The sequence below is a fragment of the Engystomops pustulosus genome, chromosome 5 (assembly GCF_040894005.1).
Source record: "Engystomops pustulosus chromosome 5, aEngPut4.maternal, whole genome shotgun sequence".
Lineage (NCBI taxonomy): Eukaryota > Metazoa > Chordata > Amphibia > Anura > Leptodactylidae > Engystomops > Engystomops pustulosus.
In genome coordinates, this window is record NC_092415.1 from 142252694 (window position 1) to 142541051 (window position 288358).

Consider the following 288358-nt stretch of genomic DNA (forward strand, 5'->3'; position numbering starts at 1 on the left):
GTGATGTCTAAGTGGTTAAAATCAGAGATTTTCTAATCCTGGGTGTTAGTGCCGGGTGTGAACTGTGATAACACAGCCCAGCATGAGCAGCAACAGGACTTGATGTCCTGAAATTGTCTTTTGACACCACGCTGTGGAAAGGTATAACTTCAGAAGAAGTAAATCTACCATTTGTTTATGCATTATGAACCAAACATACCTTGAGAATGTTGTAGCTACACCAATGCAGAAATATATCTTGTTTGATCCCTGAACTGAGTGGTTTCGCTGAAAAAACAATTATAAAATTATGATAATGAGGCTGTGTAGTTGCTGTGGCTGCCCCAGCGCTCTTCTCACCTTAATTAAGCACTGCTACAGCCTTGTCATCACTATGTTGTCCCTGACAGGTAGATGTAATCAAATGCTGCACTATCCCCCAGCTGCTGTGTATGAGTCATCCATCTCAGGTTGATTAATCCTGTCTGGACAGTTCAGGCAGCTCCTGTGTATGTGGAAGTAATGTGTTTATGTACAACAGCCAGGACTATTCAAGTCTTTTTTTCCAAGTTACATCATATTTCAAGAAATTTTTATTTATATTTACAAATGGTTTTGATTAAGTCTTTCAGGACCAACAAAGATAATTTACATGTACAATGTCAGACATAGGCAAATGTAGGTCAAATTGTACAACCAAAAGTACACAAATTACATGTCAAGGATCGGTGAGAGAACATTACAGTGAACATATGCGATCGCCATATTGATCTACATGACATAAGTGTATTGTAATTACTGGTAGCTAAAAAGTAAATAAAAAGAAGAGAATGCATCCAACTGTAACAAAAGAGTAGAATACAGTACAATAAAGTAGAGAGAGTATAAATAGGTCCAAGGAAGGGAAACAGAAAAAAGTAATCTTTTCAAGTCACATGGGTGATGTGCCCCTGGGTACAGGAGAGGTATAAGGGGATTTATGGTATGCTAAATTAAAACACATGCAACACCTTTGCCAGATATCACTAGTAAAAGCCATGGGGGCCGCAGATTTGAAGAGGGGACATCTGTCATAAGCCCCCAAATTGGAGCACTCAGAGGAATTAGGGCTCTCAATCTCCATCTACTGATTAAATACTGATATGGATGACCAAGAGACTATATGGAAGAGATAGGTTGCATAGTAATAGGTACCATTATCTGGCTTTGAAAGACCTCCCTTTGTTGTACTTGCTATGAGCACTGTTTTAGGAATCCTACATCTCTTAAAGCTCCAAAGGAAGTACAAAAACATAGATTTGATCGTCTGTAGAATTCTTATGGCAGGGTTTTGAAGACATCCAGGAATTTAGGAACGACAGACATCTTCACAGATCCTATCCACCATAGTATGATGTGTTCAGGGTGATGTGCAGTATTGGCTTTTCTCCACACATACATTTGGCAATTTTGATCTCTTATGACAAGAGAACCGTCTTCTATATGCATGCTATGTTTCCTACACAGCAATGAACAAAATGGACTTCTTATGGTGTCTTCTTGCCACTCTTCCATAAAGGTCAGATTTATGGATTTCCTGTAGAAAGATTCTTGTCCTGGTCTGGGATGTCTGTTCACCAATATCTTGGTAGGATATCAGCTACTCCTTCCATCTATAGATGATGGATCAAACAGTATTCTGTGCGATGTTCAGAGATTTGGGTAATTTTAAAGAACCTAACCCAGTAATTCATTTTGCCACAGCTTAAGTTGCCTTGGTTTTGATTACCGTATGTTCTTTAACAAACCTCTGAGGCCTTAACAATTCAGCTGTATTTATACTTAGAATAAATTACATTCAGAAGTTCTCCATTTATTAATTTGGTGACTCCTCAAATTTCTTACAAAATTTTATTAAGGGGTATTTGAGTACAGGAGGCTGAATACATAGGCACACCACACTTTAAATACATTTCAATATGTGGCTGCAAAGTTTAAAAAGAAGGAAAAGTTCAAGGGATATGAGTTCTTTTTGCAACCTACTGTGTGAATATACATACAAAAAATATTTTAAAAACTAGTACTTACCCTCCTTACTTCTCCCGGCTTTCTCCTCGTGGCTTCTTCCGGGCAGTGCGGGCACAGGCATGTTTATACTCTGTCCCCGCACACTTACTATAACGTAGCATCATAGTAAGTATGTGGGCACAGCGCATAGACGTACCTGTGCCCGCACAGCTCGGAAGACATAAATTGTATATGAATAAATTTATTCTAAAGTGTTTAGGAAGATTTGGACAAAGCATCTTAATCCCTGTAGTGACTACTGTTTTTCGAATCTTGCTGCCATCTACTGGATCTATCACTACAATACATCGCTTTGTTCCAGCAGTGAGGTGCACAGGGTCCATTTATTCTGAATGAATTTTCAGCTGTAAGCCGAGAAGCCTAGTGTGGAGAGTGTTTTTTTAGCAAAGTATAGAATAAATAAGTTACAAGGTATAATGCCATATTATCATGATTACTTCATTCTGATTGACAGAATACATGAGTATTCTTCTTCCAATGTCCTGATGTCCCTCAGTTCATTGCATCCCATAGATGCTTGATCCTGACAAGTTTTGAGGGTATGTAAACCTAAAATACTTGTTTTCCATGTTCTTTATACCATTTCTGAACAATTTTTGCAGTGTAGCAGGGGGGGTATAGCTTTTCTGTTGTTGAATAGAAGATTTCAACACTGCCCAAAAGGATAAGAAAAGAATAACGCATATTTGGTGCATTTTTGCAAACATCAAGATATCTTTACCTTATTTACTTCATTTCTGTAACCTTCTAAATTGTCTCTGCTGCTGGTGTCTGATATTATAAACCCAGTCCTAGCACACATACATGGCTCTGCCCATCATCACATCCTATGATGCAGTAAAATACAGGAAGCAATGCTACTAGGTAAATGACTTTCTACTTTTTCTATTTTCTCTTATAAGGGATGTATATTGTTGTAACGACCTATGTCTTCTGTTTACCATCTATTCATTGCCAAGCCAATAAAGCTTCTTACAATTTAGAAAAAGACAACATACTGTTAAATACTTCAGTCCTATTACTGAAGATCAGTGAAGCCTTCATTGTTTGTATTTCACGTTGAACGACTCCTTTTTCTCAGTTCCACTTCAGATTCTATTCATACATTCATCCCGATACCAACAACATCGATTGTGTCAAAACACCTATGGTGAATAGGCCCTACTGAGACAAAAACTAATATAAACCTACTTACACTCACAATAACACCAAACATTTTCTGTGACCCTGGGAGGTCAAATTACTTTGCAGAAGTAGAGAAAAAATTAGGCTTACAAACAGAATCCAGCTGTTGCGTTTGTTTTGTCTGCAATGGCATGTTTACTTTTTGTTTTGTGTCATTTAGGTCCCAATAGACCTATTCAATATGAATTAGAACATAGGGGAAAAGGCAGACAAAAAAAGTTGGACAAAGCAATGAAACAGGAGAAAACCATTCCAAATAAGGCCCTGGGTGCAGATGTTTGAATGCCGGTTACATTTGACACTTAATTATTGAATGTCATGTTTTGCTGAATATAGCTGTTACACTTTCGTGAAATATTGCACCTGGCAGCAATATTATTGGGGGATATAAAAAAACTGTTTTATAAAGAATGATATAAAAAAAAAACTGTTTTATTCCTCAAATCTCTGGTAACAATAACAATAGTGATCTTCAGACTGTACAATTTGCAGATGCTGATACACTACACTCTCAGCATCTCTCCAGCTCTCTGTATCATAGTTGCTGAATGTTGGATTATATAATAGGGTAGGCATTAAGTCAGAAGTTTGGGTTTGGGTTCAATGCTCCTACACAGTGTAACAGCCTGTGAAGCTACAGCATGGAGGGGCTCTGGAAACACCCCCAGAGCCCTTCTGGCTCATTAGCATACTTGAAAAAGTTGCTTTCAGAAGAAAGGAGGCCATGGATAATTTTTTTTATTTTGATTGTAGACATTCTTTAAAAAGGTTTTTAGTACTATTCAATGAAATGTCAAACATGTTATTCAAGTTACAGTTTGAAGCATTACAGAAAGTTTGAGGCTTCTAAAAGGGAACTACCCCTGTAATTATTAACATTTTTTCATTATGTGTTTTAAATTGGCATTTTTTCAGGCCATAGTATTTACAAAATAAGAAACAGACTAATTTTAAAGTAAAATAAACCACTTGTATTTCCAATGTGAATACAGGGGTCTTGTGAGTAGCATCTTTCCATTGCAGTGAAGAGATGGTCATGCATACAAAGCGTATGTTCTTTTCTAGCAGACTTCCAAAAAGAAGTCTTACAAAGTTTCATAGAAATTAATGAATAATGCTCAACATGCATGACAACATTTCTGCTTCATAAATACTCACATGAGTCGAAACGTTGCTGTTTAGGCTGGGTGATTATAATTTTTTATAATTCTTTATTTATATAGTGCCTACAGATTACGCAGTGCTGCACAAATTGGTCCTTGTCCCCATGGGGCTCACATTCTAATCAACCTACCAGTATGTTTGGGAGTGTGGGAGGAAACTGGGGGACCCGGAGGAAACCCACACAAACATGAAGAAAACATACAAACTCTTTGCAGATGTTGACCATGGGAAAGGAATCCAGGATCCCAGCGCTACAAGGCAGAAGTGCTACCCACTCAGCCACCATGCTGCCTTAAAAAACCTCATCTTTTTCACAGGTGATGTCACCTTCTTTCTTGGATTGCTACAATTTGATTGTGTGAACCCGTGGACTTTGAACAGATATGTTGTGCTCTCTTTTCCTTTCTATGACCACATCTCTGCTCACTGCTGATATACCTCTAGTGGGATAGGGGTAGAAAAAACATGTACTTACCATCAGGTACTTCAGGGGACGACACAGTGAATTCCTATAGAAAATGGAAGGAAGGTACATCCCATCTACAAGGAGGTCAGTACCGATGTGAATCAACTTTGCAGATTCGGAGCCCTGGACCTGACTCTGCACTTCATTAGAATTTCGGACCAGGTGCGGCTCAACCTCTTCCACAGCAGTTAATGCAAGCGATCAGCATGGGAACACATCATGGACGTTACCTCTTTAAATGCTGATGGCAAATTCAACGTCATTGTTTAAATTGCTGTGGCCACTGTGCCTGCACCAATCGCAGGTGTTACTGGTTGGGATTTAACAGGTCTGCTCATCACTAACTCATGGATATAGATGGCAAATCTTAAGTGTAATACCCTTTTAATGTGTAACAAACACAGCAACATATAGGAGAGAACTTAATTAGAAAATTATATTACCATATATACTCAAGTATAAGCTGAGACCCCTAATTTTACCACCAAAAACTAGGAAAACCTATTGACTCGAGTATAAGCCGATGGTGTAGTACACAGCCAGCCTGCCCCCACGTAGTATACACCCAGCCCTATGTAGTATAAAGCTAGCCAGCCCCCTGTAGTATACAGCCAGCCCACTGTAGTATACAGTCAGCAAGCCACCTGTAGTATACAGTCAGCCAGCCCCCTGTAGTATACAGCCAGCCCCATGTAGTATACAGCCTGCCCCATTTAGTATGCAGCCAGCCAGCTCCCTGTAGTATACAGCCAGCCCCATGTAGTATACAGCCAGAGAGCCCCCTATATGCCAAGCACATAATAAACTTAATACTCACCCTCCAGCGATATTCACTCACCCCCGATGCTCGGTGTGGCTCCTCTTATTTCTTCTCTTTGCTGTAATAGCCGTCAGAGTCGCGTCCATGCGATCTGCCGTTGGGCGCACACTACATAGTGTGCGCTGCCCGGGAGATCACATAGATGCGACTCTGCTGGCTAGAAAAGAAAGAGAAGAGAGAAGAGGAGCCGCCAAGGGGCCAGACCAAGGTTCGGAAGCCGCGCCAAGAATCTGGGCGCCGGAGGGTGAGTATGTAAGTTTATTTATTTTTTACTGACTCGTGTATAAGACGAGTACATACGGTAATCACTCATGGTAATGTAAATGAAATTAAATTAAAAAAAGTTGGTGTGATGAAGATCAAAAAATAACGAAAATAATGAAAATAACAAATGTATGAAAATATGGCCTAAAAAAAATAGTAGAAAATAGAGAAAACTATAAAAATTCAAATCACACCCTTATTCCCTAGAAACATATTGAAGCATTACAGCCCAATGATCATACTGAGCCAAAGAGTGAAGGAGATGTGTCATCTGGACCACAAAATGAGAGTTGAAAAAATAAAAACTGTAAGAGAGTGGTGCAACTTTGTTTTTCATCTATTCCAACACATATGGTATATTTATTTTTACCTCACAGTTCATTTCTCTCTCCATGTCTTCCACAAAAAACATTCTATCATACTCTGTCAAGTGAAATTTAAAAAAAAAATGCAAAAAAGCAAAAAGGAAGTTGTGCCCAGTTTTCTAATATATAGATTATCTGTACTGTCTTGTTTCTCATTTGATAAAATGTATAAGATAAGTTACTATGTAATATTTACCCATATGATATATCTCATGTCTGATTTTTGAATATCGTCACTGAAGTGTTACTTGACAGCAGTATTATGCCTAAGAAATCCCTAAACAATGACACAGAAGCTGCTCTGTACCCAGTCTTTTTACTGGTAGTGTTTCATTTACCTGCTGCCAATCCAGAACACAAAGAAAGGCAAACAACTGAAGGGATTCTACTGAATGCTACACGTCATGAAGATAAACACAGCTCTGACATTGCCTTTAAATAGCTCCACCAAATAGAGTTCCTCACACACTGTTGGAATGCTAGTTATTGGAGGAGTCTGTGTATAACTGTGTACATATATGTAATGCTATGTACATATATGCATTGGAGTGTCCAACAGGCTTAGCAGATTTCCTGTCTTGTTACATTTAATTGATCAACCCCTGTTAAAAAATAGTCTAAAAATGTGCAATGACCTGTTAAAAATGTAATTCAATTTCTTTTTGTGCATGTATGTCCCAAGTTGTTAACTGTATTCATTTGTACTGAGAATAGTATAAATTTAGGTGGTTTTCTGGGACAATTGTAGGTGATCTATGGAGCTAGCCTGTGGACGGGGGTGTAACTAGTGCCAGGGGGCCCACTGTCTAAGGTGTAGAGAATGATTTGTATGCGTGTAAGACACACACACACATCATCACAAGAGCTCACAGCCTGCCTGCACACACGCTATGATGTCATCACGCACAGACATAGAGTTTGTGTGCGCAAAGCGCATGGACTTGTCTTTGCCTGGCCTGCTGCACTAACGGAGGAGAAGAGAGATCCCACAGGGATCGTAGGAGGATAATTATTTTTTTGACCAGGGGCATTATTGAGGGGAGGCTGCTGCATATTTCATAAATGAGGGGATGCTAACGGACATTACCTTAGTCAAGGGAAGTTGCTGGAAATCTCATGAATGAGGGAAGGTTACTGCTTATTTCATTATTAAGTGGAGGCTACAGCATAAAGGCTGATAGATATTTCCCGCCGAGGCCCTTTTTCATTTTTGCATCTCCATTTTTTACTCCCCACCTTCAAAAATCTGTAACTTTTTTTTATTTTTCCATGTAAACAGCTGTGTGAGGGCTTGTTTTTTGCATAACAAATTGCACTTTACAGTGACAACATTTAAAAATTCCAGTGAAAATTCCAGTGAAAATGGTGAAAAAACGCATTTGCAAATTTATGGCTTTCACCCCAAAAGACAGGTGCACTTCATTCTTTGGGTCAGTACGATCAAGAGCATACCAAATTTGTATAGGTTTTCTAACGTTTTCATACATTTACAAAAATAAAAACCTCCTATACAAAAAAAAAAATCTTAATGACGTTTTTAATGTTACCATTTTTAGCACTGTAAGGCCTTTTGATTGCTTTTTATTGAAATTTTAATATTTTTCTAGATGTGGTATTTTCAACTTTGGGCGCTATTTTCCGTTTAGAAGTTAAACTGCAGGAATAACCGTTATTATAATTTGATAGATCAGACATTTTGGGACGTGCCAATACCTAACATGTTTATGATTTTTACTGTTTATTTATATTTATATCAGTTCTAGGGAAAGGGGGGTGATTAGAATTTTTAGGTTTTTTTTATATAATTTTCTTATTTTTACAATTTTTAAGACACCCTAGGGTACTTTAACCCTAGGTTGTCGGATTGATCCTACCATATACTGCTATACTACATTCATTACAATGTGCAAATCGATGACGTCACAGAGGGCGGCAGCGCTCACATGCCGCCAGGATTTAAAGGTCACCTTCCATTTGATTTGATGCTGTAGCTACACTGATGCAGAATCATATCTTGGTTAATCCCTGTGCTGAGTGGTTTTGCTGATAAAACAGATTCAGCGCTTCTCCTAGCATGTGAGCTATTCACTGCAGGAGAGGATGATGTAATCCCTGGGTTGTGCCTGCAGGCAGAATAATCAATTGCTTCACCATCCTCCAGCTGCCCGAGAGCCCTCTCCATACCTCCGCAGCCTGCATGTGACATAATAGTACGTCATACGTTGGTAAAGGGTTAATAAGGAGAGGCACTGAACATTTCAATTGTGTAGGGAAGCTGCTGCTGGACGTTTTATTAATAAAAGGAGCCTGCTGCTGTACATTTCATGAATGAGGGGAGGTATATATATATGGTGCTTTCTGTATATGTCTGTGTAGCATATTTTATTAAGGGGAGGGTTCTGCATATTTTATTATTCAGAGGAAGCTACTGCATATTTCATTATTAAAGGTAATCTGTCACCACATTTTAACAAATATAGCTACTGACATGTTCACTTGAAGCCATATTAAGTAACTGACATCCTTCTTTTATCCCTTACATCAAACTTTATCTTATATTTCCTGGCATCAGAGGGCGCTTGTCCTGCTCGACAGGTCCCTCCCATCTACATATATTTCATGTAAACAGGGTGATATTTTCCCAGGTCCTTTAGCCTCCTAACATTAGCAAACTGTACACCATGTATATATCTGATCACATGGCAGTATCATGGCATGAGTACAGAATGGCTCTCTGGACTTATACGTCTCCATCCTCCATGGAGGCTGCTTTGATTTCATGTGATCAGATACATATATGGAGTAGACTGTGCAAATGTAACAGTTCATGTCATGTCATGTAACAGAGCTCAAAATGAATGCTCCATGTAGAAGCAGTTCTGTATTACTGAGACTTGTCAATCAGGAACTAGGAGGCAGGGCAAAGCAAGTAACTCATGAATATGCAGAGCTTCATGGGACTCAAGTAGTGACATAGGTGAGCTGCATATAAGCTTACAAACAGATTTTTTAAGATTGCAGCCACTGAAAGAAACCGTTTAGAGATAAGGGCAATGCTTTTTAATCATAGTTTTTAAAGGGGTTGTCCGAGTTCTTGAAAAAAAGCTAAAAGTGGCCGGGACAGGGCTGCTTAAAAAAAATAAAGATGTACTTACCTCCCGGTGCCCTCCCGTATCCAGCGCTGCTGTCACTCCGGTCCGGGCGCCATGTAAACAAACATGGCCACCGGAGCAGCGCTGGACTCAGTTCCGGCCGGACCCGACAACCTTCCGGTCCCCATACACAATGCTGTGTATAGGGACGGATAGGCGTGCCTGGCCACGGCCGGCCGGAAGCTGAATCCGGCGCTGCTCCGGCGGCCATGTTTGTTTACATGGCGCCCGGACCGGAGTGACAGCAGCACTGGATACGGGAGGGCACCGGAAGGTAAGTACATCTTTATTTTTTTTAAGCAGCCCTGTCCCGGCCAATTTTAGCTTTTTTTCAAGAACTCGGACAACCCCTTTAATGACGTATTTATTTGGGTTGGATTAATTTGCATGACAGGTTCTCTTTAAGGTGAGGCTACTGCATACATGAATGACGGAAGGCTGCTGTTCTTTGAACCCTTTCCATTGCACTCACGTGAGAAATGCCCCAAAAAAGTAATTGGAGATGCATCAAACACATTGGGGGACATTTACTTACCTGTTCCTTGGAGTTCACCGAAAGTGCATTGTCCGAAGATCATGCACTCTGCCACGATTCACTAAGATCGTGTGCTTGATGCCCTACATGTGTCATTTCCCCGCTCAGGTCCTCCGGAGTTCACTTTCTTCTTCCTGGTGCATGTAAGTGCATTGTCTTGCGACAGAATTTGAAAGTTAAATCCCACGCTCAGTCCGAATCAGTCGTATCGTCCGATGGTACACCCCATGATTTCTGTCGCATGAAAGCCAGTGCCACAATCCTATCGCGTGCGGCACAATCCCCTGTTAAATACCTGTCACAGCCGTGCAAAATCCCAAAAAACTAACAGTTCGACAAAAGTGCGGCCGTGGACCCTTAGTAAATAAGCCCCATTGCACTTTCAGATAAATGCAAGCGCATTGCATTTTTCACTGATCAATTGCCTTAGAAAAGAACAACCACAGTTATGAGTCTTTTTCACACACACATTGTAGCACAAAAAGAGGGAGTGAAAAAAGCAAAACTGATAAAGATGGAAGGCAAAAAATGGCAGTTTTTCATGTGTTGCCCTCTGATGTGATCTACATTGCAAGTGTGAATGGGGCCTATTAACCCTTTCAGGACCTGGCCCTTTTTTGTTTTTTCATTTTCATTTTTTACTCCCCATGATCAAAAATCCCTAACTTTTTTATTTTTCCATGTACAGAGCTGTGTGACGGCTTATTTTCTGCGTAACAAATTGCACTTCATAGAGATGGTATTGAATATTCCATGCCGTGTACTAGGAAGCGGGAAAAAAATTCCAAATGCAGTGAAATTGGTAAAAAAACGCATTTGTGCCGCCTTCTTGTGGGCTTGGATCTTACGGATTTCACTGTGCGCCCCAAATGACATGTCTACTTTATTCTTTGGGTCGGTACGATTACGGGGATACCAAATTTGTATAGGTTTTATAATGTTTTCATACATTTAAAAAAATTAAAACCTCCTGTACAAAAATTTTTTTGGGGATTTTGCCATCTTCTGGCGCTAATAATTTTTTTATACTTTGGTGTACTGAGCTGTGGGTGGTGTCGTTTTTTGCGGATTTTGATGACGTTTACAATGTTATCAATTTTAGGACTGTACGACCTTGTGATCACTTTTTATAGAATTTTAAAAATTTTTTAAATGACAAAAAAAGTGCCATTTTCGAATTTGGGCGCGATTTTCCGTTACGGGATTAAACACAGTGAAAAACCGTTATCATATTTTGATAGATCGGGCATTTTCGGACGCGGCGATACCTAATGTGTTTATGATTTTTACTGTTTATTTATATTTATATCAGTTCTAGGGAAAGGGGGGTGATTTGAGTTTTTAGGGTTTTTTATTATAATTTTTTTTTTTTTAACTTTTTTTTATTTTTATTTTTAGCACTTTTCAGACTCCCTAGGGTACTTTAACCCTAGGGGGTCTGCACGATCCTATCATATACTGCCATACTACAGTATGGCAGTATATGGGGATTTTACTCCTCATACATTACAATGTGCTGATAGCACATTGTAATGCATGGGTTAACCAGAAGTAGCCTCGGGTCTTCGCGAGACCCGAGGTTACCATGGCGACGGATCGCCGCTCCCCGATGACGTCACGGGGAGCGGCGATCCTCGAAAAGATGGAGGCGCCCACGCGCCGCCATGCCTTTGAAGCCGCCGGCAGCATTGCCGGCGGCGATCGAGGTGAAAACACCCGCGATCGGTGCTAGCACCGATCGCGGGTGTTACCGGTAAGCCTTTGCTGCAATATGCAGCAAAGACTTACCGGCTATGGAGAGGGCTCAGCGCGTGAGCCCTCTCCATGCACCCGCGGCCGACCCGTGACGTGCTATTACGTCACGGGTCGTGAAAGGGTTAACTGCATTTTTCACAAGTAGACAGCGCACATAAACAAGCGTGAAAAAGACTGTGACCTATCTGTTCTAAGTCAAGTGATCAGTGAAAAGTACATTGCACTTTTGCATGTGTCTCAGAGTGCAATGCTTTTTTGATAAGTCTCCATAGACTTGTATGGGAAGTTTTTGGCACATGCATGCGCGTCAAAAAAACCTCCAAAAATTGGAACAAACCCATTGAATACAATGGGACAGAGTGAATGCGAGTATTGCATGTCAAAAACATACACAGATTACTCACGTGAAAAACACTGGTGTGAAAGGGGCCTAACAGCTTGTAAAACTGCAACACAGAGGGGCTCTGGCAACACACTCAGGAGCCCTTCATGCTCAGTAGCTTAGATAACATCGATAAGAAGATGATCACAGTCACAATGCCTGGATCTATGAATAAGTGTCCCCGGTTTATCATGGGTAGATTTCCTCTGAATAGATCTGCAGCAGTGGGCAAAAATGTTCTATAGGAAAAGTTATTGTAGCTGTTTCCAATATTATATATATATATATATATTATATATATATTATCAGCCAGTGTCCTGATACTGAGGAGAGAGTTATTATGGAGATATAGCATATAGGCACATGCATCACATCTATGACAGTGTTCAGACTTTAGGATCTGTCATTGTGGAGAGTTGTATTAGCATGTGCGGGACCCCCTCCCTCCCTCCACCTTGTCTGCAGTGATTTATCTCCCCCTGATCCAGGAGCTGATGAATAGAAGGTGGGCGCTCTCCTCCCCCGTGTCTGCAGACATGGCCTGGGTGGAGGCAGCAGCATGAATGAGTGGGAGGGATGGACTCTGATGCCAGGGGGAGGAGGCGATCGGGCAGCAGACTGTCTCGTGTTATCTGACCCCGATCACTAAGTCGCACATCCCTGTCGCCGTCACACCATCACGTCTGCGATCACGTCCAGGACTCTCCAAGTACAGGGCAGCCAGTCCAGCCTCCACTATACTGTACATGTCCTCATGACACAGTAATCACAGCCACATGTAGCAGAGCTGAGTTTGTCATCTGAGCATTTGGATAAATAACCGAGTGGAAGGGGTTCCCTGCAGCTCTACGAGTTATCAGCACTGATCTAATGCCACATAAACAACATCTCAAGCTATAAAGTTTAACAATCTAACCATCTGTACACTAAAAGTACCAAAAGTATAATGGTATTTACAGTCTAACAATCTATACTGTCTAACAATTCATACAGTTTAACCATTTATACAGTATAACAATGTACAAAGTATAACAATCTATACAGTCCAACCATATGTACACTATACAATCCAAAAGTATAACGGTCTTTACTGTCTAACAATTCATACAGTTTAACCATTCATATAGTATAGCAATGTACAAAGTATAAACAATCTATACATTCTAACCATCTGTACACTATACATTCTATAAGTGTAATGGTCTTTACACTAACAATCTATACTGTAACAATTCATACAGTTTAACCATCTATACAGTGTAACAATGTACAAAGTATAACAATCTATTCAGTCGTGAGATTGATAGAATCTATATCGACTAACATTCCATACAGACTAAGAATCTATAATATCTCTATAACTCAGTATACAATAACGAGTGCTTAACCCCTCCAATGCTGGGCTGCAAAGAACAGAGCGGTGATTCTTTCTCATCCTGAGGAGAATACGCTGGGTATGTAGAAGCCTGCAGCCTGGATTATACAGGAGCAGGCTGTCTTCTATCTGTGTTGAGATCAATGTAAATGGAGGGTAAACAGAGAGCTGCAGATAGAGGTAAGTGGTCGGGGAACAGAGTAGCCTGGAGGGGAATGTAGAGCTAACACCCAGCCTCTACCAGGGGCACAGTGTGGCATTACACCGCATGGATTACAAATGCAGGATGCAGATATAGGGGCTGAGAACCCAGTGTGTGGGAGGAAGCCATCCAGCAGATAACCCTGGGGCAGGTCAGGATACAAGACAGAGAGCAGCACATGGAGGGGAGACATCTGTGGTCCTCTACAAGATGTAACAGTGATGGATTGATCTGCAATCAATGACATTGATCAGCTGAGGATCCAGCTCTTTATCTGCTGCTGATGATAGGATCAGGGATCAGTGCTGGCTGTCTCCACCACACACATATACATGTCCCCAATAGCCAGCAGCTACATCATGTGGATCACACTGCTCCGGAGGATTTAGGCAGCTTGTGTGGTGAAAAAAAAAACAGGAGGAGGGGTGCAGGGGAAGAAAATAAAGGAAACGGAAGCCAAGCAAAAGAGTAATAGTAGCAGCAGCAGCAGCAGTGTATCCAACAACAGCAACTGCAGCAGAGGGACCCTCCTGTGATCATTCCCGTCCTCATCCATCCTGGCAGAGGGACCCTCCTGTGATCAGCCCTGTCCTCATCCATCCTGGCAGAGGGACCCTCCTGTGATCATTCCTGTCCTCATCCATCCTGGCAGAGGGACCCTCCTGTGATCATTCCTGTCCTCATCCATTCTGGCAGAGGGACCCTTCTGTGAACAGCCCTGTCCTCATCCATCCTGGCAGAGGGACCCTCCTGTGATCATTCCTGTCCTCATCCATCCTGGCAGAGGGACCCTCCTGTGATCATTCCTGTCCTCATCCATTCTGGCAGAGGGACCCTTCTGTGAACAGCCCTGTCCTCATCCATCCTGGCAGAGGGACCCTCCTGTGATCATTCCTGTCCTCATCCATTCTGGCAGAGGGACCCTCCTGTGATCAGCCCTGTCCTAATCCACATCGGCAGAGGGACCCTCCTGTGATCATTCCTGTCCTCATCCACCCTGGCAGAGGGACCGTCCTGTGATCATTCCTGTCCTCATCCATCCTGGGAGAGGGACCCTTCTGTGATCATTCCTGCCCTCATCCAACCTGGCAGAGAGACCCTCCTGTGATCATTCTTGTCCTCATCCAACCTGGGAGAGGGACCCTCCTGTGATCATTCCTGTCCTCATCCATCCAGGCAGAGGGACCCTCCTGTGATCATTTCTGTCCTCATCCAACCTGGCAGAGGGACCTTCCTGTGATCACTCTTGTCCTCATCCAACCTGGCAGAAGGACCTCCTGTGATCATTCCCGTCCTCATCCATCCTGGCAGAGGGACCCTACTGTGATCATTCTTGTCCTCATCCAACCTGGCAGAGGGACCCTCCTGTGATCATTTCTGTCCTCATCCATCCAGGCAGAGGGACCCTCCTGTGATCATTCTTGTCCTCATCCATTCTGGCAGAGGGACCCTCCTGTAATCATTCTTGTCCTCATCCAGCCTAGCAGAGGGACCCTCCAGTTATCATTCCTGTCCTTATCCACCCCGGCAGAATAACCCTCCTGTGATCTTTCTTGTCCTCATCCAACCTGGCAGAGTGACCTTCCTGTGATCAGCCCCGTCCTCATCCAACCTGGCAGAGGGACCCTCCTGTGATCATTCCTGTCCTCATCCTCCCGGCAGAGGGACCCTCCTGTGATCAGCCCTGTCCTCATCCTCCTGGCAGAGGGACCCTCCTGTGATCAGCCCTGTCCTCATCCTCCTGGCAGAGGGACCCTCCTGTGATCATTCCTGTCCTCATCCATCCTGGCAGAGGGACCCTCCTGTGATCAGCCCTGTCCTCATCTTCCCCAGCAGAGGGATCCTACTGTGATCAGCCCTGTCCTCATCCTCCCCAGCAGAGGGACCCTCCTGTGATCATTCCTGTCCTCATCCTCCCCAGCAGATGGATTCTCATGATATCATTCTTGTTTTCATTCACACCAGCAGAGGGACCGTCCTGTGATCACCTCTGTCCTCATACTAACAACAGCAGCAGCAAAGGAATCCTTCCGATCAGCCCTGTCTTACTAGACTCCAGAAGAGGGACTCTCCTGTTACCATTCCTGTCCTCATACACTCTAATAGCAGCAGCATCAACCCTGCCTTCCTAGACTCCAGCAGCAGCACCAGCAGAGGGACCCTCCCGAATCAGCCCTGTCTTCCTAGACTCCAGCAAAGGGACGCTCTGTATGTAAAGAGTCCAGCAGAAGGGTCCTCCTAAAATCAGCCCTGACTACATATGCTCCATATCTGCAACAGAGGAACCCTATTCTTATAGAAGCCAGTAGCATCATCATCAGAGGGACTGTGCTGAGGTCAGACTTTATTGACTCCAGCAGTGGGACCTTTCTGAGGTCAGCAGTATCACCAGCGCAATATCCTTTGTACAGTCAGCAGCAGCACGATATTTTTCTTAAAGTAAACACAGTAGCACCAGCAGAGAAATTATCTCACCTATTCTCACAGACACCGGGAGCAGCCCTCGCAAAGGAAGCCTACTAAAATCCAGCCAAGTTCTCATATGTTGAAGAACCTGTCCAAGGAGCCCTCTTCATACTAACCCCGACTTTGTCATACATTGCTCTCCCAGGACGGCAGCAGAGGCACCCAGTTGTGACTATCCCATCACAGCTTTTCTGCAGCATCTCCAGTGGCACACCTTGCGATCAGCCCCTGATCAGTGGCAGTACCAATCCTATGATCATCCCCTGACCTCATACATTCTAGGCACAGCACCCATGCTATGTTCAACCCCTGACCTCATACACTGCAGCCGCAGCACCCATCCTATGATCAGCTCCTGACCTCATACACTCTAGGGGCAGCACCCATCCTATGATCAATCCCTGACCTCATACACTGCAACCTCAGCACCTATCCCATAATTAGCCAGCGATCTCATACACTGCAGCCCCATTACCCATCTTATGATCAGCCTCTGAGCTCATACACTGCAGCCGCATCACCCATCCTATGATCAGCCCCTGACCTCATACACTACAGCCGCAGCACCCATCCTATGATCGCCCCCTGACCTCATACACTACAGCCGCAGCACCCATCCTATGATCGCCCCCTTACCTCGTGTACTGCAGCCGCAGCACCCATCCTATGATCGCCCTCTGACCTCATACACTACAGCTGCAGCACCCATCCTATGATCGCCCCCTGACCTCATAGACTGCAGCCGCAGCACCTACAGGGAAAGCCTCCTGGAAGCACTTTCTGTCATCACACTCTCCGGCACTGACTGTGGGAAGCAGCTGGAAGCCCCTGACTCCTGGTCTTCTGCAGTCTGGCTTCATTGGGACAATGAACTTCTGCTTGGCGATTAGTTTTCCTCTTCCAATGTGTGCCAGCTCCCCAGGGATTACCACACTCACTGGATGGATATTTCTTTTTACAACTTTTTTGCACATGTCAGTGGGATCCTCCTTCTTGACAGGTAAGGCTGCACCTTATACATTGTTATAGCTCCTGGGTTTTAGTTATTTAGTAAATAATCCACATAGTGCTGTCATGATTTGCCCTAGTATGCATTTGGATAGGACAGGTGCCTTCAATGAAGGATAGTAGATCTCCATTCACCTGCCTATCTCTAAGATATTCTATCTAGAGAATGAGTCCAGGATATAATTACATGTGTGCAGGCAGGTGAGGACCCCTGTCCCTGCTGGAAGAACATACTTCACTGACACCTGGTACATACAATAATAAAGCTGATCTCTGCTGCAGTCTGGCAGGGTTGAGTTTCAAAAAAAGGTGATGCCAAAGGTAGATAATGCTGAGCTGATCATAGGACAAGGGAGGAGTAGTCAAGGACTTGTTATGGGGTACATACATCCTTAGAGCTTCTTTTGAAAAATGAGCCTTTTGATAAAGATAGATCAAGATGTCTCATGTCAGTAGATCACCTTTGTCCAGAATCCCCTGTCTTTCAACTACATATTGAGAGATATATGAACAAGGAGCAACATGTAATAACTGGAGACACATTTTTTTCTTTTACAGGATGTGTTTTTTTTCCTCCTGTAATTGAAAGTTACTGCAGATCAGTCATCTTGCCTCAGTTATTACAGTCATGCACATTGTTCTCCTGGAGTAGGCAGCATACCCAGCAGCCGGTGTAGTAATGATAAGTCAATTATTTATTATTATGTGTAAAAATAGTATAATATGTCAGGATATAAATATGGCTTCTGTGAGTGTTCAGAGATAGGAGTAGGGGCTGGCTTGTGGATACAGAACTCAAAAAGGTCTGTGTTTCTTCAGGTTTCTCATAAACTTGTTGTAAAACATGAGCTTTCTACAAATATGTGCTGGACACCTGGTGTCAGATTGTAACTATTTTAGGAGTATTAAAATGCCCTCCATGTAGGAGTATAATCTCTGCTATATGGGGTATACATACAGGATATTATTATAAATTACATTGTCTTGTTCTCCAAGGGTCTGTGGCAAAATGTGAAAATGAAGGAGAGGCCCTACAAATCCCATTCATCACTGACAATCCTTGTATCTCCTGCCTGTGCCTGGTAAGTGGAAGCTTTATTATTTCACTACTGTCCACAATAAGGTAATGCCCCATTTTAGCCCTAACATTTCTGTCTGCACACAATGCTGTATGCATATATAATACCAAAAGTAGGAATGAAATAAAAGAAATGTATTTATAGACATAGATGTTTCCATTGTATTTTATGTTATTTTGCATTTTCTTACTTTTTTTGAAAGTTCATTGGCATGATCCACAATTAAATAATAGGAATGTGCCTTAAAAATATTTGTCTTACAATAAAGTTTGCAAATATTTTATCTTTTTTTTTTAGACTTAATGCAAATGTAGTGTGTGTTAGTATAGTCATGATGGGACTAGTCAAATGTAATCACTGTGATAGGGATTAGAGATTGCTATCTGGATATTGGTGTAAATAAGGTTCTGGTAACACAATATAGCTCTAAGCTGTTTTTTGTGCTTTATCCTTATGTAAGCTGTGGACATGTCTTTCAGACATCATTTAGATAAATTAATCAGTCCCATTGCTAATGATCTGAGGACAAGCCCTATGGGGCCAACAAAGCATTCCAGGATAATAAAATCTTGTATGTGTAAATATAGTTTTCTGTTTTATTGATTGATTGATTTGATTTTTAAAACTTCCATTTGATAATTGATAGAGTTACATTATCCAAAGATATAACCAAAAACCTTGTACAGATAAATTAACGGAGCTTGTGCCCATCATTAAAAAGTGTGAAAAGTCTTTGCAAAGTTTGTTAACAAGATTTCAAATATGACAATAGGGAAAATTTGCAATTGTTGGTCCATATTATACCATTTGATTTTCACTCTATTTTTTTTAATCTTATTGTATCATATTACTCTGGCTAAAGCCTGCAAACTAAAATACTAAGTTACCCTTTGAATAAATAGTTCACATGTATTTTACTTTTCCTTTTTCTTCTGAGCATCTTCATAACATTAAAATGTTAAATAACATTTTAGTTTATTTGTATTCATAGAATAGAGATAATACAGTTAATATTACTACAGCCCAGATTTCATGAAATCTAGAGAAAAAAGCAGAAGCATAGAGTTCATATATATACAGTTCATATATATATATATATATATATATATATATATATATATATATATGTTTTTTTACATTGTTTTGAGAATTTTAAGAAGTCATGTGACATTTACCCATCTCTGTTGTCTCTGCTGAGTACATTGACATGATAGACTAGCAGAAATGACATGCAATAATATAACTTTCTGACATGTCATTGCTGTGGTAATTTAGCTGTGCATAAGTAAGACAAAATCCAAACTATGCATGCGTTAATCAATTTCTTAGCCAAATCCAGAAAGTTTATGAAAAAATGCTGTTAAAAAGCCAATTAAACAATTTGTGGGGATGTGTTTCTACCTGCTCAGGATCTCCTTTCATGATCCTCTTGGCTTTAGCAAAAAAAAATGCATCAATTTGTTGTGCTGCAGAGGTGACAATGTTATTACTGAAACCTCAATTGATGAAAGTCTCCATAGACTTTGAAACTCATGCCACTTTTATCATGTTTTGTTATAATAATTAGGTCAAATGAAGACAACAAAAAAGACAATAGAATTTGTGTAAAAAAAATCACTCAGTTTTTGTTATATGCTGTGTAACAAAAAAATGTCTGATGGACGCATTTCATACCTATGGGATGCAAATTGATGTAATATAGTTGAGTCAGGATTTTTTTGTTAGCATATCATAGTATATAAGGCCAGAAAAAGTCCATCAAGTCCAACCTTTACGAATTAAATAAATGTTTTATCCCCATAACCCGTGATATTTTTTCTATACAGAAAGTCATCCAGACCTCTCTTGAACATGTACATAGAGTCCGCCATAACAACCTCCTGCGGCAGAGAGTTCCATAGTCTCACTGCTCTTACAGTAGAGAACTTCTGGCCTTGAAGTTAGAATCAATGATACCCATCTTAGATTTGTTCTGATCATGTTTGACCCAATTCTTTCCTATTACAATGAATTGATTTGTTAATTTGAAGTTATTAGGAGGCATGCATTATTTTTGGCGTCAGATGTTGTTTTTTGGCGCTTGATTTTAGCAGTGTTTTGCACTGTGTTGTGGCGCATGGCCTTAATGTATTTGGCACACTCAAAAAAGAACAAATAAGCATCATAAATTACAAAGGCGTTTAGTTGTTTTTGGTTTGTCTTATTATGTGCCACACTTTGCACCAAAAAAGGAACTGAAGACACCTCGGATAGTGGAGGAGAAGTGTCAGAGTGATGTAAAATTGAGGTTTGTGTCGTGCCGACACTGTGTAAATATGACGGGCCAAGAGCAAAAGAAAAAACCCTGTGATTACCCAACAAAAAACAGGCGCAGAACCATTAATACATGTGCCATTTTGTTTAAACTTCAGATCATAATGTCTTTCGATTTCTGGGATTTGGAGATTACTGTGTCCAGTCATTGAAGTTAATAGTGAGAAATACAGAAGGAAATGAAGTAAATGTAGTTCGACGAAAAACTGGAGCAGTTCAGATTACAACACTCATTTTTCATGTGATTTGTTGCTAAAGGAAGCTGTTTCCACCTCAACAAACTGGTGTTAGGCCCATTCGGTGAGATTTATGGAACTAGAGGAAAGGTTGAAAGGTTGCCCATTGGAAACAGAAGCATATTCTACCGCTAGTTCTTCAGGAGCCTCTTGAAAAAATGTTACTGGATTGGTTGCTGCATTTGTCCTGTTTTTGTTTTGTACTGGTTTGCATAAATTTAGAAGCTTAGACAAAATCCAGCATCCTGCAGATTACCATATACCATTACGTCCACAATTTGGACACTTTTGAGTTACTAAACTAATCCACATATTCATGTCTAGATATATGTCTGGGTAGTTTTAATTCACAACTCCAAAATGATCTTAATGTAAATATTAGGGTTCAAATAGTATCAGATCACAAATAATATACACATTAGGGTCTAAAAAGCAGTCAGTAACTATAGATATGCATTGTAGGGCATAGAAGTAATAAATATTTAAAGCTACATGTGAGCTTAAAAAGAGGAACTTTAAGGAGTAAGAGGAAGCAGGAGATAGGGAGATCTTCACATGTTATGGCACATGGTATGGTATTATCTATACCTGTGCCGTGGTTATGTTTTTGGAGCAGGTTAAAAGGATTGAGAAAAGTAAATACTTACTAACAAATACATTAAACCTAAGCACCTGTTCTTAACTACAAACAATATTTTAAGAAGTTTTCACCTTGAGTTTGGGCAAAGAAAGAACATTTACTTTATACAGTGCCTATGAATGACACTTATCAGTATTTTAGAATCAAAAAAACACATTTGTTAAAACTTGGCAATAGATGCAATGAATGATATACTTTATAATTTGATAAGAACGGAATTATCTAATCTGACCTTCGTTTTTGTCCTGTTGTATTTGTGTATTACTTGCCAGGGCTTGTATGCTATGATTTTTAGACATATATCCACATTACTATGTTTTATACTATATGCCCAGAACACATGACATGATTTCCTGGACAAATTGCGTATACCCTAAAACACTCCATCTACACTTTCCATAATGTAGATATCCAGCCATGTATATTTTTTATATTTCCATAGTCACAAATATCCCACAACAAATATTAAATTTGTACAAATGGATTTCTGGAATTCAGTTGTATGTTGATTTCTTATATCCAGCCCTAGAAGGGCACTTTTCAATAAGGGCCAGTTCACATCTCAGTTATTTCATCAGGTTTACCTTTACACCTCTCCATGTAGCCCCCATGCCTGGTTTAATGTACTTATACAAAAAAGTATGAAATAACTGAGATGTAAACTTTTGTTTTAATATTTTTTCACCTATAATTAAATATTTTGCTAAAAGGCTTACTTGGGTGAATGGTCAGTATTCATTAGGAAAACTATATAATGAATTGGGGAGTTGTCCTATTTCAGTAAATACCTGCTGAGCTGTAGTAACCCGGCAACTATACAATGTCTGGTTTTGTTTACTATCAGAAGTTGTACACTATCCAATGAATAGGTCATCTATTCTATAATACTGTCTATAATAGGTCTATCTATAATACTGGAAAACCCCTTTTATCTGAAAATTTCAATTTAAATAGAAAATATTTGCTAAAAGGCTTGTGTAGTGAGTATGATTGGCCAGGAAGTAGACACTACAATACTATTTACATGTGACTTTAGCATTCCCGAAAAGGACATAAGAATGTTACAAGACATCTCTTCTTTTACCTCACAAGCGTATTATTAGAGCACACAGTTACTTTCAGATGAAAGCTTGCCCTCCTTTCCCTTAAGGTTGAAACTTGGTGCTTAAGTGAGTACTTTCACTTTATTGCCTTCCAATTATGTCTTCTTACAGCAGGCTCTGAAATAGTACTACTTGTAATATATTTCAGCAGAGATTGGGTTACAAGTGGAAGATGACATAACAATACTTGGCAGGCTGACACTGATTTCTGTGTGCCGGGTGCCTATTGTAAAATAAATGCCTGTGTATACAATCACCTACATTACAGGCAAAAGAAAAACCATACAACCGATTGTATGAAGTGTTACGTGAAGGTATTGAGGTTAGTGTCCATACGTTCCAAAAAGTGCTGTTATTCATTGCCATTGTCTAGTTTTTTCAAGTGTTTCTTATTGAATGTCATGGAAAGCTCATGATCTCCTGTTTTTATTATTCTTAAAGTGATAATAATGATAAAAATGTTATTTGAATAATTAATGAAGTGCCTGCTTAAAGGTTCCTAGCTTGTTTAGTTCTGCCACATATTTGATCCTTGGCTTCTTCTGTGGCTAAGTTCCTGATATGTAATCCAGTGTAATCCACTGCCGCGACCCACTGCCTGTTTCCTTTACTTATACACAACACTATAAACTTAATAGGGTTTTCCAGAATTAGAAACACATAGAGGATTTTCTCACTTGCAAAGTCATATCATTGGCCATCTGAATTATACATGAAAAAGCAGGAACTAGATTTGGCAAACTCACTGCTAGAATTGCATCAAATGCTTCTTTTTGGAGTATAAGCTTTCACCACAGATAGGAATCCATCTTTGGGATAAACATCACTGATGTATAGCATAAAGCAGAATTAGGGATAAACCATTAGGTAAACTCAATTTCAGTGATTTCAATTTTTTATTGAATTGTGATGCTCCAAACCGAATGCATGTAAGTAGTGGACAGGAAGAGATTGATGAGGCAGGGGCCTATTTTATGTCAATTGTATTTGACACCAGAGGTATTTGGAAGTAAATTGTGCTTGTTAATGAATGTATTGTCCTATGGGCTTCAAATCAGTTATAAACCATAAAAAAACAAAGCTCATTTCACCCAGATGATGTTGGGTTTCCTACTGGTATTTTGACATACAGGAAATACCTGCCCAGCTAACCAATTTCTTCTATGGTGACCTCCCTTAGCTTCTGGGGCAAGGAAGTACTGACCAAAAAAGCACTAGTGTTAAAGAGGCGAATGGTACTTTTTTTAACCCATGTCTAAGAAAATATTTAAAAACTGATGTGCAACTGTATTTGTGGTACATTATGTAGGAAAATGAATTGCCAAATTGAATACTTTTCTGTTTCTGTTGAACTAGTAGTTTAAAATATGTCATGATAGAATGTTAGGTCATACAGGATGTTAATAGGAAGTATGCTGATAATCTCATAGAACTGCTGACTGAGAATATTCCTAGAGAGTTCCCATGCACTGTAAACATTACTATACTTTCTCAGAATTCAGCAAGCCTAGTCATTTATCCTAAATTAACAAGATTCAATATTCAAAATAGTGATTCCTTCAAGCAAGTGCCTTATATTTCAGCTGTTGTTGATACTTTCCCATCTGTAGTTACAGTGAAGGCCGTTATTCATCTAAAATATGTAGTGAAAGTGTTCTTGGGCACTTGTATTCACATATGCTCTCCAGTGGCAACAAAAATGAGCAAAGCTGTAAAAAAGGAAAACAAAGTTCCAAAGCCAGTATCCAAGTAAGCCAGGAGGATAAAAACATGTATGGAAATTTATAAAAAGGCCATGTGCAACCTGATGCTTTAGTACAGATTAACATTTGGGTAAGACAATATTATGTAGTCGGTATGAGCCAGAGGATAGTTTCATAATGTAAAAGAGGCATTGTTGTCAACATAATTATTATGTCAATGAGATTATTATCAATCTTTCAAAAGAAGAGACTCTTGTGGTCCCATTTTCTATGTAATCTGCAACTATTGCCATGACAGGGGCTCCCCAACACCCGTCTAGCAAAAACAGTTTTTGATCACACAGTTGGAACCTTCACCTATAGCCAAAACATGGGTCCCCAAAGCCTGTCCTGTCACCTAAGGCATCTACTTGCTTTGGAATCCATGGCGAAAATTCTGCTTAATGTGGGAGCCAGGAGTGGATCAAAAACTTCTGGACCTAAAAAATCATAAACAAAAACCTTGAACACAACATTTTAATTCTGTGTCAGGATTTGCTAAAAAGGATATATTCCTTCACAGATATTCCTTCATTTTGGAATACTTTGAGACTTCATTACTTAGTAACAAGTAAGGATTATTAAGTAGGTCGGAATAATTTCCTATTCCAAGTTTTTTTGGCACCACTAAAATACACTTTTTGTAAACTTCTGATTTATTTCCTGATTTATTTTTGGACTGTTTTACAATCAGGGGGTGATTTAGCATTTCAGGGACCCCATGCACAGATAAGTTTTGGGGCCGCCTAATACATACAGTCAATAATGACAGCATTCTTTACCTGACTTTTATGATATTCTTAGTTTACAAAATGTTAAAAGGTAGACAACAGGCCTTTAACACCCTAAATGCTAGGTTCAGAATTGAATCCTCAATACTCCCTATATTTGCTAACTTAGTTTATTTAACTCTCATTTCGCCCCTCTTCAGTTTCAACCTTAGCATCTAAACAAAATCAGAAAATCAAAGCAAATCTCTCAGTGATGGATCTGTGTGTAAAATGAGTGGAGTGGAGAGCAATGAGTAGCAATGAGTTAAGTTCAAAGCACTAGGCGGGGAGTAAACCTTTTGTCCATAATTACAATGCTGAGTGTAAGCAAACCCTCTGCATATAGACAAGTAATGATAGCTTTGCATAAAAGATCATTTTTCACTTAGCAGACCTGAAGCAAGGAAGGGAATCTATCCTCCTCATGCTTGGATGACTGTTATTTTTAGTTGTTTGTGTTTTTGGACTTGCTGAGTGCTTAACTACTAAACACATGAAAACCACTTATGTGGTTATGTTTCCATTGTATCCTTTGGTTTCAACAACCCTGTGATTTTGAAGAGTAGGTATATTGGTAATACAAGGTGCAAAGAGAGAATATAAACTGTTAGTATTCTATATTTACAAAAAAAGGTGGCCTTAATTGCCAATCTCTCCTTAAGGAGATCACCTACTGTCTGACCATATTTACAAAAAGTACATTTAAAAATACATAGACATGAAAACCCTTGTTTCGCAAACAGAATTCTTGGATAGATGTTACTAGTATATTAGCTGGCAAAATATTGGTTATACCAGATCATATTATCAGATCAAAATATTGATCATACCGGATTGTAAAATATAGTGGTAGTAGTGCTACCTTTTTCAGGGGAGTCTCAAGATTATTAGCATAATTAGCTTTTCAATTGATGTTATTTTGTAATATTGTATCACAACCTTGAATTCTATATGCTGTGTTACACAGTAGTTATGTTTTGATATCTTATTGGAAATTTAGTAAGATTACACATCATCAATAAATTTAAGCAAATTGCTTCATTTCTGTCCCTTTGCAGTTTCTTTGCACTGTGATCAGGTATAGCCATGATTTACGTGTACACAAAAATATTCATAAAGCCTCATTCACACAGCCATGTACAATGCAGCCCATATTGTGGTCCACAAAGCTTAATTGGAGCACTGATCAGGTACTTCAGTGCTTTTAGGGAAATTTACTAGAGCCTAATACAGAGCAAGCAATAACGCATTCTGAAAAATGTTGTTAGTCAATAAAAGTCATTCAGATTGAAATGACTTAGCTAAGTGATATGAATCCCGAATAGAGTAATGTAGACAGAAACAAAACCACAGAAATATATTTTTGTTCATATGTGTCCTTAGAAAGAATTAGGTCAACTATGTTCTACATACATAGGCCAACGCTTGTTTGGTGGCCTATCCATTCTCTTCAGATCATTGACCTGTCCTAAAACAAATTATCTTGTTTGGCTGATTTTCATGAAACTTAGATGACCATCTTAAAGGGGTATTCCCATTTTGGCACATTAATGTTATTGTTTGTACTTTAAAAAGTTATACAATTTTCCAATATACTTTATGCATCAATTCTTCACTGTTCTCTTCATCTCTGCTTGCTGTCATGCTATAGGAATCTTCTATGTTTACTTCTAGCGGACAGAAATCTGACCATAGTCACATGATCATTAGTATTAGGTCATTAGTATCACAGAGCTGTGTGATATCATGAGCCACGAACCTGTGTGTGTGGTCAGATTTCTGTTATTATAAAAGATAAATGATATTCTTTGTATGATAAAAAGTTGTCCAATTTTACAATATACTTTCTGTATCAATTCCTCATTGTTTTTTTAGATCTCTGCTTTCTGTCTTTCTCTATGTTTTATTCCAGTGGATAGTAATCTGTCCATGTTGATAGTAACAGGCCATGCACCTGTGTGACATCATCTGACAATGGACAGATATCTATTCCCTGGAAGAAAACAAAAATAATTGTATAACTTTTCATTCAAATAATATTTATTTCCTGAAATTGGTGCATCCCTTTAATGAGACTCCCAGAATTGCTTGCAGCCACATTTGCATGGGGTACATTGTTGTGTCTTTTTTGTAGATTTTATTCACTTCTATACATCATTAACTTAAGTTAAGGGGGACTTGGTTTAGGATATCCCTTTTCAGGCTTCATGTTTATCACGTCACATTTCACAAAATAAACAGCAATTCACTCTTCACTCGTCAAATATTGACAGATTTTCAGTGGCTTTACATACCAGGGAACAAAAGGCTTCATATATGCGGCTTGCAGTTGACTCTTCTTTGTATTTTTCCTGGGATTGTTGGAATGTGGTCTAGACATTTTTTTACCTTTGCAAGCCACTTTTACTGCTGTCCCCTTCTTCCTGTCTCTTCTTCCCTGTGGTTCATGACCTTTGCCTGCTTTATACTCTTATTTATAAAATATTTAAAAAATGAATGTAGAAAAAAGCATGTATGCAATAAATCTGTAAAGGTTAGACGCTGCTGAGTTATTGTATATGGTATACATTATAATCCAGGCCCGCATTTACATTACTACAAGCTTCAGACAGATCCCAACCAGCATTCCTTGCTAGATCATTGCCTAAATCTTCTCCTTTTAGTTTGCAGCCGTTATAACAGGGAATGTTTAGTAACCTACTAGAAAGTTCTGACTGCTTCTGATAAGGAATATGTTGACATAATGGGGCAGAATTATCAAACTGTCTGAAAGTCAGAATATTATTAGTTGCCCATAGCAACCAAATCACAGTTCCCCTTTAAAATATTCATGAGCACTGGTAAACTGAAAGCTGAGCTGTAATTGGTTGTCATGGGCAACTAAGAATATTCTGACTTTGAAACAGCTTGATAAATCTGCCCCAATATGTTGATATGAAAACCACCAGACCCTATGGTGGGAAAAAGGCCACTTATTGAATTAATTCTGTGATCCTGCGCCCCCCCCCCCTAAATTTAAAGCCCAAAACTAGAAGTACTGAGGTAACATGGGGACTGGGGTGAGTGTCCGGTCTTTTTATCAGCACACCAGCCCCCTGGGTTTTTCATGTTGCTTTTTGGGCAAGTTGTCCACCTAAGGTGGTAAAGGGGCTTTTTACATACTTTGTCTGATGGTAAATTCTCCGCATTAAGATTTTATCTAATACACAATGATTTGTCTGAAAAGAAGTTTTTCCCTTTTACTGAGTGCGCAGGGCAAAGGTAAAAATATGTAATTAAGAAAATTGGGAAAATGTAAAGTTAAAACATCAATCATATAATATACATTAAAGGTCTTTTCCAGCCATGAAATGTTTTCAATTTTGGTATGAAAAGAAAATGTAAATTTTGGTGTGAAAACTAAATTTTTTAAAAATATACAATTTACCCATCCCCCATTGAGCATGTTCTGATGCTTTCCTATCCTCCACCCCTGTACTTTGTGCTGCAGCAATGACTTGTTCTAATAAAGGTTGATTATATCTGCAGCCAGTCTCCAACAGGAAAAGAGACATTTTCTTGGTTGGACAACTGTCCTCTGCATTTGAGACTGACAGACTTTCTCAATGAATTCTAAAACGCTGCCAACTGGTCTTTTGGCATTAGCACAATTCACTTAGTATTTTTTAGCCCAGAAACTTTATCACTGCTTTCATTTGAATTCTCTTAGAGTAAGAAAGGCATTTAAAAGTACATTTTATTTAAATATTAACATGAAATAGATTGAGTGGAGTCTTTCAACCTATCAATTCACAACAATTTTTGAAAAGTTCTATAGGAACTGCTGTAAATTCCAAAATATATGTATTTTGTAACAAAATCTTTCAGGACATTCTTGTATTAAATGATTAATGTAGTCTAATCAGTCATGATGGATGTTGGATCTTGGAACAGTCCTGAGAGCTGTGACCTTTTGTGAAATGAAAGGGGTTTGTCCATGAAAGAAAAATCTCAAATTTTAATCCCAAATGTTTACGCAATAAAGATCATTTTAACGCACATACTTTACAATTTTACTCAGTTTTATTAGCTCCCATAATATGATGGCGAGTGTAAAATTCCAGTGTGGGGGTGGAGGAATCTCTAAGCAGACACTTAATGATTCCTCTGTGCTACGACATTGTGCTTAGATTAGCAGTGTTCAGGGTTTATCTACTCTTTTTATTTAGCTTCTGAACATTCCACTAGTATCTGACACAAAGAAAAAGAGGGATGAGACAGATCAGAGATGAGAGTTGATAAGATCCATGAGATGGATATAAAACACAATGACACTCTCAGCTCTGTTAACTTACCTATAACACACACAGGGGGAGATTTATCATTAGGCAGGATTTTGTGCTAATGTCTACGTGTTAAACTGGCAGGTTTCCAACAGTCGGATTTATAGTCCGGTGTATGTGCAGTGTTAAATGCTCGTGCGCCAGCGTATGATAGGCCGCTGCAAATTCGCAGCTCGATACATCAAGAGACTGCAGCAAGTGCGCGGGCGCAGGGACAGTAACACCCCGTGCCGGCCCACTCCCGTCCGGCCGTGCCCTCAGCTCGGCTGGCCATGCCCCCCCTTCACGCCCCTTCACGCCCCACTAAGCTAGCATTTCCGATTATTTCAGGGTCTCTGCGCCACTGCCGTAGCACACAGGTGCTTATAAATATCCCCCTCTGTGTATAGACTGCACCATGAACACAAATGTGTAACATCTGCTCAATTTTTGCCTTTTTGCAATGTTTTTGCACAGGAAATTCTCAGATACCTCAAACATAATATTGAGCAAAATCTTCAAAATTGAGCAAAAACTTCAAAATTGTGCAAGTTTAAGATAAATCCCCCCACCCCCTATAGTAGCAATGGACCCACATACACTACCTCCTATGTGCTGTAGTTTTGCAATTAAATTTGCGTTCTTTTGAAAATTCGCAGTTGATAAATGTGGTGTTGCACACTCTGTGGTGTATTTTTTCCGCTATGGCGTGACTTTAGAGTTGCATTTTTTTCTCGCAAAAAAAACCCTGCAAAAACGATGTTTGCGCAAAAAATTTGCGAGATTCACACGCCAAGAAGCTACATTGTCCTAATGATAAATCTCCCCCACAGACTTAGCTCTGCTATATGCCTATATGCAGAGAGCGCTGCATCATGCAGACAAGAGAAGCTATTCATGAGAAGAATCTGACCATAGTAAGAAGATTTACGGTCGGATCCCAGGACCAACAAAATTATAAACACCAGGACTGATAGAAACAAGTTGGAATTATAGCCGTGAAATGCTGTATTTATGTTAATAACAGTGAATTAGAGGATGTGTTTTTTGTTATGTTGAGGATATTTAAGAATCGTGTCTTAATGGGAATACCTCTTTAAGAACGACACTTCAAAGGCTGTACCAAGGATCTTTTCTATTTACACTCAAAGGCCCAGATATATGAAAACTGGTGCAATCTACCTTTGTGCCGTTTCCCTCACTAATGTGCAGTTGTACCAGATAATCCAAAAGTGGTACACACACTTCGTAAATCCGGTCTGTTTTCAGAATGTGCACACACTTACACCTTGTTTGAAGCCCTTTGTCTCATGCTTTGTGACAGAATTGTGGCGCAACTCAGTAATAAACGTTGTGCAAACTCCAACTAAGCGCTACCACACCCCTTTAGTTGCACACTTTTTGAAAGTGTGGGACAAAGTTCAAGCGTGAGGCAAAAGTGGTGCAAATAATTCATAATTACATGTGCAAACTCTAAAGGTGCAAACTTAGACAAAAAACTGGCGCAGACACAGTGATATATCTGGGCCATAGACTTTCCAGTGAAACCGTTCCGACGTCCATGAGAGTAAAACATGGAGTTAAACATTTAAATTTTTACAACGTAAACTTTCTTGTGAGATAACTTTCTACATGAGGCCAGAGTCCTTGTTAACCTTAACATCAAATAAGCAGTTTGCCTTAGGTCAACTCGAAGATATTCATTACATAGCACACAGTTAAGATAATATTACACTAAATGTACAAGGTCAAAAGCTAAGACATTGTTCTCTATAATTTCGTCTTTGACAAGCTTTTCAGCACATGATTCCTAATAGGAACATGTAAGATTATACATTTCAGAGAACTCAATACAAGGCTATGAATGTTATTAAGACCTCAGTATTTCTACAATCAGTATTTGATTCACTGCCGTGCAAAATAGAAAAAACTTAATTTTTTGTAAAAAAGATAACATGAATCATATTTATTGTATTTTATGATTATGAAGTAAATGCATCTTCATATGGGTTATCTGATCTTTGAAAATAAAAAAGTAAGCAATGCATGTTAAATAACCAAAGGACAATATTCACTTTTCTAATCCTCCTCCCATCCAACATAGAAACTTTGGCAGTCTTGAAAGAAAAAAGTCTGTTTTACACCAATCCAGCCATTATTGCAGATTGCCTCAGATTACCTTAAAGGAAACCTACCACTTGAAGTGGCAGGTTTCAGATGGAAATACCGGGCACCAGCTCAGGGTGAGCTGGTGCCGGAGCTTATTTTTGTTAGTGTTTTAAACCGCGGTATCGCGGTTTAAAACACTTTTCAAACTTTATAGCCAGCGCAGGGAGGTACGCGCTCGGCGCTTACCATGCGCGCGACGGTGCGCGCGGCTACATAGGAAGTGAAGGAGAGTCACGCGCATGGTAAGCGCTGAGCATTTACCTCCCTGCGCCGGCTATAAAGTTTAAAAAGTGTTTTAAACCGCGATACCGCGGTTTAAAACACTAACAAAAATAAGCTCCGGCACCAGCTCACCCTGAGCTGGTGCCCGGTATTTCCATCAGAAACCTGCCACTTCAAGTGGTAGGTTTCCTTTAAATCCAGGTAATTTTTTGCCTTGTGAGAAGAAGTGATGGTGCATCAATATATTAACCTATTTGAAAGGATCTGTAAAAATGATACCTATTAGGTATTTTGCGGCTTGGTTGGTAGGAACCATCAGTATGTAATTGGTCTGGAATCAGTGAGATAAGTACTGCTTTGTTTATTGTTTTTAACTTGCATATCCTAAAAAGAAATTATGATTTATCTCACAGGACTACCCCATTGAGATACATACACCTATATCTCCTGCAATAGATTCTTTGTAAAACTTGTGCAAGATATAAAGAAAACTTGATTAAAGTACAAAATATTTAGAAACATGTCATATTAAGCAATTTATAATTGATTATCCAAATTATGAATCAACCTTAGGGTGACCACACAGGATGTGGCCACTGTTACATATATTCCATATCCAAATTTCGTCTCACCCACCGTTGTCATTGGCTGCACACTGTTAATTTCAAGCATTCAATAGTCATTATGGGTGGATGGAGCTTTGGACATGATATGTGCAACATCCCCCATCAGGGCCTAGCCTTTTCTTGGGGCCTGGAGGCAGCTGGGGCCCAGAATACCTGAGTGGCTGGCGATTGCGGCCTAGAGCATACTGATGGTATGGGGGCTTGGTATGAAGACCGGAGGGCTGTCCTACAGCCTGGCATGGCTCCAGCAGGTGGTGTGTGCAAGAAATAAGGAGGGAGAGGTGAAGTAAATCAACTCACTGTTTTTTATTGAACCACAGGTAGAAGGCAACGGGCCAGAACTGTCAAACAACAGATTTGGATTCTGGTACTGGAGTGGTCGTGGAGAGTGGTCAGCAGGAATAGTGCACCAGCCGGATAGTATATGGAGGCTGGGATCATGGAGATGGAGCTTTGTTCAAACTGTGGAAGCTTCAGCTCTGGATTAGAGTCTCCTGACTCAGTTCCTGGGATTGGTTTCTATGACAGCACTGAAGGTGTGCTGAACACTGTCTCTCTGTTCACTCTCAGACTCCTGTAGTCTGGACTGGACCATTAAGTAAGACTGCTCACAGGCAAAGACCATGTGCTCCCACTGCACAGGGGTTTTATACTCCCCCTGGTCAGGTGGTAGCACCTCTCCAATCAAACCAGTTTACAATACAGCCACATACTTGGATAACACTTTACACCATTTAACTGCTTCCTTGCCAGGCAGAGTCTACAGCTTCAATTACATGACTCCCTCTGACAGCTCCTAACCTGGAGAGGGCGCTATTCACAACTAGCACCCTGCCTATGTATTGGCAGGGGTGTTGCACATGGTTTAATGGTTGGTCTATTTTGTGTGCTTAATACAACAGATGTCACAAAAAGGAATAAATTTATAGGGGTTATTCAGTATTTTTTAATTTAATTTGGGCTCCAGATGATATCAAAATAATAAACTAGCTATACTCACAACTCTCAAGCACTCTGATGCAGCTTAACTACACCTTTCACCACCTGCCTCTGTTTGTATACAAGGGCTTTGCATTGAGTGTCAATGTGAGCGCCCACTACAGCTGTGGCCTGTTGTATTCTGTTGCGGGTGTGTGGCTGTTCATGTGACATCACTGCTGGGCCTCTGTATATAAATAGGAGCAGTGAAAAGAGGCAAATTTGTTATTTGTATTCTCCCTGGGGCGAATGATAAAAATTTTTGCAGCCAATTCTTTTTTATTGATTTTGATGTTTTTAAGTTTAAGATGGCCTTTCACCACCTTCACCTACTTCAACCCGTAGTATCCTAGCAGCGGGTCTTCTTAATCCTGCACAATTGGAGTTTTCTCTTTATTTTCCCATGCTCTCAAGCTGCGATTACTGTTAGTATTAGTACCCAATATGCTAATTACAATCTCTTCTGACAGGTAGATAGTCCTAGGCTGTGGAAGAAAGCCTGGACCTGCCCTCCAGACATTAAAGATCCTACAGTGCATTGAGGGGCTAGAAGAATTTCCAACTGGAATCAGGGGAGTGTCTTGTATTAGAGTGTACACAGAATTGGAGATTGTAGAGAGGATGAAAGGTCCTCTGTAATGTTCTTGTTTTATCTGATGCTTAACAAAAATGCCTTGTTGCACAATAATCTAGATATAGAAAAATGTTTAGCAAAATTAAAAACTGCAAAATAAATGTTCTAGCCAGCGATATCCAATAAGGGACAGAAATTCAGATCTGAAACTTGTAGTAGCATGATCATTGTGATTTTTGAAAAATTATTCTATAGAAAGTCTACTGGGAACTTTTGTGCTTTAACCTGATGGATAGGGAAGGTTCAGAGCAGTCATGAATCCAGATCAGTAAATAATAAATCTTTATTTCTATAGTGCCATCATATTTCACATTGCTTTACAAATCATAGAAATAACTAGTTTCTTCATGGAAGTAAAATATGTAATTTCAAATTTTAAATGTTTACAAACTGCATGCACTATTACACAAGGACTTGTGGTTCTGATATTTTTTTACCCTTGTTTCTATAGAGATGGAGCAAAATGAATCAGTATGAAGTGAAGTTTAGAAGTGACCATATTTTAGTGAATAGACAAAAGCAAAACGCAATAATTCATAAGATTTATAGATTGGGTGGAGTGAACAACTAAGATAAGCACAAGTTTCCATGGATAGCAGATTTCTCTATAAAATGTTTTAACGTAAACAGCATTGAACAGCTGTGCATTCTGTATATGTATATGTGTTTCTATGGCAGTGACAAGAGGAATATTCTAGAGAGAAAATTAAGACATGGATCAAGTATCATCTTACTTAATATTTTTTTATTTATTGGATTCCAATAAGTTAGATGCTCTGCTCCTGATAGATCAATAAAAAAAATCCAATTAGAAGAAATAAACTTGTAAAAAGCAGCAACAGCTGAGAACTCTTTTCACATGGAATCAACGACAGCAATGTTTCAGCTCCTCATTGGAACAATTTTTAAAGAACTGAAATACTGCTATAGGCAGCAGGTATGCAAAATATAGTATTGTAGTTTAGTGTATAAATTAAGGCTGACATTCTAGGTGAATAGAAAGAAGAACACAGGCGGCACCCCTAGTGCAATACGTTATTTATGGAATTAAGTTGAGATTGTAAAATCTGCTCACCTTATGACACCTTGTGTCTATTGCGTTGGAGCAGATATCAGAGATTCAGTGGAGCGGGTATGCTGTGTCTAACCGGATTCCGGTACTGGGTAGTTCCGGATAGAGTAATTATAGAGGTTTTGTAGTAAAATATCTGGGTTAGTGTGAGACGCGCTTCCCAAAAAAATTAAGGTGATCCAACATATAATACTTTGGTTTAAGAAGGTTTTTATTCGGGTAAAAATGGACTATGCATTTCGGGGGCGGTCCACCCCCTTCATCAGGTCCGTGAAAGTTACTATGCAAAATAATAAAATAGAATATGCATACACTTATGTCCCCGTGATAAAAAAAATTTATGACAATAAGTGAATACATGATTGAGTATATAAAACAGTACAAAGGTAAATTCATTTGAATAAGGAGGTAAAAGGTTAGAGTGTGTAGAAAAGTACATACATACATATATACATATATATATACATATATATACACACACATACATATATTATGTGATAAAAGATGTGAATAGATCAATGAATGTAAATAAATAAATAAATATGCAGAACTGAGTTGGATTTTGTATATAATGTGTATGTCTATGTTTAGGGTGGTGGGGAGGGGGTAGGGCAAATGGGTGATGGAAATGTATTGGGGATGGAGACAGAACGGTTATGGCTGTGATCGGTGGGTGTATTTGGGAATTACCTGTGCAACAGGAATGTCGGGAGTGGCAGAGGAGTTGAGTATGTCCCTGTAACCAACAGGAGTAGCTGATATGGAGAGAGGAAGGGGTTAATATCATCGGGAGGGTAGAGACAGGGTATGTTGCAAGTGGGGATAACTTACTTGGTCCAGAGTATGCTTCTGCTTGGCGTGGTTGCAAGTAATGTGAGTGTCCTGTGTGCTGTTGAGCGCGTCTGTATGAAAGCGAAACCAGGCGCATGCGCAGTAGGAGTGTTGGGAGGATCGTGACTATGCGCATGCGCTATTGGGATTATTGGTCGATCGTGGTTATGAAAGTGCCGGCATAGGCTGAAGCAGTGTAGGGACAGATACAGACGCTCTTAATATGGGTAGCTCGCTGTATATTGAGGGGATGTATGGATATGTTGCTGTGTGTTGAGGGCATGGGGTGGGTATAGGGTCTAGTTATGATCTGAGTATATTGGATGGGAATGGGATGGAAATTTGATTATGATCTGGGGTAAAAAGTTTGATTATGATCTAGGATAGGGGTGTGTGTATGTGGGTTGTTTTTTAGGATAAAAGAGCAATTGGTCGATAAATGTGCATTTTGGTCAATTGGGTCCCCCAGGGGAGGGGGGGGGGAATGTAATATGGTGATTGTAGATTAAGGTAGGCAGAACAATGGTTATGGGGATGAATTTGGTAGGGGTAGCAAAAATGACTATGTTGGTGTACTCACTTGCTCTGAATAATTTTCACACAAATTAAAATTAATAGCTAAAAATTAATAATTAAAAATTAGTAGCTCATTAGTACATATATTGACCCAGAGAATAGGTTCGTGGCACAGTTAATACATTTATACAATACAGTAAAGAATTAAAACCAGTGATTAGATGGGTGATAATATGAAATCACAGAGTTAGTTGTAGATAGAGCATTCGTATAAATTAATAAAGGAACTTTGATATAAAGTCTATTGGTATCTTAAGTCCGGTCTATCAGTTCATTTAGTCCGCTTGGGTGAGGGTATTGAGTTTGAAGATGCAGAAGTTTTCTCTGCGTACCAGTTGAATGAATCTATCTGGATGATAGGAAGGGATTTGTTCTATGGGGATCAACTTGAGTAGGGACCGGTCCTTGTTGCGGTGGGTTGCAAAGTTGCGGGAAACACTATGTAAAAGGAAACCAGAAGGGATCTTACTGAGGTGTGTGTTCATGCGTTCTCTTACACTCTGTATTGTCCTTCCTACATATTGTATGGAACACGGGCATTCAAGAACGTAAATGACATAGTCTGAACTTCAATTAATGAATGGTTGTATTTTGAATGTCTCGCCTGTGGATGTTGCCTTGAACTCTTTTGTTTTGTTATGTATTATGTCTTGCATCTTTCCTTGGAGCATTTGTAGCATCCTTTGAGTTCTGGAAAGAGAGAGGGCTGTGGTTTATTTCTCTCTGTATGTAGTTTTGTGGGAGCTAAAATATTCTTGAGGGTGGGGGCTCCCCCAAAGGTGGGATGTGGTCTAGATGGGAGTGATTTTGAGAGGTATGGATCTCTCTTGAGAATGTCCCAGTGTTTGTTGAGGGTCTGCCTGATGAGATTGTGATCCGTGGTGTAGGTAGTAATGAAATTGTGGGCAAGTGTGTTCTCATTTTTCTGAGGAGGCGCAAGACAGTCTTTTTGTGAGAGTTGGTTGACTTTTTGGTATGCGTCTTTCAATAGTTGTGATGGGTACGCAGATAAAACTTCTGGATCTTCAAACTCAATACCCTCACCCAAGCAGACTAAATGAACTGATAGAACGGACTTAAGATACCAATAGACAAAGTTCCTTTATTAATTTCTACGAATGCTCTATCTACACCTAACTCTGTGATTTCATATTATCACCCATCTAATCACTGGTTTTAATTCTGTACTGTATTGTATAAATGTATTAACTGTGCCACGAACCTATTCTCTGGGTCAATATATGTACTAATGAGCTACTAATTTTTAATTATTAATTTTTAGCTATTAATTTTAATTTGTGTGAAAATTATTCAGAGCAAGTGAATACACCAACATAGTCATTTTTGCTACCCCTACCAAATTCATCCCCATAACCATTGTTCTGCCTACCTTAATCTACAATCACCATATTACATTTCCCTCCCCCCCCCCTCCCCTGGGGGACCCAATTGACCAAAATGCACATTTATCGACCAATTGCTCATTTATCCTAAAAAACAACCCACATACACACACCCCTATCCTAGATCATAATCAAACTTTTTACCCCAGATCATAATCAAATTTCCATCCCATTCCCATCCACTATACTCAGATCATAACTAGACCCTATACCCACCCCATGCCCTCAACACAGAGCAACATATCCATACATCCCCTCAATATACAGTGAGCTACCCATATTAAGAGCGTCTGTATCTGTCCCTACACTGCTTCAGCCTATGCCGGCACTTTCCTAACCACGATCGACCAGTAATCCCCACAGCGCATGCGCATAGTCACGATCCTCCCAACACTCCTACTTTCGCTTTCATCCAGACGCGCTCAACAGCACACAGGACACTCACATTACTTGCAACCACACCAAGCAGAAGCATACTCTGGACCAAGTAAGTTATCCCCACTTGCAACATACCCTGTCTCTACCCTCCCGATGATATTAACCCCTTCCTCTCTCCATATCAGCTACTCCTGTTGGTTACAGGGACATACTCATCTCCTCTGCTTCTCCTGACATTCCTGTTGCACAGGTAATTCCCAAATACACCCACCGATCACAGCCATAACCGTTCTATCTCCATCCCCAATACATTTCCATCACCCATTTGCCCTACCCCCTCCCCACCACCCTAAACATAGACATACACATTATATACAAAATCCAACTTACTCCTGCATATTTATCTATTTATTTAATTACATTCATTGATCTATTCACATCTTTTATCACATAATATATGTATGTGTGTATATATATATGTATATAGATGTATATATGTACGTATGAACGTTTCTACACACTAACCTTTTATCTCCTTATTCAAATGAATTTACCTTTGTACTGTTTTATATACTAAATCATGTATTCACTTATTGTCATCAATTGTACTACTTTTTATCACGGGGACATAAGTGTATGCATATTCTATTTTATTATTTTGCGTAGTAACTTTCACGGACCTGATGAAGGGGGTGGACCGCCCCCGAAACGCGTAGTCCATTTTTACCCAAATAAAAACCTTCTTAAACCAAAGTATTATATGTTGGATCACCTTAATTTTTTTTGGGAAGCGCGTCTCACACTAACCCGGATATTTTACTACGAGAGCTCTACAATGAATACAACAATTAAAATATGTCATTTTGGCTCCCAGATGTCCACAAAGACAACATTTTCATTGTGCATCTCCTCCTTATGCATCAAAGGAAAAGGTCCCTCCCAAAGAGGAATCTGTAGATACTACATGTTAAAGTCTAAGAGAAATTCATGCTATGATTTCACATAACTAAGACATTAATCGATTGTAAACTAGGTGAAATACTCAATTCAGTGCTGTTTAGTTTACCATTTACATTTGAAAGCTTAGAAATTCCACTTTATTAAAAACTGTTAAATGAGACAAAAATAGTTATTCTTTAATTATGAATATACAGGCGGTCCCATACTTAAGAACACTCGACTTACAAACGACCCCTAGTTACAAATGGACCTCTGGATATTGGTAATTTATTGTACTTTAGTCCTAGGCTGTAATGATCAGCTGTAACAGTTATCACAGGTGTCTGTAATGAAGCTTTATTGTTAATCTTTCTTCTTATGACAACCCAACATTTTTAAAATGCAATTGTCACAGAGACCAAACAAATTCTGGCTGGGATTACAATGATAAAATATACAATTCTGATTTACATACAAACTCAACTTAAGAACAAACCTACAGACCGTATCTTGTATGTAACCCGGGGACTGCCTGTATTTCTCTTCTTCAAACAAAGCTGGGACTGATAACATAGTCACATTCCTGCTGTGTGCACTGTGTTATGTTAAGTGACCTAAACACCTGAAGGACTGATCTGCACAGGACCGGATGTAGGCATCCTACCAGTCAAATAATTGACTATTCTGAAAGAGGGCCATCAATAAAAAAATCATGTTTTGAGGTGCTGTACGTATAAAAGCAATGCAGAAATACATGACCGTCTAAGGGCTTGTGTACCCATTTTTTTTCTTTAGTATGATGTTTGATGTGTGACTTCCATTACACTCACCCATACAGTTCTCAAGTTTTGTCCAAGCATGTCCAATTCTGGTAGATTTTTATAAACCAGACAAGGCCATTTAATCTAACCATCCAAAAGAAACATTGCTGAAAAAAACAAACAATGGAATTAAAAAAAATAACACCTTGGTCCATGCAAAAATGGAAATAGTTGATGCATAAGTCCTTCAACAGATGAGTGGGTGGAAAGAAAATTCAGACATATAGCATTTAACACATGTATGTTTAGCTGTACTGAGGATGCTTGTATATGAAGGTGCTGGGAGGAATAGCTTTTGGTAAACTTTTTGTAAGATTATAATAACACCTTTCTTTTAGATGTGAAATTATATATAGTTATCTATGTTGTATGATAAAACCATTTTGATGTTTTTTATTTATTTTCAAAATATTTCTAGCAAACAGGAGCTGATCTAATTACATTAGGAGAGGTCATATAATTTATTCAGAGCAGATATGGTCCGCTAATGTATGCTTTTTAGTTGCAAAGTGTTTCTTTTAGTTGAAGATTCTGGTTCAGTTTTAAACCTCCTTCTCAAACTCCGAAGTTCTGGTTCCTTCCCTCAAACAAATACTTTTTATACCCATGAGAGAAATATGAGCAATGTAAACCATAGTTTGCAAACAAAACCATATTTTCCCTCTTCCTTCCTCAAATCCCTTCCATAAGATTTCTAATTATCCATCCTCTCTAATTGCTATGCCCTCGCACTAGCAAGCTGTTGTTAATGACCGAAGTGGAACCTCCATATGGCCCTACATTAACTCAACAGATTTAACCACTCTAACATTTACAAATTGGAAGGGAAGATTTAAAGGTCTTCAATAGAGCGTGCAACCGTGCTTGCTAATTCTTTGAGATAGACCATCACGGAAACTCCACTGCTTCTGGTTTCTGCCACAATGGAATGTATAATGCAAATGCGAACAATTCAATGAATTCCTCTAAACCTGCATCTAATAAAACTGCCTGTGGTCATGCTGTCCTGCCCAGAATTCTCCTGATGTCTATCAGGTTCTACATTTCCAAATACTCAAAAGAGTGTAAAAGGTAATATCATTTGTCAGTAAGGTCATATACTTATACTTTAGGTGGAAATACAAGCATGGTATAATTTTAGGTGCCATTGAGGGTAAGGATTGGTGGGGAATCATCTAAAGAAGAGAATATATATATTTGTCGGAGGAAAGAATACATATGTATTTTTCATGTCAGTTGTAGATTTGTATATAAAATATTGTAATTTCACTGTTGTGTGTGAATATACACCAAACGAACCTGCTCAAAACTCCAGGTGCACGGTCCTCTGAGAGTACTTCTCTTCTCCCAGGCAAAAATAAACTTCAGAACAGATGAGGTTGTCACTTTTTGTTTCACCGGAAATCTTAAATCCTTTATTCAAACATGGTGACACAGCAAGTTACAGGTATTAACACACAAGTGCAGAAAAAGGCATCTTCTTACGCGTTTCTGACCGATAAGGTCCTTAGTCATAGATCCATGACGTGTAAGAAGATGCTTTTTTCTGCACTTATGTTTGAATAAAGGATTCAAGATTTCCGGTGAAACAAAAAGTGACGACCTCATCTGTTCTGAAGAAAATATTGTAATTGTTCCCTATTTTCAGGTACTCAACCATCTGAATCCTCAATTAATCATCTTTAGTAATATATAAAATAGTAGACAGGAAAGAGTTTTGGCTGCATCTTCTCTCTCTCTTCCCATAGACAAATTGTGAGTGGGAATGAGAGTTGAAAAGAATTTACATTTTTATGCTGATAGAAAATTGTAGCACTCCCTCTGTGATTCACCACTCATTCACATGTCAACCAAGTCATTGAGAAAGCTGTTGGTTGACCAGTAGCTATCTCTATTATGCATAGAAAGCTGTATCCCAGTACATTTATATTGATATCTTTCCACAAAAGTTACCTTAAAGGGGTATTCCTAATTCAGCAAATTCATGTTATTGTTTGTATGATTAGATTATGAAAGATTATGAAATTATGTGTCAATTCCTCATGGTTTTCTTGATCTCTGCTGTCTTTGCTTTCCTTCTATAGAAAAAGTTTCTATGTTTACTTCCAGTGGGCAGAAATCTGACCATGGTCACACAGGTGTACGGCTCATTAGTATCATAGAGAGTAATCAGTAATGGGGCGTTTTTTTTTAATCATAAGCATGATGCAGCAGCGTATATGGTGTTGTGTAGTGATAGCTTAGGGAGGGATGTTGATGCCGTAGTCAGTGCTGGCCTTCATGAATACTTGATATAGTTCTCTCACCAGCTTATTGGTTTCTAGGGTTTCATAACAGTGATTACAGTCATAAGGATACTTTTATTACTGGCAACAAACATATTTTCCTGATTTCTAATAATTCATTCTGCATTAATTTGAAGTAATCCATGCACATTTGGAATTTCCATTATATATTCCACTCCCTGCAAGGTTGCCTTTGTTATATTTATGTTCTAATTATGCTTTCAGACTGTGTTTCTGAATCCTGAGGCTTTCAGAAGTTGCAGTTATTCATACTTGGGATGCCTGCAGTTGCTTAGTGTAATGGGTCTACAATGGTAATCACTACAGATTTGTTCCAGAAGGCATTTTCAATTGTTCCAGGTGCGCAATATGTGTGGTGGATAGCCAAAATTACACATGCTGTCATAACTTATTAATATCTCCTTGCCACAAATTGCAGCTATAAAACAAAGAACTTAAATATTTCAACTTTAGGGGTATCTGATAATAGTGTAGCATGCAGGTACTGTAGTTTATAAAGTCATGTATGTACATTTGAGTGATATGATACTCATATATAATGAAGGATACAATATAAGGATTGGGATATTTGGTCATTGATCCAACAACTGATTCCTAGAAACCACCAAAAAGGAGTATAGTTAGTCACAAACATGGGTCAAAAAATTAAAAGAATTCTCAACTTTGAAATCAATTTTATTATTTTATTGATTTTGGTAAGAATCCAACACTTACAGTTCCAGATATCATGAACTTTGTGGTATCTATTGAGTTTGTATGCTTTCAAGAGTATCTACTTATATGTGCTTGTATCAATCAAAATCTTGAAATAGTTGGAAATCGGAACACAAACTCACCTTCACCAGAAAGCAGGCTGAGGAGTGTGGAGAGAAGAATAGGTCAAGATGGATCATAAAACAGCATAAAATCCTAGTGCAGTCATTTTTGCTTGATTCAAGTCTCCACAGATGCTGCTCTCCAAAGATTAAATGATTTTGAATACTTTTCTTTATTGTTTATGTGTACAACGCATTTTGGTTTGGAACCCAAGTCTTCATCGGGTATCTGGTAGTGCAAACGTGATGAAGGCTTGGGTTCTCAGCCAAAATGTAATATTTATTCGCAATCGTCTCGACTAGTGATCCTTTGAGATCAGCACCTGTGGAGTCTGATCTGAATTCTTGGGTCCATCAGACAATATCTGCAAATATTTTTTTTTATTAATCTTGTCATATATTAAAAGGAATTGTTTTAATGCACTATGCATGTCTACATTGACATTTTGCAGCCTGTATTCAATGGCTTCTTATATTGATGGTTTATTTGAAGGAATAGCCTTTTAAGATGCTTGTTCTAACTACCTCAAGGGGATCACTACTGAGATGTAGGAAGCGTACCTGTAAAATGGTAAGTGCTTGAGCCCACCTTGCAGCTCCAGCGCTGACCTTTAACCCCTTAACGACTTGGTTATTTTGCACCTTCGTAACACGGCCCTTTTTTTAAGATCTGACATGTATCACTACAAGTGATCAAATGCTTTAACATATCCAATAGTGTAGATTTGCACTGTGTTAGCCATGGAGGGCAGAAGAAGAGTGAAGAAACCAGCCTTTTTGATGCTGAGTATATTTGATGGTGCGCTTGCGAGAATACTAGTTCTCTTCGTTAGACATGATGTTATGCATGAAACAGAAAATTCACAGTATTTTATACACACTATAGGCAGTGATCATCAAAGGATATTAAAAAAAAAAACTTTAAAATATATGTTAAAACAAATTAAACATATCCAGGTGATTTTGAGATTGTTTTTTCATGACACATTGCACTTAATGTTAGCAGAGAAATTTAGGCAATATGTTTAGTATTTATTTATGAAAAAAATGGAAATTTGGTGACAATTTTGAAAAAAAATGATGTTTTCAAAATCCAAAATTGTTCACTTTTTGGAAAACTAGTGATATGTAACATTTTCCCTATTTTTGCTTTAACTTGGCATAATTTTTCAAACATCATTTTCTTTTTTTGGATGCTATGAGGGTTATAACTTTATGCAATTTTTCAGATTTTCACGTCAAAACCTATTTTTTGAAGAGACCAAGTTAGTTAGAAGTGACTTTTTTAAGGCCTATATGATAGAACTCCCCCCACAAATGAGACATTTTAGAAACTGCACCCCTCAAAATATTCAAAACAACCTTTGGAAAGTTTGTTGTCCCTTAAAAAGTGGTTAAAAAGGAAAATACATTTTACAATGTTTAGTGCAATTCTCCTGAGTATGCCAATACCCAATTTGACCCTCCACAAAAAGGTGTAATATGTGTATATGCCCCTACAATCCAATTTGGCCCCACAGAGGAAAAAGTGAAAAGTTTTCCAAAAAAGTCACCTTTAGCCCTAATTTTTCCAAGCTGGAAGGGATAAAAGATAAAAGTGGTATTGATGCCCAAGATGGAAATTGCAATTATTTCTGGAAAGTTTGGTGCCCATAACGTGATGTCCAGTTTGTGCCCCTATGAAATGTCAGCTCTCTGATTTGGAAGCCATGTTTCCTGACATAAGAAAACCCAACATGTGATCCTAAACGCTAGCCATAAAATACTACAGGGCTCCGCAGTGATAAAGCCCTATGTGTATTTGAGCAGGACTTACGATGGAGAATTACAAAGGATGCGCTAACAAGAGGCCTGGATCCAGAGGCTTGCATGGGAAATAAAAAACCTAAAAAAAAATAAATAAAATCAAGTGACCCTAGTTTGTAAAATACACCCATCAAGGAGCAATTTGGCCTAACAGTAGTCACAATGATTAATTTTAGGTGGTAGAATATATCAGGGGACCACCTAAAATTTTATTACTCAGGAGTTGTATGGTAAATCCTGAAGTACTCTTTCATGCAGAGGCCAGGTTTGTCCATGAAGCAAGGTGGATGACTGTCAGGGACAGCCACCATCTTGCCCCGATGACCGTATCTGCAGACGGTACTGTACCGGTGCATGTTAGGAAGGGGTTAAAAAGCTATGTCGACTGCTAAAGTGACAGAAATAGGTGCCCTGGTGACAAGTGGTGGCGCTGGGATAATATTTAAGCAACATACACCACCATTCATTTTTTACACCTCAATTTGGGGTTCACTTAGGCCTCCTTGCGCCCTTTGCTAAACCTATCTTGTGCCAATCTATTTATTTATTTTATCTATCCTCTATCTGTCATTCTCCCCTATCCACGGAAAATATATGTGCCAAAATGGAAATTCACACCAGTAGTTCAATCATATGGAGCATTTGGGTTACTTGTATACCCCAACTCTTATGATAGCTCTGGTAGCTTTATAAACTGTATTAAAACATAAAAGGGACTATTTAAGTTTCAATTTTATAAACAAATACATTTAAAATTTGATTAACCAATATTATTTTCCTTTTCCATTGTTTGGATTCTTTTTGGTTTTTATACACCTTTTTGACATTATCAGTTAAGCTATTGTATTTGAAGGCAGTAGTGGATTATAATATAGGCGGTTTGGGAGGTAGCCCGGGGCCCAAGCTTTCTGGGGAGCCCATGGCCACCCAAACCACCCACCAAATTTTATACTGAGAAGAACTCTCATTGATGAAATCCTCATACATCTCTTCCTGCTCTCAATACACAAGTAAAACAATAGCCATTTCAGGACCTTTGAGGTCCTCCAAAGGTCCTGAAACCACAGATTGAAAACAGGCAGAAGGGACACATCCTGCTTGATTCTAGTACCATAGTACCATATGTCGTAAGTGAATCCCAGACAAGTAGACGCTGCAATATTCATACAGCCTAGGGCCCATGATAGTCTTAATCCACTCTGTTTGAAGGTAAATTTTATGTACATATTTTCACTGCGGGAATTGTAGATTACGTACAGGTAAAGCGAATCTGAAGAATTACTAGTAGAATAACTTAGTCCAGCTGCACTGCTGATGTCCCCAACTTCAGACAATCCAATGTTTTGGACTGTATCATTTTTTTACTTCTACACTGCATTGCTTATTTCAAAAGGCAGCAAAATTTGGGATTTTCAGGACACTTTCCCAGGGTAAAAAAACCCTGTCCACCTGGCTACCAATCATAATAATAAAAAAAAACAAAATCCTGTTGTGACACTGGAGGATTCTCTGTGGGTTCTAAGAATATGATATATATTTCATGACATAAAACAATATTTTTACAGTATTTCTCTTCCTCATGAGTCATGTGAATGAGAACCCAAGAACCTCAGAACAATTGCTTTGTTGTAAGACAGTTTATTTAGCAGACTCTGGAGACCTCACACATTATGCCGTGGCCAACAAGGGTGCAATTGTCAATAAACAGGGAATATAATGGGTTTTATTAAAGTGTTATCTAGACTGAATTCTGTTTCAAATAACAAGTCTTATTATTGAATAACAAGGAAATGTGGTAAAAGGGATTGCATTGTTCCTCATTGTTAAGGCTATATAAGGCTAAATAGTATTTATATAAAATATTCATATTATTTGCTGACATTACATTAAATGTCCACTTTTCCAGACCAGATCATTTAAGAATTGATGATATAAAAACATGTTTAAACAAGTAACTTATCAAAAGAAAAGATGTTAAAATATTTTGTCTTTGTGAAGAGAGAAGACGTGTCACCAGACTGAATTGTATGGAGCGTTCAGGCTAAGGGATCAAGTACTCGCTGCTGTTTTGGGTCATGTGCGAGTCCCTTTTTTCACCAGCTAGCACATGTCCCATTTCTTTCTATGGGCTCTGTGCATGGCCTGACTACTCAGACTGCAAAGGACCTATTTCTGCTCCAGCAGACTTTTTACTGTATATTGTCAGAAGTACGGGAGCCGATGAAAGATAAATACAAAAAGAGATCACAGCACATGTGTGCAAGTGGCCTAAATGGTACATGCATTCTCCTTTAATTCTTTTATGGTATGCAGGGTATTTGGAGGGATGTATCAGATTACTAGAAATCCTGCACTATTATTATTATCTCATTCAACACAGATTGTTGGACCTTCTTAGTTAAAAATGGAGGGCACTCCCTTTTAAGATATTAAAACTTTATTGCAACTCATTATCTTAACTCTTTCTATTTTGAGGGTTTTTTCGCACCTAAATAGTCTGTTTTGCACCATATTTATCTAATGTCAAAATTTGATTAGATAGATGTGTTCTACTACTACTACTTCCCTCTCATCCTATTACCGCCCACTAAGCGGATCATCAGCAGCAGGGGCTCCATGTCACACAACTGGTTGCAAAAGAGCGCCAGAAATGGATCCTGGCAGCCAAGAGCACCAGTAGCAGCTTCATCGGGGGACCTGAAATGTAAGTCATCACACCAGAGCCTTACCGCAAGTCAGGAGGACGCTGCACCAAGGCTCCAGTAGCAGCCACAATCAGGCAGTTTAAGAGTCGGTTCTTGGCAAAAGTGGAGCTATGGACAGTGCGTCTTCTGCCAAACCAATACCAGCAGCACCCCACTAGTTCACCACAACACTGTTAGCGCCTCATTGGCACCACTAATGTAACCCCTATACATGTCTGTCTAGTATGTGTCATTGTGACTGGTGTATTTTCATACCGTAATTGCTTCCCCATGTGTAATGTAATGTGTCATGTAACCTGTATTGTGCTGTATCGCAACGTAGTGTAACTATGTTTGTATGCAACCAAGGAACTAGCAACATGTAAGGACGTGCCTCTTGTAGTTTTTTTATGTATTTCTATAGTTGAACTTGTCGCTAACTGTTTAACAATCGCCGGAACACTATCTACAAAATAATTCCCCTCCAGGGGATCAATAAAGTGGTATAGTTTCATTCTCGGCAGCTTGTTTTTGAGACTTTTTCATATTTTTGCGACTTTTTGTAAAAAGCCTCATAGAGAAAAAAATCCCCTAAATAAGCTTAGCTGACAACATTATACTGGCAAAATACAATCATTTACATTTAGGAACATTCTTCAGACTAAAAGCATTTTTTTTTATTTTTTGGGATTTTTTTTTAATATAAAAATCAAAAATGGGATATAATTTTATGTTTATATTGTAATAATACTGTTTCAACTTTGTATATACAAATGTCATATCATTGTATATCATGTACATAGTGCGGCTCCATTCACCTCTCCTTTCTCACATACATTATAAGGAGAACTTGCTCAGCAACGTGTCCTTACAATGTATCACTGGGTGCATATAAAGGACTATACATTGGCTGCTGCCTGATCATCCCCTCTGTATGCAGGGGGAGGAGTCAAACTGCACAGATGATAGTGATTGGCTTGATCAGTGAGGTCAGTGCCCTTATATGGAGACTGAAATCACTGGGGCCTCCCTTCTTGCTGAGTGATGTATGTGTTCAGGCAGGGGTGAGTAGAGGAGTTTAATGTGAGACTATTATCATTTTTTTCTGTTTAAAAAGCATAAATTTTGAAAAAAAAAATATTAAAAAAACATCAAGAACAAGTGTAGTTTGGTGAGTGTCATTTGGAAAATTTCATTTAGAAGATGCGTTTTTTACTTTGGGGAAATCTTTTTTGGTGCAGAAAATAAAATAGTGATCATGTTACTTTTCTTGTCCTTCCTCGCAGATTTATTCATGGATTTTTTTGTACATTGAAGTCTATGGGAGAGTAAAAATTTGCTTCAAAGAGAGGAAAAAGTGGAAAAAAACCCATGTGGAAAATCTGCATGAAAAACATGCATAAAGGGGGCATGTATTAGATGCCGATTGTGCAGAGTTGGACACACAGTTTTTTTTAAACCTATATATGAAAACCCAAAAACAAAGAAAGTTGATTTTTTTGGGTTACCTATGCCTCCTCTGAAAAGTAGTCATTTTGAGACTTTTTTGAGACATTTTAAAAAGGTTGCATATCACAAATTAGTAAAAACATCTGGATTCCTAAATTAAATAAGGCATATGTGGCTAAAATTCAGGCGCCGCTTACATTGGAAAAGTCTCTAAAATGTCTCCAAAAAAGTTGCAAATATGGCACAAACACATATTTAAGACAAAAAGTTGCAAAAACATACCAAAAAATCTTCCCCACAGAGTCACAAAATGTATATTAATTATATATGTATATATTAAATATCAATATATGTAAATGTGGTAATGAATGTTGGATAGAGTAAGCTTAATTTAAACTGTCTGACCCAATGGTGATATTTTTTACAGAACTGTGGCACAATGACATAGGCTTTTAGAAGCCTTCAAAACAAATTTCCCAAGTGACCAATCATGTGTAAGACCAATTTGTGTTATGTTAAATGAGAAAGAAAAGCAAAAAAAAAACACATAAGAGCATGGAACGTGTATATGTAATGAAATTTAAGCCAGTGCAAAATGTACACACTCAGAATGTTTGCATTTGTTGCGTATGTATAGGTGCATTATAAATCTTTAAAGCCCGGCTTTTAACTGACAGCCTTCCTGCTGTGACCACTAAAAGTGAAATAAGTAAGGTGATATGTCTATATGTCAGATGTTATTTCATTGCAGCTATGCGAAAATTGTGTACAGTTTGATAAACTGGATGCCTGTTCAATGACTTGTATTGTTAGGGACCTTACTGGTTATTTATCAAAATCTCCTGCTTTACTTTCAGTGTTTTCATTGGGATTAGTTTGTAAGATAAACCAGGTGTCGTTTTTTTTTCTTCTCTTTTTAAAATGTTGTACTGGATATAGCTTTATTTATCTGGTTAAAATTATGTAGGGTTGGGTATTTACTCTTATAATAAGACATAAAACACTGAGAGGTCACACAGGCATTCAACACTGTAGATGGAAGAAGTAAATGATACAGGAAACAGAGATAGCAAGAAGGTAAAGAAATTCAACGTTTACAGAATATACAATATATTTCTTGTGACTAGAGATGAGCGAGCACTAAAATGCTCGGGTACTCGTTATTCGAGACGAACTTTTCCCGATGCTCGAGTGCTCGTTTCGAGTAACGAGCCCCATTGAAGTCAATGGGAGACTCGAGCATTTTTCAAGGGGACCAAGGCTCTGCACAGGGAAGCTTGGCCAAACACCTGGGAACCTCAGAAAAGGATGGAAACACCACGGAAATGGACAGGAAACAGCAGGGGCAGCATGCATGGATGCCTCTGAGGCTGCTTAATCGCACCATTATGCCAAAAGTATGGGCAACAGCATGACCATGACAGAGTGACAGAATGAGGCTAGATAGCATCTAAAACATCCAATAATTGACCCTGACACTATAGGGGACGGCATGCAGAGGCAGCGGCAGCGGCAGCAGCGGCAGGCTAGAGAGTGTCATGGCAACATACCCTAAATGGACTCAGGCTTCAAACCAATGGGTGGCAGAGAGGAACCAAAGGAGGTGAGCAAGAAGCGCTCAAATAATATCGGTACATGATAAAAGTTTGCCAGTATATTTTGTGGATTACACAGCAGGGTGGCAACAAAGTTAACATGGAAGCCATGAAAACAATCCAAAATTCTGCCTGACACAGCTCGTTTGATAAGGGGACCATGTATGGAGGCAGTGAACTAGTAGTAGATTAAAGGTGCTGCAGTTAAAACTATGTTAGTTGGATCTTGGCATGGAGCTGGCGCTCCGCTGCCAGGCGAGCTTTCGCCAATCCAAGCCCCTGTCTCTAGGCTACTCCCCAAACAGCACTTCTAAGAACCTTTTGTATAAGATCAAGTGTAGTAGCGTTCTTATAAGTTTGGGATATGGCGGGTGAGGGGAATGTAAACATCTGCGCAAGAAGCGCTGAAATAATATCCGTAAATGAAAAAAGTTTTCCAGTATATTTTGTGGCTTACACAGCACGGTGGCGACAAAGTTAACAAGTTTGATGTGGAATGCCCTGTAATAGCTCTTGGGCGGTGTGCCTTTTATCACCTAGGCTCAGCAGTTTGAGCACCGCCTGCTGTCGCTTAGCGACGGCACTGCTGCTGTGCCTAGAGCTACCGACTGATGGCGCCATGCCCACGGATGGTAATTCGGAGGAGGAGGAGGTGGAGGAGGGGTGGGAGGAGGAGGAGGCATAGTAGGCCTGAAACACCTGGACCGAGGTAGGCCCCGCAATCCTCTGCGTCGGCAGTATATGACCAGCCCCAGGGTCAGACTCGGTCCCAGCCTGCACCAAGTTAAGTGTAGTAGTGTTCTTATAAGTTTGGAATATGGCGGGTGAGGGGAATGTAAACAGATGCGCAAGAAGCGCTGAAATAATATCCGTAAATGGTAAAAGTTTGCCAGTATATTTTGAGGATTACACAGCAGGGTGGCGACAAAGTTAACAAGTTTGTTGTGGAAGCCATGAAAACAACCCAAAATTCTGCCTGACACAGCACGTTTGATAAGGCGGCCATGTATGGAGGCAGTGAACTAGTAGTAGATTAAAGGTGCTGCAGTTAAAACTATGTTAGTTGGTTCTTGGCATGGAGCTGGCGCTCCGCTGCCAGGCGAGCTTTCGCCAATCCAAGCCCCTGTCTCTAGGCTACTCCCCAAACAGCACTTCTAAGAACCTTTTGTATAAGATCAAGTGTAGTAGCGTTCTTATAAGTTTAGGATATGGCGGGTGAGGGGAATGTAAACAGATGCGCAAGAAGCGCTGAAATAATATCCGTAAATGGTAAAAGTTTGCCAGTGTATTTTGTGGATAACACAGCAGGGTGGCGACAAAGTTAACAACTTTGATGTGGAATCCATGAAAACAACCCAAATTTCGGCCTGACACACCTCGTTTGATAAAGGGACGATGTATGGAGGCAGCTATATGGACGACTTTTGGAGGTAGCAATGGAGACAACGTGTGGAGGCTGCTATGGAGACAATTCAATTTGGATAGTGCCTGTATGTGGCAGTCCAAAAAAGTTTTCAAACCAGAGGAGCAGGTAGGTGGCCCTCCAGAAAAATGGAATAGATTGAGTGCCTGTATGTGGCAGTCCAAAAAAGTTTTCAAACCAGAGGAGCAGGTAGGTGGCCCTCCAGAAAAATTGAATAGATTGAGTGCCTGTATGTGGCAGTCCAAAAAAGTTTTCAAACCAGAGGAGCAGGTAGGTGGCCCTCCAGAAAAATGGAATAGATTGAGTGCCTGTATGTGGCAGTCCAAAAAATTGTTTAAAACAGAGGACCGGGTCGGTGGCCCTCCATAAAAATTAAATGCATAAAGTACTATAGCTAGAGCCAGTGGGCCCTGTCAAAAAATAGCCAGTTTCCTCTGCTTTACTGTACAAAGAGGAGGAGAAGGAGGAAAATGAGGAGGAGGAGGAGTGGATATATTATTCAGGTTGAGCTTCCTTCACCTGGTGGAGATTGGAAATTAGGAGAAATCCAGGCTTTATTCATCTTGATAAGCGTCAGCCTGTCAGCGCTGTCAGTCGACAGGCGTGTACGCTTATCGGTGATGATGCCACCAGCTGCACTGAAAACCCGCTCGGACAAGACGCTAGCGGCAGGGCAGGCAAGAACCTCCAAGGCGTACAGCGCCAGTTCGTGCCACATGTCCAGCTTGAAACCCAGTAGTTGTAGGGAGCTGTGTGATCATTTAGGACGATGGTATGGTCAGCTACGTACTCCCTCACCATCTTTCTGTAAAGATCAGCCCTACTCTGCCGAGACTGGGGACAGGTGACAGTGTCTTGCTGGGGTGACATAAAGCTGGCAAAAGCCTTGTAAAGCGTACCCTTGCCAGTGCTGGACAAGCTGCCTGCTCGCCTACTCTCCCTCGCTACTTGTCCCGCAGAACTACGCACTCTGCAGCGCTGTCAGAAGGGAAATACTGTTTCAGCTTGTGCACCAGGGCCTGCTGGTATTCATGCATTCTCACACTCCTTTCCTCTCCAGGGATGAGAGTGGAAAGATTTTGCTTGTACCGTGGGTCCAGGAGAGTGAACACCCAGTAATCGGTGCTGGAATAAATTCTTTGAACGCGAGGGTCACGGGATAGGCAGCCTAGCATGAAATCTGCCATATGCGCCAGAGTACCAACGCGTAAGAATTCACTCCCCTCACTGGCCTGACTGTCCATTTCCTCCTCCTCCAACTCCTCCAACTCCTCTTCTTCTGCCCATACACGCTCAACAGTGAAGGACTCAACAATGGTCCCCTCTTGTGTCTCGCCAACATTCTCCTCCTCTTCCTCCTCATCCTCCTCCACCTCCACCTCCTCCGATATGCGCTGAGAAACAGACCTAAGGGTGCTTTGGCTATCAACACGGGAATCTTCTTCCCCCGTCTCTTGTGAGGAGCGCAAAGCTTCCGACTTCATGCTGACCAGAGAGTTTTTCAACAGGCCAAGCAGCGGGATGGTGAGGCTGATGATGGCGGCATCGCCACTGACCATCTGTGTTGACTCCTCAAAGTTACTCAGCACCTGACAGATATCAGACATCCACGTCCACTCCTCATTGTAGACTTGAGGAAGCTGACTGACCTGACTACCAGTTCTGGTGGAAGTTGACATCTGGCAGTCTACAATCGCTCAGCGCTGCTGGTAAACTCTGGATAACATGGTCAGTGTTGAATTCCACCTCGTGGGCACGTCGCACAACAGTCGGTGAGCGGGCAGTTGGAGGCGGCGCTGCGCTGCCCTGAGAGTGGCAGCATCTGTGCTGGACTTCCTGAAATGCGCACAGATGCGGCGCACCTTCGTGAGCAAATCAGACAGATTGGGGTATGTCTTGAGGAAACGCTGAACTATCAGATTTAACACATGGGCCAGGCATGGCACATGTGTCAGTCTGCCGAGTTGCAGAGCCGCCACCAGGTTACGGCCGTTGTCACACACAACCATGCCTGGCTTCAGGTTCAGCGGTGCCAGCCACAGATCAGTCTGCGCCGTGATGCCCTGTAATAGTTCTTGGGCGGTGTGCCTTTTATCGCCTAGGCTCAGCAGTTTGAGCACCGCCTGCTGTCGCTTAGCGACAGCACTGCTGCTGTGCCTAGAGCTACCGACTGATGGCGCCATGCCCACGGATGGTCGTTCGGAGGAGGAGGTGGAGGAGGGGTGGGAGGAGGAGGAGGCATAGTAGGCCTGAAACACCTGGACCGAGGTAGGCCCCGCAATCCTCGGCGTCGGCAGTATATGACCAGCCGCAGGGTCAGACTCGGTCCCAGCCTCCACCAAGTTAACCCAATGTGCCGTCAGCGATATATAGTGGCCCTGCCCGGCAGCACTTGTCCACGTGTCCGTGGTCAGGTGGACCTTGTCAGAAACGGCGTTGGTCAGGGCACGGATTATGTTGTCTGACACGTGCTGGTGCAGGGCTGGGACGGCACATCGGGAAAAGTAGTGGCGGCTGGGGACCGAATACCGAGGGGCGGCCGCCGCCATGAGGCTGCGAAAGGCCTCGGTCTCTACTAGCCTATAGGGCAGCATCTCCAGGCTTAGCAATCTGGAGATGTGCACATTAAGGGTTTGGGCGTGCGGGTGGGTTGCACTATATTTGCGTTTCCGCTCCAGCGTCTGGGGTATGGAGAGCTGAACGCTGGTGGATGCTGTGGAGGATCGTGGAGGCGACGATGGGGTTTTTGTGGCAGGGTCCTGGGCAGGGGGCTGACTATCAGCTGACACAGGGGAAGGAGCAGTGGTGTGCACGGCCGGAGGTGAACGCGCTTGTTGCCACTGAGTGGGGTGTTTAGCATTCATATGCCTGCGCATACTGGTGGTAGTTAAGCTATTAGTGGTGGAACCCCTGCTGATCCTGGTTTGGCAAATGTGGCACACCACAGTCCGTCGGTCATCCGGTGTTTCCTTAAAGAACCTCCAGACTTCTGAAAATCTAGCCCTCGCCACAGGAGCCCTCGCCACGGGAGCTTCACTAGTTGACACATTTGGCGCTGATGCACCAGCTCTGGCCCTGCCTCTCCGTCTGGCCCCACCACTGCCTCTTCCAACCTGTTCTGGTCGAGGACTCTCCTCCGTCTCAGAAGCACTGTGTTCACCCGGCCTCTCAACCCAGCTTGGGTCTGTCACCTCATCATCCTCCGATCCCTCAGTCTGCTCCCCCCTCGGACTTCCTGCCCTGACAACAACTTCCCCACTGTCTGACAACCGTGTCTCCTCATCGTCGGACACCTCTTTACACACTTCTTCCAGTACGTCAACAAGGTCATCATCACCCACAGACTGCGACTGGTGGAAAACCTGGGCATCGGAAAATTGCTCATCAGCAACCGGACAAGTGGTTTGTGACTGTGGGAAGGGTCCAGAAAACAGTTCCTCAGAGTATGCCGGTTCAAATGGCAAATTTTCCTGGGAGGGGGCAGACTGGGGGGGAGGAGGCTGAGGTGCAGGAGCTGGAGGAGTGCCGATTTCGGTGACATGGGTGGACTGCGTGGAAGACTGACTGGTGGACAAATTGCTCGAAGCATTGTCGGCAATCCACGACATCACCTGTTCGCACTGTTCTGGCCTCAACAGTGCTCTACCACGAGTCCCAGTAACTTCAGACATGAACCTAGGGAGTGTAGCTCTGCGGCGTTCCCCTGCTCCCTCATAAGCAGGTGGTGTCTCACCCCGCCCAGGACCACGGCCTCTGACCCCTGCAGTAGTTGGACGCCCACGTCCCCGCCCTCGTCCTCTACCCCTAGCCCTCGGGTTAAACATTTTGAAAATGAGAGTTATAACTTTAATTTTTTTTTTACTTTTTTTGTGTTTTTTTTTTTTGTGTGTTTTTTAGTTTTTAAAACCAAATGATGCTATCCTATTGCTATGGCTATTTTCTAGCCAAGTATGAAAGCACACTGCTATGCCAGATGAGATGACGCTGAGTTATGAAAAAAATAAACGTAAAATAAAAAAGGAAATGGCAGACTGTGCCTAATTGAAATCCAACCCCGGGCCCTAATAAATTTTCCCACTTCGGTCTTTGCGATGGATATGTGCGTCACTAAGCGCAAAACACAGTGGTCGCAAGTCTCACTCCAAATTGCTCACAATTTGCTAGTAGATGCACTGCAGCAACTACAGCCACCAGCAGATCAACCAGAAATCAAATATATATAACGCTACTGTAGGCGTAAGTAAGCCGTTTGGATTCTCCTATGGCTATTTTCTAGCCAAGTATTAAAGCACACTACTATGCCAGATGAGATGACGCTGAGTTATGAAAAACATAAACGTAAAATAAAAAAGGAAATGGCAGACTGTGCCTAATTGAAATCCAACCCCGGGCCCTAATAAATTTTCCCACTTCGGTCTTTGCGATGGATATGTGCGTCACTAAGCGCAAAACACAGTGGTCGCAAGTCTCACTCCAAATTGCTCACAATTTGCTAGTAGATGCACTGCAGCAACTACAGCCACCAGCAGATCAACCAGAAATCAAATATATATAACGCTACTGTAGGCGTAAGTAAGCCGTTTGGATTCTCCTATGGCTATTTTCTAGCCAAGTATTAAAGCACACTACTATGCCAGATGAGATGACGCTGAGTTATGAAAAAAATAAACGTAAAATAAAAAAGGAAATGGCAGACTGTGCCTAATTGAAATACAACCCCGGGCCCTAATAAATTTTCCCACTTTGGTCTTTGCGATGGATATGTGCGTCACTAAGCGCAAAACACAGTGGTCGCAAGTCTCACTCCAAATTGCTCACAATTTGCTAGTAGATGCACTGCAGCAACTACAGCCACCAGCAGATCAACCAGAAATCAAATATATATAACGCTACTGTAGGCGTAAGTAAGCCGTTTGGATTCTCCTATGGCTATTTTCTAGCCAAGTATTAAAGCACACTACTATGCAAGATGAGATGACACTGAGTTATTAAAAAAATAAACGTAAAATAAAAAGAAACTGGCAGACTGTGCCTAATTGAAATCAAACCCCTAATAAATTTTCCCACTTTGGTGTTTGAGGTGGATATGTGTGTCACTAAGAGCTAAACACAACGGTAGCAAGTCCCCCTGCTAATTCCTCACAATATGGTACTAGCTGCACTACAAGTGCCAGCAAGCCCAGCCACAAGCAAATAAAAAAAAAAAGTATAACGTTATTGTAGCCCTAAGAAGGGCTGTTGGGTTGTTGTAGAATCACTCCTGCCTAACAGTAAGCTAATAGAACACCCTAACGCTTTCCCTGACCAGCAGCAGCTCTCTCCCTAGCGGCATCCAGACAGAGAATGATCCGAGCAGCGCGGGCAGCGGCTAGTCTATCCCAGGGTCACCTGATCTGGCCAGCCAACCACTGCTATCTACGTGTAAGGGTACCACGTCATGCTGGGTGGAGTGCAGAGTCTCCTGGCTTGTGATTGGCTCTGTTTCTGGCCGCCAAAAAGCAAAACGGCGGGAGCTGCCATTTTCTCGAGCGGGCGAAATACTCGTCCGAGCAACGAGCAGTTACGAGTACGCTAATGCTCGATCGAGCATCAAGCTCGGACGAGTATGTTCGCTCATCTCTACTTGTGACATGTCTGTGTTATTAATATGAATATCAATAATTGACAAGTGGGTGGCTGGGTGTGTCCCCAGAGTTGCTGGTTGTGTGTCCCAACACACTATCGTATAAGTGCTTATTAGTATCAGACTGTGTTGGGACACAGGTGATTGACAAGGTGAATGGTAGCTAGTAGTGGATTATAATAGAGGTGTTCGGGGCAGTAGCCAGGGGCTCAAGCTTAGTAGGGGACCCATAACCACCCAAACTACCCACCAAATTTTAAATTGAGAAGAACCTTCACCCAAGAAATCCTTGTACATCTGTTCCTGCTCTCAGTACACATGTATACAAGACCCAATTTTAGGACCTCTGAAGGTCCTCCAAAAGTCCAGAAACCACAGATTAAAAGCAGGCAGAAGGGAGCATCTTCTGTTCTCCAAGAAGCTTGATTCTAGTGCCACATGTAGGAAGTGAATTCCAGACTTGTAGGCGCTATAATATTCATAAATATTAATTAACAAGACAAAAAGTTAATCCAGAAATGTTCTATTATGATGAATATTTATAAACAAAAGATGTTTTGAAAGGAGTTCAAAGCTGTACCCACTAAGGGTACATTCAGATGACCGTCTGTGGGGATGTATACGCGGACCGTATGACGGCAATGGTGGTCCGGCAGCGGTATAGTGCCACACATGTGTGGCACTGTTCCACTCCTTACACGGGGAAAAGATAGAGCATGCTCTATCTTTCCCTGTGTGTGCAGCTGTGCACCGCTTTTCTCTATGGAGGGGGAGGGTTCCCCCAGCAGACAGGGGTATGCAGCCGGGCGAGCATACGGCTGTGTAAATGTACCCTAAAGTCTGAATGGTGGAGGGCTGACTGTTGTAAATATATTCATTAGAACAATATGGTACTGGGAACAGGAAAGTGCTCTACTACTTTCCCTTTTGTTTACACTGCTTGTCCTTTACATGGGCAGGTTAATAGGCAGGCAACGCTATCAACACATTTTTCTGGTGTTTTTTGAAGAACTTACAGGTTTCACATTAGTTTTCAATATGCAAATCATACACAAATGACCCAATACTTCAAATGGTGAGTTTGTGAAAATGGGTCTAATGTCCAACTTGTAAAAAAATTGTGCACATACTATTTTCTTTGGATTATAGACTACACAGGGGCAAAATATTATGTCCCTATCCATATGGTCCAAGAATCAGAAATGTTAGGCCAGCTGGAAAATCCACTTTGTAATATAGTACAATGATTGGATTTGAGATTTTCCGAATTTGATTTTCATGCCACAAAATTTTTGTACACGGCACTTGATATGCAAGCTTGATTGGAGGAAGACCAGCAAATACCCATTCTCAAGATAGGTACAGATCCCAAAGTTAGGACCCTCATCTCTCATTTATATATGACATATCAGGATATGTCATAAAAACTCTACATGGGAAAACCCTTCTTTCTGATGTTGACTAACCAGTTCCTGAGGAACCTTTATTCTAACTCTTATTCTTTTATTATTACTCTGTATTGCAAAATTTTGGCAATATAGATATATAATAATCGTGCTTATTAGTTTTGGGCGCTCTGGCTACGTTACCATCATCGTTTAATTTATTAACTCTCCCATTATAATACAAGTCCTGCCTAGTCCCTGAGGTCACCTGCTTCATGCACTGTGAATATCAGCTAAATAAGCTAAAACCACTATTCATAGGATGCCATACACTTGGGCCCCATTCACACTGTCGTTGTGTGGCCATATTTACAGAAAAAGGTGCCATGTGAAGTGCGGTGAGAACAACGAGTGCTCACCCTTCCACGCTGTGGCCGCAAAAAATATAGAGCCTGCTCTATATTTCTCCATAAGAAGCGGCGTGTGGCACTATTTGATATGGAGAGGGAAGGGTGGGCTCCGCGATGCCGTGTGCTCGCCTGCCCGCAGGCTATGTTTGTGTGAATGTAGCATAAAACTTACATTGCATATATAAGAGTGAACAATCCTAGTTTTTGAGCTATAAGTGAAAATATTTTTTCAGTCTGACAGAAGGTACATTACTTGGTCCAAAGACTATTTTGTCCGTGAAAAAATAGACCTTATAGTTATCTACCTATCTCTGTCTATAGTTATATCTTATCCATATCTGCTTACCTAGATCTATATCCAGAGATCTAACTTGAAGATGCTGGACCCAATTTTATACCAGGCCACCTATCTATAATGTATGTCTATAGAACTGGTCTTTTAGTATGGGGAAGAACTAAGTTATGGGCTGCATAAGGCTCCCAGGTCCACTTGCTATTTTAACCTCAAGTCAGTCCCCAGTCTTTGGGGGTCATTTATTTGCGACTTTCATGATTTATTTTTGGCATCTGATTTGACTTTGTCAAATAAAGGTTTTTTGCGTCTTTTTAGGCGCAAATTTTAAAAAAGGTGCAATTTTGCTACGCAAATCATACCATTGCTTTTCCTAAGAATGGTCAGGACTGGTGTGTTATTACACAATTATTTGCGCCCATATAGGTGCAAATCAATGTTAAATAAGGCGCAAACATCTGGAAGCAGGAGAAACTTCGGTGAACTGATGGAAAAAGGTGCAAAACATTGCGCAAATAACCCAATGCCCTAAAAAGTCACTAAAATACAACCAAAAAAGCACAACTGACTAAGATAAATGACCCCCTTTATCTATATATCTTATATCTATCTCTATCTATCTATGTAGAATGTAGCATAGAATACCATATCACTGGATCTGTGTGCTTGCATTACATAAATGTAACAGAGAATGTTTCTAGACATGAATGTCAGAAGTCTGTACATGCAAGTGTCTTCTAGTTGTTAATGAATCGTACATTTCCTTGAAAGTGCGGAACTTCATTTCCCTTTGCAGGGCTAAGGAGGATTGAATTAGACGGCTGAAATAATAAACGTTTGCTGTTCCCATGTGAGATGTCACTCTTTCCACTTCTGTGCTATTCTAATATAATTCCTTATTCTCATCTAGATGTCACTTGTAAAAATGAATTACAGCTCCACGATAACAGAGTAGGGAACAGGATGAACACTTTACTAAAACATGTTGACTTTAAGGTGCATTAGTAAATGATATGCTAGATTTATCGTTCCTGCTTGTGGTTGCAATTTAAAACGTTTATGTACCTCGTTCTTATGGCAAGGAAAATTGTATGGTCGTCACTGACAAAGGGGAACTTGGCTTTACACATTAATTTCTAACACCCCTTTTATTGCTTAGATTCTGATGCACTAGGGACAATGCAGTATATTAAGGTCTTCTTTTTTTTTAATGTAATATGGTTTCGCACCCTCACTATTTTTCAATTTGACCTTACTGTATTACTAAAGCAAGCTTTGATTGGAGGGGCACTTATCTTAAACTAAAGTTAGGCTAATATCACATTTTCTTCATAGAGCGGACCCATGTAAATTCGAGTCTGGCCAAGTTTGGCCTGAACCAAACTCAAAAATCCTATTTTCTTTCTAATTGCAAAATAAGCATTTTACATCCTTTCATACAATTAAAGACATTTCAATAAATATGTTCCATTAGACATGTCCCTGCATGTATTTGCACCTGTAGCTTAGTCTCCTTTGAGAGCTCCAGCGTTTCCCTGTTCTCACCATGCTGCCCTCTGCATATAGTTATTCTATACTCTCGCTCACTGCTCAAGCCCGTCCAGTTGGCATCTCCCAGTGCGTCACTCTTTTCACTGTCCAAAGAGAGGGGGAGAGAGCAGGATGAGTCATTTCTCTCTTGCTGTAGCCCCTCCTATTCAGACAGCACACAAGTAGCAGGAATGCTGAATTATTCGATGAACATTCAGGGATTAAGGCAGTAAAGGCACAACCTATGAAAAAAAGTGGCCAACCCCTTTAAAGAAAATCTACCATTAAAATCAAGCCTGGATAAACCACGTGGAAGTCTTCTTAAATTCGTTATGCTAAAATGTCCTGTGCTGCAAAGGGAAAATGCTGAGCAAAAGCAGAGGGGGAGACAGTTTTACAGTCTGTGAATCTGCAGCCCTGAGGGGCTCTCTTAACTGCCACAAAGTTTATTTTGAAGGAATGAGGCCTTGGATAACAAATATACGAACATTGCCGCACTCACAGCGCCTGCATCTGTGAGTAAGTGCCCCCTGGTTTATCATGCTGGATTTTGCTGATAAATTACCTTTAAAGGGAACCTGTTACCACAACTAGTAGCAGGTTCCCATAGAGCCTTATTAACTTACTGACAACCTTCTTTTAGCTAAAAATTGTATCCCTCAGATCCCCATATAATCAACTTTATAACCTTGCCTTCCATATAGCCCCTTCTGATCATATGAAATCACAGCATGCCCACATGGACTTCCACTCCTCCCCATTTCTCCATGCAGACATGCTGTGATTACAAGTGATCAGATATATGCATGGGGTACAGCTTGCTAATGTTAAGAGGCTAAAGGACCTTAGATAATGTCACCATGGTCACATGACATAACTTGGCCTGATGCTAATAAGTAATGGGGAGGAGCTGTTGGATTCACCCTGAGGAGGTCACACCCAGTTTGACTTAGTATAGATGTGACTATATGCAAGGCAAGGTTATAAAGTTGATTATATCTGAGGGAAACCATTTTTAGGTAAAAGAAAGGTGTCAGTTAGTTACTAGGGCCCTATGGCAACTATCTGTATTTGTGAAAAATGCGGGGTGAGAATTATTCTTAAAGGAATAGTCAACGTTCAAATGTTTTGTCAGTCTGACGGATTGCTGTATTTTGTCAAGCAGCGTTTAGAAACTCTTTGAACATCTGTTACTTAACATGTCTATGGATCACTGAAGGGGATGGTGGGGGGCTGCATCCATTTGCCTTACAGCTAGAAATTTTATATTTTTTCTTTTTATATTTGTTAGTAGCAAGTAGTACATTAGAAAAACATTTATTATATGCTTATATGTCACTGTGTTTATTACAAAATGACAATCAAGAAAAAAAAATTACCTTTCTTTTTTGTAGATTTAGTTTTCCGTCAAGTTAAAATTTCAAGGCCTATCCAGTTTTTGCATAATCTGTGGGTTTGCTCGGTCACATTGACTGCTGTCTCAAAATCATGATCTGTCCCGTCCTATGCATCATAAAGAATAATATTAAAGAAAAGTATGTATTTATTGAAAATAATACCTCTCAAGTGCATTATCAGGAAAGGATTAATTCCATTACAGTATTCCAAATGAAGGGACTTTTAGAGATGTTTGATGAACCCATAACACTTAAATACATAAAAATGTTTTTTATCTTTTCTTGTGTCATTATAGAATCAAGAAGTAACCTGCAAGAGGGAAAAATGCCCAGTGGTTTCGAAGGATTGTGCTCTGGTCATAAAGCAGAGAGGGGCTTGCTGTGAACGTTGTAAAGGTACAGTATATCATTTTAATAGAAATATGAAACAACTCAGTAGGTTCCACCATACAAGCCTTCTTCTCTTTAGTCTATGATCAATGATTTCTCGATATTCCTCCTACTGGTGGTAAAGTAGGTTGCATTCTGCCCTTTCTGTTCTTTTTAAGTGTGACAAATGCTGTGTCCATGCCTGACTTTTTCTCCTGGGTCTATGTAAGTCTTTGGTCTATATCCAGTTTCCAATAGGAGGAGTCTGAGCTGTAGTGAGAAGAAAGAGAACACCAACCTCGACCAATGATACAGGAAGTGTCTCTACTTTAGACTTCCTGTATACAGCTAACTAACGTATATTTATTAGGACCGAACAGTTACTTTATATAATTGTAAAGTTATCTATTGAAATAAAAAATTGTTGTTTCTGTCAACATTATCTAATTATCTAATATTGGTCCTAGAAAGCTCCTAATAGCTCTGCTTGTCTTGGCTCAATGGTTGCATTAGCCTGAAATATTGCATGGTGTGTGGCCATCTGTAAGGTATGTCTGATCTGAGTGACTAGTTGGGTGCTGTCCAAGAGAGGAAACTAAAACAGATAGAGATACGGAAGGTAGAAAAGATCAGCTGTGACTATATATGTCTTGGAAAGTTATGCAGATATTAAACTAGACGCTATGCACACATTAGTATCATATGTGTGATATCACCTTCTATTGTAGATATGCTTTCAGGAAAATCTGAAGACTCCAAGATTTGAAAGTGCTGTAAGCTCACAGAATTTAATGCACTGAAATATTTTTATTGAAATTCATAAAACATTACGCAATTCATATAGCTTGAAATATGTTGGCTTAACACCCGGGGTCTCTGGGAACTGCTAAGGCAGCGTAATGGTGTTAATTAAAGAGCTTACTGCATTTCAACATTTCTCTACCTTTATATAAAGATTAGTAGAATTCACAAGTACCTCAAATCAGCACCAGTCCAAGAGACATAGAAGCGGGATGAAATAATACAAGTCCCTTTGGCTTCATTCAGTGTTTTTTGTGTTGGCCCATTCAGATCTGTCTCTAAGGATGAATTTATCAAATGTTGTATAAACCATTTGTGGCAGATGTTTCTTAACACAGTTTACTTCTCATGTCAAGCATAATTGCTAAATGGCGAAATAAGGAGAAGAAGGGAAGGGTATCCTAGTAGCACATATCTATGGATGTGGCTACAATGCTGTATGCATACCTCTTGTGGTTTAGTCTGCTTTGTGCTTCTAAGATGACTCATCTCTAGTACATCATACAGAATGTGGTTCTATTTTAGTTTATCTTTTCATCTCTAGGTTTTAACCCCCAGGCCTCTCAGTAGTTTCCAATGGGCATAGACCAATAACACCATTTTTACCCTATATTTAGCACATTTACCCCTCTTTACATATAAGTGCAGCGTCAATTTGTGGGATGGCCTAGCAATACCTTTATGGAACATTTTTTTTTACATTCATAAAATTGACTATATGTACATAAATTCAGAGTAGACAACTTGATTTTTTAAATTCTAAAATTGCTAATAAAAGGTTGCCTACTGTAAACTGGTCACACACATGGGATACTGGTTGATCAACAGACCTCAGAATTCCTACTCATGCACAATTCTTTCCACTTACCCAAGTGTGACTTTTGTTATGGAATTTGTTTTAAAAAACAAAACGATCAAGCATGTTAAATACGACCTAACTTGTCTCAGCCTCAGTATTTGCTGTTGAGAAAATTTAAGAGTTCTTCATTAACTATAGATGGTTAGCCGGTCCCTCTGAAATTTATAGGCCTGGTTGCTTTAAAGCATATCTACCATCAAAATCAAGCAATGATAAACCAGGGGCACTTACACTTACATAAATCCAGGAACTGTGACTGTGGTAATATTCTTATATTTGTCAGTTTACATACATCTGCAATGTGTTCTTCACACATATTGTTCTTCACATACTATCGTGAAGAACACCGTCTTCTGATAAGTTAACAGATGTACAGAACATCTTCATTGTATTCTTCACTGTTCTTCACTGTGTTTTCTTAAGTAAATGCTCAATCTTGAGCAGGGGAAATACTCGTCCAAGCAACGAGCCGTTTCGAGTATGCTAATACTCGAACGAGCATCAAGCTCGGACGAGTATACTCGCTCATCTCTAGATGATAACATGAATTATGGACTTGTTTATACCCTGTATAGAGTCAAGTGTCATGAATTGCAGGTCACACTGAATAGTATAATGCAAACAAAAAAAACAAAGTACATGAAGGCTTACACTTTTATTTCTGCTGTGACATAAATTAATAAAATACATAACCACAAACAAATATTTGTTTTGTAGCAAGTTTCTCATATTTAGTGAATTTCGTGGTGAAGTTATGAGGAGTATACATTTTTAGGACTTATGTAAAATTAATGCAATGAACTTGTATTGCCTCTATTTCCATACATGGTTTACATTGCTGAAAAGCTATGTTTGCTATTTGAAAGCATTTTAATTCAAACGTCAATGGCATGACTTATATATAGGCTGTGGTTTGTAAAATAAGGAAAAGAAACATGAAACACAGTGATCTCTACTTAAGTCTGATGTCTCAGATGTTTTACATTGTACTGGTTTAATGGATAATATTTTCCATTAGTTTCCTGTAATGTTCCTGACCTCACGGAGTAGTAAATAATAACTTCATCTGAGGTTGCATTTTCATAAATCTATTTGCAAACCTCTGTCTTTTATCAGACGTCTAAAACACAGATTCAATCCTAGAGATGCCTTTAGATGCCTAAGGTAGATATTGACCATATAAGACATGGTTTACAGCAATTTTACCATATGATGGTGAGTTTTTTTCTATGGCTTTGAATTATTTGTGTCACATTTTCCTACTAAGGGTATATTCACATAGGAAGAATTTGCTTAGATGAGTATTGTCTCTGTGGAACCTGCTAACAGCCATAGGTTTCAGTAGGCCGGCAGGCAGATTGGTCTTGTCTGTAGACACCTCCTGATCCTTGGTGTACAGGGTGTACAAAAGTAATGTCCAATGAAAATTGTGACCTTTTCACATTTTTGTACCACCTGCACCAGTTTTTTTTTAATGAACACAACAAGTCATGGAACAAGACAGGCCAAGGTGGAGAAATCTTGGACAGCCAAATTTACTATAAGCCCAAAACTAGCATAGATTCTATTTCTTACACCTGTATTATAAAGAGGTCAGAACCCCTTAGTAATTCAGGCATATTGTTTGCCAACTGCAATGATTTAAGTCTTGATACAATGGCCACCATATGCATGCGTGACATCAGCATGGGCTTCCATTTAAGTAACTGGATGTGTAATGTCGATCCAGTTGCTGAATGTGTAGCAGTATCTAAATAGAAAGAAGTCAATGTAAATACACACTAAACTTTGAAATGAATGCTGAAAATAAACCATAGAAAAAAGGTGGGTTTTCTGCAATTTCTGAAATAAAACTGCCTGGTTGAAGCTCTGCAGAGAACAATTCTCCCTAATTCCTTAGATTGCTACAGTATGGCTACAGTATGAAATAAAATGATAAGATGCTGGAGTATCTTCTGTAGCTACCTGCCTTGTGGACAAAGTTATGGGAAATAGTTAACCTCTTCGGAAACGCATAGTAGAACTTACATATATGTTTTTATTATTCTATGAAACTGAATAGAAAAACAACAGGGGTTACTAAGCTAGAAAATTGTAGGAATTTTACCTTGTTTTGTCTATTTTCTGCATTAATTGTTGTTTTAATGACTATAAAAAAGGAACAGCTTAAGTTTGTTAAACACAATGGGGGATGTATTAAGATTGGCATTTTGCACTGATGGCCCTGATCTACTAAGAGCATCTGTCCTCTTAGTAGATGCAAAACTCTTTGGAACCCTTTCACTTAAGTTCTACAGACTTTTTTTGTTTGTTTTTCTTTAGATACTCAGATGACATATCAATTATATTTATTTTACTTTTGGAAATTAAATTATTGTGCCATGCTTTCAATGATTTGTATGTTTTTTTTATTTCACACATTTCCACTTTGTTATCCCAAGGTTGTGATCTTCATGGTCACTTATACAACAGCTCCATGAAATGGCAAGACTCTGAACACCATTGTATTACCCGTCAGTGTCAGGTGAGATCTAATTTTCATAGTTTAAAGGACATCTACCACCAGGATGAAGGATTATAAACCAAGCACACTGACATACTGATGTGTTCCCCCTCCGGCAAGATCTGCTCTTCTTTTGCCCTTGAATAAAAGTTTTAAAAATGATGCAAATTAGACTGTGGGGCTCCAGGCTCCATTAAAACCTATGGAGCCAAGAGCCCCTCAGGCTCTTTTGCATAATTTTTAAAACTTCTATTCTTAACAACAAGGGCATAAGAAGCTAAAAGAAGAGCAGAGGGGGCAAACACCATCATGTAAGTGTGCTTGGTTTACAATCCTTCATCCTGGTGGTAAATGTCCTTTAATTCCATGAACAAGATGAATAACGTATGGAAATACAGGGTCATTTTGGAACACATACATTATTAGGTTTAACTAAAAATTATACATCAAACTATACCAAAAATTATTTTATTTCCAAAATGATGCTACATTTTACAGATGACCTTCTGTTGCTTTATTGTTTTTCCTGTTTCTACACCTTTCTGCATCCATTGTAGCCAATGTGTTTGGTCTGAGAATGAGAAGACATTTGTATCCATACTAAAGCTATAGTTACTAGCTAGTAGTCCAGGAAATGATCGTTTCAAGGCACATGAAGATGGTATTGTAGATAAGAGTCTCCACAAAACAGCATCTTACAATGTATTTCTTTTTCAAGTTGTCTGCTGGGGGGCATTCATTATTTAGTATTCTGTATTCAGTGTACTCCAATGACCTTATATAGATGTGCTAATTTTACCTTAGTGTTATTAAATAATGCCCTCTATTTTTCTTGTCAAAGCAGTAACCATAAAACTACAGATAAAAGGGTACATACAAAATCAATTACCCTAAAATTGCCACTTCACTACAAATCCAACCCTGAGGATCTAGTCAAATCAGCAAACTTACTATAAAAGCTTCAAGTTTGTTGCTTAGATTGGCTACTTGACTCGCTTAATTAGAAGAGGGTGGGAGGTATATAGATGGGATACAAGAGATTTTTTTTATCTAATAACAGCAAAAAAAAAAAAATAAAGATTTAGCCAAATTAGCTTATTACAGCAATTCAGCATAATACTATTTTCTGTTTCCAGGAAGGAGTTATCACAGAATCTCAAGTGCAATGTTTAGTTCACTGTAAGAACCCGGTAAAGCTGCCAGGATTATGCTGTCCTACATGTGCAGGTAATTTATGTGTTTCATAATAATGAATGTATGATGAAGATGTAAAAACATAAAACGCCAAAAGAGAACATTAGGTTAAGTAATATTTAGCAGAAATGGGCATTCATTGCAAATAATGACTGCACACACGTGTTTGGCCTGTAATTTCTCCAACCCATCCGCTGACCATATGGAAGTGTGAATAACACAGATCCTAGTCTTTGAAATTATTCCAGTCAGTGCTCTGAAATTAGTTCACATTTTAGACCTGCCCAATGGACCCTTAGTTTCAGTCAGTCACCTATAAATAAAGAAAACTGTGAATAATTTTGGCCAAAATTCACTTTTGCTTTGGCCATACTAAATATGATGAAGTAAAGTTTATGGACAATTTACCAATTCTCAACTGATGACCATAGAGCAATTCTTGTTCCATAGCTTATGCTGACCATGACAACAGTATTGTAGACGCTGATTTGGCCCAGAATGGTCCAGCTAGGGCTTCTACGGAGGCAGCAAGAAGCTTCCAGAACAGCACTGTTCAGTTTAGTTAAACTCTGAGGTCAAATTCAGACACATGACTATAAGATGAATTTTTAGTTAGCTTAGATATTGTTCAATAAAAATGCCAGTATTGTAAATCTTAATAGGAAAAAACTTTGCAAATTGACAATAATGGGGAGCATTTATTATTTTTAGGGCTAGGTGAAGATTTTTGGCACCCAACCTTAACAGTGTTTTGCACTGTGAATTTATATTGTGATACACAGCCTTAATGTATAAATTAATTGCAGCTAAATAACTGGGAAAACTAGAATTTCAGGAGTAGTTTTGGGATACAGAAAGCCACATCCAAATTGAGTGAAAATTCAGATGGTCTCCTGTGTTAGGGTGCTGTCACACTGTCATTTCTAGAAGTGTAGGCAGCTGTGAAACAGATTAAAACCAACCAAACGCATGATAAACACATTCAGTCCGCTTAAAAATGGTCCAAGAACGCACCATGTGATAGCTCCCTTGTAAACTTCCTTTCAGGTGAAGTTGTCCTGTGGTATGCCACTTGAAAAATTCAACACTGCCGCTATTTTTTTTTAGATAACGGCAAACCATGTATTACATACCAGTGGGTTCAGCCAGTATTGGCCACACATACTCTGTGGAAAATTATGCAAATTATACAAAAATTATACAAAATGCAGTTTCAGACTAGAATTATAATGGGAAATCATATTATTATCAATGTATTAACTTTTTATTTAGATGTAGACATTTCATGCAGTCAAAAACAGTATATTAGGCCCCTTTCACACTTGCGTTTTTCACGTGCGTTTTATGCGTGTGCTTTTGATGCGCAGAACTTGCATTGCACTCTGCCCCATTGAAACCAATGGGTCTTTTCAGACTTGCATTTTTTTTCACGCACACACACGCGTTTTTTTCTAATGCAAAATGTGCGTTTTTCACTGACCAAACCTGATCCCACCCTGATCAAACTCTGACGTGATCTGCAACGCAAGTGTGGAAGGGGCCTAAGTGTTGCACTTTCTTAGGCCCCTTTCACACTTGCGTTTTCTGCGCATGCTTTTGACGCGCAGAACTTGCATTGCACTCTGACCCATTGTAACCAATAGGTCTTTTCAGACTTGCATTTTTATTCACACACACACGCGCGTTTAAATCTCAACATGCTCTACTTTTGCAAGTCACGCGCATGAAAACCGCACCATACAAGTCTATGGAGACGCATCAAAAACGCATTGCAATCTGAGACACTTGCAAGTGCAATGCAAGTGCAATGCGTTTTTCACGCATCAATTGCCATAGAAAAGATAGAGCTCAGTCCTGAGTCCATTTCACGTGCATTTTCTGCGCGTGAAAAACGCATTGAAATTGCATTGAAAACGCGCGTGAAAAACTGAGACACTGAACAAACTCTGACTGAAAACTGATTGCACTCTGATGCAAAATGCACGTTTTTCACTGACCAAACACTGATCGCACCCTGATCAAACTCTGACGTGATCTGCAACGCGAGTGTGGAAGGGGCCTTAGTCTATGAGCTCTAGATACGGCCCTGGTTGCGTCCCACAGTCATCCTATATATAGTGTTCATAAATCCAAATCTAATATTACCGGAGTTCACTAATCAAAAATAGAGTTTTCTTCTGAATTCCTGCATCCTTCAGCATGCATATAAAACTTTTCCTTATAGCCAATAAAATGATACAACCAAAAACGAGGACGCCAGTCATTGCCCGACCCAGGGTTTCGCCTCACAGCTTCTTCCGGGGCATGATTATTTGAAAACATCTACGCCATGTCCGTACGTATCTTTTCTACATAGCAAATCGAGCTATGGAGGATATTAGAGGAGAAAGAACTGCAGCGGTTTCGTGTCTGAAAGGCATCTTATTCTCGTTGAAGTTTTTGGTCATATCATTTTATTGGCTACAAGGAAAAGTTTTATATGCATGCTGAAAGATAAAGGAATTCAGAAGAAAACCCTATATTTGTGGGTCATATTACATGTCATTGACTTGTAGCTGAACGTCTGTTACGTAGGTGAAATTTGTGTATAAGACACTGATAGCTTGTAAATTACACTGGGCCATGAGCTCAGTCATTGTAAAAATCCTGTCACTGCATCCTAACAATGACATGAGACCACCCAGACACTTAAGATATACAGAGCCATATCATTTGCATGTACTGATAACAAGCACTTTTGTCCCCAAGATCATTTTAATTGTATGATGTTCCTAAGGAAGTGGAGATAACATGTAACAATGATCAAAAGATGTCTTGTGTACGGTGGAGCCTTTCACTTTCCTAACCACTTCCGCCGTCTGTTTCAGGTTGTGTATATGAAGGCCGACACTATAAAGAAGGAGATGAATTTCAGCCAGAAGGGAACAAATGCCTTAAGTGCTCCTGCATCGTAAGTTGTGGTCATGGAAAAAGATCATATATTTCTAATTTATAGCAGGAGGATTGGTCACTGCTACACAATAACTGAGCAAAAGAAACAGCATGGCAGATAGCCAATAGCATAATATTAAAGCTGCTTTAGAAATAGACCTAAATGATTACTGAGGGTCCATATAAAATAATGGTAAGCACAGAACCGTTCTTTGTATACATGTCTCATAGCTCTTAAGGGCAACAAAGGCAAAAACTATTTTGTATATGCCATGAGACGCAAAGGTACATCACCATTATTACTGCCAGGAGACTAACATAAAAATGTAGAATATTTCTCTTTTCGTGAAATAGAAAGATGTTGTGATAACATCTGTGAGGCATATATTAACTTATTTCATTGGTCGTGACAAGAATGCCTATTTACAATAAACTTGACTTTAGATATGTGAATTTATTCACATTTCATAAGACTTAAAAGTAGCAGCAGAACAGATGAGTATGTTTCTGAGAAAAGCCTCTTATCTCATAAAAGACATACTGGGTAGACATGAAAGGGGAAAAAACTTCTTCTGCATCCCAATAATTTACATGGGCCGCTGACAGGATGTTCATAGGTTTTACTGAAATATACTTCATGCAAATATCTCCTTGTATTATAAACTTTATTTTTTTCATTAAGTATTTTATACTCTATCATGGCCTATATCATTCATACATCTGTTGCTATAACTGCAGCATGTTACCCCCTATCTTCCCGGTATAGCTGTTCACATTTTAAAGGGAACCTGTCACCAGGAACCTCATTTTCACTACATACAGGTTGCAAAAGTCCATTACACCTACAGTGCAAATATGCCTTTCTGCTTTCTCTGAGCATTGACACTCTTCGCTGTGACACTCATATTTATCTCACATGCTGACCATTTCCTTCTGATCCTTCTTGAGAGGGTTCTACTTCATCATTGGAGTCCAGCTGTGTTTAATTAAACTGATAGGGCTTGATTTGAAAATGTACATGCCAGTCTATATATGAGACCTCACAGCTCACAGTGGTTCACCCCTGGTTCTGCTCAGCAACAAAGAAAGATATTAGAATTCTTAAAAAAGATACATGTCCATCAACAGTGGCGTAACTAGAAGCTGATGGGCCCCAATACAAAGTCTGTGCTAGGCCCCCGACTATTTTGAAGGGTTTCTAGTAGGCTATTCCACAGGTTCACAGTTCTTTATGTGAAGAAGCCTTGTCTCCTCTGGCGGCTCCTTTACACCTTCTAAAGGAAAATCCCTTTACTATGCCAATGTATGTGCCAGTTATGAGATTACAATCTTATAATAATAATCTTTATTTACAAAGGGCCATCAAATTCCATAGCACTTTACAAATCATAGGGAACATATACAAATATAATATTACATTACAGAGTACAATCAGTCATATGGAACAATAGGAGTGAGGCCCTGCTCGCAAGAGCTTATATTCTATAAGAAAGAAGGGGAGACACAAGAGGTAAAAGAGCTTGTATAATGGTCCAGCCATTCTTTATGTAGACAGTACAAGGAATTGCAGTATTTTAGGGCCCAGCATCTCAACTCTATTTACCTATAAAGTCCCTGGGGAAGATTTATCATGGCTTGTATGTCTAAAAAATCATATACAAGTCCTGGTGCATGGGCAGGAATTGTGACTATTTCCTCACTTACGCTATTTCCATGCCACGTATAACTGCTACAGTGGACTATTCAACGTATGTGGTAGAATCCACAAACATAACTGAGAGAACGAATTTAGGCCTTCAAACCACAATGGTGACAAGAATATTATGAAGGCATTGACCAGAAACTGTTAGGTGGTACTTGAATGCCATTATATAAAAGTGGTGAGTCAAATATATCATGTCTCTTCCTCAAAAAGTTTAATGCATAAGCCACAATTGAACAGCTTTGCTGACTTTTCTGACACCAGTGGAAAATTGTGGAAGAGGTGAGAGGTCTAAATATAGTGCTAGAGAAAGAAAGAGAAGTTTTGTCCTTAAGCTATAGTATTATGTGCAAAAAATAGATAATTGAATCGATTCATCTTTACCATTAGTTTTCTTAACACTTCTAACCCCCCTCCTTTTAAGCATCTTGTAACTGTAAGAACAAGTTATCTTGTATTGCACAAAAAACTTATATTAACATCCTGAAACATTGTGACCATGCAATCTTTAGTATAATGGACTTTTTGGCATCATGTCAAAGATTTCCAGCAAGCAAAGCCAAAGGATTGTAAAGGTAACTGTAGCCTTTTACACACTGATATGGAGGAATATGGACAAATATTTGTAATGGGAGATCTGCCCAGCACTTGGTTAAAAATTTCACACATCCCCTTGAAGATGTCAAGGATAAAATAGAACATCAGTCGTACCTTTTAACGCATGTTATGCTTTACTTTTTTATATGAGACAAGCAATGCAAATAGTTTGGGTTTAATTTATTACTTAGGTATAGACATGACCATAAAAACAGCAGGAATTAAACATCAGATATTTTTCCAGTCAGTCTGCTTTACGTCAGGGTGTTATCTGTCAGTTGTGGTTGAAAGCTAACTGGGAGCAGTCTTCCACTGGAGCTCCCCATACATGACTTACATGGCCGGGTGCATTTTTTCACAGTCATATTTATCATTAACTGATTATTACCATGATTAAAGGCTAAATATCAAAAGTCAAACTTAGAATGATCATTGCCAGCAGTATTTTTAACTTCCAAGAAAACATCTGCTTCTCTAGTAGAGTATTGGAAGAGATCTCAAATTCATCAGCAAAAAAGAAGAAAAATATAATTGGTCTTCTGGCTGCCCTGCTTAGATAACATTTCTGTGACCAATGATACTTAGATATAGAAGTGACAAATCAGGCAATGTGACCAGGGGACATGGTTTCCATGTTGAGGGGATCACATATTACACTAGTTTTACACTGTAGCCAGGGGTGGATTTCCCACATATGGGTGGAAAGTAAATTCTCCCAAAATAAGAACCATTTTAGGGACCCACAGAGGAGCAGTAAATGAAATCAATGGGTTTTCCATTTGTTATATACTGACACTTAATAGAAAAGCATATCTCCCTGTTTCTACACTCCTCCTCACCTTTAGGCTTCCGCCACTGATGGGAGCGCAGAAATGGGGAAGCAGGATTCAACAGTTAAAATTACCAGCTAAGAGAGATATATTTCTTAAAGGGGTTGTCTCATAAAAACATTTTGTCCCCTCCGCTATGGAGATAACATGGGATTCTGAAAACCCCAATAAATCAGGAGAAAATAAGGGGTCATTTATCTTTATTTTTCTTTATGTTTTTTTCTTTCTTTTTTGAGACATTTTTTGGTGCATTGCAATTTTTGCACCTTTTTGGGGACATTTTGAAATATCCGCTGGACATTTGTCTTTTGTCAGTTGGACACATTTATCTTCTATTCCAAATGTGCTCAATGTAGCAAATGACATTTATCATTTCAAATTGTCTAATATTCACAACATTTATTGGCGCAAAAAACTCCAGACGAAACCATACTTAAGGAAAACTTGGAAAGAAGTAACTTGAGACATTTGTGCAACATTTTTGCTACATTTGTGACAAATGTCTCAAAAAGAGACCTTCTAAAAAAAATCATTTAAAACAAGGAAAAAGTGAGATTGATAAATTACCAAAGAAGCAAAAGGAAAAACAACAGGCAAAAACTAGCCAAAGCAAATGTTACTTGTGCTTTATTCTCTTATTTGGGTGCTAGAGCCCCTAGAAGTGAATGACACATTGGTCATGTATGCAAACTACCATCTCACATTATTAGTCTCTCTTTTACCTGATCAATGGAGGTCCAAACACTCCAATTTGTATGAGGGTCTTCCAACTAGATAGCAAATGTTGGTTAAGATAAGGATGCAGTAGTTGGATTACAGTGCTTTTGCTCTTAGGGAGATAAAACACAGCTAAAAGAATATTCCATTAGCTTTCTCTGATTTTTGCATTCACATGTTCATCTTGGCTAAACCAAAAGAAGACATATATACAGTATATGATAGCCATCAGCTGGAATTAGGATGCCATCTTTTACACAGCGTCTGTCTCATCACCCTGCATGATTTTCCTGGCGTCTCAACTCTTTTATGTTGGAGGTAATGTTGCACAAGCTCTTGTGAATAGATGGTTTGTGATTCTTTTACATCCCCGAGAACAGACTGTGATATCATAAATGACAATCTCAGCTCAGCTACATCTCTCAAACCCTGCTTAATAGGAAATGTATTAATTCTACATACAGAATCTGTTGTGATGTTAAGATGTGTGCACTTTGATCTCTCGGAAGTATCATGAGAAAGAGATTATCAAGACAAACACTTCATAGGCTCCACATGATGGAAAGGGTTTTTTGTTTAGCTGGTTTATCATTGAACAGAAATCATATTATTTTTACCTGCTTTTTCAATTTCTGTTTTTGCAGAGATCGTATTTTCCACTTTCTTTGTTCTTGTGAATTACCTCGATTACATAGTTTGAAGCGTCTGTTTCTTCAGGAATTCCTTGTGCACATGAAACCTTTTTGTTGATACAGTGTCAAAAGGCTGTCAGCAGACCTAGTAATATTTGGTTGTCAAGGACCACACATACATTCTTCTCCTCGAGATCATTGCACATTGCTAGGGTGTTGATTTTAAACTTCAAAGGCCTTGGAATATTCCCATTTTTTACTTTTCTGACAGAGATCATTATGCTTAAAGCAACAATAATTGGCTAAATGCTGGCATAATATACCCAACATCAGTGCTGCCATATATGTACGTGAGAAGAGATTTTTTTTTCACTCTTTTACTTTTTATAAATCTTCTACTTAGTGAAATAGATTTACTATATATAGTTGCACATGTGCCTATGGCTCCATCCTGTGCACATTCATTTACAAGGTGTACTTGGCATTGATGAACATGACAGTGACTAAAACAAAGCCAGAGGGGACATGGTAGATGAGATTAGTAGTAAATACACTATGATACCCTTCCAAATTTTCTGACACAGTCCCATTTGTTAAAAAGTGGTACAGATGCCTTATATACAGGCAGTCCCTTGGTTACGTACAAGGTTCTGTAGGTTTGTTCTTAAGTTGAATTTGTATTTAAGTTGAAACTGTATACTTTACAATTGTAACCCCACGCAAAAATTTTTTTGGTCTCTGTGACAATTGGATTTTAAAATGTTGGGTTGTTTTAAGAACCAGGATTAACAATAAATCTTAATTACAGACACCTTTTATAACGGATATAGCTGTTTACTGTAGCCTGGTACTAAAATTCAGTAAATTACCAAAATCCAGAGGTCCGTTTGTAACTAGGGGTCGTCTGTTAGTCGGGTGTTCTTAAGTAGAGGACTGCCCGCACGTGCTCCATGTAAACACCATACTTTTTAAGAATGTACATTTGCCTTATTAAATAGCACTTATGCAGATAAATGAAAACACATGGAAGCATGTAAAGATACAGTCACTCCTGTGGTGGCTAAGTAAATGAAGATGGTGCTTGCAAGACTAAATATAACAGATTGCAGCCTGATAAATGGAGTGTGTACCTGTGCTTGGCTTGTTAGAATGGCTAACAGCAATAGTTTTGCCTCCAGAAATAGATGTTGTGTACCTTATTGCTTGTAAGTCTGTGTTGCCTCCCAACTTCCTTCGCTCTCACATAAAACTCTGGCTGACGCTGACAATCTTCTGAACCATCTTGTGTGCTACTGGATGTTGAGATCTTAAAAAATATCCACTTTGCTGTAAGTGTAGGTGAGCCTCGACCGGCTCTCGTCCTACTGGAGATATTAAAATCCTGCTGCAGTGCAGGTTCAGAACTTATATAAAGATCTGAGTCTACTCTGAGGGCACAACTATCACTGAGGAAGGAGGCAATGAGCCTTTGAAACTAGTTGGAAATCAGTTGTGTATACCCAGGTGATGTCACCACAGCAGGATTTTTATATCTGCAGTAGAGCCAGAGCCGCCGGGCCGGGGCTCACCTACACTTACAGCAAAGTGGATATCTTTTGAGCACATAAGATGGTAATCCACCACATCCAGAAGACTCTCAGCTTCAGCCAGAGTTCTTTGTGAGCCGTATGGAAACTTACAAGCAATAAGGTACACAACATCTATTTGTGGGGGCAAAACTATTGCTGTTAGCCATTCTAACTAGCAAAGCACAGGTACACACTCTATTTATCAGGCTGTAATCTGTTATATTTAGTCTTGCAAGCACCATCTTCATTTACTTAGCCAGCACAGGAGTAACTGTATTATCTTGCCTCTTTTTCCTGGAAGGAGGGATTTTGAGTGAGGATGCCAAACATACATACAAAACCCTTTCCACTCACAGTACTGCCCCAGTCAGCACCTTGTGCATTGTTTCACATGTAAGCAATTCTATACTCAACCTGACATTGTAGACATTGTAAGGTGTTCTAGCAGATTGGAGTCCATTCCCTGTCACGAGGTGGCAGAGAAGAGCTTATATGTGTTTTGATGTATCTGCATAAGTTTAGATAAAATTTTGAAGAAATTTGTGAAGTATTGTGTTATGCTTATGTGGTGCAGTAATGAGGAGACCATTCAGTCTACACAAATTGGAATAATTATTGAACTTTGAACTTGTCTGTTTCTAAAGATGGGATAGCCCTTTAAGTTAGAATAACAAGAACAAAAGATACTTTTATCTATAATCGTTGTGCTGTGGTGGAGTAGATAACTGCAGTTTTCTCTTACGTAGCAAGATACAGTTATATGTAGCAAGGGATTAAAACATATTGTATTAAGTAGCCTAAGCATACAAATACATACATGTATAAATGTAAAATTTGTACAAATACAGAAACTCAATTAAGTTTGATAGAACCACAAAAACACAATTATACTAGCCAAATAAGTGCCAGGGAATAGAGACAGACTGCTAAGCTTCTCTATATACATGTGTGGTATAGCTCAGAGCATTGAATACAAAGATGAACTAGTCCAGTCTGGTGCCAGTCTAGTCTGGTGCTAGTCTACATGTTAAAGGAAAGACATGAACAAAAAGTCAATCTTTAGCATCCCTTGGGAATAGCATTCATGACATTTGCATTGAACACGCTCGGTCCATTGTTTTTGCTTATGTAACAATCCATTGTATCTTAAACAAATAATGGCAACCTGCAATTAAAAGTTCCCAGACATCAAAATTTGTAACACAAATGTTGGTTTGTCTCCTGTTGTTCTAGTGCCCTCCTTGGGGCCAGATAGTGACAGGCACCCTAGAGAGCAGTCTATAAAAGGTCTTTCTCTCAGACTATGTTATTATAGAAGATTTAGATTCTTATAACCATAAATATTTCCTTTTGAAGTAGCGTGCGCCAAGGAAAGCCATGACGAGAAAATGATGTCTTGACAATAGTAACCATGGAAAAGGACAAGTTAAAAGGCAGCATTTAAACTCATAACTAAGCTCCTTGAATTACAAAAAAAAGATTTTGTACTTCATTGTTTTGTGGACCATAGGCCATGGGAACTTTGGCATGCAAAGCATTCAGGGAGGTGCATGGCATCATGCAGAGAATGAATGGTTCAATCTATTAAAGGTCTGAGTCAGTCTACATGAAGGCACCCAGCCGCTGTTTACTGACCTTTTCTAGTGCAATAAAAAAAGGATGTATGTAGTGGTGAAACGGCTAAAATCTACACTAAATGTCAGTCCTGATATATTTACTAGAAGGGGGGGGGGAAATACTACCTTTAAATATGTTTACATTGGATGATTCTAGTCAAGTCTAGAAATATTTTAGTTTTATTATATAAAATCAGTGGGCAAACAACAAATTGTTTTAAAGTGGTTCTACTTTAACTTTTATTTTATTTTCATGTTTTACATTACCACAGTATTCCAGAACTGTATTTTTGTGGGCTGTCAATCCACCATAAACACAAACAGCAGAATAATCGGTGTTTGGCAGTGGACTGGACCATAGCACTTTTATACTGGACTTTTAGCTGCATACATACAGGTCAGAAATACTAATTACAGCCACATTTACTTTTGTCGCCCCTGATGGTCACAGGGGTCGTAACCCCAATTATAAGCAAACTGCCATTAGTAAAAGACATAATAAACCACTGTTAGATTGTTGTCAGATAGCTTAACACCTTTCATTTTCCTTTTATGACCCAGTATGGCACCGATTGCGGGTGTTACCGGTAAGCCTTTGCTGCAATATGCAGCAAAGACTTCCCGGCTATGGAGACGGCTCAGCCCGTGAGCCCTCTCCATGCACCCACACCCAACATGTGACGTAGTATTACGTCACATGTCGGTAAGGGGTTAATATGGTGCAGTATAAGACTGTTGAGTCGTTCTTTGCACCTCCTTTTAGTTGGTCTAGTTTTCTGCACCAAAATATCAAATCAGATTGAAATTTCTGGACACATACTTTATTCATTAGAAGTCAGAAAACAGCCTGAAATTGGTCTAATATTTTTGGTAAATGTGCCACGCCAAATTTTAGGTGCTGTTTTCTGGCATAGACATATTGGTAAATCTCCCAGAGAGGAGAGGCGGTTAGTGATGGCCCTGGGTGCCAGGCAGTCAGTAACCATGAAGGGGGCGTTCTGAGGAAGTAAGAAGTTGACACTGAGCAGTACTGAGTTCTCTGAATCTGTGACTTTATACAACCAATTTACATTTCACATCAAAGTTAATTTTTTTGTGATGCCACCATGCTGGCCATTAAACAAACATGATATGGAAGCTTCTTGAGAACAAAGAGGATCTCTTTAAATATACATTGCATGACTCTTCTCAAGATGTGGAACATCCTCAGAAAATTAGTAAAGGTTACAGTGGTAATGTCACTTTAACCTTTGATTTTTTATTCTGGCCACTGAACCTAAAATAGGCTGTCACTTGCTAATCCTGATAGGTTTTTTCTACAGCAATCCCCTCATTTACATCACAGACAAAACACACAGGATTACAAAAGAAGATAAAAACCGCCATCTATATCCTCAGTACTGACAATAATTGATGTTAACACCTTTTATCTGTACAGAGCATGCGTAGAAAACTCTCCATAGACCTAAATGGGGAACATGTATCATAGTTTTTTCTTTCTTTGGTGAAATGTTGAGACATTTGGTGGCTCTTTTTTGCGCCTTATGTATGTATGATCCTGTCTTTTTTCTTGTGATACATGTTCACTTTTTCCTATCCTGGCAGGCACAAATTTTGGCTTCTTTTTGAGACTTTTTGTTGCAAATGTCTCAAATCCACATGGACACAAGCCATGTAAGGGGTTATATGCAGGAGTGGACACTACTATAAATTTTGGATTTGAGGCCGTGTCCTGCAGTTGTAAGCACTGTAGTCACACTCTAGGGAGATGACGACTTATGAGGCTGCGGTCACACGTGGTGTTAAAGGGAACCTGTCACCAGGAGACCCATTTTGAGCACTCCCCCAGTCCAGACAGAGCATAGTACATACACTGCCAAAGTGTTTTTGTGTAAAAAATTGGTTTTACAGAAAAAAAGATATGTTATATTGTACCTTTCATTAACATGTGCTGTGTGACTAGGCTTTTGGGAGGAGCTGGAAAGGAGCAGTCCCCCCCACATTTGGGGAACAGCTTCTCCATGTGACCTTTTCAAATATATGAAAACTATGCTAATGAAAGGTACAATATAACATATCTTTTTTTCTGTAAAACCTATTTTTTATACAAAAACACTTTGGCAGTGTATGTACTATGCTCTGTGGGGACTGGGGGATTGCTAAAAATGGGTCTCCTGGTGACAGGTTCCCTTTAAGAGTGCGGTCACATGTTACATTTTGATTGCGTTTTAATTGCATTTTGAACCACATTACAACAGCTGAGGAGAGGTGATTTGCCTAATTACATGTTACTAGATGTTAACGTATGTGATAATGTCACGTTTACACTGCGTTTTGTAATGTAATTATGCAAATCACCTCTTCCAGCTGTTGTAATGTGGTTCAAAATGCCACCAAAACACCACATTTGACCTGACCCTTATAAGTAACCAATTAAAAAAAACCGTAATTGCAAAAATTTATGAATTTCAAAAAACAGGTTACTATGCAAAATTTTAAACATTTAAAGGGGTATTCCGGGAATATGAATGTCTGACACAAAAACCCATGATGATACAAATAAATGAGTACAACAATACTCAATGTCATTCGGCACAAAACTGAGCTTAAATAGTTTGATTTTATGATTTACAAAATTTATAGCCTCTCTAAAGTAGATGGAGTTATCAATAAGATGGCCGCCACTGGAAACTACAAGTTCCATGATCCTTTAGTTATCTGTAACTCCTCCTACCTCTTATGTTCTGCTCCCAGCGATGATGTAACAGACTGTCCAACTCTGTTACCATAGAAATGATGTGTAACTGCCATCGCTGTACATCACCACAACCCTAACCATACTGGATGCACCTCAACCAACCGGCTACAGCCAAACTAAGTGGTGATCACATGACCTGCCCAGGCAGGTGCAGGGCATGTGATGTGGACATGTGACCAGCGGCCATCTTCTGTCCTGTGTATGCTCTGCCACGGACCGCGCGGAGGAAATTAACGGACTGATTAAAGGGCCAGTAGCATTTTAATTCTTCATTACAGTCTAAGTCATCAGCATTTTCTGCTAAGGGGAGCAAATTTTTAAATAACAACTAATTACACATTAGCTTCTATTTTGAGTACCCATTTGCATATGAATTATGCTTATTCCTGGAATACCCCTTTAAAGCATGTGAAATAATTCCAATTTATATGTTAAAACAATGTCCATGAAAAAATCCTTCCTTTCCACCTGCCCTGGATCAGGTGCAGATTTGCACCTAAAAAGGCGCAAAAAAAAGTGATACATAAGTGAAAAGTCGCAAGGAACATTTGGAAAATAAAAGTTACAGTGAAAAGTTGCAAAAATGACAAAAGTCGGAAAAATTAGACAATTTAACTAGCAGAAATAGAAAGATACATGTCAATCCAATGAGTCATCTACAGACTCTTACTGACTATAAACATGGGGTGGCTGTAAAGTATATAACTAAATGCCGTTTACAGAGCAGAGGGAGAATGGCAGCCCCCATAATCATGACAGAATATAGAGGAAATGCAGTTCACAATGAGAAACATGAGAAACAAATGGTGGGATCAATATATCATCCATTGAACAACAGATTTCTGGTGTGTAAGGTATGAAACATTTCAATTTCTGATGCATGTCATAAATATTGCAACTTTTTGGGCTTTTTGCTTCCAGGTGGTTAGGTGTAGTGGTTAAAGCAGTGATCCAAAAAAGTGCTGATCTTATATATAACAGATAGTGAAACACTCTATAAACATTTTACATACAGTCAAGTGGAAGGATATATATACGAGGTATTTGGAAATTAACTTACTGACCTTCTTATTTCCTTCCTTTCCTTTTTTTTCTGTCTGCTTCCTGTCTGCTGCAAACCAAAATGCTTCTTAATGTATTACCAATAGGGAAAGAAAAACATGATAAGTAGGTTGAAGAAAGGCCCTATAGTCTCGTCAGTCTACCACTCACAACAGAACAATTAATAAAGGATCATTCATTACTCGGCATTCACCTAAGGATGTCTTGTGCTCCTAAGATACTTTGAAGAATACTTCCATTTGTACAAGAAGCTGTGCTAAAAAATGCATTAAAGAGTTTTAGATACTATAAGGTGTTTAATTTTTATTTATTGTTTGTTCTTTGTAAACAATTAAGAGGTAATATTTTACAATTCACTGCAACTTACAATTTATAGGTTAAATACAGGATAAATGCAGTCGCTGTAGATATGCTGTGAAAGTTGTATCAGTATGAATTTCCATTCCATAAGAACATGCACATTCATTCATTTAAATGGAAGTCTATAGGGTTGTATTCACATTTGTGTTTCAGCACATTCTGTCAAAAAAGTAGGACAAAAGAGTAAATCATACCATATTCTACTGATAAAAAGACAGATCCTATATCCAGGTGGACTGCACTTATAGGGATCACGACATATTTGGCACTTAAATATTTATTTTTCAGTAATGTAGAAGGATGGAAGTAAGAAACAGAGATGTGAATGTAGATCAACTGTCATGAAGTACATTATATTGTCCCTGTAGCCTTGCAAATTATTATTTTAATTATATTTTCCAGTATTTATCATTTTTATCTGGTACAATGCCTATCAATGATCTATCCTGTCCACCTACCTATCTATCTATCTATCTATCTATCTATCTATCTATCTATCTATCTATCTATCTATCTATCTATCTATCTATCTATCTATCTATCTGTCTAGAAGCAGGAGATCCAAGGCAGCACAACCTATAAAGCCGGGTGCATTATCCGCGCAATCCGTGGCAAAGGATTCTTGATATATTTAAAGAGAAGCAGCAGCACTCCGATAGTGAATCAAAGCAGGGTGATCTTTATTTCAAGACCCTTGAAATAAAGATCACCCTGCTTTGATTCACTATCGGAGTGCTGCTGCTTCTCTTTAAATATATCTATCTATCTATCTATCTATCTATCTATCTATCTAGCTATCTAAGAGAAAGTCCTTGGCAGTAGAATGGAATCCCCTTACAAAGGAGGGTGGAAACCCTGTGTGTCCCATCCCGGGCCTCTTAGTAGGAGTAGTAATAGTTTAGATGTCTGTACACCTTTGTCAAGCAATTGGTAGGTGTACAGACACTGAAATGTTTCCACTCATGAGATAAAATCTAAACTATCTAGGCATCTATCTAGACATGCATCCTTTCTACTACTTATCTATTATGTATGTATTTTATGTATCTTATATACCTAACTATTGTCTGTCTATATCCCTCTCTCTATCAATATACCTAAATATTGTTTATCTATCATTCTATCAAGTATACTATCATCTATCTATTATAATATTATCACATTGCTTTCATTTACTTTCAAACAATATAACTTGAATTTGACTTACACACATTACATGTGCGAATAGGCGATCTACATTATTTTGTGAACGTGTCTCATAGAAATGCTCACATGTGTTGGGATCTGCTGATAGTCCTTAGTAACTAGCTCCATCTAGTGTTTAAATTACATTGCTGCTTATTTCCCCAGAGAAAACCATTGGCTGTGAGCCAAATTCTGCTGGGAGTTAAGTCAATATCTTTGTCAAATAAAATCGAGAGAGCCTTAAGATTTTGTAATATACCATTGGTATTATCCTAAAGATCATAGGAGGAGGGAAGTCAAAGTTTCTACATCACACGTGAAAATGAGAATCAGGATCACCACCAATATTACATTACTTACGCCATACATCAAGAGACTGAAGCCTCCTGATGCATTCAGTGGGTACTTGCGCACGTGTGAAAAGTCGCCAGCCACGAGACATTGGCGTGTAGGAGGCGGATTGGTGAATAATCGCAAGTGCTAGCAATAACCTAGTATTTGCGATTATTTCAGGGGTTCTACACCACTGGCGTGGAGCGGAGGCCCTAAAAAATATGCCCCTGTGTATCTATGCTGTGTTATAGGAGCACATTTACTTACCCAGTCCCTGCGCGATCCCCGAGGTGCGTTGTCTGACGAGGATGAAGTCTGTCGCGATTCACCAAGATTGTGCGCTCGATATCCTGCATGTGTCACTTCCCCACTCAGTCCCGCCGGAGTCCACCTTCTTCTTCCTGGTGTATGTGAGTGCATGTCTTGCGACACAATTAGAATTGTTAAATCCCGCGAGTAGTCCAAATCCGTCGGATCGTCCCCCGATTTGTGTTGTGTGAAAGCCGGCGCGATTGCGACACAATCCAATCATGTGCGATGCAATCCCCGGTGCGATCCCCAAAAATGTCGGAAAACCCGACGGAAATGTGCCCGCAGGACCGCAGTAAATAAGCCCCATAGACTATTATATTTATCTGCATGTGCATGTTGACATTCTCAATACACAACTCAATTTTTTTGTAATGTAAGTCTTTCCTCTCCATCCATAATGTAGTGTAAGATTGTGACATGGTGAAGTATACATGGGATAAGATCACTGACTATTGCTCTGCAAATGCTATACAAGCAATTATCCGGACAAGAAGAGCTTGTTTTATGAAAGTGATATTACTATACATGAGAGTTTGGGGTCAGTGATTCCAATAGAAATGTAGTCATAATAAAAAGTTAGCATGAAAAAGGAGTTTACAGAAGTAGATTTTTGTTCCACAATAAATGTAAAATCTTGTTAATGGAAAAATAAGACATCCCCTGAAAATAAGACCTAGTGCATCTTTAGGTACAAAAATTAATATAAGACACAGGGGCACATGTATCATAGTTTTTCGAGTGCCACTTTTTCAAGTTTCCTGAAGTTGCAATATATCTTAAGTTTTTTCTCTTTGTCATATATGTGATGAGTTTCCTGTTAATATCACTTTTGCTAATTTTTAGTCCCAGATAGTAAGTCTGGATCTAGCATGCTCTGTTTTGGGACTTATTAGCTACAAGAATGGAACAATTTCAGAGCCCAAAAGTTGCACAGGTTGAATAAACATCTGGGATACAGAGATAAATACGGCTACTACATTAGATCCTTAAGGCTGCTAACCGTCTGATTTGCGTCTTCCACCTTACAAGGATATTATTCTATTTTTCCTGCAGATACACATACATAATAAGGGTGATGACCTTTATCCTTTGCCATAAGCCAAGTTATTAATGGGGCCCCCTAATACACGATGAGTCTGCCATAGGGGTAAAGCTTAGCGGGTTGTTATTGACTGCATCTCACCAATTTGTGGTGTCTTAAACTGATGTTTGCTGCTTTATTAGTAAATCCCATCTTGAATAAGAGTCACTACCAGACACTACTTGTGGGATCTTATCTCCCCTGCAAATGAAAGGCCTGTCTTTTGGACACACACACAAAGCATAGAATGTTAGCCAGACCCAATGGAGATATTTGACCAAAAACTAGTATATAGTATATACTCGAGTATAAGCCTACCCAAGTATAAGCCGATGCCCCTAATTTTACCACAAAAACCTTGTAGAACCTATATTTTTTACTCGAGTATAAGCCGAGTTTGGGTTTTCAGCACATTTTTTGTGCTAAAAACCAAGGCTTATACTCGAGTATATATAGTAATATGTACTAATACCATAAAAAACAGAATTCTTTTATAGTGATAAAGATTTTGCATGCTCTTTGTCAAATGCTACAAAACTATAAGGAACCTCCATCTTCCTTTGCTTTTGGTTGTAGTCACTAATCCAAGTTTTACAATGTATACTTTCTATGACCACACAACCATCCTGCCAGTCTACAGTGATTCCATTGTTTAACAAACAAGTCTTATGTTTAATATGGAAGTTTATTTTTTTTTGGATTTTATTCCACTTTCCATTTAGACCACTCCTGGCAAGACACAAGTAGACTATAGAAAGGTGTGATTGGCTTCCAGCTCTGGACTTTAGTTTGATGTCTTTAGCAGCACTTGTTTCCTAGTTAGTTTCCTACTATGCTTCCTTAGACAAAATTGGACTACACAGATTTGGATAGTCTTTACCTCAAAAATTGCAATTGGAAGAGATATTGAAGGATAAAAAATGCATTGTCACCTTTTGATATGCTGACTTCAATTACTGTTAATTCAATTTCAATTATTGTTAAATGAAAAATGATTTAATATTTACTATGGGATTGTACAAAAAGACCACAATACTATTGACAAACTAAGGCAGATGAATAAAAAAAAGACTGTAGATAGGGTTAATTGGGTTAATAGATAGGGGAATTGTATATACCCTATACACTCAAGTATATGCTGACCCGAGTAGTATAAGCCAACGTCCCTAATTTTGCCACAAAAAAATGGGAAAATGTATTGACTTGAGTATAAGCCTAGGGAATTCATTGATCACATTCACCCCCAGTAATGAAATGCCCCATGCAGCCACCCCCCCCTAATGATGAAATACCCCATGCATCCAACCTCTCCTACTGATGAGGAAATGCCGCATGCAGCCAACCATCCCTACTGATGATGAAATGCTGCATGCAGCCAGCCCTCCCCCCTTACTGATCAAAAGCCCCCTGCAGCCCCTCGACATATAAAAAATAAACATTCATACTCACCTTCCCCGTGGCTCCTCTTCTTTCTTCTCTTTGTGTGTAACAGCGCACACTATGACATCATCATCGGCAACACCACCGTATCATATTGTGAGCTGGCAGGCAGAGTGTATGGACGCGCCTCTGCCCACTGTCGCACACAAAGAGAAGAAAGAAGAGGAGCTGCAGGTAGCATCTGGGAGCGCCAGAAGGTGAGTAAGTTTATTATTTTATACACTCATGTATAAGCCGAGTTGGGGGTTTTCAACCAAGAAAAATTTGGCTTATACACAAGTGTATACAGTATTATATCCTGCAATTTTGACCATGACACTCAGAGTGACTCAGAGCATGTCTAGCAGAGTCTAGCATCATAGACCTTTTAGCTGTTTTGAGGCATATAATGAAATGCATTTAGAGAGATTCAGTCAAGAAGGAAGTCTCCACACTCATGTACAGAAATGAGAAAATGAATTATTTTACCACCTGTTTATAATAAGTGGAAAAGAAAACTGGTAATACATTCACTTTAAATGTTAGTATCATGCATCACCCTTTCAGGTGCTTCAGTACAATTAACACATTATGAGTTTTTCAAATTGTGTTTTAAGTCTCCATTACTTTTATAATAAAGTGTATTTTTTTCTATTGTACACTACACTACATTTATTTTCTCTTTGTCACAACACAGATTCTTAACTGCCACCTTATACAACGTAGAAAAAAACAGTCTAATAGTACTTTCATACAAAACAGGTGGAAAACATTATGTCAAACATCAGGACTTTAACTGGTTAACAAAGCAAAGAGCAATTCGCTTAAGTGCCTAAAGGAAAGTGTTGGCAGAGCAGAAAGACTCCATCATAGTCCTCTGCAACAGGGACTTAGTAATTCAAGACCAGCAATAAATCCTTGTTAAAAGGATTTCATATCATTCAGAAAATGTCCAAATCCATAAAATCAAGCAAAAGTTAGTAGAACAGACTCTGAGCATGAGTACCTACATCCTGTTCTTGAAAAGGTAACATTGCCAAGAGCTCAAATACTAGGCTTAAGTCATAGGTCCCTATTCAGTCTACAATCCTAAGATGTTGAGGTCTGTCCAGTTAGATAATTCTAAACTATTTCAGACTCGGGAAGGAGCCTAAACAGGGGCCTGGGTCAGTTCTGTTTGTTTTTTCAGTGTATGTATTACTTTACATGACACCACTTAATATATGGAGTGGCGTATAACTAAAGTATATATATAAAACTATTAGGTCACATTTTACAGAATTCTATTATTTTTCCTTATTTTATGGTCTATTAGTGTAAAATGAGGCCTATAGCATAAATTGCATGCGGGGGAGATCATGTCTGGCTGAGTAAGTGTTTGGTAGAGCTTTACATAGCTCCCTTATCTGGCACCATCCTTACAATGTGAAGGTCCAAGTCCCCTTAAGTGCACATTGACGATGTAAGTTAAGTCCGTATGACATTTAGTGAATTTTGGAGTGACAACTTACACTTAGCACACAGCTAGACTTACTGGGGCCTATTTACTAATACTGTCTAATAGATAGAAAGTTTAAACTTACAGAAGACAGATGTACTGCACCATATTTATCACAGTGGCTTTTGCTAAATGATAAATATAGAATTTTATCATCTTTTGCCTGGCCTTTAGTTCAGTCAATGCTCATATCTCCTTCTGACAGTACTTATGTAAGAAAAAAACTTTGACAGTGAAAACGAACCTGCCAAACACACTGATTCATGCAGTTTGTACAGTCTGATATAGGGTCAGGGAGGAAGACTTCTCTTTACGGAGAGTTTGCCAATTAAGGCCGCTTTGCAAGCGTGTGGAGACTTATAGCAATTGATGCTCCCCTAGGATTCTGGGATTCTACACATGCCTCAAGGTAGCCTTTATCGGCAAATAGAATTGGAATAGATACAGGCATTCCCCGGGTTACCCACAAGATAGGTCCTGTAGGTTTGTTCTTAAGTTGAATTTATATGGAAGTCGTAACTGTATATTTTATAATTGTAACCCCAGCTAAATTTTGTCTCTGTGACAATTGGATTTCAAAAATGTTAGATTGTCAAAAGAACCAGGATTAACAATACAGCTATAACTATTAAAGCTGTTTATTGTAACCTAGGGCCAAAGTACAGGCAGTCCCTGGGTTACATACAAGATAGGGTCTGTAGGTTTGTTCTTAAGTTGAATTTGTATGTAAGTCGGAACTGTATATTTTATCATTGTAATCCCAGCCAGAACTTTTTTTTGGTCTCTGTGACAATTGGATTTTAAAAATGTTGGGTTGTCATAAGAATCAGGATTAACAATAAAGCTTCATTACAGACTCCTTTGATAACTGTTACAGTTGTTTATTGTAGCCTAGGACTAAAGTACAATAAATTACCAATATCCAGTGGTCCGTTTGTAACTAGGGGTCGTATGTAAGTCGAGTGTTCTTAAGTAGGGGACCGCCTGTACAGTAAATTACCAACATCCAGAGATCCGTTTGTAACTAGGGGTTGTCTGTAAGTAGGGGACTCCCTGTATAGTGGTTTGGATTTTATCCCACATCATGTCATAAGGCTTCCTGAAAGTCATGCTTGGTGTTAAGGGCGCTGCCTTACAATGAAGCAAAAGAGACGCCACTTTCCTTGTAACATCCTGGAAAACGTATTTGCATATTTCCCTGCAGTCTGATAAAAACATTTTCAAAATTTTTCTCTTTTACTTGCTACCATCCAACAGCACAACCATAATGAAATTGTAATTGTCAGTAGTATAATGAAGACTACAGGTATTCTGAAACTTTAACACAATCACCCAAATTTTTAATACAATATGATCTTCTGATATGTCTCTAAAGATGGAGGAGGTTAATGAAATTAAACAATAAACAATAATTTTAACCAAACGGTAACACAAGACATTGGGGCACATTTACTAAAAACAGGGCAATCTGCACTATGTAGTAGTGTGCATAGGGCACCAGATTTGTTATTTGCCCCTGCACCAGTTGTTTGTCAAAGTTTGCACTTTCTTTTCAGTGCAAATTGCTTTCACATGTATTTGTAAAGTGTCCACAACATTATGCCCGACGAGGCGTAAATTTATGCACATAAAGGGGCGTTTTGGTGCAAAGTCAGACACATTTATTGCTGCAACTTGTCAGAATTGTGTGGCACCATCTATGTTAAAAGTGCACCAAAAAAATTGATGCATTCTGCAGTGCAAGGAGCGCCAGATTCATGAAGAACATGCAGCACTTTTTTTTCTTGAATGTGCCCCCTGCACACTCCACTGGCAAACTGCTCCTAGTGAAGTTTACATTAGTTTTGATAAATATGTGCCAGTATGTTATTTGCAATCTTCATTTTCTCAACTCTGCAGTGTATATCATAACTTTGCAGTCCACTCTACATTGGTAGGGGGAGATCTAGCTGCTTTGATTTATTCTTCTTTTGCTTTCCTCTGCATCGAACTTCTTTATAATCTGACACCTCAGTCAATTTCTGTCCATCTTACTAGAGATGACATTCAGCATAGATTTTAGTGTGGAAATAATAACATAAGAGAAGGATGAAAATTGAGCCAAATGAAGTTTATTAAAAGGATTTTCCTCTTACAAGACATACTACACTGTTCCCTTGTAGTATTAATTTATAAAAAAAATTGTTGACAAGTTGTGACCTTTTAAGGAAATCTGGTTTAGCTGAATTAATGAGTTGCTTTGTTATAGGAGGTATTTTACAGAGATTTTGACTTTTTTTTCTTAGAAAGGTTAATGTACAGTATACAATATCATATTATTTCATTGTCACTTCCTACTTCAGTTGGACACAGTCCATTTACTCATATTTGTGCGTCTAATACATCCTTTTGTTATGGGAAAAAAACCTGAACTTCGAAGTTGCCAAATTACATATTACTCAACAAACAATGAGAAAGCTCAGTGTGGACTGTTTATATTCTAGGCCCAAATTTAGCACTAAAAAAAGTAAAAAAATGTATGTAGGCACAGCTAATGTAGTATAAACCATAGTCATAGCAGATGGTTTTATTCTACAGAATTAAACAAAGAAATTTTAACAAGCCATTTTCATTTACAATACACAAGTGAGGATTAAAGGAGTTCCGCAAAATGTAGGCTCTGAAGTAAATCATAGGATTAATCTGGAGGACTTGGAGATAAGCAATGGTGCTCATTGGTGTTAGCAATACTGATATCAAAAGCCAAATTTAGATTGAAATTCAACCTAATAAACATTAAAACCTGGAACTTAAATGTAGGGACTTGTTTCTCATTAAATCAGTTATGGGAATCTTAAATTACATGTCACTTGAGGTGAAGTTAGTTTTTTAAGGTCTTTAGGAGCTTGAGTGGTTAAGAGTAAATTACAACAGCTAAAAACAAGTCTATAAGCTCAGTTTATCGAATTGAACTAATATTAAAATTGTATTTGAACAAAAACAGTGATTCATATAAATGTCAGTGTAAGGGTCAACTAAGGAGTTGTTTGATATCAGAGAAGACTTTACTTTTTCCAGCAGGGATGTGCTTACATATTAGACACAGCCCATAAAAAATAAATGAAAAAATTGCAAGTGCAGGCATTAGATTTCTAAATTGTTCCTTCTAGAGTTGGTAGGTTTGTGGTTGTGTTCAGTACTTTCATATGTGCCTTCACTGATTTGCTTTTGTCTGACAAGGGAACTTGTCAGGTTCATTTGGGACACTAAACAAACTATGGCTACTAAATTCAGATCATAACTTAGTTAAAGAAAACCTGTCAGATCGATTTGGCTGAGTGTATCCCAAATCACACTATATGAACTCTGTTTGTGGGCCTAGTAAGCATCCTGCAGGTGCAGAGGGCTTCCAACCAATGTGGGTACAAACGTTCGTTAATTCAGTCACAGAAAGTAATTATATAGGGCAATTTGGGACACTAAACACTGGTTTAGTGTCCCAAATTGATCTGACAGGTTCCCTTTATGTACAGTGGGTACAGAAAGTATTTAGACTCCTTAACATTTTGCACTCTTAGTTTCATTGTAGCCAATTGGTAAGATCATAAATGTACACTTTGGAACCCATCCTGATACAAAAGAATTTACATATTTTTGCTAATTTATAAAACGGGAAAAGCTGAAATATCACATGGTCATAAGTATTCAGCCCTTTGCTTAGTATTGCGTAGAAGCACCTTTTGAGCTAGTAGAGCCTTGAGTCTTGTTGGGAATGATGCAACAAGTTTTTCACACCTGGGGATCCTCTGCCATTGTTCCTTGCAGATCTTCTTCAGTTCCCTCAGGTTGGATGTTGAACATTGGTTGGCAGCCTTTTTCAGGTCACTTTAGAGATGATAAATTGCGTTTAGGGCCAGTCAAGAATGGTCAAAGAGTTGTTCTGAAACAACTGCTTTGTTATTTCAGCTGTGTGCTTAAGGTCATTGTCATTTTGGAAGGTGAACCTTCTGCCCAGTCTGAGGTCCAGAGCATGCTGGAGAGGTTATCCTTCAGGATATCTCTGTACTTGGCTGCATTCATGTTTCCTTCAATTGCAACCAGTTGTCCTGTCCATACAGCTGAAAACACCCCCATAGCATGATGCTGACACCACCATGTTTCACTGTTGTGATTGTATTAAGCAGGTGATGAGCAGTCCCCATTTTTTCCACCAAAAAGCTCAATCTTTGTCTCACCAGACCAGAGAATATTATTTCTCATAGTCTGGGAGTCCTTCATGTGTTTTTTGTAAACTGTATACAGGCTTTCAAATGTATCACACTGAGGAGAGGCTTCCATTGGCATACTTTGCCATAAAGTCCCAACTGGTGGAGGGCTGCAGTGATAGTTGACTATGTGGAACTTTCTCCCATCTCCCTACTGTATCTCTGGAACTCAGCTACAGTGAACTTGGGGTTCTTCTTTAGCTCTCTCACAAAGGCTGTTCTCCCCACAATTGCTTAGTTTGGCTGGAGGCCAGGTTCAGAAAGTTGTGGTTGTCCCAAACTCAATCCAAGTAAGGATTAGGGAGGCTACTGTGCATTAAGGAACTGTGAGTGTTGCAGAAATTCTCTATAGTCTCTGCTGGCTCTTATTTTTCTTTTACCAGTGACATGCTCTGCTGAAATTTGACTGTTGCAAACAAGTACTAGCATTACGGGTGAAGCCAACATGAATGGCAAACAAACCCCAATACCAGTGAACAGCTGCAGTAGTCACATTTTCATATTACATGTCGTTGGTAAAGGATATACTGTACATACTCAAGTATAAGCCGACCCAAGTATAAGCCGAGACCCCTAATTTTACCACCAAAAACTGGGAAAAACTATTGACTCGAGTATAAGCCGAAGGTGGGAAATGCATTGGTCACAGTATATAGCCAACCAGCCCCCTATAGTATACAGCCAGCCCAGCCTGCCCCCAGTAGTATACAGCTTGCCCCCAGTAGTATACAGCCTGCCCTTAGTAGCATACAGCCTGCCCCCAGTTAGTATACAGCCTGCCCCAGTAGTATACAGCTTGTCCCCAGTAGTATACAGCACAGCCCCCAGTAGTATACAGCACAGCCCCAGTAGTATACAGCTTGTCCCCAGTAGCATACAGCCTGCCCCAGTAGTATACAGCTTGCCCCCAGTAGTATACAGCCTGCCCCCAGTAGTATACAGCTTGCCCCCAGTAGTATACAGCCTTCCCACAGTAGAATACAGCCTGCCCCCAGTAGTATACAGCTTGCCCCCAGTAGTATACAGCCTGCCCCCAGTAGTATACAGCCTGCCCCCAGTAGTATACAGTTTGCCCCATTAGTATACAGTTTGCCCTCAGTAGTATACAGTTTGCCCCCAGTAGTATACAGCCTGCCCCAGTAGTATACAGCCTGCCCCCAGTGGTATACAGCTTGCCCCCAGTAGTATACAGCTTGCCCCCAGTAGTACACAGCTTGCCCCCAGCATTAAAAAAAAATAAACTTATATACTCTCCCTCCGGTGCCCCCGATGTGCAGCGCTGCTCCCCCGATGTCCGCGCCGCTTGTCTTCAGGCTTCCGCGCCGCTTGTCTTCAGGCTTCCGTGCCCGTCTTCTTTCTTCTGCTGGGCACCGCCATTGCTCGCTCCTGGCTGGCGCCTAGTATGACGCGCCACTGCTGACGTCCTACTAGGCGCCGCCCTGGGGAAAGACATGGCGGCGCCCAGCAGAAGAAAGAAGACGGGCGCGGAAGCCTGAAGACAAACGGCGCGGACATTGGGGGAGCAGCTCTGCAAATCGGGGCCACCGGAGGGTGAGTATATACATTTATTATTTTTTAAGCATTTTTTGACAATATTGACTCGTGTATAAGCCGAGGGGACATTTTTCAGCACATTTTTTGTGCTGAAAAACTCGGCTTATACACGAGTATATACGGTATTCTGTTATGGCAGATATATATGCAGTAATATGATTAGCAGGGAACAAGCATGGTATTACAAGCTTACTAACAGGGTAAAAAATGAAACAGGTTTGGGGTTCCAGATCAGTTTAGGGTTTAAGTGTTACTGGATCAGGCAGAAAACAGCATTCTGAGTCAGACAGGAGACAAGATTCCAGTTCAGGGCTTCAGATCAGGCTGGGGTTCCAGGGTTCTGGGTCAGGTAGGGATGCAGGGTTCCCAATCATGTCTTGATACAGGGATCCAGAGCTCCTGGCAGCATATAGGGTTCCAGTGCTGCTGGTAGGATACAGAGATCCAGATAAGACTGGATTTTAGTGTATCGGATCAGGATGGGTATTGATTAAGAATACAAGATCCAGTTCAGACTGGCGTTTCTTGTCCAACAAAACAAAAACAGACAGTAGTGATACAGGTCACAATGAGTAAGAACCGTGTTTAGGTTCTCAATGCATCAATCGCTTGTCTGCTATGGTGCCATCTTGATTTTTGTTATATGAATTATTAAAGGAATCGTTTTTAGCACATTTTTTCCATGTTTTTGCCTGGATACTGGATTCCCCTGTTTGTTTTGGATTGTTAATACTAAAAAAAATTTGCTGGTCTTACTTTGCTCATCTCCCATAGATCTCATTGGGGGATTGGGTGCTTTTTTCTACCCACATCTGGGTGTCTCTATTGTGTATGTCTGTTGCAGTTTTCCTAATGTAGTCTTGCAAGACAGATGATTTCTTAACCCATTTTTGAACAAATTCCAACTTTTTAGGTGCAATTGTATACCCCACCAGCATGCTCAGATTGTAGTTCAGCACACAGGTGTAAAGAAAGATACAATATAGCCATGTGTATCACAGGCCACCAGAGCCCCAGATATGTAACGTCCGAAGAAAGAGAAAAAAACAAGCACACAATAAAAGCCATAGACAAAAGAATTAAGATACATGTGCCCCGTTGAGTTGGTTTTTCTCTAACTTCTGTCATGAGACTGCTATTTATTACTCTATGTGAGCAAAGGGGAAGCTTAGCCAATCAAAAAAATCTGTAATCTGAAAATAAAAACAGATTAGAAAATAGTGAAATGTCTTGTTTTTGTGTTTTATTAAGTAAAAAGGAAAATTAGTCATACATTCTGCTCTGCAGTTGTTTAAGGTAACAAAGACAATTGTTTTTGAACATATCCAGTTTCATAGTAAATTAGGGATTATTGAAGAAAATCTTTATAAAATCTCTACCTTTTATACAAGTTCAAAATTGTATTCATTACATTAAGATTGCAATTTTTACATGTCGCATCGCAAATCTTTCTATTTTTGTGCTATCATTCTGGTTCGCCAAAGTTTTAGAAGTCAATGATCATGTTTATTTTTTAAAAACCAGACGAAAAATGTGACACAGGTTCTTTCAACAGGTTTTTTGGCTTAACATGGTCTGGAAAATTTTGTAAATGACTGCTTGTGGAACAGTAATTTTCTGTAATTAATACGTAGTCTGCTGTTAGAAACCACTAATATTATTGTAAGTAAGCAATTAATGTAGAGGACAATGAATATTAATATGGAAACTTAAAGGGAACATTATCTGTAATAAGTCACATAAAATATGTTAATTCTAATAACTACAATTTTGCTTGTAGTGAATTTAATTAATCACATCCTGCTATCTCTGAACAATCTTTATTTCCAACAACTAACAGAAAATATCCTTCTGGTATAAAAACAATCAGATACCAGATCAGTCCTAATTCAGTTCTAAACTTTATAAAATTTGTAGAGAACTTAATAGTAGACCATAAAAACACCAGTCTTGTGCCCCCTTCAGTTACTTTGGTTTATTCATCCCATTTAGTTTAAAAATGAATAACAATTTATGTTCTTTAAACTATTTTGTGTGTATATAATTTGTGGATCTGCACAAAATTCTGCAGGCATGAAAACAGTCTGAGTTTTTAATGTGTGTTCTTTCAATGTACACTAGTTAAAACCAGAATCTGATGCCTGATCTATTTTAGATTTTTTTTATGTATGGTGATAGAAGCCGTTCATCTTGCCTGTATATGCAGAGTTACAATTTATAGCAGCCATATGGACTAAAAAAAGTCTGAAGGTGACTCATTGGGGGACATGTATCATAGTTTTGTCTTTCTGTGGTGAATTTTTGAGACATTTGGAAGATGTTTTTTGCACCTTATGTATGATCATGTCTTTTTACTTATGATACATGTTCAGCATTTCCTATCCTGGGAGGCGCAAATTTTTATTATTATTTTTTTTAGACTTTTTGTTGCAAATGTCCCAAATCCACATGGACACAAGCCATGTGAGGGGGTTATATGCAGGAGAGGACACAAGCAAGGTGAGGGGGTTATATGCAGGAGTGGACACAAGCCATGTGAGGGGGTTATATGCAGGAGTGGACACAAGCAAGGTGAGGGGGTTATATGCAGGAGAGGACACAAGCAAGGTGAGGGGGTTATATGCAGGAGTGGACACAAGCAAGGTGAGGGGGTTATATGCAAGAGTGGACACAAGCCATGTGAGGGGTTATATGCCGGAGTGGACACTACTGTTAATTTTGGATTTGAGGCTGTGTCCTGCATTATTAAGCACTGTAGTCACACCCCAGGGAGATGAAGACATATGAGGCTGCGGTCACACATGGTGTTAAGTGTGCGGTCACACGCTGCATTATGATTGCGTTTTGAACCACATTACAAAAGTTGAGGAGAGGTGATTTGCCTAAATACATTCCTGTTAACATTCGCATTTACAAAACGCACAGTAAACGGGATGTGAACACATGCAGTAACGTCCTGTTTATATAGCGTTTTGTAAACGCAAATGTTAACAGTAATGTAATTAAGCAGCTGTTGCAATAGGTTTCAAAATGCAATTAAAGCACCATTAAAACGCTATGTGTGACCTCACCCTGAGGGTGCAGTCGCACATCGCGTTTAATGGATGCGTTTAAAAACACATTGCAATAGCTGTAGAGAGATTTGCCTAATTAAAAAGCTGTCCACACTTGTGTTTACAAAAAGCAACCGTTAACACATGGTTATCACATGCATTAACATAACATTAATGTATACATTTGTTAACCAAATGTTAGTATGGGTTAGTAGAATCCTTCCTTTGCACCTGCCCTGGAGCAGGTGCAAATTTGTGCCTGAAAAGTCACAAAAATAAGCAAAAAAAGTGATACATAAGCGAAAAGTCGCATGGAACATCTGGAAAACAAAGATACCTAAGGCACACTGCACAAAGTGCAGACAAGGCGTACTTGAAAAACGACAGCGAAAGTCACAAAAAAGTCTCAAAAATGACAAAATTCGCAAAAATGAGACAATTTGACTAGCAGAAATAATGATAATAATGTCCCCTATTAAGTCTCTATACTGTATATACTAGACTCTGTAAGACCGAGTTTCTTTATGCACTAATTGGAAATGTATTTAGTGCATAAAGAAAGGGCAGAAGGTAGGATTACAGCGAGGAGGCGTGCATAAATTAAAACCCAGCGATGCAGAGAGGCGCCCAAGCGATGTCAGCCTGAGCGCCTCAGGCTCTTTATGCACTAAAACAGTTCCAATTAGTGCATGAAGAAAGGAACATGTAATGCTGGACATCTACCGTCAAACTAGTGGTAATGTCCTGTAATATAATGATGTGAAAATAAAATTTCTTAAAAAACACAACCATTGTAGATGGTCAGAGACATTTTAGTCTTCTACCAATCAAAATGCTAAAACCATTCCACACATAGATCTGCATCTTTAAGCTAAATCACATAAGCTGATGTACAGCTGCTCGCTGTCTCCTGTACAAGAGCATGTCTGACCTCTGTCTCACACGTACTACCGGACTATACAGGTCTTTCCCTATAGAGAGTCAAAACAAAGACAGGCTTACATCCAGCCAGAGGACAGAAAAATAAATCTTCCGCTGGAACACTTAATCTCTTCACATTCTCCAATGAAACATTTCCCTTCTTTGAGTTGCAGATGAGAGCTCATTAATCTGGAAGCCCTCATACACTCCAAACCATCGTCCATAGAAATTAAGGGCACATTTTGGAAAAAGATCTCAATGACACAGCTCCAGTTTTCTTTCCCTTGCAATGATAGGTGTGTGTGTATGAGTTTCAAAAGCAGGAATTCCTGTAATAGTTACGGAACACATCAGTAGTCCAATGAACTCGCTCTGCTCCATACTAGTCAGCTGTAACGCTATAAAAAAGGAGCACATTTATCTTTCTTCTGTTAATTTGAAACACATATTGTAAATTCTTTATAATTCTCACCAGATGATGGGGATGTGTGTCTCGCCACTGCTGTGTAAACAGAACACCGAGCCACCTAAAAGCACAGGATCCTAAAATAAATGTGCCTGTGTGTGACTATAACTAATTTAAGGAAAGAAATCGAATACTTGGCTGGAGCCACGAAATCAACATCTTTCTGGGAGTAAGAGGGTGGAAAATGAAAGAAAAAGAAATAAATCAATGAGATTTTACTAACTGAAGCCAAACAAATACAGATTAGTATAGATTGCTATGTAAAATAACACAGGTCATTGTGAAAAATTGGTATTTGTAGGGTGTCACTTCTAATTGGATCAAATTAAAACAGTCTTTGTGTAATTTAGGGTTAAGCTTTTCAGAAGCATGAGGATGAGGCTGAGATATATGATCTGAAAAGAAGAAAGAGGTTTTGGTTAGTTTATAATTTTTATCCTTGAATAATATGGAAACATTTTGTACATACAACCATTTCATTAAAGGATTACAACAATTTGGCTAATTCCTTGTTGTTTGACGGGTCACCTGACAATAACTTGATCACAGAATATACTTCTTCTGGTCTAACCCCATGACCCTACTGTGATGTGAGTGGATTGATTTTCCAAGGCAAACATGGTAACAAGTAATGAATTCCCAGCACCTCTATTACAGAAGAATACATACACTATATTTTTCCATTGAAATTCATTGCTGTCCAAGAACTCTTTGTAATCAATTTGCATTCTAATAGACGAGAGTCCTGATGGGTACCACCAAAAAATATTTTTAATTGATATTTGGAAACTAAATTTAAGTATTCAAAGATAAACAGCTCTGGATGGCTACACATAGAATATTAGAAAACAGCAATATCTTAAGTCACTAATCATTTTGACCCATATAATCACAGGAGTAAATTTATGGAAGGGCGTATGCGTTATCAACTTCAACAGTGTTGCGCCACCCAAGATTAAGATAAAATGGGTGTTCCCATCTGGTGCATTCACACTTAATTTAATTAATCTATCAAATATACATTTCTTCAATAAAAAATGTTCCTGTGTGAAGATACTTTCTCATAAATGTAGCCATGTTGTCCTTTAGAAACCAGACTGTTGCCCTTGGATATGACCAGCAAAAATCAGACATGCATTATTTATATCCACCTGGATTCAGCATCCATTACCACTCTGGGACATGCAGTAAGTTCTCATCATTTCATAAGCAAAAATATTTGTTTCTTTGTGCAATCTCTCCAGCAATGGTGGCCATATCCAATGACAACAACCTAATTTTTAAAGGACAACATGGCTACATTTATGGGAAATTAACTCCATACAGTTACATTTTAAATAACATTCAATTGATGAAATGTATGTATATGGCAGGTGAATTCTTGTAAATGTCAATGCCCAGATAAGAATATTTCTTAGTTCAAATGTAACTTTCATTGCATCTAAATTTATAATTGACTACTTAACAACAAACCTGATTAGCAAATTTACTGTTCTTCAGTCTAAAAAACCTGAATGTCATTCCCTATAGAAGTTGTAATGGTGTATATATTGATGAAATTCTTAAAATTCTTTAAAACAATCCAAATGCAATATAAATCATTTACATATTTCTTAAAATAGATTAATATTATAACTGTCACAATTGTTATGAGTATTCATTTTAACTATAAAACTGAAAACCTTACTCTGAGAGCTCCTGTCCATTAACACCACTATTTCACATGGATAGAATCCAGCACTTCTCATAAAACCAAAGTTATGTCAGTTATGTTCTAAAATACATAAAGCTGTCATAGCGTTTCTTGAAATAGCAGAAATTCGAATTCTCACCGTAGGACTGAACCTGTTTACAGCAAGAATTGGCTAATTTATTGGTTTGTTACCACCTGCTCTTCTACTCAATGGCAACTCAGTAGAACTTGTCTGTTACTGATTGTGAAGCTCAGGAGAGAAGTAAGATTCTTCCTGATTATAATATTGGCTTCTGAAAGTCAGTATCTTGTGATGTATTTGAGGTCAGGATAAAATTTCAGATTGGCTTATTTGGGATTTTTTTAAGTCTTGCATGAAAGATTGGAAGGAAATCTTTGCCAAGTGTTACTCAAGCCAAACAAATTGGTTCTCATATGTTAGAGGATTTATCTGGTGGGCTGTTGTGTTTCCCGCATGTAAGGTTTTGGAACACTTACTAGATAATTGTAGGAAGCAGAACTGTCAATTGACATTAATTGCTTAAATCCTTTAGAGATGTTTCACCTGTTTTGAATATTTTCATTTCAAGTTATATAAAACAACATGGAATGGCTTAATTAAATACAAGGGCCTCCACTTTACCGGTGTTTGTGGCATATTGACAGATGTCCCATGTGAATGAGTTTTCTTGGTTGTATCAGCATCTATAGAGGTTCGGCAGATGTCTAGCAGTCAACCTTTTACAAATAAAAGACATGGAAGTCCTATTTTTAAAAATGTGATGGCCTTCCTCATAAAATATTATTTCTTATCCTACCTTCTGAGTATGCCATACATCTTACAGTTTAAATTTGACTTAGGGTGCATTCACATGTCCCTGGCTTAAGGAACTGTCAATTGATCCCATCATTTTCTAAGGCACCTGTAATATCAAAGGCTAGGTATCGCACGGCAGTTTCACAACTATGAGGGAACTGGATGAATAGGTTAGAAATCATATAAATGAATGAAAAAATAAAATACATTAACTGTCCCACCAATATTGGTTTGCTTTTTGGGTTCCTGCTACTGTTTTTCTGGTCTGTGTTCACAGCAATGAGATAGTTAGTCATTGGCCTCTGTGGTACTGCTGACAAGTAGTGCAAGTGAACACTGAGGTTGTAAATTTCCATGAATGGTGTATCTCCTCACTACAGGACCCATACAAACTGGAGCTAAAGTATTGAAATATTCGGGTAGATTTATCAGGGATTGAAAGGCAGTTGTATGACATATACACCCTGGAGTAATTGCAGTGCCTTGCGAACCGCCAAAAGCACAAATCTACACCAGGTTGGGACCTGGCATAGATTTGTATGCTGTGTAACCTGGATGGCTTATACATCAGGAGCCTTCTGATGTATCTGGTGGCACTGGAGGGTCTTACTACACTGGTGCACAGTCGCTAAAGTATGATAAATACCAGCAATTATTTTTATAGAGGTTGCCCTGAGTCTATTTTGTCAACTATTTAAATTAGTACATGATTAATTTACAGATCAGAAGGAATTATTACAACTCTACAAACCAACCTCCTATGTAACCTCTACTATGTTGAAATCTAGATAATACTGTATAATGGGTATAAGGGAAAATTTGGGGATACTGAAAACATTAAATGTGGTGTCCATTATGTTCTTCTAGTGAGTAAACTCCATGTTGTATTTCTTCACAGATGAGCTACTTGACCTCAAGAGCTCCAAATATCTTTCAGCTCTACATGATAACATCAACGCAGTTTTTTCATGTTTTACAAAGTCTGAAAGAAGCCTTATCTTGTACTAACAAACATTGCAAAAGACTACAATCTACCCAAATGTAAAGCCATTACCTCATAATGGTAATAGAAGGCAGCTAGTCATAATCCATATGGAAACGTGCATGACAAAAGTAGTTTCTCATGGCCTCATCTTAGTTTATTTATTCATAGACTGAATGGAGACTCTGCTTGGCCCTTCAATCTCTTTAAACCCATCGTGTTTATAGAGAACATAACATTCCAAGAGTCATAAACAAGAGTGAGTCTTATTTAGACTATGCTTGTCCCTATAGTGCCAGTGTTTATTGTGATAAAATGTGGAGGTGTCATCTTAATTTGTTTCAGGTCAGCCATGGTCAACCCTCACAGATGTAACCTATCTCCAGAAGATAGTTTTCATAACTCATTACCAGCACTCGCATCTGAAATAAGAAATGCTTTCTGGATTGTAAAGAGCAGACTGTGTGTTAATTTAGATAAGTGCGCTCTCTGCTCTTCTAATGACTGGGGGTTCTGATTATTAACTCTTAGCTCCATCAACATCTGGTCTTTCTCAACTTTGCCTTCAACTTTCGCACCTCATTTTTCACCGTTTCAATGAAAGTTCAATGTTGATTCATGACAGCTTTATGAGGGCTTTTGCCGAGACTTCGTGTATTACATTTAGGTAGTTGTGGAAATACTGCTACCTTTGGTAGAGGTTCAAGCTCTTCTAAATTAGTGACATTAGAAATTTCTCATGTGTTTCTCATTATCCATTCTAGACTGGGTACTTGACTTTTGTTAACATACAAGTCAGTATGGAATACTTTATGATGTCATACCACACACTGCCGTAGTGTAAAATGTGATTAAACTCCAGTCCAACTCTACCTTTTAATGCACAAAGGCCGAGGCTAGTTTCAAGCTAGAAGATCTGGCATCTGTTGTTACAAACATTGACCGAAGCTTATGAAAAATTCGGTTCATTTACTTGTCCAAGCTAATTTAGGGTTGTTAATTATAACAAAATTAAACTTTGGACAGAAGACAGTATATCTTCTTAACTATCAGTTCCATCTAGGTCTAAAGGTAGTGAGCTAAATGTTCCATATTCTTTTTGTCCTTTATCATTGTTTTTGGTACTTTTTTTATTCCAAAACATTTACAGTTAGTTACTATACTAGAAATGTAGAAACCTATATTTTTTCAACAGTACCCTACTAAAGCTTTTCCATCGTGTAGTGAATACTAATGTGCTGAGTTCTGCTCAGTAACTAGAATTGACTTGAGAAGTGCGGAGAGTATGCATAAGAACTCCGGCCCAGTGGTGTGTTAAAACCATGAGGTGTCTCTAAGGCTGCATTCACATGAACATGTGATTTCTCCAGTCCTGTATTTCTGTTCTGTATCAATCCGTATATAAGTGACGATTTTCATCCGTAAATGCACATATGTCACCGTATTGGTATAAAATATGGTGGGCTGGTAAATGATGGATGGCTGACTATTGGCTGGCTGACAGAATGCACCTCCCACTGGTTCTGGAAACTGCACATATATGGCAGCATACAGTGCACAATTGTATGCAGCTCATATTTAGCCCGTATTTTATAACTTCCTATTGACTTCTTGTATGGAACGGAAATACGGTGGATAATAGGACATGCTCTATGTTTTTATTTATCTCGATTACGGTACAGAATGGTGGGCCATACAGCCAATCAAATGGATGGTCGTATTGCCCGTTAAAATAAACGTATATACGGCCGTTTTCATACACTCTTGTGAATGTAGCCTAACAATTATGAAAAGACTAGAGCTATAAATAATTCATTTATAGGCAAAGGTAAGATTTTGCTCAGTAGCTTCAAGTAATGTCTCTACTGAGAGGGCTACATAATATTAATAGGTTGTCAATCTGGGGCTCACATTTATCAACTTCATTACCAAAAAGCTAAATAGAAGAAAAGTAGGGAACAGAGTCCTTCTTAAAGTTCATATTGACATACTTGAAAAACAAATCATTTACATAAAAATGTTGGGGAAAGTTGTGATTTCATGCAGTGTGTTATTAGATTGTGGTGTCTTTGTGGTGGTATCCATTGTTATGTTCTGTGCACTTCTGTAAGTCAATTCTTGATTTGTCATTCTTTGTATGATCAATTACATTTAAGAATATATTTTAAGGTATACAATACAGTTATACAATATAGTTTGCTCAAGCTATTAATGGTGACACGTTCGATGACCAGCAAAGCAACAAACAGATAGTAGTTTTGCATTGACTGTAAAAATGTATTTATTTATAGTACTTACAGGTAAACAGTTTTTTTTATTTAGTTATGTGTAAAGAAATTCAAAAATCCATCATGATAACATATAACAGACACGTATACAAAGATCCAGGAGCTGTGACTGTGGCAATCTTCTTACATTTGTTATACATGGCCTCCTTCCTTCTGAAATTAACTTTAAATATGATGCTTATTAGCCAGAAGGGATTTTTTTGGGGTTGGACAAAACAGAGCTTCAGCTTCAAAAGCTGTTACATTGTACAGGGGGAAGAAGTTCCCCCCTCCCTCTGCCTGCTTTTTTTCTTACATAATGGGAGGGAGGAAATATCTGTATTAACGCCCCCCATTCAGCACTTCTGGCTCATTAGCATAATTGGAAACATTGATTGATAGAAGGAAGGATGGAGGCCATGTATAACAAATATAAGAAGATTACAACACTCACAGTACATTGATATGTGAGTGGGTGTCCCTGGTTTATCATGCTTAATTTTGATGGTAGATTTTCTTTAATATATAGAATGTAAAACTATGTTTGAAGATAGGTGGTCCTTACAATATGAAAGGATTTTTAGAAATTTTACATTGATTCTTATTTGTGAGTGAACAGGGTGGGGTGTCATTATCAAACATTTAATTACATGTATTCCTCCTGCTTAAGTAAAGCAAAGTAAAATTCTGGAAAACCACTTTAAGTTGTAATTTAATTACAAACCCTAGCAAATCAAAACTTATACATTTTAGTGCAACATGTAACATTTTAACTTTTTATTTTTGTCATTGAAGTACATGTATGTACCAAGTATACATATACCTAAATCAATAAAAGCAGGTAGTAATAATTCTTTACTGACTTAGCTATGCTGATTTGTTAACGTTTTTTAACCCAAACCCTAAGAATAATCCTGAAAAATATTGGACCTTTTATTGTATTTTTCTATTTAATTTTTATGTGACTGAGTCGCTAGACTGTAATCCCCCTTAATGGAAAACCCATGGAAATTCCTCAGTAATATTAATGATAACATTAATTAAACTGCAGGTTGCGTTCTATGTCAATCTTATAAGCTTTATATAACTTGAAATTGAAGAAATGCTGTTTTTTATGTATGTTTTTAATATAGAAACCATGTTTGAATTTTTACACAGTGCTTTTGTTCGTAGAACACACTTACAGTCTTTTTTCTAATCTGAACTATTTTCCTTCAGGGAGGCAGGACACAGTGTATTAAAGAAGTCTGCCCAATTCTATCATGCCCCCAGCATCTCAGTCACATTCCTACTGGACAGTGTTGCCCAAAATGTATAGGTGAGTGAACACATTTTAATTTATTTGCATATTCACATGGTGTTAACAACCACACTTAGCCCTTCAAGCACAGCAAGTTTTGTCAATTTTCTTTCTACAAAATATGTCCTTATAGTTGCCACTTCAACTTTGCAGCGAATAAGCAAATTTTTGCCGCCCACTTCACTTTTTCACTCCAGTCAACTTATTCTAGATTTATTATGTCAATCCAGATGTGATAGAGAGATTTATAATGTGCAACTTTCCAAAAATTTGTAAATTTAGGTACAAATCCCGTGTGACGCAGTAAAATTAAGAACTCTTCCAGACATTAACATGTGCCACATACATCAATATGTCTTTTTACTGTGAGACCACTCCTCCCTTTTGAGAGGCCACATACTTTTAGTTGTACTAAAGAAAAATCTGTCAAGAAAAAAAAAGTACTGTCAAGAAAAATCCTTGATAAATGTGGTCCAAGGCATTTCAGAAAGTGGGCGTGGCCTGCCTTTTCCACATTATCAGTTACATTTATGTGTATTTTGTCGGCATTTTAAGGTACAATTTTTGGCGCACGATAGACCAGGAAAAAAATGGTCAGAGAGCAAAATTAAGGCGCAGCCCATGTAAGATTTTGGCACACATCTCATTGATGTCGGCATTTTTATAGCGCACCACTGATTATTAACGTCTACCCATTATTTACTTACAGTCGTGCGCCACTTTAAAACATCAGGCTGTGTTTTCTGGAGACCGATCTCCGATGCCAACAGTTGTGCTTGCGCCTGAATTAGTAAATCCCCTCCCTATGTTAAAGTTGCACCACAAAAAAGTTGGTGAACTCTGACGGGCCAGTGTGGGGAAGCAACAGATTTATGAATTCTGGAGCACGTTCTTTATGAATGTGTCTCACCCAGCATTATACACGGTAAGAGCACTTTTAGTGAAGTTTATGACTTTCTAAGTAAATGTGCCCCATTCAGTTCTTAATCATTGTTTGCTCTGATGTTTTCAGAGACTACAGATACCATTTGTGTCAAGTCAGACCTGGTCTAAACAGGTCCAAAAGATGGAGAAGGGTTCTAGATCATTCCTTTAGTAGCCAGCTTTAATACATTTCCCCCAATACCACTTTAGAAAACACCATCCTTCTCAATCATGAACTGAAAATAGCTGAAATGGATTTCCTGAGTGTAAAATTATAAAGTTTGTTCATAGTTGTTTATAATGGCAATAACTTATTATGAAGCATGGTGGTTGTTAGCTTGAGGACAATGCTATGATCCCAACATACACTTTAATGAGGGGACAGGTCGCCAAACTCTAAGAAAGGAAAATATTAAACACGACTAGCATGGTTGTGCTGTGTCCTTGTGTGAAGTATTACCCTTTTGGTCTGGAAAAGTTGACTATCATGATAAATGAAGCTAGGCAGTTAAAATAACCACTTTCATTTTGCAACACATTCCAAATAGCCTGAATTGTGTTTGCTGCTGAGGTAAACAACAGGGATCCATTACACATTTTGTTTGATGGATTTGTCTCTGGTAACACAGGTCTCTCTGTAGCTCACTTTGAATGGCACTGAATAATAGCCCTCTCTCATGCACATGTATAATAATAATTCATGTGATTTATGATTATGACTTGATTTTCATATGGATTGTTTTAAACGTGGGTGCAAGAATCCAAACAAAGATGTATATTGTAGCCTCTCTGTTGTAAGAGAGTCTATGGCTGGCGCCTGAGTCCCACAAGCTCCAGCTGCTTTTAAAAAAAGGTGTTGGTTGATTTTCTCCGAGCCACTTCTGATACAACACTCCAGGTATATTATGTGATATTCACACAAACAATAATAAAATTGTACATCATTTTTCAAGTTTTCCCTTCTTTCTTTATGCTATTTGCACTAGACATAACTAAAAATAATTGCAGTTAGTAATATTTTTTGGAAGAGGTGGGGGGGGGGATCTTCACAATTACCCTGAGTACCTATTTCTTCTAGGAAAAGATCTGCAGTGTTTTGATGACTTTATCTAAATTTCACAGACTTGAATTCTACTGTATTGCAGCTGAAATCACATCATAAAAGGTTATAAAAAAGAAGTTTTAAGAAAAGCTTCGGCACAAGCTTGTAAATAGGACAAGTCTACCATCAGTAAACCTGATGGTAGATGTCCTTTAAAGGACAACTTCCCACTTGTGTTCTCTCTCTTCTGGTCTGCCTCGCCATCCTCCCTTGTATCTCATTATTTTATAGATGACGGAGGGGATGTTTTATAAGAAAATTATATTATGGATACTATTTTTCCCCTGGGATGGTTTTATGGAGCAACTTCAAAGTATTTTTAGCAGTGAGGACATCTACAATCAGAATCACTGATGGTAGATGATAGTACTCACCTCCCCACCCTGTTGTGCTTGTATATACTTTTAGTATTCACTGGAAGGGGGCATTTTTCAGAACAGCACTTTTATTTGGTATTCCAATTAGTCTACAGCATTTGCAGACAGCTGGTGCTGTCACCGGCTCTCTGTACATATTGCTCTTACTGCTATTCAGGTGACCGAGCCGGCTGTAGAAACACGCATGCACGATATTTGCAGAGAGCCAGTGACGTCTCTGCCAATTCCCCTGGTATCCCTTGAACTGAGCATACAGTACTGAAACCTATGCAGATACATCCATTCAGAAACATCCGTACAGGATATCCAACATCCGTATTCATTTTAAATGTAGATGCTGAGGTATCCTTGCCTGAATGAAACACGGGATAAGCAGTCCATTTATTGGGATCTTATATGCAGCTTATGCAGAAACTGTTTATAGGCAGAAAAACATAGACCCTTTTTTGCTTTTCATAGTTTAGATTTTTTTTTTTAAAATGACACTTATTTACTTTTAGACTTTTGCAACATCTGCCACCGGGGCGTAGCCTTTTCTTGGTGTCCTGGAGGCAGCCAGGGCCCAGAATACTGGAGTGGCTGGCTAGTGCAGCCTTGGGCACACTGTGGGACTGGAGGGCTGACCTACAGCCAGGCCGGTATCCAGCGGGTGGTGTGTGCAAAAAAATAAGGAGGGAGAGGCTGATACAATAGTTTCTCCCTGGGGCAACCCCTAAGGTGTCTATAGGATGAATCCCTGGGTGATGGTTATGGAAGCCTGTACTGGCAAATCAACTTACAGTTCTTTATTGAACAGCAGGCAATAGCCAAACGATTAACAGCAGATTCTCATGCTGGAAGAGTCATGGAGAGTTGGTCCATAGGAAGGTTACATGCAGCCTGGTAGTAGGTTCAGGCTGGGTTGGTGCAGATGGAACTGAGTGCGGGTGGTGGATCTCAGTTCTGGGCTTAAGTCTTCAGACTTGCCCTGGGTGCTAGGCAGGAGGCCTGATACACTTGAAGTACCTGGAGTTAGGACAGTGGCTGTGGAAGACAGACCATGAGGTCTGGTTCTGTCTGCAGACTCTATGCTCTGACCCAAAGACCATGTGCTTCCATCCAGCAGGGGTTTATATACTCCCTGGTCAGGTGGTAGCACCTCTCCAATCAGCTTCCAGCCATATTACAGAAACATAATTGGACAGTCACATATAACAGTGTTAACTGTTGCCTTACCAGGCAGTGGCTACAGCTGCAATAACTAAGTTCTCCTGTACCTAGAGACCTCCTAGAGAGATGACCAGTGACCCTTACAGCTCATGAAATAGAGAGAGCGCTATTTACAACTACCACCTTGCCCATGCATTGGCAGGCGTGTTGCACTATAATTTCCCAAAAATCCCCCTATAATGTGCAGACTTTATAGGGGCATTTACAGTGCTCTTATTCCGAAGTATTGGGACTTTCTGTATGCGGCTTGACAAATGCTGGTCATCGTAGAACACAAAAAAAATGTACATCTGGACAAGAAAATACCAAACTTACCAGGTGCTTCATTTTTTAGCACATCTTTTTCTGTAATGTTTGCTTCATTGAAAAACAACCTCTTCCTCTGTTCTTCCTTTTAAACCATCAGTATGTTATAAATGACAGCTCTAATGTGTGGAAATAAAAAGTTAATGACCCATGATGCCTCAGCAGACTTCAACAGTAGGTTTCTCACCAAGAGTCTTCCCTAACTGTGTTCACTTGCAAGACCGTAATAAGCAGTTACAGTTGTTACTATGGTACATGTGTGGTCTGCAATTTTACTTCAGCAAACCCTTAAAATGAAAGTTGCACTTGGCTGTGAATACTTGGTTTATGAATTACCATTCACACACATGGAACATTTGGCCACTACATGAAGGCTCATGTACTAGCCATTCTCATCCAGCTATGCCAGCTAGGAATTGTGCATATACATATTGTACATATCATGGCACATCTAAAAGTTTATACTGGCCCCTCCATATTTCAGGATGCCTTCGATGTAATGAAGAGGTTTTGTGTATCATAGGGCCATATTGAAGCACAGTATGCTTTAATTTATAGTGGTTCCAAAATACTTCCCTGTATCGATCTCTGGAAACACCTCTGTTCACATGATTATGCCATGCAATGCTATTTCCGTCATACTATCCTTTAAATAAGGCATAGCCAGTACAGACACTGAAATAAATTTTACCTGGAGGACCACACATGGTGGCACTGACGTAGCCACAATTTAAAGTGAGTACATGATTTTTTCGGAAAAACAAGCATTCTATCCACAAACCACATGGCAAATTGTAATGGATGTAATGGATGAGAAAAAGGTTTTTGCAGAAAATGGAAACTATATCAGGTTCCTGCTGTCCCTGTTTTTGGTGCCACCACAGCTCCTCTAAGTGTTGCTAAAAGGAATGTCAACGAAACCAAACTAAAATGCCAGATATAACCCGTAGACGCATATGAGGCTCTTTCTGAAAGAGAGCATCAGGTTTTCTTTTTTTCCTTAACTATTAAGTCCTGGACAGCCCCTTGTTGTTTTTTCCTTTAAAGTTTCACATGGGACATGATTTTATGTTTTTAGAATAGCTTTTTGATATGGTAACGTTTACTTACTTATGTTGTAATTTGTATATTTTATTGCCTTATTTTAGGCCAGAGAAAAGTGTTTGACCTGCCTTCTGGCAGTTGCCTTTTTCGAAGTGATGTCTACGACAATCATTCCAGCTTTATGTATGACAGCTGCACAACATGCACCTGCAGGGTAAGTAGCGCACCTGCGGCCAAAAATGAGCTTTCTCTTTGGATGTGTCACTTGTCCAATACAGCTAATGCCAAAAGGACTAAACTAAGTGGAACTAAAGGATCTGGTGACATATTGTTTTATCATCAATACAAAGAAACAAAGTCTTTTTCAACATAACATATAATTCATATAATTACTCTTTATAGTTAAATTTCTTCTATTCAGTATCTGGAACCTAACCTGGTATCCGGCAGATATCTTTCATATGTGAAACAACATCTGAAACATACAATTATATCTTGAAATCAACTTAAAAGCCATAATTTATACATATGGACATATTATTTTATTAGCATTCAGGTGTATATAGAAGTAATAAAACATCCATAGAAGTCTTTGGTGCACTACTATGCCTCGTTGCCGTTGCCACCCATAAAGAGGTTTTCCAGGTGTATGATACTGATCCAGAAGTATAATAGCCTATCCATTGCCTAATGATATTTACAGACAGTCCCTGGATAATCTATTATTCTTAATAAGCTAAATCATCAAGTAAAATATGAGGTAGGTGTGTAAAGGGTTAATCGTTAGCCTCTGTTTTTTGTCTGAAGTGGATAGAGCTCAGAAGGCTTACAAAAACACTTTTCACTGCAGAAGAAAGAGCAGAAAAAGGCATAGAGAAGCGGTTTTACTTAGTGAAGCCTATTACAAGGTTTACTATCATCCCCTGTACTAATAATTTCTGAAATAAAAAAATGTTATCTTTAACCATCATAACACAAATATCTGTTGCTGCAAGGGAAGATACAGTTGTATGGGAGTGTTCTTCTTTAAACATTCTCTTTAAAGTGTAATTGTCATTCTGAGCCAAAAAAAACTAACAAACATAATTCTGATCAAAGAGTCTCTGGGAATCATTCCTAATAGTATTTTGCCTCTCAGTCATCGTTTAGCACCTTTTTGGCCCATCTATCTATCCTTTCAGCACAGGACATGATGGGACAGCTTGAAGACTTGGAAAGTCTCTCCTGCCATTTCCTGCTGTGGAGTGTGAGGTGAAGGGAAAGGGGGAATGCGATCGATCTGCAGCTTGTGTCTGTGTGGATTATTTGTTTATATACAAGTGTAGGGAAAGTTGAGGGAGAGATAAGTGTAGTTGTTTGGTTACTACATTAGTTAGGGCTCCCAGCAGCACATGCCTGAGTGCTGGAGCACTGAGCTATGAGGTAAACAGCTGAGAGCAGGGAGAGAGGGGGTGTGTCTCATTCTCCCTCCATAGTCAGCAGCTCAGTAAATAATGTGCCCAGCAACAGCTATCTGAGGAGTCACTGACAACAGGGGGAAGTCCGCAGAATACAAGAGAAAGGAGCAGGATTCGGGTAACTAATCCAATTGCAAAAGGGCTTAATATTTCCTGCCCTACAACATATCAAATGTTTTTTGAATTGACGGTTACTCTTTAAGGTGCATGGAGCTGTAAAAATTGGCAGATAACCTCACCACCGTGCTGAGCCTGGATAATCATTTTCTGCATTTTTGATGGTGTGACTAAAGATAGACTGAAGTTAATATGCTAGTCTCTCCCAATATCCTCCTCATCAAGGGATATTACTGAAGAGTACAGGGAAATATCTTGGGTTGAAAGAGTATTCAGATGGGAATTTCAACAGCATGAGCTCCCAGTCAAGCATCAAACTACAGGAATAAAATAATTCCATCCCCGTCGGGCTTTTGTCATTGTTTAACCAAAATTATAATTTATGAATAAGGGCCTTTTTCCTTACTAACGCAGAAGTAACAGATTATCCTATTAAAGTATGTGGTTGCTCATTGCTAATTAGCTGCCATAATTTATACAGGATATGAGTAAGAGAAGTTACTCTTGTGAAGAAAAGAACTGGGCTGCCTTTGACAAAGACAGTGTCACATTTTGGCTGGTAAAATCAAGGCTAAAATACCACTGAAGAAGGGAAAATGTATAAAACTTTTTTAAAATAAAACTGTATCTGTTGCATACACCAACCAATTACATTACAGCTTTCATTAAAAAATCATTGAGAAATTGGATTTTATTGACAAAGTGAGTCAGGGACAGTATGAAAAGAAGACAATGAAAAGGAATGCTGTGTATGGCCAGTGCTTTGTATAGTATCCCATTCTCATTTATTTGACAACACCTGACATAGTCAACCCGACATTACATTCACCGCAGCCCATAAACAACAGGTGCTGAAGGTCCTGAGGAGAAAAACCTGGTCCCGTTTCACATACTCATAAAGTAAATCACAAATTTGTTTATAACATATCTATCCTATTTGGATGACTTTTCATGGTAAAGCCAGGTGTGAAAACATGGAGCAACATTATGACAGACATTTTATGCCTTGATAAACTTGTAATTGATGACTATTTATTGGTTTGAATGCCCAGTCTTGCAGTATTTGCTATAGTCTCCACCAGACAACCAGCTGAAATCTATACTAGGTCTAACCTGGCGGAGAGTGTTTCCAGTAGCTGACTGCACCTAGTGAACTGAGCTGGTGGGAAAAAAAGTAAGGCTCCATGCATATGGACATATGTGGGACATATGTCCCCCGTAGATGGCAATGGTTGCACGGAGCGATACGTGCAAATGTGTGGCACCTTACCACTCCATACACAGGAAAAAGATAGGACATGTCCCGTAAACTGTGAATTTCTATGGAGAGGGGAGGGGTGACCCCCTCCTCCTCTCCATGGCACAGCACATATGCCCACCCAGCTACGGCCTTGCGGCATACGTTTGTGTGCATGCAGCCTATGACTGGCACTCAATACACCATTCTTAATAAATTCCACTCTTGTCTGGCCAGCATGTGATGTATATTTTATATTAGTAATTTTTCCTAAGAAGATTATATCTCTAATTATCTACTAGCAGACTAGCTTCTATTACTGCAGACTAGCTTCTATTACTCTGTTACTCTCACTTAGAAGCAGCAGCCTGATATGGAACATAATAGAGAACAAATGACAATTACCTGCACTATTTTTCTCAGATGGGTCCTTCTCATTCCTCCCCCTTTTCCTCTCCATAGACTTCTATGAGCAAATATAATTTGATACGACTGTGAAACGGCAGGTCTCCCAAGACCAATGCAGCATATATTGCCATTTTCTACATTGTTTCTCAAGGGTGTAACATTAGGGAATTCCCTGCTTGCACCTGATATCCCTCCCACAATTCTTCATAAATGAATGGCAGAGTGGATTGTAAAGAGTTTTCTTTGGTTCAGGCACGCAATAGAATATCTGTAAAGGTGTTTACTTTATGCTTTATTCTCTTTGCTCATTTCTTTTTTTCTCTGTTTAGGATTCCACTGTAGTCTGTAAAAAGAAGTGTTCTCCTGCAGGAACATGTACCAATGGACAGGAAAATTGCTGTGAAGAGTGTGTCTCCTACGTGCCAGCTGAAGAAATCAAAGTCTGCAAGTCTGGAAACAAGATATTCAGGGTAAAGGTTTCATATTGTACAAGGTTTATAAACATTACAAATATTACAATAACACCATACTTACATGTCTAACCACTATAGAGATTAGTGAAAATTAAAAAATCCTTGCAAATAAGCCCCAAAAGACTCAACTACGCAGAACAGGGATTGAAAATCTTCAATTATTGAAAAGAGAATTCAATAGAAATGGATTGACTGCGCATTCACCCATTTGTGAAAGATGTCTTTAAATTTGTAATATATAGGAGTTAATATAATTATGAATGAAAACTCATAGTACATAAGAAAAACAGTATAAATCTGAAAAAATGAATATCCCTGGGCATGTCAGACAATAAGTAGAATGTAATTGTTCTTTCATGACCAAAGGCCATGCTTTCTATAATATACAAAGGGGGGAGAGAAAACCTACTCATATCCTGTGTAAATTACACTAGATAATTGGCAATGAGAATACACCACATACTCTAATAGAATAATCTGTTTCTTCTGCTTTAAGGAAACCTGCAAAACAGCCTTATTCATAAGTCATAATTCGGCTTATACAATAATATAAGCCCTTCGGGGATAAAAAGATTTTTTTGCCTGTAGTTTGATACATGACTGGGATCATATACTGTTGAAAGCCCCAGCTGATGGCTACACTTTTTGGCTTTTTATGCAGGATGGAGAGATGTGGTCCTCTGTCAACTGCACCATCTGTTCTTGTGTGAAAGGCAAGACAGAGTGTCGCAAGAAGCAATGCATTCCAGTCAACAGCTGCCCTCAAGTAAGTGTAATTTTATTAGAACATGCTGTTAAATCTTTCATTTGGTTCAGTACTTTTGATTCTATAAGGTAATGTTTTTTTTGGCCCTTGAAGGTCTATTATGACTTGTTGGCCTGGCTGGACAGAGTACCAGTAGTTCCTCCACTGAGCTCAGGTTCTGACAATGTAATAAGATCCACAAGTTTAGCAAAAGAAAACCCAATTTTCTAACTTTTGTATCCTAAGCTTTTTACTCCACTTACATCACCACTCACCTAATGTAGAAAGATTGTATTCATTTTTGTGACTTTTAAAAGAGCTGGCCATGATAAATCTTGACTGTTATGCCTACTTTCTCGACAGTCTTCCAGTAGTGAAGTCAGCGATCTAAAAATGAAAAATGTCATATTTTGGGAAATAAGCCTTTATGATGCTGAAGCCTTTTTGTAAATTGTTAAGGCCATAATTCTGGAACATTGGACTAAACTGCCTGTTTGTGTTTTGGAATTGTCTGATGCTAGATTTTAGTGTGATATCCATGGGAAGGAATCAGCAGATATTTTGTTACATAGTTCAAGTATTAAGTGAATAATTTTGTGTTTTTTAAAGGTTCCATATGCAGGTCCGCACAATTAAATATAATAGAAGGAGAAGGTAACCCATTTAATTAGATTCCATTGAACTCAACAGAGTCATGCAAGGAATTTTTTGAGATCCATTAATAGCAGATTTCCATTCTTTCTATTGCTCGCAACCTCTTCAGACTTACACTGGAAACCTCGTAAAAAAACCCAGGCTGATTGGAAACATTCACATAAAAGATGGAAATCACTTATTAGTCATTTAATAAACTTTTGAGAAAAATGTGGGTGGGGGCTCTTCTATAGTCATTTATGAGTGACTGGCAGATTTCATCCTAGAGATTTGGAAAGGAAAAAACCTCAGGTTGTGTATAACTATAGCCAAGGTTGGTTGAATGTGTGGTGTACAAAGCTTTTCCGTACACATCTGTACTTTATTACAATTCAAAAGTTGCCTTCTTAACATTGGTGCCAAATGAGGCACAAAAAAAACAACAGCTGTTTCTGTTGCACAACCAAACAAAAGCCTAATTAGTGTTGCCTGAAATAATTTCAGACATAAAACCAAAAGGGTCATAAAACCTAGAAGAATAAAATACGGTCTGATTAGAAAGAGACTTAAGGAAAAAATTGGATTATGTCACTTATCATGTTCCTAGGGGATTCCTGCGAGTGACTATTCGTAACACATGTAAAATATAATAAGCTACCTTATTCTTGATATAAACACTAGAGTCCTTGCCAATGTACACAGTGTTCAATGAACCGGCGGTGTTGGTCATAGATTCCATCCTCATTTGTTCTCAAGGCATGGGTGCTGTCAGCAATTACTGCGTTTATTGCTATACAAATCTAATCTTCAAAGGCAATGTGACATATTAAACATTTAGGGTGTTATTGTCAAATATTAACTTGGAAAATGATGTATTATTTGTGTATTTTTTACTGTTGAAATGTGAAGACTCAATAATGACAGCTTGTAAAACATTTTTCACAATTATTTAAGCAGCGAATGCCAATAATTTCAGAAACCATTACCAGCAAACTTGTAAAGACCATTTAGGTTTCTGTTCTCTATTCTATTATCATTCTAAGACAAGATAGCAATATCTGGCTCCTCCTCTGGAATCTGCATAAATTATTTCTAAAACAAGGAAAATAGTATTTTCCCGGTTTCAATCACAAGTTACTGTTTCACTTTCCATAAAGACTTTCTTATGTCTCTTGCTAGCAGTGCTGGGACGAGGGCTGGTAAGGGTTTAGATTCTGTGTGCTGATGCACACCTACCTCTCAGTAAAGCTTTTGTATACTTCCCACAGAGTTTCACAATCTGAGATCACTCCCCATGCAGAGTCCTCTGTCGGAGGCTGACCACACTTGAGGAGTCCCTGCTTCCCTTTTAAACAGCATTGACAGTACTGTAATGTCAGGGCTGCTATTTAGTGGAGAAGGTGAAATCCTTGCATCATGTATCGATATCATGCAAGGAATCTCGGTATTGCGGTCAGCCCATGACACATGACTCTGCATGATCACAGGTTGATACGGACTATGTGAAGCAGCCCTTAATTTGGTTGTGATTTGAGTTGTGAGAATATTAAATGACCTGACTACTGTTCTCTAGGTTTGTTTCTTTACTAGTATTGGTATTTCTGATTGTGGCATATATATATATACTCAAGTTGTGACTATTTGTACTTGAGTATTCTTTGGTTTGTGATTTTGTCTGAACTTCTGGTACCAAATTGGCTTGTAGACACTTGTTCTTCCCCCTTCATCTTCCCATTTCTCAGTGTAAGGTCAGTTTAGGGGATTAGCGTTAGGGCTCACTATCCCTTTCCCCTCCTGTCTTGACAGGCTTGCCTTGCCTTCCTGATCTTTTTCTTACAGGGTTTTCACACCCACCTCCTGTCCAATGTATCATCTTTGCCTGATGATGACCAACAGTGGCGTAACTAGAGTCCTGGGGGACCTGGGGCAATATTTATGACAGCCCCTCCCCCCTCCTATTTACAATACACTTGAAAGCATGAAAAGTTACCTTTGGTCATGTTTCGGCCATAGTACAAGCATAACGCCGCAGTCTGTTATTTCTTTACATTATAATAATAAAAGAATGACAAAAAGGAACCTTCAATGCATGCACATCTATTGTAAATGATGGAGAAGTATTTGATTTCCGTTATTCTTCTCCATTGTCGAAAAGAATAACCAAAACCAAAAGAGTTGATTCAGCATATGACATATCAATGCTCCGCACATTAGGAGGTTCGTCAGTGACAGCACAAATCAGACACAAGTAGCATCACACAAGTGGCATCTAGTAACTTACAGGTGATAATCTGCTCCTCTGCATGCAAAACATAGTGGCTCTTCTTGATTGTAAGTTATAGCTGATGTATTCACCCACAACCTCTGCGTCTTCAGCTCCGCGCAGCACATCCTTCACACTGTACAGCTATAAACATCACAGTCCCTTACAGGATAGTGTCACCTGTATAATTATACTGTGCTCCTAAATAATGCTTCCCCCTCACACCACAACTGACCACACTGTGCTCCTAAATAATGCTTCCCCCTTACAACATATCTGACCACAATGTGCTCCTAAATAATGCTTCACCCTCACACCACAACTAACCACACTGTGCCCCTAAATAATGCTTCCCCCTCACACCACAACTGACCACACTGTGCTCCCCACAAATACACCTACACAGCTGCATACACCAAAGTATGAAAAAGTTATTAGTGTCAGTATATGTATATGTGTATATAATTTTGTTTATGATGGTGGTGAAGGGGTTATTTATTATATATATATATATATATATATATATATATATATATATATATATATATATATATATATACATGTGCTGCCCCCCATTCATATTGCAGGCAGTCCCCTACTTAAGAACACCCGACTTACAGACAACCCCTAGTTACAATTGGACCTCTGGATGTTGGTAATTTACTGTACTTTAGCCTTAGGCTACAATAAACAGCTATAACAGTTGTCAAAGGTGTCTGCAGTTAAGCTTTATTGTTAATCCTGGTTCTTATGACAAGCCGACATTTTTAAAATCCATTTGTCACAAACACCAAAGAAATTTTGTTTAGGGTTACAATTATAACATATACAGTTTTGACTTACATACAAATTCAACTTAAGAACAAACCTACAGAATGTATGTAACCCTGGGACTGCCTGTACAAGCACCGGTACACAATCGTTTACCAGTGACAGGTTGCAGTGCTAAGGAGAGGGGGCCAGAGATCGGGCCTAAATTCCTTATTGCTGTGCCTGGTGTCTGCACGACAGTGAGCCGTGCGGGCCCCTGCTCCTTAGGGCCCGGTCAAGGTCACACTCCCTAATGATCAACTGTTAAGAGTTTGTTATCAGCCTGTGATCACCATGATTAACTCTCTTCAGTACCAAACATGCTGTTGACATAGTAGGGCTTGAGAAGGCTTGAGAAATCACGCTCTCACGAGCAAAACCTCCCCCGCCTTGGCGAGGCAGCGCCTCACTCTGTCCTGATGCTTATTGTTTAAGTGAGTGCAATTCTTTATTTCCTCTACCTTGCATACTATTGACTATGGACTTTTCTTGCTTCCGGACGCCTGTCTCCTCTCGTGTGCTTGTTGAGTGGGAACTCGTGCTGCAGCGTGAGCAGTGCTGACTATTGAATTCTTCTTTCTACTGATTCTGCTGACATATTACTTATTACTTGTCTGACAATCCTAGCATTGCGGTTGTTGCATCTGATGTCTTCAAATGGAAAGTATGTTTTAGGACAACACTGGAAACCAAACTGTTATACTGTCATGTGCACGTTGTGGACATTTGTCCACATTTATTAAAGCCCCTGCATCAGTTTTTTGTCTGTCTTTGCATCTTCTTTTCAGTGCAAATTGTTATCACATGAAATTATAAAGTGTCCTGCACTATACCTGGCATAACACAAAATTCAGCACATAAAGGGGCGCTTCGGTTCACAGTCGGAGTTTGCAACACATTTATCATGTAGTGTCCAACAGAATTGTGTTGCACGCTCTATGTTAAAGGATCACCAAAAAGAGTTGGTGCATTTTGCTGGAGCAGTGCAGACTGTGCGACACATGTCATTAATCTGTCACACACTGCACCCTCTACAGGCAAACTGCACATAGAGCAGCTTGCACTATTTTTCATAAATGTGGGCCATCATGTCTATTCACATTTACACTCACAATCAGATATCTAATGAACTGTATTGCCTGGAGAAACATCAGTTTTAAATTATTTCTAAAAAGTTCCTGAGGAACTATGTTTCTCAGGACTTCTTTTAGTATAACTCTATACGCTGCGATTGCAGCAATGTAGAGGTATAAAAATTATGCAGAGCACCTTGGGTTATAATTTATTCACTCCCCCGTACAATTATCCCACCTGGTCCAAGGAACTTCTTAATAGGACACATCTACCATCAGTAAACTGGTGGATGTCCTTTAAAGTTGTTTCTAGACCCTACTGCCTGTAATAGGGCCCTTAAAGGAAAAAAAAAATCTTTGTTTAACAAAAAAAAACTAAAGTACTCACCTGCGCTCCTCTTCATTTTGATCCTGGCGGTGTTCTTCAATCTTGACATGCTGGGATCACCTTGAAAAGAGAGATATAAATAGCAACCACGAGCGAGAGGACAAGATGTCTGGAACTCTGGGCTGCTAACTCAGCATGCACCTGTACCTCCCTCTCCCATGCTAGGAACATGAGAAAGGGAGGTGACATCACCCCTGGGAGAGGGGTGCAAGAGGAGTACATAATTAGCAGCCCGGAGTGCCAGACATCTTGTCCCCGCGCTCCGTGCTGCTAATTATCAGTCTCTTTTCTAGGTGATCCCAGCAGTCAAGACTAAAGAAGACCACCAGGAACGGAATGAAGAGGAGCATGGGTATTTTTAGCTTGTTTATTTTTAAACTAAATGGATGTTTTCCCTTAACTTTATGTACAATTTGTATTTCTTTTTTGATGTAGCTAGATGCACCTAAAACCTCTACCAAATGCTTCCAAAACAGTTCAGACAGTTTCCCACATGCCAAACCTTCATAATCTTCTCTCTAAATAATATTAATAATATATTTATTCTAATCAGACAATATTGTGGCTTAAGGGGAGTATTATTTAAGGCTCTTATATGGACCTACTTAGCTGCATTGATCAGAAGTGAACGATTCTAGTAACTTTGTATCTAATTATTGGCTTTATAGTTACTGTACATTTAAGTCTAAATAACACGCAAAATTAAATCATATCATAGGGATAATTAGCACATCTCACGTCTCTCTATTATTGAATAAAGGGACCAAATTGTTCAGTTAGAATGTTTATTGTACTATTTATTATTACCATATTATTAGTTATTAACAATAATGATAAAAGAAGATGAAATCATAATACACTGCAGATTAAAATACTACTGTGAAATAATTTGCACCAGCAAAATGGAGGACATGAGTGGATGCAGATGCTAACATATTTAAAGATTTGTTTTGGAAATTTCAAGCCTTTCCAACTATGATGAAAATGTGCTTTATAAATGCTGCAAGGCCTGTGTTAGTGGCATTTTTACTATGCACCATATGTGTTTTACATTGCATAGTATCATAGTGATAGATTTAAAGTCTGTATGGTAAAATGTCTGTATCTTATTTAATTTGTACTAATTTGTTCTGTATATGAAGAGAAAGCACAATCAGCAGACACTGCATTCATGTATAAATACTCTGTGGGTAGATTTTTATGATTTATATTTTTTTTTCTCCATCTTTTTGTTTACAGGGGAAAATACTAAATAGAAAGGGATGTTGCCCAATTTGCACTGAAAGTGAGTAAGTTCAATTTCACTTCTTCATTTATTAGTAAATATGCCAAAAGTTTTAAGCATATGAGTCTCAGTTAAGCAGCACTTGTACTAGTATTAAAGGGAACCTGTCATCAGGAGATCTTTTTCTGGCTCCTAATGTCTCCATAGAGAATAGTGTACACATTGCCAAAAAGTTCTTATAGTTAAAGTGGCTTTTTCCTGAAAAAAAAGTTAAGTTAGATCAAAGTTTACCATTCTGTATGCAGAGCTGTTTCCCTAGTCCCATGGGAGTGGCCAGTGAGGAGTGGGGCAGATATGTATGATGTCCTGAGTGGGGAAGATATGGATGGATGAGATATGGGGGACATAGGAGGTTTTTTTATTTGAAATTGATACATAACAGAGTCATTTCCAGAGGATTGGGGGAACCACTCCTCACTGGCCACTCCCATAGGACTAGGGATTCTCTGCATACAGAAAGGTAAACTTTGATCTAATTTATCCTTTATTCAGAAAAAGCCATTTTTACTATAAAAACTCTTTGACAGTGTGTATACTATTCTATATGGGGAAATGGGGGAGCCAAAAAAGGGCTCCTGATGACCAGTTCCCTTTAAATCCAACCCTAACTGTAACCACTGACTTTCTAAGCTGTGCACTAGGTGATATGGCCACAGGTATCCTAGTCCTGGAAAAACAGCACAGTAGTGGCAAAAAATGTCAGAGGAATAGTTATATGTACATTAAACAGCTAGTTTGGGGTTAGTTTGGCAGCATGTATGACTGTAGTACTATCATTGGGTATGTGAAGCTCCATTGATTTTAAAATAACATAAAGTAATATTAATTCAGTGGACAAAGACATACAAGGCATACAAGCTATCTGTCTATGAGTGGTGGTGCCATTCATCAAATCTAAATGGCATTCTCTGTTATGTTATTACCGGTCATGATCAGCTGCTGTTAAATTATTAGGTTTTTCCAGATTGTTGTAACTGCAAAATTTGCTATGTGCTTTTACCTGGCGGAGCAGCTGTTCGGCACAGATAGTCCATCAATTTTTGATTTCTGAAACAGCTTTTTAAACGTGGAACATTACAGTGAATTGAGTGACACAATGGCTAAAAACAATTTTTTTTGCTGCTGTGAGCTCATCTAATCAGACACTATGGAGCAGATTTATCAAGTGTCTGAAAGTCAGAATATTTCCAGTTGCCCATGGCAACCAATCACAGCTCAGCTTTCATTTTACCAGTGCTCATGAATATTTTAAAGGGAAGCTGTGATTGGTTGCCATGGGCAACTGGAAATATTCTAACTTTCAGACAGCTTGATAAATCTGCCCCTATGTATCCCTCGGAAAAGGACATGTGACTCAGACTAACCTATCACAGGTCAACATGTCTGGCCTGCGAGAAATTTAAGAACTTAGAAAAGCATAGTACATTTATGCTACAAACGGACCAATATTATTGAATCAATATGAGAAGGATTGTTTGCACAGCGTAAACACATCAATATATGCAAAACACATTACGAACATTGGCTGATTACATCTAGCCACCCTTTTTTTCAAATGTGGCCACAATAAATGTATTAGCTGTGAACTTTATGTCCAAAATTACTGAGCAGACATGTAAGGTTGGTCATATATCAATTGTATCTAATCACTTGCAAAACATAACATACAGTATGCTGGCTGTACTGGCGGTCTGTTGGAAGCATTAGATGCCATTTATCTGATACAAGAAACCATGACACTGGCTTCTAGACATTTTCAGTCATTTCACAAAGGGGACTGTAGCTTTCATTTATGGGACTTTATTAAACCTGTACCAGATGAAGGCGATAAGAGAAAAATATTAAATCATGAGACATAGTGGATCTTCTATATTAATATGATAAAGAATTATTATTATTATTATTATTATTATTATTGTGGAGGACTGTGTTTGAAGTTTATTCCATAATGTTGTATATCCACAAAAAATTCAAGATTTTATTGAGGAAGTGAAAAATCATAGTTGTCAGTGGATCTATGTGACTAGAGAGCCCATCATCCGACACTACTGAAGGAAGCACCATGACAGTGGCATAACTAGGAGATGCAGGGCCCCATAGTAGGCTTGTGCATGGGGCCCCTATTCCCACTTAAAAATTATACATATTTGTATACCCACACATGCAAGTTACAATCACATGTTTATACACTCATGCACACACATATAAAGCATATACAAACAAACATACACTCCCATATACAAATGTACAGCATATATAAGCACAAACAGTATATACACACACCATACACCGTATACACATATATCATATACACCTCACAGATGGTGCACATCCTCCACTCTTTAGCATGTCAGGTTGGGTGAAGGGGCCCACTGACACTGCGGACCCCATAGTATTTACACTCCTGCTCCACGGAACTTACAGGCTAAGGAATCCTGAGCTTATAAACCAAATTCCTGTAAAATAAGCTGCATAAGGGACTGCTACAATTTATAAAGATTCTACAATCTTGAGAAGGATTATACAGCATCACACTACATCACTGTATTGCCAGCAATTGTTAAAATCATTTCTATCACTGGAAATATTGTGCAGCTTCTTTGAAGGGGTTTTCTTACCAATGGCATATCCCAACCAGCTGAAGAAAGCATAAAGCAGAATGCTTCATAAACTGGATAGGGCAGCAGGGGGTAACTGCAGAGAAGCCTGAATGAGAGCCGAGCTGCAGCACCACAGTGCTGCCACTTTATTCTGAATAACTAATCAATGTCTAGTCTTGGTGCCCAACACTCTTTGCGCATAGGGTATCAGCAGCAAAAATTAAGGGACCAGAAAACAACTTTAATACTTTTATAGTTACACATAAAATGTGTGATCTAATCACCGTTTACTTGTAATGCAGAACCGGGAGTATGTACTGTATTTGGGGATCCCCACTACAATACCTTCGATGGACGAACATTCAACTTTCAAGGAACTTGCCAGTATGTCTTGACCAGAGACTGTTCATCTTCTACCTCAGCATTTGAAGTTTTAGTAAAAAATGATGCTCGGCGGACGCATTCTTTCTCATGGACGAAGACAGTAGATCTAGTACTGGGAGGCAGCACCATAAGCCTTCATCAGCATCTCGCAGTTAAGTGGAATGGCACCCGGATTTCGCTTCCATATGAAACACCTCAGTTTCATATTGATCTTGATGGCTACCTTTTAAAAGTGACTACCAAAGCAGGTATGTTAATTGTTTTATGTAAATATTTGTTACCGCTTATATTATAACATTTCCATGGAATATAAACTCAGGGGGTGGACCAATATCAATATGACATCGAGTATACATTTTTAGTACACCATGCTGGAAAGCAAAGTAATAATCCATAAACTGTATATTTAAGCAAAAAAGAAACATTTTGACATACCATTTTGTTTAGCTTCAATTAAATTTATACCACTTTTCATTGCTTTAGCATACTTAAAGTATTATTAAGAAATAATAACTTACTTCTGGTGCTTACTGGTGGCAGCATTTGTGAGGTGTCTGCTCACTTCTGGTCCTTTTTGGTGGAATAATTTCCTATATATCTGCTTACTTGTCATCATCACTGGTACCAGTATTTGTGAGATATCTGCTTACTTGTGGTCATCACTGGTACCAGTATTTTTGAGATATCTGCTTACTTGTGGTCCTTACTGGTGGCAGCATTTGTGAGATATCTGCTCACTTCTGTCCTTACCGTTGCCACTATTTGTGAGTTATCAGCTCACTTCAGGCCATCACTGCTACCAGTATTTGGGAAATATCTGCGTTCTTCTGGTCCTTACCGATATGGTACATATCTGGTGGCTACTGGTCCTTAGTTGTACTTTGAGCCTTATATCAATATAAAAAAATAAGTAAGTAACAAATCATCGAGTAAGTAAATTCAATCACACAGAATGGCATTTTATTCGTATTTTTTATTTAAAAGTGTCAGGGACCATGCTAATCTCTGTATTGTTCCGATTTTTTTTAGATATGTGCATTGTCAAAGCAAGCACAGCACCGCCCCCCCCACCCCATATTTTGCCCTCCCCAGCAGCACCCTGTCCTATTTTGCCACCAAAAAGCTCTCCATTATATTGTGCTCCCAGCAAACTGACCTCCCCAGCTGACCTTATCATATTTGAATAGGGACCCCTAGACACTAAGTCTATGAATATACGCTGTGGATTACATGCAGATTTTATGCAGAGATTTAGTTTTTAGAGATTTCCAGTGTAATACAGTAGCATTAAAGTGTATGGGATTTAGAATAAGTAATGCAATGCATTTTTTATTCCAATCAAATTGTTCTTTAATGAGAAAAGAAACTTAAATAATGATCATGTCACTTTTCTTATGGTCCTTGCAGAATTTTGCATGTGTCTTTTTTACATTGTAGTCTATGAACATGTGAAAATGCATGAAATACTAGTGCCGCAGATTTTATCAGGTGAAAAAAAGATTTTAAAAAAAGCACGCGGAAATAATGAATGTAAATGCACTACAGATAACACACATTTGCATGAAATGGATTTAATGCGGATTTACATGTGTATTTTCAGGATGACAATCCGCAATGTGTGCAAATAGCCTAAAGAAAAAATTGTTCGAGATCGATCTTATTATATTCAATCCATTAACCCCTGCAGGTATACAGGTGTGACTAGGAGTCAGGAGAATTAGTGGTCAGCCAAGTGACAGCTATTTGAAGTGCATAGGCAATAAGCTACAACCAACATATCAGCTACTTACTCCATATACTGAGGCACTCTTAGTCTCTCTCATTGGGGATATGGTGTTCTACTCTTTCACCACATTTTGATGCATTACTGAGAAACTGGCAGTTCTAAGAAGCTAATGGGGCAGCTACTATGAATATTTGGAGTGCAATCATTTTTGTTGGATAGTGTTTTGGACACAGGAGGAAATAACGTTTAGAACATCTGGTATATTTCCTGGATCAGTTCACCAGTGAACAGACAAGCAGGTCCACAGAATCCTAGAAGATGTGTAAAGGGCTTAAATTTATTTTGACAAAACTGATTTGGGACTGTTATATCCTGGTTGTAGATAAACAACGGGTCAATGCTGCGAAATTTCTTATTAACATGTGTCAAATACATAGTGAGGGTTTCTGAGGGAATTGGTCTGCATAGTGAATTACTCTGCTAGACAAACATTATTTACTGGTAGATGAATTAGACAGCATGTTAAGTTAATAAGGCTTTTTTTTCTTGTAACTTGATCATTTCAGAGTCACATGGACCAATTATATAGAATTATGGTAGCATAGAAAATATAGGATTACAAAGTGGTTACAGTTTCTCTTGGACTCTAGTGAAGTCATGTACTTGTACCCTATGACCTATGTTTAATATGTATTTGTGTAAAGGCAAAAATGTCTTTACTCCTTCTTAGTAAATAAAGAACCATTGCCATTATAGCTGATAGCCTTACAAGTGAACACTTTTGTTACAACACCTGTTGTTACATTCCTTTGTATATTTGCTCCCTTAAATATACCTTCTTTTCCCCCTGATGCTCTACATGAAATGCATCAAGGTGGTTCTGGGTTGTTAGGGACACTGGAGGACATTTATTATTGAATTTTGGGCAGTGTTTTGTATTTTATTCCCCTTGAGCCTGTTGTGCCTGATTTATGAAATGTCAGCGCTAAAATATTGTTCCATTTCCGACATTTATGCCTTTGAAATCCCATAATTTTTCCTGCACTTCTAGTTTATCAACATAGGCGCTAAGCTCTTTCAATCTAGCAATTTGTGCAATTTTGTTGATCCAGGATAAGCAGGATAAGGGATTTGGCCATTAGTAGGAGGAGGTAGAAAAGCTTGCCGAGTTCATTTTTGGTGTGTGAGTTCAGGTTGACATTCAGGAGGAGGAGTTTAGGAGTGATGTGTGGAGACTTCGGGCAGATTTTACGGATTATGGAGTCCACTTTGGACCAGAAAGGTTTTATTTTTTCACATTCCCACCATATCTGAGAGAGTCAATGTCTGAGTCGCGTCTCCAGCAAGTGTCTGGACTATTGAACTTGTGTAGGGTACAAGGTGTTTGAGTTTCAAGTTTGTTTCCTGCATGGTGATGCACTTTGAGGGGCCACAGCTGGTTTTAAGAATGTGTTTGATTTCCTCGGGTTCAAGTTGTATCTGTAGTTCTTTTTCCTTTGCCACAATGTATTGTGGATTGGAAGTGCTGTTCAGGTCTATTAATTTTTTGTAGACAGTGGATGTGAGTTTGGGAAGTGGTGAGATTGTGGTCAGAAGTTCTTCGAACCATGTTAATTTTCTGTCAAAGGGGCCTATTTTTAATAATTTTTTAAAATTGTCTTTGATCTTTGAGCTTTATCGCCCATTAATGCCTGGGGTAGAGGCCACTGTGTGAAAATTGCATCCTCCAAGCCTAAAAGACCTCAGATTTTTTTAATGGGGAGGGTATTTCCACTATTCCAGGAGTTTTTGAGGATGTCGACCAGGTGTTAATCACCGCCTGTATAAGGGGGGTTTCGTATTTCTAGGTGATCTAGAAATAGAGTTTGGGTTAGAGGTCTGCCTAGGATTTCCTCTTCAATGTGGATGTAAGTTTTGGAGTTGTAATTTTTATGCCAGTCCCTAATCCTTGTTATCAACACTCTTTTTTGGCGTACACTTAGAGCTGCAAAAAGGTGGTCTATGGAGTACTATTATACCTTCATGAATGTGGAGTTGGTTTAATTCATTAACCTCCTGCCCCAAAATCTAACATCCCAGTCTAATTTACTGCATGATTTTTGTGCCAAAAACACGGACCCTGTGCCAAAATTGATGAAAGGCCCCACGTTTTGTGGGACTTCCCTTGTTAGTATGGCAGTTAACACAATGGGATTGCAGAGGATAAGTATTCACTAAGGAATTCACTCTTTGTTTCATAGTAGCCAATTGGTAAGAACAAAAAAGTTCTTTTTTTTGCTCATTAAAGTGCACTCTATACCCCATCTTGACAGAAAAAATGTAGATATTTTTGCTTCTGGTAATTTATTAAAGAAGAAAAACATTTTCTTCACATCAGTGATTTTCTACTGAATCCATTTTGACTTATGGGCACATACAGATTGGTCTTTGATTCCTGGCTTCAGTGATTTTTCACTGATTCCTTACTGAACCATTCTTTTTAGTGGGCTTTTTTAAACTTTTTTTCACTGATCTGTGGTCAGTTTAGAACCTGTTCTCTTTGTATTCACCAATAATATTGGGTAAGCGGAAACAAACTGAAGTTTAAAAAAACCCTTTGAAAAGAATGGTTCAGTAAGGTAAAAAAATCACTGAATCTAGGAAGTTAAAATAGATTCAGTGATAAATCATTTATGTGAAAAAAAGAAACGCCAATGTGAAACCACCCTTGCCCGCATGCCATTTCCTTCTGATTCTCCATGAGATTGTTCTACTCCTTCAGAGGAGTCCAGCTGTGTTTAATTAAACTAACTGGACTTAATAAGAAAAGTCACACACCTGTCTATATAAGACCTCACAGCTCACATTGAATGTCAGAGCGGATGAGAATCATGAGGTCTAAGGAACTGCCCAAAGAGCTCATTCTCTCCTCAGTGCAAGACATATGAAAGTTGCATACAGTTTGCAAAAAAAACCCATGAAGGACTCCCAGACTATGAAAAATAAGATTCTCTGGTCTGATGAGACAAAGATCAAACTTTTTGGTGTGAATTCTAAGTGGTATGTGTGGAGAAAACCGGGTACTGCTCATCACTGCTGAATACAATCCCAACAGTGACACATGGTGGTGGCAGCATTATGCTATGGGGGTGTTTTTTCAGCTGCAGGGAGAGGACAACTGGTTGAAATTGAAGAAAAGATAAATGTGGCCAAATACAGAGATATTCTGGATGGAAAGCTCTTCCAGAGTGCTCTGGACCACGCACTGGGCCAAAGTTCTCTGTAGAGACTTGAAAATAGCTATCCAACGTTCACCATCCAACCTGAGGGAAATGGAGAGGATCTGCAAGGAAGAATGGCAGAGGATTCCCAAAATCAGGTGTGAAATACTAGAATGGCATCATTCCCAAGAAGACTTGTGGCTTTACTAGCTCAACAGCTCATTCTCCTCACTACTGAGCAATGAGTCTGAATACTTATGACCATGCGATATTTACATTTTTCTTGTTTAATAAATTAGCAAAAATATCTACATTTCTGTTTTTTTGTTCTGTCAAGATGGGGTGCAGCGTTAATGAGCAAAAAAAAAGGACTTTGTCCTTACCAATTGGCTGCAATGAAACAGAATGAAAAATTTAAAGGGGTCTGAATACATTCAATACCCACTGTATGTATGGTAATACTAGTTTTTATGGTACTTAATTCTCTTTTTGTTTTCCATACTGTCAATGATGATCTGTTGCTTTTTTTAGGAACTTTTGCTCAGCACTTTCTCACTTTGTGTGTATTGTTTTTGGTGATTTTTAACTATACAACTAATAAATGTATATGTTTTAAACTGTACTTTGCTTTGCTGGACCTGTCAAACATTTGTTCACAATGGCCCAGATTTATCAAAAGTGAGATTAACTACACTAAGTGCATTTTGCCTCACGATTATGCCGGGTGCGCCACCGTCTTCTACGTATTATCTGGTGCACCCTGCACTGCTTGAGAAGTGTTCACCATCTTTTTTTAGGTCTGTATGCACAATGTATAATACTAATATGATAAAAGTATACCACCTACTTTTACTTTAAGCTGTAATAAGTTCCTGATTACAATAATTTAAGCAAGATTCAGCATTTGTTGTTTTTCTACACATTAGTAAAATATTCCCTATTTTAAAGATAAGAGATTTGACATTTATAAACCTGGGATATTTCAGTGACAACAGCTGTTGTCGCCCTCATTTTCCATTTCTTAATATTTTAGCTCTAAAAATGTTTAAGTTTTAAACTTACATGTTCAGAATGTGGATATGCTGAAATGTGAAGTCGCCAGAGGTGGATTCATTTTAATGTCTTCAATTAGCGTAAATGTCAGGAAGGAAGTGAACATTTGATTTTGATATTTGCAATGTGAATAATAGAACCGGTAATTACAGTGTCACATAATTGTTTTACATTTTGTGCGAGTCTTAAGCGCTTATGCAGAAATGTGTGATAATTCCTCAAAGCATTGAAATAATTTGTAACTGATATTCCTTATAAAAACAGCAGGAATTATCTGTCAAAAGTATAATATATATTATTAAGTCTTAGTTAGGGAAAATATAGAATTCGAGCCTTACATATTGTAATTGCAAATTATAAGAATGATGATTATAGCATTTCAATATAAAAGTCAGACAGTATTTACATGTTATAGATGCAAATACACTAAATGTGTCCATAGACTTGTACTAGTAGATGGAGAAATCCTTTTGGCCTCTTTCTTATCCACTAGGAAACATTGGATTGAAAGCTAAGCATGCTGCACTTTTTCATTTTGCTTCCTCCTTTAAACGGGTATTCCCATGAAGACAGGATTATTAAATACTCAAGATAATAAAATAACACATTCTCTAATTCACTAATATTTGCAAAAAATACAGCATTTCACAGATATAATTTCACCATCTCTATCAGTCTTGGTGTTTACAGTTTCGGTTGCCCCTGGATCCAACCATAAATAAGCTTCTCCTGTCTGCAGGATTCAGTGTACTGTCTGCTCTTCCCCCCTCCATTACAAGATGAGCTCACACACAGACACTTCCTGCTGGCCAGCAGCAACATGCACTGACTTACTCTACAAGCTTCAGATAAGATAAAATCTTTATAGCAGGGGAAGGAGTTAAAGAAGAGCTAACAGTGTGTTTACACCTGAGATATAGTATAGCTAATAGTGTGTGTAATAGGTTAGTTAGCAGAGTGTCAGTGTGTGGTATATCTTCTCATGGATCTCATCATCTCTCATCTCTCTTTTTCTATGTGGCAGATACTAGTAAATGTTCAGAAGCTAAATAATAGTGTAGATAAACCCTGGACCCTGATAATGTAAGCACATTGTAAGCAAACAGAATCTTATAGCACAGAGGAATCATGAGGTGTCTGCTTAGAGAGTCCCTGACCCCACTGATGTAAATTTTTGGCAAGTTTTTTTTTCTTTAACAGCGTCCACCTTACCTGTACAATTATGATAATGATTTATTGTTTAGATTGTAATGGACGTGGCAATACCAAATATGTGGGTTTCTTTGTGATATAGTGTTTTGTTTGTACTTTATCAGATGTCGATAGGGAATGGTGGTGTTTGGGGGACTTTCCCTTTATTTCATCAGTTAATGTATTAAAAAAATGTTATTCATTGTTTTAAAAATATGTGGCAAGGTTTTTTAGGATTTTTGTTTTTATGGATATGGTAATAGTCCTTAAAAGATTAAACAATAAAGTTAAGTTCTATGTAAGGAGAAAAAACAACACATTTGGTTTCAGCATTTATTCGCATTTATTGTCCAAAAATTACATCTCATTAGCTTAGGTGGACATTTGTCCTACTTTTTTCTTACAGTTGTTTTGATAAATCTCCCTGTCTTTATTTTTGTGTATTCTCCACTGAAATAGATTGGAATAAAATTTCCTGTAATGAATTTGAAGCATTTCCTCTACTCATATTCTCGTAATCAGAGTCACATTATCTGTACTAAGGAGTTAAGGGTCTGCTCACATATTTTTATGACTTGACCTGCAGTGTGGATACAAACTGTTTAACTCACCGTTAAAATGGTATAACAGATGTCAGTGAAAATGGGGTCTGTTATGAACACAAAAGAAGCTTTTGAGCTTTTCCAATAAAATATGTGGATCCCCCTGAACTTTCTACTAGATATTCTGTCCATGTCTGGGTCAAAGCATTTAAACATTGGCAAGCTTGTTACTTTGTAGCAGCCTCCTGTGCGTTATATTAAAAATATAATTGTAAAAAAAAAGCTAAGGAGGTGTCATATTCATTTATTAGAATTTTTCCATATTAAATGCAGAACAGAGCAAAACAACAATGACATTATTTTTAGATATAGGAAAATTATTTAATATTTTTGGCATATAATTTTAGGGTACACTGCTGTTATAGCCCTTAATAATAAATTACTGCCGTGTTATCAGGTGTGTCCCTTTTTATAGTGAAAATACTAAGTATTTAGATGAAAACTTCTACTAATAAAATAATGCATATAATTTATTATTTCTAGAAGTTAACCTAATATTATACCAATGATCCTTCCAGCATGATCCACAAATCTTAAATATATTACTAGTATTATAATAGCTGACCCCTTATGGAAAAGTAATTTGGAAACACTTAGGGGTTCAGGGGATCATTTGAGAAGTTTAAGGTGAATATCATGAGGATGCAGCAATTTAATATTGTACCATATAAATGGATACATGCATTAGGCTATGGTGGTTTACTGGACCATAGACTTACAGTATAGTATGATGGTATATAAGATTTTAAAAAAATGCAGATCAATCAAGTCCAACCTGCAAGACATCTTTAGATCTGTAGACATCTGTGTCATATTGCCCATTCTGTCCTCATAGTCCTCTTACTATCTTTTCACACTGCATTTTTACATCAGGCGGCTTCCTAACGTGTCCTTACCATGGAGGATTAGCACATATTCCACTGTAGGCACTTACAATGGGATACATTGTCCTGTTCCTCCTCCCTGAAAGCTGGAGGAGCAGTGAACATCAGCAGAAGCCAGTTATTGGCTGCTATGTCAAGGGTGTTTCCTCAGTGATATTGCTGTCTTTATATGGACAGGGTCATCACTGGGGACCTCCCTTCTGTTGAGTGACATATACACTCAGCAGAAGCCAAGAGAGGGATGTGAAAATACTTTGCATCTATTCCTTTTCTACCATGTAACCCAATTGGCAAAAGACATAATAGTCCACTGCAGAGGGACATAACTGATTATCCGTAATTTAAGATGGCTAAAGTTATAAGCTAAAAAATAGGAAATCCAGAGCAGCACAGCTAACGGTGGGTGCAGAAGACGTGATGCCTTGGCCAGGGTCTCCAAAATACGTTCAGTGAAGAGGCAGCACTCCTTGAAATAGTGAGAGGGGTGAAGCTTTATTCCATAAGAGGCGCCTCTTATGGAATAAAGCTTCACCCCTCTCACTATTGCAAGGAGTGCTGCCTCTTCACTGACCCTAAAGTTATAAGCTGAGATGTCTTTATTTTGACCAGTGGCTGATTTTAAAGGGAACCTACCACCACAAATCTACCTAAAAAGATAGAACGGGTGATAGGTGCATGTATTGGACGTGAGGATAGCCCTTTTTAGAGCTAATCCTCATGTCCCCGCTATCTTTTTTAAATCTTTATTGCTCTAATATGTACATTTTCTAAAGAGGCTACTGGGGCGTGGAGTAGCCGGACACGAGGCTACACATCGCGGCTACTCCACGACCCAGTAGCCTCTTTGTTCTTCCTGATATCTTTGGCTCGCAGCTCATCGTAGCAATCGCTACGAGGAGCTGCACACCGAAGATGTCAGGGTAGGAGGAACAAAGAGGCTATTGGGCGTGGAGTAGCCGCGATGTGTAGCCTCGTGTCCGGCTACTCCACGCCCCAGTAGCCTCTTTAGAAAATGTACATATTAGGGCAATAAAGATTTTAAAAAGATACCGGGGACATGAGGATTAGCTCTAAAAAGGGCTATCCTCACGTCCAATGCATGCACCTATCACCCGTTCTACCTTTTTAGGTAGATTTGTGGTGGTAGGTTTCCTTTGAGTTATATGCTTTTACGTTACCATTTTATGTGAAAAGTATGGGATTGAAAAGGTTGAAACCCAACAGCTCTCTGTAAATAAAGTCTTCTTCGAAAGCGTTGAGATTGTTAGCGCCTGCATGGCCATACTTAAGGCAATTGAGGGGAAAGAGTGAAATGTTTCCCATTTCTGCATACATAGCTTACTCATATGTCAGATTCAATTTAAGGTCTAATTGGCAGAGTAGTTCTTATCACCCAGCATGTTACTTTTAATATTATCCTGTTCTTATAGAAACACTAGCAAAGGGCAAAGGAAAGGGACAACAATCACAGAACCAACAATTACATCAGACAACATGTCCAAGCCAAATGTAGTCAAATTACTTCCAAGTTTGAATTACTATTTAAGAATTAACTTTATAATGTGTTCTTAAAATGCTTTCAAAAGCATCAATCACTTGGACAAGTCATTGGCAACAGCGCACATTTCAGAGAGGGGTAACTGTTTCAAGGGTCCTATGAATTAATTAGTGATAATGGCCACCACCTCTAGAACACGGCCAACAAGTTTAATGATAGTGTTTCATGAGCCTCAGTGGGATCTTCAGCTTCTTGAATGGGATCCTTAGAGATTTACAGAACTGGAAAAAGCCTACAACAACCAGTATTTAAGTACCCAAGCATCTAATCTGTTTCAACTTCCACAGGGGATTATTCTAATTTTCCCAGTGATAGTGCTGATAGACCCTAGAATAATACTCTTTTTTTTTAAAACATAAACAAATTAAAGGGATTATTGTGTCTTTTATCTTATAATCAGATTCAGCAGCTGAATGTTTGTTATTAAAAACAGTGTAATTTCAGTTTGGAACAATCCACATTGTTGTCCATGAGAAACATCTGTGTGTTCTGGCCTGATGTATACAGTATATGTCTTAGCAGTTCTACAAACAGATATCTGTTGGAACCTTTAAGAAAACAAAAAGTGCATGTAGAGACATTCGTAAAGAAGATTTATTATTATTCACTGGCAAATTGTTAGATTTTTAAATCCGTAGTTTATTTATTTTAAAAAGACATTTCTACTGACGGGAACTCAGTATGTCACTAGTTCATTTGAGGACTATGTAGAAAGAAAGTCTCTGATTGAAGTTACAGCAGATACAGATCAAATATCAATAATGGTTATACAATGCATATTAGATCTAGTGCCGCTTGTGATATGTTTACACAGAAGTGTCAGTATGCAGTAAGACATGCAGCCTTAAATCACTTTACACTTCAAACTCAACCAAGTTGTATTCATATATTCAATATCAATGATATGGAAGTTGGTTTGTTAGGGTAAAAATAAAAAGTAACTAATGTGAGAGCATTTCTTATAATACTAAATATAGTACAGAAAACAATACAAAGTGCATATAATGGCTACCTACCTACAGAGTTGATTAGAAAACACTATAAAATAGTATGCATTATTTTAACAAAGTTTAAGAAAAACTTTTTCATTATATGGTATTCATCTGTAGTTGATTTTAATATAGGTAAACTATAACTTTTGTGTTTTGGTGTATTTTTGTCACACACAGGGCTAGAAAATAATGAAACATTTTCAAAGAATTTTCATTTTAAATGTTTTTATTTAATGGACAGCATATAGTTTATTTTAATTAGTTACTTTGGGTCTTACCCACTGGGCATTGACATTTCATTTAATTCATCTGCCATGTGCATACATTTCTTTCCTTAGATGTTATTTAAAAATAAATAAAATATGTACCCATTTGAAGATGATATTTAATAAATGCAGTCATATGGTCTCTTAAAAATAGTAGATAGCTCTCCTTGGAGATGACCACCACTACTAGAGTGATTGCACAAATAAAACAAATTGTTTTTCCATATAAATGGCCGGGAGTATATTGCATGTGCAACAGTCAGAATGTGGTAATCATTGCTGAATTCAGGTGGCCTGATAGGGCTCAATAGTGAATATATGGCCACCACTGCCAGGGTGTGGTTGTATCCATAGACATATTTTTTGTTTCTAAGGAACAAATTATCTTTAAAACATTCAATTGAAGAAATGTATATAAATGGCAGATGAATTAAATTGTTTATGCCCAAATGGGAATGCCCCTTCATCACAAAAAGAACATAACATGTCTTTTCCCTATTGTGTTATGGTCACTTTGTACATGGTGCCGTTTTGTATTAGTGAAGGCAGAAAACAGTTTTCTTTATAAGGATTGGTAGCACCTATACTTTAGATTAAATGGGTCTGTACAATTTTTCAATTTTGGAGTGCTGTAAATCCTTATTTTTTGTATGTTGACCGGTTTGGTGTACCCACACTTATTGTTATCTGTGTGCTTTCCTTTTTTTCACTATATATATATATATAGAAGCAAAAAAGTGGCAGCACTCCAAGGAATCGTGGAAAAAAGTGTGAGGTTTATTCCATCTCTAGCAACGTTTTAGCTGTTAATCAGCCTTTGTCAAGGCTTGACAAAGGCTGATTAACAGCTGAAACGTTGCTAGAGATGGAATAAACCTCACACATTTTTCCACGATTCCTTGGAGTGCTGCCACTTTTTTGCTTCTATATCTATACTCTTTGGGTAAGAGTATTGGGATAGCACCCGTCTGAACCTTTTTTTCTTGAAGGCTGTGCTGCTTTGCAATTTTTGTTTGTTTATATATATATATATATATATATATATATATATATATATATATATATATACTCACCGGCCACTTTATTAGGTACACCTGTCCAACTGCTCGTTAACACTTAATTTCTAATCAGCCAATCACATGGCGGCAACTCAGTGCATTTAGGCATGTAGACATGGCCAAGACAATCTCCTGCAGTTCAAACCGAGCATCAATATGGGGGAAGAAAGGTGATTTGAGTGCTTTTGAACGTGGCATGGTTGTTGGTGCCAGAAGGGCTGGTCTGAGTATTTCAGAAACTGCTGATCTACTGGGATTTTCACCCACAACCATCTCTAGGGTTTACAGAGAATGGTCCGAAAAAGAAAAAACATCCAGTGAGCGGTAGTTCTGTGGGCGGAAATGCCTTGTTGATGCCAGAGGTCAGAGGAGAATGGGCAGACTGGTTCAAGCTGATAGAAAGGCAACAGTGACTGAAATCGCCACCCGTTACAACCAAGGTAAGCAGAAGAGCATCTCTGAACGCACAGTACGTCGAACTTTGAGGCAGATGGGCTACAGCAGCAGAAGACCACACCGGGTACCACTCCTTTCAGCTAAGAACAGGATACTGAGGCTACAATTTGCACAAGCTCATCGAAATTGGACAGTAGAAGATTGGTAAAACGTTGCCTGGTCTGATGAGTCTCGATTTCTGCAGCGACATTTGGATGGTAGGGTCAGAATTTGGTGTCAACAACATGAAAGCATGGATCCATCCTGCCTTGTATCAACGGTTCAGGCTGGTGGTGGTGGTGTCATGGTGTGGGGAATATTTTCTAGGCACTCTTTGGGCCCCTTGGTACCAATTGAGCATCGTTGCAATGCCACAGCCTACCTGAGTATTGTTGCTGACCATGTCTGGACTAATGCATATTCTCGAAAGCATTGGGAGTGCTTTAACTTTTTTTTCCTTCTTTTTCTTAGTACAAACAAATCTCAAATTTTTGAGTAGTTGCAAATAAGCTAGATTTTTATGTGACCTTTCATTATTGAGCTGCAACTCTTGGTGCATGAGTACAAGCAGGACTCGCTAGGGCGGGGCATTCATTATTTTGACTTTCTAACGGTTTTTATCATTTTTGTTGTTGTGCCTTATTTATGAAGTTTATTGATCCTTTTCCCACATTCCCTTTTTTTCCTCTCACAAGTTGCACGTAGCTTTGAAATCCAGACACTTTTCCTGCGCTGCTAGTTTCCAGACACTTTTTTTGGTGCAATTCGTGGCACATACTAAGAGCTACAAAAAGGTGGTCTACAGAGTTCTATTTCACCTTCATGAATATGGAGTAAGTTTAGACCATTTTTGGTTGTGCACCAATTTATCAAACCCTTGTGTAAAAATCTAACATTACAGTCTAAATTACATGATGAAATACATGAATTGCAGTATTTGTGTGCCAAAAACATGGACCCTGCACCAAAATTGATAAATGAATACATTTATTCTAGTCACATGTTGTATCAACTATCTGCAACTTTTTAAAATGTCACTGAAAAAGGTAGTGAAGTCGGCAGGGAGAAACAGGACAACCAACTATGTGCAGAAATCTTTTGATCCTCCAGACCAGGCAGCAATGTTAGACTGACATTGACAGGTCCAATTTAACCTAGGAAAATCTACCTAAGACTAATGAAACAAAAGAAAAAAGACAAAAAAGGTGCTGCCCTGTCAGGAAAACTAGAAAAAGAAAAGATAAATCTCCCACATTGTTTCTCTATTGGTCCTGTAGGTTTGGGGCTCCCAGTATTCATATCCTTTTTGGGTTGCAGAATGAATATCAGAGTATTTCTGGGTTTACTGCTTATTTTATTCATTGTGACTTGACATGCATACACACTAATATAGACTGCAATATTTGATTTGTAAGCTCAACTTTTGTACTTTCAGATTCTTCAGCAGCCATCAAACAACTTCTGTTCTTCACAAGTAATGACGAGGCTTCAGCCACAAATAACACATTTGTTTTATTAAATAAATGACTCAAATTAAAAGCAGATTCTTCTCGAGTGAAGTTCACAAATATGGAGCGTTTATATTGCACATCTGTCCTGCTAAAGGCTCACTGTTTACCACTGATGTGCACATGACTATTTCAGCATTAATGTTTGAATTATATTTGAGTCGTACTTTTTAACCTGTCAATGATGGATGATTTTGAAAAAGCTTCTGTTATTTTGCCTCATACAGAGCCACACATAGGCTGAGCTGAAATGGCAATTACAATGTATGGGAATGGTGGTTCGGAATCTAAAAAGACACCCTCTTTTATATTTACTCAACCACCCTTTTCCAAAGATACCCATGTGTTTTTGAAATTTTTATCTCTATAAATAACATCAAGTCCGAAGATTATTTTAATGTATAAGATAAAATAAAGCTTACATTTATATATAGTAAAAAGTAATTATCTTTTTTATATTTAGGTTTGGAAATCTCTTGGGATGGAGACAGTTTTGTAGAAGTAATGGCTGCTCCTCACCTCAAAGGCAAACTGTGTGGTCTGTGTGGTAACTACAATGGACACAAACGCGATGATCTTATAGGTAGCGATGGAAACTTTAAGTTTGATGTGGATGATTTTGGTGATTCTTGGAGAGTGGAGTCTAATGAATTCTGTAACCGCCCTCGTAGAAAGACTTTACCAGAGTTATGTCAAGGAACAGTAAAGGTTAAACTCAGAGCTCACAGGGAATGTCAAAGGTTGAAGTCCTGGGATTTTCAAAGCTGTCACTCAACAGTTGATTACGCCATGTTCTATCGGTAAGTTGACTTTTTTATATTCTTAGTAATGTATGCCAGGGTACACTTTATTCCTTAAGAATATGTTTTTGGCTTTGGTTGAGCCTTTTTTTGAACAAAAATCATAAGACTTGCTTACCAGGGTATCAGGAATTTCTTTGGTGGTTTTGCCAAAATATTTAGCCATATAATGATCCATCAGATGTCAACAAAATTTGCAGCTAACCAAGGATTTGTTCCTCATTAAATGATTCCTAAATAACCCATGAAACCTTATTATTTTTATGTTTAATGTAAAGAGTGTTATCAGCACAAAATTTTACATATACAAGATTTGTATACATGAAGGAGTACATGAAACAAGATGGGGACATTCATATTTGACTTTTAGATGAAAAACTTACTTTTTTTCTCTAGCTGAGTCAGCTGCACCATATTTATTAATTGTCAGTGCCATAATAGCGGAAGTTTTCAGACACTCACAAAGTTTTCTTTTTTGGGCACACAATTTAAGCGCTGCTTGGGAATACAACACTTTTCCTCTACATCTAGTCTTTAAACATGTTTTTTGGTGCAAGATAAATTCTGTTTCACCTAAATGATTGTAGAGACAACTCTAAACCTTTTTGGTCCTGTGCCAAAACATTGACACCTTGCACTTCAATCTAACATCCCATTGAAAATTATAGCACAATTTGTGAGACAAAAACACGGACCCTGCTCCCAAATTGATAAATGCCTGCAGATATGTCTAGAGTTTCATATCTATAGTCAGGCACGGACATCATTATGTGACTTTTATACTTATATAACACATTTTCAGAAAGATTCATGTACATAGACTTCACTACCACCATATTAAGCTTTTACTTATCAATGATGTTTTTTTGTAGACAAAGTCACTAGAGAGCACCAGAATGGTTATGGGTTGGCTTTCTTTACATGATTTAATCATTTTTATTAACTTTTCAAGTTTTCATGGTCTATATTATGTTCCACTATGCATTCTTAAAACCCCTTCAAACAACATGTTCTGTCAGAAAAGATCTTTTTGAAAAAGGATTTTGGTGTTTTCATGTGGTCTTCACAGCTTCCATTACTAGGCAGATTTCCACAAGGCTACTGTTAACTTTAGAGATGAAAAATGTTTCATATCCTAATCATTCACGTCAAAGGCACTGAGTAAAGTATCATGTTGCTCTTAAGACCTATAGTTATTTATTACATCACTTTCCCAAGGAAAACCTCCTTGTTTTCATATCACTCTTACTTGGCCACTGACAAAATTTTCATCATTGGCAGCATCTACTTTTTCCTTTATTACCACTTTTTTCAGCATAAAAGGAAGACTTGATTTGCTTTGTTGAAGTAAAATAGTGAAGGAAAGATGAAAGAGTGAAAGTTTTTATGGTTTTTCAATGCCACAGGATATAAGAGGAGCATGCTATAAAATGATATAAAATTACAAAATGATATATAATACCATAACTCCTATAATTATCCAAAGTTTAAATGAAGCGTTACCTTTGTGCAGATGGTATCATTCAGGGGACCTGAATAATGAAAAAGTCTTACATATATTTCGCTCTGTTCGGTAACAAGTACCAGTCCTTCCAAAACACGCTCGGTATTTCAGTCCAGTTACTTCATGTATGTCTGTATTTCCTTACTAAATCCTTACTGAAACCTCAGAGTATTAGAGGTGACAGCATCATTTCTGCTTTATTATGTTTCAAATTCATTTCTTTTGAAACATATATCCAAACCAGAGAGTTTTCGTGATCTAAAACAAAGATGCCTCAGACTAGGATGTCATTAATTGATTGGTGGGCAAGGACATCCGCAGCTCATGTTTTTCTGTTCTACTGAAATGAAGAATGGTTCTCTAGAATGATTCTTTACTGATCACTTGCTTCATTATCTGTATTTATGTAAAATAATTTTCTTTATCATGGTTAGTTTATGTTGTACAAGTCATTATATACAGCACCCTGAATGAACATGACTGTATCATATAGAGAGTCTAGGAAAAGTAGCTTTCAGCGTTTCAGAGTCAGGTAGATCATGCCACTCCTATTCAGAACTCTTTTTCTGATCAGAAATTAGCACTAACTATGTTTGGGGCAAATCTGTTGCTTATAAATATGTGTAGAATTAGTGTGCTGCGTGCTGGGCGTTGTAAAGTCAGACTATTCATAAAGGCAGAGATAAGTACATATAAATGCAAATATCAAGCATAAAAACATTTATTAGTGTTCAATAACAGATAAAGGTATGGGGACAACGCGTTTCATGGAGAATTTCCCCTTCCTAAGGTCCAATAGATTTTTTTGGATGTCGTTCTGGCTGTATCCTGGGGTAGGTGTAATATCCTTATGAATTTTATGAAATCGGCTAATAATGACAAACTGCGTTGATGAACTGTTATGGGAGTAGCGATACGTGATGATGAGTTGATATGTGGTTTACCAGGGCGGGAGGCAAGTAGCCTTATTGTAATAATGAACAATGTCAGAGTAAAGGAGACCATCCAGGGCAGCAGCAGCACAAACAATGTGTTACAATAAGGACCTATTGGACCTGAGGAAGGGGAAATTCTCCCCGAAACGCATTGTTCCCATACCCTTATCTGTTATTGAACACTAATAAATGTTTTTATGCTTGATATTTGCATTTATATGTACTTATCTCTGCTTTTATGAATAGTCTGACTTTACAACGCCCAGCACACAGCACACTAATTCTACTAATCCACTAAGCAGCGCGATATTACATCCGGTTATCCTACTACTAACCTGTCTTACATAAGGAACTCCTTCCTGCACACCGGAATCTGCAGCAGCTCACATTTAATAAGTCACCAGGGGCGCAATTTCCCTTCTATATCCAAACTCGGTAGTCACCATTTAATCCCCTCTTACTCAACCCTCCATTCCCATGGTGCGCTGTGTCCCCTTATAACAAATTACACACTTATAAATATGTGTCTGAGTATGTATTGCCATGTGTCATAAGTAGACATAAACCGACCCCTGGCCAATCATACTGTAGCTGTGACTATTAGCTAAGGGGGTCAATTTGACAGATCCGCTGCACAGCTGCCAATCTAGCAATATGTCAGGGTCATGCGGGACACACCTTAACCCAGATCTGTACTTAAACTCCCCTCATCTCTAGTCATAAGTATATAGACAGTAGAAAAAAGGTTGACAGTAGTAAAGCATGAGAAAAAAAGTATTTTCTATGAATAGAGCTAAAAAAATTTGACAAATTTGACATGTCAGCCAGAAATAGATGACAAATATATATGTTTTAGTAGTATTGCTTATTAAAGATGAGTATAGATGAGTGTATGTTTGTATCTTTTGTAACAGAGTTGGGTCCCCCTGAACATTTTGCTATGGGGCCTCCTTGCCTTAAGAATAGAAGGCCTTTAAGACAAAAGTAAATGTAGGCCAAAATTCTGGCAACAAGTAATTATTGAGGGGGTCTCCCCGTGCCTTGATATTCCTTCTAATACCATACCAGTGGCTCTTCAGTTATTTCCTTTGACCATTTTTACTCATTTGTCAAACATGTAATCAGTTCTGCACTGCTTTCTTGATATGTAAAAAGCAACTGGTTCAGAAATGTCTTTTACCTCATCAGCTGCCACTCAGCTATCCATAAAATGGCCACTAATGGAGAATCATTTACCCTAACTGTCAATGAACAATTGCTCTTCCAGAACCTTAAGATTGTATACTATGCATACTATCATAAGGTCCTGGAAGGTGGATTGGTCATGAACAGAGCTCACAAATCCATCCATCTGCTCCCATTCCTATGCATGAAGTGGCAGCAGATAGAGGGTATCGTGATGAGGTCAAATACATTTCTGATCCAGGGGCTTTACTTTACATATCAAGAAAGCAGTACCCATTTAATAGATGCATGTTGGCAAATTACCTAATATCCTGCCCCCGCCACATTTACACAGCCACTACAAAAAAAAATGAGGTAAAGTGGACAACCCCTTTAACATCAAATAGCCAAATAAGGAGTCCTTGGTTTCTTATTTGTATTGTATTCCAAGTCTTTTTTTTTACCTGAAAACCTGCCACATAAGTCACTTACGAGTATATTACCATAACACATTCCGGTTGTTACAGAGAATGCACGCATGATTTCATGTGAACATGTCTAGGTCTGTAATGCAAACATGTAATAGTTAAGTAGACACAAGGGAAGGGTAGAAACAGCTGCTGTTTTTTTAGTGTTTGAAATTACATTTCTCCAATGTAAAACTTGTGAAGATGTTCTACAAGCTTTTACATTATCACCATATGGGAACAGATAGTTAAATGTGAGAGAGCATTAAAGGAAACAAACTAACAGATGTGGATACTTACGGCACATCCTGACTTTTTCATATTTGTATAGAATTAATTTTGTATCAACTGTGAATCATTAACTTTCAATTATAGGAAAAAGATGAAACTATATCACCATGTTTGACCCTCCAGGTGCATGTAATACAAGAGGTATTGTAAAGAAAGGGTCAAATGTAGTTTGTAACTAGAGTATTAGCTAAGTAAGGATGGGCATATAAGATGCAGGCTTTCCTATGAATGTTCACATCGGAAATGCAGTATAGATTTTTTACACAGGAAATAGATGGCATATTAAATAATAAGTGTGTAGCCACCTACTGTTTCAGGAACTAAAATTTGTGGCAACAAAGTACAGAATATTCCTTTTCTGGTGCATTGGAAAAGTGTATATATTATAGGATATTGATACTGACAACATCCAGATACAGCATGCCAATGTTAAAGTGAATAATATGTCATTGATCTTATCCTTCATAACTGTTTGTGATACGGTTTTAAAAAAGTGAGGTAACCTTCACATTACAAAGGATGGTTTCTGTTCCCTAAATCTGTATTAACGATTATAATGCTGTGGATTTTATCACCAGTGTTAACTGGAGCTAATAGCTGTCCCAGCATTTAAGAACTGTGAGCTAATAACTGTCCCAGCATTAAAAACTGCATAAAAAGAATGGGGGTCATTTATCTTAGAATTTCTCTTTTTTTCTATTATTTTTTTAGGCAAATTCCATATATTTGCGCTTACATTGTAACTTTTTTCTTTTGAGTTGTGCCTGACATATCTTTAAAATCCAGATGTGAACCTTTGAAAAATTCACAAAGCTGCAAATAAACTCCAGTCCTGACCAGACATAGGAAAATCTTTAGAAGAAATTTCAGCAAAATTAACAAAAAGTTGCAAAACCCCATTGACTCAGTTGCTGCATATATCAATCTCTAAGATAAACAAGAAAAGACACATCCGAATGTCCTGACTAAAGATAGATGACCCCTAATGTGTCATGACACATGACACAATGGGGAAGATTTATCAAGCCCATGGCAACTAATTACTGCTCAGCTTTTAATTTACCAGTGCTCATGAATATTTTAAAGGGGAGCTGTAATTGGTTGTCATGGGCAACTAAGAATATACTGACTTTTAGAAAGCTTGATAAATCCGCCCCAATCTTGTTATCCTAATTCTAGAAAATTTTGTATTACTTATGCAAATGGACTTGTTGCTGCACCAGGGTTGTGATCGCAGAGAGAAAACTGGTGCCCCAGATAACAAGACCATGCTTTGAAGATTCTTTGCATAAAGGTAATAAAATGTATTTAAATGCATCAAGTGGCCCCATGTAAATATAACCTTAGGAATCATATGAAAAAAAGTGAACAGTTCCCAATTAGATCTACCCACGACAGTTTTAGAAAACAGTTAACAAGTACATAACAAGTACATATGACTCTGCATATGTATAAATTTAACAGCCACCTGTTGAAAAAAACTTCTATTTATCTGTGACAACACTTCTCCTGGTGGTCCATAACTGTCATAGGGACATTACACAATAGGGACTAATTCACACAAATGCCCATATCCTGAATGACTTCTAACTGTGAACTGACTTGAACTCATTTACATTTATAATATGAACTGTAACATGCATTGGACAAGTTAGGAGCCAGTTTCTCATATCCTAAAGATTATAAATGATCCCATGTAAATGAATGTATCCTTAAATTGCATCCTTTCCAACTTGGACATCTTAGCCAAAGATGTAATTTATAGTATACACCTATCATAACAACAGTAAGCAAGTAATACAATAAATGAGATTATTTCCTAATATGTTAAATATGTTACTGGTTTCCTGAATTTCTAATCTTGTTTATAGGTTTTTAAGTGCCTCTAAATATATTAAATTAAGCTTATGATTCACGGCTGCTGCAAAAATTGAATTTAACCGATCAGTAAGTAAAAATCTACAAATATTCTGCTTTCCACTTCTTACCATTTGATGAAATACAGACCCACAAATACAAGTGATGTGTTTATTCAAATTCCCACCGCAATACAATGAATTCCCAAAAAAGTCGTTTCTGGTCCAAGTTGTGATGAATATCAACTCCCCTAATCATTTGGTAGTCATAACAAATATATACTGTAAAAACATTGTATGTAAAATGCATTACCACAAGATTAGTACAGAAATGCCTGTTCTTTCTACTTATATATATTTTCTCACATATTCTTATATTTTTTTCACCTTCATAAACTATAGAGTATAGTCACTGGGCTCGGTCAACCTATGGTATGGATCCTGTTTAAGGACTTGGTTTAAAGCCCATCCCTAGTTAAATCTGAGGTCAGGTTCACTTGTTCTTGGCACACTCAAGTCTTCAGGCAAATCTGCCAAAGAGGCACAAACCTGTGTGGTGTTAAAGGCCTTACAGTAAAATTAAGTTATTTTAAAATCAATCTACTATCAAAGTTCTGGTTCAGTACCATAGGAGCCAGTGGCATAACTAGAAGCTGATGGGCCCCAGTGCAAAGTCTGTGCCAGGCCCCCTGACTATAATGTATGATTTATAGTAATAGTCTTCTCATATGGGAAAGTGACACCATAAGGGCCCCCTAAACCCCGGGCATGATTGCAACCTCTGCACCCCCTAAAGTCACGCCCCTGATAGGTGCCTCATGGACATGAGTGAACTGGAATAAGAGCATTCAGAGCAGTTAAATTCCTATTCTGCCCTTCTACCTCCAAACTGCCTCCAAAGGGGTTTACAAAGCAGGGATTAAGCCTGGGTCACAATGTGTACACCTGTGCAGTTGTGTGTTTCTGTTAACCAAAACTTTGGCTGGATCCAAATATTATGAGAAGAATATATATTTCTTTTGTACTTCTTTATCCGAGTCTTCGGCTTAAAGCCAGCGGCATAACTTAAAGCTGATGGGGCATATTGCAAAGTCTGTGCCAGGCCGTTATTATAATGTATAGTCTATGGTACTAGTCTTCTCATATGGGAAAGTAACACCTTATGGGCCCACTTAGCCACTTGGTTCTGGCTGCAACCGTACTCTCTTCACCCCCTCAAGTTAAGCCTCTGCATAAAGCATAACTAACAAAATTGTATAAATCAATAGTGCAGATGATAATAGTAAACTTTTTAACATGTTTTTAAAGAAACATTTCCCCATTTCTTTCTTTTCCCTGCTAACTGCAGGAGAAAGAAGGAGCAGAAAAAGGCACAGGGGCTCATTTACTACCGGTCCGAACGCTGCACTTTCGTCAGGGGTTTCCTGAATATTTCCGTTTTGCGACGAATTTCCCCGGGTTTTTGGCACACACGATCGGATTGTGTGCACTGGCGTCAGCTTGTACGCAACAGAAATGGGGGGTGTGGCCGTCTGAAAAACCGTGGAATTTAAAAAACGAATTGTGTCGCAAGATCAAGCACTCACATGCTCCAGGAAGCGGAAGGTGAACTCTGGCGGACCTTGAAGCAGCAGCGACACTTGCAGGAACTCGGGCACACGATCTTAGTGAATCGCGGCAGACCCGAATCCTCGTCGGACAACGCACCGTGGGATCGCGACAGGACGGGGTAAGTAAATCTGCCCCATAATGCTTTCATAATGATGTATAGAACAAAGTTTAGTATTATAGCCTGCTCTATTGAATTCTGCATTAAAAAAAATATCTTTAAAGATTTAGTTACAGCAGAAATACTGTATACTGAAGCAAAATACTGCCCAGAATACTGCCATGTGAGAATGGCCATAGAGATAGGGCCAGAAGAGAGGAACATTCAAGAGCTTGACCATACAAGAAAATATATCTGAAAGGTTATCTGCACTTTAAGGGAAAGTTGAACACATGGACTTTATTAGCCTATGTACAGCATTAATTGTATAGAAGCCTATACACTTTGTACAGATAAGTTAATGATCATCACTTATCATAATAAGAATTATTACAGCATATTATGTAGTCTCCTGTGAAGCTCCGCATGTGACATCTGCTGTGGATCAGGTCTCATCCTGAATCCTGCACACCACATTTGTCCACTTATCGATGATGTCTTGAGTTTTTTTCCTCTTCACCACAATAATGAGAAAATGATTTTATAGTCTATGACACACAAATGTAAATCACTGCCAGAAAAATATTCTCAGATTGTGATGAGAAGCCTTGGATGGGAATTCAAAGTAGAAGGCCTTGCTTTGAATGTAAACCTGGTTCTTTGCAAGACCTGTTGACCTAAGCAAGTCTGTTTCCCCAGCCCTCCACACATTTGTGTGTGTTCACAAAATTTCTTCCAGCAGCCTGGGACTGAATCTGAAACACATAATTCTCTTTGTATCAAGAGTTATCACAGCTGTAACATACTGACCCAGTGCCAGAAGAATCACAGATGTGTCTCTTTCCCTCTGGATATAGCATAAAATAAGAAATAAGGCTGGAGGGAGATTTTCACAAGAATCTGACCAAGCTCTAGTTTTGGACAATGATGTGTTCACCTGGGATAGCCTCGGGCTCTGCTCCAGTCTTCACAACGTATGATTCTTTTCAGACCCAGGTACTTTTTCAGCCTCTGATTTCCTATATAACATACGGGTAGCTTCATTCTTGATAGAAAAACCATATGAATTGGCATTTGCGATTCTAGTAATGGTTAAAGAATCAGCAGCATCTGTGGAATGCTTTTAAAACCTTTGTTGTGCAACCTTTATGGGAAACTCAATTTACATTCAATTACATTCAATAATATATTCCAGAGCAGCTATAATAAAATAGCTATCTGGTAGCAAGCAGCTGGGATATGCTCAGCATTCTGATATGGCGGTAGATAAGATGCACCTGTAAGCATTAGTTACAGTAAATCTGAAATGGTTTCTCCCTTGGTGGCATAAACCTCATGCCATACAAGGCAGAATATATACTGCATATATATAACAAAAAAAATTAATAAACGTTCCAAGAAAAATATGAGAAATATGGAAGTGTCTTACACCACAAGAAATATTTTTCAATTTAAATGAAGTTAAAAAAAGGAGACTTTTCAAATTTCAAGCAGTCATCACAGAGATGGGGGTATAGAATATGTAGGGCAACCAAAATAACTGAAAATCAGTTTTTGCTGAAGGGTTTTCTTTAAAGCACATGGATGGGATTCATCAGGGCCGTAACTACAGCGGTAGCAGCCATAGCAGCTGCTTTGAGGCTTGCAGTGTCAGGTGGCCCCGTCATCCGACCTGACACAATAAAGAATGAAGGATGTGCACCATTATATCTATATTGTACTGCACATGTCCAGCATAATATGTATATAACATATACTGTGATGTATATATGCAGTATCTGTGATTTGTATATGGTGTCTGTATACACTGTATGTATATTGCATATGGCACTGTATGTATGTGTATATCCACATGAGTGTATTTATATGTAATTGTAACTCGCATGTGTGAGTACACTAATATGTATATTTTTGAAGTGGGAAGGGGGGGCCCCATGCAGTAGCCTGCTAGAGGGCCCTGTATCTCCTAGTTACACCACTGGGATTCATATAAATACCAACCAACATGCTGTGTGACTTTAGTGTCACAAAGCAACCCACAGCAATTGCATCGCAAGTTTCCCTAGCGTAAAGTAATTTTTGACAAAGGATTTGATTTGGTAAATCTGTGCCCACATGCCCCCATAGAGAGACATTTAGTTGCATTTGCTTTTACACTTCTTTGTAGTCTTTTAATTGTTCTGTATAGACTAAAATGGAGAATGACCGCATATATCTATCCACTTCTCCAATGTAGACAGATATGCTGGTCTCTTATTGTAGTATCTCTATTATGTTGGATTGTTGGACTGGCCAACAAGAATACCTGAGGATCCTCAGGTCCAGGCCCCAACCAGAGGCCCCAGAGATACAGCCGAACAAAACCTAATTTGGAGGTTAGTAGAGTCTATTTCCTGGGGGATTATGAAGGGTCGGCTCCCAGACCCTTTGGCACTTATTCTTTTTAATCATTTTTTTCCATACTAATGCATTACAGTATATTCAGTGTATGGGGAAAACAAATGCTGTAGAATAACTTTAGAAGTATTGACATGTTCTAGCTCTTTATATTTTTTGAATAAAGGATTTATCATAGTAAAGTGTCACCACACTAAAGACATTGCTGCATGAGCACAAAAATCTTTTACAGAAAAAAAAGGCGCACCACCACCTTTCAGCAGCAATATCTGTTTCTTCTGATCTGATTTTTCACATTAAACAGTCCAGGTCCCTTTAGCAAACCCTGCTATTTATTAACTTGACCTAACTTTTGAAAGTTCACATGGACGTACAGTAAGTAGAGAAAATTATGAAATAATACATCAATTTTATTAAAGTGTAACACAGACGTCTATGAGTCACATTTCATGATTATGTAGTAAATAAGAATAGGGAATTCATAGGGATGAACCCAAAGTCAGTCTTCAACCTATTTTTATTCTGATAGTTCGTATGCAACTGCCATCAAAATTAAGCATGAAAAACCAGGGACTGTAACTGTGGTAATCTCCTATATTTGTTATCGCCTCCTTCCTTCAAAAATCAACTTGTAAAATTATGCTAAAGAGCCAGGTGAGTTCTGAGGGTGCTTTGACTTCACAAGCTGTTACATTGTGTAAAAGAATATCTTACCCTCTTCCCTGCTCCCTCAGTACTTCCCCCTCTCTCTACCTTAGAATGGGTGTGGAGAAATACTCCTGTGTACAGCCTGTGAAGCTACAGCACGTAGAGGCTCTGGTAATGCTCTTTAGAATTGTTCTGACTCATTAGAATAATTTAAAAGTTTATTTTAAAGGAAAGACGCCGTGGACAACAAGATAACATTAGTTGTGGTGCCTGGATCTATGAGTAAGTGCCCCTAGTTTATCATTCTTGATTTTGATGGTATTTTTTTTTAAAGAATTTCTTAACATTTAAAACCACTTTTTTAATAGTGCAGATGACCTACATGGGACCTGAATCCAGGACCCCAGTACCCCAAGGCTGTAGTGCTAACCACTGAACCACCCCTACATACTCACATAGATGTATTGCTCTTTTTTCATCTGAATCTGTCTTAAAGAAATCAATTTTTCCACCAAAACAGGCTTTTAAAAATATGTGGAACTGCTAAGATTTAAAGCTGGAGGTATCCAGAGATTCCTGGAGCAAAAACTACTAAAAATCTAGTGTGTCTTTTGATTTCATTGATGGAAATTCATCAGAGCTGTTTTGTGTAGCACAGGCCATATAGTTCAGTTTATAAAGTTCTAAGAGATTTACATCTGTAGTATTAGTCTACAGAACCAGATTCAACCCTTGTCAATTAAATTCTTCTCAACTTATACAATCTATGTGCAAAGCAAGTGCAACATCACAGATGCCTAATTTTTATGTTTCTCTACTTACATCAGACCTCTTTATTTGTCTTGAAATCTTTCTTCTATAACAGTTTGGTGCACAATGTCCCCCAGGAATAGAATGGAATTGCTGCCAAACTGCCTGTGTAGACCAAGGTCCTTCAGGAGCTCTGCCTAAGCTAAGACAACAGACCTCAAGTATTTCATGCGTTATGTAATTTGGATTTGGATTTAGGTCTTAAGGAAGTTAAGTGGAAATATGATACACCTCCAGGTGCTTTTCCTTCCTTTTGCTGAAAATTTTGTGTTGGTAGTGGCAGTACATCATTGTTCTAAAATATATTTTCAAAATGAAATCACCCTGAAAGATTTGTAATATATTTATGTAGAACAAGTCATCATAAAATCTTGTTGCTTATTACTACTTTAATTAGAGCTCTGACCATTGTTGGTCGTGGACTGTAACATCTGGCCTCTCAACTATTATAGAGAGAAAGATTCTTCATAAAACATTCAGGCAGGCATTTATCAATTTGGACGCAGGGTCCGTGTTTTTGGCACACATACTATAATTTTCATTGGGATGTGATATTGTGGCGTAAGGGCTTAATATTTTGCCGCAGGACTGACTCCTGAGGTTTAGAACTGTCTCCATATTCATTAAGGTGAAATAAACTCCATAGACCAGCTTTTTGCTGCTCTAAGTATGTGGCAAAAAATTTCAGAAAACTAGATGCGCAGGAAAGGTGGCGGATTTCCAAGTTATTCCAAAATTGTGTGCCCAATAAAAAAAAGAAAACCATTTGTGCTTTATGGCACATTTCATCTACAATTATTAGAAGTATGTTTTTCAATCTAGAGAAATTGCATTTATGCTTGTATGTGTACAATTGTCAGTTTCTATTATTACAGTGAGATCTCAACAACTGTTTTAAAAATCATGTATCAAAGTCATGGACTAGTGGTCCTGTAGAAAGTTAAACACATTATAAGAACCCACTGCTGAGATGATCACAGTATGAGTTGGCTTTGCGAGGCCCAGACTTTCATTGACCAGATTGCTTGGTTTATTATTACACTACAAGACTCCAAAGAACACACAGAAAGAAAGCTCATCATAACATCCAGTTCCGTATGTTGTAGCAAAGTGTTCACTCTCTTCTCTTCATGCCATGAATCTAGTGTCAATGTTTTCAGTAAATCCCTACTTCCGATCAGTTGATATCCGGCAATGAGTTCCAGTGCATGTCAGGCATCACATTCCCCACAGTTTTCTCTACAGATGCTTGTAGGGCCTTCCTAATTTTTGAGATCTTCACATAATATATTTTTCTCTTGGGACACCAAGCAACAGATTTGGGAATATAAGCCTAACTAGACATGTAAATTGATTAGGAAGTGTGTTACTCCATTGGTGGTCTTCATGCCAGTTTCCTGTCTAACAAAATAAAACAAATCATTCTACCATGGATAGTACAGTATGTGCAAGATGACATTTTACACAGTTTGCGGTATGAAGACCATAAGGGAATGTTCTACAGCCACATGCAGATTGACTCTGCCAATATATCATATGTCATTATATATGCTTTATTCTGTATATACCTACAGTTGATTTGTTGACTCTCTGGCAAATTAAAGGTTTAGAAAATGTAAAAGGTAAATTGGAATCATTATTTGCTTATGTCCTTCTACCCTCTCCACCATCTTAAACACACTAAACATTAGAAAAAATCTAAGTGACTTCTAATCTAAGAAAAACCTGCATACATTTATTTCACATACGGTGGGTCTATATTATGTAGTCACAAAAGGTCTGACACCCAGCTTCCGTACAGATAAGTTAATTGTAGCTACAAACAGGATGGAACTAGAAGCAGACTTCAGTATTAATAATAAGTCTTTAGATAAGGACTGTCACCTATCCTGACAGGTTGGATTTATAAAATTTATAGTATACAAGCAATATGAAAATTCTTCCGCTTTGTTTCTCATAAATCTGCATTGGGCTGTCCATCTGTTATTCCTCATAGACGTTTATGATTAAGTTGACAACTGGGTGTTACCAGTTTGGGTTGGTGGATATCCAATCAGTGTCTGATAATGCCAAACTGTGCATGGGAATTGGGAATGGTAACTTCTAGTTGTCAGTTGTTCTTGAATTTCTAAGAGTAACAGGGGAATAACACATCCCTGGTTCTAAGAAAAGGTTTATAAGCATTGTTATTTCATGGCAAATGCAAATAATTTCTAATTTAAAAAAAAGCCAAGCAGGTAGAGCATTTAACAGTTTGATCTAGAAGTAGTTAGTCGGTGGTAGCCAGAGTAATATCGAGGGTCAAGGAGTGGCCTCTAATGACCTATTTTGTAATAATAATAAATCTTTATGTAGAGTCATTATATGCTAATGAAACATGGCTATACAGAGGATTAACATGGTAATATATAACAATGGAAATGAGGGCCCTGCTCACAAGAGCATACCGTCTGTTGTATTCAAGGAGCCTGGAAATCCCTTTAACTGTTATTAATAATTTTAGAAACCTAAAGCTGTTTCATAACATTCGTGTTGACCATAAAGAGAAAAACATAGGAACAGCTTTTGTGCATATATATTGGTCTTGAAACTGAAGTCCCAAAGATTGTTACAATAAATTTGTGTCACTAGTAAAAAGTTCCACCGAGATAGAAAAAAAATCCCTCATTAACTATATAGTCACTTAACCCCTAGGCGCACCAGGACGTTATAGTACGTCCCGGTGGCTAGATACTTAGCGCACCAGGACGCACTATAACGTCCTGCTTCTGGCACCGGCTCACGAACGGAGCCGGTACCAGAAGCAGCGGCTGTCAGCTGTCTAGTACAGCTGACAGCCTGCGCTAACACCCGCGATCGGAGCCGACTCCGATCGCGGGTGTTAACCCCTTACACGCCGCGGTCAAGCATGACCGCGGCGTGTAAGGGTCTTCCCCCTATGGATCGGATCCCCCGTGCCGCTTACCGGGGGATCCGATCCTCTCCTGGGCAGCTCCGAGGACTGGCATGTGCCCCGGAGCTGCCCGGTTTCCATGGCAGCCAGAACCCTTCCGGGTCTGACTGCAAACTGTCTGAGCATGCGCAAGCATGCTTAGACAGTTTACACTGCTCTACAATAAAATAGTATTGTAGAGCAGTGTATTGAACTTAAACCAGTGATCAGAGTATCACTGGTTTAAGTTCAAGTATGTAGAAGTAAAATTATGCAAAAACACTTAACACTACACATTATAATAAATAAAAAATAAATACATAAAAATATAAGCCCCTAAAATGTCACTTTCCCATAAAAACACTTAATAAAGTATAAAAAACATAAAAACACAAAAAACCCCCGCATGTTTGGTATTGCCGCGTCCGTAACAATCTGCATAATAAAACAGAATCATTACTGGACCCGCACGGTAAACGCCGGAGGAAAAAAATGCAAAAAACGTTCTGAAAAAAAGATAATTTTTAATTAATACCCTATAAAAAATGCTCTAAAAAGTGATTTAAAAAATTTTATGCACTCTAAAATAAGCCCACTAAAAAGAACAACTGTTCTCGCAAAAAATAAGCCCCTAACCAGATTTGTCAGCCAAAAAATAAAAAAGTTATGCATATGAATAGATGGTGATACTAAAATGAATAAGATTTTCTCCAAATTAGTTTTTATTCAGTACAATTGAATAAAATACACAAAACCCCCACATATTTGGTATCCCTGCGTCCGTAACAATCTGCATAATAAAACAGAATCGTTATTAGATCCGCAAAGTGAACCCCGTAAAAAACAACCTCAAAAAACTCTCTCTGAAAAAAAGATGATTTTTTATTAATGCCCTTTAAAAATGCTCTAAAAAGTGATTTAAAAAAGTTACGCAATCTAAAATAAGACCACTAAAAAGAACAATCCTTCTCGCAAAAAATAAGCTCTTAAACAGATTTGTGAGGTGAAAAATAAAAAAGTTATGCATATGAAAGACGGTGATGCTAAAATTAACAACAATTTTGCCAAATTACTTTTTATTCAGTAAAAATGGGAAAAAATAAAAAATATATATAAATGAAGTATTTTTGTAATCGTGGCGACCCATAGAATAAAAATAATATACTATTTTTATGGTATGGTTAACGGCCAAAAAAAAAACACATAAAAATGTTCCTAAAAATTGACGATTTTCATTTCCTCCACCAACAAAGCTTTAATTAAATCTCACCAATTAGCTATAGATGCCCCAAAATTATGTACCAGAAAAGTGCATCTCATGTGGCAAAATAAATAAGCCCCTATAGGTCCTCAATAAAAAAAGAAAAAAATTATAGCCTGTACAATGTGACATAGCAAATCGGATCTGGATGGCGCCTCCTTCCCTTCTATGCCCGGCTGTGCGCCCATACAGCAGGTTACCACCACATATAGGGTATCGGTGTACTCGGGAGAAATTGGGTATCAAACTTTGTGGAGCCTTTTTTAATTTAATCCATTGTAAATGTTTAATTTTCCACCCAAAATGAGTGTATTGTGAAAAAATATTACAATTTTCAGACTGCACCTCCGTTTTGTTTTAACCCCTATAAAACACCTAAAGGGTTAACAAACTTCTTAAAAGTGGTTTTTCATACGTTGAGGGGTGTAGTTTCCACAATGGGGTAATTTATGAGTCTAGCTATTATTTAGGCCTCTCAGTGTCAATTAGAAGTTGAGCAGGTCCATCTAAATACAGGTTTTGGTGATTTTACAAAAAATGTGAAAAATGATACCTAAATTCTGAGCCTCAGAACATTCTAGTAAAATATGTGGAATCTTAAAAAACCATGCCAACATAAAGCAGACATTTGGGAAATGTAAGTTATGAATTTATTTGGGTGCTATGACTATCTGCATCAAAAGTAGAGAATTTAGAACGTTGAAAATATAGAATTTTTCCAATTTTTTGCCAAATTTTGTTTTTTTTCATAACTAAACGCAAAAGATTTCATCCAAATTTTTAAACTAATTTGAAGTACAATGTGTCACGAGAAAACAATCTCAAAATCCCCTGGATTTCTCATAGCGTTCCCACGCTATAACCACTTATAGTGACACAGGGCAGATTTGAAAAATGGGTCCGCGTCCTTTAGGCCAAAAGATGCTGTGTCCCGTAGGGGTTAAGGGCCAATATGATGAAATGTAAGAATTTCATATGCTCTCTGGGAGTGTGGAATAGAGAAATGCTGGCAGCTGTAGAGTCAGAATGAAATGGAGTGCTATGTGTGTGGGCTTCCACAAAGTGGACCTCGCCTGCTCTGTCCTTCCACCGAGATGTCCGCAGCTCATTTCTATTGTAATGTATTCGTACAGCAGTGTAACTTCAGTATTTTCATGAACATAATGAAGCTGGAATTAATATACAAAGTTAATAAAAACTTTAATAATGGAACCTCCTGCAGCTAGAGATGACAGATGTCTCACACATCAATCTAATGACATGTATAGAAATGTATTACTAATGAGATGCAGGGGTAGACTGTATAGAATAAGATGATACATTTCATACACAGGGATACTTAAGAAGTGTCTGCACCACAAATGTGTCACATGCGACACTAGACACCATGCAACACAAATTAGGGGGCGTTCCGGTGCTTAGTCGAACTGTGCGCCAGATTTAACATGCAAAGTCTGTTGCACGCCTTATGTTAAAGGTGAACCAGAAAAAAGATGGTGAACTATGTGGGGCCACTGCAGGGAAGCGGCAGGTTCATGATTTCTGCACGTTCTGGCGCACTGAGTACTTTTAGTGCATTTTCCTACATTCTTAGTAAATGTTCCCCACAGAGTTTCAAAGAGTCTTCGGTGTAACGCTATAATGTAACCTAATGAATAGGCTGGACTTCTGCCTTACAGCGTTCTCGACAACACATAAAATGTAACCAAATTACTGCAATTTCAGACACAATAGTACCGCAATCAGACACTAACTTCTGCTACACATCAGTGTTTGTTCATCTGTATTTCTGTTTCTTGGTGGGAACAAAAGAATAAAAAGGAACAACAAAAACTGAGAACATAAGATCCTGAGAAACCCCCTTTGACCATTTGGGACTTGTGTGGTACCCCTTATGGTACTTTTCATTTTGTATGTTGGGCTGCCATTTTATATAGATTCTGCTACATGTGATACTAACAGAGACCCTGATGCAGATGTGACAATGGCTTAAAAGGTCTTTTTTTACATAAGATTATCGTCACATGTCTGTTCTTACCACTAGAGGGCAGCAGTGACTGAAGCAGACTGGGCTGAATGTTCATATAGTTCTTTGATAAATACAGTTTCTATCTTATTGTATTTTCCAAATGATGTTCATTCTTTTATTACCATAATGGTCAACAGTGCTATTGGTTATAATAATTGATTCATTTGTAAATTTCTTTTAGCACATGCACTTTCACAGAATTACAGGGATTGCAGGCACTGGTATTTGAAGGTCTTATAAGCGAAAATTACCTTCTTCCAAAGGCTACTCTATGCTTATACTTTATTGATTATGTTTAAATGCACTGCCACTCAGCTTTCTCCGACAGCTGAAAGGCAATCCTCCCAAGTTATAAAGCAATACATAGTAATCCTGCATTTATGCGCAATAAGACATACAGATGCCACAGCGATTTATGTAGCTAGATTTTATACTGATTATACTACTTTTTTTTTACTTTTATGTTCTTTGTAGTAAACATTAATGACCCCATAGTTGTATAGTTTTTCATTTTAATTAATAGGGTATACTGTATAAAATAATATATAAAATATTATATACATGTACTAACGGCTGCACTATTTAAGAGTTGTAGTGATCTTGAAAGGGGTTTCCAGTTCCAAAGTTATCAATAACCTATCCACAGGTTAGAGCATTCACAGGTATCAAATGGAGCTGTGAGCTGACAGCTCTGTCCATAGTGGTTGTCCCTTCTAACCAGAGTTGTCACTTCCATTCCATTAGAAAAGCCCCTTTAAGTTGATGCTTACCTGCAGATACTCAATGATTCCAGGCTACTGTCCGTCAACCTCTTGGTTATCATTTTCTTTACATTGAGTGCCCATAATTCTGACACATCCTCTGGTATTACGGTTGGCTGCTCCAACCCTATAGACAGCACTATACTTTCACTTAAACTTAGCAAATAAAGTTATGAAAAGAAGATTACAAAATGTAACTGAACATCAAATATAAACCTGGGAACCACTGTTACCATTGTGTTCTGTAATGCTTTCCAAAAAGTCCATTTGGAGCAATATGGCTTGAAATGCCTTGGAGCATAGGTAACTGGCCCAATTATCTATTTCTTACAAAGAGTTTATTCTTCTGTACAAGTCCCACATGGACAGTGCAGCCCTGGATCAGGTTACTGACACAGAATAGTTTCTATGCAGGGGCATAGGATCAGGTGAATGGAAGCCAAAGAGTAGTAACCAGTTTCAGAACACAGAGCGTTGCAGCCAGCTCCATTCTCAGGGTTAATTCCAGTGCCAGCTGATCAGTGGGGGTGCCAAATGTCAGGCCAGCGCTGATCTGATATTGATCATCTATTTGTAGATAGATAGTTAGCACCTCTTGGTCTGGAGTGTGCACCGGGGTAGGGATCCTACCCTGCAAACTTTGTAGAAAAATAAAGGCTGTGCACAACGTGGTATTGAATTCTTATAGTGCACAGTGACGTTTTGGCCCCCCTGGGCCTTTGTCAAACCCGCTTGTAGTAGTAGTATAGATGCGATCCGAATTGTACAGCTGCACACTCTGTATGCATGAGAGCACACAGTGGCACCATTCGGGTCACATTTAGACTAATATTATATATGTGTTTGACAAAGGCCCAGTGGGGCGAAACGGCACTGTACACTACTGTACTCACTATGAATCCTAACAGCATTTTCTACTGATATTGATTATTAATAGTATCAATAACCAATCACAACCACATGGTATACAGGAATAAGATGTCCATGGTCTGATCATTGTATACTGAATACATATCATGTCAAATATACAGTACATACGAGCAATCTGTATAAAGCTATGCATTTATCAATGCTCATATCCATGCATAACATTAACCATTTTCTCTTTGTCTTTTGTCTCCTCTAGGTCATGTGTCACAGATATGTGTGAGTGCCCAGTGCATAAAAACTGCTACTGTGAATCTTTAATAGCATATGCCAGAGCATGTCAGCGGGAAGGTGTGAAAGTTCCCTGGAGACCTGAAAATAATTGTGCAGGTAATGTTATCAGCTACAGGATTTTTGGAATATATTGTGATTAGTCATTAGCGTCATTGTTTCTTGCGTCACCATGTTTTTCTTAGATACAGGAATAACTTTGATAAAACAGTGATCTACAGTCTAGTGTGATGAAGTATTGGAGTTTACAATACAAAATGTTTGCATGTCACTATATTTATTGGAAACATACTTTATATGTATATGAATGATCATAGTAAGAACATGTATTGGGAAAGATATTAATAAGCTTAATAAGAACTTCCTAATATTCAGATAATGGATCCTTTATAAGTGCAGGGTGTGTATTATAATTGCTATACTCAGTTTGGACCACTAGAGGGAGCAGAGTCTTTATAGAAGTGTAGTTACAGTAACATATTTACAAAGTAAAGTTTTCTAGTTTCATGTTGGGAATGTGAAATCCCAAAGTAATTGTATACATAAAGATAGTCCTCACCTAAATCATACGCTAAATTAAACTGAATTTTTCACCTCATGTCCTGCAGTTTTTCATTTACTTTTTTTAGTTCAGGAACTAAATCTCATATTCTTGGTGCTCCAGGGCTTTTCATTTATTAATATTCATTTTATGGTATTGAACTCTGGGGTTGAGGGCTGTTTCTTTTCTGGCATATAGATTGCAAGAAATAAGAGATTGAGGATCATATCATAAATTTCTTTTGGTTCTCACATTATTAAAGCAAATTAATCGTCTATATTTTCTTTATTAATTTTAAAGAGGACCTGTCACCACCCCAGACTTCCCAAACTGAACATACCGGCATGTAGGCGCTAGTATCATGATTCTGGGGCACTTGGAATTTTCGTTCTAGCCCCCTCCGTTCCCGAGAAATGCCCCCCGTGATCTGACGATTCCGAGGTCTGTATCGTCAGAAAGGAGGAGCTGCAGCACGGGTGGGCGGGGGGGGGGGGGGCAGTGAGTATGCTAAAATATTCTGACACCTTCCAATCAGCGTCGGATGGTGTCAGCTAAGAGACTCAGCTAAGGGTGAGGGCGCGCTGAGCAGCGGCTGCGCGCTCCCGGCATCATGTGTCTGCAGTGCCGAGTGCGTGCAGCCGCTTGTCCCTGGCAGCACACTGAACACAGTGTGATATCGCGAGATCTCGCAAGATCACGCTGTATTCCGTATACAGGTCCTCTTTAATGTAATTGGTAGATTTTTTATCTATTTTCTTTTACATAATTATGTGGCTCTTATTGACACAATTTAGAGATATGTTTTGCAGTGTACACAGCCAAATCCTGCAGAGATTAATTGACAATTATGTGTAAGAAAGTGTTGTATGAAGCGGATATATAGATATGTAAATAAGTTGTTGCCATTGCTCATTGATAATGAAGTCTATAAAAGAGGTGCTGACTTTATTTATATTTCTGCCTCTGAAGTAAGTGAACATAGTAGGGCAGAGTATACTCAGGTTACTGTATTCTTAGTCTTAGTGGTCATCAGGATCTGCAGGTGTTTAGCAGCTGGCAGAGGTTTTACCTTGTCTCCCCAGGGTACTCTCCATTTGCCATGCTTCCTGGTAACGATGGGATACAATATAGAAGAGCTAGAGACAACAGGAGACTTGTTAGGATGAGTTGTAGGACAATTAGTGATGTCCAATTACAAACATGCTGTCCAGATTCATATGAATGCCTTTATTGCTGTGGCTTTCATGTCCTGAGCTGATGTCACAGCCTTACTCCCTTCAGGAAATGCTGAGTGGATTTTAAAGATAACTTCATATATCTAGTATATATATTATATATATTAACCCTTACATCTCAAGAAAGTAAGAAGCCAGCAGCATGATACAGGTATCATTGGAATTGTTTGTCAGTAACTTATAGGGGTGTTCCGGTAATAAGCATTTAAAAATAATCTAATATTTAATTAGTGGCTATTTAAAATTTTGCTCCCAGAAAAATGCTGTGGACATATACCATAATTAAGAATTAATATGTTACTGGACCTTCAATAAATCCGTTCATTGTATTCCTGTGGAGAAGACACAGGACAGAAGATGGCCGCTGGTCACATGTCCATATAACATCTCCTGCTCCTGTTTGGGCAGGTTATGTGCATCACTATGTTTGCAGTGCATCCAGTATGGCCAGTGTTGTGGTGAGACACATCTAAAGTAATGTGAGGTAATGTGCAGTGATGACATTACATCATTACTATGGTAACAGAGCAGAACAATCTGTTACATCATCACTGGGAGCTGAGCAGAAGAGGGAGGAGGAGTTAGTGGGAACTGAAACTTCATGGGACTTGTAGTTGTAGAAAATTTTGAAGATATCCTCGCCTACTTCAGAAAGCCGATAAAATTTAGTGACTCATAAAAGCAAACTATTAAAGCTCTGTTTTGTAATTAATGACAATGAGTTCTGTATTATTTATTTACTTAGCATTAGCAATAGCATTATGGATTTTTCTATCAGTCGTTTATATTCCTGGAATACGCCTTTAAAAGTTATGCTTTAAGCAAACTAGTTGCATTTGGCCTTATTGCAAAAGAAGGAAAGGATAGTATAAGAAATAGATTGGATAAGAAGGTGTGGGGGGAAATTGAGGACTGAAAATCAGACAACCCAATGCTGTCCTGTTCAGCACAGATCATAGTATTGGATTTTTACTGTAAATATTTTTTCCTGTATTTTGGAAATTTTGTGGTAAGTGGCTTTTTTCTCAGCATGAATGTTGTACATTCTAATAGGCACTAGGCATAATATCTTTATAGTGAAAGTTATTATGCAAATACCCTCCTTTGTATAAATGCCAGGGTAGAAAACTACCTTGTTTTGCTCAAAAGTCAAATCGCTGCGTATGAAGTAATTGGACAATTGTCAAACATTGTAAAGAAATTAATTGGTTTTCTGTAGCTTGCCAAGATCTGATTTATTCTAACAGTCCATGAGCAGAGTGATGCCAGCGTAAAAGATCACATTTGGCAATATGAAATACACAGATAATAAATACCACTGCCTCATGACCTCTTCAGTGATAGAATATAGCTCTGCCTACACAATATAAAATCCTGCTATAATCTGACATTTAGGAGTCTCTGAATAAGAAAGATTTTCAAAAATCCCATATCTTTATAACACATTTGCTTTAATGGGAGCCCTGTTTTAAATAGCATTTTATTGTCTAGACATGGATACATAGCAAAGTGGGCAGGCATCATTTTGGATCACTCATATGAATCCAAAATTTATGACCAAGTGTGAACCTTGCAGTGGTATAAGTTTTATATTACAGGATAATGATCATAAATGCAGTAGTCCGCAACATTGCAATTCATATGTTTGTACAACCATATACTCAAATCTATCCCTATTTGCAGCCATAATATTGCCATCACTACAAATCTATCTATACACTGCACCCTGGGCTCTTGATTTAGCTTTTTCCTTCAGCAGCAGTGACCATCTTCCACTCCCATAGTGGAATATATGACATATTGAAAACAGTATAAAGACAGATGTAAGCTTCCTGAATAAGGAAAAGAAACTGGGAAGTGGATGAATTTCAATACATACTAAAAATTAATTAAATATCCAAAGCACCTAAACTGTATTATGTTCCCACTAAGTCTACCTGAGTATCACTCTCTCTGTATAATGGCATGCTGACTCTTAATCATCTAAGGCTACATTCACACTGACGTATGCCCACATGTCTACGGCCAGGCGGTCGTACGTCAGCCGCAATGTAGAGGAGGAGGGGTGACCTCTCCCCTCTCCATAGCTATCCACGCCGCACGGCCCATAACAAGCAGAAAGATAGGACATGTCCTATCTTTTTCCGGTGTACGGAGGGGTACGGTGCCACACGTGTGCTGGTCTTTGAGGACGTCTAAATGTCCGCAAGCTAGCGGACGTTCATTTGTCCCCCTATGGTCATGTGACTGTAATCATAACTTGATGCAAAGGAAATTAAATTGCTTATGTGATTTTTATGTGCTCATAATTTCTTCAGCGCTGTCCTTACATCCATAAAATTACTGTAATTTTCTAACAAACTCTCAGCAAGTAATAAGGTTCCTTAAAATTCTGCATCTAAGGCTAAGTTCACACTAATGCTCAAACCTCCGTTCCTTACCTCCATTAAAAAAAAAAAATAAAGAACAGAGGTTTAACACATCAATTAAAAATCCCATTGACATCAATGTAAATTTTATGTCATCCACTATGTTCAGTTAGGCGGGTATCCTGTTCAGGGGGTGGCAGTGCCTTTTCTCCATTTGAGAAAAAACCCCATTTATAACTGATATTTGCTAAACTGAACATAATGGATGGTATAACATTTACATTGATGTCAATAACATTTTTAACTGTTAAGCCTTATTGTTCACATGTATTAAAATCCAGCAGGCTTCATGCACCCCTGAAAATTTTCATAATGATCTTACAAAGACTCATGCTTAAATATAAGATAACCTTTTACACTTTGCTGCTGTATCTCAGTGCTAAGCTGCCTACATAAAATCCCCACCACTCATCTGATTCTTGATCCCTATCGAAGGGCTAGCTCCAAACTCTATGTAGTCACTAGCCCTGGAAGTTGCATCTGTGCTCCTATCCCAGTGATTGGGAGCTGAGCTGCAGTACACAGCTTAGCCACTGCACAGAGAATGGAACTATATGGATAGATCATTAATATTGGGAATCTAGAAAACCTACTTAGCTGTACCCAGAATCCTTGTGTAGTAAATCAGCAAAGTACTTTAGGTCATGAACGCTGTGTGCTCATTATTTGGAAAGGTATTTTTAGCCTCCCATTTGTAAATTAGGAAATTTTGGACACCTGGACAAATTTTATGTCATGGTCCTGGATATTTTAGCCGGTATACAGTGTTATTTGTACTGTAGATCTGTGTGCTCTTCTGTAATTGGTTTCCAATTTCCTGACAGGTTCTCCTTCAGTGAAAAACTAAAAACAGATACAAATAGGGATTAGAAGAGTTAGGTCAGCTAAGGAGAGTATAATGAAACATAAGTGGGGTAATAAGTACATCTGTAGATCGGGTGACTTATAGAAAAACATGTACAACTGGCTAGGCCACTCGAGAGCTATATTGAGCTTTTTCAACAATTTTTATGGTTTGTTTTATTTGGCTTTGCAATGGCATTTTTCATTGCTAGAAGGTGTTAATTTTAGTGGAATTGAATAACAGCTCGTGCTTAAGTGTGCCAGTGGTCCCTTTCGGCTCCTTTTTAACAGGACTAAAACCATTTTTTCACATCTGCCTGATCGCACATCCACAGCCACTAACATCTGTCTTCTTGAAGCCTTTATTTCCTTTTCACCACATCCGACTTTATCCTGACAGCTGAAACACAGCAGCTTGAAGGATTCTCATTACTGCAATTGGGGGAGGCATAGCCGTGATGGATTCAAGATTTTCTTTTATTTCTTAAATTTTAGTTTAAAAACAGTTTCAACACATGTTAGTCCGTTGGCACACTACAGAGCATGAATGACACAGTCCTGGTACCAATTTAAGGGGTAGACAAATAAGCTTGTTTCCTGTACTTTGGGCTGTGGATCCTTCAAACTCCTCAATTATTACTACACAGTTTGATCATTTATCTCCAGCAGAATCTTTTCTTGTTCATACAGCTCGACATGATGCCATGTGCTTATTATTTCCAGATTTACTCAGGTTCTTAGATGCCTGTACATGCATAATTCAATGGATTGTGCATTGTGACTTATAGAATATTATTTCTGCTGCAAATATGGTGAGGAAAATAATATCTAAACCTTATATATTTTCATATAAGCACATAGGTGCTTCCTTGTATCTTTAAATGTATTGTTAACATGTACCTTACCTGCTAATATAGGAATCATCCAGGTAATATTTTTTATGAAAGGAATGGTAGACTCATCTGATGGAAGGATCTAGGGCTCAATGAAAGGAAGAGTAAAGGGTGGAGGAATACAGGTGACCCCCCCCCCCACTTCCTTCTGTATCTCTAACTTTCCACTATGGTTTCTGACTTTATGAAAGTTTAAGCCAGATTTAAGTAGTCCACCACATGGAGGGAGATGACACAGGAGTCATTTTAGTTGCATGACACTTTATGAAGAGGAGCACCACAAATTATACTTTGCCTTTACTGATGTGCCCTGGCATTCATTAAAGAAGCCTTAAAGGGAACCTGTAAGAGCTATATGCGACACTAAACCTCCAACAGGTGCTTATGGCCTGCTGGTTTAGTGTCCCAAATCGCCCATTAGTTTTCACTTCATGCCGGCAATGAAAAAAGCAAACTTGTGTACTTAACTTCATCCATTGTTTCCAGCCCCTGTGCAATGGATCCACTTAAAGGACACCTGTCATCAGGTCTGTGTCACTAGTCCTGTCACCACTACCTGTTGGAGCAGATCACAAGGATCCCATCACAGCCTTTATCTAGTTATTTCATACATTATTCATTGTAAAATCATCTATTTTTTATCATGTAAATGAGGCTGGTCACATGGTTATAGGCAGTGATGTCACCCCTGTTACCCCTCCCCTCTCCTCCCCCTGCTCATGTCTGTGTGTAATGTATAGTAAAACATTGCTAGTGTGTGTGCTGCATCTGCTGACATGCTGCATCCTCCTAATATGCAGGTGATAGACACAGACATCAGCTACACATGAATCTGACATGTTCTGCTGTAACATGGCTGCCTGGAGCTGCTGTATCTCTCCTATACACACACACACATGCACACACAGGCTGCAGGGGGCGTGGCCACCAGCACCTAGGAAGCACATCATTATACAGGCTGTCAGTCATGCACTGGGGGTGTGGCTGTGCCTCCCACTCATGAATAGAGTGGACAGCTTGAATATGCTAATGCTTCATTGGACATTTCACAGGTCATTTGCATACAGCTTTAGGACCTCATTGCTTAGGTTTACAGACATGTAGAGGGACAATGAAGGGATAGAGGCGATGCTCTCTAATGGCAGTTTATGAAAATATATTTAGTTTAGGGGGGTTATTTTGCATGACGGGTTCTCTTTAAGTACTGTACACCAGGTCTTCAATGTGCATGTGCTGTAGGTAGAGCACAAAAGCACAGCAACCACAAGAGATGAGTATGATGTACCTTATTTCTAGGTAGGTTTAAAGGTTTGTTTTTTATGGCAGCCATAGAGGTAGCTGTTACAGAATTTAGTGTCCCACATCACCCTGATGGGTTCTCTTTAAGCTTCTCCATGCGTAAGGCTGCATAAAAATCTAAAACAGCTTTCCCCATACTGCCCCCAAGCAGTGCTATCATGCATATTAACAGTGCAAATTATTCTGAGAAGGCTGCAGGGGAACATCTTACTTTCATATCTCACGCTACATATTAAAATTTTGTGCCAGTGTTGAAAGGAATTTGATGAGGGACCAAAGCAGGGGAATGGAGGCACCATCGATGAGCTCCAGGTGTAGTGAATATTTGTGTCTCACGTCTTCTCAGACTTTTGATTTTGACACAAGGGTTGATTTAAAGGCTGGTTTGTCACTCAGAATTTTGTAACACTGGGATCAAAACCTTATGATTTATTAATATCATCTGCCACTATAATTGTGCCAGAAGATTATAAATCTGTTGGGTCAGGGCCTCCCTCCAGACTAACATACATTTTTGCACCTCTCCATCCACTATTAACAAACGTGTAGAGCGGTTCGCAGAATGGAGAAGACCGATCTTTTTGTACAACTTGGGTTTGTGACCTTGTGAGCGAGACATGATAAATCAGTCACACTGTCTGTAGACAATTTTATTTATTTTTTTTACATTTTGGGTGGGTGAGGGTCCACATACAGAAATGTTGTTTTTTGTCAATCTTGCTCATTTATGATTTCTTTTTTCTCTCTCATGATGTAAAGACACTGATGGTGAAATGTGTGTAGGAATATGGTATTCAGCCCTTTGTGATCTCCCCCTATCATCTGTAACCATATTTATAATGTGTTGAGTTTAAATGGAACAGTAAAAGTCATTAGAACAAATGATGCTGCACACACACGGAATGATGTCAAATATACTTTATCACTTTTATAATAAGTATGTGCCAGATAGAACAAATGGTGTCACTGTGACTTGTGAGAGTGCATTCAATTACGTGACTGTGACAGAAAGCATTCGCTCATCGCTTTTTCAATGGGTTCATTTCTGTACAAAATAGAAATGGTTGACATTTTGAGAGTAATACACACAGAATTGTATTTAGATCAGCACCGCCTCTGACCTGCGTAAATCACACTTGCAAATGTTTCATTTGCTTTGGCTATTTTGAACATTAACCTCTTGTCGCTCCTGCAACTGTTCTATGTTCCCCTCTGGATCCCCTGTGCTCTTTGGCAGGGTGCCTGAACAACAATTTATTCTTTATAGCACCCTAGGGGCTGTTAAATTCAAGAAAGAAGAATATTCAGAACATGCTGACAGACACATTTGGTCAGACAAATCTTTATCATCAAAATAAGGTTTCTTTTTCTATGTTTGGCTTTGAAATGAAGATAGGACATAGCAATGTCACTTTAAAAAAGACTCTGCTTGTGCCAAATTCATTATTTGCATAGACTAGTTTTCACAATACTGAACTGAATTCATGATTCACGATTCACAAATTTTCGTTTAGGCGCATGTTTTGCTGCAAAATGACCCCAGTTACCACCTGGTGTAGAAATAAGGCAAAAACCACTACCAAATTTATCAAGACCAATTGTTCCTTAGTTGGACATGTGCACCAAAAAAAAGAACATCTAGTGACAAACACAAACAAAAACTGCATTATGAGACAAACAAAATAAACATAAACAAATACAACAACACTCGTACATAGACTCACTTGAAGAATTTGGATAAAACACAAATGGAATTGAACATAGAGAACCAATGAAAGACAAATTGTAATGATAAATTCCCTCCAATTAATTTTGTCAAGGAATAGTTTCCATAGTCTATGGGGCGCATTTACTAAGGGCCATGTGCTAGTTTTCTGTCAGACTTTGCATGTTCTTTTCAGTGTAAACTGCAGAGGTACTTAAAGAAGTGTCTGTGCCACATTTGTGTTACACGTGACCGTTTTGTGTCACGGCTGCTCTATTCTTTATGTGACACAAATTTCTGCACTGAAGGGGTGTTCTGGTGCTAAGTCAGACCGTTCGCCAGATTTATCATGCAAAGTCCGTCAGAAATGTGTTGCATGCCCCATGTTAAAGGTGCACCAAAATAAAGTGGTGCACTCTGTCAGGGCAGTGAACGGAGTGCCAATTTCCTGAAAAACATGCACCAGAAATAATGAATTACCTGCCCTTTGCACACTACACAGGAAACTTCACATAGTACAGTTTATACTGTTTTATGTAAATGTGGGCCTATATCTGGCACTACGATAATTCCTATTGAGACAGAGCCTGTAGCAAAGGAGGTGCTGTTTTAGAAATATATATATACATGTATATAGAACAGCAAAAAAAGGCAGCACTCCGAGATTTGTGGAAATCAGAAAAACATACTCATTTATTCACACGTGTCAAGGCTACGTTTCGGCTCCTTGCATCTGGAGCCTTTCTCAAGCTTGCCATTTGTGTTTTTGTGGAATATATATGTCGCTTTCTTCTAATATAGGACAACATGAAGATGTGCTTATACATTGCCATTAGAAGCACCCCGAAAACTCACTATTTATAGGATATGTTAACCCGCTGCTTGTTCAGCTACAGAACTCAACTGGTCAACCCATATGCATAGGCACATTTATTTTAGTCAAGAATAAATATGTTCTAAATGAGGAGATAAGTGAAGTCTACAAAACTACGGTGAAATGCAACATGCCCAAGAGTTGGGAAACCCCCAACTGATCCCCAAATGATCTACTAATGTTTAATTCAAATATTGCATATATTATATATGAATAGTATAATATGTCACATATAAACTATGCTGTGTATAACAAAAAACTTTAATCGGCAAATTGGGCGGGCAACTTGTTATAATGTACAAATGGCGCATATTAAATAAATAAAGAGATGTATCTCTCAATGCCAAGTTCTTTTTATTTAATATTCTACAGTTCTTTTGATCTTTTGATATGTTATCCAAGTACGTGATCCCCTTGAACCATTGCTTCTTTGTCTATATCTACATGTGCAGATACCTGTCAATATGCTTCTTCTCTGTTGTCCTGTACGTTGTCTCCTGCATGAGTAACACAGCAGCTCCATAAAGTGGTCCACAGGATCAGGTATATGTGTTTGATCACTGTGGTCCTCCCGTCAATCACAAGGGTGTCTTGTGTGCCTCTCTTGAATAGAATTGTTATCTTACATAGCCGCTGCTATTCTGTTCACTGTCTATTAGATCGCTTAAGCTAAATTGCTTCTCTGTCATGTGTATAGTGTAAGTGGGATAACAACTTCTTACTGCTGCTTATAGGAATGCTTAGAGATTTCTAAAGATCAGTGGTGGTCAAAGATCACAGACTTCAACAATAAAAATCTCCACAGGTGCATCTTTGACAAATTATAATGAATTTGCAACCCTTTTAATTTGTAACATATTAGCTTGTTTTGTGCCTTCTAATTATAGTTCTTTGCTTTCTTCCAGCAACCCAGTGTAAACATGGAGCGGTATATGACACCTGTGGTCCTGGATGCCTAAAGACATGTGAAAACTGGAATGAAATTGGTCCATGTACAAGACCATGTGTGGCTGGTTGTCACTGCCCAGCTAACTTAGTACTTCATAGAGGGAAATGTGTCAAGCCAGCACTCTGTCCCCAGCGGTGACATTGATCTTTTGTCAAAAACTTTGAAGCGCTAAAAGTTTTCTTTTAAAACTCTTAGTTAATGAAGGACACAAGTGTTTGGACACTAAACTTGTAAAATTATTACATGCTTTAAACATTCACACATGGACACAAGTGATTAATATAAATATTCTATATATAAATAATAATACAAAATTATACAACATTTTTAAGCAAAGAAAACCAATTTATTATATGTATATTTTTTGCTATAATGTTTATGCATTATTTTTCGGATTTTATTCTTTAAACTATTTGAACTATTGTATAAATAAAACAGATGTTTCTAATTGAATATTGTGGCATAAAAATGTCCTGGTCAGCCATCGGTCTACACTTTCCAAGAAGATATTTTTTGCAGAACCCCTTGCCAAACTGGATTTATTTCAACATTGAGATTGAATTTACAGTTAGAACTGGAAACACTCACCTCTGGAGATAAAGATTTGCCAAGGACCTGCTCATCTATATATATAAAGAAAGGAAAATATACAGCTCATCATAACTTGACTGCTGTGGTGACAGAATTTAATGAGCCTAAGAAATCCATGAATCTTTCCTTAATTCATTTTATGTGTTATGAAATATATTATATATAATATAATGTTATTTTTAGGAGATAAATTATTTGGTACCCTAAACACAATCTTACATTTATTAAAGCATACGTTATGTTTAACTATAAGCTGACATGCATATACATCAAAAATAAGAATATTTTTGTCAATTACATGACTTGTATTCTGCATTTTATAGCAAAATGTCTCAAATGCACTTAGCGTGAGATACAAAACATAATATTATCTCCAGCAGCTGTTGTCTGCCTGTGTCTCTACTCTTGACTTCTCTTTTCCAACTGTCTTCTCAATAGACTTCTATGTCCACATGTAACTTCATACTTCTGTAAATGGAGAAAGAAGTATTTTCTGTGATAATATATAGTACAACATTTTTAACTATATTTTGTTGTATTTAAATTGGATTGTTTTACTCAGAGTAAAAAGGTATATTATTTTATTATATAGTTTATTTTCTATTTTCAAATGATTTATATGTCAATCTACACAGTCTGTTGTAATACTAAAATTTTTACATATATAGAACTTTATTAATGTTATGAGTTAGGCCCCTTTCACGCGAATGTATGTTATGCCCTGGCCAAGACCCATGTGTTTGGCTGTAGAGGAGGAGTGGTGGGCACTGCTGGTGCTTAGCCATATGTACAGGAAAAGAAAGAGCATCAGCGGTACGGGGACAAACATGAGTGCTCTCCGTACCATGGCTGGGGGCCATAGGCGTCTATGGGGACCAATATGAGGCTGCAAATTGTGTGGCTGTATATTGGTACCCCCGATGTTCCTGTGAAAGGGACAAAACTAGCATTGTTTGTTATTCTTACAGTCAAAACTACTAGAACTGGAGCAGAAACCTGATCGCTATTAGGGTTGTATATTTACTATACTTGCAAAGAGAAGTTCACCAAGTTCAACAAAGCAATGCAAGTGACAGGTTAAAGGAAACCTACCACTTAAAAGTGGTAGGTTTTATACACATATACATGGCAACAGCTCAGGGTGAGCTGGTGCCAGAGCATATTTTTGTTAGGGGAACAAAGCCCCTATCGCAGATTTATAAGTTATATTAACTTATAACTCGGCGTACCGCACTTGGGCACGGCGCACCATGCACGCGCCCATGCGTGCGCCGGATTCTGAAGTGCAGGAGAGCTGGTAACGTCACCGAGCTCTCTGCCACATGCGCGCCTGCGCAACTTAGCACGGTCTGTTTCCCCGCATGGTGCGCCGTGCCCAAGTGCAGTGCGCTGAGTTACAAGTTAATATAACTTATAAATCTGCGATAGGGGCTTTGTTCCCCTAACAAAAATATGCTCTGGCACCAGCTCACCCTGAGCTGGTGCCATGTATATGTGTATAAAACCTACCACTTTTAAGTGCTAGGTTTCCTTTAAGGGAAAGAGATGTAATGGAACTCAATTCTATATTTTTGCATAACTGTCAATGTTATTTTGCTGTAAAAGGCATCTCGACTCTATTTAAAGTTCTCTGCTGTCCCTACTGTGACCTGCTCCCGAGGTAGGCTATTCCACAGATTCGGAGTTCTTATGGTAAAGAACTTTTGTCAACTATGGAGATTAAACCATTTTTGCTTCAGAAGAGGCCTCCTTGTCTGTGGAGTTGATTTAACATGGAATAACGTTTTAGAAACTTCTGGCTATTTATATAAATAAATCATGTCATCTCTCAGTTGTCTTTTCTCAAGACTAAGGCTTAATCCACACAACTGAGACAATATTCTTAGGTTTTTCAGAGCTGAGTACAATTGACATTAGTTTTTCATGGACCCTAGTGAACTATAGTCTATGACTTATCCATGATAAACAATTCAGACTAGGACATGTTCCATTTTTTAATGGAAAGGACACAATGTTCATTAAAAACCCTTGCAAGGATCCATTTAAAATGATTGCATTTATTATTATATATATAGAAATTATATATGACCGATGTGCCCAAGGGTTCTGTAGAAATAGGGCACTGGCACACATGCTTGTTCCACAATCTACTCTCTTCTATGAGACTACAGGAGACTAAAGTCCCAGTAGTCCCATAGAGGTGAATGTAATCATATCTGAGTAGGCACATCCCTGAGTAGGTGATCCCAGTGTTTGGATCCTCAGATGAAGCACTTATTGTGTCAATAGCTGGAGGTTAAAGACCTGGAAAATAAAAATTATCTGCATAATAAATATTCCAGTAAATGTGAACTGTGCAATACAGTTACATTTTTGTGTAATGCTTACAATTTAAAGTGCACACCGATTATCAGTCCACCATGGGAAAAGCTATGCAACCAATTATGGCTTGATTCTTAAAGGAAACCTACCATCAAAATCAAGAATGATAAACTTACTCATAGATCCAGACACCATGACTGTGGTAATCTTGCTATGTTTGTTATCCATGGCCTCCTTCATGGCCTAACCCAGCATCTCTCCTGCCCAACATGCTTCTCTCCACAACCTATGTCATGTCAGGTAGAAGATGATTGCTTTTTATATCTGTCTTAATATTACTGTATAGGCAACTTTGAGCAACATACCATTTCAATATATTTTGTAATTAATAGTTTGAAGATATGTTTTAAATTATGCTTAATAAAATAAATTATATTTTGTGGATACAAATTGTACAAAAATGTGTTTTATCTTTATACTATATACAAAGACCACAAAGACACTTAGAGTTTCTTCTGTCCCATAGTATGTTGAATATTAATCTTGATCTGTATTTGCTGAGTAAATTGATATATAGAGCATTATAACTTGCAATTTATTAAATGGATTTCTGATTGTTATGTGCTTAGGAGTAGAAATTAACAAATTTATTAATTGATTTGTAGATTCTATAAGAATCTGCCATTTTCCTGTGACCAAATGGAATTAGAATATTCTCTTTGCTTCTGATGATTCTTGCAAAATGCCGACAATTGATGTTCTAATAAGGTTTGAAGAACAACTGAAAGCAGCATGGGGGAGGCCAACACCTTATCAAATGACTAAGACAGGAACTGGGGGTTACCCTGATTGGTTGACAGGCAACCTCTTTGAGCCAATCATTGTGTACAGCAAGGCATAGTCTACAAATGGGAGTTCACAGTTCTGTGTTTTCACTTCCACTCACCACCTCTCATCCACCTGCAAACTGTACTTCACTAGTTCTAGGGTTAGAGATTTAGGACTAGTAAGGAGAACAATTGTTTAGTTTAGGTACTGAGGCACAGTTGGGGTCAGGGAGAAAAGCTACCTAGCTGTGCAATGAAGGTTTTTCGTGTTCAGTTACCACTCACTCACTAGTGCCAGACAAAGAGGAGTAAATTGTTGACATTTTCAATTCAAAGAAATACTCCCAGTTTATTGCATTGGAGCTGCGTGTAGCAGTGCATGCTAATTTCCATGCATCACTTAAAATTTTACATTTATTGCATTGTCTTCATTTAAATTTCTATAGAGTGCTGTCACCAAAGTCATCAATATCACAAAGTGCTGCTCACAGACATATTGGAAAATACATCACTTTTATTGCGCTTTTTCACAGCCAGGCAACAATGATTGCCATTTTAAGCATAAAAATATATATTTTACCATTTTATTCTGTTGGTGCGGCCAGTCAGTCATATAATGTTTGGAAAGGTGACAAGTCCCACTACCAAAAGTAAGAACATTACCAGTAGGAGTGGCAAAAGTCAGGTAATCTGTAGCAGTAGTAGCCACAGCTCCCTGAGGTTTCCAAATGGTGCAACAATATGACAGATGAGAATGTGGATTAGACTTTGGACTGTATGATTCAATCCTCCTCTGTCATGAGGGTGATGTGTCTTCTGAGCTCGAAACATTACCTTGAACCCAGGAGTCAGCAGACCTCCTGCTCATCCTCCTTTCATCCCCTGGGAAGCCTGTCTGGATTTTTGGTGCCATCCTTGCCACAAACAATGCCACATATTCAACAGAGCTTCAATATTGACTTTTTAGACAGCAGTCTACAGATGGGATCTCAATGCCCCTCAGCTGAACAATACAAGCAATTCCAGTCTGATAAAATAGATGTCCAATGATTCTTGTTTGTGACAGGACTTGGGAGCCAGATTGGAATGGTAAAGACACTGAGGAGTAACATAAGAGGAGGAAGACATTGCTAATCGGCAGCAACAGAGGGCAGGGGCAAGGTAGGTTGTAGATCTGTGTTTTGAAACAACAGAATTGTAAACATTCTATTTGAATTTGAAAAGATGTTGCTCATGCAGCAGAGAATGATAAGGAAAGGCATTCACTAGTCACGTATATCACTGTTGGGGAGCCCTGAGGCAAAAGTTCCATTATGGTCAAGCAGAAAGAGGTGTATGAAGGGCTACAGCTAGAAATAGGGGACTTTTTCCTCCTGAGTACACAGAAGAGAAACTTGATTACTACTAGGAAATACTATATACCAACCGTGCAGTGAGTGTGCCTGAGTTTCTCCCATAGAGTCACCCCCATCCTGCCAGACGCCGCAGCAGTCGACAGTTCAGCCTACTCAACATGATGCTACGCTGTTTTAATGTCCCAGGAAAGGCAGCAAGCCCAGCCCTCCCATCTCAATGACCAGGTTAAGGTCTACTTTGACTCTAGCTTACAAAGCATGTTATTGGACTCATGTTAGTAAGTGTTTATAGCACTGGTTACGTGAGGGAGAGGCACTTGTTCTCTTGTGAGAGTGTCCAAAACATCACCTTGATATAAGGGTATTAGTGAAACATGGCTTGACAATAGCTATGACTGGGCTGTTACTTTCGATGGTTATAGTGCTTTTAGAAATAATCGTATAAATAAAAAAGAGGAAGGGGTTTGTTTATATGTGCAATCTTGCCTCAAGCCTGTGCTGTGAGATGACAATGGTGACAAAAAGAATGTGGAGTCCCTAAGGGTGGAGAAAAGGGGAGGGAAAAAGAATAATAAAATATTACTAATGGTTTGTTATAAGGCTCCAAATGTAATGGAGGCAGCAGAGGAAATGCTTATAGGTCAAATGGATGCGGCTTCAAAGCATGGTGAAGTACTTATCATGGGGGATTTCAATTACCCAGGTATTTACTGGGAGGCAGAAACCTGCAGGTCCTTTAAAGGTAGCAGGTTTTTGTAAACAACAAAAGACAATTACTTGTCGCAACTAGTCCTGGAGCCAACAAAGGGGGGGGGGCACTGCTGGACCTATCCTAACCACCAGACCTGACAGGGTATTAAAATTACATGTTGGGGGGAACCTGGGGAATAGTGACTACAATATCATTGATTTTATATTATGCTTTACTAAAATGCTAAGTAGAGCGGCAACGGACACTTCAGGACGGTAAATTTTCAGCAACTGAGGGAGGACCTTATAGGCATAAACTGGGACAATGTTCACAAAAACAAAAGCAACCCCCCAAAAATGGGACATTTTTATAAATATTGTAAAAAAGCCTATGAGAAACCCATACCATATTGAAAAAAGCATAAGAGAAACAAGAAAAAGTCAATGTGGTTAACTAGTACTCTAAGGAGAGCAATAAGTGAGAAAGAGAAGGCATTTAGGGTGCTAAAACGCGAAGGTAGCAATGAGACGTTACAGGATTATAGAGGGAAAATTACATTCTGTAAGACACATAAAGGCAGCAAAAATAGAGACTAAGAGAAATATTGCCAAGGAAAAATATTGCCAAGAAAAAATAATTCTAACGAAACTAAAAACAGAGAGTGTGGGCCCTCTGAAGTATAACCTTGGGGTCATGGTGGAAAATCCCATGGTGGAAGACATGATGAGGAATAACTTAAATTATCTTTGGAATGTCAACCGTCTTGCTCAGGCAGAGAAATGGCGCCACCTCACAACCACTAAAATAGACAAATCACCAGGTCCAGATGGTATAGAATACTGGGTACTGCATGACAGACCATTATTTTTAATATTTGAAGATTCCTTGAGGACAGGTTCTGTTCCACAGGACTGGCGCATAGCAAATGTGGTGCCATTATACAAAAAAGGATCAACAAGCGATCCTGGAAACTACAGACCTGTGAGTATAACTTCTGTTGTGGAGAAAATATTTGAGCGGTTTGTTAGAGATGCTATCCTGGAGTATCTCATTGTACATAACATTATAACCCAGCATCAGCATGGGTTTATGAGGGATCAGTCCAGACAGACTAATTCTTTTATGAGGAGTTAGATTTCAGAGTGGACCTGGGGAAGGATGTGGATGTTGTATATCTGGACTTTATCAAGGCATTTTATACAGTGCTGCTTAAAAGGTTGGTACATAAAATGAGACTTCTTGGACTAGGGAAAATCTGTGTATTTGGGTAAGCAATTGGCTTAGTAATAGAAAACAGAGGGTCGTCATTAATGGCACATTCTCAGGATTGGTTGACGTTACCAGTTGAGTGCTGTGTAAATTTATTAATAATGAGGCCGTTAGCATAGTGAATGGTTAACTTAATTTTAGTGACCAGAGCCAGACAGCTGCTACTAAAACAAATAAAATTATGGGCAGGGCCGGCGCTATGGGTAGGCAAAGTGGGCAATTGCCCATGGCCCCCTTAAAGGAGAGAGTCTCTTCTTTCAAATGAATCTTGAATTTTGTTTCTAGGTGTCATGGATCCAGAGATATTCCGGTTTGAAGTGAGAATATCAGGTGCCATTTTTATATATAAAAATCACTCCAGATGGCAGTTTAACAGATGCCTCTGATGTCGATGGATGCATACAGAGGGTTATTTTTTTCTTATAAGATTCCAAAAAAAAACTTATGCTCCTAATGGCTGATTAAGGGGATAACTGCCATAGACACGGTACACCATATATTGTTACATAGAGTCCCTACTGTGCCATATTACAATGCAGTCCAGGTTCACATACAGGTTTCAAACACATGGCTCTGAATTGTTTTGGTACACAAAAGATAGAGATACTGTAACTGACAAATACAATTCTGCTTCATCTGGATGTCAAAAATGTGCTATTCATTCCTTTCATCATTCGAGGGTTAGTAATCCTGTATCAAGCTGTTCTGTACAAAAAGAATATTTGTGGAATCTGTCTACAAAAAGAAACAAAGTGACAAAATAAATAAGTCTGGCCTATTGATCGTTATGCAGTGTTAGCAAGAATAGCAAGATGAAATTGGTCAATGCCTTGTACTGTCAATGCACTTATTACCCAGGGAGTCAACATGATTGCATTGCCTTTATTGTGATTTCTAGTAATACATACTGTATAGGCTTGGAAAACAAATAACTTTGTAATAATAATTTTGTGTAATCTAATGTCTTTCTGGTGTAGAGATATTTTCCTTTCTTCAGCCCTTATTGTGTAAGGGGCTCCAGGTTCACATGAAATTAAATCAGCGCAATATAATGAAATGATAAGAAAAAACTTGACAGGTTGCAACACAACTGGGTGGCTGCACATAGAAAACATGCTTCAGAAAGGATGTGGCAAAATAATATTTATCCTGATTTCTGGCCAAGAAAAAAAAATACACTGATTATAGTTTAGCTATAGTACATCTCTTATACAACCACAGCCTCTTTTTTAAATCCCTTTTCCATTGTAAATTTTTTGTTTTTCATGACTTGTGTGGCATTCTTTTGGTGCCGTTGTGGTGCAAACGCTATTTTGCAGCTTTCCATTGCTCCAAATGAACATAGGGTAATGTAAAGGCACTTTAACATAGACACTGCTTTCACCAAATTCATTAACCCCTTAACGACCTGGCCCTTTTTAGTTTTTTCACTTCCATTTTTCACTCCCCACTTTCAAAAATCTATTACTTTTTTATTTTTCCATGTAAGGAGCTCTGTGATGGCTTGTTTTCTGCATAACAAATTGCATTTGATAGTGTTTAATTTTCCATGTGGTGTACTGGGAAGCAGGAAAAAATTCCAAATACAGTGAAATTGTGGAAAAATGCATTTGTGTCATATTCTTGTGGGCTTGAATTTTACAGCTTTCACTGTGCACCCCAAATGACATGTTTCATTTATTCTTTGCGTCGGTACGATTATGGCGATACCAAATTTGTATAGGTTTTATAATGCTTTCATACATTTACAAAAATTAAAACCTCGTGTACAAAAATTTTTGGGGGGGATTTTGCCATCTTCTGTCGCTAATAACTTTTTTATAATTTGGTGTACAGAGCTTTGGGTGGTGTCATTTTTTTATACTTTTGATGACATTTTCAATGCTGCCATTTTTAGGACTGTAAGATCTTTCAAGTATTTTTTATAGAATTTTTTTTAGATTTTTTTAAAAAGGCAAAAAAGTGCCATTTTTGACTTTGGGTGCTATTTTCCGTTACGAGGTTAAATGCAGTGAGACAGTGTAAGCAAAATCACAGCATAATTTTAAAAGTTCATTTTAGAAATTTAAAAAGAAGATTACCTATCTATGAGTAAATGCCCCTGGTTTATCACGCTTGATTTTAATGGTAGATTTACTTTAACCTCCTAACGACTTGGCCTTTTTTAGTTTTTTCACTTCCATTTTTCACTCACCAACTTCAAAAATCTATAACTTTTTTATTTTTCCACATAAAGAGCTGTGTGATGGCTTTTTTTCTGCGTAACAAATTGCACTTCATAGTGACAGTATTTAATATCCAATGGCGTGTACTGGGAAGCAGGAAAAAAATTCCAAATGTAGTGTAAATGGTGAAAAACCGCATTTGCTACGTTTTCTTGTGGGCTTGGATTTTACAGCTTTCACTCTGCATCCCAAATTACATGTCTCCTTTATTCGTTGGGTTGCTATGATCACGTGGATACCAAATTTGTATAGGTTTTATAATATTTTCATACATTTAAAAAAATTAAAACCTCCTGTACAAAATATTTTTTTTTTATTTTGCCATCTTCTGGCGCCAATAACTTTTTCATACTTTGGTGTACGGAGCTGTCGGTAGTGCCATTTTTGCAAATTTCGATGGTGTTTTCATTGCTATAATTTTGGGACTGTGCGACCTTTTGATCACTTTTTATTAATTTTTTGATATTTTTCAAAATGGCAAAAAATGCCATTTTCGACTTTGGCCGTTATTTCCGTTACGGGGTTAAACGCAGTGAAAAACCGTTATTATATTTTGATAGATCGGACATTTTCAGATGCGGTGATACCTAATGTGTTTATGATTTTTACTGTTTATATATATTTATATCAGTTCTAGGGAAAGGGGGGTGATTAGAATTTTTAGGTTTTTTTATCATATTTTTTTTTAGAAAACTTTTTTTTTTTACTTTTACTATTTTTCAAATTCTATAGGGTACTCTAACCCTAGGTAGTCTGATTCATCCTATCATATACTGCCATACTACTGTATGGCAGTATATGTGGATTTTACTCCCCGATCCGCAGCAAGATGGCGGCTTGTTACCGGTAAGCCATTGCTGCAGTATGCAGCAAAGATTCACCGGCTATGGAGAGGGCTCGGCCCGCGAGCCCTCTCCATGCACCGGGACCCGGCGTGCGCCGTACTAGTACGCCGCGCGTCGGGAAGGGGTTAAATCACAGGATGAAGTTACTACTGCTGTGGATATTTAATTAGTGAGGGGAGGCTGCTGCTATGGATATTTAATTAGTGAGGGGAGGCTGCTGAACGGAGGTTGATGTGAACATTTAATTAGTGACAGGAGGCTGCTACTGTAGACATTTAATTAGTCAGGGGAGTATGCTGATGTGGACATTTAATTACTAAGGGGAGGCTACTGCTATGGACATTTAATTAATGAGGGAAGACCGCTGCCATGGACATTTAATTAGTGAGGGGGGCTGCGCCTGTGGACATTTCATTAGTTATAGGAGGCTGCTGTAGACATTTCCTTAGTAAGGGGAAGCTGCTAATGTGGACATTTAATTATTAATTGGAGGCTACTGCTATGGACAATTAAGTAATGAGGGAAGGCAGCTGCTACGGACATTTAATGAGTGAGGGTAGGGGGGCTGCTCCTGTGGACATTTCATTAGTTAGAGGAGGCTGATGTAGACATTTCATTAGTGAGGGGAAGCTGCTGAACATTTTATTAATGAGGGGATGATTCTCCTGGACATATCATTATGCTGCTGGACTTTTTAATGAAGGGAGACATTATATCCATGAAGGGAGGCTGTTGGCCATTTTATTAGTGAAGGGACGCTGCTGGATATTTTAATAGTGAAGGGACACTACTGGATATTTTATTAGTGAAGGGACACTGCTGGATTTTTCATTGACTGCTGGACATTTTATTAGTATTAGTAAGTTTTTACAATTTTGTTGTTTCAAAAACTGCCTCAGCTTTTACACGGGTTGATACAGCATATATTTATAAAATGCCAAAGACGAGAGGACATTATAGGTGTGTGAGGTGCTATAGAAATAGGAGTTTTATAATGTTCCCTTTTCTTCACCCACCTTCTATTTAAGACAGACTAAAGGGGGCTACAGAAAAGGGGGCACTATAAAGGGGGGCTATAGAAATAGGGGTAAGTACAGGAAAGGGGGAATTTTAGTTCTGGTACTGCAGCAAATGGGACATTATATGGGTTGGGGTTAGATATGGAGTTAGATATATAGAGTATTTGTGGTTCACAGAATTTTTTCATGAACCATCGTAAGGGGGTTACCCAACCTGGTCCCTGTAAAAAAAATTTGGGTGCAGATACAAAAAGGTTGGGGACAACCTTACGTATCTGGCAAAACACCTGAAAAATTAGCCTGACACAGCTCGTTTGCTAAGGGGATGACATGTGTAGGCAGCTATGGAGACGACTTTTGGAGGCAGCTATGGAGACGGCGGCTGGAGGCTGCTATGGAGACAACGTGTGGAGGCTGCTATGGAGACAACGTGTGGAGGCAGCTATGGAGACAGCGGCTGGAGGCTGCTATGGAGACGGCGTGTGGAGGCAGCTATGGAGACGACGTGTGGAGGCTGCTATGGAGACAACGTGTGAAGGCAGCTATGGAGACGGTGTGTGGAAGTAGCTATGGACATGGCGTGTGGAGGCCGCTATGGAGACGGCGGCTGGAGGCTGCTATGGAGACGATGTGTGGAGGCAGCTATGGAGACGATGTGTGGAGGCTGCTATGGAGACGACGTGTGGAAGCATGTGGGGGGGGACGCGCACTCAGTCATATAGCTTTGCATCCATTATCAAAATGAGTGACCCATATAAAACACCAGAAAATCACAGCCAGTAAACCACCCGAAAATGTAGCCTGACACAGCTCGTTGCTGTATTTCCTCTTGCGCTCCAGCGTCTGGGGTATAGACAGTTGAACGCTGCACATGGAGACATTGGTGGACGCTGTGGAGGATCGTGGAGGCGAAATGGACAGGAAACAGCAGGGGCAGCATGGATGGATGCCTCTGAGGCTTCCTAATCTTGGGATGGAGCTGGCAGTCTGCTGCCAGGCAAGCTTTCGCCTGTCCAAGCCCCTGCCTCTCGGCTCCTCTCCCCAAAATGGGCCTGGGGGCCAGAAGCGTTTACTTTGAAAAAATTATCATTTTCAAAGCAGGCGGGGTCGTTTGAATATTTCATCTAGGAATAATGGAATAGCATAGCGATTCTATTTTTTATTTTTTTCTGAAATGGTTCCATGATTAAGAGCGACAGTATGGGGCATCCATATTGCGCTGCTATGATTGAAACTTCAGGTCTCCAGCATGGCGGCGACAGATGGGCCGAGTTCCATTATGTATCTGGTGAAACACCCGAAAATTCTGCCTGACACAGCTCGTTGCTAAGGGGACAATGTGCTGTATTTCCTCTTGTGCTCCAGCGTCTGGGGTATAGACAGTTGAACGCTGTGCATGGAGACATTGGTGGACGCTGTGAAGGATCGTGGAGGTGAAATGGACAGAAAACAGCAGGGGCAGCATCTGTGCTGGACTTTCTGAAATGCGCACAGATGCGGATTGGGGTATGTCTTGAGGAACCGCTGAACTATTTCACACATGGGCCAGGCATGGCACATGTGTCAGTCTGCCGAGTTGCAGAGCTGCCACCAGGTTACGGCCATTGTCACACACAACCATGCTTGGCTTCAGGTTCAGCGGTGCCAGCCACATATCGGTCTGCACCGTGATGCCCTGTAATAGCTCTTGGGCAGTGTGCCTTTTATCGCCTAGGCTCAGCAGTTTGAGCACCGCCTACTGTCGCTTAGCGATGGCACTGCTGCTGTGCCTCGAGCTACCGACTTATGGCACCATGCCCACGGATGGTAATTCGGAGGAGGAGATGGAGGAGGGGTGGGAGGAAGAGGCATAGTAGGCCTGAGAGACCTGGAACGAGGTAGGCCCCAAAATCCTCAGCGTCGGCAGTATATGAGCGGCCCCAGGGTCAGACTCAGTCCCAGCCTCCACCAAGTTAACCCAATGTGCCATCAGCAATATATATTGGCCCTGCCCAGCAGCACTCGTCCACATGTCCGTGGTTAGGTGGACCTTGTCAGAAACGGCATTGGTCAGGGCACGGATGATGTTGTCTGACATGTGCTGGTGCATGGCTGGGACGGCGCATCAGGAAAAGTAGTGGCGGCTGGGGACCGAATACCGAGGGGCGGCCGCCGCCATGAGGTTGCGAAAGGCCTCGGTCTCTACCAACCTATAGGGCAGCATCTCCAGGCTGAGTAATTTGGAGATGTGGGCGTTGAGGGCTTGGGCATGTGGGTGCAACTGTATTTCCTCTTGCGCTCCAGCGTCTGGGGTATAGAGAGCTGGACGCTGCGCATGGAGACATTGGTGGACACTGTGGAGGATCGTGGAGGCGAAGGTGTGGTTTTCACCCGGGAGGTGTTTGTGCCGGGGTCCTGGGCAGGGGGCTGACTAGCAGAGGCAGCAAATGACACAGGGGAAGGAGCAGTGGTGGACCCGGCCGGAGGTGAACGGCCTTGGTTCCATTGAGTGCAGGGGCGTAACTACAGCGGTAGCAGCCATAGCAACCGCTATGTGGCCCACAGTGTCAGGGGGCCCCATCATCCGACCTGACACAATAAAGAATGGAGGATGTGCACCATTTTATCTATATTGTACTGCACATGTCCAGCATAATATGTATATAACATATACTGTGATGTATATATGAAGTATCTGTGAGGTGTATATGGTGTCTGTATACACTGTATGTGAGTATGTTGCATATGGCACTGTATGTGTGTGTATATGCACATGGGTGTATTTATATGTGATTGTAACTCGCATGTGTGAGTATACTAATATGTATATTTTTTAAGTGGGAAGGGGGCCCCACACAGTAGCCTGCTAGGGGGCCCTGTCTCTCCTAGTTACGCCACTGATTGAGTGGGGTGTTTAGCATTCATATGCCTGTGCATATTGGAGGGGGCAGACTGGGGGGAAGGAGCTGGAGGAGTGCTCACTTGGGAAACATGGGTGGACTGCGTGGAAGACTGACTGGTGGACAAATGGCTAGAAGCATTGTCCGCAATCCACGACATCACCTGTTCACACTGTTCTGGCCTCAACAGTGCTCTACCATGAGTCCCAGTAACTTGAGACATGAAGCTAGGGAGTGTAGCTCTGCGGCGTTCCCCTGCTCCCTCATCAGCAGGTGGTGTCTCACCCCGCGAAGGACCATGGCCTCTGACCCCTGCAGTAATTGCAGTTTTGGGGGGGGGGTTTGTGTTTTTGTTTAATAGAACAAAACGTGCAGAAGAAAATCAGACAGCAACCACAGAAGATTATTGCTATGGCTAGTTTCTAGCCTACACTGACAGCACACAAAAGGAATTTTTGCTGTGACTGAATGTTTCACTTTAACTTTTGAAAAACGCTAATGTAGCCCTAACAAGAGCTTGGAGAATCACTCCTGCCTAACAGTAAGGTTCTTGGAGAATCACTCCTGCCTAACAGTAATCTACTAGCACCCTAACGCTATCCCTGACCAGCAGCAGCTCTCTCCCTAACGGCATCCAGACAGAGAATGATCCAAGCAGTGTGGGCAGGGGCTAGTCTATTCCAGGGTCACCTGATCAGGCCAGCCAACCACTGCTATCGACATGTAAGTGTACCAGGTGATGCTGGGTGTACTGCAGAGTCTCCTGGTTTGTGATTGGCTCTGTTTCTGGCCGCCAAAAATCTAAACGCCTTGAGTTGACATTTTCTCGAGCAGGCGAAATATTCATCCGAGCACCAAGCAGTTGCAAGTATGCTAATGCTAGAACGAGCATCAAGCTCTGACGAGTATGTTCGCTCATCTCTAGTGGTAATGGATCCTCAGCAGATTGTGAAGGGGAGGCCTGTGATGTTAGTGGCAGGCCAGGGATCACAGTTGACAATGGGAATCTTTGCAAAAATCACAGTTTAATGGTACACAGTACAGAACATCAGGAGGTAACGGGCTGTAAGTGATCCTTCCGGTAGGCACCCACAAGCAATGGTGCATCAGCCATGAGGCGAGATGAGCCTCCCGCCTCAGGCAAAACAACCTACAGCAAGGTGGGGGCAGTATCAAGGGTGCAGCCGCCTGCTACAAAACAGGTCCTGAAACTTAAAAATTGTGTCTCTTCACACCCAGTGTCAAGACACTGCATGGAGAACCCACCTACTAAAAAAACATGATATATTTCTACAGCATGGGGTGGACATTACACAAATGCATATATACAGGCTCTAGGAGGTCTCGCCAGCCGCTGAATAGCCTAAACACTAAAATATACACACTCAAATATATTGGAGCAGATTTATAAAAAGTGACCTAAGGGTTAGAGCTAGACTAGACTAGACCGTCTTATTCTGCACAAAGTGTCAAATGCTGGATGATAAATCTGGTGCAGTATAAGACCATCTAGTCGTACTCTGCACCTCCTATTAGTTGGCTAACTTTGGCTTACCTTTGGTGCAAAGCCACATTCTTTTCCATAAACCACAAACTTTTGTCAAGCTAGTCGTAGTGGGTTTTTTAGTGTAAAGTACAACAGAATTCTGTAGAAGACAGATTAATAAATTTCCCAAATCTTTACACACTCAGTTTGCAACAATAGTAAGACATGGTTGAATGCATACGAGAGACCTTAATACATTTGGCAGCAGGATTAGGCTTGTCACTGTGTATGTACACAGTTCTATATTGCTATGTGATTAATCTATCTGTACAAGAGCAAACCTTAATACCCTAGAAACTTTTCATGGGGCTAAACTATTTTACACAGGAGTTTGTCAAATGTGCTGAAGAAGAGATCACTTGCTTAAGGGAGCTGTGGCCATTTACAACACTTACAAGACTGTTAGCTAAAATGCTGTAATTTAGTGACTGTTGACCAAGGTGCTTAAAGGGGCTTTCCGGGAATATACATCTTTGATAAAAAGAAACTCATAATACTATAAATAAATGAATACAAAAAAACTGAATGGGGCTTATTTACTATGGGTCCGCAACCTAACTTTAGTCGGATTTTCCAACATTTTCGTGGATTGCACGGCTGTGACAGGTATTAAGCAGGGGATTGTGTCGCACACGATCGGATTTTGCCGCAGCTGCACCGGCTTTCATGCGATAGAAATCGGGGGCGGGCTGTCGGACGATCCAACTGATTTGGACTGAGCGCAGGATTTAACATTCAAATTGTGTCACAAAACAATGCACTTACATGCATCGGGAAGAAGAACGTGAACTCCAGCGGACCTGAACAGGGAAGTGACACATCAGGATATCAGGCGCATAATCTTAGTGAATCGCGGCGCAGTGCATTACAGTCGGACAATGCACCTTTGGTGAACATATCTGGATGGGTAAGTAACTGTGACCCAATATCATTAATCACAAAATAGAGCTTAAAAAGTTTGTTTTTTGTGATTCACAAAGTTTTATGGGTTTCTAAAGAAGGCAGAGTTATCTCTTAAAGAGGACCTGTCACCCCCGAAAAATACCCCCACCAAATTAGTCCCCCCTAATCCTGTCCCCAGCCCCTTTATATTTATTCAATTTTTATTAAAATGTGTGTGTGCATACTTAGTTTTAAACGATGCGATGCAACCTCTTATCAAATAAAGGTTGAATCGTCGTGCAGGTCCCCTAGCAGTTGGCCGTATTCATGAGGGGGCCGGCCGACACACCCCCTCTACGCCCCTGTCAGTTAGGGACATGTTAGAATAACTGTGAATAAGCTTTTTCGGGGTTGACAGGTCCTCTTTAAGATATCTGGCACTGGCTACTTTAACGCCCATGATCCCTTTCAGTAACAGACTGTCCTGCTTTTTTACCATATTAATGCTGTGTGTATCACTGCACATTATCTCACTGAGATAACATCTCACCACAACAATGGCCATACTAGGTGCACTGCAAGCAACCAACCACAGCCAAACATAGTGATGATCACCTGATCAGCCCAGGCATGTGATGTGGACAGGACATCTTCTCTGTGTCTCCTCCACTGGGACAAAATCAGTGGACTGACTGAAGGGCCAGTATTATTTTAATTCTTCATAATAGTCTGTGTCCACAACATTTTTCTGCTAAGGGGTGCAAATTGTACATATTAATTACATATTAGCTTACCTTTAATGAGCCATTTGAATATGAATTATGCTCATTCCTAAAACTACCTGTCACAGATGCACCAGCGATCCTTGTAGCGGATCGTGGGCACACCCATGCCTCGCTGTATTACATTGCTGTCAAATGTGTTAAGTGTGAGAGAAACTGGGCTATCACTCCACTTGTTATACCTCCATCACACTGCAGATCCCAGTAAACCCAGGTAGCACACATAAAGAGGATCCCTGTGCTCTTCTATACAGAAACACACATCTGGTTCCTACTTGTGGACATGTGGTTGGATTGCAAACAGTGCCAAGGACTGAAGGATTGAATAACCACCAGATACTGGCCACTGAACTCAGTTATGGGCATTATTACTCTAATTGCATATAATGAGAAACTTCAATATTCCAGCAGAGACAAGCTGGAGGGTAGCAGCCCAGCAGACTTTTCTCCTGCTGCAACATTTCAAAGTTAAAATATAAAGCAAAATAAGGTGGCAATCTGTGGAAAAGATCCCATGCTGCTAACTACCATGCTACTGTTTATGCTGGTACTAAGTCAAAATACAAGAGCAAATAGAGAGAAGAGAAAAACAGGCAATGATAGATTACAACTAAATATTTATTATAAAATCATAGCGTCTATTTTATCATTGAGTAGTAATAAAATAAGATGGTACAATATTTTACACTACCGTATATACTCGAGTATAAGCCGACCCGAGTATAAGCCGAGACCCCTAATTTTACCATCAAAACCTGGGAAAACCTATTGACCCGAGTATAAGCCGAGGGTGGGAAATGTATTGGTCACAAACCCCCCCAGTATGTAGCCAGCCAGCCACATATAGGGGTCCATAGGACTAAAATGTTACATTAAGAATTTGTACCTTATGGATTGCTATAGTTCTTGAATAGATATACTACTAATTTGCACATTAACATAAGGGGCGCCAAGTATTTATGTTACAAATGTTATTAAGGGTTAGTAACATACCTGAACACCCATAACCAGAAAGTGACATCTGAAGAATACATAAAAATAAACACTTAAAGTATAGTATGGATGCATCTGAACAATATTAAAGCATGTAGACAACAGGGGAACCTGGTGGAGCTCCTTACACTCAGATCTAGATAAATATAAGAGATACCGTATATACTCGAGTATAAGCCGAGGCCCCTAATTTTACTACAAAAACCTGGTAAAACCTATTTTTTTTACTCGAGTATAAGCCGAGTTTGGGTTTTCAGCATGTTTTTTGTGCTGAAAAACTAGGCTTATACTCGAGTATATATGGTAATAATTATAGGTTAAACGCATTATGGTATAAACTTGTTCAATCTGTTGTGATAAATAAGATAAAAATAAAACTACATAATACTACAATTTGTCTAATCTATTAGATCCAGGACAGTTTTTTGTAATGGAGGCTAGAACTGCTAATAATGCTGCCAATAAAAAGTCATAATTCATTGCACTATAGGAAGAAGTGATGTACTTTGAAACACATCTAGCGTTTTGCAAGCTCAGAGTAGCGCTGCATAATCTGTGTGCGCTGTTTAAATACAGACGGCCACCTATTTAAGAACAACCAACTTACAAATGACCCCTAGTTACAAACAAACCTCTGGATGTTGGTAATTTACTGTACTTTAGCCCCAGGCTACAATCATCTGTAAGAGTTATCTAAGGTGTCTGCAATGAAGATTTATTGTTCATCCTAGTTCTAATGACAATCCAACATTTTTAAAATCCAATTGTCACAGAAACCCAAAAAATTTTGGCTGGGTATACAATGATAAAATATACAGTTCCGACTTGTATGTAACCCAGGGACTACCTCAGGCGGTCCCTGACTTACACCTGACTTACAGACGACTCCTAGTTACAAACGGACCTCTGGATATTGTTAATTTACTGTACTTTAGTACTAAGCCACAACGATCAGCTGTAACAGTTATCACAGGAGTCTGTAATTAAGTGTTATTATTAATCCTGGTTCTTATGACAACCCAAAAGTTTTAATAACCAATTGTCACAGAGACCCAAAAAATTTTGTGTGGAGTTACAATAATAAAATATACAGTTTCGATTTACATACAAATTCAACTTAAGAACATACCTAAAGAACCTATACTTTACGTGACCCGGGGACTGCCTGTATACTGTGTAAATTCAGTCCTATAACTAAAAATCTGAAACATGAGCTTATAAACAATCAGAAGAGCACTTTCAGTGTGGGGTATCTACAGTTTTTCCCTATGGCAATCCACTTGTACAATAATTAATTAAATGTTTAGTATTTATCTGTCATGTACAGCATGTTAATTTGATGTACAGTAACTAAGTAATTTCCCCTTGGGGGATAAACAAAGTTTTATTACATCATTTTATTATGGTACTATTACAGGTTACATCACAGTGCCCTCTCTCCTATACTAGCCCAGACCTCTTACATCTATCGGTACAGTGTTAGGGTACCTTGCCCGGCCGTAGTGCTGCTCATCCCTCTCCTCTCCGTAGAGCAGCACAGGGCCAGCGCCGTAACACGGCGAAATATAGGGATTGTCCTATATGCACAGTACACAGTCACAGTGAGACAATGGGGGGAGGGGGGGTTACTAATTCTGGAGCAAGCATGACTGTTGGCATCGGAAGTCAGTCTCCGGAAAGCACAGCCCGATGTTTAAAAGTGGCGCATGGCTGTAAGCAAATAATGGGTAGACGGTAATAATCAGTCGTGCGCCATAAAAATGTGCCAACATCTTACATAGACAGCGCCTTAATTTTGCTCTCTGACCATTTTTTTCATGGTCTATTGTGTGCCAAAAATTGCGCCTGAAAATTCCGACAAAATACACATAAATGTGACAGATAATGTGGAAAAGTTAGGTCACGCCCACTTGCGGCAAAAAAAAGACGGGGAGTCGGGATAGTCGGAAACATCTATTCTTTCTGGCACAAACTTATTATAAATGATCCGCTACAATTCTGCGCCCAAAAAAATGAAAGATCACGGCATTTTTTAGGTGCAGATACGATAACACATGTCCCCCAATGTGTGCAAATGGTATGGCTGGATATCGGTCCCCATGAATGAGCCATTACGTAGGTTCCTATCATCCTGTACCTTTGGATGTAATAGATAATCAGCATATATATTAATTGCATGTATGTTTTGAATTGTATTTTAGCTGTTAACTAATTTAAGTTTTATGGTCAAAAATTATGTTATGCTAAATTATTTTTAAACATGCTAATATTGTATAAACTAACATATGGGAGTTTGCATATATTTTATATTGTGGTTCTTAAAATTTTAATCGATTTGGAGTTATATTTTTATAATAAATATATAGGTGTAAGCTATCTAGCATTGCCTGTTTTTCTCTACAATCAAGAGCCAGTGGTTTGATCACCATGATAACAGGTTCCCATTACCCTCTATGCCAACAATGACTATTATAATGAAATGATTTATTTGCCTGTGGCAGGGTATAATTTTTTTGTGTCAGGTACACCCCTTCATGACAGAAACCTCTTTCAACAGGATAAAAAACATTGCATACTGCAACAAAATATGCATGCTGATTAATCTGAGTTAATCCTGGTTAATCTGAAAAGACTATTCGATTAAGATCCTTTTGCAGATACATAACATAACCACAAGGTGGTGCTACTGCAACTGCAAGATCTAATGGAGAAAAAAAAGTATGTCCTTCAGCAAGCCTCAAATTGCTACATTTGCCTTTTTTCATTACTGTTTTTTAGACTAAATACACTTTTAATAAAATTTTATCTGATGATAGATTTATCAGGTAAAGTGATCATGCCTACATTATTTTTGCTTCAAAATTATTCTGCTACCTAGACAGTTAGCGCACTATAACCACTGTGTGGGAGAGGGTCACTCTCAACCACCTCTGGAGAATAATCAATGTAGTAAGCATTAAAAGGATGGGATAAAAGGAATCTTCCACCTTTACCATTAGTAAATAGTTTTTTAATTTTTAGTTTTAATTTGAATGATTAAAAAATAAGCTCCTGCGTCTAGAGATTGCTATTATAAACTTGTTATGAAACCAAAGATATTCTTTAGATTAACTCTTAAGCCAAATACCATCATGAATTTGCAACAGTGATGGAGTCAATTAATATTTATTAATTACATATTCAACCTCTTTAACCTTTTAATTTTGATATCTAATCAGCCTTTTAGGTATCCGAATTAGTTTTACTGCACCCTTTTTTTTTATCTTGAAATGCATATTGTAGAACTTTGATGACTAACTGGTGACTCTGGGTTAACTCGAGCAGTTGTTGTTTGGGAGGGGCTATGGCATGTGCAATGGGTATTCCCATCTGGGCATTTAAATTTAATATAATTCATTTGCCATATATAAACATTTCTTCTAATGGATGTTATTAAAAAAATGTTTCTGTGTGAAGATAATTTCTCATAAATGTAGTCATGTAGTCCCTTAGAAACGAGATAGCTTCCTCGGATACGACCACCTGACATTTAGGCAGCGGTGGCCAGAAATGCGCTATTGAGTCCTGTCTGACCAGCTGGGTGCAGCATTCATTACCACAGGATGGCTGCGGGACCTGCAGTAAGTCCCGGACATTTCATATACAAAAACCTTTTGTGTCTTCAGGCAATCCCTCCAGCGGAGGTGGTATACCTAAGGACATAGTCTTGTTTCTAAGGGACCATATGACTACATTTATGGGAAATTATCTTCACACAGAAACATTTTTTTAAATGACATCTAATTGAAGAAATGTATATATATGGCAGATTAATGAATCTGGATGTGAATGCCCAGACAAGAATACCCCTTTAAGTGTGCCATTACATAGCATTCCCTGTTTTACCTTACCAGTACCCTTCTGTGCTGCCAGTTTTTTTCACATCTAGTGCTACTGCATCCTCAGATTGTTGCAGTTTTCCAGTATAGCTATTAACCTCCTCATATATGTAGTAAATAAAAATGTATTAAGGTGCCACAATCTTAAATCCTAGTCTAATAAACCACACAATTTGTGCAACAAAATAACGGACCTTGAGGCATATATAATGAATGTCCCCCAGTGTGTGTACTGTCAGCAAACCAATTCTGTGTTAATAATGAGGTCCAGACCGTCACCTGAGTATCCTTATAAGGATTCCTACAGGATTGGTGAAACTGACTCCATGAGGCACGTATATCACACATTTGGCTTACCTTTTTTGAGACTTTTCATGGTTCTTGTGCTCATTTGCGACTCTTTTTGCACCTCCTTTCAAAGTTCACTATTATCTAGTTTTCTGCAGTGTTCCCTGAGTTATCACCTTAAAGGGGTTTTCAATCTTGTAGTGATGTTAACACATTAAAGATCATTTTAACCCCTTACTTTACAATTTACTCAGTTTTATTGCCGTTTTAGCTCCTATCACTCTCTATGTTGCTCAGTGTAACATCCCAGGGTGTGGGCGGGGACTAAGCAGACAAATTGTAATCCATCTAGTTTTGTGGTGTGACAATGGGGTTAGATTATCAGGGTACAAGGTGTATATACACTTTCACAGGTGTATGGAAGAAGAAAAAGTAATGGCACTCACCTTGAGATCTTCTTAGGCATTTTTAGTACGTACTCCTGAAACACTATTTTGTCGAGGGGGAGAGGAGGACAAAAAGTGCAGGGCATCACAAAAAACAAACGTTTGTGACTTCCTTTTTTGCACAAATCTACGGCTGCCCATGACCAGGCGTACAAAATAGTTGGGGAACTGTTTGGACTTTTTGTGACTTTTGTTTTAAAAAAATCGCAAATTCACTACAGACCAAACCCCACATGTACCAATAAGGAAAAACAGCCAAGAAAAGTCTCAAAAAACAGACAGAAGAAGCCAGACTTATGATACATGTGCCCCCTTAAGTGTTTTTCTAAAAAGCATCTTCTGTGTTTTGAGGCTCATCAAACTGCAAGGCCTATTGCCCACAAGCGAGTTTGATTTGTGCAACTCACATCAACTCACATTGTGTGCTGACTGGAATATCCGACCTGGACATTTATAAATGGGAGCTGAACTGACATGCTGAATTTATTTCCGCTTTATGCTCGTTCCAGTCAGCACACAATGCGAGTTTGATGCAAGTTGCACAAATAAAACTCACTCGTAGGAAAAAGGCCTAAAATTATGCTCCCTTAGTGTCCCAGCATGCCCAGCATATTTGTTTCTGGTGCGGAAGCTTTACCTTCCAGGAAATCCCCATATTTGCTGTCTTTGAATGTGTTAATCCCCTTTTCACGTATATATATATATATGTGATGATTTTGTGGCCTTTACTACTATACAGGCAGTCCCCAGGTTACGTACAAGATAGGGTCCGGAGGTTTGTTCTTAAGTTGAATTTGTATGCAGGTCGAAACTTTATATTTTATAACTGTAGATCAAGACAAAAAAAAATTTTGGCCCCGTGACAATTGAAGTTTAAACATATTTTGCTGTAATGGGACCAAGGATTATCAATAAAGCTTCATTACAGACACCTTACAGCTGATTATTGCAATCTGGGACTATAGTAAAGCATTCAGAAAGCTTCACCAGAGGTCAGAGGGGTCTGTCTGTAACTATGGGTTGTCTGTAAATCGGGTGTCCTTAAGTAGGGGACCGCCTGTACTGTAATGTGGGCTTGTGGTGCCAGGTACTAGGTCAGCTAAGGGATGATAGGATTTCATTTTGATTATTTTTGTTTATATCTATCATTTCTACAACATGATATAAACAGATTTAGGCTGTACAGTCATTCTAGCTGTACTGGTTACCATTTTCCCTGTGTCCCTGATGCAGTGAATTTGTCAATAGGACCTAGTGTACACCATAAAGGGAAGACATGACCTGATGAATCATCCTCCACCTTCTCTTAAATTATGTGGATAATAGTAAACATGTATGTTGCGTATATTTTTCTATATATATTCAAGATGATGGTATCCTTTTAGATTTTGCTTGAACATCTTATTGTTCTCATGAGGAATATCTATTGATAAACTGCAGTGGTGACAGAAAATGGAAAAATAATTGTTCTTCAATAGTGATGGCGTTAGAACAAACCTGCATATTACTCCGTTCTTCATCTTTTTCTTGTACACAGCACATGCAGTATCATAGAAATGAATCAGGAGAAGGTTGATGAGCAATTTAATACTAGAGGTAGAAAAGTCACTGACAAATGGTGCTGATGAAAGTGAATTATCTAATAGCTGGAAGTGATGACAGAAATGTTAACAACTTAAAATGGGCAACATGATGCATAGTACCTGATGACTTTCACCTTGTGCAATTATTATACCAACAACAAAAGCCTTCTATAACAGTGAGCCAACAGAATTTTACAAAGGATGAAAGCCATAAAAAAATCTTCAAATAAAATAGCATTATATAAATTACATTAAGATAACTGGAAAGTCTTTGAATATTTATATGAAATACAGTACCAAAACACTACTAATACAATTTCCTATCAATATAAATGTTACATCAATAAGAACAATAAGAACAAGGCTTTGATCACTTTATAAGCTCAAGGCTTCATTCAGTTTGCAGTACTCTAAAAAGTATTTTCAATCAGTATTTGAAAGCGAAAAAAGGAATATTTACATATTTACATGTTCAGCTTTTTTTTATTGGTTGGGTAGCAGGATCAGCACCCACAACGTAGGGGAACAGTATTTTCCGAATTTACTGCATCTGCTTTTTCAAAATAGCAGTGCCAGTGTTCGTTAAATCTGTATATCCAGAACCCCTGTAATTCATATATATATATATATATATATATATATATGTATATATATATATATATATATATATATATATACACACACACACACTCAATATATATGCTCGAGTATAAGCTGAGGTACCTAATTTTAACACAAAAAACTGGGAAAACCTATTGACTTGAGTATAAGCCTAGGGTGGATAATGCATTGGTCACAGCCTCCAGCCAGTATAAAGCTGACCACCCCATATCTCCAAGTATAAAGCCTGCCAGCCCCTGCCCAACCAGTATATTGCTTGTCAGCCCCTGCAGTATATAGCTAGCCAACCCCCCAGTACAAAGCCTGCCAGCCCATGCACCCCAAATATATAGCTGGCCAGCCCCTCCCCCCCCCAGTATATAGCCTGCCAGCCCCTGCCTGATTTACTGGGAGGCTGCATATATGTATTACTGGAGGCTGTATATATGTAATCGAAACTTTCTAATAATCAATCTCAGCTCATTTTTTAGCTTGCCATAGGAAATTAAGTTATTTACTATCCCAAGCAATGCTGGGGGCTACAGCTAGTATATATATAAAATAATTTTCATCTAGAATATTTCTGTACTTTGCTGCATTCATCTGTCCTTCAATTGCAACCAATCATCCTGTCCCTGTCTCCATGGCATGATGCTGCCGACACCGTGTTGTACTGCCATGAAGCCCGACTGGTGGAGAGCTGCAGTGATAGTTGACTTTGTGGAACTTTTTCCCATCTTCCTACTGCATCTCTGGAGCTCAGCCACAGTGATCTTGGGTTTCTCCTTTACCTCTCTGACCAAGGCTCTTCTCCCACAACTTCTTAGTTTGGCTGGACGGCCAGGTCGAGAAAGAGATGTGGACATCTGAAACTTCTTCCATTTAAGTATTATGGAGGCCACTGTGTCATAGGAACCTTGAGTGCTGCATAACTTATTTTGTTACCTTGGCAATATCTGTGCCTTGAGACAGTTCTGTCTTTAAGCTCCTTGTTCAGTTCCTCAGACCTCCTGATTCTCATGTACTCAGACATGCACTGTGAGCTGTGAGGTCTTATATAGACAGGTATGTACCATTCCTAATCAAGTCCAATCAGTTAAATTAAACACAGCTGGACTCCAATGAAGGAGTAGAACCATCTCAAGGAGGATCTCAAGGATATAGACAGCGTGTGAGATAACTATGAGTGCAGCAAAGGGTCTGAATTATGACCATGTGATATTTTAGTTTTTCTTGTTTAATAAATTATAAATAATATCTACATTTCTGGCTACAATGAAACACAAATTGAAAAAATTAAAAGGGGTCTGAATACTTTCCGTACAATCACACACATTTATATATTCATGTACACAAACATTTATATACTCATATGCACTCATTTATGCGCTCATATATTTATACAAATATACATACAATACCATATACAGACATACATACACTCATAAATACACATGTATATATTCAGTATCAGGCTATTTTGCTCATACAGGTCATCCACCAGTTTCCTCCAGTTAGCAACTCTTCATAGTTATGGTCAGAAATGGCATAGAGCCACCACATTTAGGTCTAGCTATTGTCGGATATGTGGAAACTTCAGCCCAGAAAAGTGTTAGAGTGAAAACTACAGGATATAGTGATTTTATCAATTGAACATAGAGACAAAGAAATAAAAATAAGAATTTCCTAAAATGTTAATTTCACATAATAGATTGATTTTATTTGTCTTGTTTCATGTACTAAGTTATCCACCACCTGCCTATCCTGAGCTTTTTTTCTGATACTTATACTGTAGTATTCTGCCTACAATGAGGGGCGGTTTGACCCTTGTAATGAAAGAACTCTGGCTACCCCAACCTAAGCTATCTAAGTAAACTTTGCATCTACTATTTTGGATTGGAGGCATCTAACATTGGCAAATAAGTCTTTACAAAGGGATTCCAAGGTAAATAATTAACCACCTCATTTCTCTGGTATGCATCTGTCATGGATCACCTTTGGTATTTTTCACCACAGTTCAGACAGGATTACTCAATCTTAAAATGGATTTGACACGTTAAACATGACATTTAATTTGCAAGAAGCATGTTGTAGAGCAAAGATTACTGATACACAATTATGTGGGAATAATTAGTGTAGCCTTATTACTTTACAGTTATTTTGTATATCTTTATTTAGTAAGTTCAATTTAAATATATGTTTATTTTTGTCTTACATTTGTGTGCACATAATGACATCCCTCATAGATAACTTGTTGCTTGGTTTACATGCATCTACATTTCAATTTCATTCATCTAAATTTCAGTAGAAATTTGAAATACTGTACACATTTCACTATATATATCAATATAAATACTAATAACTACCTGCAGATGGACATCACGAGTAATGTATTTTTTCTCTGATTTCATTCTGTCATCAATCACTATCAATCACATATATGTGGCCTGCCCAATCACATTACACCCCCACAACACTTCTCATTTTTACTTACTTTCTATATGTGCAGCACAATCTCTCTTAATCATTCCAGCTCTTGTAAGTCCATTCTTTTTAAGAAGGGAAGCGCATCCAATCAATGGATATTTATAGGACCCATGCATTTAGATGAGTTTAATGTAACGCAGAGTACAGTAGTGTATGAGATTCATAGGTCAAATATTAGCAGCTAACTCATGTCAGAAATCTTATAGAAAATGTCACAGTTTACTGTCTTGAGATATGGAGTTAATCCTTGCATTGATACTTGTACAGTTGGCACTGTTTAGCCATTGTGGTGCTACGTGCATAATTGATAGTAAACTTTCAGGTCAGTGAATTGGCAATCTACAAGTGAATTGATCCACACAGCTCATGGATTGAAGTCAAAGAAACTAATTTTACCAAAAGCTACAAACAGAAAATCAATATTCTCACTGTGCTTGCATAGTGGTCAGAAAGGTCACAGCTAAAATTATAAAACAACAAAACAACATAAAATCTTGAGGAATGTTTCAAAGTACTTATCTATTTGATAAACACAGTTATCTTTTAATACTCCAAATAACACAAGGCCTTATTAGTTGAGCTCAACATGAATTATATGGCCAAAAGGATCTGAGCACCTGAAAATAAGGACTTGATGGACATCCCATTGCAAACGTATAATTGCTAGAATTGAGTCAGGCCCCGTTTTGCTATGAGAACATCCTTTATACAATATTTAAAATGCTGCCTACACCAATTTGCAGCGGTTTTCTAAAATGACAGTGGCAGAACGGAAGTTGGTCTTAGTGTTTGTTTTCATAGGTATATTTGCCATGAATGTGCAGTACAGGGCCGGCTCCAGGTTTCAGTAGGCCCATGGGCGACAGACCCTCAGTGGGCCCCTTTGCAGTGAACTCACGTGGCAGCATTTAAAATTCAGAAACTAAAAGTCTCCTGTTCCCTAAAATATTCCCTAATTTATCATCCCAAACAGCCGTATCACGGAAAGGGCAGTTTTGAGGTCAACCAACAGGACAAGCCTAAAACTTTGTGCCCCTCTGCCAAGTAATAAAACTGAAGCTTCTACTCAGCTGCTGCGGAACCTCATAATACACCCCTCAGCTGCTGCGGAACCTCATAATACACCCCTCAGCTGCTGCGGAACCTCATAATACACCCCTCAGCTGCTGCGGAACCTCATAATACACCCCTCAGCTGCTGCGGAACCTCATAATACAGATCACTGCTGCTGCCTAACATCATAATACACACTTCAGCTGCTGCAGAACCTCCTAATACACATCACTGCTGAAACAGAAGCCTCTCTCCTACTCATGTACATACAAACCAACAGGCAGTCACACATGCAGCAAGACATATAGAGGCAGTCACACATGCAGCAAGACATATAGAGGCAGTCACACATGCAGCAAGACATATAGAGGCAGTCACACATGCAGCAAGACATATAGAGGCAGTCACACATGCAGCAAGACATATACAGGCAGTCACACATGCAGCAAGACATATAGAGGCAGTCACACATGCAGCAAGACATATAGAGGCAGTCACACATGCAGCAAGACATATAGAGGCAGTCACACATGCAGCAAGACATATAGAGGCAGTCACACATGCAGCAAGACATATAGAGGCAGTCACACATGCAGCAAGACATATAGAGGCAGTCACACATGCAGCAAGACATATACAGGCAGTCACACATGCTGCAAGACATATACAGGCAGTCACACATGCAGCAAGTATAGCTACATACAGACAGATACATACAGACAAGCATGGAGGCAAACACATCATCACACATACCATACACTCACCATATGGATCAGTCATACACAGCCATACATGTGACATACCATTACACCCTATGGTGTCTGCAGCAGCCCTGGCATCACACAGAGGAGTCTTCAGGCTTCTCTTCCTCCTCCTCCTCCATCTCTTCGTCCCGATCTCTAAGCTGCCAGATCTCTGCTATACTGCAGCTCCGTGTGAAGAAGAGATGGGGGAAGGGTGGGTTAACCTATTATGTGCTGTATCTCACAGGCTGCTCAGCAGCCTCTAACTCTCCTGTGCCTTGTCCGAGTGAGGGAGGAACAGTGCAGGGCACAGGACACTTCCTCAGTCAAAACAGGAAGTGAAGATGTGCACAGTGTGTGTGGGCCCCCGGCAGCTCTCTGGGCCCCGGCACTTGCCCAGGTATGCCGGGTGCTGGAGCCGGGCCTGGTGCAGTATGCAGTATCAAAGAGTCCCAGGTGCAACCAGGTGCGTGAATGTCCCAGTCCACTGCATTTACTATAGTCTCTTTAGTACAAATCTCAGCAAAGTCAGACCTCGTTTGAAAAGGTCCAAATTGAGCCCATATCTACTAAAAGGCCAGAGACTCTTAGTCTATGTGGGCACCGGAGCTCAGACAGGGAGAATTTTTAGACTGGAATTTTAAAAATTGTTCCCCCAGTCGGCCAAAACTTTCTGGCGTGTGTGGGATTAGAGTCACCATTCTTCTATAAAGACTTTCATTGATGTCCTCTGCTCCAGTCATGGAGGGGAGCACCTTCAGTATGCAGTCGAGCTACACTGCTCTCCTAGCTAACACTGATAACCTGGCTGAAGATAATTCCTGAGGGTGGAGTGAGGATCAAGGTTGATTTTTCTTCATATAGACAGTATCTCTCCTGTGTTCAACTTACAAAAGAACTGCTTAAAAAATGTGTGATTTCAGCCCCAAAGGAGTCTTGTCCTCAATGAAGTTCAGTTCTGTCCTTCCTCTTATTCCTCTTAGACCTGAGCAGTCTACTCTATCATCATTAAATTAAGAAGTGACAGTTTTAGGGGATTTTGTTCTGGGTAGAGTTTATCTCTTTATGGGGGTTGTCTTACAGTAAAGAACAAAGTTGTCATAGTATTGTAGATCCAAGTCCATCAAGTCCAAACTATAGTTCATGGCACACAAATAGGTAGGACTTAAGCTCATGTGGAAATGATGCTAAATATATTATCTGGAGTCCTAGGACCAAGCCTGGGCTACAATTACAAATAGAGGAAAGAGTAATCCAGCTCAGAGAAACAGCAGGGGTGGAGATAAAAATTCTAAAACTTTATTCCAACATCAAAGATGATCATGCCCAGATATAAGAAAGAATTGTTGGCAGGCGGAGACTACAAACCTTAACTGCACAATCTTGGATAGCTACCAAATTTGGCAGGTTCAGCACTCATTGACCCAGAGACTAAATAAGCACTGCTGTTCAGGATCCCGGTCCATTTTTGAAAAAAAAACTGCTAAAGCGGCCAATCAGATAGCTTACAGCTCATTAGCAAATGCAGACATGTCCTGTGTATGCATGCCTGTGATTGGCCAGGCTGGATGTGTGACTCTGCAGCATGCCAGTGTACACAAGCAACAGCTAGGGAGAGGTTGCTGTTCATCACAGGGTCAGTCAGTCAGACAGGCAGGGACACCTGTGAAAATCTGAACTTATTGCCCGTACTAGGGCACTCTAAAGAACTCCATTAGGCTACTAACAGGCTGGTATAGTGCAGGGATATGGACCAACGTGGACTATGACATAATATGACACCTGGGAGCAGAGTCTAAGTGGTACCCAGTTTTCTACCAGAGCCTGCGGCAAAGCAGATTGGACTTGCTGTGGCATGGTACCACCAGGTTGCTCCACAGGTGCGACTTTGTCCGTGGTGGCGGCCAAGGCAAAGTACAGAATCGTGAGGCAGAAGCATGGCCGGGGACAGGCAGGAGGTCGAGACAGGCAGCACAGGATCAGAGTCGGAGAAGTAGCAAAAGGTCAGGACGGGCAGCACAGAAACTAGGGAAATCAGAATAATCGCACAGGGCATCAGGATCAAGCTTTCTCTAAAGCTATGAGGCACAAAGATCCTGCACAGGAACACGCTGGCTATTTAACAGAATTTTAATTTTACAGAGCCAGCGCACACGCCCTAGGAGACGGGAAGTTAAGTTCCTTGCTGGGGCGCATGGAGGTACACGGGTGCACCTGTGACCCGTGATATGGGTCGCAGGGGCACCGGTGACAGTTTGTTCTTCAGTTTAAACTGTATACTTTATAATTGTATATACTGTGCCCCATTATCTCTAAAAAGATAAATACACATAATATTCCTCCATTATATGTATATACTGTGCACCTTTAAAGAGAGAGAAATATACAATTAACAAACAGAAAAAGGTTTTCTCAGATCACTTATGACTAAGGACATGTGCACCCAAAACATCAGTTTTTGCATATTTTTGATACCTACATGTTTTTAACAAGATGAAATAAAGTGTTTTTATATTTTATCAATTTACTTTTTTGCCATGTGCTGGACTCAAAATATGATTTTTTAAGATGTATACAATGCTGTAGACTGCAAGCTCTTCCGAGTAGGGCCCTATTATTTTATTTGACTGTTTGTACTACAGAATATGATGGCACTATATAAACAAAGATTATTATTATTTATATTTATATAATGTGCCTTTATACAGAGAAAGATAAGTGCAATCCTAATTTACAAAGATATGTACAGTCATGGCCATAAATTTTGAGAATGATACAAATGTTAATTTTTACAAAGTCTACTGCAGCAGGTTTTATAATGGCAATTTGCATATACTCCAGAATGTTATAAAGAGTGATCAGCTTAAAGGGGTTGTCCGAGTTTTGAAAAAACACTATAGGTGGCCGGGACAGGGCTGCTTAAAACAATAAAGATGTACTTACCTTCCTGTGCCCTCCGGTATCCAGCGCTGCTGTCGCTCCGGTCCGGGCGCCATGTAAACAAACATGGCCGCCGGAGCAGCACTGCATTCAGCTTCAGCCGTAAGCCGGCCGTAAGCTGAATGCAGCCAGGACCGGAGCGACAGCAGCGCTGGAAAAATTTTGGTGGTATGTTTTGCATTTGTTTATGAGAAAATCAGATATTTGGTGAAAACTTCAAAATCTTCTACTTTTTCCACACATGAGTCATAACATCAAAAAACATAATAACTAGCATTCACCGAACATCTACTTTATGCCTCTATGGTTTTTTATGCATCCTATCATTTTTGTAGGATGTTATGGGACTTTGAACGTTAGGGGCGATTTTTCACATTTTCATAAAAAAGCTAAATCCTGCTATTGAGGGCCCTGCTCAGGTTTCAAGTCACTTTGAGAGGCCTAAATAAAATTAAAACCCCATTATAGAAACTACACCCCTCAACGTATGTAAAACAACTTTTATGAAGTTTTTTAACCCTTCGATTGTTTTACAGGGGTTTAAACAAAATCGGATACAATTTAAAAAAGAAATTTTTTTTGGCTAAATGAATGTGTTTTTCATAAAATGTACAAATTCTCAGTGGATAAAATACCAAAACGCTCCACAAAGTTTGATACCCAATCCCTCCCAAGTATAACAATACCCCGAGTATAACAATGTGGTGGTAACCTGCTGTATGGGCACTCGCCAGGGCATCAAATCGAAGCTGCGCCATTCAGAGCAGATGCATAAGCCAAAACTTATGGTCATGACTGTATATATATATAGGTTCTACACAATTCAAAGTCTTGGCATAGCACCCCATCACTCTCCATTTTGGTTACACAGCCTGGAGGTGTGCTTGAGGTCATTTTTCTGTTGAAAAATAAATGATGGTCCAACACAAACCAGATGGAATAGCATGCTGCTGCAAGATGCTGTGATAACCATGCTGGTTCTGATTGCCTTTAATTTTGAATAAATCCCCAACAGTGTCGCCAGCAAATCACCCCCACAGAATCACACTTCCTCCTCCATGCTTCACGGTGGGAACCAGGCATGTAGAGGTCCATTCGTTCACCTTTTCTGCGTTACACAAAGACACAGTGGTTGGAACCAAAGATCTCAAATTTGGACTCATCAGACCAAGGCACAGATATCCACTGCTCTAATGTCATTTCCTTGTGTTCTTTAACCCAAAAAAGTCTCTTCTGCTTGGTGCCTGTCCTTAGCAGTGGTGTTATAGCAGCTATGTTACCATGAAGGCTGCTGCACACAGTCTCCTCTTGACAATTGTTGTAGAGATGTGTCTTCTGCTAGAACTCTGTGTGGTATTCACCTGGTCTCTAATCTGAGCTGCTGTTAACTTTGTAGCACTTGAAAAAATGTAAAAAAATTTACTTTTTTAAATTATGCCAATAATGGCTCTGGGGGTGTTTCCAGAGCCCTTCAGTGATGTTGTTTCACTTTCTGTTACAATGAGCAAAGCAGGTTTCCCTTCCCCTTGCACTTCCTGCTGCTGTAAAGTTACACAGGCAGAGGGTGGAGGGAGAGAGGGAGGGGAGGATGAGACATGGTCTTCTCATTTTAACAAGGAATGAAAAGAAATCACTGAGGGGCCCTGGACCCCCCCCCCCCAGGACCCCTCTGGCTCATAAGCATAATTTTAAAAGTTTATTTCAGAATGAATAAAGTCATAGATAACAAATTAAAGAAGATTACTACAGTCACAGTGCCCTGGTTTATCCATGCTTGATTTTCATGGTAGATTTCCTTTAACAATTGTTTACATAAAATGCATAAAATTGTTTATCCTGCAATAAATTCAACATCATAATCCAATAGTGCAATGTGTAACTGGTTTATGTTGTTTTTATTCTGCAGTAAATCTGTTTTTATTTTCACATGCCTCAATATTTATATTTTAAAATGCATTTCTTCTTCTCAACAGTTATTACTTGACAAGTGTTCCTCGCATTAAGTACTTATGATAACACTTGCAGTTAGCACAGTGTGACGAACTATATTGTATCCATGGGAATAATAATTGAGTTTGAAATAAGCTTTTAATTAAATATTAATTCACACTAGTTTCATAAGACAAATCATGCATTAACATGAATAGCATTATTATTATTCCTTCAGAGATGATATATACATTTCTACTGGCACACTGCAAATTTCAAATTTATTTTTGGTGGGTTTTTAAAGTTTTTTTTTCCACGGAATTCATGAAGCAGTTCAATAATGATCTTTTTTTAAATCTATGGGTTGTTATGGACATGGTGATACTATATATGTGGTGTTTGAGTTATGATTTAGACTTTTTTGGGGGATATGTCTCTTATGGGCATTTTTATATATACAGGTGGTCCCCTACTTAAGAACACTCGACTTACATACGACCCATAGTTACAAACGGACCTCTGGATATTGGTAATTTATTGTACTTTAGTCCTAGGCTACAATAATCAGCTGTAACAGTTATCACAGGTGTCTGTAATGAAGCTTTAGTGTTAATCCTGATTCTTATGACAACCCAACATTTTTAAAATCCAATTGTCACAGAGACCAAAAAAGTTCTGACTGGGATTACAATGATAAAATATACAGTTCCGACTTACATACAAACTCAACTTAAAAACAAACCTACAGACCCTATCTTGTATGTAACCCGGGGACTGCCTGTATTTTGTTTTTATTTCAGAACACTTTTTTTTGTTACTTTTTATTAGTTCCACCATGGGTTCCGTTATATAGGACACAGAGGGTTTAGGGGTTAAGGAATTGAACATTTTTTGAAGTTCCAGGAGTGCCGAATTGGAGAATTTTAAGTTGAAGTTCTTGGAATGCTTATTCAGACACTGGCAAAACAATTCATTCTTTGTTGATATTAATACATGTTAGGGTGTCCACATTGGTTTTAGAGAGGCCGATCCTCTTATCGGTGCTCTAATGCACTTTGACAGCACATTAGCCGCAGAGTTAAACAGCACCTGTGAGGCATAATGGGCAAACTCTGGCCAGATGTCCAATTTTCCCACCCAGAAACTAAATGGGTACCATGGTATAATGGTGGAGATTGAGGAGAAGTGAACCTGGCATTTCACATTGTGGCCATGCTCACTTTGCTAGTGTTCCTGCTGTGTTGGCAACTTTCTCTTTTTCATGTTAGTGATTGGCCAAACTTTCACTGGATGTAGAGCTAAACGGCTGGTGTGGACAGGCTTGGCTACAGTTCTGGTGCTAGTGATGGTGGTGCTGTAACATCCTCCCCTAGCCAGGTGACAGGTGGCCTTGTGGCTAGGGTGGCAGTGAAACAGGCTGGGCCAAATAAAGCAGAAGAGTGAATCCTAGAAGTTTTCAGGCTTTTGTGGTGTCTCAGCCACTGCAGCTCATCTTTGCTGTGAGGTTTAAATGAGGAGCTCATATTGTTAAGTCTTGGGCCACTCTTATTGGACACCCTTTGGAATGGCCTTTGTTTCCTGGGTCCCTGTGCGCAGGCAGTTCTAGTCAACAACATGGCTACAGGCTGACCACTGTACCTTAGCCCTCTTTTGCTTTATCGCTGGCTGCCCATGGTTTTCTGGCCACCATCTCTTTGTCCAAAGTATCACTGCCTTTAATACTTGTTGGGTGTAAGACTTTATAATCACCCATTACTGCTTTCACTACTGAGCCCTCACCCCTGCTCTCTTTCTTTGTCTGAACACTGCAGAAAGCCACAGCTGTTCCCAGTTGTGTTTTATTGTCATCATAGGTCTCTGCTGGTGGTCCATCGCCCACACCTTCATCCTCTAATAAAATTTCTTTTTAATCTTGCAACTCAATGGGGCTAATTTATTAAGGGTCTGCAAGCGAATTGCCCCAGGATTTTGGCGCATGCAATAGGATTTTGGAACATCGGCAATTGGGGGCGGGCTGTCAAACAACCCAACGGATTCGGACAAGCCGCAGAAATTAAAAAAAGAATTTGTGTCACAAGATCAAGTACTCACATGCTCCAGAAAGAAGCAGGTGAACTCCGGCGGACCTCGGCGCAAGAATGTTAGTGAATCGCGCCGGGCCCAAATCTGCCCCTATGTCTGGGGCAGGTGTATGGGACACAAATTCCTAGGTAGAAGAGTCATCATGCAGCATGACTGTCTGCTCTAAGACTTGTGGCTGAAACAGCTTTGTTACTCTTAAAAGTGAAAGTGAAGGGCTCTGCACTTTTGAGGGCAAGGGTGGTGTAGATGAGGCACTGTCAGCAATGTAATTGTCCAATGCCTCAACTTTGTGTGGCTTATTGGGAGTTACCACTACACACTCCACACTCTGGAACATGGTAGTAGAAAGTAGAGAGGGAACATGTCCTCTCCCTGCAGCACCAGCTCCATCACCACCACTAGCAGCAGCAGCACCACAGCCATGTTCCTGTTCCTTGATTCTTAATTTTAGAAGACCTGCAGTACCAAATGATACTGTGACAGCACCTTTATAACAAGGCATTACTAGACGCTATACAAAGGCAACAGAGCTTTTATAATCTACATATCAATGTGCGCTATTCTATGACAATAAAACTACTTTTCTTATTCATGTAACAGTGTGCTCTGTTCTGTGACAACAAGAAGTCAACTCAAGTAATGCTGTAATAATCCAATATAATCAGTAAGAATATTGGCCTTTTCTATATACCTGACAAGAACAATTGTTGGGTTTTTACGAATTCCTTTGGTGATGCAGTAAATGCCAAAAATTCTGTCTGCTCTATGCAAGCATTGCTATAAAATCAGTAAGAATATCCCTGTACCAATGCAATTTTTCAGAGTGTCCTTAAAAGGGAAATTATTTCAGATTTCTACCTGTCCCTAATAATAGGAGCCTATTCTGTACACTTACCAGGGGATATTGCTATTTTTTACAAAGTCCCTGCCTGTCTGACTGACCCCATGATTAGCAGCAAGCTCTCTCTAGCTTTCTCATGTATATAATGGAGTCTGGACATATGACCCTGCTGTTGTACAAGTCCAGCCTGGCCAATCACAGGCATGGCTACAGAGGACATGCCTGGGGTTACTAAGTGGTTGCAAGCTGCTTGATTGGCTGATTCAGCAGTCAATCACCAGCTTGAAGCTTTATCCTAAACATGGAACTGGAATGTCACAGGTGCTCCTACGACCCATATCTCAGGTCATTGGCTCACCCGTGGTGGTGATTCTAAGGTGGCATTCATCATCAGCCTCCTCTCTGGGAAAACCCTGGCATGGGCTATTCCCTCTGGGACAGAAAGAACCCAGTCATCTCCTTCTTTGCTGGGTTCGGGTCTGTCTTTGAGGAACCTGCCCGGGCATCTTCAGATAAGACCACACTGCTGAACCTGCATCAAGGAGATACATCTGTTGGTGACTATGCCGGCAAGTTACGTACTTTGGCCTCTGAGCTGGCCTGGAACGATGCAACCCTGATGCGCTGTCTGCATGTGATCTGCCGTCTACTCTGAGGAACCTCATATCTCAGGCTACTCGGATTGATATCTGTTTTATGGAGCGCTCTGAGGAGCAACGTCTCGAGCAAGCGAAAGTCCCGGTTCAACGTTTGCCTCAAGTCTTCTTCCCCTACCGATGCAGGATTCTTCTTTGTGGCCAAGAAGGATGGTTCTCTACGTATGTGCATTGATTACCGCAGTCTCAATAAGGCCACGGTGAAAAACCACTGTCCACTATCCCTGATTACTAAACTGTTTGATCGTTTACGTGATGCCAAGGTTTTCACCAAATTGGACCTGCAGGGGGCATATGACCTTATTCGCATACCTGCATACCGCCATGTAGTATAAAATGCATAGAGTGTACCACCATGTAGTATAAAATGCATACAGCATACCGCCATGTAGTATAAGATAGAGCGTGTCGCCATGAAGTATAGAATAGATAGATTACCGCCATGTATTATAACGTGCATACAACATACCGCCATGTAGTATAAGATAGATACAGCATGCCACCATGAAGTATAGAATAGACAAAGAGTACCGCCATGTAGGATAAAGTGCATACAACATACTGCCATGTAGTATAAGATAGATACAGCGTGCCGCCATGAAGTATAGAATAGATACAGAGTACCACAATGTTGTATAAAATGCATACAGCGTGCTGCCATGTAGTACAAAATAGAAGTCCTGATAAATATCACAGATACGGCATACACATACAGCATATATACACATATACAAAGAGTAGATACAGCATATAACACACTGCACATACATAAAACAAATATACACACACATATTGGGGCAGATTTATCAAGTGTCTGAAAGTCAGAATATTTCCAGTTGCCCATGGCAACCAATTTGGGATTGGTTGCCATGGGCAACTGGAAATATTCTGACTTTCAGACACTTGATAAATCTGCCCCATTATATGTATAGATATATATATATATATTACACATATTCATATATACACACATATTCGTATATACACACACACACACACATATACATATATACATATGCATATACATATATACACACACAAGCATATACATATATACACACACAAGCATATACATATACATATATACACAGACTGGCGAAATGCATAACCTTCCCCTTATACTCCTGGGGCACTTTCTTGAATAACCCACATGAAACACAATTTTCCCGAAGGCTGTAATGAAATAATTGACGCTGAGGCATGTTGGGTGGTGGAAACCGGTCACAGCTTTACTATCACATATCTTGATATAAATATAAATTACTATAAAACTCGAAAATCTCAGCATCATACACATTTTAATGTAAATCTCCACAGCAAAGAAAAACGGCTTGATTGCACTATGGCCATCCGGACTCCCAGATGACAAGTCGACCAGATGAGCAAAGCAGCATTCCATTATTTCTCCATTTCTCACCACCAGCTGTGACCTGGTTAAGGAACCCGGAAATCTCATCATATACTTTCCAAAGTATGTCTCCACAGTGAAAAACATCTGGACTCCCAGATAACACCATTATTTCTCCATTTCTCATTTTCTTATAAAAGCGAAAATCTCAACATCATACACATTTTTAGGTAAATCTCCATAAGAAAAATGGCTCGTACTGCACTATGCCCATCTGGACTCCCAGATGACAAGTTGGCCAGACGAGCAAAGCAGTATTCCATTATCTCTCCATTTCTCACTTCTTTATAAAACCCAGAAATCTCAACATCATACACATATTTAGGTACATCTCCACAAGAAAAATGGCTCAGACTGCACTATGCCCATCTGGACTCCCAGATGACAAATCGGCCAGATGAGCAGCACATCCATCCTCTCTCCATTTCTTTCCGCCATCTGTGACTTCAGGGCTAGAAAACATAGAAAATGCTAACAGTACAACATAAAACTTCAGCTTGTAGGGAGGGAGGGTGGGACCGCTTTGGTGCCGCAGATCAAAGAGGAAGAGGAGTAGCTGACAGCCCCTTATAAAACCAAGAAACAGGAAGAAAGAGGAGAGGGGAGGAGAAAGCACTCAAGCAACAACCAGCTCAATAAAGTGCCAAGTTAACCCTGTAGTGCAGAGACTAAACTAGAAACAGCATTCACCAGTCCAGGTGCACCTTCCCTAATTGGTCAGGAGTACACCACAGACTGGCTGAATACATAACCACCTTCCCCTTATACTCCCGGGGCACTTTCTTTAATAACCCACATAAGCACAATTTTCCCAATAGCTGTAATGAAATAATTGACACTGAGGCTCGACTGCACTATGGCCATCCAGACTCCCAGATGACAAGTCGACCAGACAAGCAAAGCAGCATTCCATTATTTCTCCATTTCTCACCGTGTACCCCTACACAGAGCTAAGACCACCACCAAACAAGACCGCGCCTGCTCCACACCCTCCTGCAAACCTGGAAAAAAGACATCTGTCAATTTTAACCAAAAGCCATTGTCGGGTCTGAGTGAGGCAATGTTGCCACCCACTGGCTCCCGATTCCCACACACTTTCACCTCACAAACCATGCCATCTCAATGTCGCCAGAGCAGCGGGACCTCTCCACCGCTGCCATGTCCCCGGCTCCGCACCACTCCTTGTGCGGAACAATTACCAACCATAATAGTTCAACTCCTAAGAAATAGAACAAACACGCTACAGAATGTTACACATGAAAGTAAGGAGCACAGCCAATCACAGAAAACTCAGAGATTAACCCAACTAGATCCCCAAAATTGTCATCCAGACCACCGGCCTGCTGAAGGCCCAAATAACGACCGGGGCCATGTGAGACACACAGCCGCCAAATAAAAATACAACCACACCATGCCATCCTGTTGGGATCGGTCCCCAGGAAAAACAGGGAATAGCAATAGCCCCGCCCCACCAATTTCTTCCCGCTATCAGAAAATCCTACCATTGTAGAACAGCAAAAATCAGCGGCAAACCCACAAATCAGCAGCTGTGCACCAAGCATAATGCTACAATATACAGAGTCCAGCTGTGCACCGAGCGGAGCAATGCTACAATATACCGAGTCCTTGTGCATCCCCGCCAGGGGGATGTTCTGTCCCCACATGGGAGGATGAGGGTAACTGGCTGGTAGATAGTGACTGGGAGACTTTTTCACCTTCATATTGAGAATGTGGAGCAGACAGGACCAGAGCTCAGGGGATAAGATGCAGTCACACAGAGATGTGAATAGTCACTGATACAGTATTATTGGCTCTGAGATGTGAAGCAAGGCTTGGGTTATACACCTCAGATACATCTGTAGTCACTGATACAGTATTGCGCTCGCTCTGAGATTGTCCTCGCTGTAGTAGCTGCTCTTGCTGGAGCTATTGGCACCCGTTGCTGCTGGTCAGAAATTGAGGCTTCAGTGGCCCAAAACATGTGTCGTCCCAGTTACAGGCAACCTAAAATGGCTGCCAAAGGAAAACAAGGCTCCATAAACACACCCACTTAGAAAACTATCACCCTGAGCAGAGGGAGCGCATGTACCTTCTGACCAGCAGATGGCAGCAAAGCACCATTATATGTCATATATAACAAGACTGGAGGCAGAACACATAATAATATATATAACTGAGAAGAACTCACAGGGGAACAAGAGACACCAAACAGAAAGTCACTGGACCAGGAGAGGGTGATATGGGGGGGGGGGGGGGGGGCGGAGACAATGATCTAACAACAACCTAGGGGAAACTACCAGATCAGAACTCATCGTAATACCCTCCCCAGCACCCCACATACTCGAAATTATCTTGGTCTGGAGCAACAGTGGCAGAAACCACAGGCGATGATGCTTGCACCGCTGGAACTAGGCTGGCTGCCCTGGATGACCCACTGCGTTCCCGCTGCTGCCGTACATGGCGACGTGGACCAGGCCTCGCTGAGGGGCTCAAACTGCCCAAAATGACAGGGAGCGCATGCACGATGCCCTGGATCTCCGCTGAGTTCTAGACGACCAGGAGCGGTCACTGTTATGGGAAAACAGCGCATAAGGCAGAGAGGGAGCTACAGGGAGGGGGGGGGGGCAGGGAAAATATGTTCCTGCACTCATGAAGCCCCAGCCAAACAAGGCACCGGAGGACATAACAGGGGCATCCAGTCCAGCAAAAACGCCAGTAGGCTCGCTGGTAAACCCCACAACCTCCTGAGAAGGAGGGGGGTTTCAGCGGAGGAATGGCCAGATACTGTGGCTCCCATGGCAAATGCCCAGGGACAGGGAGCTTGCATATGCTGTGCATGCCTGGGACCGGATAAAAGCAGACCTGAGGACGTAAGCCCTACCCCAGGGCCATAACTGCACCAGCGATAGGAACGCGCGCAACAGAGCCAAGAACGCCATAAGGACACAGGAGCAGGGGGGGGAGAAAGGGGGGGCTAAGGCGCTCCGGTGGTCTGTAGACCCAGCCAGATCATTGAGCAGTGCTGCTATGTGTAAGAGGCAGGGGAGGGGGGACAGAGGAGGAAGCCGGGGCAGAGGGAAGCTGGGACATCAGGTAAAAGAACCTGAGCCAGCTAAGCGCCACAACCAGGGGGTCATCCATAATAGTTACCAGTCACTGGACACTGGGAGCTCTCAGTGCACACCAAATCAAAGAGGAAGAGGAGTAGTTGACAGCCCCTTATAAAACCAGGAAACAGGAAGAAGGAGGAGAGGGGAGGAGAGTGCAGAGACTAAACTAGAAGCAGCATTCACCACTCCAGGTGCACCTTCCATAATTGGTCAGGAGTACACCACACGCATATACATATATACACACACATACGCATATACATATAAACACACATATACGCATATACATATATACAGAGATAAAATACCTTTACCTTTCTTTTATGGTCTTGCGGTCTTGGTAAGTTCTGCCTTGTCCTGCAGTGTAGGCGGGGTGGTTTCGGGCCGGGAGGGAGGGTTGGGGGGAGAAGATTTGGGACCAGGGGAGGGGGGGTGTCGGAGCCAGAAGCCAGCACAAGGGTTTGGGGGGGAGGGTTTGAGAGCCGAGACCGCGGGAGCTGGGTTGGAGCCGGGAGTTTAGGTTGGGGGGAGTGGAGCCGGGACCGCGGGAGTGGGGTTGGAGCCAAGAGCGGGGCTGCGGGGGGAGCGGCAGGGTGTTGGGGGGTGGCAGCAGAAGTATTTGGGGGCGGTAGTGTTGGCCAGCAGCTGGGCAGAGAACTGGAGTGCGGGAAACATGGGTCGGCAGCAGCGGGGGGTGGGTGCACGGTGCCAGTGGGGAGCATGGTCCCGGACAGAGGGCTGCAATGGGGTCCGGTCCGGCAGCAGCGGGGGTCAGGCGCATGGTGCGGGGAACTCGTTGCCGGCCAGGGGGAGTGGGAGCACGGTGCGCCCCGCCATTGAGCTGGAGGCACGCCGCCTCATGGCAGGTGTGCCCCTGGTACTCATCATTCAGTCAGTATCTATACTGATCACAGAAACCTCCTGTACCTCCAGACTGCCCAGTGTCTTAATCCAAAACAGGCTCCTTGGTCTCTTTTCTTCTCCCTTTTCTACTTTTTGATACATTTTAGTCTTGCAAAGAAGAATGTTAAGGCCGATGCTCACTCTCGGGCCTTGAACATTTTTGGGAAGATCCTGCTCCCAAACATATTGTTTCTCCTGAATGGCTGGTTCTTGCTATTCCTGTGGACCTTTGGTAACTTCCTCCTGGCAGGACGTATGTCTGACCTGCCCTTTGGAAAAGAATACTGACTTGGGGACATTGCTCCCCTGTGGCTGGGCGCACTGGGGTGCAGCACTCCTTAATTTCCCGATTCTACTGCTGGCCAGGTCTGATCAAGGTTTTACAAGATTTTGTGGGCTCCTGCACTTCTTGTGCCCAAAAGATGCCATCTCGTCTTAAACCCACTGGTCTTCTTCTGCCGTTACTAATACCCAGCTGCCTGTGGACTCACATGGCTATGGAATTTATCACCGATTTTCCATCTTCTTCGGGTAATACCGTCATCTAGGTGGTGAACGACCGCTTCTCCAAGATGTCCCACTTCGTTCCTTTGCCAGGCCTGCCGTCGGCACCATGCCTTGCCAGCCTGTTCTCCCTGCACATTTTCTGGCTTCTCGGACTTCCCCTGAACATTGTCTCACTATGGGGTCCAGTTTGTTTCCTGTTTCTGGCGATCCCTGTGCGGTCAACTACAAGTGAAGCTGGACTTTTCATCTACTTACCATCCTCAGTCCAATGGAACAAGTTCAGAAGGTTAGACCCTAGGCTGCTATCTCCACCATTTTGTCTCTGCCCGACAGGACTACCATGGGCGGAACTCCGCTACAACTCTCTGGACTCTGAATCTGCCGACTGTGTTCCATTTTTTATTGTGTTTGGAAAACATCCTTGTCCACCTCTCCCCCTTGCTGAGATCCCTGATGTTCCTGCCGTGGACGAATTGGTCTAAAATCTCAGATCCATTTGGGATAAAACACGTCAGTCTTTACTTCGGCATCTGCCCGCACCAAAATCCAGGTGGACAAGAAGCGCAGGTCTCCTCCAGTCTTCTCCCCAGGTGACAAAGTATGGCTGTCTTATAGGTACATCTTATAGGTCCACCTCACCCCCAGTAACACAGCTACATACAGCCACCTCACCAACAGTAACATAGCTACATACAGCTGCCTCATCCCCAGTAACAAAGCTACATACAGCCGCCTTGCCCCCAGTAACAGAGCTACATAGAGCCGCCGTGCCGCAAGTAACAAAGCTACATACAGCCGCCTCATCCCCAGTAACACAGCTACATACAGCCGCCTCTTTTCCAGTAACAGAGCTACATACAGCCGCCGCACCTCCAGTAACACAACTAAATACAGCATCCTCTTTTCCAGTAACACAGCTACATACAGCCGCCGCACCCCCAGTAACACAGCTACATACAGAAGCCTCGCCCCCAGTAACACATCAACATATAGCCGCCACCCCCCCAGTAACACATCAACATACAGCCGCCTAACACCCAGTAACACAGCTACATACAGCCACCTCATCCCCTGTAACACAGCTATATACAGCCGCCTCATCCCCAGTAACACAGCTACATACAGATGCCTCGCCCCCAGTCCCATGTAACATCCACCTCAGCCATACAGTCCCATGTAACATCCACCTCAACCCACACTAGCCACACAGTCCCATGTAACATACACCTCAGTCTTCTCCAGACACGCAGTCCCATGTAACATACACATCAGCCATACAATCCCATGTAACATACACCTCAGCCTCCACCAGACTCACAGTCCCATGTAACATACACCTCAGCCCCCACCCCCCATTCCCATGTAACATACAACTCAGCCTGCACCAGACACGCAGTGCCATGTAATGATCGCGTGGGGTTGGCACAATCGAGAGAGGGGAGGTGCGGGGGAGGGCACGATGGGGGGGGATCCCAGTCAATGTCAGACATGCTCAGCTGGTGGGGGCCTCCTGGGGGGGCAAGATGATATAATCCTGGTTGTAAGAGAACAATGCATTTAAACCTTTTAAGGACACAGCCTTTTTTGTTCATTTTTCGCTCCCCACCTTTCAAAAATCTATAACTTTTTAATTTTTCCATGTACAGAGCTGTGTGAGGGCTTATTTTCTGCATAACAAATTTTGCTTCTCAATGACATTATTTATTATTCACTGTGTACAGGGAAGCTGAAAAGCTGAATGTGGTGAAATTGGTGAAAAAACACTTATGCATCAATTTCTTGTGGGCTCAGTTTTTACGACTTTTACTATGCACTACAAGTGATACATATACTTTATTCTTTGGTTTGGTACGATTAGGGTGATACCACATTTATATAAGTTTTATTGTTTAATACTTTTTCCTAAATTAAAACAATGTGCACGAAGAAAAAATAATAATTTCGCCATCTTTTGACCCTAATTACTTTTTCATACTTTGATGTACGGAACTCTGTAAGATGAAATTTTTTCTAAAATGAGTATACATTTTCATTACTACCATTTTGAGGACTATTCAAGCCTTTGATCACTGTTTATTAAATTTTTTATGCTATGTAAAATGCTGTAGATGTCGCCTTTCGGACATTTGGGTGCTATTTTGCGTTATGGGATTTACCATTTTTTGATTTTGGGATGCGGTGATACCTAACATGTTTGTGATTTTCTCTTTTAATTTAGTTTTATATCATTCCAAAGGAAAGGGGGGTGATCTGAATTTTTTATATTTTTATTTTTACTTTTTACAATAATTTTTTACTATTTGTTAGACCCTCTAGGGTATTTTAATCCTAAATGGTCTGATCATTTCTACCATATACTACAATACTACTTTATTGCAATAAATTGGGTTTTTACATAGGATTCATTACAATTTGCTACTGCCACATTGTAATGAATTTGTAGAAATCACACAGCTTTAGGTCTGACGACCATCATGGCAACTGATTAACACTCCACGATGAAGTATCGGGGAGTGGCAATCTCAACCCAAATGGAGCTTTCATCATTTAAATGCCACCAGCGGCAATCAAGAGGTTAACACTTGTGAGCTCTCTTCAAACATTCTTAATAGCATGCTGATCGATATATCCATCAGTAATCATTGAGGAGTTAATACGTGGTTCAGAAGTGTTGTCAGAGAATATTACGCTTTAGTATGTGGTTCAGAATAGTGCTGTCAGAAAATATTGCGCCATCAATTTCACATGGAAACTCCACCACTTATGCATTGCCTCTTTATATCGTGGATCCAGCAGGGCTGATGGCTATTTGATAAACCTTCCTCTCACTGCCATAAAAGACACAATGGGAAACATCTAGCCCTTACTTTAGCTGCCATAAAAGATGTAAAGGGAAACATCAGGCTCTTCCTTTAACTGCCATAAGAGATGCAATGGGAAACAGCGGCCCTTCTGTTTACTGCTTTAAGAGATGCAATATATTATATATATTACACGCATTACCAAAGATTCATAAAAGTGTAACTTTACCCCCTATGAGACCCATAGTTTCCGGGATAGGATCCCTAAATGAACGTCTATGCCAATGGCTGGATGTTCACTTACAACCCCTGGTCAAACGTATCCCAGGGTACCTTCAAGATTCTACCGATGTTTTGAGGGCCCTAAGGAATATCGAATGGACAACTGAATCCATTTGGGTCAGTTGCGATGTTGTTTCGTTGTATACTGCCATTCCCCATTCGGTCGCAATGGACGCTCTGACCTTTCACTTGGATAAATATAGTGACTACAGTATGGATTGTAAACTTTTTATTAAAGAAACCACTTGGTATCTCATAACTCACAACTTTTTTGAGTTTGACCAGGTATTCTATCTCCAGACCAAGGGGGTTTCCATGGGGGCAAAGTTTTTGCCCTCATTGGCCAACTTAGTCATGGCATTCTGGGAAGAACAGTTCATTTATGTCCCCACCAATCCTTTCTTCACTTCCATGCGCTGGTACGGCAGATACATCGCCGATCTCCTGATTATATGGGACGCCGATGTGTCTGCCGTGTCGGCGTTTTTGGAATACATCAACAATAATGCCTTGAATCTCAGGTTTACATCTAGTGTGGATCCAAAGCACATGGTCTTCCTGGATCTGTCTTTGAACATTTCCGATGATAATAAAATTATTTCTTCCGCTTATCGGAAAAAGACAGCGGGAAATACCATCTTGCATGCGAGCAGCTCACACCCCAGGCATACTATCAAGGCTATTCCAGTTGGGGAGATGACTAGAGCTAGAAGAAACTGTACCGAACAAACAAGTTATAACCATGAAATCCTTCAAATACAACGTAGATTGACAGATAGAAAATATCCACAGTGGATGTTGAGAAGAGCAGAGGGTATTGTCGCTGACAAGGAGCGTGAAGACATGCTCAGGAGAAGGGAGAAACCTCCAAATGGAGTTATGTCAAATGATGTTCCTGTTTTGAGTCTACAATTTTCAGACCAGTTTCACCAAATTTGACAGATAATACATAAGCATATACCAATTTTGTTTGAAGATAGGACTCGAAAATTTTAAACAAGGGTTGCCAAGTGGTTGCCAGAAAAACTAAAACCATAGGCAATTATGTTTCCTCTAGTCTATTTAGATCAAGGGAGAAAAGTAGCCGCACTTGGTTGGCACAGAGGGGCTTTTTTAAATGTGGATCGTATCCTTGCAAGACTTGCAACTTTGTGTCACCTACCAGGTACTTTTTCAACTCTGATGGGGACCATATGTTTATCATTAACAGCTATGTAAATTGTAACAGCGATCATGTAGTATACCTGGTTGGCTGTACTTTATGTCACAAGATATATGTAGGATGTACCACTCGCAGATTTAAACAGAGATTTTTAGAACATCTAAGAGATATAAATAATTGGTACAAATTAAGTACTATGGAACAAACCGAAAAAAAGAAGAGTCTATCTGGGGTGGCGCGACACTTTATTGAGGTACACCAAGGAAAGATAGCATCCTTATATGGGGTGGTAATTGAACAAATAAAGCCCTTGGTGAGAGGAGGGGATAGAGCTAGGGTCCTACGGGATCGTGAGGCTTATTGGATCTTCTGTCTTGACACAAGGTTTCCAAAGGGTCTAAACCATAAACATGAAATTATGTTTCATTACTAGTCTATATTTGAGGCACTGTTATATGTTTTTGGACCCTAACATCTCTTGCTCTAACTACCTTTCCTTTTACCTGACTAGAATTAACCATGAGTGCAACTTGAGTCCAGCCACGATTAGGTGTACATTTATAAGAAAAATTAGGCGTATAGTATTGCAGGAGAGGATATACTATGTAGCATCTTATGCACTTATTTGTTAGACGGATATAATCTGTCATTTTTAAATATACTGCATGTACAAACCAATCGGAATATCAAGCCCCTGACTGGAATATCTGTTGTGCTAAGACATGATAATATAGTGACTATCATTATCGAATACACATATAATGGAAAAAGTTGAATGAACTTACTTGTGAACATGTAGGAGATTTTTTCTTGATTTTCTGTTTTAATATTTCCATTATATCTTTTAATTGTGGTGATATGTTGTATCTGTAATATGTTGGCATGGCGTGCCGGGATTCAGTCCGTTTTCCTGCAACAACCTAGTCACGTGACGGAGGTGGGGCAGGGGAGCGGCTCTTATTCCGACACACACAATGGAAGTTTAGCCATGACTAAGGGTGCATTGTGCATCAGAAAAGCGTAGGCTTATGTGACCTTACTCGCACTTGCGGGGATTATGCTTGCCACTTTTTAATGGACTTACCCGAAATAAAGAGCTCTTCGATGGAAGACAAACATTTTTAACCAGCACTGTTGCGGAGTCTCGTGTTTTCCTTGGATCTATGTGTGGCACCGGCACAGGTGTGGATCTCCAGCACGTGCGCAACTAAAAGCTACGGTGAGCTGTATATTTTCTTTTCTTCTGACTGGAGGAAATGTTTCCCTACAATGGGTTGTGTGTGGTCTTTTGCCCAGACCGATTAATTTAAGCATGGCCTGCTGCATTTCCCCATGGCTGTACTAAAATCGAGGTGCCGGTCTAGCTGACTAGATGAGCAGAAAGTGGAGAAGGAAGAGACAAGGATTGATGACCTCCAATACTTGGTGGTGGAAGCAGGGGCGTCACTAGGTCAAAAGATCCGGGGCCCGTGCCCCGGATCTTTTGGCCGGTGCCCCGGATCTCCCTCTATCTCTTCACGATCCGAGTCCTCAAGACATATATCGTGATGAGAACAGTGTTCACTGCTTCCTCTGTAGGACCTGTGATGATGTCACGATCACATGACCTGCAGGGGGAAGCAGTGCACGGAGCTGCAGGAGTGAGGTGAGAGGGAGAACATAGGAAGATCTATATGGGCCACATAACAGGGGGATCTGTATGGGCCACATAACAGGGGGATCTGTATGGGCCACATAACAGGGGGATCTGTATGGGCCACATAACAGGGGGATCTGTATGGGGCACATAACAGGGGGATCTATATGGGGACATAACAGGGTGATCTGTGTATGGGGCACATTACTGGGAGATCTGTAAGGGGCACATTACAGGGGGATCTGTATGGGGCACATAACAGGGGGATCTATATGGGCACATTACAGGGGGATCTATAAGGGCATATAACAGGGGGATCTATATGGGCACATTACAGGGGGATCTGTATGGGGCACATTACAGGGGGATCTGTATGGGGCACATTACAGGGGGATCTGTGTATGGGCACATTAGGGGGGGATCTGTGTGTGTGGCACATTACAGGGAGATCTGTGTGTGGCACATTACAGGGGGATCTGTGTGTGGGGCACATTACAGGAGGATCTGTGTGTGGGGCACATTACAGGAGGATCTGTGTGTGGGGCACATTACAGGGAGATCTGTGTGTGGGGCACATTACAGGGGGATCTGTGTGAGGCACATTACGGGGGATCTGTGTGTGGCACATTACAGGGGGATCTGTGTCGGGGACATTACAGGGGTGCTGTGTATGGGCACATTACGGGGGGATCTGTGTGGGGCACATTACAGGGGGATCTGTGTGTGTTGCACATTACAGGGGAATCTGTATGGGGCACATTACAGGGGGATGTGTATGGGGCACATTACCGGGGGATCTGTGTGGGGCATATTACAGGGGGGGCATTACATGGGGATGTGTATGGGGAGCATTACAGGGGGCCTGTGTTGGGGGCAAATTACTGGGTGACATTACAGGGGAGTCTGTGTGGGGCACATTACTGAGGGAGATTACAAGGGGGACATTACTGGATGGATGTGTGGGTGACATTACTGGGGGATGAGTGGGGGACATTACTGGGGGTGTGTGTGGGACATTACTGGAAGGGATGTGTGGGGGACATTACTGGAAGGGATGTGTGAGGATATTACTGGGGGGCTGTGGGGACATTCTTTGGGGTGTGTTCACACGTGGCAGTAGGAAGGGCCATGGTTTGATCTTACATGAGTTTCCAGTGATGATTATGTGATGGATAACGAGCACTTGGTGTCTTGTATTTGTTTAAATGTAATCGTGTGAGCACAGCCTTAGGCTACATTCACACACATGTATGGGGGACGTATATACGGCCGATATACGTCCCCCATACACTTCTATGGGCTCACCGCCCTGTATGAGCGCGGTATGGTGCAGCACACGTGCGGCACTGTACCGCTCTGTAGCCCGGTAAAAGATAGGACATGTCCTATCTTTTCCCGTGATACGGCACCGTGGCCCATATGTTCCTATGGAGAGGGGCGGGGGTGAGAGGCGCTCACCTCCTCCTCCTCTCCCCGCCCCTGCCGTGTGCCTGCCGTGCTACGGTGCGGCGGGCACACGGCAGTGTGCATGTAGCCTTAGGGTGATGTCACACGTGACGTTTTGAGCAGGTTTTTGGCCAGGTTTGACCAATTATCTAAATTCAAACTGGTCAAAAACAGATGCGTTTTTCTGACGGACTGCTTAAAAACAGCTAAAAATGTGTTCAAAACGCCATGTATGACATCACTCTTACAGTATTTTGGGAGAGTGTTAGGGGCATCAGGACAACACTGTCAGGGTGCAGTCACACGTTGCAGTTACAACTGCATCACAATCAATTTTGAGGTGGTTTTAGGTGCAGTTTTGTTAATTTAACAAGTGAAAGACATGAACTGGTGAATTTGAGTTTGAAGGGGAAATCAGTTCTTCAAAAGTTCTTAACTTGTTGAAATAACAAAACTGCACATAAAACCACCTCAGAACTGATTGTGATGCAGTTGTAACTGCAACATGTGAACGCAACTTCGGAGAACCAAGATTTCGGGATAATGAAGGACATAAGATGTCTGTGTGGAGAACTCCACAGAAAGGAGACGTGGTGATGCCGGGGCTAAGGGTGGGGGCACGAGGCGTTTTGAACCCGTTTTTAGAAAACGCATCCATTTTTGTCCATTTTTAATTAATATAATTGGTAAAACTGGACAAAAACGCATGTGTTTTTTAACGGACTAAAAACGCCCGACTAAAAATGGACTAACAACAGGTTCAAAACGTCACGAGTTCCACCACCCTAATAATGAAGTGGACATGTCACCTGCAGTCACTGGATGTAAGTCAGGATTTCTCCGGTGTTTCTGTAGCTGTATATACCCTCAGTAAAGTTGTTATTGGCACAACCACATGTGAGGGGTTATGTACAGGAGGGGGAATTACTGAAAGTCTGATACAAATGCATTGGGGCCTGTGCCCCGGATCTTTTTCCATCCTAGCAACGCCCCTGTATATGCCTAACTAGACCCTTCCGACCTTTTTGCACTTGGTGTATGTTGACATCTGATGACATGAATTACACTCTCAGCTATAGTTTAGTTTCCAGATGACCATTCTCATAGGGATGCTATGATACCATTAGTTCCCTTGTTTGTTTCCTTCATATCCACAATTATTTTATGCTTACATTTTCAGTTAAAAATATATGTAATGCTAGACCAACATATACCTCTATCTGGCCATAAAACTATCATGGGCCTCCATCTACTCATTTGTGTTGGATACAAAAATCTAAGTTTTAACACATCTCATGTCACTTCAATTCACCAAGTTTATATTACCACCGCATCCACTGTCCTTTTACTTGAGCTACTCCGCATTTACTTTCTATTTTTGTCATTGTTAAAGAGAAATTCTCTTGAATAAAAACACTTTTACTGAGATCCATCGATTGATTAGAAGTGATGTTACCTAATCAAGATGGTGGACTTAAGACAACATGGGTGCTGCTTTCTAAGCTGTATTCTTGTACACTTGTGACTAATGGAATTGCACAGTGCACATGTTATTGTCTCTACAACCTGTTTGGGATGGCCGCCTCAGAAAAGTGGCAGCTGGGTATGTTATATTGTGGGACAGCCACCGTCATAACATTTTTTAAGCTGTCCAGAATGATAACATTATCAAAGGCCAGCAAAATTTGCAACAGTTCAAGTCAGAACCAGGGCTTGTGAATGAAATGGTTTAAACTTCCACTTTCTCTTCATTGTTAGAGGAATAGAAAGCTCAACCTTTACCAGTGGTATTGTGAACTGGCTTTGTGGTGATATCACTTTCTGCCTTTGTGAGGGAGGATGTTTTGTTTGTTGGGGTATGGTCATACGAGCACCATACGAGTGGTGCTCAGATTGTTTTAACTTCTAGGACTGTTAGCACAGCTTTCGAATAACCCATATGTCTTCTGCACATTGCTTCAAAACAATGGGGCTTATTCACTTACCCGGTCCTGTCGCGATCCCGCAGCGTGGTTTCCGACTTTAACTATGGGCCATCTGGAAGTCGGTTGTCCTCAAGTAGGGGACCGCCTGTATATGATAGGATCCATCAGACAACCTAGGGTTAAAGTACCCTAGGGAGTCTAAAAAATAGTAAAAATAAAACTAAAAAAAAGTTAAAAAAAAAATTATAATAAAAAAAAACTAAAAATTCAAATCATCCCTCATCCCCATAAACAAATTAGCTATCAACATGTCCAAAAAGACCCTATCAAAATATAATAATGGTTTTTCACTGCGTTAGCCTCGTAACAGAAAATAGTGCCCAAAGTCGAAAATGGCACTTTTTTGCCATTTTGAAAAATATAAAAAATTCTATAAAAAGTCATCAAAATTCACAAAAAAATTACCCCACTCACAACTCTGTACACCAAAGTATGAAAAATTATACATACAGTGTGGAACACTACCACCATACAGTGAGGAACACTACCGGAAAACAGTGAGGAATACAGCCATACAGTGTGGAACACTACCCCCATACAGTGTGGAACACTACCCCCATACAGTGAGGAACACTACCTCCATACAGTGAGGAACACTACCTCCATACAGTGAGGAACACTACCTCCATACAGTGAAGAATACAGCCATACAGTGAGTAACAATACTGCCGTACAGTGAGGAACACTACCGCCATACAGTGAGGAACACTACCTCCATACAGTGAAGAATACAGCCATACAGTGAGTAACAATACTGCCGTACAGTGAGGAACACTACCGCCATACAGTGAGGAACACTACCGCCATATAGTGAGGTATAATACCACCATACAGTGAGGTATACTACTGCCATACAGTGAGGAACACTGCCACCATACAGTGATTGACACTACCGCCATACAGTGAGTGACACTACCCCCATACAATGAGGAACACTACCCCAGAGTTCTCGGCCCCATGTAACACGTTGTGCTCACAGCCAAAAAATTTAAATTCATTCCAAAAATCACCGTAAACTTCAGATTTGTCCTGAAATTGAAGTTTTCCTGAAATTCTAAACGAATTCTGATTCGTTAGCATCCATTCGCCTATCTCTAGCCACAGGGTTGGACCAAGTTGTAACTAGGGATTTGCAGCCAGACATACTTGGAGGATAGCCAGACTATGTCACCTGGGTCTTGGTTCGAGCTGAAGCCTGTAGCAAAGAAAGTCGAGTCAGATGTACTTTAGATCCTGGAGCAAGTCTTCCATGGCAGCAATGTCTGAAGACAGGGGTAGAGGAGGGCATGGGTGCTGTCCATAAACGATGAAGAATGGAGCATAGCCAGAGGATTTTGAGTCCAGAGAGTTATAAGAAACCTCCGCCCACGGAGTGAAAAGTCCACTTTCATTTGAAGCTGGCTGCACAGAGATCGACAGAACTTATAATCAAGCTGTACCTCCAAGTCAGAAACGATGTGCTGAGGAAGTCCATGAATTTGGAAAATGTGAAGGAAGAACAGACTGGCAGAGCATGCAGTAGATGGCAGACCTGGTAGAGTAACAAAATGGTACATTTTGGAAAACCGGTCAGTTACCACCTAGATGACAGTATCGGCAGAAAGGCAGAAGGGTATCGGCAACGGCAGAAGAAGACCAGCAGGTTTGAGTCGAGATGGCTTATTTCGGGCACAAGAAGCGCAGGTACCAACAAAATCCCATAGATCCATGACCAGATCAGGCAACCAATAGATACGGGAAATGAGGGCAGAAGAGCACTACACCCCAGGGAGGCCAGCCACATGTGCGCAATGTCCCCAAGTCAGTATACTTTTCCGAAGAGCAGGTCAGACGTATGTCTTGCCAGGAGGTACCTGCCAAAGGTCTACTGGAGCTGCAACAACCAGTCGCTCAGGAGGAATGACATGCTGAGGAGCCAATAACATCAGAGGCATGAGAGAGGGCATCAGCCTTGATGTTCTTTTCTGCTGGACGGAAGTGGATAATAAAATAAAATAAAGACAGGAAAAGAAAAGTGACCAGCAATCTTGTCACAGATTGAGCTGCTGCAATCTGGATATAGAAGAGGTTCTTGTGATCTGTATATATGCAGACTGGAAAATGAGCTCCCTTAGCGCCACTCTTCTAAGGCAGGTTTTATGGCCAATAGCTTTGGGTTCTCTATGGAGTAATTCCTCTCTGCGGAGGAAAAAGTCTTAGAGAAGAACCCACAAGTGAGAGTTCAACACTTGGGCACCTTTCTGGGTGAACACTGCCCCAACTCTTAGAGAGGAGGCATCAACTTCCAGCTGGAATGGCTTTTCTGTATCAGGCCGCGTGAGAAATCGGGCCGAGGCAAAGGCTGACTTCAGTCTAGAGAAGGTGTCCTCAGCTGCCGGGGACCAGAGTCTGGGATTGGCGTTCTTGGTCAGTGCCACCATGGGATACAAAAGAGAGTGAAAGTGCTGAATAAACTGCCGGTAATAATTGGAGTAACCCTGGATCTCTGTATTGCACAAGGCCATAGGAGAACCGCAGACTGCTTAGCAGGATCCATCTGTAGGCCCCTGTCAGAGATGATATAGCCGAGGAAGGGAAGACTCTTCTGGTGGAACTGGCACTTCTCAAGTTTGCCGTAAAGGCGATTGGCCCTTAAACGACTGCAGACTTGCAGTACATGGGGCTGGTGGGACTCAATGTCCACAGAGAACACCAGGATAATTTCAAGATATACCATGACACAGGTATATAGTAAGTCTCTGGAAATGTCATTGATGAACTCCTGAAAAACAGCCAGTGCATTACCACGGCATGACCAGGTATTCAAAGTGCCCATAACGAGTATTGAAGGTGGTCTTCAACTCAACACCTTTACGGATATGGATGAGGTTATACGACCAACATAAGACTTTGGCTGCATGTAAACATTAAAAAAGTTCCATGATCAACTGCAATGGATAGCGGTTCTTCACAATGATCTTGTTTAGGCCGTGATAGTCTATGCATGGATGGAGTGGCCCATCCTTTTTGACAGAAGAAGAGGACTTACATTAAACCCCCATCTGCAGATTCTCTTTCATGTAGGCAGGCATTGCTGCGGTTTCAGGCACAGACAGTGCCGATCTCATGGAGTAGATTGGCCCAGCAGCAGGTCAATAGGGCACTCATACGGACGGTGCGGTGGCAAAAGTCCAGATATGGAGCACGGAGACCCACCAGAATCTAGGAGGACTTCTGAAGCAACACAGTGGAGATAGGACAGGGTAGTTCCGGTCAGGTTAGCACATAAAAGTAAAGTCTCTCCGTGTGCAAGACCCTCACTTGTAGGCATAGGGGTTCAGTGCGGTACTGGATCGGGTCTTGGAGAATCTGCCCATTAACTGACGAGATGTCCAGTGGTTTCTCAGGATGGACCACAGGAAGACGGTACTGAGAGACCGGGGCAGAATCCATGATGTTTCCTTCACACAAGAATCCAGGAAGGCAGAGCTTAAAACTAATTACTAGAGATGGGCGAATTGATTCGAATGAAGTGGAATTCGGTCTGAATTTCAATGAAAATTTGATTCGTCACGGCAGGGGTGGCTCTGTGAGGTCAGAACTGACCTAATATGCAATTAGGGAAACAAAGTATCATTGTAAAAAGACTAATAGAATCCCATTAATTAAAACGGATAAAAAGCATTTGTTAGGATCAGTGGATCCTCTGGACCACCGCGGGAGATGGAACTAGCCAACACCCGGAACCGGAGCCTAGCGGCACCTGGTATTCACCGGAGCCCACCGCAAAGCGGGTTGGACTTGCTGCGGCAGGATACCACTAGGTCGTTCCCAGGTGTGACTAGCCCACGGTGGCAGCAGAGGTCGAGGTACCTTAGCGGATGACAATCTCGTAGACAGGTCCAGGCACAGGGTCAGGGCAGGCGGCAGAGATGCAACGTCAGGTCCAAGTCCGGGGTCAGCAACAGGAGGTCCAGGCAGGTGGGAACACAGCAACACGGAGGAACTCAGGTAACACGGCAACACAGGACTCAGGAGCGGGAACACACAGGAATACTTTGTAAATCTAGAAGAAAAAGAGGGGAATTGTATATCTAGGCTCTACGTATGAAATCTAAGAGCTAATCATTATATTTAGAAAAAAATTTTTTATTGAAATAGGAATCTCACATTATACAAACATTTAAAAACACTTAAAAAGCACAAAAGTGTTGTGCCTGATATCAAGCATAACCTATTTGGGTTGTCTATAGGGTATGCAGCACTGCCTATCCCTCAATGTGCTTGTTGGCGTCGGTGATGTGTACGTGCTGTATGCTATAGTATGAGCACATGTATTATGTACAATAAGTTAAGAGTGAACAATGTCTCTGCTCTCAATACAAATAGTGCAGCACTAAGTGAATAAGTAAATCTCGTAGTATGAATAGATCAACTTCACCGTATCCATAGATAGGGATAGGGGCTCAGCTCCCCACGCGTTCCGCCACCATCTGGCTTCCTCAGGGGCCACCTCCATAATTTGTCATTGTGCCACTCTACGGCCTACTCATGCTGCTGGAAACTGCAAAAAGTTACAAAAAAAGTCACACAGAAAAATAGAAGCAATAGGAGTGATACATGTCCCCCTGTGTCTGCAACTGCGGCAGGGCTACCATGGCAACTGATTGCCGCCCCCCGATGACGTTCGGGGGCGCGGCGATTGGAATAAAGATGGCGGCGCCCGCGTGCTGCTGTCTTTTGAATGCCGCCGGCGGCAATGAAAGGGTTAATAGCCGCGATCGGTGCAAGCACCGACCGCGGTTATTAGCGGTAGGGGTTTGCTGCAATATGCAACAACCCCCACCTTTGTATGAAGAGGACTCAGCCCGTGAGCCCTCTTCACACATTCCCTGTACCTCTGAGCCGTAGAGCTACGGCGCAGAACGTTAAGGGGTTAGGCAATGTGAAATCCTGCATGCTTATCCCCAGAATGTTCAGGTATTGGTCAAATACATTGCAGAGTGCCTCATGTTCCATTGAATTATCTCTAACCTGCTCAATTTACACCCCACTTAAAACATGAAGGATTTCTCATTCACAGGTCATGAAACAGTTGCTAATGCTCTATCTAGCTGGGATTCCATGGACTATCCACCTGCATCTTTTAATGTGGTGAGAGGAGGGGCATGGATTTTCCAATAGACACCAGTGTGATTACTGGGTGGCCAACCTGCTGGATCTATGCTATAAAGATAAAATAATATTCTTAATTTCCCCACTGGAGCTCATGATACAAAAATGAGAGAATGCCCTTGTGGTGGAATTCCCATCTGACATTGAGGACTGAGTGGCAGTGCAAGGCTGAGGAGCATAAATTCAACAAAGCAGCAGGAGGATGTAGGAACCAAAGCTGCAGTTTTTAACCAACATTACAGTTAAAAATGCTTTGTTCATTTAAATTGGGATGTAATTTAAAAATATTTCAGTAAAAATAGATGCAGCTATTGTCACTGCTCAATCCAGTACCGTATGAGGATATAGATGAAATTAGTCACTTGTCCTGAGTATACACATGGGAGCTCAATTACTAAGGGTCGCCCTGCTCACTTTCGTCGGACTGTGCGCCTTTTTCAGGGATTGCATGGCTTGGACAGGTATTTAACAGGGATTTAAGTGCATGTGATTGTTTCTTGCCGCAGCTGCACTGACTTCCATGCAACACAAATTAGAGGGCATGCCATCGGACAATCCGACTGATTCGGACTGAGCATGTAATTTAACTTTCAAATTGTGTTGCAAGCCCAAGCACTTACATGCACCACTAAAAAGATGGTGAACTATTGGGCGCACAATCTTAGTGAATTGTGGCACTGTGCATTGGAGTCAGACAATGCACTTTCAGTGAACTCTGGGGATGGGGTAAGTAAATGTGTCCTATGCAGTTTTTCAGACTGCCCCTAAAACGGCAATTATCAGTTATTCCTGACTTCATCTTCACTCCTATCCTCTACCTTGCTCTGTCCTGACCATATCAGTATAGATTAGTACTGTCACTGACAGTACATAGTTTGCTGTACATAGTAGTAAGTTTGGTGTTGTAATGTATCACTGTATGATGAAAAAAGTACTTTTATTAAGACATGTACTATTAGATATTGCTGAATGATGCCTGAAGTCTATACTATACTGAGACAGCTCCTTTAGAATTTTGCTAGATGATGCCAAAACTGCAAATATACTGAGACAGTACCTTTAATAATTTGACGGATTATGCCTAAACTGTAAACTATGCTGAGACATCGCCTTTTCTGGATGAACCCATAATGGCAAACTATACTGAGTCTTACCCTTAAAAATTTTGCTGGATGAAGCTGGAACTGCAAACCATATTGAGGCAGCGCCATTAAAATTTGGCTGGATGATGCTAGAACACTAAACTAAACAATGAAACAGTGCCTTTAAGATTTTGTTGGATGATTCCAGATCTGCAAACAAGACTGTCACTGCAAGATTTTGATGGTAAATTTTCTTTTATGTATTATCTTTATGTAAAAGAACATTTAATTCTGACTCCAACATTGGAAGCCTTTTTCTTTTCATAAAAGATCATAATTCATGAACATCAATTCATACAAAAAGTAATATACATATAATTTATCCATTTAGGATTTATAGATTGTACCACCTATAGAAATATTAAATGCAATCTCACTTCCCTCACCTCCCTCGCTCTCCCTCCACAGCCCTGTCATCGGCTTCCAGCTCTACACTATTATACTCTTAATACATTTCTCTATAGAATGCCCTTATTTCTATACCAGATAAAATCCTATTAGTCCTAATAGTTTTCCATTTCTGTTAGCAGCTAGCTTCATTGTTTCTTTTGAAAATTCTATTTTTTTTCTAACCATTGAAATACAATTTCTTCCTGACTTGTATCATAGTTGGTATATGCATTCATGTCCATTCTGCTAAAAATACCTTTTTTACTGTAAATATTAGTAAGCTGAACAATTCATCTTTTTGTTTCTTATCCTCCTCTCATAACAATGCAAAACTCCTATATATATATATATTTCAATAACTTCACCCAAGACATAACCAATATATTGCTCCGTCAATTTTCATAAATTCCTAACTGCCTGGCAGTACCAAAAGCATTAGGAGTTAGCTCTTGTCTTACCACACTTAGGACAATCCTCCGTAAATGGCAAAATATTGTTCAGAAATCGCAGGGTTTTTTTCGCTCCCCACCTTCAAAAATCTATAACTTTTTCCTTTTTCTGTGTACAGAGCTGTGTGAGGGCTTATTTTGTGTGTAACAAATTTTACTTTCCCGTGATGTTATTTATTATAACATGCCATGCACTGGGAAGCAGGAATAAAATTCCAAATGTGGAAAAATTGAAAAAAAATGCATGTGTATCACGTTCTTGTGGGCTCAGTTTTTACGGCTTTCACTCTGCACTCCAAATAACACCTCTACTTATACTTTGGTTCGGTACGATCGTGGTGATACCAAATTTTTACAGGTTTTATTGCATTTCAATACATTTTTAGAAATTAAATGAATGTGTACGAAAAAGGGAAAAAAAATTTGCCATCTTCTGACTCTAATAACTTTTTCATACTTTGGTGTACGGAGCTGTGTGAGGGGTAATTTTGTTGCGAAATGAGTCGATATTTTGAGGACTGTGCGACATTTTTATGTCATGTGAAAAGGTGTAAAAGTCGCATTTCGGAAATTTGGGCGCCATTTCCCGTCTCGGAGGTCATAAACGGTTATAACCGTTTTTATATTTTGATAGATTGGGCATTTTGGGATGCAGCGAAACCTAATGTGTTTGTGATTTTTACTGTTTATTATATTTTATATCAGTTCTAGGAAAGGGGGGGTGATTTGAATTTTTAATATTTTATAAATTTTTTACATTTTTTAAACCTTTTTTTTTCACTATTTCTTAGACCGGCGGCAAAGAAAAGGTTAACACCCATGATCGGTGCAAGCACCAACCACGGGTGGAAGCAATGGGTCTATGCTGCAATATGCAAAGCCCATCTCAGTCCGTGAGCCCCCTTTATACACCCTTCATAGCTCTGTGGTGGATATATCCATCGCAGAGCGTGAAGGGGTTAAAGGGCCAATAATCTGTAGTCAGAATCCTTTACTGCATTGGATATGATGAGATCATAAATATTGAATCTCTGATCTCATCATATCTAATGTATACCTCCATCCTCTCAACAATCTTGTCTCAATCTCTTCTGTTGTTTCATTTATTACTATATCTCTTTTCCATTTCCAGGTAATGTGAAATAAAGCTTTGTAAATAGAGGCAGTATTCCGAAAGGCATTTTTAACTAATAATAATTACTTCTCTCTTTCTCATACACACTATGATGTTGGCATGCGGCTGACATTATGGTGTGTGCGACGGGACTGCACGAGGAGCAGAAGAAGGAGAGAGGGGTTTTTTTTAGACTCGAGTATAAGCCAAGGGCGATAAAGGACCCCAGAACTGGGTCGGACCCAGCAGTGCAGATGTCAGTGTATGATTTTGCATCAGTATGGCAGTGTATTAATTTGAAGATCAGAAGATTACCTGTTCAAGTCCCAGTGAGGTACAAAAAAGTGTAAAAAAGTAAAAAAAAAAAGTTTAATAAAAAAAAATTTAATACAAAATAAAAGTCCCATAAATGCCCCAAATAGCATAAAACTCCCAAACACAAAAAACATGAAATTCACCACACAAACAACACATGTTGGGTATTGCCACTACTGTAACAACCATAAAAAACACCATTTACCCCTGCATGATCTCAATAAAAAGTACAACTCTCCATGCAAAACATAATCCCTAAAACCGCTCAATCAACAAAATAAAAAGATTACGCTTAGTAGACTGTAATGCAAAATCAAGGTATTTTTCTCTCCAAATAACTTTTTATTGTGTAATACCTGAGGAACTTTTCAAATATATTATGGCACCTGAAAACAACGTCATCCGAAATCTGCCCTTTAAAAGCTCAATGCCTCCTTCTGTTCTGCGCTCTGCAGTGCGCCCCTAAAGTAGTTTACATTAACATGTGAGGTATTTCCCTACTTGTAAGAAACTGCACAACAAAATCTGATATATCATTTTATCCTGCATGAATGTGTAAATTTTACGACTAAATAATTATTTTGCTTGAAGGGTCAACAAGCTTAACAAAGGCTGTTCTGAATAGTGTGAGGGGTGCAGTTTTAAAAATGGGGTGATTTTTGGGGAGTTTTTAATAAGTAGAACTTTGAAAACCCTTACAAAGATAATTTGCCCTCTAAAATATTGAATCTGAAATTTATTTAAAAATTTTGAAACTCGCTGTTCAAACTGTAAGCCTTCTAACATCTTAAGAAAATAAATTAACATAGAAAAAATTATGTCAGCATAAAGCACACATATGGTTAATGTTAGTTATCAACAAATTTGGGCAGTAAGACTAACTGTATAATAAGTATAACATTTATAAATGAGAAAAATAGGATTTTTTTTTCAAAATTTTCACTAAATGTATTTTTTTTTTACAAATAAGTGAAATATTTTTCAACTAAAATAAAGCAGCAAAGTGAAGTACAACATGTCATGAAAAAAAAAGTCTGAAAATAAACTTTTTCAGATAAAACGTTCCAAAGTTATAACTGTGTATCGTAACGCAGGCAGATTTGAAAAATCGGTCTGTGTTCTAAGGGTGAATATGACCTTAAGGGGTTAAAGATCACCCATTTTGGCAACATACAATTTTCAAAATGAGCAAGAGATTAACTGATTTGTCAACATGAAAGCCATTACTGAAAGCCCCCCAAAAATTGCCAACAAATATAAAAACAACCATGTAATTTTCAATTTCCTAAGTTTACAGTTACAACTACTGTTACTTTCTTAATAACTTTATTTCCTGAAGTTGTTATATTCTTACACTGTTATTTATTATATTACTAGTAAAGTACCTTCCGCTTAACTTGTCAGTTTTATGCTCAATTGACTGTAAAAATCTGTGAAAAAATAACCACACATTCCTTTTGTTCTCAAAAATTCTTTATGTAATATCAAAAATAAAAAGAAACAAACATAAATGATGACAGTAGCTGTAACTAATGAGAAATAAGTAACTATACAGTCCTAAACTGACAACATGATATAATTACTGAACTTTGGCAGCTAAAGTACTATGGTGCTGGCATGTTACATAAGTATGCTACTATAATTTCATTTCCATGCATACCTTTTACTTAGGGTGTTTGATACCGATTTAGCTTGATGACCCACCACTTCAAAACCTATTTAAAAGTAAATTCTGCAGTTACTATAAAGGAGTTTTCCAAGTTCTATTATTATTTATAGTCTAAATGTAGAAAAGAAGATAACAACTTTACCTTGTTTTCCACTGGCAATTTGGCACTGCAGCTCCTGAGGAGTCAAGTGGCATGTGACTGCTGCAGCCAGTCAGTTGTTGAATAGCGATCTGATGATAATAGCATCAAAATAGCATCACCTGCATGTAACCAGTCCCCTGCCCTCATTATATACCCAGCAAGTCTCCTGTATAAAGCCAGCTAGCCAGTACCCTGTATATAGCCAGTCCCCTGCCCCCAGTATATAGCCAGTCAGCCTCAGTATATAGCCAGCCAGTCAGTCCCCTGTTTATAGCCTGCTAGCCCCTGTATATAACCTGCTAGTCCCCTTTATATAGCCAGTCCCCTGTATATTGGCAGCCAACCCCCTGTATATATCCAGTCAGCACCGGTATGTAGCCAGCCAATCCTCCGTATATAGCCAGTCAGCCATTGTATTTAACCAGAAAGTCCTCTGTATATGGCCAACCAGCCCCCAGTATATAGCCTGCCCCCAGTATATAGACAGGCAGCCAGTCAGTCCCCTGTATATAGCGTGCCTGCTCCCTGTATATAGCCATTCCCCTGCCCCAGTATATAGCCAGTGCCTGTAAAGTAGTGGACCTGAACATGGGTGAAGGGGGAGGCAGAAAGGTTAGTACAGAGGTTTTATTAATATATCCGAGTATAGTATAAAAGTACAATAGTATAGTAAATATATAAAAATTGTCCTGAAAGACTTGGCTAGTTTGTGAGTATACATGGTATCTAAGCTGTTGTTGATCAAAGTGATGTTGAGTAAAGCAGTGAGCAATGACAAAGATTACAATAAAAAGTAGTTGATGTTCTGCTAGAAAATTGTTCCAATTAAAGCTTTCCTCCACTGTCTGCATTCTTTGGCAGTAACCTTAGTTACCACATTGTGCCAAGTAAAATCTTCTCTATGGGGGAAATTTATGATGGAAACCCCTCCAGCACCACCAGATACATCAAGAGGCTTAGGCCTCCTGATGTATCTGGCGTGTGACTGGTGAAGGTTTAAACTACGCCAGCTGATAGCTTGGTGTAGAGTTGGAGTAAAGAGGATAAAAATTGCAATACCTGGTGACTGGCGAAGGTTTAAACTAAGCCAGCTGATAGCTTGGTGTAGAGTTGGAGTAAAGAGGATAAAAATTGCAATACTTGGTGGTTCACAAGGCATTAAGATTTATTTCAGGTCTTGTTTATTATTTCAAGCTCTTATAAATGTCCCCTACTTATGTATTTATTCAGGGATCTGTTTTTCACTAAGGCTACATTGACACAAATGTATGTGGGATGTATATACGGCCAACACATATACAGCGTATATACGTCCCCCATACATCGCAATGGCCTCACGGCTCCGTCCGGGACACGTCCTATCTTTCTACGGAATACGGCAACGTGTGCTGAGTATTCCTATGGAGAGGGGTTGAGGGTGAGCTGTGCTGATCCCCTGCTCCTCCCCCCAGCGCCGATGGATGCCCGCCATACTAAGGTGGGCATACATTGTGTGAATGTAGCCTAAGAGTCATTGTAGAAGCAAAAGAGATTTAATGTGTTCTTTGTGTTTAACAGCTCTTAAAAGTTACTGAGTATAAGCTGAGTTTTTCAGCACAAAAATGTGCTAAATAACCTAAACTTGGCTTATTCTTGAGTCAAAAAAAGTCAAAACTCACCTTTCCAGCGCCCCCACAGATTTTCTCTTCTTCGACGGAAAAAGTCCTCCGGGGAAGGGGGGGGGGGTCGTCAAAAAGGTGAGTTTTGGGTTTATTTTTTTAGTGCTGACTATATATGGCATCCTGAGGCAGGCAGGCTGTATACAGGGGCAGGAGACAGGCAGGCTGTATATGGGGGCCAGGTGCAGGCAGGCTGTATACAGGGGTTGGAGGCAGGCAGGCTGTATATGGGGGCCGGAGGCAGGCAGGCTGTATACTGGGGCTGGCAGGCAGGAAGGTTGTAAAATGGGGGCTGGCAGGCAGGCTGTATACTGGGGGTCTGGCTGGCTATTTATTGGGGGACAGGAGGCTGGCTATATACTAGGGGTTTGTTGGTGAGGGAATGTCCTGGCTATATACTGGGGGCATGGGCTGGGTTTATACATAGGGGCACTAGCTCACTATATACTAGGGGGCACTGGCTCGCTAAATACAAGGGGGCTTGGACTGGCTGGCTAGTTACTTGGAAGCAGAAGGCTGGCTAGCTATATATTGGGGGGCATGGGCTGGCACCAATGCATTTTCCAACCTAGGCTTATATTCAAGTTGCTCCCCAGCAAACAATATATAAAGCCCCCCCCCCAGCAATCACTATTTACAGCTCCCCCAACAATCACTATATACAGCCCCCCAGTAATCGCTATATACATCACTCAGCTATAACTGTATACAGCCCCCAGTAATCACTGTATACAGGCCCAAATTATCACTATATTCAGCCACCAGCAAGAAATATATTTAGCCCCCCAATAATCAATGCATTCCGCCCCCAGTAATCACTGTATACAGCCCCCCAGTTATCATTGTATGCAGCCCCCAGCAATAAATATATTCAGCCCCCAGTAATCACTATATAAAACCCGCAAGTATTCACTGTATACAGCCCCGCTATAATAATTATATACAGCCCCCAGTAATCACTGAATACAGGCCCTAGTAATCACTATATACAGCCCCCAACAATAACTATATACAGTCCCCAGTAATCACTATATACAGCCCCCCAGTAATCATTATATACAGCCCCCAACAATAACTATATACAGTCCTAGCAATAACTATATACAGCCCCTAGTAATCACTATATACAGCCTCCCAACAATAACTATATAAAGCTCCCAGTATTCACTACATAAAACCCCCTGTAATCACTAAATACAGCCCCCAGCAATAACTATATACAGCCTCCAGGAATAACTATATACATCTCCCAGAATTAACTATATACAGCCCCTTCCAAGAATTAACTATATGCAGCCCATCCCCACATTAACTTTATAGAGCCCCCAGCATTAATTATATATAGCCCCCAGTAATCACTATAAACAGCCTCCAGTATTAACTATACACAGCCCCCCAGTAATCACTATACAACCCCATAATAACTAGCTATATAGAGTCCCCAGCATTAACTATATATAGCTCCCATTAATCACTATATACAACCCCCCATATTAACTATATACAGCCCCCTATAATAACTATATACAACCCCCTATAATAATTATATACAGCCCCCCTATAATAACCATATACAACCATTTTTAAAAAATGTCTAATGGGATAAACTTACCCTGATAATGCAACCATTTATTTATTATAATATTAACAATAATTAAAAATAGCTCACCACATACACATGCTTCTACTTTTGTCCCTTATTTTAAGATTGCAAACAATGAAATAAATTTGGGTCAATTAGGGTGCTCTTACAATTAAATTAGTCACAGCTAAAAAATTGTTAATTTTACCAAGGAGAAATGAGGAAAACAAGATAGCATTGTGCTGTTATATCGGGTAGTTTTACAATTATTTGTAATGCCAGAGAATATCTGAAAATATACTATATGTATGTTTGCAAGTGAGCGTATAGAATGTAGAGTGCTATGGATATCAACCACCATTCAATTTACAAAGTCTGTAGCAATAAGTAGCGCAGCATCAGGTATATGGCAGTCGCATTCATCATATGTATATGATCATGTAGGCCTGTGGACACACCAGGAGATGCTGGGATATTTTCCCACCTTGTTTTTACTTTCCAGAGTCACCAGTTTTGATAAACAACTCGGGGTCAGAAGTTTTCAAGTTTATCTATTTTCTACAGTCTGCAGCATTCGGGTTTATTTCAAGTTGCTAATGTGGGTTGGGACCCCTGCCCAGTGGAACAGCTCTATCCAGGCATTGCAACCAACTTTGCACTTGTATTATTGTGTGGATATGCCATTTGCTATGAATATCCATTTAACCTTGATGTATATTTTATTGGATTTTGTATTTCTATAGCACACGAGCTTAAGACCTATATTTATTTACTTACACTGTTATGCTGCTCTACAACCTTTATGGAATGGAGAGACAGACAAGGACAGTAACCCCTAAGGCTAAAGCCCTCTTCCCAGTTGTCTTTAGCTAAATAACTAGCCTACCCTAAGAGGTAGGGGACAACTGGTCGACGTTCTATTCTTGAGCCAAAGTATAAACATAGATATAAAGACTGGACAATACAAACATAGAAGAGTAGTCAACATATACAGGTCAGAACTAAGAAGACAATGCTAACATATGACTTACTGCAAGCACAGGGGAAATGTCAGGCACACCTTCAGTGAGATGTCAGAGTCCCGGTACAGCAGATGATTGATTGCGTGTCTACAGACTGGGGCACATTAACTTACCCATGATGTAATAGCACGTTGCAGGTCGACTGCAGGTGCATGGAGAGGGCACACGGGCTAAGCCCTCTCCGTAGCCGGTAAGTCTTTTCTGCATATTGCAGCAAAGACTTACTGGTAACAACTGCGATGGCGCCGCCATCTTGTTGGAAATCGTCACTCCCCGTGACATCATTGGGGAGTGGCTTCTGTCTTCTGAAGACCCGAGGCTGTCTCGTTTTAACCCATTGATTACAATGTGCAATTCATACATTGTAATCAATTCAGACAGGTTAAAGTACCCTAGGGGGTCTGAAAAATAGAAGAAGTAAATATAAAAAGACGTTAAAAAAAACTATAATAAAAAAAATCTAAAAATTCAAATCACCCCCCTTTCCCTAGAACTGATATATATAAATAAACCGTAAAAATCACAAACACATTAAATGCCCGAACTATCAAAATAAATATTGTTTTTTCACTTTGTTTAACCCCGTAATGGAAAAAATCGCTTGAATTTGAAGATGGAACTTTTTTGCCATTTTGAAAAATATAAAAAAAAATCAATAAAAAGTGATCAAATGGTTATGAAAAATAATAGCATTGAAAACGTCATCATTTTTGTAAATGTATGAAAATATTATAAAACCTATACAAATTTGATATTCCCGTGATCGTACCGACCCAAAGAATAAAGTAAACATGTCACTTGTAGCACACAGTGAAAGCTGTAAAATCCAAGCCTACAGAAAACGGTGCAAAAGCGTTTTTTCACTAATTTCACTGCATTTGGAATTTATTTCCCACTACCCAGTACACGGCATGGAATATTAAATACCGTCACTATGAAGTGCAATTTGTTAAGCAGAAAACAAGCAGTCACAGAGGTCTTTACATGTAAAATAAAGTTATAGATCTTTGATTGTGGGGAGTGAAAAATAGAAATGAAAAAGCAAAAAAGGGCCAGGTCTTTAAAGGGTTAAATACCTGTTCAAGCCATTTTAATATTGGAGAACAGGGACAGTCTGACTAAACTGCATCGCAAAGCGGCACAAAACCCTTAGTAAATGTGCCCCACTGTCTCTGGACTTAGGAATCGCTTTGCTTGTAATGGTGGATGGACTTTTGTTTTAGAATACTTCTCAGAAAAATAAGACTGACATGTAAAATTATGATGAAATTCTGCCAGACATTACTAGGAAGGCAATGAATTGTAAATACTGCACTTTAACAATTACATACAGATAGCACTATAAAACTATGATTGATGGGCCATTGTACATGCACTCATGTAAGCTCTTACAAGTGAGGTTTTCATTCCAATTGTATCATCTGACCATATTATTACTTAGTCTCCTTAACATTTTCCTTGCAGAAGAAGATCAACATCAGTAGTTGTGGTCCTGATACATCATAAGATCAATTTTGAACCATTAAAGGTTAAGGTAGATGATAGTGGGCGATATGTATTTATATACTGAATACTACAAAGAATAAGATGTGTGATCACTAGAGATGGGCGAATTTGTTAAAATTCGTTTAGTCCCGATGCGCCAAATTTTTCGAAAAAATTTGATTCGACTCGAATTGAAATGAATCAGGTTAAAGAACAGGCATTTCCTGGCTGCAGAGAGCCTGTAGGGTGTTGTAGAACATTGTGCCATGCTTAAATATGCATAGGGAGCGTGGTTTGGTCTTCAAACAATGCTGTGTTTTAGTATGACACGCACATGACAGCCACGGCTCTTAGAATCACTTCACTCTTCACTTCCATGTGCACTTAAATAGGCCAACTTCCCCAAATAAGCGAAGCGGGAACGCAGCCTGACAAGGTAATGTCTGTGGCAGCTCGAAAGGACTGAGCTGAGGGCCAAGATCCCACTATAACATCAAAGAGTGCACTCTTTTTACACTGAGTGGCACAATGATATAGTGTGAAGGTGGCATCAGAAGCATCAAGAGCGGGAGTGGCACAATGATATAGTGTGCTCAGTGGTGTAACAAGGAGAGACAGGGCCCCCTAGCAGGCTAATCCATGGGGCCCCCCTTCCCACCTAAAAAATATACATTAGTATATACAAAATATATTAGTATACTCACACATGCGAGTTACAATCACATATAAATACACTCATGTGCACATACAGCATATACACACACATACAGGGCCACATGCAACATACTCACATGCAGTGTATACAGACACCATATACACATCACAGATACTGAATATATACATCACATTATATATTATATACATATTATGCTGGACAATGTGCAGTACAATATAGATATAATGGTGCATACTCCATTCTTTAATGTGTCAGGTCGGTTGACAGGGCCCCCTCACACTGTGGGCCCCATAGCGGCTGCTATAGCTGCTACCGCTGTAGTTACGCCCCTGAGTGTGTTGGTGGCATTAAAAGCAGCAGTAGCAGGAGCCCGCAGGATGGCACTATGATATAGTGTGCAGGTGGCATCAGTAGCAGCAGGAGCCCGCAGAGTGGCACAATGATATAGTGTGAGGGTGGCATCAGAAGCAGCAGGAGCCTGCAGAGTGGCACAATGATATAGTGTGAAGGTGGCATCAGAAGCAGCAGTAGCCTGCAGAGTGGCACAATGATATAGTGTGAAGGTGGCATCAGAAGCAGCAGGAGCATGCAGAGTGGCACAATGATATAGTGCGTTGGTGGCATCAGTAGCAGTAGCAGGAGCCCGCAGAGTGGCACAATGATATAGTGTGAAAGTGGCATCAGTAGCAGTAGCAGGAGCCTGCAGAGTGGCACAATGATATAGTGTGAAGGCGGAATCAGAAGCAGCAGCAGGAGCCCGAAGAGTGGCACAATGATATAGTGTGAAGGTGGCATCAGAAGCAGCAGGAGCCTGCAGAGTGGCACCATGATATAGTGTGGAGGTGACGGACAATTCCAGTCCCTGGTAAAGATGGTAGGAGGCAGATGGTACAACTAGCAGCAGATGTGTAGCATCAGGCGGGTGGCAGCATCAGAATTGTAGCCGAGGCAGGTAGTTAGAACCCCGACTCATTTCTCAACGTTTGGAGGAGGCGTCTTGGCTGATCTAATCTAATGCATTAGGCATTGGTGAGTTGAAATCCTGGCCGATCCAAGCCTGATTCATCTTGACAAAGGTCAGTCTCTCCACATTAGGGGTGGACAAGTGGGTTCTCCTGGGGGTAACGATGGCTCCCGCCGCACTGAACACCCACTCTGATGCCACACTACTACTACTTCTCTCCTGCAAACTCCGCAAGTTGCGGCCAAGCATAAAGTTTGGCTGCCCAGTAGTCCATGGGATCCTCTACCTCAGGTGGTAAAGTGCTGTCCAAGTAGGCCACCACCTGCTGGTGCAGGGTCTGCTTCATGTCCTGCTGCTGCTGGTGGCGGCTACCCTCCTCACTAGGCGGGTGAAGGAAATTACTCATTAAGAAATCCAGACTGTTGATGGAACTGCTACTGCTCCTACCCCCAGGTCCCCACAGCAGCCGTGGTAGTAGTACGTGAGCAATGACTGCCAGGAATCCCCCGGTCAGACCTGACAGAGGATGGACAATGGCGCACATAGGCAGTGGCCAACTGTGTGCTCAGTATTTCTTTATAGTATGCCAGTTGTTCCTTCCTCTCAGCAGCAGGAAAAAAGTCACCCATTTTGGACCGGTAGCGAGGGTCAAAGAGGGTGGAGAGCCAAAAGTCATCCCTATGCCGGATGTTGACTATTCGGCTGTCACTAGTTAGGCAAAGCAGCAAGCTTTGAGGGACTCTGAGGGACTCTGAGGAACTCTGAGGGACTCCTGGTCTCCATATCCACAGTATACTGCCACGGTGCTTCTGGGTCATCAGCCTCGTCTTCTACCTCCTCCGGATGCTCCTGCTCCTCCTCTCCTGTAACCTGAGTAGAAAAACCACAAATTGCACCAGACTCTGCTTGTGCTCCAATGTCCTCCTCCTCCTCCAGTTCAGCCCCCACCGGACTCATGTGGCCATGAGATGTAGTCTCCACTTCTCTAGTGCCCTGACCAGACAGATTTTGCAGCATGAGTTCCAAGACATGAAGCAGTGGAATGACATTATTCATCCCGCAGTCCTGGCGACTGACAAATAACGTGGCCTCTTCAAAAGGCCTGAGCAAACGGCAGGTGTCACACATGAGCTGCCAGTGGCTGACATCAAAGTTACACAGGGGAATACTACAGTCCGCTTGCATCATTAAAAAATCATTAATGCCTTTTATCTGTTCATACAGGCGGTCTAACATCTGGAGGCTGGAATTCCAACGGGTGGAAACATCGCATATCAGACTATGTTGGGGTAGGCCATTCTGGCGCTGCAACTCGAGGAGGGCGTGCTTGGCTTTGTAAGAATGGCTGAAGTGCGTGCACAGTGTCCTGGCCATTTTTAGAATGTCTTGCAGATAGGTGTAAGACTTCAGGAACTTGTTGACTACCAGATTGAACACGTGTGCCATGCAGGGCGTATGGACCATCCCTCCTCTGTTTAGCGCGGACACCATGTTCCTCCCATTGTCTGTCATCATGGTTCATATTTTAAGTTGTCGCGGAGAAAGCCACACATTGATTTCTTCCTGCATGACGTGGAGCAGTTCCTCCCCTGTGTGACTTCGTTCGCCCAGGCAAACCAAGTGTGGAATTGCGTGACACCGCTGTGCCCTGCACATGTGGTATGATGGAGCAGCACTTGTGGAGGCTGAGGTTGTGGTGGAGAAGGAGGAGGAGGAGGCAGACACTGGCGCAGGAGCAGCAGTTTGACAACGTGGAGGAGAAAGCGCCGTCTCTTGTGGAAGTTGTTGGTGTGGCTGGGCAGGAAGCACATTCACCCAGTGGGCCGTAAAGGACATATACTGGCCCTGCCCATAATTACAGCTCCACACGTGCACCTTAGAAGAAACTGATAAGCTCAAGGACTGGCCCACCTTATGTTGTACATATTGGTGAAGGGCTGGCACAGCCTTTTTGGAAAAAAAAATTGCGGTTTGGAACTCTCCTACTCGGTTCGGCACAAGCCATTAGTTCTCTGAAGGGTGCAGAGTCCACGACTTGGAAAGGGAGAGACTGCAGTACCAACAACTTCGAAAAGAGCACGGTCAGCTTCTGCACCTTAGGATGGCTGGACACATAGAGTTGTCTTTTTGTAATCGCCTCGCTCAACGGCTGCTGGCGCCATGCGTAGCGAGGAGCAGGAGAATCTGTACCGGGAGATGATGTCAAAGACAAGCAGCTCCCTTTGGCAGAGGTACTGGAGCCTTGACTTGCTGAAACAGCATGTGTGCCACTAGGTGCTGCTGCTGTTGCTGCGCCTGCAGGATCGACCGCATCTGACACCCATTTCTCCCAGGCCATTGGATGGTGATGCTGCATGTTTTGGCGCAGGGCCGTGGTGCCAAGGTTAGCTCCCTGGCCACGCTTCACTTTCTGCCCGCAGATACGACATATACCCACGCTCGGCTCCTCTGATGTCTTTACAAAAAACTACCACACCGCTGAGGTGGTAATTTTACCGCCAACACTCTTCACTGAGCGACTACTACCGCCGTTGCCTCGCCGAGCCCTTGTGCCACTGCTTATTTAGATCTGCAAATCGGGATTTGTACCCCGTGGATGTTTGGCTCCCGTCCTCGCACTGCTGCCACCCTGCTGACTCACAGCCACAGTAGTGACTTGCTGCCTGCTCCGCAAGCTGACACTCTCTTTGCCCGACGATGATGAATCCCCTGCTACACCCAGCTCCCAAGTGCGATCGGCTACATTATCGTCAATTTGCGTTTCCCGGTCACTGCTACTCTCCTCACCGATGTCAGTATGCACAACATGCCTACTGCAGGAATCAGTGGAAGTCTGCCCCACCTCTTCACTGCAAAGCAGCTGCTGACTGTCCTCAAACACTTCGTCCTCGCTGAATAGTGGCGCTGAGCCCAGACCACCTAGTAGCTCTCTGGCTGCGGGAAAGGAACAGGACAGAGCCTGGTTGAGGACAGGTGAGGGCCGCTGACCTGCTCCTGGGCCATGCCAACTAATTGTTGTATCAGAGGAACCTACGGACTCTTGGCTGGGGTTGTCAGATGTTATATTTGAGGAATTGGATGACCTAGTCAACCATTCAACAACCTTTGGGTTGTTGATCAACACTCTGCCACTAGATGACAACGGCAGTTCTGGACTCACAGAGACATCCCCTTACCGTGCTGCCACCTCTGCCTGCTCCACCTGCCACCTTTCTGTCTGACATAGTGGTTTATAAACTATGTGGATTCAACATGTAAATCTGGCTGTAAAGTAGAGCCCTCAAAAGGTATTGCAATGTGCGTTATACAGATACCCTACAACTGACAGTGTAATTTCAGCGAAAATCACTGTATAAACTACGCGGATTTCACACGTAAATCTGTCTGTAAACTAGAGCCCCCAAAAGGTATTGCAATGTGCGTTATACAGATACCCCACAACTGACAGTGTAATTTCAGCGAAAATCACTGTATAAACTATGTGGATTTCACACGTAAATCTGGCTGTAAACTAGAGCCCCCAAAAGGTATTGCAATGTGCGTTATACAGATACCCCACAACTGACAGTGTAATTTTAGCGAAAATCCCTGTATAAACTACGTGGATTTGACACGTGAATCTGGCTGTAAACTAGGACCCCCAAAAGGAATTGCAATGTGTGTTATACAGATACTCCACAACTGACAGTGTAATTTCAGCGAAAATCACTGTATAAACTTTGTGGATTTCACATGTAAATCTGGCTGTAAACTAGAGCCCCCAAAAGGTATTGCAATGTGCGTTTTACAGATAACCCACAACTCACTACTGCAGATGAATGAATGTCAGACAGATTTCTTCCTATTCAATTTTGTGACTAAATAGAACTTCCTATTCGAATTTTCAAATTTTTCCTGAAATTCTAACCGAAGTTAGAATCATTAGAATCGATTCGCCCATCTCTAGTGATCACATTTGTTTATACACCACCTCCCTTACGACCTGATGTCCTATTGAGTTTGTTTGATTTTCAGGCAGAATACCCCAGAACACCATTATGGATATTCAGTGATTTTTAACTCTATTCCAGATGATAAGCAGGATAGATATAGAATGGGGAAAAAACTATGTAATGACTCCTATAAAGAAGGTAATAGAATAACCTCAATGGAGGAGTATCTGGAGAATTAGAAATCCAGATAAAAATGAGTATACATGCTTTAATAAAACTCGTAAGGTCTTCTCGAGGATTGATCTAACGCTATGTAATGGTAAACTTTGCCAAATGGTTGGAGATATTGGGACGATCCGACGGATTCGGACTGAGCACAGGTTTCAACTTTCAAATTGTGACAGAAAACCAAGCACTTACATGCATCAGGAAGAAGGAGGTGAACTCCGGTGGACCTGAGTGCTGAAGCAACACATGCACAATATCGGGCGCACGATCTTAGTGAATCGTGGAAGAGTGCATTATCGTCAGAAGATGCACTTTCTGAGAACTGCATTGTGTTTTAGAAGAGATCCATCTCAGATGATCTTGCGGTGGCAGTCTTACTAATGTGGGGGAGAAGACAACACGAAAACAATACCAGTTGTCAGCATTCAGGGGTAGTGGACGCACTGTGCCGCCACAGATGATGACGTAAGCCGACACCTAGGAGCGGAGTCTAAGTGGTACCCGGTTTTCACCAGAGCCCACTGCAAAGCAGGTTGGACTTGTTGCGGCCTGGTACCACCATGTCGCTCCACAGGCGTGACTTTGTTCGTGGTGGCGGCCAAGGGAAGGTACGGCGTTGTGAGGCACAATCATAGTGGACAGGCAGGAGGTCGAGAAAGGCAGCACAGGATCAACATCAGAGGCAGAGCAGAAGGTCAGAAGGTCAGGGCAGGCAGCAGAGAAGCCCTTCCAGTCAACAAGAAAGAACCATTATTTATTTATATTTATATTTTTTTGCCTCTAATATAACACATATTATAATAAAGAAAATAAACATATTTAAGGATACAAACGATAGAATATAGTGAGAATGCTATCCATATGCTGGAATTTATGGAAGCAAGAGCAATAATAATAGATAAATCTGCAGCTTTGTAGAATCTTCTGAGTAAAATTGGATAAAATGGAATACGATCTTGGATAGAAGGAGTGATGTATGATAAAATGGATAGCAATGGTTGGATTTCAAGCATCAAGGGAATACATGGATAATGTAGACAAACTGTATTGGAAGAACTTAGGGCTTTGGTGTGTTACACAATTTTTTGATAAAAATACACTTAAGAAGAGAAGGGAAGTTTAACTGTGGAGATAGGGAACTAAATTTGTAGTTTTAGATATTTTCAGTTAGAAGAAATGATTAATAAACACAAAAATTATGCAAAATTATATTGTATTCAAGATGTAGGGATGCTGTCGCGGGTAAGTGAAATGGGGAAAATGAGGAAAAATTGTAAGAATTTCTCTTTAAGATAATGTATATATATTAAGCTCATGGCACTATTTGTATATTTTTATATTTTCTACTCTTAATACAAATAAATTTAAAAAAAAAAAAAGAAGCCATTATTTAGCAAAGATTTATGTAATTTTCTATGGCAATAAATAAACATTATAACACTGCATTTTTATGCCAAAATTGACAGATGCATACATACTCGAGTATAAGCCTAGTTTTTCAGCACAAAAAATGTGCTGAAAACCCAAACTCGGCTTATACTCGAGTAAGGATTTTACTCGAGGCCCCTAATTTTGTGGTAAAATTAGGGGCCTCGGCTTATACTAGGTTCGGCTTATACTTGAGTATATACGGTAAATAAATTTTACTTAATTTTTCTTTAATTAATCACTTTACTTTGATGTTTCCATTCTCAAATGTATCATTTATTTATAGATGCTTTATCAGCAATATACAGTATATGACCTTTCTCACATCATTAAATTCATAAAGATGCACAAGATATACAGTATTATTCGCTTGTAATGACCTGGTTCACAGAGAGCACAAGCTGCTTATGGTAATTATTGCCACTTTGTGTTATTATTTCTTACCTTTATTTTGAGTTATGCAAATTCTGTTTCTTCAAAGACACAGACCTTCTGTATTTTCTACTTTTTGTCCCTTTGAGAGGAAAGGGCCTATGTACTGATTTAGTTTCTCTAGGTCACAGAAACAGTTTTGACTTCCTGCCCTGCCATCTGCATCATTTAACCTGCAGTAAGTTTATGGTGGTGCCCAAACTCCTGGATATAAAACTTGCTAGTGGATTATACCCTCTAGATGACTTGAATACCTGCACACTTTGCTGATCAAAGCATACTTATGGGGGTGTCACAAAACTTAGCTAAAATATATGGCCAACATAAGCAAAAACAGTTAACTGAAGACAATTATCTTTCTATTGTTGGTTGTCTGCAGAAAAACATCAAGCACTTTCTTTTACATAAACAGATGGTTCATTGCAATCAAAGGATTTTGAAATTACAGTATTTTTTTATATTAGGTTTTATATAGGTTCCCTTATCTCTTTAATTTTTAAAATTAAAAGTGTGCATGTGTGTGTTTCTGTATATACAGGCATCCCCGGGTTACATACAAGATAGGGACTGTAGGCTTGTTCTTAAGTTGAGTTTGTATGTAAGTCGGACCTGTATATTTTATCATTGTTATCCCAGCCAGAACTTTTTTGGTCTCTGTGACAATTTGATTTTAAAAATGTTGGGTTGTCATAAGAATCAGGATTAACACTAAAGCTTCATTACAGACACCTGTGATACCTGTTACAGCTGATCATTGTAGCCTAGGACTAAAGTACAGCAAATTAGGAACATCCAGAGGTCCATTTGTAACTAGGGGTCGTATGTAAGTCGAGTGTTCTTAAGTAGGGGATCGCCTGTACATGGTTTAGTTCAGATTCAGATGGTTCAGATGTTTCAGTACATTTATGTGGGAACATTTATCTATGTGTATAAGGCCTAATGCACACAAGCATGTAAGCTAGCTGCTATTTTTCCAGCTATCTCATGGACCCTTTACTTCCTATGTGTGCACTGTGGATCGCCATGCCAGGAATATGCTAACTGCGCACAAAAAACAGAGCAGCCTATTCTTTACTGCCCAGTCTTTTTCTATTGACAGCTCACACACTGAGGTCCTACAGAGATCAAACTGCACATAGCCAGTTGCTTATGGCCTGCAAACTATATACATATGTAATACCGTTAATAACCTGTGACATTATTATAGCACATGTCTGTTAACTCTATTTGGATGGCCCGCTGACTTTACACGTGGGAGTAGGACCCGGTCTCCAGGTGTCAGAGGCACCCAGAGACCCTGGGGAGAAGGGAGATGCAGTTCGTTACCGTTTCTCCCTTTTCCGCTCCTAACAGCCGCCGGCTCCATAGACTCGGCAGTTACATGACCGCCAGGTCTAAAAGGGTTAATCAGAGCTGCTGGGTCCAATTAGACCCAGTCCAGCTCTGATCACAATCCCCAATCACAGGTGGTCATTTCCTCTGTAACTGAGGCTCTTATAGATACCTTAGTTACAGGGGAAATCTTGTAAAAGAGAAAAAATAAAGTAAAATTTAAAAGAGTGAAAACGTCCCCCAGGGATCTTTTATGACCTCATGGGGGACATATAAAGTAAATACACAAACACAAACAAATATGAATAAATATTCATAAAATTACAATGACATTTCTCCATATAATAAAAAAAATATCTCCTGCTACACTTAAAAAAGCATCGCCATAGTTGCCCCATTTGCCCGGAATTTAATAATGTTAATTTTGAGTTCATCTGAAAATTAAAACAAAGTACTATAAATTACAAAAAAAAACTTTTTTTCCACTTTTAACCCAAAATAAAAAAAAAAATGTTCAAACTTTTATTACCTTTTTAGCTAGCTCTATGAGTCCTGACAAAAACAATGCAAAATAAATTAAAGTAGCATGCAAAAAAAAGGCCCTTAAAACGGCGCAAACAAAAATTCTCTAAAAATACCCGGTCACTAGAGCCTTTTCAGGCCGCTCACTAAGGAGTTAAGGGAGATTGCAGAAGGCACCCATAATTGGTGCTGGATTTCTTTGTTGATCCCTATGATGTCATAGGGGAATAACGATCATTTGCTATGGCAGCGTTGAGACTCCAGGACCTGTCATTGCTAAAGATCAGTAACAGTGAGGCAGTGTCAGAACACTTTTACAGATCTGTAGCACATTCTCCATATATACCGAAATACAGTAGCATTGCAGTATATGGTAGTAGCAATCAGACTTCAAAGGGTTAAAGTACCCTAGTAAAAGTTTTAAAAAAAATTGTTCAAATCATTTATAAAAATAAACAAATAAAATCATCTCCATGTTCTAAAAGTCCTGATCTATCAAAATATGTAGCAGGAAATAGCTCCCAAATGTCTGTACTGCCACTTTTTCCCATTTTGTAACATATAAAAAAAGTGATCAAAAGGTCCTAAAGGCCCCAAATGGTAGCAAGGAAAACCTCGCAAAATATGACACCTTACACCGAGCCATACACTAAAGTATAAAAACGGTATTAGTGTCAGAAGATAGAGAAAAGGAGAATTTTTTGTACAGAAGGTGTTATTTTTTTTAAATGTATTAAAACACAATAAAACCTATAGAAGTTTGGTGTTCCCATTATCGTAAACTCAAATGCCTTTTTCACCAATCACCAATTTCCCCGTATTTGGAATTTTTACCGCCAGTACACGGGATGGAATGATAATTACTGTCATACTGTTAATCAGAAAGCAGGCCCTCATAGAGCTCTGTACATCGAAAAATAACAAAGCTATGAATTTCTCCTGTGTTTTCTGTAGCTGCATATGATAAGTATTGTTATTTTTATTATAAAAGTATGTAGGGGGTAGTTTCTGTACAAGAGTAGACATTCCTGTGAATTATGCATTGAGGCCTGTGCCCTGGATCCTTTATTATCCTAGCAACGCCCCTGCGCTGTACTATTACAGAACAGTGTCATTAAGGGTGTATGGAAAGCACTTTAGCTTTCTCCATACAAGAAGGGGATATCTTAACCCCTACGCGCACCAGGACGTTATAGTTCGTCCCTGCAGGAAAATACTCCCCGCATGGCGATGTGCTATAAAGTCCTGCTTCTGGCAGTGGCTCATGAACAGAGCCAGCACCAGAAGCAGCGGCTGTCAGCTGTATATCAAAGTTGACACCGTGCGCTTACACCTGCGATAGGAGCCGACTCAAGGTCAAGCATGACCGCGGTGTCTAAGGGTGTTCCCCCTATGGATCGGATCCCGTGTGCCAGAGCATCGCTGGTTCAAATTCAAGTTTGTAGAAGTAAAAAAAGTGAAAAACACTAAAGTTTAAACATGGGAATAAATAAAAAATAAATTAAAAAAAATATAAGAGACTATAATTTCACTTTCCCATAAAAACATTTAACAAAGTATAGATATACACAAACAGACAAAAATCCCCACATATTTGCTATTGGCGTGTCCGTAACAATCTGTATAATAAAACAGAATTGTTACAGGACCTGCACGGTAAACTCTTGAGGGAAAAAACACAAAAACTTTCAGGAAAAAGATAATTTTTAATTATTACCTTTAAAAAAATACTCTAAAAAGTGATTTTAAAAAGTTACACACTTTAAAATAAAAAAACAATAATCAGATTAACCTTACTCACAAGAAGAATGGGGAGAATGGCGCAAGGAGGATGCAGGTTAAAAGATCCAAAAAAAAACAGTGTTTGTAAATACAAAATTAATTGATCCTCCGCCTCTACGTTCATCCACTCCACATTTGTGAAAAAAACGCAGTACCTTTCTGATCAAAGGTTTTTGGTACTCACGGGGACAATCCTTAGTCCATACCCAATGTCCTCAGCGTTGTATGCATTGGGCATGAAAAATCCTCATGTGAGGTACGATGTCTCGGCACGGAGTCCCTCCTGGGGATTCCCGAGGTAGCTCGTAGCCTCTGTGCTGCTCCTAATTCTTCCCACCCGGGAACTTGTTCCTCCACTTTTCGTTCCACTTTCTTCGTTCCTTCTTCTAATTGCTAATCCGATTTAGGAAGAGAAAAGAAAAGAACGATGGTGCAGTACTTTTCAGATCCTTAAAATTGTTTTATTAGTAATACTCACAAGATTAGAAATTAAAAAGGCCTTGTAATAAAAAGAACACGCTCGGTATACTGCCCTGTGAGTATTACTAATAAAACAATTTAAAGGATCTGAAAAGTACTGCACCATCACACTTTAAAATAAGACCACTTAAAGAACAACTCATCTCGCAAAAAATAAGCCCTTAACCAGATTTGTCAGCCAAAAAATAGAAAAGTTATGCATATGAAAAGATGGTGATGCTAAAATGAACATGTATCACTGCATCCGTACTAATCTGCATAATAAAACAGAATATTTATTGGAACTGCACAGTGAAACCAATTCCAAAAAACGCTCCATAAAAGATAATTTTTAATTAATACCCTTTAAAAATGCTCTAAAAAGTGATAAAAAAGTTATGCGCTCTAAAATAAAACCGTTAAAAAGAACAAAGCTTTTCACAAAAAATAAGCCCTTAACCAGAGATGTCAGCCGATAAATAAATAGTTATGCATATGAAAGGAGGTGATGCTAAAATTAACAACATTTTTGCCAAATTACTTTTTATTCAGTAAAATAAAAATATATATATATAAATGAGGTATTTTTTTTGATCATGGTGACCAATAGAGTAAAAATAATATACTATTTTTATGGTAGGGTAAACAGCCCAAAAAAACCCCCTAAAAATCTTCCTAAAAATTGATGATTTTCATTTCCCCCAACAACAAAGGGTTAATAAAATCAATCAATCATCAATTAGCTATAGATTCCCCAAAATGATGTACCAGAAAAGTGCATCTCATGTGGCAAAATAAATAAGCTATAGGACTCTATAGGGTAACATTAAAAAAAGAAAAAAAATGATAGCCTATACAACATGACAATGCATATCTGCTCTAGATGGCGTCTCCTTCCATTCTATGCCAGTCCGTGCGCCCATACAGCAGGATACCACTACATATGGGGTATCCTCATACTCGGGAGAAATTGGGTATCAAATTTTGTGGAGCCTTTTTTCATTTAATCCATTGCAAATGTTTAATTTTCCACCCAAAATTAGGGTATTGTGAAAAAATATTACAATTTGTAGACCGTACCTCCATTTTGTTTGAAACCCTATAAAACACCTAAAGGGTTAACAAACTTCTCAAAAGTGCTTTTCCAGAAGTTGACGGGGGAAGTTTCCATAATGGGTAATTTACAAGTCTAGCTATTATTTAGGCCTCTCACAGTCAAAAGTTGAGCAGGTCCATCTAAATACGGGTTTTGGTGATTTTCAAAAAAATTTGAAAAATGATATCTAAATTCTGAGCCTTATAACATTCTAGTAAAATATGTGGAATCTTAAAAAACCATGCTAACATAAAGCAGACATTTAGGAAATGTAAATTATGAATGTATTTGGGTGCTATGACTATCTGTATCAAAAGTAGAGAATTTAGAACTTTGAAAATAAAGAATTTTTCCAAATTTTTGCTGAATTTTAGTTTTTTTTTCCATAACTAAACAAAAAAAGAAATCATCCAAATTTTTAAACTAATTTGAAGTACAATGTGTTATGAGAAAACAATCTCAAAATGCCCTAGATATCTCATAGCGTTCCAAAGCTATAACCACTTATAGGGACACAGGGCAGATTTGAAAAATGGGGCCGCTTCCTAAAGGCCAAAATAGGCTGAGTCCCATAGGGGTTAATTTTATTGTACTATACAGTAAATAGCGGCAGGTTACAGATAGGGGAATATTACATGATCCTCTTTGGTATAAACATCATAGTGGTCCCAAATTTCAAAAGAATAAAGAAAAATGTAATATAGAACAAATTTCTACTTTCCCCTAGAACACAAATTAAAATAAACAAAATTAGAAACATTTGAAATATTGTAACATCGAAAGATACTCATTTGTTTTAAAATACTTTAAATATGATCCCATATGTATATAACAGAAACATATAAATGTTTTAATTAATTTAATTTATAAAGGTGTTCAAAAGTTTGTACATTTCCCAAAATGCTAGTGATTAAAACAAAAGCTCTTGCTTTTACACAGCTAAATATACAGAAGTATAAGAAAGTTAGTCATTTATAGAAACATTTTTTTTTAAAGATTAGAATTTTTGAAGGTATTAAAACATAACAAACACACAATAAATTAGGTATCTCCTTGATTGTACAGTCCCAAAGAATATGGATGTTGCATTTGGACTCCCCACTAAAATACATATAAACAAAGCCTGTAAGGAAATATTGCAACTTGGTTTACGGTATTTAGAATTTGTGCTGCATTTGGATTTTTACCACTGGCATATACTTATATAATTGTGTAAAAAGAAAAATGTTATGGGCGCATGTAGCAAAAAAAAAAAAAAAAAGACTTTTGCATTAATAGGGTTAAACTGCATAGTAATTGACATAAAGAATCTCAGAATAGAAAAGTAATCTGTGTTTGTGAATAATCCACAAATCCTACTGTTCTCTGATCCTCAGATGTATCATGCAACCAACAATGAAACTCTCCAAACTGACAAAGGTGTCTTATGTAAAGAAGAATTCATTCCTATGACTCACAAATAAATCAAGCACTAAAGAGATTAGCTTCACTACAATTTAGGTTGCATACTTTTCTAATGTACTGAGCATAATCGATTTTATGAGAGTGCTACTTTAATTTTTTACATTCCATTTCCGCTTATGTGAATTGCAGACCGCCGAGAGTGCTGTTGAAATTTGTAATATTGCATTGTATTTTTTAAATGACAAATTAAGTAAATTGAGGCAAAGTAAACATGGACACATTTTTAGGCCTACATTATTCAGTTTTCCAACTGCCACACTGCCTGGAACCTATCCCTCCTCACTAAAAGACCCTAGCAGACCCTAATCAACAACAGAGGAATGTCTTGTGTTTTGACTACCAATATGCAACAATTTTCCTGACATGGCATGTTTAGCTCTTATGGGCTTGTGAGGGGAATTATATGTCACCTATGGATAAACAATTTATGATCCCTCCAATACTGCAAGCTTCTGTGAGCTGACAATCTGCTTAGAGTATAAGGGTACAGGTTTATCTACACTTTTATTTAAGCTCTGAACAGTCTACTAGTATTTAAAGGGGAAAAGGAGAGATGAGATAGATCATAGATGAGAGATGATGTGATCCATGAGATAATAATAGAAATAATAATTCCTTTATTTATATAGCACCTATAGATTATGCAGCGCTGCACAGAGTTTGACAGAGTTCCTGTCCCCAATAGGGCTCACAATCTGATAAACCTACCAGTATGTTTTGGAGTGTGGAAGGAAACCAGAGGACCCAGAAGAAACCCACGCAAACAGGGAGAGAACATACAAACTCTTTGTTGATTTGACCCTGCGACTTGAACCCAGGTCCCTAGTGCCGCAAGGCTGTAATGCTAACCACTAACACATTGTGCTGCCCAATGCATATAACACACAATGACACACTTCAGCCCTGCTATATCTGAGCTATAACAAACATTGTTGGCTCTGCTACATCCAAACTAGAACACACATAGATTGCCTCCCACTCTGGTTAAAGACCTTACCTTATCTGTAGAATAACTGCTGCTTGTCAGCAGGAAGTGTCTGTGTGTGAGCTCATCTTGTAATGGAGGCAGAGAGGAGAGGCAGACAGAAGAAGCTATTCATGATAAGAATCTGCCATGCCTATTGTATAGGCATGCCTATTGTATTGTAAATTTACACAGCTCCTCCTATTGTAATTACTGTATTTGTGTTGTGTCCAGCCCACAAACCTAATAAATCCTAAGTATTAGCAGGCATTCCCTGCTTCATAGGGGTTCATATTTACTATGATGTCCCCTGTTGATTACCTGGGTACACTGGAATAATCAACACACGACATTGTATGACACTCTAAGGACTAAATGCTCCGTAGTGCCATATTCCACTTCCTTTAGCGGAGGGCTCTATAACATCAATCCATCCCTCTATCCCTGTATCATGCTCACATGCAATCAGATTGCCTTGGTTGGTTTGTACATGCAGTTGTGGCGTTCTTCTAGTTTAGAGCAATGTCACTGCCCCCCAGGTTCCCCTGGAGTCATTATGATCGTGTTTACGAGCACACCACTGCCATTTCAATGACAGGATTTTTATCACGGAGACACAGGGGCAGGACTAATTTTGTGAGTGAAAGATATGTGATTTGGCTATTTAACTGCATGCAATCATACACAACATGCATGTCTCTTTTCTCATTACATTAAAGGCCATCTTTGATAATCCAGGTATGAATAATTAGTAATCCTATATGTGATAATGCAGCCATTTGCCTTTTGACCATGCTGTAATTTTTTTAGGGCCCGATTTTATTTGCATTTTGTTTTGTTTATTCCTATGGGACATATAATTTCCCTGACTAGTCCATAAGGGCTAAACATGCCATGTCAGGAGAATTGGCACACATTGGGGGTCCAAAAATGGAACACTGCTCTGTTGTTGACTAGGGTCTGCTAGGGTCTTTTAGTGAGGAGGGGCAGGTTCCAGTCACATCCGTTTAGAGCAATTATCCCTTCCTCTTTTCTAGTGTAGCAGTTTGTCTCTTTTCGTTTACCCTTAGGCACCTTGTCATTTGTTTCTTTCTTTTTTTCAAACATGCCATTTACAACTGTCTTTTGATCGTGTAACCTGTCATCCTACAACCATTGGGATACAGCAATATCCTGTCCCTCTTTGACCTAAATGCATCCCCTTTACATTTACGGTTTTGTTTAGTGTATAGAAAAAATATTCTATTTTTTTTGGTAATGCACTTTAGGTCTATGAAAACTGACCATTGAATTGTTGAAAGTTTTTTTAGCTGTGTAGCGGTGTTCCCCCGAATTTGGATATTCTTGGGTCAAATATATACTGTACCTATGTAATTTTAAGGTATTTACCTTTATATCTGATTATATTTAAAGGTAAGTCTTAGATACAGTATTCATCATTTGTATTTTGTGCAAAGTGTGTAAAAAAGTTAACGAAAGGTGGTGTCATTGTTTGGAGAACTTTTTCTGCAGCAGCACTTGGACCTCTCATACAGCTACACGGCAGAGTGAATGCAAGTGTTTATCACAAGCATTTTCAACAATATGTGGTTGCTTCTTAGCCCACTATTTTTATGCAGGAAAATGCTCCCTGTCACACAGCAAAATTGGTAAAGCAGTTCCTTGAAACAGAAAACATTGAAACAATACAATTGCCAGACCAGTGTCCTGATGTAAACCCATTAAAAAACCTTACCAAAAATCCTTGGTGACCAAGTTATGGCGAAGAAATCCACAACAGTCTCAGAAGAGACTGGACGAAGAGTGGACCAAAATCACACTAAAACAACGGGAGATAATAGTGATGTCCTGTGGCTGCAGATATGCTAAAGTCTTTCAAAGCAAAGTGCTATATACTTGCTACTGATTGGTGACTGTTGTAACCTTCAGAAAGTTTTGTTATAATTTTTCTCTGTGCTACAGTCTTCTTTGATTCATATCATCACATTTGTTTGCAAAATAAATGTTATATGTTGATATACTTTGGTAATTTTGTAAAACATTGTTCTAGTGGTATGGTGTACTCTTAACATAAAATCCATCAAATTTTGCTCAATGGAGACTACATTATTTCTAAAAAAAATCAAGTAAACATACATTGTTCTCTAATTTTGATCTACAGTGTGTGTATAAAATATGTCTCACTTTGGTACCTGTACAGCTACACCCGTCTACCGTGACAAAACAGTCTGGGATTAGGGAGATCTTCAAAATAGCATAGCAGAAATCACTGAGGGTTCTGGGACCATGGGAGATGTGGTCCAACTTCCATAGCTGATCCAGGATTTCAATGTTTCTCTTCTAATTGGTAATAGGTCTGTTTTTCTTTATTTTATCCCAATTTATTTTACTGTTCTGCTTTTATGTATGTCTTGTTAATTGCATTCCATTATTATATGCATTTGCATATTAAACTGCTATTAATAGGTTTTCTCTTAGTTGCTCTACATACATTCCCATACCATTGGAGAGGTAAATTACCACTAAGCTATGATACCCTGTGAGCTTGTGTTCTGCTGTAATGAACTATATGTCCTGGTGAGCCTACACTGTACCTAGTTTGTTACTCGGTGTACGTTTATGGTTCTGGTAGGCATCTCATATGCCATAACCACAGGTGGTAGTAAAAAAAATGTGTATGAAAGTGTGACTGTATTGGTGATCAGTTTGGATCTTTCCAGAATGCATCCATAGCAATGTGAGTATGTTTGTACGTTCCCTGGGAGATTGTGTGCAATTTATCAAGCTGTCTGAAAGTCCAGATAGTTGCCCATGGCAACTAATCACAGCTCAGCTTTAATTTTACCAGAGCTCATGAATATAGCTGTGATTGGTTGCCACTAGAAATATGACTTTGAGACAGCTTGATAAATTTGCCCCAATATCCAAATGTCCAAATTGCTACTTTTCTCCATTTTATCCAACTGTTACAAATGTATCATTATTTTTACTTTTCCTGCAAAAATGCCACCTTATCAAGTTTTGAATATTCTATGGAATTGGAATTTGTAGAAGCACAAAGCTAAAAAGAGCTTCGATGGCAGGTGGTTATGGATCCAGAAAAGCAACTGCTTTATTGGAACAGGAAGGAACGCAAATAGCTAGATATTTTTTTTAGTTTAATTTCTTCACAACAACCACCTACACTCACCGGCCACTTTATTAGGTACACCATGCTAGTAACGGGTTGGACCCCCTTTTGCCTTCAGAACTTCCTCAATTCTTCGTGGCATAGATTCAACAAGGTGCTGGAAGCATTCCTCAGAGATTTTGGTCTATATTGACATGATGGCATCACACAGTTGCCGCAGATTTGTTGGCTGCACATCCATGATGCGAATCTCCCGTTCCACCACATCCCAAAGATGCTCTATTGCAGTGGTGGCGAACCTATGGCACGGGTGTCAGAGGTGGCACTCAAAGCCCTTTCTGTGGGCACTCAAGCAATCACCCCAGGACCGAGTTCACCAAACAGGACCAAATCCACCGAATCTTCCTGCATTCCCAGGCAACTGCTCTCAGCGCTATTTTAAAGCAACACTTCATTAACTGTTTGGAACTGCGGGAAAAATTTAAATGTTTTGACAGAAGATCTTTGGAGGTCATCCTGTTGGACCAACCATTCTTCCTGTACATAGAGACCATGGAGGGAAGCTACACTGAATTTGCCCTCCTTCTTTCAACTGTGTTGGTGGCCTCAAGGGGCCGATACAATAAAAAGATGTGGAAGAACAGGTTACAATGAGTTACTGCTTAAAATGCCCACTTCATAGTAAATAAGAGGATTTTGGTTGTTGTTTGGGCACTCGGTCTCTAAAAGGTTCGCCATCACTGCTCTATTGGATTGAGATCTGGTGACTGTGGAGGCCATTTGAGTACAGTGAACTCATTGTCATGTTCAAGAAACCAGTCTGAGATGATTCCAGCTTTAAGACATGGCGCATTATCCTACTGAAAGTAGCCATCAGATGTTGGGTACATTGTGGTCATACAGGGATGGACATGGTCAGGAACAATACTCAGATAGGCTGTGGTGTTGCAACGCTGCTCAATTGGTACCAAGGGCCGAAAGAGTGCCAAGAAAATATTCCCCACACCATGACACCACCACCACAACGTTTTTCCAATCTTCTACTGTCCAATTTCGATGAGCTTGTGCAAATTGTAGCCTCAGTTTCCTGTTCTTAGCTGAAAGGAGTGGCACCCGGTGTGGTCTTTTGCTGCTGTAGCCCATCTGCCTCAAAGTTTGACGTACTGTGCATTCAGAGATGCTCTTCTGTCTACTTTGGTTGTAACAGGTGGTGATTTTTGTCACTGTTGCCTTTCTATCAGCTCGAACCAGTCGGCCCATTCTCCTCTGACCTCTGGCATCAACAAGGCATTTCTGCCCACAGAACTGCCGCTCACTGGATGTTTTTTCTTTTTCGGACCATTCTCTGTAAACCCTAGAGATGGTTGTGCGTGAAAATCCCAGTAGATCAGCAGTTTCTGAAATACTCAGACCAGCCCTTCTGGCACCAACAACCATGCCACGTTAAAAGGCACTCAAATCACCTTTCTTCCCCATACTGATGCTCAGTTTGAACTGCAGGAGATTGTCTTGACCATGTCTACATGCCTAAATGCACTGAGTTGCCGCCATGTGATTGGCTGATTAGAAATTAAGTGTTAACGAGCAGTTGGACAGGTGTACCTAATAAAGTAGCCGGTGAGTGTATATTCCAGCATGGTTGGTTGTCAGAGGCATGGATATTTTTTGTAAGTTTGTATGTAGACTGACATTCTGGAAGACATTTGTCATACATCTGTTCTACTTTATACCTTTTTTCAGAACTGAAACCTGGGACAAAATCAATAGTCAACTTGCTTCTATTGTTATTTTCATACTGAAGATTTGTTATATAAAAACAAATCTTGCAGAAAAGATTGACTGAAAAGCTTCTTAAGTAACAATGACAAATGCATAAAATGTCAAGGTAACTAAGCTATTGAACCGTGTATTATAATTGTATTGTATGAAAGACAACCTTCTGGAACTTAGTCAGTTACAGAACCTAGGACAATAATGTAATTCACTGTAGACTGAATCTAAAAAAAACCTTGAAATAATGTAACATCACAAAATGCATAAAATATGTAAAGTGTAAAGATCTATGGCTAATATATCTCAATGGAAAAATGTAAATGCAAAAGTTTTTTGTCAGCAAAAGTTACAAATAAAATGACAATAATTTACATAAATTAATGCTTTACTCTATATCCTAGTATAAGCCGACCCGAGTATAATCCGAGGTGCCTAATTTTAACACAAAAAACTTGAAAAACCTATTGACTCAAGTATAACCATAGAGTGGGAAATGCATTGGTCACAGCCTCCACCCAGTAAAATACTGACCAATGCCCTTTGCCCCAATATATAGCTAGCCAGTCCACTTCCCCCCAGTTTATAGCTGGCCAGCCTCCTGCCTACTAGTACATAGCCAGCCTTTGCCCTGCAGTATACAGCCAGCCCCTTCCCCCCTTTATTTAGCCAGTCAGCCCTTGCTCCCCAGTGTATAGCCCACCAGCCCATATCCCCAGTATACAACCATCCAGCCCCTGCCCCCAGTATTCAGCCAGCCCCTGCCCCAGTATACAGTCAGCCCCTTCCCTCCAGTAAACAGCCAGCCCCTATCCTCTAGTATACAGCCATCCCCTGGAGTATACAGCCAGACCCTGCCACCAGTATATAACCTGCCATCCCCTGCCCCCCCCCCCAAGTATATAGCCAGCCCATCCCCCCAGTATATAGTTGGCCCCAATTATGCACAGCCAATATAAAAAAATTAACACTGTTCTCACCTTTCCGGAGGTCCTCTTTTTGCTTTGCGTGCTCTGTCTTCAGGTTCTTTCGGCTCTGTCTTCAGGTCCCTCTCTTTTTGGCTTTCCCTACATCACTGATTGAAGAGTCTCCTTCCGCCTGTTGTACTCAAAAAATGCCTGCATTTAATAATACCCAGCATAGCAAGATTCTGGAAAATATAATGGAAATCCCATTTATTACCTACACCAAAGCCTTGACGCTATATTTGTTGTACCTTCCTGTCATTGTCACATTAAACTTAAATGAGAAAATGAATCTTTATATAATTTGGAACATCATTTACCTAATAAAACATGTTTCATGTGGGCTTTTTTTAATAAAATCTGTCACACAGTACAATTGTCTATGTTGCCCATAGCAACCAATCACATCTTAGCTATCATTTTCCAAAAATACCAACAGACAGTTACTGACAGTTTTACTTTGTAAAGCCAAACTTTTACAAGCAGCAAGCAAACTTTCACATGTGAAGGTTTGCAAGTTGCAAAATATTTTTATGCTAGGTAGGACCTGGAGTAGAAATATACACTGCACAGCCTGTACGGCAGATACATCAAGACCATTTGTGTGTTGGTGTTTGATAAATCTCCCCTAGTCTACTGCTGGAAGTCAGAATCAAATGCACTTAATGGGGACTTGTGGTCCCTGATGTAATGATCTTGTGTTTAGGGCATAAATGTAATTTATGGAAAACCCTCTTTAACGTCTTAGTGACCAAGTTCATTTGCACCTAGATGGCCAGGGATGATTTTTAGAAAACCAGCATGTGTCACTTTATCCGGTTATAACTTTGGAATGCTTTAACTTACCCAATTGTTTTTGAGTTTTTTTTTCCAGGACATTTTGTACTTCAAGTTAGTGGGATATTTTGGTTGATATATTTTGAATGAATTTATGAAAAAAAGGTATTTTTACTATATCTCAGCGTTGTGTTGGCATCATTTCAGAAGTGACCTTTTGTTTTATTACGATGCTAGAAAGATCACTAATTGAACAGCAGTCTCTCAAATTTTTAAGAAATTTTAGAATAAATTATTTTAGGGACCATTTCATTTCTATAGCGTTTTTGGAAGTTCTGTTAAAGGGAACCTACCACCACAAATCTACCTATAAAGGTAGATTGGGTGGTAGGTGGATCAATGGGACGTGAGGATAGCCCTTTTAAGGGCTAATCCTCACGTCCCCACACTTTTTTGTTAACTTTTATTAGACATATATTCAAATTTACTTATGCGGCTACTGGGGCGTGGAGTAGCCGCATCTGAGGTTACGCGAGGCGGCTACTCCACGCCTTGGTAGCCTCTTTTCCCCTCCTACTCACCCATCTCCGCGTAGCTGCGCGCCCTAGTCCGGCGATCCTGCCGTCTGCGCATGCGCAGAAGAGCAGGCCCGCGCCTGTTTCGGAGCAGTGACCGCGCAGGCATGGGCCTGCTCTTCTGTGCATGCGCAGACGGCAGGATCGCCGGACGAGGGCACGCAGCTACGCGGAGCTGCGCGCCGAAGATGGGTGAGTAGGAGGGGAAAAGAGGCTACCGGGGCGTGGAGTAGCTGCCTCGTGTAACCTCAGATGCGGCTACTCCACGCCTCAGTAGCCGCATAAGTAAATTTGAATATATGTCTAATAAAAGTTAACAAAAAAGTGTGGGGACGTGAGGATTAGCCCTTAAAAGGGCTATCCTCACGTCCCATTGATCCACCTACCACCCAATCTACCTTTATAGGTAGATTTGTGGTGGTAGGTTCCCTTTAATAGAAACCTACCACATGTCACCCCGTTCTATTAACTTCACCCCACAAACTATTCACAAGAGCAGGTAGGAATCTTGTTAAGCCTTTATTTATTTTACAGAAATTCAATCAAAATTAAGCTATGATTTGGAATTCACTAATACTTAACATTAATACATTCATTTAGATGCAAAATTCACCCACATTAACTGAATAAAAGTAGAAAATGTATCTAGGAATAGATTGGGCAGTTTTTTCTGAGTAAGAGGACACCCACATGTGGTTGTAACCCACTGTCCAGGCACATAGCGGGGCGCCGAAGGGAAGGAACCATTGAGCTTTTGCAGGGCACTATAGTTTTCAGGTGCCATGACGTGTTTGTAAAGCCCCTGGAGCCACGTTCACACATGGCATTTTGGTTGCATTTTGAAACACAATCCAAAGGCTCCACCTACGATAACATGTTGGGGTAAGATTGCATTTACTGTGATCATGAGTGGAGACTTTGGATTGAGTTTCCAAATGCAACCAAAATGCCACGTGTGAACGTGGCCTCAGGTACCACAAACCCTTATCCCAGGGAATTTGCTAACCCCTTGGATCTGATAGGCTTTTTCTATTTTACATTCTGTTTATCACTCTCTACTTTCAAAAATCAATAACTTTTTTATTTTTAAACTTGGAAGTGGAAATACAATTCAAATGCAGTAAAATTGACAAGACACCCTTGCTTTGGCACCCTAAATTTTTAATTTTGGAAGGGGTCAAAGAAGTAAATAGCACCCCATACTTTTTTACCCAGTTTCTCTAGAATGCAGTAATATTCCACATGTGATCATTAACTGCTGTATGGGCGCACAATGAGGCTCGTAAGGGAAGGATCATAATATTACCTCCAAAACCCAAAGTACCACAATATGCCCCCCCCACTTATATAAACATACCCCATAACATACAAAAAAATTGCCTTCTTGAGTTGTAAAGTGCTATAGAGTATGGTTGTGCTATATAAATATTATTTTTATATATTATCATTGCTACCAACAATATATTACAATATATACAATAATCCTAAATAATTACGGTACCCCTAATTATATGTTGTGTCCCCCTCCCCAATCATTACATAATATATGTAAATGAATTATTTTATAGAGTCCCTACTAAGCAATTAGATTGTAATATATAATATACAATGCCTACAGTCCTTTTAAACATTTTTTTTTTTTCATATTTAATTTTATTAAGATTTTTATAACAGTAAAAGAATCAGAAGGGAGGGAACGGGAGGGGAAACAATGTGGAAGTAATCATGGATACCAAGTTGTATCCACTATGGGGGGTTACAAATAAGAGTAACAACAAATTTCAAATTGAAAAGAAGATACAAAGCAATACAAAGCAACAAGAAAACAATAATACAATAAGTTGTCACGCAGTGTTACTGTAGTTATCTAGAATATCCTTATTTGTCTAACGTTCTTAATCAGTTACCTAGAGTAATTTCCAGATTAAATGTGGAACAAAGAAAGAGAAGTAGAGGATCAGAGAGAGTATGAAGGAGAGGATAGAGAGAGAAAAGAGGGAGATGGTTGAAAGATTGAGGAAGCAATGGGAGGATGAAAAAGGGCCAGTGCCTCCCCTCTACCTGGTGCTCAGCGCTCCATAATTTCACCATCCTGTGGCCGTAGCGGGACTCCACTAGTCAATTCCAAATAGCTAGGAGATGTCACAAAGGTCACCCAATGGAACCAAGTCTTCTGAGATCGGGCTGCTCTCTTCGGGTCGGTATTCAGGAGGCTCTCCATCCGCCGCAGCTCCCCAACACAGCCCAATCAAGGGGACACAAGGAGGGTGGATCACCAGCAAACTGGGATGCAAGCCTTTGCTGCATTGAGGAGATAGCACAACAGGGAGTTTCTGAACGTGGCAAGGGAAATCTCGTGGAGGTGGAGTAAAGACCAAGCGTGGTTGTCACGCAACTCTTTGCCTGTGAACTCGCAAATCACATCCAGCACCGCCGTCCAGTAGGAAGCAAGAGAGGGGCAGCTCCAGAAAATATGTAGGAGAGAACCCTCATCTTTACCACAGTGCCAACAGTTTGGAGAGACCTCGGGGAACATTTTATGGAGGACATGGGGCACCCTATACCATCTGGTCAATAACTTATAATTTGTCTCCTGATAGGCCGTGCTTAATGAAGATTTATGTACTAGCTCATATATCTTTTCCCTTTGCTCAGCAGAGAGATCCAGTTCAAGATCTCGTTCCCACTTGGCCGTAAAAGCTGGGATGTGGTTCTGCTGGGGAGATACCAGGAGGCTATATGACAAGGAGAGGGTTCCCCTTATCTGGCCTTTCTGCATACATGCGCCTTTAAAGCCTGTCAGTGACCTGCTAAAGCCAGGAGGGGGTGTAATAGAGCCCAGTTAGTGTGCTAGTTGGAGACCTTGCCACATGGATGCTTGTGGCAAATCTGGTGGAGAGGTCAGCTCTTCCCCTCTCTTCCGTTTCCCATCCACTAGAAAGTGACATGCCCTAAAATGGCCAGCCAACCAGCAACGTGATCCCTGGGGGGAATGCAGGGTTACCCAGGATTGGTGTGAGTGGAGAGACGGCAGGGGATATCTCTGCCCTTGACCTACATTGTTTGAAAGCCAGCAGGGTGGTATAGATAGTAGGGTGGGCAGATAGCGCATGCCACTGTCTTTTCTGTACCCATGGGAGGCAGGAGAGTGGGTGAAATGCTGCTCAATTGGGACCCAGGCTTTCATGGTCTCATGTCTGTACCAGTCAAAGATCCTGCTTAAGTGGGAGGCCAAGTAATGCTGAGATGTATCCGGAAGCGCTAGACCACCCTCCCTCTTTGGCATGTGTAGGATTCTTCTCTGTAATCTTGGGAGTTTAACGGCCCAGGTAAAAGTCATGAATATTTGTTGCACTGAGGTTAGGAAGCTAACCAGAATTCTAATTGGCAGGGCCTGAAAGGGATAAAGAGGGCCAGGGAGGATATTCATTTTGATGATCCCTATCCTGCCGAACCATGAGAAAAACCCTTTTGACCACTTCCTCAAGTCCTTCTTAATGGCCTGTAATAGTGGGGGAAAGTTTAGGCGGTAGGCTTGGTCTGAGTCTGCTGTGAGTTGTATGCCTAAGTACTTTATAGAGGAGGTAGCCCACCGAAAACTAAAAGACTGTTCGAGTGAGGCAAGTTGTTCTGGAGGTATGTTTGGAGGTATGGTCTATTAAAAAATAATCAATCCTGGAGAACATGTCATGGGTGGCAGAATAGTACGTATAATCGCGCAAACTCGGATATAAAGATCTCCATATATCCACCAACTGGCCCCCTGGGAACAGGTCCCTAACACGACATCTCTGAAATTGTGACAAATGCGTAGCACCATATGAAACATGTTCGGGTATATGACAAGATTTAGATCTCCCCCGAGAATCAGGATCCCCTCTTGGAAGGAATTTAGTTCTTCTAGAAATTTCACCAGCATGGTGGGCTGTCCTACATTGGGTAGATAGAGATTTGCGAGTGTGACAGTCTGAGAGTAGAGGGTTCCCTTGACAAATACAAATCTTCCCTCCGTGTCGGCCCTAGAGTCCATAAAGTTCCAGGGGGTGTTTTGTGCAATCAGTATACTCACGTTGAAATACGCACGTTGTTACGACAACCCTGATTCTCAAAGTCATCGTGTTCCAGAGTCATATGCTGTTGTGCATTGACTCGCTGTTCCAGCTGCTCTTATCTATTTTCATGAGATACAGTTTGTCTTTCTAGAGAGCCCACCCTCGAGTCCATTTGTTCCATAGTGTGGTGTACCTCATCCAGACATTGACGTTGAATCTTCTCCATCCTGGAGAGCATAGAATCAAAAAGAACTTCTTGTAGGTAAATTCCTTAAAGCCTCATGTAGATCAGCTCTGGTCAGTGGGGGTTCTTCCGAGAACTCAATGTCCTGTGCATAGGGGGAGGCCCAGGCTTGAGAGGGCAAGAACTTTGGGAATCGTGGGTCCATTTGTACCGATGGGGACCGGTGACTTGGAGAGGCGTAGAGGGAAAAGGTCCACACCAAGGAAGGGCTCACCTCTCACGCAGGTCTGCGAAGGGGATTGCCTTATACTCTGTTGTGTAGTCACTCCTGAGACCACCGGTGAGACAGTGGCTTGGGCCAATGGGTGTTCCTGCAGGTGGCCTGTGTAGGACGAGGTCTGTCCAGTTAGCCTTGTTGCGACAGGTGTGGGACCGGGGCCTGAGGACCCTTGGGTCTCGGCTCCGCCTTCCCTGTGCCAGCCAGGGGGACAATGCCAGTCTTCGCCCGTGAATCTGTGGGTGTCAGTGGCAGTAGGGTTCCGGCATCGGTATTGCCGCTGGCAGCTCCAGCTGTGAGTGCCGGCGGTGGTGAATCAGTAGTGGGCCTACCACAAGCCGCTCCAACTGTGGGTGTCTGGGGACTCAGGTGGAGGTCCCTCATGGACTGAAGCGGGAGCACGGGGAAGGGGGGTCCGCGGTCATCTTCCCAGGTGCGGCGGCCATGTTCTCAGGTCTGGTGGCAGGCTCGGTCCGGGAGCGTAGGGGGGGGGAGGGTGTTCACCTGTTGCACCGTGGGCTTCAGGGTAGTCCTGTGCTACCTCCCCTGGCTCATAGCCGTGGTCTTTAATGTTCTGGGCACCGGAATGACTCTAAATGTTGTCTGGGTAGCAGGAGCTCCAACGGCGTGCGTCCACTCTCTCTGCATGCCGAGACCACGTCCCAAACATTAATTTTTTTACATTTTGCCCCATTTATAATTATTAAGTATAATCCCCTGATGATTTTCAATTTAAATATAATGGCCCCATGTGTTTCCAATTTATTATAGGGGTTGTCTGGGCTTGTACATTTTTTTTAACAGAAGCTCTGGGTAGTGTGTAAACTGTCACTGCTGGTCTTTGTATACAGAGGGGACCTCAAAATTATAGCATGCACCCACTCCAAATACTTCCTATGGCCTGTGTATTGAGGATATAGGCCATCGGCAAATGCTGCAGCAGTAACACCACAAGCCTGCGTTTGAAAACAAATATGGGAGGTATAGTACTAGTTTGTAGTGTCAGATAAAGAGGAGAGAATAGCTGCTTACTTGTTTATACACCACCAGGTCGTCTGTTTAAAAAAGTAAATAACCCATTTTAAATGATTTTTACTTTTTTTTTTAATCATTGAATTTATTGCAATTTTATCAAATATAGTACAAACTTTTACAAGAAAAGAAAATGCACATGGAACCAATGTAGGAGTTTCACCTACTGTTCACTAATAGCAGCTTCTCGGGCGCAGCTGAGATTTTACTAGATGTAAAACATTTTCATAAATAATATAATAAAACTGTTGGTTTTAAAGGGAATCAGGAAGACAGGTAAAAAAAGATAAACATAGGTTTAGGTAAGCAAGCATGGATTATTCAGAAGACTTTGCTAATTATAGATAAAAAGAGACGTTAATGTGTCAGTTCAGATCTTGTGAGGGTTTGAACCCATAACTGTTACACTATTATGGACGGTAGAACTTACTACTAATCCATGAGGACCACTTCTTTTTAAAGAATGTGTATTTGTGGGAATGATATGCATACATTCTTTCAAATGCACAGGTAGAGTTGACAATCTCTAGAACATCCTCGATTTTAGGGCAATGATGGGATTTCCAATGGCGGGTAATTGCTAATTTCGTTGCCATCAAAAGGTGTGCCACTATCCATCTCTGGGATAGGGGAAAGTCGCGTAGACCAATAAAAAGTAAGGCTAGTTTCGGTTGTAATGTAGCTGAGGACCCAGTGAGTGTGTTGATTATTTGTGTAGTTGTTTGCCAAAGAGATATTCTATTACATGACCAAAGTGTATGTAGTAAAGATCCCTTGTGCCCGCACTCTCTCCAGCACTCCTGGGGTGACGATGGAAAAATCAAATGTAACCGTGTGGGGGTATAATGTTTTAATGGCATCTTCCTGATGGTTTGCGGATCTGAACATCTGGTAGATGTCTGAGAAGGCCTGTTGCCACTCTGTAGGTGAAATTGAGCTTTCTAAGTCTTTGCTCCATTTTTTTAAAGGTGTTGACAGGAGCATGATGTTTTTATTGTTAATGAGATTATAGGTCAGACCTATGGTTTTGGGACTCTATTGAGGATGTCCAAGATTTCAGGATTAGCTTTAGGAGCCCTTTCAGGTAGAGTTCGTAGAAAGTTGTTTATTTTATGTACTGTCAGGAAGTCGGAAGATGGTATTTGGTATTTGTTTGTCAAGTGTTCTATGTTAATTGTGTTATCAGAGGCAAAAAGGTCATGAACTGATTGAATGCCTCTCTCTTTCCAAGTCTTTAGATCTAACCCCGGTATATGTAGTTCTAAAAAGTCGATAGGGATTTCGTGTTTGGGTAATAAATAGTCCTTTTTCACGGTAGAGATCAACTTATACCATATAGTATCTGAAGAGCGTAATGAATGTAGGAATGAGGTTGGGGGGGTTGATTCCCCATAGGGCAGAAAGCATCCGCATGGGGAGAGAACTTGTATGTGTAATTGCAGTTTATAGTCTAACCCAGGGTTTTTCAGTAGATGTGTTCCACCAGTGGGTCATCTGGTCTACTATGCATGAAGTATAGTAATCTTCTAAGGAAGGAAGCCCCAACCCCCCTGCCTTTCTAAGTCTCATAAGGATTGCCATGGAGGTCCTCGGTTTTTTTTGCTTGCCAAACAAATTTGCTGAGTTGTCTTTTGACTTGTAGGAAGAAAGACTTAGGGAGGGTGATGGGGAGTGTTCTGAAAATGTAAAGATATTTAGGTAGTACCATCATTTTGTAGACCATTCCAAACCGTGAAATTAAAAATTTGGAGTAGTCTGATAGTTCTTGCGTTATTTTCGTCATCAGGGGAGGGAAGTTGTGTTTACATAATGCTGTTGTTCGGAGAGAAAGGGGAATCCCTTAATATGAAATATGTTTTTTTTGCCAATCTAGGGGGTATTTGTCTTGTAATGCTTTAAGTTGTTCTGGAGGGATAGTGTTGGGGAGAATTTGAGATTCGGAGTTATTAACTTTTTAATATGCCACTTTTCCATGGAATTGGAATACATGGTCTAATGAGGATGCTGGTTGGGTATTAATAATTATTATATCATCGGCGAATAGAGCGAATTTGTGGGGAACTTTATTAATTTCCACTCCCCTTATTAGGGCGTTGCATCTTAGGGCCTCTGCCAGGGGTTCAATTGAAAGGTTAAAAAATATAGGGGATAAGGGACAACCCTGGCGAGTTCCATTTGTTAGTGGGAAAGGGAGGGAGAGAGCACCATTTACGAAGACGGAAGCATTGGGACATGAGTATAGAGCCAGGATTGCCGAATATATAAATCCTGAGAATCCAAATTTACGTAGAGCCGAGAAGGCAAACGACCAGTTAACCCTGTCGAATGCCTTCTCTCCATCCACTGTCAGAAAAGTATTGGGGATTTTATGGTGTTCACAGTATTGCATCAATGTTATGATTCGCCTAATGTTATCGGGGGCTTGCCTATTTTTTGTAAATCCAACTTGGTCGTCTTTTACAAGGTAAGGAATAACCTCCATGATTCTGGCGGCCAAAATTTTTGCGTATAATTTGACATCACTGTTGAGTAACGAAATTGGCCGAAAGTTGGCAGGTTCTGTAGGGGGCTTCCCTGATTTTGGGATTGTTACAATTGTAGCGACCAGAAGGTCCGGAGGAAGGGAACCTGATTCCCCCGGTCTGTTGTATACTTTTAGCAGGTGGGAGAATATTAGGTAGTATTCGTTTGAATATCCATCTGGGCCAGGTGATTTGTGTTTAGGTAGAGTTTTTATTGTTTTGAGCATCTCGGGTAGGGTGATTTGCTGGTTGAGATCTTTTAGCTGGGATAGGGAAAGGGATTGCAGCTTTAAGTTAGTTAAGAAAGAGTCGAACTCCTCCTGAGAGGGGTTTGGAGCTGTTGGGTCATCCTTTAGGTTGTGCAAAGTTTTATAATAGTCCTTAAAGGCATTGGTGATGTCTCTAGGGACCAGTAGGCGTTCTTAGGTACTTGGGTGGTTAATGTAAGGGACTCTTTTCTTTTGGAACAGACTTTTAATTATAGAAACCAGGAGGTGGCTTTTCTTGGGTGTAGAATTTTAATTTAAGTTTTTAGGCTTTGGCACTCTATGTGCTCTGTCAATTTCGAGTTCATGGTCTGTAAGGTTTGTAAGCTGTTTTATGTAATCCAAAAGCTTGTGGGGTGGGATGTTTTCCAATATGCCCCTAAATTTGATATTATTCCGCCTATTGCGATCTTCAAGGTCCACTAATTTAGCTTGCAGCTGAAAGACTTTGTCCTCTAAGGTCAGATGCCAGGTTATTGAATGCAGAGGCATATTCTTCCATTTTGGTTTCAACATGTGCCACTGATTTCTGTAGCTCTGTTACTGTAGTTTGAACGGGAGACACCATTTGTAACATGTTTTGTGTTAGGGAGCTTCTCAGCGCCTCCAGCATTTCTTTTAGCATATTCTCGGAGACCATTTTGTTGGAGGTCTGAAACGCTGCAAATGCATCTTGTGGAGGGGTATCACTAGTAACAAGTGTGGTACTCACGCTTTGTAGAGTCTATTGGCAGTATACATTTTCTGCCATTGTCTTGCCGGACTGGAAGTTGGCGGGATGTCACTTTGCTGTGCGCTGGGAGGCAGCTGGTGAGGCCTAGTAGATTGTGGGCCTTGTATCCTTGCTCGTTGTTTGGAAAAACTGCTTGATACGTTGGCCATCTTGGGGCCTTTAGGTGACGGTGTGTCTGACCACTTGGCCGGAATTTCAATGGTAGGAGAAGTTGATTCGCCCAATGCACATGGAGAGGGTTGTTTGTAGTCCCGACCCTTGTATGCTGTGGTAGAGGTTGCAGCTGCGGCGGCGGCAAGGATTTCTTCTTGCGCACACTGTCGGCGCCATTACTGTGTGCGGCCTGCGCCGCAAAGAAATGCTGGATGGATCCGTCCGCCTGATCTTCTATGGCCCCCTTCTTGCCCGTAAGCTCTCCGGGTGTTCCAGAGCCCTTTTCCACTGATAGGGTCATTGCTGGCAAGAGTTTAGGGTCCTTGGCAGTTGTGCTGAAGCTGAGCTCTCAGACTATGTGGCCATCATCCATGGTGGCCAAGCCATGCCCCCTGATTCTTTACTTTGATATAGTTTCCCCCAAAGTATGAATCTAACCAGTCACAATCGATACTATATATACAGCCAAATTATTATATTAAAAGTACAAATAAAAGCTCAAACGAATGCAGCACCTTATCCGTGGGAACATCTCAACCAATGGTCCCGGATGGATCCAAACATCCGAAGATCTCTGTAGGAAAATATTATGTAGTGTGACCGGAGCTCTATTTGATCTTCTAGTCCCTCAGTTTCCTTCCAGATTCGTGTCACATGTATATCTTTCGATAAAATCACTTGACCTGTTGAACCATTAACGCCTCAGATGAAGAATAAGGCACCATACTGACACTGAACCGCTTAAATGTCTTTTTAGTCCTCAAAATCTCCTGGTAGCATATTCCGCTATACAGAGAAAAAAATATGCACATTTTATTTGGCTCTATGTCAGTAGATTTAAAAAAAAAAAATTACTGGATTTTGGAACTGTCTGCATCTTTTTTTCTCTGATTAGTGGAATATGCTACCAAAAGATTTTGAGGACTAAAAAGACATTTAAGCGGTTCTGTGTCTGTGTGGTGCCTTATTATTCGTCTGAGGTGTTAATGGTTCAACAGGTCAAGTGATTTTATCGAAGGATATACATGTAACACGAATCTGGAAGGAAACTGAAGGACTAGAAAATCATACAGAGCTCTGGTCACACTACACAAATTATTATATTACATATAGGCCCCCAAAAAAGTTAACATTACATATAGTTCCCCAACCGAAACAATTACATTACACATAGGAACCCCAAAAATCAGTTTATAAAATATAGCCCATCCGAAACAATTACATTAAATATAGCCCCCACCCCAGATAATAACATTATATAAGGGCCCCTTAAATCATTACATTACAACCCCCATCCAAAATTATTACATTACTTTTAGGCCCCTGAGTATATTAAATATAGTCCTCCTCGATCAGTTACATTACATATAACCCCCACCTCAAATAATTGCATTATATAAGGGCCCCTAAAAATCATTACATTACAAACAGCCACTCCAAAATTGTTAAAATACATTTTGGCCCCCTCAACTTATTATATATAACCCCCCTTCAAATTGTTAAATTACATATGAACCCCAACCAATAAGCACATTGCATATAGCCTCCCCTCCAATTACTACTTCACACTTAAGTGCTCCTTTATTACCCACACAGTGGCACAAATAATTGATTTGATTTTTAAAGCTTTTACAATTGTATGGCCGCAAAATGTGGCTGTTTAAAACAAAAAAACATTTACTTACCTGTGCCGGGTCCCACACTGCTTTTCTCCTGTCTTCTCCCTGCTGCACACGGATGAAAACAGGAAGCATGCAGCCATGCATCGGAGTCAGAGGGGGGGGGGGGGGGTGACATCTTACACAGCTGTGTACTCTGAAATATAAAAATATTATTTGTGTTAGAATAGTGCAAAATGAAAATTTCTTTTTAAGAAAAGTTTTTAATTTTTTAAAATGTATTAAAACATAATTTTATGAGGAGACAAGCCGAGGGAGAACCTATATAAATTTGGTTTCCCATTGATTGCACCAACCCAAAAAATAAATTATAGGTTTCATTCGAGTGTAAAGTGAAAGCAGTGTCATAGTGGCAAGAATTGGAGCAAATGTATTTTTTCAACAATTTCATTGCATTTGGAAATGTTTGGAAATAGGAAAGAAGCCCTATGAAAAATAAAATTTTTTTTACATTTTTAAAGACGGGAGTGAAAAATGGGAACACGAAATATAAAATTGAAGTGGTCCTCAAAGGGTTAAAATTCCCCAAGGTATAAGTAGGAAAGGGCTAATAAGGGGATATCATAATTTTCCATCCAGTTTTAACGGAACAAATCATTTTAAAATATTTGAAAAGACAGTTACTTTTGAACCAACAGCATTGACTAAAAAAATGACTACTCCACATCGCTGCTTATTTGTAAAGCACAATCTTTTATTGCCAAACATCTTCAAAGGCCAGCAAGTCAAGGCTAAATGTTCAGAACATCTGGTACACAAAGAAGATTACATGAGATGATGCTTGATGTATGTCAAGTTTACATCTAATATATTTTATACAGTGTAACACACATCAAAATAAATTTCTAATAGGAGTGTCAGTGTAAATAAACCATATGTACCAATAAAATATAGGAATCCCTTACCTCCAAGCTCCAGAAGCAGATTGCTGGTGATTTTTGGACTCAGTAGGAGAAGTTAAAAGAAAACTGTTGCTTGTATACAACAGTTTGGGCAAGTAAAATGAAGTGAAGAATCTTCTGTAAATATCTATTACAATGGTGGTTTACGAGATCCATTGAAAAATATATGACAGGGTGCCCCCTAACATATATTATTTGATGAAAGTGAAATTTGCCAGTGGCGTTTTGAGCCCCACAGAAATCCAAGATGGCGTCCTTGACCCTGAGTGTTTTGGGGCAACTGAAATCGTATACACCAGGACAGGTTGGTCCAATATCTGTGAAATGCTGCATTTTTGTTAATGACAGTGAATTAGAGAATGTTATTTTGTTATCCCGAGTACATTTAAGAAACTTGTCTTTGTGGGAATACCCCTTTAATAATAAATGTAAAGAGAAAATGATATACATGTATAAAAAAAAAAAATCAATCCACTACTTACAGTATTTTCAGCTGGTCAATGAGTCATAGGATTATATTACATATACACATAAATGCCATGAAAGTGATATTGTTTGGGATTTAATGATGGAGCAAAAATTAATATTGTTTTATATTCAAATATCTCATTTTCCTTTCTTTTATTTTAGCATTTATTTATAGTAGGGAATGTATGAGAGAATTTCTGTATTACTAACTACCATATATACTCGAGTATAAGCTGACTCAAGTATAAGCCGAGACCCCTAGTTTTACCACAGAAAACTGGGAAAACCTATTGACTCGAGTATAAGCCGACGGTGTAGTATACAGTCAGCCAGCCCCCATGTAGTATACAGCCAGCCAGCCCCCATGTAGTATACAGCCAGCCCCATGTAGAATACAGCCAGCCTCCATGTAGTATACAGCCAGCCCCCATGTAGAATACAGCCAGCCTCCATGTAGTATACAGCCTGCCCCCATGTAGTATACAGCCTTCCCCCAGTAGTATAAAGCCTGCCCCCATGTAGGATACAGCCTGCCCCCAGTAGTATACAGCCAGCCCCCAGTAGTATGCAGCCAGCCCCCAGTAGTGTACAGCCTGCCCCCAGTAGTATACAGCCTGCCCCCAGTAGTATACAACCAGCCCCCAGTAGTGTACAGCCTGCCCCCATGTAAAATACAGCCAGCCCCCATTAGTATACAGCCAGCCCTTATGTAGTATACAGCCAGCCCTCAGTAATATACAGCCTGTCCCCATGTAGTATACAACCTGCCTCAAGTATAAGCCGAGACCCCTAGTTTTACCACAGAAAACTGGGAAAACCTATTGACTCGAGTATAAGCCGACGGTGTAGTATACAGTCAGCCAGCCCCCATGTAGTATACAGCCAGCCAGCCCCCATGTAGTATACAGCCAGCCCCATGTAGAATACAGCCAGCCTCCATGTAGTATACAGCCAGCCCCCATGTAGAATACAGCCAGCCTCCATGTAGTATACAGCCTGCCCCCATGTAGTATACAGCCTTCCCCCAGTAGTATACAGCCTGCCCCCATGTAGGATACAGCCTGCCCCCAGTAGTATACAGCCAGCCCCCAGTAGTATGCAGCCAGCCCCCAGTAGTGTACAGCCTGCCCCCAGTAGTATACAGCCTGCCCCCAGTAGTATACAACCAGCCCCCAGTAGTGTACAGCCTGCCCCCATGTAATATACAGCCAGCCCCCATTAGTATACAGCCAGCCCTTATGTAGTATACAGCCAGCCCCCAGTAATATACAGCCTGTCCCCATGTAGTATACAACCTGCCCTCTGCAGTTTGCCAAACAGAAAAAAAACCTTAATACTTACCCTCTGGTGTCCCCGATGTTCGTCGTGGCTCCCGATCCCGTCGTGGCTCGTGGCGCCTTCTTCTCTCTTCTCTAGCTGACAGATTCGCGGCCATGCGATCTCCCAACCGTCGCATACTACGATGCCATGCTGTCACTGCTGATGACGTCATCAGCGGTGACAGCGTCGCATCATAGTGTGCGACGCCCTGGAAATGGCATTGGACCTGACTCTACTGGCTAGAGAACAGAGAAGATAGAAGAGGAGACACGGGCCGCAATGGGGATCGGGAGCTGCCACGAACATCGGGATACTGGAGGGTGAGTATTAAGTTGGTTTATTTTAATTGACTTGTGTATAAGCCGAGGTGAGGTTTTTCAGCACATTTTTCATGCTGAAAAGCTCGGCTTATACACGAGTATATACGGTAATATAAAATGGTACAATTTTCAAAGACAAATAATGTAATTTACAGCTATTACTATTATGGTGATCCCTATAGGTTAGAAATTATACAAGTTTTATTCTGGATGTTGTTTTGATTATGCTTTTTACCTTTTCTAATTTTGTAAGTGGATACAAGGTGGAGATCAGTGTATTTCAACGCATAAGGGGCTTAACTACAGCCATAGCAGCTGCTATGGGGCCGGAAGTTTCAGGGAGCCCTTGGATCTGGGGTATTATGAGTGTATATGCTGTAAGTTTTCTCTAAGTGATGTATATATGATGTATGTCTGTGTATATGCTGCATGGCTACATATGGTACTGTATGTATTTGTGTATATGTTGTATGTATGTATATATGGTGTGTATTTACTCTCTTTTATGTTTATGCTGTATGTATGTATGTATATGCTGTATGTGTATGTATATAAATGTAAGTATATTAATGGTTTGTATATATTTGAGAGTATACATGTGTGTGCTTGTAACTGCATGTGTGTGATTGTAACTGACATGTTTGAGTATACAAATACTTAGTTTTAAGTGGGACCCCATTCAAAAGTCTGCTATGGGACCCTGACTATCCTAGTTACTTACAATGTGAAAAGGTAATGGAAGGATCGCAATTGGCTAAGTGGTAGGGTGAGCGCCACATTCATGAAGAACAGGCATCAGAAATTATGAATCTGATGCTCCCTGCATTATACAAAGGCAAGCCACACTTAGTGCAGTTTGAAGCAATCTTAGTAAATGTGCCCCTATGGGCGTTGATGATCCAATGGACTCAGACAAACCACGGGATTTAACTTAAAAATTGTGTCGCAATAAATGCACTTACATACAGCGGGAAGAAGAAGGCGTAATCTCGTGGACCTGATCGGGGGAAGCAACACATGCAGGATATCAGGCGCACAATCTTCGTGAATTGCGGCAGAGTTTATCCTTGTAGGAGACAGTACGGATAAGGGATTGTGCAGGGATCGGGTAAGTAAATGTGCCCCTATGTCTTTTTCACAATCTGTCATCGGTCTTCTTGAATTTTCTTTTCCTTACATCTCTGTATACAACATTTATCCCATATGTAAACTCCTGCTCTTTGACTGGATTACTTAAAAAGATAAGACTTTCCCTCACCTTTCGACTTTAACCTCTTAACTCATTATGATCTACATTTATGCCATAATGCGTTGAGGATGTATGAAGGGGGCTCACAGCTCAGCCCTATTCATACATGGTAGGCGTTGGCTGCATTATGCAGCCAATACCCACCACTGACACCCTCAATTGGTGCTGGCACTGATCGCAAGTGTTAACTACTTACCTGTCGCTGGTGACATCATCAGGGAGCAACAATCCATTCTAATGGCAGCCTGGAGTCTGTATGAGATTCCAGGACCTGTCATTGGGCAGAATCTATAGCACTTATAGATCAAGTTCTCCATATACTGCAGTTCTGTAATACTCCATTTTCCATTTTCTGCAATAGTGAAATTTACAGCTTCTCAGTAACCGGCATGGAATATGATATGCTATCACAAATACTGTTGTTACTACAGCTCTGTAAATGGATAAATAACTTATGGATTTTTAAAGATGTGGAGTGAAAAATGGAAACACAAAAAAAATGAAAATGCTCTGGTCCTTAAAGGGCTAAACTCTAACCTGAAACCCCACTTAGTTAAATTCAAAATATAAAGCACTTGGCTTGCCCTTTTCAGCATTTCATCAAGTCTCCACATGCTGAATTAGGCTACATTCACACTGCCATATGGAGGACATATATACTGCCGACGTATATACGGCCAATATACGTCCTCCATAGACGGCAATGGGCGCATGGTGCCTTACGGGAGCTGTACGGTGCAGCACACGTGTGGCACCGTACCGCTCCGCAACCGGGAAAAAGATAGGACCTGTCCTATCTTTTCCCGTAATACGGCACCGTGCGCCATGTATCTCTATGGAGAGGGGCTGGGGTGAGCTGCGCTCACCTCCTCCTCCTCTCCCCGTGCACTGCCGTTGCCCGCTACGGTACGGTACGGGCGGGCAACGGCAGTGTGAATGTAGCCTTGATGTATAAACATAATTCCAAAGACTCTGTTCACATGGATGTTTTGTATCAAATGTGATTCTTTGTATACATTTATAACAAAATGTTTTCATATGGCATAGTAGGCATAATTTACCCACTGTGCACTAAAGTCTCTGAATTCTGTTCATCCAGTGTCCACTATCGGGGCAACACGTGGAGTTGCTTCTTTGAACAGTACAGCATCAAGCGTGTCATGTGACCTATCAGGCCCCTTTTGTGTGTTTTTGTGTCCTTGAAGACAAAAATAATCCAACACATTAGCAGTTTTTAAAAGTTAGTTAAAAGGGTTACTTGCTGTGCAATAAAGGCTTTGAAGGCTCTTGAAAAGCTTGGATACAAAAATGAAAAAGAAAAAAACCTAAACATTTGCCACAAATGTTTGGTTAATGGGGTTAGCTCAGATCTGTATTTGAAATTTTGTCACAGATCCTTCTGAATACTTTTAATAAATGAATGGTATAAATAGGTTAGAAGGATTTCACAGCTTCTCTTCTCCTTAAGCTAATGATTGAATAGGTAAAAATAAATCTTACTTAGGGGCAAAGTATTATGTGGATGATTTATAATAATTTGTTTCAGCCAATAAAATAAAAATAATTTGACAGGTAAAGGTTAGATCAACTGATATGCTAATATGAATGGCGGTATAAGAAGATAGATACATATCCATTATTAGGAGGAAATATATTAAAGACAGCAACTTTTAACCTTCTAGAAGTATTTGAATGAAACATGTTTTATACTTTCTTCAATCCAAAGGAAATAGCAGAGGGTACTGAAAATATTTTAAAGTTAACTATCTCATTCTTTCAGCTGCAAGAAAAACCAGAACTTTATCAGCCAACGGCAAGAAATTGACAGGTATATATCTCCATTTCTCATTTCCTTTTGGAACAGAAATGCATATAGTAGATTACAGAGTTTATTATATTATGATACATTATAATTCCTAATTTTTTTAACTCTAAAAAAGAAAATATAGAGCATTTTTAACCATGGAAGTAGCCTTTTGCCTTACTTATGGAAGTAGCCTGGCTACCACCAGTGGAAGAATGGTTCAGGAATTTAGCAATTCAGCATAATAAATCCCTTTTTCCCCTAGGAATTATGCTCTGGGCTTATCAGCCATTAACAATTGTTAGAAACATGCACATCTTGCTAAGTTAATCTTCTGTATTTATATATTTTACATTCACAGTATTTAAATGTTATGACAATTTTTAGTATTTGATCTATAGGGAATCAGTGGCATTATTAGTCATGCTTGGTAGCTAAAGACCTAATGATCTCAAAGTTTTTTTTTTAATTTTAATCTCCATTGATTTGTTTATTCATTAACCCCTTCCCGACATTTGACGAAATAGTACTGCATTGCGGGAGGTGCGTTCCCGCAAAATGCAGTACTATTACGTCATGCTTCTGGCACCGGCTCCTGTACGGAGTCGGCGCCAGAAGCTGCAGGTGTCTAACACCCGCGATCGGAGGGGCATTAGAGAAGAATCGGACCCCCCCCCCCTGCGGCGCTTACCGGGGGGGGTCCGCTGCTCCGATCGCAGCCCCGGGACTGCCGGTGCCCGGGGCTGCGCGATCCTCCTCTGGCTGCCGGGTCTTGCCTTCTGACAGGACCCGGCTCTAACACACTGAGCATGCGCATGTTACGCTTGTTACATTACACAGTGTAATACATCTGTATTACATTGTGTAACGTGAAGAAGAGCTTGAACAAGTGATCAGTGGATCACTTGTTCAACCTAACCTGTAAAAGTTAATAAAAAATGTTAAAAACATTACATAAAATAATTTTTTAATAAAAATAATTAATTAAATAAAGTTAAAGTCCCCTAAACACAAATATTCCCTATACACATGCAATAAAGTGAAAAAAATCGCCAAAAACCCCCACATATTTGGTATCGCCGCGTCCGCAACAATTCGTACAATAACTCAGAAACATTATTGGACCAACTCGGTGAACGCCGTAAAAACAAAACCCGAAAAACACGCCAAAAATGTACATTTTTCATAAAATCTCTAAACAAAATTGTTCTAAAAAGTGATCAAAAAAAGTTATGTGTGCAAAAATGATACCACTAAAAAGAACAACTCAACATGTAAAAAATAAGTCCTAAACTAGCTCTGTCAACCAAAGAATATTAAAGTTACGTCTCCGAAAAGATGGCAATGCAAAAACAAAAACTAATTCCTATATATTAGTTTTTATCCAGTAAAATTGTAAAAATAAATTAAAAACTATATAAATGAGGTATCACCGTAATTGTAGTGACCTATAGAATGAAGATAATATAATATTTTTAGTGTACGGTGTACGACCCCCAAAAAATACGAAAAGAAAGTAAACCAAAATTGACAATTTTCTTTTCACCCATACATTCAAGAGTTAATAAAATCTCATCAATAAGCTAATGACCCACTAAAATGAAGTATTTGTAAAGTGCATCTCATGTCGCAAAAATAAGCCCTTATATGTTCAAATTGCCAAAAAAATAAAGATTGTATAGCCAATAAAAAGTGACAATGCATAATCTGCTCTGAATGGCGCAGCTTCCCTTCGATGCCCTGGCGTGTGCCCATACAGTAGGTTACCACCACATATGGGGTATTATTATACACGGAAGAGATTGGGTATCAGATTTTGTGGAGTGTTTTGGTATTTTATCCACTGAGAATTTGTACATTTTTTGAAAAACACATTAATTTAGCCAAAAAAATTTTACTTTCAAAATTGCATCCGATTTTGTTTTAACCCCTGTAAAACAATTAAAGGGTTAAAGGGGTATTCCAGGAATCAGCATAATTCATATACAAATGGGCACTCAAAATATAAGCTAATATGTAATTAGTTGTTATTTAAAATTTTGATCCCATTAGCAGAAAAATGCGGATGAAATACACTGTAATGAAGAATTAAAATGCTACTGGCCCTTTAATCAGTCCGTTAATTTCCTCCGCGTGGTCCGGGGCAGGACAGAAGATGGCCGCTGGTCACATGTCCACATCACATGTCCTGTACCTCCCTGGGCAGGTCATGTGATCACCACTATGTTTGGCTGTAGTCGGTTGGTTGAAGTGCATCCAGTATGGCCAGTCTTGTGGTGATGACAGTTACACATCATTACTATGGTAACGGAGCAAGAAAGTCTGTTATATCATCACTGGAAGCAGAGCATAAGTGGTAGGAGGAGTTACTGAGAACTAAAGGATCATGGAACTTGTAGTTTCCAGTGGCGGCCATCTTAGTAATAACTCCACCTACTTTAGAGAGGCCATAAATTTTGTAAATCATAAAATCTAATTATTTAAGCTCCGTTTTGTGCCTAATGACATTGAGTATTGTTGTATTCATTTATTTATATCATCATGGGTTTTTATGGCAGACGTTCATATTCCCGGAATACCCCTTTAAACTTCATAAAAGTTGTTTTACGTACTTTGAGGGGTGTAGTTTCTATAATGGGGTAATTTATGGGGTTTTCTTTTATTTAGGCCTTTCAAAGTGATTTGAAACCTGAGCAGGTCCCTCAATAGCAGGATTTTGCGTTTTTTATGAAAATGTGAAAAATCGCATCAAAGGCCCATAACATCCTACAAAAATAACAGTATGCATAAAAAAACATGTCCACATAAATTAGACATTTAGTGAATGTTAGATATTACGTTTTTTTGCGGTTATGACTATGTGTGGAAAAAGTAGAACATTTTGAAGTTCGAAAATCAAGAATTTTTCTAAATTTTCACCAAATATCTGATTTTCTCATAGATAAATGCAAAACATACCACCAAAATTTTTCAACTAACCTGAAGTACAATGTGTCACGAGAAAACAATTTTAAAATCACTTGGATATGTTAAAGCGTTCCGAAGTTATAACCACTTGTAGTGACACAGGGCAGATTTGAAAAAATGGGTCGTGTCAGGAAGGTGAAAAGTGGCTTCAGTGTTAAGGGGTTAAGAACATTGTCCTTGTTTTGAGTATTAACCCCTTAATGACTTGGCCCTTTATCATTTTTATGTTTCCATTTTTTGCTCCCCATCTTCAAAAATCCATACAGTTTTTATGTTTCCATTTACAGAGCTGTATGAGAACTTGTGGCATAACAAATTGTACCTACCAGTGATAGTATTTACAGTGTTTTTCAGTGTATAAGACGCTTCTTAAAATATATTACTCCAAATATATTACTCCAATTAAAATATCCCTTTTGGTTGCACTCAAGCACAGCACACACAGCTCTACTTCATCTGTACATTTACACACACAGCTCTGCATGATCCATACAGTTACACAAACAGCTCTGCATCATCCATACAGTTACAAACACAGCTCAGCTATACACACAGAACCCACCTTCCTCTATTTCCCTCTTCCCCTATTCCTCCTTTCTCCTATTCCTCTCTTCCCCCCTTCCCCCAATCCCCTTCTTCTTACCCTGTCCCAGGGTAGCATGTCCCCATTCTCAGCAGTATGTGGTAATGTAAGAAGCATGTGGTCAGTCACATGATTCTGACATCACCACAGGTCCTGTAGGCAGAGGCAGCTGTATATCAGGGCATCACCCGATCTCCCTTATAGCAGTCAGGAGAGTCTGACAGTACTGGATCCTCCTGACCTTCGGTCTATAAGACGCAGGCACCTTTTAGCAAGATTTTTTCTTGCTAAAAAGTGCAACTTATAGTCCAAAAAATATGGTAACATTCCATGTCGTGTACTGGGAAGCGGCAAAAAAACCCACCATTTGTGAGATTTTTTTCGTATGCTTTGCATTTACGGCTTTCACTTTTTATTCCAAATGACGCCTCCTCTTTATTCTTTTGGTTGCTATGATCATGGTGATTCCAAAGACATATACAAGTATTAAAATGTTTTTACTAATTTTAAAAATTCAAACCTTCTGTACAAAGGAATATCTTTGTTCTACCATGTTCTGATGCAAATAGCTTTTAAAGACGCAGAGTACCATCTCTGTTTTTGGCAGAATAAAATGATGTTTTCAGTGATATCATTTTGTGTACTATACGACCTTTTGATTACCTTTAATTCATAATTCAATGTAAAAAGGCAAAAAAGTTTGAACATTTGGGCCCTATTTTCCATTACGATGTTCGCAGTGTTGCAGTATATGGCAGATTTGCTTGTGATATTTTAGAGATCAGGCAGAATAACAGGTCTGGGGGTCTAGTATAGACTAAAACCGATGACCATCCCCAGGGGGCAACAATGGAATCCAAAGTAGCACTACGCAAGCTGGAGGCATTTAACACCTTAATCGGTTCCAGCAATATGCAACAAATACCCACCCACCCTGTATGGAGAGGGCTCTGCCTGTGAGCCTTCTCCACCTACCCAACCTGTAACTGTGCTGAAATAGTACGGCACACATCGGGAGGGAGTTAAAGTCTTTGACTTGATCCCAACTGCCCACTATCTAGATGTAGAGCGATGTAGTTTCTCCTGTTCCTGCACGGTGTGAAGGAGTTAATTAGAGCTGCCAAGTGTTATAACCCCCTGTAACTTGAGCCCAGTTGTAGTGGCAAACTGAAACTGAACATAAAAATAAAAATGTTTTATCCTCAAAAAATAATAATATGGCAAATATAGTAATTTTTTTACTTTAGAAATGTTTGTAATGTATCAACACATACAAAAACTATATACATTTGTTATTTTTTGTGATAAAGAATAAAGGGGATGTGTCATCTGGGCCTCAAAGTGAAAGCCTAACTGGCCTATTCTCTTATATAAATATTTGTAAGACTAAACATGTCATAAAAGCATCTAGAAACCTACTTTTTAATGATAACTTATTAGAGAAGAAGGACTATTGGAGAAAATATTGTGATTACATGTTACCAACCATGTAACATTGAGTGCCACAGTGCACACAGTAATCATTAAGTTATTATGAATAGCAAATAAATCAATAGCTTTCACAGCCACATTTCAAGTCTTGAGTATAACATTTAAAGACAAGCTTCTAAGAAGTGATAATACTGAATTAATGGAAAAGAGCACCAATAAACAGTATACCATTGAGCTGCTTTTAACATTCACCGGGCCACATTTATTAAAGCATTTGCGCCAGTTTTCTCGACATTTCTTGAAGTGTATTTATATGGCACATGTTTATTTGTAGTCAGAGTTTCTGCCACATTTATTACTGATGTGCGCTACAACACAGCATGAACAAAATGGACCAACAACACCTGGCGCACACTTCCAGAGCAGTCCAAGTTGCGACAGTTTAATGAAAACCATGCTCCACAATTCATGTGCACACTAGTACGTACTGCACTAGTTTTGATAAATGTGGACCAATGTATGTATTTTTTGGCCATAGCTTTGCCCCCAGGGACTTGTAAATTGCACTTACTGGGTGCTTAAAGGAAACCTATCGATGACAGGTTCCTTTACTAGATACAAGTCCTATACTTTTTATTTCAAAATCTTGAGTGGCCGATATCTTGCTAAAAATTTTATCTTGTATATAAGCCAATTGCATGCGTGGAGAAGCCGTGCCGTGGAGCGGAACTCCACGCCCCAGTAGCATGTTTGTAGCCCTCCTACCCTATCTTCAGCGCACTGTTTATTGGAGCTGCGCACACTTGTCCAAGAAGCCGATGGGTCTATGCATGCGCAGGAGCCCCGGCTTTGGCGCCAGGGCCACACAGCCTTGAGCATTTGCTCTGTGCGGCTTTGCAAACAAGTGTGAGCAGCTCCAGTAAACTGTGCATTGAAGATAGGATTGGAGGGCTACAAAGAGGCTGCTTCCATTCCATGGCGCAGCTACTCTACACCCCATTAGTCTCTTCTTGTAATTTGCATATATACAGCATTAACTTTTTATCAAGATATCGACCACACAAGATTTTGAAATAAAAAGTATAGAATTTAATCCTAGTAAAGGAACCTACCATCGGATCTAACTTATAAGGTAGATCTGTGATGGTAGATTTCCTTTAAACTGTACAACAAAAGTGACATCTGTAAGATACACCTGTGAATTCTTTGTAATAAATATACAGTGTTAGCAGTAGACCTTTTTTTATTTTAAAGCCTGTTACACAATTGGGCATGAATTTTTATTGCAATATTTTTATTAAAATAGTATAGTGCACCTCCAGTGAAAAATTAATACTTCCCAGTGCACTAAGATTTTCAAATGTATTTACTTTGTCGACAAGCAACAACACAAATACAACATAAAAAAACCCTTATAAATAGGTCAGAGACCTTAGGAAGCGCTATAGTTTGAACACCCCATTGCCTCAACACAAGTGGTGTCTAGTTGATTTTGTCTGCCTGACTTCTATATGAAGACTTTAAGATTAAAACCTTTAGTGAGTTCTGCTTTTTTTGTATTGCATGAAATTTGGGGAAAATTACACTATTCATATTTTATTGAGCAATTTTGAAATAAACTTGTGAAAGTTATTTAAGTGTATTTTTCTACATAATGTGCATAATGTAAAAGGCCCCCATTATGTTAATATGTATATTTTTAATGTCATGCATTCTAGGGTTAACTGGGACCACTATGTCTTGCATACACACAGAACACAATGGGCTCCCCCAGGTGAAACCAAGGACACATAGTTATAGGGGTCCAGAAGTAACATTTGCAACCAGACCCTAAAGCTTACAGAATTAAAATTTTAGGCTAGAAAGCTTCCAGTACTAACCCTCTAAACAAATTATGCCTATATTTATGGTGTTGCCCAAGTATATGAAATACTTTCTATAAGGCATGGGGAGATACTTTGAACTCCCCCCCCTCCCATCCACCCCCTGAATACAGAAACATGGCAGGAATGGGTGAGGGGGAGAGAGAGCATAGTATTACCTCTATTTGTAAATCCCCTGCAGCCATATATAAAATGTTATATACCTGGGTAACCTTTCATATCTACTGTATCTATCTGCTAAAATATGGGACAGCACAGCAGGAATTCAATTATCTTCTTAATGTACCTTAGGATGAAATGAATGTGCAGCCTGTATGTGAATGAAAATACTGTGAAGTTTTGAGCACCCATTGTTTAGCTATGGATAAGAATCTTAGATATTTCATACACTGAGGTGCATATACTGAGAGCTTTTTATGTGGAAGACTAGATGTATTTTAATTGCTTTACAATATCTCATTAGATATGAATCCATTATATGGAGGGCAGTGCTCTACCGCTGCTCTTTAAGGCTGAAAATGAGGATGGCTATTAGAGATTTGAAACATTCCTGGAATAAATATTTATTCATTTTAGCGGTGGTGATTTGCATGTTAATACAGCAGGTTTTTTTTAAAAAAATAATTACAGGGTTTTCACAATATCACATACTCATCAGTAAAAAAATGTACATTTACATATGAATAGGTGACAGCTCCTTGACAGATGTACTATTGAAACTGAAAATGGATTTTAGAGCATCTGTCACCTTTTATGTGTTACAATCAATCTTCTTATATACACTCAAAGTGAATTCCGTTAAATAATTTTACTAAGGGCTAGTTCACACATCAGTTATTGTGAGACAGAACCAGGTGTGGAGACTCAACAGTGTCAAGGTATAATGGAAAGATTTGTACTTGTTCTGTGTTTGACCATGACTCATGCACACAAACATTTTGAACGTTGCTTCGGTGGATAGCCATGGACAAATTCATTTCTGAATGCTCATAGAAATTTGTTTGGCTTCTGCTGTTACCTGACTACCTCAGCTGCAGAACTCATAGCTAATCCATTGTGTGCATGTGGGACAATTTCTGTAAAAAAATTTTGTTGAAATAACAGGTGTATATTTATTTATTTTTTTTGTTTCACTGTGTAATTTTCCATGGATTTTAAATGCTGGTATTTGAACTTTTGAACTATGTTATTGCAGTTAAAAAAACTTACCTGGTTCAACCCTGGATTACCCATATGTTTTTTTTATGGAAAACTCTCATTCTTTTCTCAGCACTCCACAATAGCAGTGGAGCGGAAATAACTCAGCACAAAAGGCAGTTTCTTTGAAGAAAGGGATATTTAATTAGTTGCTATACTAGAAGACTAGACTTTTTTGTTAGCAATGGGAAACGCAAAGCTGACAACAATATCTCAGCAAAGTAAGAACTTGGTGTCTAAAGTAAAAAGTGTTATCACCGTTTTATAATTGTGGCTATTGTTGCTTGTATTGTATGTAATAAATAGGTCAGAGCTAGGATTTCTGGATTTTTAGCCACCAATGTTATGATCTAAAAGAAAATACATTTGATTGAATTTTGGTTGCTCAGAAATTAAAATTCCTCATTTCTTCTGTATTTTCTACATAAAAATATTTAATCTATCTATATTTTAAAAATAAGAAAAGCCATAAAAAGTTAGAAGCCATCTTAAAATAGAAAAATACTCCTTGGTAGCCATTCTATAAAAGTTGTTTTGCAGTATATCATACAAGATAAAAAAAAGATTTGTCT

General features: G+C 39.7%; 1 protein-coding gene and 2 long non-coding RNA genes across 3 annotated transcripts; 1 reads left to right on the forward strand and 2 right to left on the reverse strand.

The window, feature by feature from the left end:
• The first annotated feature begins 13775 nt into the window (after positions 1-13775).
• BMPER (BMP binding endothelial regulator) lies at positions 13776-173130 on the forward strand. Its single transcript, XM_072153266.1, has 15 exons — positions 13776-17177; positions 18182-18267; positions 63030-63129; positions 67204-67286; positions 68402-68492; positions 71327-71409; positions 106276-106375; positions 111424-111533; positions 114868-115008; positions 115673-115777; positions 122163-122208; positions 125111-125440; positions 140129-140465; positions 160355-160485; positions 171111-173130. Exons 1-15 carry the CDS (start codon positions 17045-17047, stop codon positions 171290-171292), a joined length of 2058 nt encoding a protein of 685 aa, XP_072009367.1. The 5' UTR covers positions 13776-17044; the 3' UTR covers positions 171293-173130.
• Positions 99308-103564, reverse strand: LOC140133275 (uncharacterized). The gene is made up of 3 exons (XR_011855859.1): positions 102863-103564; positions 101635-101729; positions 99308-99693 (listed from the first exon to the last, which is right to left on the reverse strand). It is a non-coding gene; the product is annotated as an uncharacterized lncRNA (long non-coding RNA).
• On the reverse strand, positions 114506-120987 carry LOC140133276 (uncharacterized). Its single transcript, XR_011855860.1, has 3 exons — positions 120924-120987; positions 116032-116143; positions 114506-114988 (listed from the first exon to the last, which is right to left on the reverse strand). It is a non-coding gene; the product is annotated as an uncharacterized lncRNA (long non-coding RNA).
• Positions 173131-288358: the final 115228 nt, after the last annotated feature.

What these genes read in the sequence shown, in the direction of transcription:
- BMPER (XM_072153266.1), top strand. Translation starts at nt 17,045, where the DNA reads ATGAACTTCTGCTTGGCGATTAGTTTTCCTCTTCCAATGTGTGCCAGC. An exon ending in GCCTTAAGTGCTCCTGCATC is followed by an intron (nt 71,410 to 106,275) that starts GTAAGTTGTGGT and finishes ATTTTCCTTCAG; the next exon opens with GGAGGCAGGACACAGTGTAT. An exon ending in ACCTGAAAATAATTGTGCAG is followed by an intron (nt 160,486 to 171,110) that starts GTAATGTTATCA and finishes GCTTTCTTCCAG; the next exon opens with CAACCCAGTGTAAACATGGA.